This window comes from Eumetopias jubatus, unplaced genomic scaffold (assembly GCF_037043125.1).
Source record: "Eumetopias jubatus isolate StellerSeaLion01/CBP00866 unplaced genomic scaffold, mEumJub1_p1.0 scaffold_13, whole genome shotgun sequence".
Classification (NCBI taxonomy): Eukaryota; Metazoa; Chordata; class Mammalia; order Carnivora; family Otariidae; genus Eumetopias; species Eumetopias jubatus.
Window position 1 is genome coordinate 54,192,131 of NW_028274819.1, and position 242,774 is coordinate 54,434,904.

The following is a 242,774-nucleotide window of genomic DNA, read 5'->3' on the forward strand; positions in this document are numbered from 1 at the left end:
CTGATGTCCTCCTTCCGTTCCAAAAATCCCATCCAGAATACATTATGTTTAGTTGTCTTGTCTCCTTAGGTTTCCTTTGACTGTAACAGTAGTTATAAAGTAGTTTTTAAAAATGATGAATTTACCAAAAAAAAATTGTGAATGAATTTACATAAGGGAATAAAGACCAAAAAGAAACAAGCAAACACAAATACTGTGTTGAGGGATCACTCATATGAGGGTTATGGTTGAAATGTACATATTTATATTATTTTCTTTTTTAAATCACATTCTAATTAATGTTGGTTCATTTATAAATTCTCAACTCTTCACCTCTACCTCTCCTCATCACATTTTTATAGTTTTTGACTCACAGATAAACAGCCTACAGATGACAGATCCAAAACAGCTGATGGGGATGCACGAGCAGGCCCCCTGGAGTCTCCCTTGAGGTTAGACTGGACGCCCTGAACTGTAAGCAGAATGACATTTCTTCTGAAGTCTTCATCTCTTCCTCCCCTCATCATTTTGAGACTGAGATAAAGTAGGTATTTGAACCTCACGTTTAGGGAAGCTTCTCAATTTCTGAGGCTAGCTGTATAATTCTTTAATACATTGAAAGGACAGATTTCTTGCTCTAGTTAGGGAATAAACACCATGTGGCTTTTTTTTTCTCTAGTTTTCTTTTTTCTCTCCCCCGGGCACCAACCTTTTCCCCTTTCTTCAGCAACAAAGCACTACCCCCTGCCAGGTAGAACTAACTCATGCACCTTATATGTCCAGGCTCTGCTTACACTCTGCTGGGAGACTCAGCCACCCAGAAGCGTGGAAAAGATTCAGAGTAGAGGGGAGAGCAGAGCAGATTTTTTGGAACTTAAACGGTTTTGAAGCCATTTTGCAGAAGTGCGAGGCCTTGGGGGAAAAGAATGGTCAGAAACTCACCAACTGGGGCACCTGGATGGCTCAGTTGGATGGGCATCTGCCTTCAGCTCAGGTCATGATCCCAGGGACCCAGGATCGGGTCCTGCGTTGGGCTCCCTGCTCGGTGGGGAGTCTGTTTCTCCCTCTCTCTCTGCCTGCTACTTCCCCTGCTTGTGCTCTCTCTCTGTGTCAAATAAATAAATAAAATCTTTAAAAAAAAAAAAAGAAAAAAGAAACTCACCAACTTCTTTCCTCTTCTTCCTGGGAACACATCTGGAGTACACTGTCCAGCCTCTCACACAGGTGGGCATGGTCACAGGACTGAGTTGAAGCTGGCAGAATTTGGGCAGAAGTGGTGTATGCCACCTCAAGGCCTCGCCTATAAATATAAGGTCTTCTCAAGTGAGGAATGTTGGTGAAACAGAAACAATCATGTTCACCCAGCCTACCCTGTAGCTGCTCAGCATACACGCCTGTCTTCTCATACATACAATCCCAAAGGCTCCATGAACATAATCCACATAACATCTCAAACTCACTTAGTCACATGCAACTTCTGCGTCCAGCTCAGAGTTTGGGATCTCTGGGTATAACCTGTATCGGGTCTGGATATTGTTTCTCACAATCCAACAACTCTTGAATGAAGTGACGAAGTCTCCCCGCTTCCACCCAGCAGTTTTGAAATTTCAAGTCTGTCACTAGCAACACTTCATTTCTGTATTATCAGGCCTCTCGGGTGACAGAAATCCAAGGTGTTTGGCAAAGTGAGATAATCCTGAAGCCAAAAGAGAATTAACTTGGTCTCTGTGGGATGCGGTATCTATAGCATTTAGATTCAGAATCTGTGGGGCAGTGACAGTCAGCCGAGGTTGGAAGATGGGAGAAGGCTGACTCTGGAGAGAAATGAATGGAGACGACTTGTACTTGCAGAGCTTCCGTGGACAGCTTTCAAATCCCGCAACCCCCACCCCCACCGTCTGCCTACACTTCCCTCTTGGGTTCTCTGAAACATGGTTTGCATTTTTATAATAATTAATCCTCCCTTTCTACCTCCCATTTTTTTGGCTTAATTAATTTGAATTGGTTTTCAGAACTTATCATTAAAGAATCCTCACTAACATGAGGAAACAATGTTTAGAAACGACAAAGGAAGGAGGCATCTGCTAAAGATCGGCAGCTTTTATCTATTTCTTCACCACGAAAAAGTGGATTCCAAACCCGGACATTGTAAATTCTTTCATGAGTCCCAGTTTTCTTTCTATGAGGGTGTGATAATCACCTTTTAGAAATTCCCCTGTGGGGTGCCTGGGTGGCTCAGTTGGTTAAGCGACTGCCTTCGGCTCAGGTCATGATCCTGGGGTCCCGGGATCGAGTCCCGCGTCGGGCTCCCTGCTCAGCGGGGAGTCTGCTTCTCCCTCTGACCTTCCTCCATCTCATGCTCTCTCTCTACTATTCTCTCTCTCTCTCAATAAATAAATAAAAATCTTAAAAAAAAAAAAAAAAAAAGAAATTCCCCTGTGGATGGGGCGCCTGGGTGGCTCAGTCAGTTAAGTGTCTGTCTTCGGCTCAGATCATGATCCCGGGGTCCTGGGATGGAGCCCCGCATCGGGCTCCCTGCTCCGCGGGAAGCCTGCTTCTCCCTCTCCCACTCCCCCTGCTTGCGTTCCCTCTCCCGCTGTGTCTCTCTCTCTGTCAAATAAATAAACAAACAAACAAATAAATAAATTCCCCTGTGATTTATAGGGGAGTAATATCTTTAATTATTGACATTTCATTAAGTTTGGAGATCCCTGCTATAAAGAAAATCTTCGCTAACCCCTGAATCAGAGTTTTGGGTTAAAAATCCTCACCCTCATTCATTCATAACCTCCTCGTTCTTGCCTCAAAGGGCTGTGCTTCTGGAATATTACCCTGGAAGCCAATATAGAATGTGTATTGACAGGGTGGCATCTGGACACTAAGAAACAAATTAGGAAGCAACTGCAATAATGAAAGGGAAAAATTTTCCCCCAAATCATGGCAAAGTAAAGTAAAAGAGGGAATGGGTTCGGGAGATGCACAGATGGGATTCAACAACTGAGTAGGTGTGAGATATGAAGGTGAGGTCTGAGTCAATGAGAATCCAAGGCTCCATCTGCAGCATTTCCATTGTATTAATGTATAATTAAAACTGCATTGCGTTACTTTTTACCCTTCATATTGGCAAAAATTAGAAAGCTAATTAATGCTAAACGGTGTTGGGGATAAAGGGATATAGGGACTCAGATACACAGCCAGCAGCAGAACAGGCTGGGGCCATCTTTCTGGACCCCAATCTGGCAGTACCAAGTAAAATTAAGATGTGCCTTATTACCCAATTATTTCCCTCCTGAGCCTATATCCAAGGGATGTTCTCACACATGTTGAAAGGGGAGATGTACAAGGGTGCTCATTGCAAGCGTTTTCTTTCAGTAGTGAGTTGGAGGCAATCTACTTACCTGTCACGGGTGGATTGAATAGGTAAAATACGGAGGATGCACCCAATGGAGCGCTCTGAATCAACCAGAAGCAACAAACTAGATGTACTTCAGCACCACAGCTAGATCTCAGAACCACAGTACTTGATAAAAAAGAAATACTAAGCAGGGGCACCTGGCTGGCTCAGTCAGGAGAGCATACGGCTCTTGATCTCAGGGTTGTGAGTCTGAGCCCCACGTTGGGTTGGGTGTAGAGATTACTTGAAAATAAAATTTAAAAAAATGGTAAGTTATAGTCTTTTACATAAATTAGCCATTTACATGAGTTAAAAATGTATGTACCAAACATAATACATTTTATAAGAAACATAACAAATAAAAGGATACACATCACATATATTAGAGTGTTGCCCATTTAGAGAAAAGAATGGAAGGAATGAGAATAAAAGAGAATAAATCAGTCAGTGAAAGAAGGGAGAGGCTTCGAGTGGACCAATAAGGACAGAGTGCCATGAACTCAGAAGCATTACGGACTCAACGCTCTGACCTGAGGTGAGAAGAGACTTACCTCCATGAAGGAGGTAAATATCCCACAAATATCACTGAGACTTGAGGAAGCCATGGAGTGGCACTCTTCCTTGGAAGGTATGCTTTGATCAAAAGAAGCATATGTGGAGAAAGGCAGTCAGAGAAGCCTTGCATATCAAGATGTGCTTAACCATGTGAAGGGCCATGAAGCTCAGGTGGTGAGCACAGTCACAGTTACTAGGTCAAGATAGAGGAGAAAGGCAGAAAGCATGGTGGGAACAGGATCCAAACTTCTTGGCTGAATGAAGGGAATGGATAACATGTCCCTGATATACCAAAATGGGCATACTTGTTAGCAAAACTAATTTACACCGAGAAGCACTGGGGGTTAAGGAGAGACAGCAACAAGCAAGATATGAGTAATCAAGTGAGCCAAAAAATGACCATCATATTCATGTTGAAAGTGAAAGTATATATTTCCCTAAGATTATAAAGGGTCAGCTTTCAAAAGGAATCAGGTGCCTGGAAGTTCTGAATTGGAGAATCTCTGGGGTCCATGAATAAGATGATGGAGTGTTGAGGAAATGAAGTCCTCTTATGGAAATGAGAATTTAGGGGAAGGGGAGGGAAGAATTGAGGACTGGGGGATGGGGGGTGGTGACAGTTGGGAGGGGGTGTGGGAGTGAAGACCCAAATTCTATACATGGCAAGAAGTATTCCAAGAGAAAAGTAATATTCCTTTAGAAACTCTAAAATTTAACCATATCACGTAATTGTCCCCCAAACTCTGAAGCAGCTCTGCTGGTTACCTGAACCTCAGATGGCCCCTCGTCAAACAGATGGGACCCAGATCCTCAGGATAGCGGATGCGTATATTCTATTTCTCCACCTCTCTCTCATCTCCTAATTCAAGTTCCCCTCTGTCAACTGCCTCTTTTCTCCTTTAGTCAGATTTTTATTAGAAATAAAAACTGCAGTCAGGATGTTACAATAAATGCTCTCAGTGAGGGGTAATTTATAGAGGAAGGTCATGGTTCTTGGACTTCCCGTGTCTATTTAGGCTCTGATGGAACATTCTGATACACTTCTCATGATTAAGTTTTATTGAGTCAGCATGACGAGTATGGATCTGAAACAGCACTCAGAGACTTCAAGATGAGAAAATAATTGAGAACAGGAATCTCTCTCATTCGTCTTTGTAAGTCCCTGAGCCTAGTCGGGCAGTAAGCACATATAAAGTATGAAGGCAGTCACTGAAGTGTCAATGAGTATTGAGCCAGAAGTGCTTAACTACCTCACGCCTAAGTCAGGATGCACCCTGCCTGGATTGGGCTAAAAATGCAAGTGAGGTGAAGTTGGTTATGAAGAGGGGCTGCAAGAGCTCAAAACCAGGAAGGCTTTGCCAGTCTTGGAATATGGACGATGGCCAGTGATTACTAACTTCCCAATCTGTTATAGGTAAATATAAACAAGATGTTTACAGAAAACTACTTAGGATAGTGAAAAACAAGAAACAAGTTTGAATAGGTACTGGAATGTTCCAGAGAAATTAAAAAGAAAGCACTGACATGAAAATAGTTTGTGACAGAGTGAGGGGATTTTAGGTGAAATTTCACTTATTTTTACAATGTTGCAAATTGTCATTTTAAACGTTTAAAAGAGAAAAGGAATTCATTGAACTTTTCACCTTGTACCTAGTCAGTGAGCAGATACTAACTTGAAAAAAGCACATGGGAACCCACATTCAGGACTGCTACTCATTTAGGTTTCACCACATGCTCGGAACAGTGGGCAGAATCTCTCAATTTTTCACCTCATCTCTCCTATATCATTTTGAAGAGAAATAAAATGGGTATTTGGCATATTGAGTTTAAAGATTTTATTTATTTATTTAATTGACAGAGAGAGAGAGACAGCGAGAGAGGGAACACAAGCAGGGGGAGGGTCAGAGGGAGAAGCAGGCTTCCCGCGGAGCAGGGAGCCCGATGAGGGGCTCGATCCCAGGACCCTGAGATCATGACCTAAGCTGAAGGCAGTTGCTTAACCAACTGAGCCACCCAGGCGCCCCTGGCATATTGAGTTTAGACAGGGATCTCGTTCCATTGCCTTGGAAGTTAGGTGGAAAATATTTTGTAGGGAGAAGTATCTAGGGACAGTTGGAACATAGGCAATACATCAATTTCGGTTTCCTGTTTTCCTCTGTCTCTTCTCCCACTTGGTTCTGGACCACCTACATTCTCCTTTCCTTTCGTCACAAAACAGGTCAATTAATACAAATAGATGTTTGGGGGAGCTGCTGCCAAGTTCACACACTCAATATCTGATCAAGCTCCACTAGAAAGCTGTAGTCCATGTAAATTCTGGATGCTGTAGAGGAAAGGAGTGATCAAAGTAAATAGGGCTGCCATGGTCCTGTTGTTCAGTTTGTGCACTGCCTAAAGATACCTGGCTGAGTATGTGAGTGAGCACAGTCCCTACTTCACCCCCAAGCTGTGTGCACTTACTTGTAGGAGCCGCTTCAGAAGAAGTGCCATTTTCTTCTTACAGAGTTATTGTCCACATGCCAAATCTGTGGCCCCCAGGGGCCGTGTCTGCTCAGAGGAGGGCACTCTTGTCTAACTTGTCCACACAGAAGGAGTTTTCTTCCATTCATTCAGGGCACATACTCTTAGCAGACATCCTGAGAGTGGGTTAGGGTTACTCAGAGAAATCTTGGGAGGGAAGGATTTCGAGACCATTCCGAAGGAAGAAAGGATGATTTTTTAGAGAAAAACTAGCAGGGCCCGGACTTATCTCGAGCAGGAAGAGATACTGCAGACACTCAGTGTCCTGCCTGCATCCCCTTAGACCACCATCTCTGCATCTGATGCATTTCTGCCCCTGAAGGCTGTCCCAGAACTGTGGAAAGCTGTCTTGTTCACCCAGACTCAGCATTCTGGAAAGGCTGAGGAATTAACACTCCCTGGACCAGCCGTCAGCCAATGACTGATGAGACTGGGTGTAAAATACCCCAAATCCCCTAGTTCTCTAGTGAGGTAATCCTGAGGTATGCTTTGCACCCTTTTCCATAATTTTCCTGTGGGGTTAAGCTCCGCTTGGCCCCTGTGGCAGCTAGCTTAGTAACTAACATACCCCTTTCTGGCAGCCTCCTCTCCCTGTGTCCCTCCCTCAACTGCCCTGCAGGTGGCGCCTGTACCTCCCAAATAAACTACTTGCACTGGAATCTTCCCGTCAGCTTCTAAGGGCACCTCTGCTGAGGTAGTGACTGTTTGCCTTGCTGGAACAGACACTGGTCTGGGGTTGAGAGGAAAGTGGATACGTGAGCGGGGCGGGAGGCCATTTAAGAACTTAAGAGACCAGAATGAGACTTTACACTTGATTTAGGAAACCATTTGTGTGTTGGGTGAAATAGGAGTATTTTTCTTTTCTTTTTTTTTTTTTTTAAAGATTTTATTTATTTATCTGAGAGAGAGAGAGAATGAGAGACAGAGAGCACGAGAGGGAAGAGGGTCAGAGGGAGAAGCAGACTCCCCGCTGAGCAGGGAGCCCGACATGGGACTCGATCCCGGGACTCCAGGATCATGACCTGAGCCGAAGGCAGTCGCTTAACCAACTGAGCCACCCAGGCGCCCAATAGGAGTATTTTTCTTACAATTTATTATTTTCACATTTGATGTGTTAATTCCTAGATTTCTATAAATCTTGCATTTTCCAGTGAGTTCTGGCTATTAATCTTGCCTGAAGTCAAAGACTGCACCTTCTTATCTATTAGTTGTGTGTAAAAAGAAACCCTAGACAGAAGACTTATTACAGTGTAAGACAGAGATGAAATTCAGAGCAATGAAGCCATTCTCAAGAGCTTGTTAGAGAAAGATGAAGGCTGAGAATAGTCACAAGCCTGTAGGTTATAAGGCTACCCATGAGAGGATTTTTTATTTGTAGCCATCCTATTCAATATTTTATAGCCTTTTTAAAAAGCAAATTTTTAAGGTTATCTGACATCTCCTTAAAAACATTGATACTTCAAAAATTTAATATTGGGGCGCCTGGGTGGCTCAGTCGGTTAAGCGGCTGCCTTCGGCTCAGGTCATGATCCCAGGGTCCTGGGATCGAGCCCCATGTCCGGCTTCCTGCTCAGCAGAGAGCCTGCTTCTCCCTCTCCCTCTGCCTGCCTCTCTGCCTACTTGTGCTCTCTATCTCTCTGTCAAATAAATAAATAAAATCTTTAAAAAAAAAAAACAAAAAAACAAAAAAACCCACAAAAATTTAATATTATTTCCTACGGTAAGAAACCTTGAACCTCAAAGTATTGCATAATAATTAGTTGTCATGGGAAACCACATGATTGTAACTGGTGTCTGTAACTCCTAAAGGTATATAAATAACCTAAATCCCTTTGTTCTGCAGAGAGTCTCAAAATTCTATATCTGATTCTTCTCACTTAAGCCCCGAAAAAAATTAATGAAGTCAGTGACTCTGGCAGATTCTGTCCTAAGACAATGCATTTGAGAAATTTAAATTAGAAAGCTGGCAAATCTATCACATCCTCTCTGCTTTGCAGGCTTAGAAACCTGGATTAATCTTTCTTAGAGGTGTTTCTCCCTGCCACACAAGTTCAGAAACTTGGTATCATCTTTTAGATGTGGACTCTTATCAACCAATCTCAGGAAAAGCCACATCAAAAAAAGTAACACTAGGGCGCCTGGGTGGCTCAGATGGTTAAGCGTCTGCCTTCAGCTCAGGTCATGATCCCAGGGTCCTGGGATCGAGTCCCACATCAGGCTCCCTGCTCCTTGGGAGCCTGCTTCTCCCTCTGCTTCTCTCTCTCTCTCTCTCTGTCTCTCATGAATAAATAAATAAAATCTTAAAAAAAAAAAAGTAACACTAGTTTGTTAATTTACTTGGAACTCTCTCTGCAGAGAAGACTAGAGACTCACATTCTCTGCTCAGAGCACTTTTGCCCTGTAGGCAGGCTACCCAAGGAGTCAAATTATCATCAGAAGTTTGTTGGGGGGCACCTGGGTGGCTCATTTGGTTAAGTGTCTACCTTTGGCTCAGGTCATGATCCCAGGGTGCTTGGATCGAGCTCCACACTGGGCTCCCTGCTCGGCGGGGAACCTGCTTCTCCCTCTCCCTCTGCCTGCCATTTCCCCTGCTTGTGCTCTGTCAAGTAAACAAATAAAATCTTAAAAAAAAGGTTTGTTTGGTGTGGATTCAGTCAAAATTAAGGGAATTCGATCATTTGAGTGGTTGGCGTCAGACTAAGTTAGGATGATACTCTCATCTTGCTCTCAGGACCAGAATATTTGGTGGATTTTTTTGGTTCAGAGTCCTCTCTCCCATGGAGAGTGTTCGGATGGACACTATAGGGTTTGTCTTTGTGATTGCCTTTTTTCTGTATTCATGCCTAACCAATAAACCCCCTTCTGATGAACACTTTCTTTAGATATTTTAAATACATTGGCCCAGTCCCAAAAGGCATGGGTTCTTAACTATGGCTTTATGAATACCTGAAAAGTGAATGCATATTTTGTGTCTATGGACATTTTCTCTAGAGAGGATTCATAGCTTTTATCAGACTCTCAAAGTGATTTGTTTTCAAAACAAAGTTAAGAACCAGAGACAGAAACAAAGTTGAAGTCCTGCCAGCCTGGGTACCCACTTCTTAGAATGATTTTTCTCTATTTCCACTCTGACTCATTATGTGCTGTTTTAAAGCGTTAACTCTTCTGGGGCACTCTTATTTCTATACTTAAGGGAAAAAGACGGTGCCTCCATATAACCTTGAAAGAGTTGATAGTCAGAAAGAAATGGGAGGGTTTCTACAAGGAGTGATCAATGTGAGCCAGAAGTGTCCTGTCCAACAGGATTTTAGATGGGCTTTAAAAAAAAAAAAAAGAAATCCCAATTTAGTTCTAAGTTCTAAAATTGATTTCTCTCTTTCAGTGGTTAGGCTGTATGTAGGTCAGAATAAGTAGGGATGGTTGCTTTAAATCTGGAAAAGCTGGAAAGCATGAATAGAAGTGGAGTGATTCTAAGTGCGTCAGACCAAAGCGAAATGTGAGTTTGAATAGGCATAAAGTTGCGAATTACAAATGTGGATGTAGGCTATGATATTTAACTTGAGTACCCACAAGTGGTTTTAACAGCTTGCTTGTTTCGTTTATTGAAGCCTAGACGCAGTGCTGGCCTAGAGTCAATGAGGTTAAGGTGTCAAAGGTCCAAAAGCACAGGAACATGGGAATCTTGGAGTGGACCTAAGTGTGGGATCTCCTTGGCCACTCTCATCGGTAACCCTAGCAAGGTCCGGAGGCTGCCCCCTGACCACAGCATGAGCCACGCACAGGTGATGGAAGCACCCTGAAACACAATACCAAAGATTGGAGTGGGAGATACAGCATCTGAACTGGAGTGGCTGATTTCAGTGGGAACAGGATTCTGGATTGGCAGAGGCCAGCTGGTGGCCCTTCACTTTGGGCTCAGGTTGGGTGAATTACAAAAATCAGCTGCAGGGACAGAAAGGCCCTTAGAGTGTTTTGACTTTCAGAGATCTGTGATGGCAGCTTGGATCATGGGGTTCTTAGGAATGAACAGATGGGCTGTCTACTAAGGTGTGGCTTTAGCTATGTATTTGGAAAACAGAAACCTGATTTAAGTTGCCACAGTGGGAATATGTTGCCTTATATCCAATTATCAAACCAAGTCAGATCACAGGCCTAGAGTACCTCAATTAAGGGGAAACTGGGTCCCTTTAAGGAAGGACCCAGCAATGTGGCTGTATTATAAATTTTCCTCCAGGCCCCCCCGAGAAAGACCTACATCCAATTATGAAAATGACTATGCATTGGAAGGGAAAAAAATCTGTTTGGAGCGAGTAGATACTGTTTTAGTTGATGCTATTCACTGGGGGTACAAAATACCACCCCTGTTAGAATGTGAGTGTATATATATATACTAGTATAAAATAGACATACTGGATAATTGGCTGAGTCCCTCCATTGGTTACCTGAATCCTTCCTTTATTGTCTCTTATTCAATCCATCCCTATGGCCCCATGACAGGGATGGACTGGAGAGGAGATATGTAGATGGGCTTCCTGGAATGGGCATAGAGTGTAAAGACAATCATGTTCCACAAAAATGCCCAAGAGGAGGCATACACTACAGTTCAGTCACTCAATAATAGCCATGTAGAAAAGATGAGTGGTCATGTAGATGTCAGTTAGCCTCTTATCCCATCTGCCTGACTGCCCAAGGGGGTCAGGTACAAAGTGGCATGGTGGTGAAGGAACAACATAAATTCCCCTCATCAAAGTTAATTTGGCTACCACCACTGGTGGGTGCCAATAGCAGAAGCCAACAATGAGTGCCCAACATAGCACCATTCCCTGGGGAGACCAACCAGCCAACTGATGTTAAATTTATTTCACAGAAACCCTTCCTTCATTGAGGACTGAAAAATGTCCTCATGGGAATAGATCTATTTCCAGATTTTCTTTCCATGCTCCCAATGCTTTCACCAGAATCATCAAAGACCTACAAAGAATATCTTATGAAATACCACCATGAAATCCCCATACGATATAACTTCTGACCAAGAAACTAATTTTACAGTTAAAGGGATGTGGCAATGGGCTCATACCATGCAATTTCTTGGTTTTGGATATACGTTATTACCCAGAAACAAATGGCCTTAAAGAACAGTGGAATGAACTTCCTGGAGGCTCAGTTATGGTGGCAGTAGGAAGACAGCACCCTACCAAGTTGGGGAGCTAACTTCCAGGAGCAGGACGTTTTAAACCAGCAACCAATATTTGATGTTGTTTCTTCCAAAGCTGAGACACACATGTACAGGAAGAAAGAGGGTGGACATCGGAATGGTCCCTTTCATGAGTATATCTAGTAATCCAGTTCTTGTTCTCACAATCTTGGTGTTGGCAGGTTTAGAAGTCTTAATTCCTAAGTGAGATGACACTTCCAGCACGGAAGTGGTCTCACACAATTAGAAGCAGAGACTGCTCAGTTGCCATTTTGGTCTCCTCATTACACTGAGCCAACAGGCAGATGTGGGTTTTCTATTGTCTGGGATACCTATTCCTAATTGTTAAGGGGTAAATGAGTTATTGGATGTTTCAGGACATAATAGTCTAAGGAGCATCAAGGAGAAATTCTAATTTTGAGTTATCTCTGCTATACCAATTATTTTATTTTTTTTAAAGATGTATTTATTTATTTGAGAAAGAGAGAGCATGAGTGGGAGGGGCAGAGGGAGAGGGAGAGAGAATCTGAAGCAGACTCCGCACTGAGTGCAGAGCCTGACACGGGTCTTGATCTCATGACCCGAGATCATGACCTGAGCCTAAACCAAGAGTCGGATGCTTAACTGACTGCACCACCCAGGCGCCACCCCCCCCAATTATTTTATTTTAAATCGACAATCAGGGACATGTGGTCTAATATGAAATGCACAGAGGTGGGAATTCCCTTTTAAACTTTGATCTGGGGAAAGCCTATGAAGAGTCAACCCAGCCTACAGATAAACAGAAAACTCAATCTTTCGCAAGTCACATAGGAAAGATAGCAGAAGTGGAAAAGCACAGTTTATGATCACTAACTGAACTGACAGTCTTCTGACACAAAAGTAGTTCAGAAAAAGAGAGCTGGGAGAACTCAAAGACCACAAAGAGGCCTACCATGACTACTCAGTCCTGGTCTGACAGGGCTCCTTCACCATTCCCGGGCTCTGTGGTGCTCCAGATTCATCCAAGATGTGCCCGATCATGGTGCAAAATCTGACCACAAATTCAAAGACGGTAGTAAGATTGTGTTATTAAATACAAGCTTGATGCAGGAAAAATGGAAAACACCAGAGCGAAGCAGTTCCTTGACTTGCCTTGCTAGATATGTGGCTTCTATCTTCCAAACAGAAAATAAAAGGTAGAGGATTTTCTTCAGATGCACTAATCATGAGGCCAATTGCACAAAGCAAAGGATCATACCCTTGAGAAATTTTCCATGGAACTTCTTTAAGACTCCAAGTGTCCAGGACGCAGGTGTAAATTCAAGCCTGGAGGTCTGGATCCTAGGGTGGAGGCTGAAAGTCATTCATACAGAAAAGATGCAGCAGCAATGCAGCTAACACTGACTCCCCATTCTCACGGTCTTATGCTTCTTTGTAGTCCTTGTTCAACTTGTAGGTAACATGAGTGTTAGACGCAAGAGTTCACCTTCTGATCCCAACTTGGTACTGAATAGTACAGGTAATGTTTTCCAGTCCTGGGCCCACATCCTCCAGACAACTACTCTCCCTTCATATTTCATGGGATAAGACGACCCCCAGAGTGGAGGCACAAACTAGGGTCTGTTGGAGATTGTGGATCCTAAATAGGAAGAATTTTTTATTTTATTCATTTTTTTAAAAGACTTTATTTATTTATTTGACAGAGAGAGAGCGCAAGAGAACACAAGCAGGGGAGCAGCAGAGGGAGAGGAAGAAGCCCGATATGGGGCTCGATCCTAGGACCTTGGGATTATGACATGAGTCAAAGGCAGATGCTAAACCAACTGAGCCAGCCAGGCACCCCAGGAAGAAGTTTTTAATGATAAAGCTAAATAAAAGCCATACAATTTAATCCTCCATAGGGAAGTTACTACGGATTTGTTACACGCATTGCATACATGAGCTCTGTGGCAGGAATGCATGAAATTTCATGCTTAAGCAAGAAGTCCATGCTATGGGCTCTGCATGGACATGGTTGACAACACGGTTGATGACTGGTATGTAGGCTCTACTGAAGAAATGGATGGAAAGTCCCCCCAGCTGTTATAAGAACTAGAAGCAAATGAGAACTTTAAAACCAAAAGTAAGGGGCACCTGTCTGGCTCAGTCAGTACAGCACGTGACTCTTGATCTCAGGGTTGTGAGTACAAGCTCCGTGTGGGGTGTAGAGATTACTTAAAAATAAAATCTTTAAAAAATAATAAAATAAAACCAAAAGTAAAAGGGCAAAGGGGAACATGGAAGAGAAAAAAACAAAAAAACCCCCCAAAAAACAGATTAAGCAATGCAGCGATCTCCCCGAAGCAGCCCTAGTGACCTACAGTGGGCACATCGCAACAGAATTTAGCAGCACTGTAGGATTCCATCCAAATTCACATACCTTTCAGTTCAAAGCATTGTAGTCATTATTATTTGACAGGAGCTCTTTAGCTTTTCAATCTAGGGAAATGTTCAGTTATAGAAGCTCTAGCACCAACTTTCAAGTTTCATTACAGTGGAAGAGGAAATCTACATTTTGGGCAATTTACCTTACATCTTGTTCTTGACCAATAGCTAGCTACTCATCCACCTTATTTTAATGGAGAGGCCTCCTTCTTTGACATCAGAATCTTCTTAGGAATTTCTATTAAAGAATATGTTTTTTTATCCATGTGAAGATGAAGTGCTAGTTCCAGATTATGGGGTGTTCTAAAACGTCAACATTAAAAGAAGAAAAAGAAGAATAGTATTAAATATTAACTTTGGACAATTTTTCTAAAATGACAATAATTTCAGAGGCGCCTGGCTGGCTCAGTCAGAAGAGAATGTGACTCTTGATCTCAGGGCTGTGAGTTCAAGCCTCATGTTGGGTATAGAGATTCCTTAAAAATAAAAATCTTTCAAAATAAAAATAAGTAAGTAAATAAATGACAATAATTTCAGCTGCTTCTCTGAAAGCTCAGGTGAGTCTGGGATGGTGTTCCAGGTGGGAGTGGTGAGGCCATCATGAAATAGAAGAGGGGGGCTGCTCTGCTGTCAGAAACCACCAGGGCAGAGAACCACAGTGCCTCCAACCAACTGCTGAAGAGTATGAGGTTCCTAAAAAGACAGGGCTGATATCCTGGAATAGAAAGCAGCTCAGGCAGTTTCTAGTCTAGCCAAGGTCCTAGCCCCTCTGCTGTGCAGAAAGCTCAGAGATCTGCTGAGCACCAGGGAACACGAGTCATTGAAAATACCAGAATGTGTGGCCGTGGAAAGGGTTAGGGGGGTCGGGGGACATGGTTCTAGGCATAATGGTGTGGCTGCGGCAGTAATCCTGGCCAATATCCAGGTGCCTGGACTGAGGTGGTGGCTGTGGTTACTGAGAGAGGTTGGGGGACTGGGGTTCTCTGTAGGGGTTCTAGCAGGAAGAGAGTGAAAGCTGGTGGACTGAGGTGTCAGAAGAAAAGATGCTGGACCCTGAGATTTCCAGTGTGGATAGTCTGCAGATGCTGAGTTGGTTGGAGGACATTTCCTAGAAGCAGTTGGCTAGATTGAAGAGTAGGTGAATAGTGTTGGAGCTGAGAAGATAAAAAATCTGAAAGGTTTTGCGTGAGTGGGCTGTACAGAGGACCACGTACACAGGATGATACCTTGAGTGACGAAGGTTAGAGGCGGTAAAACCAGAGGACACAAACCTCAGGGATGGCCAATCCGTAATGGCTGGAAATAGGAACAGAGAGCACAGAGAAGGGTTTCCCTCTCCAGCCCTGTGACAGCAGTGCCACCAGGGGCAGCCTCCCCTCTACCCAACCCTTCCCAAGGTATTCTGGCTCTAGGGTTCTGTGCATTTCTACCCATTATTCCTTCTGGCGCAAAGTCTCTGACTTCATGTCCTATTTCACCCAGTCTAAGACACTATCCCTTCAGTATAGTAATTATCTTTCGAGACGTCCTCCCTCAAACATCACCTCCAACGTTAAGCCTTCCTCAAAACTTTCAGGCAAAATTAAATGTCATACAATGCTTCATGTCCCAGGTGTGGGGTCAGATGATGTCGATGGTAATTCAGGCTCAACCACCACCAGTTCTGTGATTTGGGGCAAGTTACCTGAGTAATCTCTTGTCTCAAATGCTGCATTTGTAAAATAAGCTCAGTAGTATTTCTGTGAGAATTTAAGGAGCAACGTTCATAATTTACTGCCTGGGACACACAGACATTGTTTAACAAATACCATCTCCCCCCCACCCCCGGAGAACCTTATATGCATCTTGGCCACACACCCACCATCTCATTGATAATCATTTGTTTATAGTCTGGTGATCTCTTTAATGCCAGAGCCCTTGTCTCCCCATTCCATCTGTCAATGTCTGGCTTGAATCAAGGCTCCAGCACACGCTGTTGAAGTAAGGTTAGTTGAGATGACAGGGTCCAGCCAGAAGTAGATCTGTGTTGCAGAGGGACCAAGTATCCAGCAAGTTTCAACCAAATTATGCTCCAAAAGGGTGTTGGAAACAAGAGAAATGTTTGAGGTCGAAATGGGACCACAGAGCATGATTACCAGGAAACTTTGAGCTTTTACACAAGAAGGATTTTGAATTTGGATCAAGCCTAATGAAAACTGGACAGCCAGGTAAACAATCCAGCAGAGGGAAGCTGCAGCCCGCCATCTTGGGTCCAGTGGTGGGTATTTATCCAGATTCAGGCAGGCTGAGAACCCCAGGAGAGGAAGCCAGATCCCACCAAGAGTCAGAACTCCAGTTAACACTGCTTAGTGGAGAAAGGAATGTATACGTTGCTGTGAAGGATGAACTTCCAGATCCAGAAACATATTCCTGGGTGGATGAAGACAAGCATGGAGAAACTCCCATGGTGGCCAGGGAGCTTCAAGCCCCAGGTAGGAAAGGCCTTTCTTCCAAAGGCCCCTGGGTAGGAGCCTGGGAAGTGGCAATGGGAGGGGCTAAGGGTCCCATTAGACCTGAGAGCCCAGTCACCAACTTTAGGTGACCTTAAATTTAGAGAAGCAAAGGATCTGTCCTCACAGTCTGAACTCTCTGGCATTCCTGAAACTTTAGGCATCCCCAAAAGGCAAGAAGAGTCCTACCAGCCAAGGACAGGGAACCCTGAGTGCCTACCCTCTTGGTTTTTGACCCTAGGGTGAAGGCTGAAAAGCTTGGGAGGGGCCCCTACCTTGAGAAACCCCACCGAGAAACCTTCCCTCTCCTCCTCCCATCTGCAGGAATGAAAGAAAGCCCTGCATTCATCTTGCTAACGTCTAGCCTCCTCAACCTGCTACTCCTCCCTGCTGAGTTACAGAACCCTGCCCTGTCTGGCACCTGGTTCTGCAAGGGGTCTGTAAAGAGGGGTGTGGGAGGGAGGTAAAGGGGTAGGGAGCTGACTGGCTGGCTGGCCAGCATCAGGATTGGGAAGGGTGGTAACACAGGATTATTTCTGTGGCCTGCATTAATGCTCACATCCCCCAATACCTCTAACACATCTACTGATTCTGCTTGCAAAAGTGTGCACTTTTGGGGCGCCTGGGTGGCTCAGTCATTAAGCGTCTGCCTTCGGCTCAGATCATGATCTCAGGGCCCTGGGATCGAGCCCCGCATCGGGTTCCCTGCTTAGCGGGAAAGCCTGCTTCTCCCTCTCCCACTCCCCCTGCTTGTGTTCCTGCTCTCGCTGTGTGTCTTTCTCTGTCAAATAAATAAAATCTTAAAAACAAAAATGTGCACTTTGTTTTCAAATTTACCCCCTAAGTCCCTAGTCTCTTGACACTTCACTATGATTAAAAAGCAATATTTCTACGTAGTGTCAGCAGTAACAGTCTTAAAAATGCAATTTAATTATGATGAATGTTATCATCTAAAGAAATAAACCATTTATAATCACACCTTGCTTTTCTGGGACCAGTTATTTCTACAGGTTGTATTATTTGCTCAAGAAGTTCTCTCCAGGCATTAGTTCAGAAGGTTCGTGACTTATATTTCTCACAGATATCCTTGAAGCCCTGATTGAGCCAGAAATATAAGAGCTGTCTTATATAAATCCCTCTCCCTACACTATCCCACCAGAAATCTAAGCAGTTACCCAGCCCTGTCAATTAACTTTAATAATAGCTCCCAAATCTAGTACTTGCTTCTCACTCTGATTATCTCTGAGGAAACTGACGTGCACGTTCTGATGTGCAGACAGCCAGGATGCCTAGGCCCAGAGTCTGGCGCTCTACTCGCCAAGAGTGGGTTTGGCTAAGAGGCACAGCACTCAATTCACTCTTCATTCCCCATTCTCCATGTCTGAAGACTACCCTGCCCACTGTCTACCCACTAGTGAGACATATGACAAAGAAATAAGTAAAACCATACGGTAAAATGGTAGAAGAATAGACAAAAAAGATCATGGGAGAGAACAGAGTCAAGAAGACGACCCACGTAAGCATGGGCACTCTGGATATGGCAGGGGAGGCCACAAGTCAGGGGAAAAGACGACTCAGTGAACGGTGTTGGGATAATTGGCTTTGGGGAAAAAAACAAAAAAAAACCTGAATTTGATTCCTGCATAGCACCATACACAAAAACAATCTCAAAGAAATTAACAACCTAAATGTGAAACATAAACCTCTAAGACTATTACAAAAAATGTGGGAGAATGTATTTTTTTAACCCCACAGCAGGAAGTTCTTTCTTACCAAAAAATAAAACAGGCAAGAGTTTGTTTCTTGCTCATACCTAATTCAGGCCACAACGGGGCGCTGCTCGTCACTCAGGGAAGCAGGATGCTAAGGCCCCATCACAGAACGTGCTCTCAGGTTACAGTACCGTTGCAGGAAAAGGGAGCGCGCTAAGTGGGTGGCTGTGACCCTATACCTCAGCCCTTCCACTCCAGTTCACACATCCAGTGAAGCCACACACCACATCTAACTTCAAAAGGAGCCTTACAAGGTGCCTGGAAGGAGAAGAAAATACTAATTGGGGAAATATTTCTTAAGTAATGCCAACACACACACACACACACACACACACACACACACACACACAAGTAAACTGTAGTAATAACAATAAGCAGCAATGCACTGGGTGCTTACTGTGAGTCTGGCACTCATTGTTCTAAGCACTGTCCATGTTTCCTCATTTGGCCCTCATGATAACCCTTGAGGTTAAGTTCTGCTATTTTCCAATTTTATAATTGGAAATTAGTTATGTAAATGGTTAATGAATAAAACAGAGCTAAGAAACAAGGGAAGGGAACATATCAGAGAAGGGGGGTGGTGGTAGTTAACGGTTAGGAGGGGCTATGTTAATTCTTTATGTATTCTTAAAGCAAGGCCTTTGTGACTATATGTGTTGCAAATACTACCCATGCTATGGCTTACTTTCCCACACTCTTAATGGTATTTTTTAAAATAGAAAAAAGAGGGGCACCTGGGTGGCTCAGTCGGTTAAGCATCTCCCTTTGGCTCAGGTCATGATCCCAGGGTCCTGGGATGGAGCCCCATGTCCTCCCTGCTCAGCAGAGAGTCCGCTTCTCCCTCTCCCTCTGCCCTTCTCCCCTACTTGTGTGCATAGCTCTCTCTCTCTCAAATAAATCTAAAAGAAAAAAAAGAAAAGAAAAAAAATCATTCACTTTAATGTAGTCCAATGTATTCAGCCTTTTATGATTGGTGTTTATTGTGCCCAGTTTAAGAAAATTTTCTCTTCCCCAACATCAAGACTTTTTCAAACGTACCAGTTTGGCACAGTGATTATTATTTTTTTTTTAAGATTTATTTTAGAGAGAGAGCACAAGGAGATGGGCAAAGGGAGAAAGAGAGAGAGAGAGAGAATCTCAAGCAGACTGCACTGACCTTGGAGCCAGACATGGGGCTTGATCTCACCACCCCAAGATCATGACCTGAGCGGAAATCAAGAGTCAGATGCATAATTGACTGAACCACCCAGGTGCCCCGCATAGTGATTATTTTAAATAAAAGTTACTTAAGAAACAGCTGGTGCAAGGACACTCAGACCCTTCTCTGTGCCTCTGAAAGCAGGAACTAATCTCCCATAGGAAAGGTACCTTCTCTGTACAAAATAAAAAGACATCCTTATCACCAGATATAGAAACTTTAAAGCCGGGAAAGCTGTAGAAGCAAACCGTGTGACTTTTTTCTAAAATACAACTTCAGCCCAAATTCCGCTTAGAATTCCTCATTAATTCATGCTTCCAAACATCTGTTTTCTTTATCCTGTCAATTCCTCACAAATTTATTGTGTCTTTGTCTATAAAGTATAAAAACTGCCTGCCTCAGTCATTTCTTTAGGGCCTCTGTGTGCATGTAACAAAACTGTTTATTTTTTCCTGTTAATCTGTCTCAGGTAAATTTAATTCTTAGTCCAGCTGGAAGATCCTGAAGGATAGAGAAGAATTTTTCCTTCCCTACATTATCTTCTAGGAGACTTGTTGTCACCGACAGATCACCAACCCACCTGAAATTGATTCTGGAGTATGGATGAAGAAGTCAAATTTCATTGTTTTCCACATAGATATGCAATTAAGGTCAGGGTTGGAGTAGAAAAGGAGGCTGCTGCTCTGTGTTAACCTTAAAAATAAAGATGTCAGTTATTTTGCAAGCAAAAATGGGTTTATTCAGGTCTAGCGGAGAACTGCAATCAGGGACAAGCAAGCTACGGCAAAACCATTGGAAAGTCTGCAGAACAAAGGAAAGGAACGCTGTGAACCAGACTAACGCCATCTTGGACAAATCTGCCTCGATGACTGCACTGGGACCCGAAGCCTTAAGTACAGCACCAGCCCCCGCACGCGCGCACACATACACACACACACACACACACACACACACACACACACTCTTTCTTTTTATCCAACCACGCCCATAAGGTCCTTGATCTGCTCTGGAGATATAACTATGGCACAGCTACACTCAAACATTTCCTCCTGGGTGGTCTACTAGCACGTACCTCCCAGCCTCTAAGGCTATAAAAGTGGGTCTTACCGGAGATGGGGCTGCACAGATCTACACGTCTTGCTTCTGTCCATAATAGTCCCTTTAATAAACTATTTCCCGTCAAACTGGACCTGTAGGCCTTTTCCTTCGGCATTCCGCCTTCAAAGGTCATTTTGGGACTACCGCCCTTTCAAACAACACATGAACTTTTATAGAGGAAAGGGGATGTTGGGATGGCTATTATAAACAAAAAGCCCATTGGTGTAGACTAGCAGTTTGAAGTATAGAGGTTCTTCATTGGCTGAGTTGTGATTCTCATTGGCTGCACGGTAGTGGGAAAGAAGGAACACTTCCCCGCTCTTGCTAGAATAGTAAAGAAGGATCCACCTGTCGGGTCTGTAACTGACAAGGAGGGCTAGGGCTTCGGAGTTTCCTCTGCTGTATCCCAATTTCATTCTAAACTAGGTTTCTGGGTCGCCTGGGTGGCTCAGTCGTTAAGCATCTGCCTTCGGCTCAGGTCCTGATCCCAGGGTCCTGGGATCGAGCCCCATATCGGGCTCCCTGCTCCGCGGGAAGCCTGCTTCTCCCTCTCTCACGCCCCCTGCTTGTACTTCCTCTCTTGCTATCTCTCTCTGTCAAATAAATAAATAAAAATCTTTAAACTAGGTTTCTTTTTGGGAACGCGGGGAATTTCCTAGAAGTGGTCATACCCTCCCTGGGTCCCAAGGGACAAGCAAGGCATTGGTCCCTGTGTTTAAGAGAAAAACAGAGATCATAGCAAGAAATCATTAAATGGGTGGGGTACATTTACTTACAGTGAGAACACAGGATCTAAGACTGAAAGCCTCAGCACCCGTCAGCCATTTGGGGACTTAGCAAGGCTCGGTAAGGTCCTTTCCAATGAAGTTCCAGTGACATCTTCCTTTGATAAACCTTATGTGATCTCAGTCAACAGCTTTGCCATTACTCTGTCTGTGGAGGTCAGTTGGTATGTTGCACTTGGAATAGGATACTTAGATACGCATCATTAGTGCTTTAAAAGAATCGACACAACATCGTCTGGCCCACAGATGCTCTGGCCTTGGGGGAGTAACCAGAAACTGTACACACCTCCCACCGATGATGGATCATGTGTGAAGAGTCCTGGTTTTCACCTTGCAGTACATGTCATGCTCATAAGAGCCATGGAAAGGGCATGTGGCCACTCTAGTCCAGTTTCTGCTTAAACCCTGACCAGTTTATCTACTTTTGAATCCCCATTTTGAAGTTTCACCACTTTCCCTGACTCCAGATAACGCGAGCCATAAAGGCACTCGAATCAATAGGCTTTGCATCTACTCATAGGCAAGGGTAATCCACGCTTAAAGATAAACCTTTAGGGGGGCACCTGGGGGGCTCAGTGGATTAAACATCCAACTCAGGTCATGATCTCAGGATGGTGAGATCAAGCCCCGTGTTGGGCTCTGCACTGGGTTTGGAGCCTGCTTAAGATTCTCCCTCTCCCTGTCCCTGTGTCCCTCCCCTCCTCCAAAAAAAACCCCAAAAAACAAAAACACCCTTTAGAAAACCTTTAGAATTCTTTCACCAACAGACATAGTATCAATTCTTGTGCTTGGGCTTGCTTTAAAAGTGCATACATTTGTGACCAGCTCGGCGTTTGGAGAAGCTGTCGCCATGTTGTCGGTGGCCTCCCGTTCGGGCCCGTTCGCGTCTGTCCTATCGGCCACGTCCCGCGGGGTGGTGGGCGCGCTGCGGCCCCTGGTGCAGGCCTCGGTGCCCGCCACCCCGAAGCCCCCCAGTGCTGGACGTGAAGCGGCCCTTCTTGTGCCGGGAGTCGCTGAGTGGCCAGGCCGCGAGCTGGCCTTTGGCCGCCTCCGTGGGCCTCAATGTCCCAGCTTCCATTCGTTATTCCCACACAGACATCAGAGTGCCTGACTTCTCTGACTATCAACGCACCGAGGTGTTAGATGGTACGAAGTCTTCAAAAGAGAGCAGTGAGGCTAGAAAAGGTTTCTCCTATTTGATAACTGCAACAACTAGTATAGGTGTTGCATATGCTACCAAGAATGTCGTCTCCCAGTTTGTTTCCAGCATGAGTGCTTCTGCTGATGTGCTGGCCATGTCGAAAATCGAAATCAAGCTATCCGATATTCCAGAAGGCAAGAACATGGCTTTCAAGTAGAGAGGAAAACCACTGTTTGTGCACCGTAGAACCAAGAAGGAAATTGAGCAGGAGGCTGCAGTTGAAGTGTCCCAGTTGAGGGACCCTCAGCATGATTTAGATCGAGTAAAGAAACCTGAATGGGTTATCCTGATAGGTGTTTGCACTCATCTTGGTTGTGTACCCATTGCAAATGCAGGAGATTTTGGTGGTTATTACTGCCCTTGCCATGGGTCACACTATGATGCTTCTGGCAGGATCAGGAAGGGGTCTGCACCTCTCAACCTTGAAGTTCCCTCATACGAGTTCACCGGTGACGATATGGTGATTGTTGGTTAGAGACCTGGACTCAAGTTCTAGGCTCCTTTTGGTCTTCTTGTTACCTCAGAAGACTTATAAGCAAGTCTTCGATACTTAAGTTGATTTGAAATATTTAAGAATTGCTAATAATGTACTTGCAAACATTAATGTGAAGTAAATTGAATTTAATGTTGAATGCTTTCAAGCATTCACCTAATAAAGCCACTGTTAAACATTTTTAACCTCAAAAAAATAAATAAAAGTGCATAAATTTACTAAAATCTATTCACGTGGTCAACACTTCACTTGAATAAAAGCAACTGGAATAAAATGTATTATCATCCTCCCAAGGGGGGTTGAGTCGCTCTCCTCATCTTGACAGTTTTTCCCACACTGCAGTCTTAAAACACATGTAGTTCTTACAATACTGTTGACAGATTCTGAAAACTGGTGCCTTCCAAACATGCTAAGTGTTCCTGGAATTCCCTTTGTGTTTGTGAGCGCCATACCTCGGGTGACGCGTACAAAGCGAAAGAGAAAACACTCGGTGCTGCCAATCAACGGTTCAGGGAGCATTGAAGACAGTCTGGACAAAAAGACGCCGTGGTCTGTCCCCAAAGGCGATGACTATGCACCCTTAGAGCAAGGCAACATCTGAAAGAGAAGCTGAGGATGTCAGTTGATTACAAATGAGAACGATGTGCCTGAGAACAGGAATGGCGACAGTCCATTGTTATCCATCAGAAAGACAGTATTTTATGATTGCCATAGAAGGTAACAAAAACACCGTAAGAAATATTGGTTCCTGTATTAGTGAGGGACTGTTGGTTTTTTCCCACAATTGTCTTCAGTCATGAAGTACTCAAAAGCATTGTGAGAACTGATACAAATGCAAACAGACTTTTGAGAAGTGAGAGTAGTGCAGGGAGCTACAAGTTTTGCTACCTGAGCAGAAAATAGAGAAGAAATTTCTCTACCTCATGTTGAGAGCAGACTGCACAACCCAAGGCCATTCTTTTCTCTGAGCAATCAGTCACTATTCATGAGGGTTTTTATAACCATTAACTTTAATATGCCTTGATATGTATGCATGTGTATTACGTGCAACACCTTTTCTGTACCACCTCACATTCTCTCAGCCTCGCTTGCAGTTTCCAGTCTCATCTGCTGTGACCAGTTCCTTGCTGGCTCCTGTTGCCACACCTCTCCTCAGGGGCGCACTGCCTCTCCCTTCCTGCCTTTCGGTTCTCTGACGCAGAGGCACAGAATGCCTGGGAGAACCCACTTTGCATTCATACCCATGCAACTCAGAACCGTGGGCTAGTCAAAATGCCATGGGGCAACCCTCCACCAACGGAGAACCTGAACCAGAGGATAAAAATGTCTCGCTTTTGTCCCCCCACTTAGACGATTCCGAGACTCATTTCATAAAGCTCCTCAGAAGGCCCCAGCGGGATGAAGGCCCGGTTGCCCACAGTAATGGTCTACTCCATTATGTACCCTTATGCTGGGTTTGTTCCTTTCCTTTCTACCCTCTAGGTCCTGCCCTTCTGTTTTCTAGGATCACTTCCTAAATAAGCCACCTGAATGTGTAGGCAAGGCAAAAAAATTCCTTTTCCTCTACCTTCTTATGGTCAGTTCATGAGGCATGTGAATTAAACCAAAAGAAGACAGATTTATGAGAGAAAAAACGGAGCATATTTATGCATGTAACACACACACAACACATATACACAATGTGTTACTCAACAATGAGTAACTCAAACAGGTGGTTAGAATTTGGGGCTTATGTACCCAACTTAGCAAATGAAGAGGAAAAAGAGCAAGGATACTTACGGGAAAAGAAATGACTTTTTGGAAAGATAAATGAGACTTTGGAGAATAGATGAGAGACATGATAGTCCCATGGCAATGTCTGTTTGGGTATGGTGCCAATTTCTAGTCTCCAAGATTATACAGAGTCGTTCCCAAGACGGGATTTATGACAATTGAGTTCTGGGAGGCTCTGCTTTTAGGCAGATAAGGGATTCCAGGAACTCAAATGTTTTCAGCTCAAAATAATTCCTATGCCGAAGTGGTATGTTTTGGGGTGGCATACCCTGATCCCCTTCAAATGTAAGCCCGTGTCTCAGGTTAAATACAGAAGCACATATAATCATGTTAAACGATATGCATAAATGACAATATCTATTTTTTTAATCATAATGAATATCAATCATATTACAAAGCAATGTTTACAATACATCGATTAATTTGCCCTCTGAATTTGAATATTTCAAAGACCAAATGTATTTATACATAGAAAATAATCCATAGGTTAGAAATCCACCTGGGGGTTATATAACCATATACTTTATTTTCTCTGTCTCTGGATTTTAATTTCTTTACAAATCTCCAGATGAACAATGGTAATGTATTAATCTACTTAATATTTTATCACCTGTGATTCAAAATCATTTACAGGTTTTAGAAAATAAGCTAAGTTAACATTAATCAATCATGCTGATTATAAGGATTTGTAAGGGAAATATGGTAACAAAACATACACTTTTAAGTGAAAACTAGATTCACATAATTTGGGTAATTCACAAAATTATAGTAATTCACAAAACTACAGATTCACATTAAACTGGGTAAATATTATATAAGTTCCAGTAGTATAGGAAACAATTTATAAAATACCGGTTCTTTATTTTTTTTAAGTTTTATTTATTTAAGTAATCTCTACACCAAACGTGGGGCTCGAACTCACACCTCCAAGAGTTGCATATTCTTCCACCTGAGCCAGCCAGCTGTCCCTAAAATACTGGTTCTTTAAAAGAATTAAATTTCATTGAATACTTGTGTTTACATTTACATACTCTTAAATGTTAGTGTAAGTAATAATAATCGGGAAATTTGTACTTTCCACTTAATTTAACTTTTGGGGGGAAATTAAAAAAATTAAATTCAAAGTCTTGCAGGAACTAAAATACTACATTTGCATTTTCATTTCCTACTGTGGTAAAATCAAGAAGACCTATATCATCTTTTAGCTACAATTCACAACATAATTTATTTTATCAAAGGGTTTACCTTGACTGAGAATATTAAAGGCACATACATTAGCATTTAATTTCCTTGCATTTATTTATTTTTCCATTTTATATCTGTTTATTTGAAAGCTTTGCCTGTAAAACTCCTCCTTGATAAAGGCACATTGTTGCAATATACCTCGGGGACGAGTAAGACAGAACCCCATCTGATAAAGAATGTACACAGGCAAGATTAGATGGCTGTTGCTTTCTTCTTTTCTCTTTCCTCCCTCAATTCCAAATCACAAACAGCAGCTGATTCCAAAGCCTCACCTGCTCCACCCAGCCCTGCTCCGGCCCTGAGGGCTTCTGCTACACTTGTTCATGATTAATTCTGAAACTGAGAAGGATTTTACGAAATGCACATTCATATCCGGAACATGTTCTTCCTCCTTAACACAGGGATTCTCAGGGACCCACACAGATCAAGAGTCCGTGATTTAGGATTCTGGTAAGATTCTTGGTCAAAGAAAACCAACATTCGGAAGACACTCCCCAAGGGTGAGGGTAAGAGTTGCTGGAACTGAATCAGTAGTTGGTCCACACCCCTGAGGTGGGCAGCAAATGTCCTTCTGTTCTTGGAAGACATACCCCTGGCTTATGCTGTAGGGAAAGCTGGGCTAATTCAAACACCACATACCGACTCAGCAGAAAGCAACATTTTTCTCTTAGAATTCAAACTGAATTGTTTCAGATATTTCCTTAGAAAGTCATACAATGAGAAACATTCAGGAGATACACTGGCTAATGTGTCTGTGTGCAGAAGGTAGAAGACTTCTCACCCACAGAGCCCCTTTGTGTACAGGTTAGAAAATGCTCAGGTGTTTATTTGAATCAGGGGAGGGAGGGCTCCAGCCCTCATCCAGACACTTATGAGCTTCTCCAGGATGTACAGGCAACTGGGATTGCTCACTAGCATTGAACAGTCTACCATTATCAGCTCAAATTGTGGCCACATGCAGCCACCAGGGGATTAACCCTGGCATTTCCCAGCACCCAAAGCATCACAAGCATCACAAGTCTGTCAGGGTGGATCTGGAACTCTCAGACAGGCCAGTAGCTTGTTTCCCTTGACGTGGGAAAGAGGTGGGTCATCAACATAAAGTAAGTGGCAAAATACCCTTGAAGGGTCCAAAACTAAGACGCTGATGAGCAATGTTAGTGATTTGTGTACCCATTGTCATTTGCTGGTAAGATTCTCCAGATAATTAAACAAGGGACAGATTACTTTAGAAAATGGGAACTCTGGAGAGAAAAATGAGGGAGCTTGGGGGTTTCCCAACAGAAGACTCCAAATGAACACTGAATTTCTTTGTCTTCTGGAAAATATAAGCTGGGTGGTAGTGACTTGTGCAAGAAGAGCAAAAGGAAGTCCCATAATTCACAGACCTTGGGAGGAAGCACCTGGGCCTTGGTTGCACGCAGACCACTTGGCAGAGGGGATCAAGGGCTTCCTTATATTTATTTTATAGAGTAACGGAATTCTCTGAACCTTGATTAGAAGTCTAAGTACTGAAGAGTCTCTTAAAATCTTTGTGAGTGCTAATTTTTGGCCTGGTGTGAATTTGCATATCATTGGGCCTGATCTGCATATTTACTTTATAACTCAGCAGGGACCATGAAGCTATTAAACCAAAGTTAGATTTTCCCCGTTTCCTATCCAAAAACATTTTGAAGGGCTTAGATTTGAAAACAACAATAGTGCTTAAATTTGTATTTGTTTATTTTGTAGGTTATTTACACATATTTTGTTTTATTCTTCTAAGAATGTAAAATTTACCTTTTCCCAAAGGTTTTAATACTCAATTGAGTAGTTTCATTTTTTTCCACTGGAAGTCATTTTTTTCAAACTTTTTTTTTAAGATTTTTATTTATTCATGAGAGACAGAGAGAGAAAGAGGTATGAGAGACAGAGAGAGAGAGAGGCAGAGAGAGAAACAGGCTCCCCGCTGAGCAGAGAGCCCAATGTGGGACTCGATCCCAGGAACCTGGGATCATGACCTGAGCCAAAGGCAGGTGCTTAACCATCTGAACCACTCAGGCGCCCCGGAAGTCATTTTTTTCTAAGTGAAAAAAACCATTAAAAGATTCATCCTTTTGAAGACTAATTTCTTTAATCTATTTAAATGTATTAACATAAATTACAGAGTGCAATTTACAGCTCAAGTCTTCTTGTAAACATGGTGTTCTGTGATTTGGAAGGTTTTCTTTTATTTTTCTCTCAGCCTGGAGGGCTTTTCACAAAAAGCCAGCACACTTAAAGTATTGGACGTATGGCTTGATTTCTTAATTTTTCACCCTGGGAGACACTGAATCCCTTTATCTGAGATTTATATTAGTGCTCACTGATCTCTTGAAACCGACACAAATAAGAAATTCACTGAGGTTGAGAGACATTACGGAAGTATTTTCTGCAAAGTATTTTCTACAGAGCAGGCCTAATTAATTCAAAAGACTCTTTAATATCAAACTCATTTCATGTCACCCATAGTGTGTCCAGACCAATCCTTCAGAAGCCAGCAAACTGAAATATCTATTGGGGTTCCATTCCCTTGGATTCCCTACTCCTGATCCTTTACTTCATACCAATTCAAATGCAATTCAGCTGGGCTTTAACATGGGGTAGAAAATCTCAAACAACCGAAGAAATGTTCAAATCATTAGGCAATCTAGGGGCACCTGGGTGGCTCACCCTGTTGAGCATCAGACTCTTGGTTTCCGCTGGGGTGGTGATCTGGGGTCCTGATCTCCCCATGGTGGGACTGAGGCCCTGCCTGGGGCTCCACTCTCAGTGGGGTGTCTACCAGGGATTCTCTCTCTCTCCTTTTTCTCTGCCCCTCCCCCATCAAATAAATAAATAAATAAATAAATAATCTTTTAAAAATTATTAGCTAGCATCTTTTTCCCTAATAAGAAACCATGCATACATTCATTAAAACAGCGGCCCTGAGCCTCCCTGAACCATCAAACACACATTTATCCTCTAGGGGGCGGTAGTTCCCTGTTTCTGGGGGAAAACAACCCTCTCTGGGCCAGAGTTTTGCAGCTCTGAGCCTCCAGGGAAAATTCACTTAGCTAGACCATAATTTGAACAGAAAGAAAACACTCCAGCTTCGAATCAGATAAAATTCTAACCCAGAAACTACAAGCATTCATTCCAGGAGACAGAAGCACAAGAGCTCTTCCATCTGCTCTGACTGCAGGCAGGCTCATAAATAAGACTCTACCAGTATTGTCTGGATTCATACCCATGAACATCTGGCAAAAAGCACAAGACAATAATCCACAACAGGAAACAGAAAGTGCAATTTTTCACTTCCCAATGCTCTACAGATGTTCTTAGCCAGTCGCAACTTGATGTCCTTCTTAGAAACAGATCTCAGAGACAGACAGGTACCCCAACAAGACCCAAATGGATCATCATTGCCTGGGTTCCCTCCGCAAACAGAGTCTGAGGCAGGGACTTACCTGGAAGGGCTACAGCCATGGTGCAGGCGTGAGGAATCGGTAGGGTGATCAGTCATCCCTGTTTGCTGGGGACTGAGGGGGTTCTCAAGGTATGAGACTTTCAGTGATAAAATCTGGGAAATCCCAAGCAAACTGGAACAAGTTGGTCATTAGAGGAACTGGGGAGCTAGCCCCAGGGAAGAAGGGAAATCCAGTGCAAGGCTGAGCTGATGCATTGGTTTGATCTCATAGGACCGAACGGGGTGCATCTCAGAATTACGGAGCATTTATCCGTGGGTTCTCATCCCCTAGTAGACAAGCATTGCCCATTGGGGTGTTCATTTGTCCCACATCCAGGGCTCACATGCATGAATGAGTGCCTGTGAGTTCGCACAGGCATTTCTCACCGTGTCTTCCGAGAAGCCGTGGGCAGACAGTGAGAGAAACACGATGCGGCCGAGGCCCACTGCTGTGGGGTCACGCCTACACAGATCCGGTTGCAGCAGCAATGGCTGGAGTCAAAACTGGACTGACGGGGTGTGAGGTGGGGCAAGAAGTGTCCACTACATGAAGGTTAACTTGCTTTCCCCTTGGTTGGCTCATATTTGAGTTCCACTTGGGGTCACCAACCTCTGCTTTTAGCTTCACATCAGTTTATCAATTTAAATGAGATTTAGAAAAAAGCCTCTCAAATTCTTTGTTTAAATAATTCTGGGGGCGTCTGGGTGGCTCAGTCGGTTGGGCAACTGACTCCTGGCTTCGGCTCAGGTCACGGTCTTGGGGTCGTGGGATCCTGCCCTGTGTTGGGCTCTGTGCTCTGCGCAGCCTCCGTTCATCTCTCTCCCTCCCCCGTTCCCCTCACTCCTGCGTGTGCACGCATGTCTGAGCATGCGCACTCTCAAATAAAATCTTTAAAATAAATAAATATTTCTACAGAGTGGTTTTATTTTCCCTCATGTATATTGAGGAAGGTGCCGTTCCAATGATCCCATCTTGGCAAAAAATAATAATAATAATAATAATTCACAGGTATTTGTACCTTCCAAAAAAGCTGAGGGAATTGGTGTCATCACTGGTGGAAAACATTATCAAGACAACTGTATTAAGAAGCTGGGGCTGGTGTATTGAATTAAGAATATGCGGACTATGGCACAAGGCACCCACATGATCAGCAGCAGGTAGCTCCCTCAGTATCCAAGCTCCCACTTTGGGGAAGTGAAACCCATTGTCATCTTGCTCCAAGGTGCTGTTTCAATACACCCCACAAAGGACAGTCCTCTGTCCCAGGTCAGGAGCCAGTGGGAGATAGAGAGCAGAGAGTAGCAAGCACCTATTGCCTGTAAGTTGGCTGAGGCAGAGGTCACTTTTTGTAGGCTTAACTCCACATGATTATTTTAGAAGGTGCTCTGGGAAAAGTAAAGCGGGAACTTATGGTGGGAATTCTAAACTTCTTATCTAAATGTGCAGACTCTGGGTGTGAATAGGGTTATCATACTGTAAAATGCCTAGACAGCAACTCAGAAAAACAAAAGTCACTTTTCTCATCAACAAACAATCAAAATTACAGACTTCAGAGGTTAAGGCATACTGTCACAAGACATAACAACAATCTCTGAAGCCCAGATGTCTTGCAAAACTTTTTGGAAATCGTATTTGCAAGCATGACTTTATATATATATATATATATTAATTTTCATAGTTCTTTTAAGCTCTTTATTACAGAAAATTCTTAGAATCTCCTTGTACTATCAACAACCATCAGATTTTAGCTGTTCTTTTTCCACATCCCTCTGTTAAGAACACATGAAGCAGCTAGCCACAGAAAAACTAGTTATGCGATCCTAAACAAATAAAAGCACGGGTAACATAAAGTCTAGAGATAGGCAGTCCAAGCTATAAAATTAAATGATGTCTTCAAAAAATTGAGCTCCTTCTATTGCTTTGGTCTTCCATCTTTAGAATATGGTGGCAAGATGACTGCTAAGCCTCCAGAAATCACATCCTTGTTGCAGAAAAAAGAATGAGGAAGGGTGAAAAGGACCCAAAGATATGCCAACTGCCTCAGGGTTCCTTTAGAAACCTTTCCCAGAAGCTCCCAGAAGTTACTTATGTAAGTAATTTTTACTCACATGCCTTTGGCTGGGACAGGTCACATGGTCTCTACTTGCTACAAGGGAGTGTGGGAGGTAAGCAATTTGAGCTGGGGACATAGCCACCCTGAATTAGATCAAGGTCCTGTTAATCCGGAAGAAGAGGCCTTGGCCATTTTGCCAATGATTTTCTCTCTGCCTCCAATGCCTTCCCTCCCTTGACCACCCAGGTTATTCCTTTTTTTTTTTTTAAACAAATATTTATTTAATATTCTTTTCCTGGGGCACCTGGGTGGCTCAGTCGTTAAGCGTCTGCCTTCGGCTCAGGTCATGGTCCCAGGGTCCTGGGATCAAGTCCCGCATCGGGCTCCCTGCTCGGCGGGAAGCCTGCTTCTCCCTCTCCCAGTCCCCCTGCTTGTGTTCCCTCTCTCGCTGTCTCTCTCTCTGTCAAATAAATAAATAAAATCTTAAAAAAAAAATCTCTTTTCCTGCTAGTCCCATGGCCAGGTCCTGGGGCTCTGAAGAGAATTAAAATGTTGTGTTTGATCTTGAAAAGGTGCTAGTTTAATCTGTAGCAGGAAGCCAATACACAATATCTAAACTTAGTAAATGCAGAGCCACACAAACACATTATTTAAAGATATAGAAGCTACACCTCAAAGATATAAAACCAGAAATGCTTCAAAGGGGTTGCCTCTAGAGAGAGCAGACTGGGACAGAAAGGTGCAGAGCTGGAGACTGTTGATACCTTTATAAGCTCTTCTGTTTTGCTTGCCTTTTTTTTTTTTTTTTTGAATCACATGCCTACATAAATTTGATAAAACACATAAATAATTCTGAAAAATAATACTGCAGTAAGCATCCTTGTGCATAAAGAACGGTTGCCATTTTTGGTCATTTTTGCAGGGTATATTCTTAGAATTTCTGTGTTAAAGATCACAGATACAAATTTGTTTCCAGAAAGTATGCAGGGGTGCTGAAGAGTTTAAACAGAGTGATATATGTAAACTACCAAGCACATAGCAGGCCCTCAATACACATTAGTTAGGAACAAGTAAATCACCCAGTGTTTTGTCTGGACTCCAACTCCTTACCAACAGCTGCCACAGAGAAGAAGTGTGGCTCTCTTGATAATATTCCTCTGGGTCTTTTGCTAATACAAATACTACTGCAGTGAGTGGTCTTGTGCCAACGTCAGTTCAGGTTTTTGCCAGCGTATATTTGGGATAGTTTCCTAGAAATGGGTAAACGCATATGTCATTTTGCTAGATGTTGCCATGTTCCCCGCATAGGGGTCATACCATTTTGCACCCTCCCCAGTAATGTGTGAGTGCGCCTTTCTCTCAAAGCCTCCCAAGAGAAATTGTTGTCCAACTGTGTGATTTATATTCATCTGCTGGGTGAGAAATGATCTCTCAGTGTAGTTTGAATTTGCATATCTAACTGATACTTGTCATTTCCCCCTGCCACTGCCCATTCTGTATTTCCCTCGCCCTTAGCGAGCCCTTCAGCTGGTCTAGCTGCTTGCCAAAGGGATGACCTAGACCTTTGTCCCTGAGGGCTCTGAGCCCTTGGTGGCCTTGGCTTTATTAGGCCACAGATGTGTCAGTCGCCCATGCAGTGTTACTGCTGAGCACGGAGGCAACAAGATGCATCCTAGGGAATCGCCCGAGCTCCGGACGTTCTCCTTTCTGCCCCACTCAGTGTCAGCAACACTGCCTCTTCATGAAAATCAGAGGTGATTATACCCTGCCACCATGGCAAATCCATTTTTGCCTTCTGAGCCACCGGCATGGGATCCAAAAGTGACCAGGCAGCAGGTATACCTTCAGGTTCAAGGGAACTCTCCCGTGTCCCTTGATGGAAGAGCCCCTCCCTGGAAACAGGGACTTCTTTCCAGCGTAGCCTAAAGTTGTAAGAACACAAAGCCAAACTTCTGCAAGTAGGTCATGGGAAATGATGGTAGGAGGGGGCCACTCCTCCTTCTACCCTTTGATTCCTGGACCTCTGTATTCTAGCTGATGGGGACAGAGTACCACATACCAGCTGTTAGGTCGATACAAATTGCATATCTTCCAGGACAGCACCCAGTCCTGCAAGGGGACATCCCCAGGCTAGCGGCCTCACTAAGCCTTCCAGGTGACTCAGTGTGACAGAGGACCAGTGAATCCTGTGGGACTGTGCCCCTTGTCCTGTCTTCATCATAAGATATGGCCATTAGGCTAAGACAATACAAGGCAGAGTGCTTTGTCAGGAAATCAGGGACACGGTCACTCTGAATTGGTGCTGGCAGAGGCCCTGTAGGCCGGGAAGACAAAGCCACACCCAGAGCTAGTTTAAGTTCCTATAAGAAAGAATTACTTCCCCTTCCAAGTTAGAAGGGATATGGTATAACCCACTTGCTTGAGCTCTAGGGATGGAGTAACACTGGAGACCACTGGTGGCAAGTTAGATAATCAGATAATCAACAGAGGCGTAGCTAGTTGGCTTTGGTGAGTGCGAGCCCCTGCTCCTGGGCCTCTGCATGGCCTCCATCCCTGCCGCCATGACTCCTCCATTTATGGGTCCCCTGCCCCAGCACTGGAGTGGCTAAGGACAGAGCCTGGCTGACATGGGCCAGAGGAATCATCCTATCCTGTCTACTTAGCTGTTGCATGCTTCCTCAAAGGTGGATGCTTCCTAGTGAACATAGATGCAAGACACAAACATCTTCACATCCCGCCCCCCCCCCAACCTCCATAGGTCTTTTGATGATGCCTTCCACCTGCCTTGCTCCTACCTTCTGATGATGCTTCTTTCTGGCCCCTGACCAGCCAGCCAGTGATTCACCACTGCTCAGAAGTGTGTGTCTTTATCTTTGCCAAATCTTACCCCCCATAATGCTTATGGCTGAATGCTTGGAGCTCTGCCCACAAGGATTTTCCTTCTATACTACCTGTTAGGGCCACCCCTGCTTGGGGCTACAGTGTGGCAACAGTCCATTTTTGGCTCACATCAACTTACAGGTGGGCCTCCCCATATGTGGACCCGGCCTGGATGATTTTTCTCCACTGTCCGGTCATAGAGAAGCCCCCATGAGGCCATGGGCTTGAGTGCCCGAGAGACATCATTGCAACAGATTGCTGACACGGGGCTCTGAGCGACTTGCTCGTATGACTCCCTTATGTCTTACAGACCTCCTCAGGCCTGAATGTACCATTTCCAACATACAGTGGACTGCTACTGTGCCTGTCTGCTCTGACTATGACTCCATGGATCTAATACCAGCTCATGAGAGCTCCTCTCTCCTAATCACACAGTGCACGTCTGAGTGCACCATGTGCAGTCTCTACTAGGGGCTGGTGGTCCATCAGGAGCTGCTTTTCAAATATAGTTCTCTGATGCAGAAGGCATGGCCTAGCTAGAGGATCTATGCCATGCATCTCCTATGGGGCTCGCCAGAGACTCCATCCAGCATCCTATTTCCATGGACAGCTCCAACGCTATAGCCCCTGCAGCCGAGGGGCAGAGCCACTTGTACAGCAACCTTGTCCTAATGCAGAGCCCTCTCTTCCTCGGGGCCTCACTTGAAATTGTTAGACTTCTGACTACCTGATAAATGGATTGGGGTACTATCCTCAGTGTAGCATCTACTGCCTCAAATTCCAAAGGACCCACCAAACATGTATATCTTGCTCGGCAATAAGGAGTATAAGGTGCAATAATTTGTTCTGTGCCTCAGAAGGGATGTCCCAGCATGTCTCAGACCTAGTCCCCCTAAAACCTTCACTTATGTAGCAGGCTAATGAATCTTTGTAGGCTTTTTCCCACACCCACTGGCACATATGTGTCTTATTCAGTCATTCAGAGTAACACCATATTCCTGTTTACCAGGTCCAATGAGCATGACCTCATCAATATGGTGGACCAGAGTGGTGTTCTGCAGAAAGTCAAGGTGACCAAGGTCTTTCTGGCAGAGAGAAGGAAAGTTATAGCCTTGGGGCAAGACTATAAATGAATACTACTGCTCATTTATTTGTGAACTGCTTTTGGTTCGATTTACCAGTGGGGATTGGAAAGAACACACTGACAGAGTTAACGGCAAGTGCCAGAGATTGTGCTGATCTATTCCAATAAAGATACTACATCCAGCATATGAGCGGCATTTGAGGTTATCATTTGTGGTTATCACATGATCCAACATGAGCCAACATGTCTGTAAATGGTTTTTGCAGACACTAATATAGGCAGGTTAAATGGGGGAATATAATGGGAACTACCATCTTCTATCCTTTTAGTCTTTAAGGGGGACAATATCTGAGCCCAAACAAATTGCCAACCTACAGATTCAGGGACTAAATAAATGGCTCTAGTTTTAAGCTACTAAATTTTGGGCCTGGTTGTCATGTAGCCAAAGCTCCATTGGATACGCAGGCCGGGAATATAGAAGAGAGATCTGAACGGGGCCTATAAATTTAGGAGTCCTATGATGGTAACTGAAGTGAATGAGACTGTCTTGGAAATTCATGGGGCATACCAATAGCTTGAAGCCCCCAAAGTCAACATTACCAAACTGAGTTCAGGAATCTGTCTTGGAAATTCATGGGGCATACCAACAGCTTGAAGCCCCCAAAGTCAACATTACCAAAGTGAGTTCAGTGATTCCTGTCTCAGAAAATGGTACCACCATCTACCCAGGCACCCAAGCTGGAGACCCAAGCCTCTAGCAGCAGACATCATGCCTTTTTCATGATCTGGCCCTGCCAGTCTCATCTCTCTCCATCAGGCATCCTACATGCCAGCAAAACAGAACTTTGTGATGCTCGTCAGCTGCACTGTGCTCTCTTCCCACCACTGTCCCCCTGCCCCTGCACTTTTGGCCGTCTGGGACACCCCCCCCAGCCCCTTTTTCATATCCTTAGCCGCCATTGCAACCCCATGTGTGACCACCTCTGGGCAGCCTTCCCTGCCTGCCCCCAACCAGAGTTAGATGCTCCTTCTCTCATATCTTTCTATGTAAAAGCCATAGCACACATTATTTATTTATTTATTTATTATTTATTTATTTATTTATTTATTTGCCAGAGAGAGAGAGGGAGAGCACAAGCAGGGGGAGTGGCAGGCAGAGGGAGAAGCAGGCTCCCCACTAAGCAAGGAGCCCGACGCGGGACTCGATCCCAGGACCCTGAGATCATGACCTGAGCCAAAGGCAGACACTTAACGATCTGAGCCACCCAGGTGCCCCATAGCACACATTATTGCGATGACAGCTCTATCTCAGCCAGCCTATCGCATCCTCCCCGCCTGACTGTGTGGTTCTGGAAGGCATGGACAATGCCTTTTGTGTCTATAGGCATCCGTGTTTATGTGCAACCAAGAATGTAGAGCGTCTCCCTGGGAACAAATCTAAACACGGTCCTGCTTGCGCTGGGGAGATTTCAGAATGGCTAGTTGGAGTGAATGACAATCCTGATTACTTTTCTCTCTCTTCCTTCTATAGCGTAGACAGCAATAACTGTTGGTGGCCTCATGCAACACCCATTCTCAAGTCACTTTTCCTTTGTCCCCTCAACTATAGAGTCTGGAAAACCTAGCTGTTTTCTCAGGTTCTTTTATTGAGTGTGGCCAATAAAATGAAGCAGGAGTCTGCTAGAGGCCTCTGGGAAAGCTTCTGCTTTTCGGATCAAAAGGACACTTGGGCTAGCCTCCTCCCTCTCTCCCATCTTCCTGCCTGGAATATAGATGTGAAGCCTAAAACTTCATCTTGTACCGGGAGGCAACAAGCCAGCACGCGCAAGGTGGCAGAGCGGAAAGTCTGAATCTCTGCTGGCCTCTTAGGAGCACTGCCCCAGCCTGCCTCCAGCCTTCTCCTGCGTGAGATAATTAAGTGACCTGTTTAAAGCACTGCCTGTCAGGTGTTCCGTCGCAGAGCAGAAAGCATCCCTAACGGAAACAGAATACACAGAGCAGCAGGACTAACTGCCAGGAGAGTGCTCCGCATCAAGGTCATGCTGGAACCAGGGTTCAAAGTAAACCCACCAATTAACAAACAAACACACGGGGTTGCTTTTTGGGTTTTGTTCTTTTCAGCTCTCGGTGCTGTGGGGGAGACCTGGAAACAGAGACGTAGCCTCTGTTCTTGAAGAGTTTACAGTCAAGTGGGAAGAGGTCTGATGAAACACCACGCTGAACAGCATGCAGTTAAGAGCTGGATTTTATCAAGCCCAGAGGAGAGGAAGCTCAGTGAAGGCGAGGGGACGTGTTTTCTGCAGGTGGAGGGGCTTGACCGGGGCCTCAGCCGAGGAATGGCATTTGTTGGCTTGTCATTAGCCCTTCCATGAGCTCTGCCTCGGAGGTGAGCTAAAGGAGATGCCTGCTGGCAAGCCCCCAGCGCACAGTAGAGGCTCATTAAGTCTTAATGCCCTTCTGGTTTAGAAAGATGTTTTTCTCCCTCTCATGCATTTATTCAACATGTATTTATTGAGGCTTTGTTATGGATGGGGAACTGCCCCAGGTGCTCTGGATACAATGGTGGGAAGAACACAGTACCTGACCTCAAAGAGCTTCCGGTCCAGTGAGGGACACAGCAAACAAAAGAAAAAACTTGGGACTGGAGCGGCAGGATTAACAAACTCAGGCCTGGGCCGCTTCCTTACCTTCCTTTAGGACTCTGCCTTCCCAGATGGGTTATACATCCAGCATCGGTTCCCATTGCCCAAGCCACTCATTAGACAGTCCTGCTTAATGGAGTTAAGCAGAACTGGCCCAAGGGAATACCCGCTGTGGGTGCTGTGTGCAGCCTCCGGGCCCAGGCTACTCCTGTGTCGCTGCAGCCTGCAAACCTGTCATTCCTTTTTGCCCACCCAGGCTAATGGCCCTCTACCACCACCCCCATCTCCCTTTCCGAGTCACACATACAGTGCATGCCACAGCTGAACTCCATACCCCTCAGTCTTCCTGCCGCACTTCCTGCCGCTCGGTACCCTCTACCCTCGCTGCAGCCCCAGCCAGCTGGCTCTGGCCACACCTTTCTGCTGGGGGCGGGGGAGACACGCTCCCTGATCCTGAAGAGCCCCTCACTTCCCCCTCTCCCAGGAAGCCCTCCTCCTCGCCCAGAGCCCAGTGATGACACAGTTGATCATCCCAAACTAGGATACTCTGAAGAGGGGAAGGGGGCGCTACTGGTAATCACATCCGACCACGAGCAAACCGAGGCTCCTAACCGGAGCCCCATGCTGCGGTCTCATGCTCCAGACAGCCTCTTCGTCTGTTACCTCACCATTTCCCAAGCTGTGTTTTGTGGAACACCTGGGACACATCAATGGGGCTTCACAAAAACAAAAAGAAACTAAAAACTCCACATTGAAATGATTTTGAGAAACACTGAGTGAATCCAAGATAAACAGATTTCCTCCCTGCAAGACTTCCCAAAATTAATATGTAGTGGTAAGGGTATATAACATGTCATGTCCCCCTAAACCCATTTGACAATGGAATCCTTGTGCAGAGGGCATCCCGTGGAAGAAATATACTTGGAGAAACACTGTCCTAGGCAAATGGAGTTGTTCACAGAACTTACACTTACCTCTGTCCTAGAGTTTAGTATTAAGAAATGGCCACCACAATGGTGGTGGGTTTAGACCCAGCTCTGCCCCTTTCCAGCTGGGTGCCATTTTGCATCAGGATGCTTTTGGCTGCAGGTGGCAGATATTAGTGGGTATTGTAGTTTGTTACTGTCATAGCAAGAACTCCTGAGCTAAGCACTTGCAGTACAGTGGTGTCCTCAAGGACCCAGGTGCTTTCCCCTTCTTCATCCCACCATCTTCAGCCTGCTGCTTCTCTCCTCTCGTGGTCACAAGATGGCTACAGCAGCTCCAAGCATAATACAGAGAAACAAAGCCTTCCAGCAAAGAAGGGCATGGCCTCCCATGTATGTCTTTACCATTTATTCTTAGCAAGGAAAAAGTTTTCCAGACCCCCCCCCCGCCCCCCGCCAATCCCCATAGAAGTCATTTCCTTGGGTCTCAGTGGCCAGTAGGGTGACCAACCATCCTAGTCTGCCCTGGGACTGACAGATTTCCAGGGACTCAGTACTTCTAGAACTAAAACGGGGACATTCCTGGGCAACTTTGAAGTTCATAACTGGGTAGGAATGGACCAATGACTGCCTAAATCAGTCATTGGATAGGGGAATGGAATTACCATGATTAGTTTAGACTAATCAAGATTTATGCCCTGAGGCAAGAGAGGGGAACAGCTTTCCTGAATATGGAATGATGAACACCCAAACAAATCCTGCTTTCTTGCAATGAGGAAGACGGGAAATGCCATTGGCTAGGCAATCCGCAGGGCTGCCTTATCTGTAAAATGAGATACAATGATCATTCTCTCCTCAAGAAGTTGTGGTAGAGATTAGATAAAATGACATATGAGGGGCGCCTGGGTGGCTCAGTCGGTTAAGCCTCTGCCTTCGGCTCGGGACATGAGCCTGGGGTGCTGGGATTGAGCCCCACATCGGGTCCCTGCTCGGTGGGGAACCTGCTTTTCCCACTCCCCCTGCTTGTGCTCTATCTCCCTCTGTCAAATAAAGAAATAAAATCTTAAAAAAAAAAAGACATGATCAGGCCTTACATAAAGAACCAACAACAGCATCTTTATATTAAGCATTTACTGTGTGCAAAGCACTGTGCTAAAGGCACTGGGTTGTGTTGTCACTAGAGGCACAGAACATTCTAGGGGACAGGGATGTAAATCCCATTTTACAGATGATCCCGAGACACCCAGAGGTTAAGTGATTTGCCCAAGGTCATACAGCTAGGAAGCTGTAGAGCCAGGTCTCAAAACCAAATCTGTCGCATCTTAATCTCACTAGCCTACTGCCTTGCAGAGTTGTGCATCAGATGCTAATTTCCTTCCCTTTCATCTCTAGCACTTGGCACAGGGCTCAGCATATAGCAAGCATTTATTCAATATTTTTTTTTAATGAGTGGGTGGTAACAGCTGATATTCCTGCAACCATAGGGTTTACAAAGAACTTTTCCTGAATTGAGGGTTTTCTCCTCCAAATCTGGTCCTCTTCCAGGGCGCCTTCTCCCAGCAAATGGCACCAACATCTATCTAGTTGCACAAACCAGAAAAGTAAGAGTCATCACCAATCCCCTTTCTCCCTCCCAGACATCACCTCCCACCCATCGCCAAGGCTGTCTCTCCAATCTGTGCACCTCTCTCCATCCTCCGTGACCTGGGCCCATGTCACTATCACATGCTCACTTGAACTGCTGCAGGAGCTCCCTCCCTGCCCAGGCACCCAGTTGCTCCCCCAGCCGCTGCTGCCACCCGAGTGCGTGTCTCGGTTTCTGACCAGGTCACCTGCCTACTGCAGACCCTTGATATTCATTCCTTTTGGGATAAAGCTCAAACTCCCGAACAGAGCCTGGCTCTCTTACCTCATCTTCCACACTCCCTCTCATAGTTCATAGTCTCCCAACCACCCGCCCCTGACCTTCCTTAAGATCCTCCTTCTTGTGCTGCCTCCTGTCTTGGGATCTTTGCACATGCTGTTCCCTCTGCTCTTAATTCACCTCAGGCCTTAGCTGGGTGCTTTCCTTCTGCTAAGACCCGCTGACCACCATGACCAGTTCAAATCCACCTGTCAGAGGCTCTTGTAGCATCTACTTTTCCTTAATGGCCCTGTTGGCACAACTGCCATTTTACATTTGCTTGTGAGTCCGTTTTTTTGTTTTTTTGTTTTTTTTTTTGTTTTTTTAAATAAGCTTTATATGGGGCTTGAACTCATGACCCCAAGGTCAGGAGTCGCATGCTCTACCGACTAAGCCAGCCAGGCACCCCTGCCTGTGAGTCTATTTGATTAATGTCTATCCCTCAATTAGCCTATGAGTTTGGTGTCTGGGTCATTTTTTTTTTTCTCTAAGATTTACTTATTTGTTTGTTTAGAGAGTCCAGCGAGCGCAAGCACGGGGAGGGACAGAGGGAGAGGGAGAATCTCAAGCAGACTCCACGCTGAGCGTGGAGCCCCACACGGGGCTCAATCTCATGACTGAAGAGTCGGATGTTTAACCGACAGCACCACCCAGACACCCTGGTGTCTGGTTTTGTTGATCCCTGTAGCCTCTCCGAGGTCCAGCCAGGGACAGCACATAGTATGTTTTCAACAAATGTGCATTTCACTATGAACTAGTTGATGAATCAATTAATGTTTCACCCAGGTTACTCTGAGCTCCCTCTGGGCAGGACCCTGCCTCAGTGCTTCTGTGTCACTGCCCCACCCCCCACCCCCCAGCAGTTGGTGCAAGGCTGGGCTGGGCAAGTTTGTCATGAACACTCTGAGGGATGGTGACCACATGCTTGACAGAGATGGGAGTGCTTGTCAGAAACAGCCTGTAAGGGAGTGAGGCAAACAGGACGGGAGAGGGGGACGAGCTGAGAATGGATAGGGTCTAAGGACACCCTAGTCTCGGTCTGATGGGAGAAGGAAATATGGAACATCAATCAATGATTGCACTGAGGACTTGTTCTATCCCGGGCCAAGGAAGCTAAGCGTTTGTGTGTACCTCCCAGATGGTCTTCAGTGATTGGGCTGTCCTGCCAACTGGATTCAAGACACCAAAGTCGGAACATGGCCAGCTGTGTCCCCCCTCCCTCCAGTCCATCTGTGCCCTGTGCCCTGAGGCACCCTTTCCTGGCCACACCCCCTGCGCTGGTCTCCTTGGGTTGCAGTAACAAAGCACCACAAAGTGGGTGGCTTCAAACAACAGAAGTGTGTTGTCTCATAGTTCTGGAGGCTAGAAGTCCTAAATCAGTGCTGGCAGGCCATGATGTCTCTGAAGGACCTGGAGGAGGATCTTTCCTTGACTCTCTCTTAGCTTCTGGTGCTGGTGGCACTCCTTGGCGTTGCTTGACTTGTGGTGGCATTATCCCATCCCTGCCTCCATCTTCAAATGACCTTCTTTCTGTGTGTCTCCGTGTCCACATTTCCTTCTTGCAGTGACCTCATCTGAATCACATCTGCAAAGACCCTATTTCCAGAGAAGGTCACATTCACAGGTATCAGGGACTAGGACTCGAACATACCTTTGTGGGGGGCACAGTCAATACACTAACCCAGATTGCCACAGGTAACCACTTCCAAACTCTTTTGAAACTGCCCTTTCTGTCTCTGGGGCCAAAGCCCTCTTCCCGGGAGCTCTCTTCCCAACCCTCAGCCTTTGCCAAAGATGAAGTTATCTCCTCATTCCCTGATGAAATCCTGCAATTCACACCCCTGTAGCTTTGACAGGGGCCAAAGGCTTTCATGCCCTTTCTCATTTAATCCTCACCACAGCCTTGGGAAGGCTTACTATCACCCTCCCTTTACAGAGGAGGACATTGAGACCTAGGGAAGGTAAGTCCTTACCCGAAGTCACACAGAAAGGAATGTCAGGACAGAAATCTGATCCAGGTCTGCCTGCTGGCAGGCGCCACACCCTTAACCACTGTGCTGTTATTGCCCAAACACTTCCCTTGGCGGGATATCCGCCAGCCGCCGAGAGGGTCCATGTAAACCCATCTAGCAATTTAGAAGAGTGTCATGAAAAAACTGCTAAGAGAATAAGAACATAAAATTGGGGGCCTGTGTTTGGCACTAGGAGGACCCAGGAATAAGGAGTCACAGATCGCATTTAGAGATGAAAACAAATGCTTAGGGGAAGTTTGGGGTGACATTTCTTTAGCGAGGAATTTTCCAATTGGTGAAATTTTAAAATTTATTTGATGATGACGATATAGTATAAGTTCAAGGATTTTTCTCTGTCCTTTTACATGCCCCACTCATGGTGAATATCACTTTGCATCCTGGAGCCTGCCAGTGTTCTGGAAGCCAGTTTGTTTCAAATGATATTCAGCGCTGGTCACACAAGCATGACTCCACTATGCCTGATTGTTCGTCATGCAGGCATGGTTTTACTGAGCAAACTCTTTTCCTCAGTTGAATGAGATAACTCTTGCACATCCATGATCACAACCCAGATACTCCTCAAGATATGCAGGCCAGCCCCAGATCCCTCACTGGAGGCAGTCACTCAGACTGGATTTACAATGACTCACATTTCACTTAAGCAGTCAGTACACGTTTGCTGAGTGCCTACTCTGTCCTAAGCTCTGTGCTGGGTACTAAGGATATAGAAATAAGCCAGACTGAGTCCCTCCCCTCAAGGAGCTCATGTTTTATTGGGGGAGACAGGCAATTACAACCAGTGGGATCAGTGCTTGGAGAGGACTCTATCAGTTGAGATTCTTAGTTGTACACCATAATCTACATAGGCTTAAGTAGAAGGAGAAGAGAATCAGGCTCAGTGCTACACAGCTGAAGGTCAGGGCCAGCCAAAACGCCCAACCGGTTTTCAAGTGGTAGCATTACCATACGGCTACATGTTGCTTGGCCCTGGTGTGAAGGGTTGCCATTTAGAAAGTCCTCCATGGGTGCCTCTCATACAGCTGCTTTTCAGGTGATTCTATCCACCTGCCTGCAGTCATCCATGTCCATTATGTACTTCCACCTCCATGTCTTGCCAAGGACACTTCTTTTTTTTTTTTTTTCACTCTCACACATTAATTAGGTACCTACTGCATACCACGGGAGAAGACCAAGCTGGAGAACATAACTAATCCTCAGGGCAGCTCTGGCCCTCAATCTGTGAGCCAACGGACTAGAAGAGGTGGGAGCAAACGGTACTGGCAAAGTGACAGAGACAACGGGGGCTGTGGTACCAGTGGCAGCTGGATAGCAGGGTGCTCCCTGCAGGTGGGAAGCCAGAGTGAGGAAGACCCCCAGGAGAGGAAGAGCAGGCCCAGGTGCAGGTCTTCAGGCAGCTGCGGGCCAAACAGTGTCTGGGGCATTTGGGGGAAATGCACGTGGTCAAGGCCAAGCTCAGAGAATGGGTTGTACTCCAGGTAGCCACCATCGGAGGCTTGGAGAGAAGAACAAAATGGCCAATGGCCTCTGGCCACCACATGGGGGTGGTGGGGGCCTCTGTGGGGGTTGGGCAGACGACGTGGCCTTTCCCTTGTCTGGCTCGCTATGTCTCACCTCCTGACAGCACAGCCCACTGGTGCAGCCCTCCTCGGAGCCCTTCTGACACCTTTCTGATAGAACCCAGGTCTCATGTGAAACCCAACCTGGAGTGGAATGTGGGAAATGTTTTCCAGCCCCTATACCACAGGAAGGCAGTCTAGGAGGGATCAGACAATTGGATGCTTGTATCGGGGATTCAGGAAAGACACGTGGACCAGTGAGCTGGGCCGTGTCACAGGGGTTTTGTCTGGGTGCCAAGATTGGTGAGGGTAGTGACCTGGACCAGGTGCAAAGGTGCTTCCACTTTGATTCACCACTGAATTTACCACTGAAGCAGCAAATGAGCTGGCAGAGATAGAGGCACGGTAGGAAGGTAGATACCTGATGTCTTCCTGACTCATCATACGTGTGCACTCGAAGCCTGGTGGTTGAAGAAAAGAGCGAGAAATCCACCGCCAGCTATCCTTTATTTCACTGAGCTGGAACTCACCACTCAGGGATCTACTTACTGTCACGTAGGGAATTCCAAAATCCTATTCTGATAAGGAGCAGTTCTAAACAATGAAATACTGAAGTGTCCTGCATTAATTACAATGTAAGTGTTGATGAGAGGCAAAATGAAGCCAGAGACAGAGACAAAGTAGTTTTTCCTTCTCACCAGCCATTAGGCAGAAGGTAGAAAGCCTTGCTTCTAGGTCAGGATACCTGGTCAGGGACAGATCCTCGGTTATAGATCAGGAGCTAAGGACAGAGACCGCGACTGGTGACACTTCTCCTCTACTGAAGGGGGTGTGAGTGTGAACCCCAAGGATAAGAATCTAGTGGTCAACATAAAATAATTTCCCCCATATCTGCATCACTATTTTTCTCTTGTTTATCACAGATTTCAGCAAAATTTTGTAGAATACTTTCTTAGCATGCTTTGGGAATTACGGGAAATGTACTTATCCATAGCCAATGAAGACTGGATTGAGGGGAGGGAAAAATCACTACGGATTCAAGACGCGTTATGAATCTCAAACAGGAGAAATACAGAGAAGGGGCGCCTGGGTGGCTCAGTCGTTCGTTAAGCGTCTGCCTTTGGCTCAGGTCATGATTCCCAGGGTCCTGGAATCGAGCCCCGCATTGGGCTCCCTGCTCCACGGAAAGCCTGCTTCTTCCTCCCCCACTCCCCCTGCTTGTGTTGCCTCTCTCATTCTCTCTCTCTCTCTCTCTGTCAAATAAATAAATAAAATCTTTAAAAAAATACAGAGAACACCATACATAAGCATATATAAAACTGCTGAAAACCAAAAATAAAGAGAAAATCTTAGCAGCCAGAGAAAGAGATGCATTATGGTACTTTCAAAGGAATAAGAACAAGACTGCTGTCTGACTTCTCATCAGGACCAATGGCAGTCAAAAGAGAATCGAATGTGATCTCCAAAGTGCTCAGAGGAAAGACTTCCCAACTTAGACTTCAACAGCTGCAAAAACATCCCAAAACAATGAAGGAGAAACAGACATTTTCAAACTAGTCCAATCCAGAAGGATTCAACAGCAGCAGACCTGCATGAAAGGAGACACTAAAAGGGTGTTTTCAGGTAGAAAGGAATGGCTCCTGTTGGAAGCTTAAAGATATACATCAACAGTAGAAATAGATAAATATATACCCATACAATGGAGTATTCAAAATATATACATACACAAGAACATCCCTGGGTACATTGTTCCTAATGGCCAAAATATTAATATCCAAATGACTGTCAACATTCATATGTGGAATACTATACTTCAATAAAAGTTAGTGAAATAGACTCACACTCCCATCCAAAGCAGAGTAATAAAGGCTAGATTTACCTGCCTCCTTGAAATAACAACAACATAACGGACAAAATGTATGAAATAAAGGTTTTCAAGGGGTCGGGTACCAGACAAGGAATGGAATTGTAAGAGAAAAGAAAACTGTGGTAAGCTCTACAGTTGCCCAGCTTATAGCCTAGAGAGAGTTTCCAGGCCACAGAGCAGGGAGGGGGATCCCCGGTGAAGCCTGGAAGTCTCCTTGAGTTGAGAGGATGGAGTTGTGAGTCTGAAGAGATCCAGTTGGCTAGAGTTTACAGGGCAGAGTACCAGAGATGGAAGAGCTGCCTAGAGAGAGAATTCTGGAGATTTTCAGAGGGGCCCCCTCAAGTGTTCAGCTGAGTTGTGATCAATGCACGCATTGGAGTCCTGACGCACTGGAGTCCTGACTCTGTCACTTTCGATCAATCAACAGGCCACTTCTGAGCACCTTCTGTGCACCAAACTCTGAGTAGGGATGTGGGAAGCCAGAGTCAAGGCAGATCTGTTCCTGCCCTTGAGGGGGTCCCAGTCTACAGGAGGAAAGCAAGCACGTGCATGTGATGGGCACACACTCCTGGACAGTCTAAGCTGAGAGCCAGATGGATGCTCAGAGGTAGAAGTGGAGAGAAAAGGACACCTACTGCTCTAACTGTCCTCCCCCTTCCCTGACCCCAGCACTAGGCAGATGCAGGGATGCTGGGATGTGGGAGGAACAAACCAGCTCACCAGGGCCAGGTCTGTGTGTTGGGGGGGTGCGGGGGGGGGGAGCGACATGAGGCCTGATGTTGGTGACTCAAGAAAGCAAAGACTGCCCTCCCTGGGACAGGGACTAGAACCTCCGGCCAAGGGCTGGGAGCTGGCACTCAGCCCCACTCCTCCTCTGTATCTTGTATGATCTTAGAGGTTTCTGTCCTTTCTGAGGCCTGATTTCCTCATCCGACCCTGGGGATGCTCTATAAGCAACTTTTGCTCTGAGGAAGGTTGCTGCCAGCTGAGCTTCTGGGCCTCAGTTTCCCTTGTCTCTAAAGGGGACAATAATTCCCACCCAGCCTTGGGAAAGCCTCCCAATTAAGAGGTTGTTCTTTTCCTCCAGCCACTGCCCAAAGGGGATAAAGAAGCCCCAGGAGTTTGTGCAGAGGTGAGGGGACAGGCAATGGTTGACTGTCCAAGGCAACACGGGGTGAGGCAAGTGTTTTCCTCCAACCCAGCTTCTCACTTTTATCTCTCCCCAGCTCATCCAGAATTGTTAGTTCCCAGAATGCCACGCTCCTTGCTCAGTTCTGTGGTTTCTGCAGGGATGACTGAGGAATGGAGAGTGGCAGCCATCTTGGCAGGAATGACACCACCTCCCATTCTCACACCTGTGTCGCCCATCTTCAAATGGGAATGTGTACTCTTCTTCCTGTACGGACCCATCCTATAAGCCCTCAGAGAACAGTCTGGCCATGGCGTCTATGTGCAGATTTCATTCACACGCAACTCCTTAGAGGTAGAGCGGCTTCCCTCCCAGCACACCCTCCTGTCTCCTGACGGCCTCCAGAGGGGCCTCTTCATCCCAGTTTGTGGACAGAAAAACTGAGGCCAGCGAGGGAGAATCTGAGTGCTCATCCCATCAGGAGAGAAAAGAAAGTCCTGGAGGGATTGGGTGTGTGGTGACAACTCTTGCTTTGTGTTTCAGGAGAGAGAACCCAGCAGTGCGAATTTCTGTCAGATGGGAGGCCTCCCCTGACATTCTTGATCCTCCCCAAACCAGCCATGCTGCCTCTTCCTCCCCACTCCTCTCGTCCCCCCCCCCCCCCCCCGTCAACCCACTCTCTTTTCTGTCCCCAGGCACTGTGCCAAGTCTAGCTTGGACGTGTGGGCTGCCCTGCTGCCCTGGGGCCCAGCTCCTGTCAGAGCAGGCCTCTAACCCCTTCACCTCCCTGCTCGGGGCCCTTCCAGGACACTGCTGCTGAGGCTAAGGAACTAGCATCTCGCTGCTGCCCTCCCGGGGCATGCCCCTCCCCTTTCGGGCCACCTCACGACATCTTTGGCTGGCTTGTGTTCCCCACCTCCAGGGCGCACCCACCCCGTCTCAAGGAGACAGCCTTGGGAGGCCGAGCAGTGAGGGAAGGCTGAGGTCCTGGGCACAGACCCTGCGTCTCCCCACCACCCAGCCTGCTTTCCTGGCCCATGTGCAGTACCCTCACCCCCGCCCCAGTCATCCCATCCCGACGTCGACCCGAGCCCAGCCTCCTCTGGAGGCCCCTGCGCATTCCAGCTAGCTCCCGCTCTGACTCCCCAGCTTCAGCAGCACGGGACCAGGCCTCACAGTGCTGGCTCCTGGAGGAGAGGTTCCACCCATGCTGGATCACAAGGCTGGTCCCACCTCCCCAGGGATGCTCATGCAGAGGGAGGCCACTCAGCAGGCAGACACACCCCAGACATGGGCTCTCCCTTAGGTTAAGACTGACGGACCTCAGGCCTGTTCAGAGAGCAGCTAAAGGGGCTAGAGGCCCCCAAGAAACATTTCCCATTTTCCCTATGGAGTCTGTACAGTGTACCCCGTGTAGACTGTGTTAAGTCAGCCTCAGGAGCGTGTCTGCCAACATAATGAGCATGTTATTCTGTGTATGTGTGTGTGTGTGCATGTGTGTGTGTGTGTGTGTGTGAGAGAGAGAGAGAGAGGAGAGAGAGAGAACATGTCTGTGTGTGCGAGCATGAGAGGAGTGTACTCAGTGGATGGGAGTGAGGTTAGCCCCCCCAACCCCCTCCCCCCCCCCCCCCCCGCCCCCGTACCTTAGACCTGAGGAGGTGAGGCGAGCAGGGGTTGAGTGCCATCTAGTGGCCATGAGCTGCACTATAGGCCACCCACCCCTTTACCTCTTCTCTCTCCCCACTAGGGGCCTCTGCAACACAGAAGCAAAACTGATCCCAGATCCTTCTCTGGGGCTCCAACCCCACTTGCTCACCACCCCTACCCCCCCACCACAGTCCTGCAGAGACAGACAGAGACTCTGCCCTCCTGAATCTCCCTTCTCAAATCCAGGGAAAGAGCATGGGAGGGGAGTCAGGCAGGCGGGGCTCACATCTCAAGCTTGGCAGATTAGTTAAGCTCCCTGAACCTCAAGCTGCTTGGCTACAGAATGAGATATGGTATCCCCAGAATCATAGTAAGGTTTTATGTAAAATGGAACCATTAAGTTGGTCGGGCTGGGCAGCCACGAGAAGGCATGGGGCCAAGCCTAGTGTTCTCAGATCTAGTGAGAGCGGCCCCGGGAGAGCAGCACAGAGACCCCTCCTCCTAGCTGTCCCCCCACTTCTCCAGCCGCCCCGCCCCCAGCCGCCCGAACAGCTGCCCCGCCCATCCTCCCGCGAGCTCACCTCCTGCTGGAGGCGCCACCCCGCACCTGGCTGCAGGTAAGAGTGGCACTGAGCGGCCATCCAGGGCGGTTCATGGGACCACGTGGACCCACCTTCCAGGCCACCTCCCAGGCCTCCCTCTGCCCTCACCTCCATCCAATTGGTCACCAGGTTCTGCCATTCCAACATGTCTTGAATTCCTCTTTCCCTCGATCCGGGCTAGGGCACGGAGCATTAGCTCTAGAAGGACCCCTGCCCCATCTCAGTCCTGCAGTCCTTTCTCTGCTTCCCAGCAGGATCTTTCTAAAATCCGGGTCCAAGTCACTCTTCTACTGAAAACTTTCCCTGGCTCCGCACAGCCCCCGAAGTAAAACCAAACTTCCCAGCCTGGCATTCAAGGCCCTCCCTGGTCTGGCCATATCTTCCCTCTGTCTCTTCATTCCCTGTGTGTCTTTGTATGAGCAGTTCCTTCTACCAGGAGCGCCTGTCCCCTTTTTGCCCACAGGAAAACACTACCTGCTCACCTTTCAGACCTCGCTGCCTTTCCTCTGGGGTTATTTTACGATCCTGCCTGGAGCCCCATGGCCACGAGTCCCATGGAGTTGTCATGTCCTGTAACCATATCTCCCTGGCCAGGCTGCTAGACCTTCCAGACCAGGGACAAGGACAGTTAGCTCTGGGCCTCAGCACAGGGTCCTGCATGCATGAGGAAATATTTGTGAATTGTTCACTCAGTTGGGTGGCAAGGAGGGATGTGTCACAGCATGGGCCTCAAATGGGATTAAATGTCCTCAAGGGAGGGTTGAGCTGGGGACAGACAACAGATGCAGGAAGGGGGAGCGGAGTCCCTGCAGTGTGCACACAGGGGACTTGTGCTTTCCCTTTGTCCAAAAGCTGGTAGAAGAGGGACACGTACACACATTCAAGGTTGGGGGTGGGGTGGATCCCAGGCAGAGAAGCACCTGTGCCAACCCGCACTGATGCTGGGCTCAGCTGCATGTCGTTAGAATAGCCAGCCCCGGTCAGCCGGGGGCCCTGTTGTGCACTGGCCTGCCCCTGCCTGGGGGCCCATTGGTCAGCCTGGGTCCTGTGCTGCGAGAGGACAGGGACAGCCTGGGGGCCCAAAGCAGAGGCTGGGCAGGGGAGGGGGCTGGACCCCAAGCTCCTAAGGGAAGGCTAGGTGTCCAAAACCATTAAGCCCAGAAGAGCAGGTACCAAACCGTGAGAAACCAATAGGCTCTGTGGTCCCAAAGGCTGGCACCTGGGGCACTGCTGGTGGTCATAGGATAGCCCTAACCATCTCCTCCCAGCCCTCCTTTCCTCTTTCTCCTAGGAAAGGAAATCCCAGTGTTCAGCACTTCACATAGCAAGCTTTGCTGATCTGGAAGAGATGAACAGGAGAGGAAACGGGGGTGGGGGGGGAGGGTGTAGGCAAGAGAAGGGCAGGGTTTAGAGATTTTACCTGTCAGAGCCTCCTTATGGTCCAGTCTGGCATCTGCCTCTCTGTCTGTGCAGAGGCAAACACTCTCACAACCAGAAAAGCAGGGAACTAAATCGACACAACTCGGGCTGCATCTGGTGTAGAATCAGACTCAGGGGTACTTCTTCGGCAGGACTTATGGGGACACAGATAGGAAAAGCCAGGAGGGGTTTCAGAGGCTTAGGCCCTGGCTATATGGGCACTCATGACCTGTAGGCCAGCAGACAGAGGGTTTAGGAGGAGCTTTAGGCTGCCTCCACCAGGCAGCCTCCTTGATTGCTTCAGCCCCTCAGTTCTTTCTTTCCAGTCCACAATCTCTGCCAGCCAACATGTCCTCTCACTGCTCCATGGCCAGGCCTCCTCAGGATGGCGGCATCCACCTCTAAGACCCTACAGTCTGGTAGAGGACTGGTCCAGGGGTACTCTGACAGGTCTGTGACTCTCCTAGAAGAGGAGCTAGGCGCAAGGGGTGGGGGTTCCGGTAGCCAAGGAGTTCTAAAGAGCATTTGCTGGCCCCAATTCTGTTTCCCCCATCTCCGTGCACAATATCTGGAAATAGCCCCATGGGAGAGGGTTGGTAGAAAGAAATAGATTTATTCTCATGTACAAAGCGGTCAGCCCACGGGACCATATACAACAGTTGCACAGAATCCTAGAAAAACGCATCTCTCTAAAGGCAACTCAGAATAGGTAAGGCAGGTGGCCCCCCTCCCCCCACCCCACAACACATACAGAACAACACAGAGAAGGGAGAAGCCAGCAGCCGGGCTGACCCAAGAGGCCCGGCCCTATGGGGGTCTTCCAAGCCCCAGGGCATGGGTAGATATGGCCTTGAAGAAGACAGGAGCCCTGCTAGGGCTGAGGCAGCCCTCTCTGGCTGCAGGGATGGGGAAGGGACTTGGGCTAAGAGGGGGGACACTCAGGGGGCCCCTGAAGGTCTCAGGGTTGGCTCTCTGCCCTAGGGTGGCAGGGACATTCCATGGCTTCTCCTGGGACTCCACAGAGCCAACGGGACTTTGATCTAAAAGGGGTCTTAGAAAATGGATTGTCTCACTCTCTTGTCTCACCCAAATAGGGGGAGTCACTTGCCCAGGGTCACACAGCCAGGAGGAAGCATTATTGACTCAACTGGAGCCTGTCTTCCAGCCCCAGGATCCTTCTGCCCACCATTCCCATCCTGCTTTCTTCCTGAGCCCCCTCTGCCCAGAGCACTGAGCTGGCCCTCTGGCAGCTTCTGTGTGGGGCCCAGGCAGCTTCCCAGGTTCCAGTGCCCACCATAAGTATAGGGGCGATCCTAAGGGGCACCTTCGGCCTCATGGCTATTTCTAGTCATCCAGCAGAGCTAATGACTGTTTCTAAGAGCCACTCTCTGCTCACTGAGACGTCCCACATCCTCCTTGCAGGAGGACCCTGGAAGAGGGAAGAGGGCCAGATCTGGTGGAGCAGGAACGTGGCCCGGGAGAAACCATCCAGGCTGCCTCAGAAAAAAGCGTGGCTGTGGAGGACTTGCCAAGATGTGGTCAGGGGCGCAGGGCAGGGCCCACTGCTCCTCAGTCACCCCTGTGCTCTCGGAGGACAAATGACAAAGTCTTGGTGAGGCTGGAAGTCTTGCTTCCATTATACAGACAAGAAAGCTGAGGCCCGGGAAGGTCGGTGCTTGCCCAGGGTGGCACGGTAAGTCCTGGATTAGAACCTAGGACCTGTGGTCCAGTGGAGGGCTGTGAGGAGGAGGCCTGGGCAGGGAAGGGTCCCGGGGAGGGGCTCATTCAGCATCAAGGCTGCAACAGCCATTGACGGGAGCCCCAGTGCCATCCAGCTCAGGCACCTCGTACTCCTCGTCCAGGAAGTCCAGCGAGTTGTTGCTCGGGAGGCCGCGGATGGTGAACTTGTGAGACACCTTGGTCCAGTGCTCACGGTTAGAGGCCACGCGTTCGTACAGCTCTGCTGCTTTGGGGAACAGGTCCTGCAGCAGCCTGGGGGTGCAAGGGTGCAGGGGTAGGGCCAGAAGTCAGGCTGTGAGCGGCACGGGAGATTCCGGCTACACTGCAGGTAGGACTTGCACCCGAGTGTGAGGCATAGGACTGGACACTCAAGGAGAGCATGAAGTGAAGGCCCCATTTATGGACCAGGGGGAGACGGCTGGGCCCAGAGGGAGCTGGGCAGGCCAGCCCAGCACCTGTGTCTGCCGCAACCAGCCCCATCCCCCCAGTAGGCCCCCCGAGTTCTCTCACTTGTAGATGGGCATTGCGATGTGCTCCATAAAGCTGATCTGCAGCTCGGGGATATAGGCCTTCTCCCGGTCCATCATCTCCATCGGCCTGTTGCCCATGGCCTTCTCCTGCAGGTACAAGTTGTCAGGCCTGGCCCCTTCACCCTCCATCAGGCACCAGGATGAAACTAACCCAGCCCTTCCCAGCCCCAGGCCAGGGACCCTCCCCGCAACCTGGACGGCCAAGGTCACTCCCCACGTACCAAGTCTCCCTGGGAGAAGAACTCTTTGTAGATCAGCTCCTGAAACGTCAACACTCTCGTCACAGTCTGTGCATGGGATCCATCCACCCGAGCTCCTCTACAGCTCATTCCCAAGATGGCAAACTGAGGCATCCCTCAGCCCCACCTCAGGCCCAGTTTGGCCGGGGGATTGCCCCAGATGGGAAGGAGTGGCTGGGTTCCGGCCCCGCTTCCGCCAGCCACTGACATGCTGTGTGACACCCGGTGAGTCCATGCCCCTCTCTGAATCTCCCCATCTGTCGCCCTGACGTGGTCTAGGTTTCTGTCTCCCCAGAACTGAGCCAGGCTGAGCTCGGCCCAGAGAGGGTGTTTGGGCTGCAGGAGCCACACAGAACTGGGCAGGCTGTGAAGCCTGCACCTCCTTGGGGAGGGGAAGCACTCACTGCGATCTTCCTGGTAGTCTTCCAGCCCTTGGTCTGGTCAGAGAGGTCACAGGAGGTCATAAGGAGGCAGAGGAGGAGGCTATGGTGCTGCTTGTTGGTTAGGTCATAACCCACTGTTGGGGAGAGGATGGGGTCAAGGACCCAGTCCCCTCTCTCTGAGGGCAAGGCCCCCAGGGCCCACCCCACGTGCGTGTGTGGTCCAAGAAATCCAGCACCCTGGATGGGAGCCAGAGGGCTGGTGCTGGATCTGCCTGGGTCTGATGGCTCCATGCTGGAGGGGGTGGGTCTAAACCCCTGGGGCTGCTCTCTGGGCACATCACCCTCTTGGTGCTCCTTCCCCAACCCTGAGGCCTGGGGTTAAAAGCAGGCACCTTCAGCCATCTTCTGGAGGTCTTTGAAGATGCGGAGGTGATGGGCCAGGTCGGTGGCCAAGATGATGTCCCGCATCAGGTCCAGCATACGCTGATAGTCCTGGGCCAGGGTGAGGGGAGGGGGTTATGTCAAGACCTCCTGCCAGACACCCCCACCCACTCCCTCGGCTCCTTCTCCTGCCTCAGGCCAGCTCTGGGCTCCCACTCCCTTCCCCCCACCCCTGGACCCGTCACCTTCCGGGAGAAGTGGTCGAAGATGTTGCAACCGTGGGTGTTGAGGATGGCGATGGCCTGAGCAAAGTGGTGTCTCTGGGGGGGGGCGGAGAGGAAAGATGGAGGCCCAGCGGGGATAGGGGACGCTGCTCACCGCTGACCCCAAGAGAGGGAGCAGACCTGGTACAGCCCCAGCCCCTCAAGGTGAGCAGAGCAGGCAGACACAGGGAGTCTGGGGACCTGGTTCCCTTTCTAGGCTCTGTTTTGGCTCTCTGTGGGACCCTGGGCAAGTCCCTGCAGGCCCTGAGCCTCAGATCCCTCAGCTGTCACAGGGAGGGACACAACCAGGCAAGCTCTGAGAGCCTCTCAAACTGGAATCATTCTGAAATGATCCCTCAGAATCCTAGACACTAATTCATGCAGCAAACATTTGTTTGCTGACAAAGAAAGGCAGTGATGAGGTGAGGGCAAGGCCCCTGTCTCCAGATGCCGATGGGCTGTCACTAGGAGGAGCAGGTTTAGCCCAGGGCACAGAGGGCAGAAGCAGGGCTGCCAGGCAGCCTCCTGGGAGGGAGTGAGCCCCTCATCTCCCGGGGGCATGCAAACAGGGGCAGTCTCCAGAGGGGTGTTATGGGGGGCAGCGTGGGGCAAGGTGACCTTGCAAGTTTGGCTTCTACTCTGTGCCAAGCCCCGTGCCAAGTGCAGGGAATTCAGAGATGTCTCAGATTTTGTCCTGCTCCAAGGAGCTTCTATCTGGGGTTGGACAGACCCAATCCAAACAACCTAAGGCAAAATTGGGTGTGATGGGCAGAGCAATCCTAGGCCTGGTGGGGTGGGGGTTGCACAGGGCATTCCCAGATAGGCAAAGAGAAACATGCTAAATACAAGTCCTCCCTGTGCAGACCCGGGCTCAGGCAAAACCTGCAGGCTGACTCACACCCCCATCCACACCGGCACTGCTCCAAGCCCATCCAGCAAAAGGAGCCAGACGTGTCCTGGGGGGCTGGCTACAGCCCTCGGGGCCTGTCTGGAGAGCAGGGCTTGGGAAAGGGAGGAGGTGGGTCACAGTAACTATGTAAGTCACCAGCCTTAAGAGGATGATGGGTACAGGGCTACTGGGTGGAATGGTGGTACCTCCATGACGGAGCCTTCAGAGCTGTAGAGCGCAGCCAGCACCGATTTCTGGAAAAGTTCAGGAAATCCCCATCACCCCTCCCATCCCAATGTAAGTGCCTGCCATAGCAGGCTAGGCATTGCCCTGTCCTCCCTGCCCCTCGCCACTCTCCCGTCTTGGAACCCATGCAAAGCCTCGGCGAGCCTCCTCCCAGCTCTAAACCAGCTCCTGGTCTCACCAGGTCCCACCTCTCCTCAGGCTGGAGGGATGAGATTCCCAGATGCCCCCAGGAAGGTGCCCACTACGAGGAGGGCAGAGTCTCACCGAGGCCACCTGGAAGGAGTTGTTTGTGCCTCTGTGGTCCAGGTCGTGACACATGCAGGAAATAAACAAGGCGAAGATCTCGATGTCCCTGGTTGTGAGGCAGACGGGAGAGGGAGATCAGCCCCCTCCCACACATCCAGAGGAAGAATGGCTGCACGAGATGTCCAGGAGCCACCAGACAGGAGCTCAGGACACCTGGGTCCCTTTCCTGGGAAGCAGCCCTGGTTTGGAGTTTGACAGGCTCACTACTCCAGGGGTATGGGACTGTGAGCAAGTCCCACCCAGAAAATGGGGCTATGCAACTTTCCTCACGAGACTGTTAAGAGGGTTCCAGGAGGCGATGCATGTCGGGGGCCTGCCACACTGGAGGTGCCTCCCTATCCCAAAGAAGGGGACCCTAGCAGCTGCCAGACTGGGCGGCCAGTGCAACCACTCACTCGAGGTAGTTGGAGAGCTCCAGATTCTTGTAGAGCAGGTAGCAGAAGTGGGAGACAGAAAAGGCATGCATCCAGTTGTGGTAGGGGGGATCCCGGTAGCCCTTCTTCACCATCAAGCAGAACCTGGGAGGAGGAGAGAGGGCAGCAGAGGGGCCTCAGGCTCTCCTCCTCCAGGAAGCCCTTCAGGCTCTACCTTGCCCCATTCCTTTCCTTTACTTGTGGTCCAGGAGTCCAGGAATTGCCTCTCACTCAGGGATCTGCCCCACTCCCACAGACCGGGCCACTCCCAGTCACCCACAGAGACCCCTTTCCGGAGTGCTGGGGCAATGGATGTGAGAATGGAGGACAGAGGGAAGCAAAGCCCAGGGCTGCCTGCACGTGGAGGGGAGGGCTGGGGTGCGCACCGGGCCAGAGTTGGGCAGTCGATTTTGTAGTTGTTGATGAAATTCATGTCCTGCAGCATGCTCAGAATGGCCTGGAGAGAGCAGAAGGGAGGGATCAGAGGGACTGTCAGTTTCAAAATGGGTCCCCTGCCTTGGCCCTTCTTGAAGCCTCCAAAATTTTGGAATCTTAGAACTTTAGATCTAAACCAGAGAACCATAAAAAAACAAAACCCAAAACCTAGAGAACCATGAAATGGTAGAGCCAAGCGTTCTCAGTGCCATGAACTTTCAGAAACGGGATCTAAGTAAGGACTCTTGAAACCTAGCTCACACAAAATCTTAGAAACCCAGGGAGGAGGTACCAACCCTGAGGCCACACGCCCCGGGCACTGTTGGCTCTGGAGCAGCCCTTGGTGATCATCCAGTCCAGCCCCGAGCCCTGGGCGGGCCGTGGGGCCCATGCTGGCAGACCACACGCCCACTCCATCCCTGAGGGAGGCTCTCCAGCCTTTGGTGATGACTGTCTTGCCAGGAAGTTCCTATCCACATCTAACTTAAACCTCTGGCTCTTGCAATCAAATGGGGGAGGGCCAGCTCACCATGGAAGTGTCATCCTCGGGCAGAGAGCGAGGGGTGTAGGTGAAACTGGCAAAGTTGGAGTCAATGGCGGCCACAGGCTGGATTCCGTCATGGAGGAGTTTGGTGTATTCATCATCAGAGACCTAGAAGGAACCAACCAGGGTGTTAGAAGATGGCCTCCATCTCTATCCAGTGTCCTCACCCCCAAAATCCCACAGTGGGAGGGGGGACCCCCACCCAGAATGCACCCTCACTGGGCAAGAGATCACTGTTGTCCAACCCACATACTGTGCCTGCTTGCCTGTGAGAGCCCCCGTCTGTAACAGCCTATCCTTAGCAAAGACAGAGGATAGCCCTTCATGAGCCCCTCCAAACAACGTCAGCCTTTCACAGACACTTAACTCGAGGGTTCCTTCTTTCAGGGGGGACCTCCCAGAGTCTAACCTCAATCCTTCCGACCACAGCTTCGACTCTACCCACAAAGTCTGGGACCCTTTGATTTGGACACAGGTGAGAGGAAAATGACCACCATGCACTCAGAACTAAAGCCCAGGACCGTTTTTCTGAAACAGAGTCTGGGAATGAGACAGAGTATCAGCAGACTGCGGAGGACTGCAGGACCACTGTACGTAGGGGAGCTGGGGGAAGGGCCCTGAGCGAGCTTCCTAGCCTTCAGGAATTCTCAAGGTGGGAGTTCTCCCCGGATGTGGGGAGTTCTTCCCTGGGCTGGGTCCTGCTGCCAGCCTTGGGGCTGAAGCAGAAACTGCTTGGGAGAGGCTGCCTTGAAGGAGAGCAGGAGAACAGGAGGCGAGGCATTGTTCTGGGTCTATCTTCTTATCTTCAAGAGAGGGCAATCAGAAAACCCAGGCTGGTCCTGGGCCCCCGAGGAATTGGGAGGCAGGGAAGCAACGGGTGGGCTCCGGGGGACCCTGGGACCCTGAGAAGGACAGAAGCTCCGTGCAGGCCTCACCTTCATGTGGTACATCATCATCTCGTTGGCTAGGTGGCTGCGATACTGGGCTTCATTCACTTTCTTGTATAGGAGGGACTGGGGAGAGAGGGGAAAATGGGGCTCAAGCAAGATGCCTGTGAAATCCCAGGATGCCCAGGAAGGGGACCAAGGGGTCAGATAGAACCCCCCTTCCTGTCCCATGCTGTCCCTAGTCCGAGCCTTCAAGCTCCAGCCCAGACTAGGGAGCCCCCTCCAATTTTCACCCAGACCTCCCTCCCCTTGCTCCTCTTCCTCCCCAGGTCCTCTTGGCATTTGACCTGGCACTTTGAACCCCCTCCTGAGCCTGCGCCAGTCTTTAGTCATGGAGCTTCCGTCCCATAGCAGGGAAAGAGAAGCAAGGAAGTGGGAGAGCCTCAGGAACCTAACGGTTGGTTTCCACAAGTCAGAGCTGCCAATTCTGGACAATGAGACCCAACGTTTCCCAAAAAGAAGCTAACCAGGGGCTTGGGTTGAGGTTGCTTTGGGAAGAGGGTGGGCAGTAATGACAACTGGCGCTTTCCCTGATGCTAGGAGGCTAATGGGACAAGATAGAAATAGTATCCCCAATTTTCAGATGGGAAACTGAGGCCAGAGGTGACCAGTAGGTTCGGCAGCAGGAACAGGGCTCTGAGTTATGGACCCATCTGAACAGAGTCAATGTGGAGAGGAGAACAGAGAGTCCTGCGCCGGCTCCACCCCTGTCCCCACTCACATGGGCTATGCTGATGCCACAGTAGATGGAGAAGGCTGTCGCCAAGTCCTCGTCGAACTTGCTGAACCATGGTCCGTTAATCTTGTTCACCAGTTCGGCCACGCCAATGACCTCTGGGGACCGGAGAGGGGCTAGGACCGGCTGGTGGATGTGTCTGGCGGCGTCTGCCCTCCCAGGGTGTCCTCAAGGGACGTCCTGGCCAGGGTCATCCCGGAGGCCTTTCTGCTCCCGGACGCTAAGGCGCCAGGGCGGGGGAAAGGTCGCCGACCCTCCGCTCGGCTCCGCCCCATCCTGCTCAGACCCCGCCCCCGGCCCGGCCCGGCCCGGCCCGCCCCCCTTCCCGGAGCCTCCCGGAGCCCGCACCCTGGTTCTCGTTCTTGATGGGGAAGCAGAGGATGTTGCGCGTGCGGAAGCCAGTGCTGTCGTCCACGCCGCGGTAGAAAAGCGGGTGCGCGTACGCGTCCGGGATGTTCAGGATCTGGCCGGTGGTTGCCACGTGGCCCGCAATGCCCTGGTCAGCCGGGATGCGGATCTCGTAGCTCTGCCAGGGCGGTGATGGAGTAGGGAGGAAGTCAGCGGCGGCCACAGAGCGGACCATCGACTGTCCCGCCTGCTGCCCGTGCCCCGGACTACGGCCACACACACGCCCTCCGCGCGTCCGTGCCTCACCTCGTCATCCACCACACCCCCGTCGAACACCTTGGCCACCAGCTCATTCTGATCCAGCAGGAACACGGAGCAGCTGTGGGGAGACAGCCTTGGTCCACAGGGCCCTGACACTCCTCTCCGACCACCCCCACGTCTCAGGACTTAGGGCAAAGCCCAGATTTCTGAAGGCTGGAAGGAGTGCTCCGTTATGAGACGCTCCGGAGCGCGGGCTGACTCCAGACATTAATTCATCCCAGTGATTCCCCCCCCCCCCTTGTAGCGCCTACTGTGTGCCAGGGACTGTGTTAGGACCCACTGGGGACCCACGGACAGAAAAGCGGGCCCCGCCTCTGCTGTCATTGGACGTTACTAGTGAGGGACACAGGCATGAAATAAAGGATCACACAAAACATGACAGGGTCCCTCAAGAAGGCAGTGGAGGGGGAAATAGAGGGAAAAGGAAAAAGGGGGCGAGGACTGAGAACTGGGGCCTCTCTCGTGCCACCCTGAGGTAGATTCGCTTACATCTCAGCATTGCTGAGGTTTCTGGCCTCTGTGATGATCTCCTGGAGCAGGACAGAGACATCATCTGTGGGTGGGAGAAGCGCGGAGGGCAGTGATGAGACCAGGCTAGAGTGCTCAGACCAAGCCCTCTCTCCTCTGCTCCCCAAAACGCCCGCCCCCTCTCCCACCCCACAGCCAGGCACGGAGGAGGACAGTTCACTCACCCAGGTGAGTGAAGAGGTTCTTTGCCACTTGGAGAAGAGCCTGGAATGGGGAGAATGAAGACCATAGGGGTTGGTGTTGCAGAGGCGTCACCCTCTCCAGCCCTCTGCCTCCAACTGCTCCAGGGTCTTCTCATTCCTCCTCTAGGGCTCTCTGATCAGGCCGGGGACTGGCAGGGTCTAATTACATCATTTGGCTACCAAGTGAAGGGTGGGAAGTAGAGCCCCGGTGAAGGAGCACAGTAATCTTGAGCCCCAGATGCTCCTTCACCTCGGGCTCCCGCGGCCCAGACGTTGCTGTAGTACCCAAGTTGAACACTAGAGGACGATCGCACACAGTGCCTGCAGCCCGCGGCGCTGGCCTGAGGAACCACTGACCTCCCGCTTTCAGGAGCCTGTAGGGCACTAGGTAGCTAACTTCCGGCCATCAGTCCAGAAAGACAGGGCCTCTGCCCTTATGGGTGACGCTCTGGGGCTGATAGCCGGGTGACTCCGTCTCCAAGGGAGGCTCAGAGTAGGTGACTCACCTGGCATTCACACTTGAGCTTTTGCTCCTTCTGGAAGGCCAGGGTGCTGGTGAGCACCGTGCTCGTGTAGTGGAAGCAGTGCTGGATCACGCATTCATCCTGGTCCGTGAACCTGGGGCAGGTGGCAGGGGTCACCGGAGAGGCAGTGGACAGCACACTTGCCTTCCTGTTTCTCCCTGTTTCCATTTCCCCGGGAAGTCGACTCAGAGACGCATCAGCTAACCAGCACTCCCCTCTGCCGGGGCTGCTCGCAGACTGGGGGCTTTCTGAGGGGAAGGCTCTAATCCCCCTCGGACCAAAATGTGTTTTCCTCCTTGAACTATTGTTTCTTGAAGCCAGAGCTATGTCCCCTTCCACTGACTACGGATTTATCCAGACTGAGCCTAGGTCTCCTCCCTCAGACTAGAGACTTGCCCGGGCCAGAGCTAGGTATTGTCCTCCCCAGAGGCCACCAGCCTCGGGGAGGGGCAGTGGTACTACCCTGTCTTGTCCAGCTCCTGCCACTGGCCTACTCTTCCCAACTCTGCAGGCCGGGATTTGGTGCTGCCGTAAATCCTAACATGGTTGTGAGGAGGAGCCATCTTACTCACAGAGCCAGATCTCATCTGACAAGATAGCCCCCAGACCTTCTCTCAGCCCCCAGATCTCCATGCCTAGGCTTCTCCCCATTTTATGGCTGGTCTCAGCGTTCCCCGGCCAGGGTACCCCCCCACTCATGCTGGCTGCCCGAGGCTTTGGGTCTAGATCCCTACCCCCACCACCCTGTGTCATCTCCCCAGCTTCCCTAGTGTGGCATGTGAGGCCCCAGTCTGGTCCCATTCACCTCTGTCGCCTCATCTATGGGTGTCTCTCATACTAAGCCAGACTGAGATCCTCATCATTCTGAGAAAACCTCAGGCTCTTTCACACCTTCACACTTTCCCCACACTGTTCACTCTGCCTAGAATACCTTTCCCACCCTCCACCCTCTTGGCCCTGAAAATAAACTTCAAGTCTCGAAGGCAGGGACCATGACTGTGTCACCCAGTGCAGAGCTGGTGCCAGAGAGATAGATGGGAGGTGTTTGCTAAGCGTTTTAACTCTACGTCTGCCCTGGCCACCAGCCCCCTCACGCTCCCAGCTCAGGGGACCCTGGAGTCCCTGTTCTCTGGGCTCCAGGCAGCTTGTCTGCCGTCACTGCTCTGAGCTAAACCCCACCTTGGCGCATGCGCTCATTCAGCACTCCCTGAAATATGTGGGACCCAGAGATGGCTACAAAGCTGTCACCAAGCCCCATCTCATTTCCCTTCTGATGCCACCTCTCCTCCAGGTCTAGGGCCATCTCAGTGCCCAGTCCCCCAGCCAGCAGCCAGAGGTCATAGCCCCTGCTGAATCCCCTCCCTCTGCACTCCCCTCCGAGGGTTCTTTCCAAGGCCACCTGACCAGTGCACGGCTGGACACAGTAGGAGCCAACGTGTGCTTACTGAATGGTGCAAATGCTCCCACCACTAGGATGCCAAGCACAGATGAGCCAGATCCCACATCCTCCCTGCCTCAGCAGGTTCTGCTTCACCCCCATCTTCATTTCCCCAGGCCTAACCACCTGCCTACAGAGCTCTGTGCTGGCAGGTCCTGCTACTCAGGCCTACGACTCCCAGATCTCTGCCTCACCCCTGCAGACACTGTGCCTGGGCTTCTGACACCTCTATTGTCCCAACATCCCCAGTCTCCACTTTCTGCAGGACCTCCAGGCCCTCAAGCCTAGTCTGCTTGCTTGAGCTCCAGGACCCCAGCATTTTGTCAGTATCTCTGCATCCTGGAATCAGGACTGCCCCCTCACCTGCCTGTTCCTGCCTCCCTGTACGACTCAGGCACACTGCTAGAGCAGCTGGACCAAGTGTGGTATTCACAGACTGAGCCTGCCCCCAGGGCAGACCTGGCTCGCCAATCGCCCCACTGTTTCTCACTCAACTCATCTCCATACTCAACCCACTATGGCAGGCCGCTCCTGCCAAGTAGTGAGTTGGAGTAGGACATGAAATCTATCTATGATATCACTTCTAGACCCCAAACCCGACCGCAGTTCTTGAGAATTGCTTCCTAAGCCTCTTTACCTGACTCTGCCTTGCCCACCCCTCTGTTTCCTATGATTCTGACAGCTGCCCTGTCAGTGTCTCTAAAGTCCCTCAGCTTAGCCCAGCCCCCAACCCCTTCCCTTTAGCCCCTGTCCACAGTGGCAGTGATGCCCTGTGGGTCCCAGAGAGTTCCCCCATCCCAGGGCTCACCACCCCTCCGTCAGGCAGTTCCCAGCAGAAGTGCCAAAAGTGGGTGATGGCAAGTAGGGAAAAGGCCAGCACTCTACGAGTGGGTAATCCAAACCGGAGGAAGTGGACAGAGAGAAGGGGAACTCACTTGGACCTCAACATGACTTTAAATAAGCCAAAGAGGGTGATGGAGAGTCACCAATGACCTGTGTCTCAGTCAGCAGCAGCTGCAAGGGCACCTTCATAATCCCCTAGTTTCTTGCATCAACAAACCATTTGGCCCACCACTGCCGGGACGGTGTCCTCTGTGTGGTGCCCTTCCCTCACTGGCACCCCAGCAGGGCCCTGCCCAGCCTCTCAGCTCCACCTCCTGATCCACGTCACCCCGCCAAGACTCACAAGCCTCCTCCGAGCTTGTTGAAGGCGCAGGCCAAGGCCACCACCTGGTCAGTGGCCCGGCTGATGACAGGGACGCAGAGCATGGCCTGCAGCTCACAGCCCAACATGCTTTGCAGCTGTTGTACATCCTCCTGCAAAGGGGAGGTGTGTCAGGCAGGGCGGAGGGAGGGAGCGGGCTTCTGTCGCCCAGCCCTCCACCACACTCTGCAACAGGTGGCTCTGAGGGGCTCCTGGGGGATGGGAAACACTACACACGGTGGGGTGGCTTGGGAGAAAGTCCCTGGGGCTTGTCTCCCCCATTCCCAGGCTCCCTTCTCCCAGAAACTCTGTCCCTGTGCCTTGTCCAGCCAGGCCATGGCTTACAGAGGTGAGATCTTTCAGCTGGATAGACTTCTTATCTTCCACCACGCGGCCCAGGCGTCCTGTCGTCAACTGGGGAGTGAGGAGAGGCTGAGTCAGGGCTTAGCTTTCTCCAAGGTCCGGGGACCTCAGACTCAACCTCCCTCCTGAGTCTGGAAGTTTCAGCAACTTCTTTAGCAAGTCCAAACAGTGGATAAAGTCAACACTGGGGGGGGCGGCGGGGGTGGAAGGTGGGGTGGAGGGAAGGTCTGCTCTTGACCAGAATCCCCTTTGGATGATATTAAGGTCTTCGCTAATTAGAAGAGAGAAAAGCAAACTCCAAAGATTCTCATTGATCTCAACAGATTCTAAGAGAGCCAGATCCAGAAATATTCCAACAGAAATGAACTGGTCCCAAGTAAGCCTTTCTATAGATTAAGAAATCTCTCTTAATGGATCCTGTTCATGATCCTGTTCGTGATCTCTCATAACATTTCTAAATAGATTCTGAGATCCAGATAATTCCATCAGAGTCCAAGAGATTCTAGCAGAGACCCCAGTCTCTCTGGGAAGATCCCTGGAGCGCCTAGCTGGCCCTAACTGCTCCCACAGACTCCAACACCAAGGCCGGATGGAGGACTCACCGGAAAGCTGGTTTCCTCCTCCAGCACTTTATCTCCAATGACCTGACGGGCAGAGTGGCGGGACCGGTTAAAGGATGGGCAAGGCCGGTCCCCTCGGAGACCTGGGGCCCCCCCGCCCCGCTCCGCCCCACAGTGCACCTGGGCCCTCACCTTACAGGAAAGCTGGAGGTTGTCCTCGGACACCAGCAGGAGGCAGCAGCGAGATGCCTGGGTCTCCTGCTGCAGCTGAGAGGCGGGGACGAAGAGAGGGCCTGACCGCGGGGTCTGGGGCCACCCCCACTCCCCACCTTCTCGCCTCTCCGAGGCTCCTCAGGTAGAAGGAGGGGAGGGGGGCGGGGCGCCGGAATCTGAATGAGAAGGGGGGCTCACGGGGCCCTAGGGCCCTGGAGGAACACCTCGGGGAGAGGCACGGGCACTCACGTATTGGAGGACTTTGAGCTGCAGGGAAGAGGCGTCCAGGTCGTAGAGTTCCCCTGCAGTGGCGAGGCGCGGGTCAGACAGAAGGCGCATAGACTCCCCCAAGGGTGCTCCACCTGCCGGTCCGGCCCATAGACCTCCCTTCCACTTGCCCCCCGGCTCCCCCAATCCCGGGTGCGCCCCACCCCTTAGGCCCGTCCCTTCCAGGTTAGATCCTGTCCGGGGCCCGGGGCCCCGGCCCAGCGGGATCCTCACCGCACAGCTGCAGGATCTTCCGGTCCTGGTCGGTGTACGCGACGCCGCCCTTCTGGTCTCCCGCCGCCCCCGCCGGGGGGTTCTGGACCGCTTCGGAGGCCGCGCCGGGCTCGCGCTGCTGCAGGGCCTGCACCCTCCGCAGGGCCACCAGGGTCTGGGGCAAGCCGAGCGGTCAGCGAGTCACTCGCCCCACCTGTACGGCGCTCGCCGCCTCGGGACCCTCGCCTTTGCGCAAACCATTCCCTCGCCCTGCGGTGCCCCTCGCCCCACCCCGTCCCAAACAATTCAGCCCTTAGCGCTCCACCCACCTGTGGGCTCCCACTGCCCCAGGAGCGTCCCTCCGTCCTTGAACAACTAAGGACACGGTTTGTCTCCCCTGCTAGCCCCCAGGCTCTTACTAGACAGGGCAGGGTCAGATTTCTTTTGTGTCTCTAGCACTCAGCGGAGTTCTAAGTCCTTGTTAAAGTCACAAAATCATAAAATCTCAGGAAAGAGCCTCAATATCATGAAGTACATAGTCCTTCCTAAGTATTGACCAGGTATTTGACTTGCCTGATCTCACTGTACCACACGCAGGTCAGTGCTATCCTTATCCTCCCTTTCGGCTCAGAGAGGTTAAGTGACTTGCTCAAGGTCACATAGCCCAAAGATGGTGGATTGGAACCCAGGTCTGTCCAGCTCCCCGGCCAGATCATCTTCCCACCCGTTGTGAACAGGGTCTTCAGCAGCCCCCATCTTACCACGGCCCTACCCCCACTCACATGCTTCTCCACTGCCTGCAGGCTCCACTCTTCACTGTCACTCAGCTGGCCACAGTGCACCTGAAGGAATATGAGAGGGGGACCAGCTGGGACATCCCCTAGCCTCCTGTCCCATGCCCAGCACACACCTGTCCCCGCCGACACATACACACTCCAGTCTGCGGGCCTCAATGATAAGCCTATCCTTCTGACCAAGCAGACGGCTCCAGGGAAAAGCCCTTCCTCCAAAAGCCTTCTAGGGCTAATCCAAAGAAATAGAAGTTTTCTGATCTCTGCCTTTGCAGACACTGTCCCATCAATAGCACAATCCAGGTGTCTAGTGAGGGAAGGGGGGGTGACCTCGGACCCCTTTCCATCTCCCAGCCCGTGGAGCCCTTAGGCCCTGATTATGAAATCAGTGGTATTAGCCTCAGCCTCCAGCTCCATCATTTCAGAGTTGCGGTTTGAGCTGCCCCTGAGTCTGCAGTAAGGGAAGAGGTTCAACATTTATGATGCATCTGCTGTGCCTAAAGAACTTGGGAGGAAGGATGGGTGAATGAATGAATGGAGTGATAAAGTGCTTGCCTCACATGTATGCGATTCTCACCAGCCCAGAAGGCAAGCTTCCACCCTGAGCATGGTTCAAGGCCCGGAAAGGTTGCATTGCCTTGCTCATGGTCACACAGCAGAAGGTGGCAGAGTCCGGGACAGCACCAACCACTCCCAACCCTTGTCTGCCCGTACCTTCTCCTCTCCGGACCCACTTTCAGCCCTCCCACCCCCCAACCTCCATCATCCTGTCCCTCTCCAACGTCCTTGTGTCAATCACAAGGAATACCCTTAGCCCATCTTCTGTACTTTGTGAAGGCTCTTCCCCCACCCCTGCTTGGGCGCTTGGTAAGAAAAATGAGAGAGAGAGAGGGTGGGGGGTGGCAGTCTGGGATCCCACTGCAGGCCCTGCCAGCCAGGCTCCCCACCTGCGTCACCAGCTTCCTGTGCCTACTCAGAGCTGCTCACCACCTGCAGGGCTCCCCACCGTGCCCGCACTGGGGTCCCTCCTTCATCCTCCCTTCCCAAGCAGCAGCCCCCGCCCACCTCTGCTCTAGGTCCCCTGCCTGGGGCAGATGGAGAGGAGGAGCCCAGCAGGTTCTCGGAAAGCTCACAGTCTGGCTGGGGCCGGATGGAGTGGGGGATGCAATTGGTAGGGTGCAGAACCTCATACCTGAGGAAGTAGGAGAGGACAGACTGCGTGGGTGGGAACCTAAGGGTTGTGGGGGCTCCGAAGGGGGCGGCATTGGGGAGGCTTCAGGAACTGGCACTGAAGTACGGGGAGGACACGAGGAGCCTGAAGAGAGGGGACGCTGCAGGCAGGGCTGTCCTGGCAGGGCTGGCGAGGAGGTGGCATGGAGATAGGAGGACCAGGGCAGGGGTAGGGTCCACGGGGCCACAGGGGGAAGGACCTTGAGTGCAAGGCCAATGAATTGGACTTTAGCTTCATTGTACTGGGGATCCATGGCAGACTTCAGCATCTCTGGACCAAAGATGGTGTTGAAGGTTAAGCTCTGGACGAAGTGCCGCCATCTAGGACTCCCACAGGACAGGGAGCTGAAAGAGGCTGGGGGCATGGTTCATTTGTGTATGGTTTACGTAAACATGTCGGTATTTTACCATTAGTAGATGGGGGAGGTCATCCTTCTTGTTCCTTCCACCTGGACCCATCTCTCAGGAGAAGGGAAGATTGGGACCCCACTAGGGCTGTGGGGACAACCAGTTCCTGGGTTGGCAATACGGCCTGGTGCCAACAGAGAGCTGGGAGACTGAATGAGAGCTTCAGCAGGCTGGAGACAGGGAAGTCCTCCTGTAGCCACTGGACCCCATCCCACCCCAGTGCAAGCTCCTGGGCTGCCTCAGCCCATCCCCGCCCAGCTTGTGCACACTCTCCTGAAAACCCTCAGCACCCGCCCATACACTCCCTTTCCCATGGAGTTACTCAGGCGTGTGAGCACACAGAGTACAGTACCGGACTCAGAGACACCCACATACCCACACGCACAGCAGATATACCATCCATGTGTGCACATTCATACCTGTACACAGGATACTTGGATTCACATATCCAAGAGCCATGCACACACTCCTGCCCCCCATATGCAAACATACAACCACCAGCACTCACACATGGCTTTTTGCTCATCCACAGGAACACACACCTACTCTTGCTAATCAGGGAGTGTGTCTGGGGCCCAGTGGGAACACTCAGTAGTTCAGTAGTGGGCACTGGGGCTGCAGAGAGGGTTGAAAGCCCAGCACATCCCTCACACCCCTCACCCTCACCAAGTTCAACATGGCTAATGGCATGCACACCTCATCCTCATGTAAGGAGCTGGTGTGGCTGGCAGAGCCAGAGGGAGGAATGGGCACAAATCATGCATCAAATGCCAGAGACCAGGGGCCGCCCACTCCTGGGACTTATCATCCCAGAACTGAAGAACAGAGTTAAAGACTCTTTGCACACGAAGAATCTGCAATCAAGGCACCTTGAGAGGCAAGCCGCAGACGCCCAGCCCGCAGCCACGCAGCCCTGCACCTGGCCCGCATAGTCCTCAGAGAGCAGTCCACAGACCATGCGTCCATCAGGCCCCAATAGTCCTTGCAGGGCTCCCTGTTTCCTTGCCAGCATTTTCTATCATTTGCAATTCTATCCTCATTTGGCTCAGTTGTTTGATGTCTGTCTCCCGACCCCTCCAGACTGCATGATCTGTGAAGGCAGGGGTCAGTCCCTGCTCCGTTTGCAGCACCTAGCACACCATGCCTGGTGATGCCCAAGAAACAGGTCTTCGATTGATGGATGGGTGGGAGGATGGATGGACAGATGGAAGGATGGATAAATGGATACCGAGAACAGAGACTCAGAGAAAGGAATGGGGCTTGTTGCGATTGGAGCTGGTGAGTCAGCCCTCCCCCAAATATCTGCCCTGTGGCACCCCCTTTATCCTTTGTACCCTCTGCCCTCAGGATCTGGTTGCAGCTAGGAGGTCAGGGGCTGCCTGCACTGCCTCTGGAAGCATGTGAGATCTAGCAGGTCACAGGATCTATCAGGTGTGTATGCATCGGGGAGAGGGGTGTCCTGGGGAAGTGCATTTCTACCTGAGGCACAGGCCTGGAGGAGAGGCAGGCTGTGAATAATTTAAGTACATTTCAAGAGCTCTTAAGAAAAAAAAAAAAAGAAGAAGAAGAAGAACTGCCCCAGGTCTTTGAGGAGGTGGACAGCTAGTTGTCGGGACCCTCTCCTGGCAGCCAGAGCCCCAGGTGGCATCTTGCTCAGCAGCGTGCACCCCACACCTCAGCCTCACCGGGATCACTCTTCTCCCAACTACCCTTCTCCCCACCCTGCCTTGGCTCATGCTGTTTGCTCCGCCTAGAATATCCTTTTCCTTCTGTGCCTGTCGACCTCCTACCTATGCGCCAAAGCCCCACTCAAATGCTGCCTCCACTATGAGGCACCCCTTGGGGCTCCAGCCTCTGCCACCAGAGCACCTGCTAGCAGCATTTATTTCATTTGGCCACTGACAGTCTGAGGTTGTGCCTGCTTTCCCCCAGATGGAGCTTCTAGAAGGCACCAATGGGTCCCACTCCTCTCTCTGCCCCAGCACCCAGATGGATGGGTCCCCGGAGCAGGGTTTTGCCAGAGTGCGCTAAATTTAAGTAACGTCAGCCCCCTCCCCCTCGGCAGCACACAACACACATATACACACAGGCCTTTCTCCCTGCAGGTGAAGGCAGAAGCCTGGACCCCTGGCCCAACCTGAGCCAAGGTGAGCCCGGTCATGCCAGACATCCTCCTGCCTGCAAGATGAACAAACTCCAAAAGTCCTCCTTCTCTTGCTAGAGCTGCTTCTCTTCTGACCTGGTCCTCACTGCCCCGCCACAGGAAATCCTTCTCAGGAACCTGGCACCCCCAGACTCTCCTCCCTCAACGGAAGTGGGCAACCGAGTTACCACCTCCCACTGCCCACCTCTGCACATTGCCCCTAGCCCTGCTCCTCTTCCAAGCCACCAGCTCTGGCACAGATTGGGACCAAAAGAGGGAGGGAAGCGGCGCTGAGAACTCTGTGCCAACAGCAGATCCGTCCCCTGCGGGAACAGAAGCTGGGGGTGGGGGAGCAGCTTGCTGGAGAAACCAAGGGGCCGGCGGCTCCCTCAGTCAGGCAGATGGGGAGCCGAGGAGACGAAGCCAAGCACTCCCTTCCTCTCCTCTCCCCTCCTCTCCCCGCGGCCGCTCCCCTCCCCCCTCCATTCCCACGGCCCTCCCCCGCCAGCAGCTCCGGAAAGGTCAGGCGCCTCCGAAACCTTTAATTCCGTTTTAATGAGCTCGGGAGGAGTCCCACGGGCGCACGAGGACCCCCTCCTCATCTGTCCACGTCCCCGGGTCTGGGCCTTATTGAGGCTGTGGCTTCCTCGGTGAAGCCGACCCCCAACAATGGCCATTTGGGGGCGCCAACCCTCGGTTCCTAGGACAGGACAATGATCCTGAACGCCCGCCTCTGTATGGGAGAAGGGCCTGAAAGAGCGGCTGAACCAGCCCCACTAGGCTCCGCCAAGCCCTGCCCGTGGCGCAGAAAGCCGGTGAGCTCCGCCAGGGGGCAGCAGAGGGCAGGGGGAGGCCCGGCCTGGGTTCCCAGCCTGACTGCCCGCCCCCCACTCCGCCCCGTCTCAGGCAGCGCAGCCTCCCCTTGCCGCTGAAGCCCCTTCCCCTCCATCACCCCCTCCAGGCAGCCCGCCCATCGGCGCCAGCCTCAGCCGTGGGGCTGGAGGTTTCCCCCGCAGCCCCTCCCGGTGGGCCTCTTCTCATGCTCCTGAGCTCCAGCCAAGGGAATCTGACTGGCCTTCCCACACTGTCTCTATTTGTCAGCGCCATGGCCATCCATCCTTCCTCGGGGTCTCTCAGGCCTTCTGTGGACACAGCCCCCCGCCCCTAACCCAGCGGGGAGGATGCCAAAGAGGAAGCAAGGTCAGGGTTGCGCCGATAGCTCTGATGGGGCTGAGAAGTGCAAGTGGAGCTTGTACAGGTCTCTGAATGTTGCTGACTGGGCCGATGACTTCGTCCTGCCCATCCAAGGTAGGGCGGAGGGCTGCGGTGTGGGAGAAGCCCAGACTCCTCCCAGACCCCCAATTCCCGCACTCCAGCCCAGCTTGCTGCTCTACACTCACACACACACACACACACACACACACACACACACACACACACACACCAGACAGGCTCCATCCGCTGTTCCTCCCTTGTTCCTCTCCCCGCCATCCCACCCCACACTGTTCTTACCAAGATGACGGCTGCCACAGCCCCAGCCTCCTTGTCCACCAGCGGCATGACCAGCACTGAGGGGGAGAGGGCAATGAGGTGGTCCTGCGGGGCCAATGAGGCTCAGAGATACAGAGCCAAGCCCCAGGGAGGGAGACAAAGACACAGACAGAGAGGCTGGCACAGAGACACAGAGAGACCCAGAGACCCAGAGAGACAGGGCGTCCTGAGGCAGCAACAGAACAACCACAGCAATGTCCCCTGCATGGAAGGAAGCCCCCTCACTTCACAACTCTTCTGTGAGCCTCCCCCCCAGCAACCCTGAGAGGGCAGGAAGCAGGTAAGGCTGAGCACCCCTATTTTACAGATTGGGAAACTGAGGTCCAGAAAGGGGAAGTGACTTGCCCAAGATCACACAGCAAGTCAGGTCTCCTGACTCCCAGTCTTGTGCATTTTCCACATCGAGACAGAGGACAGAGACCTAGAGAGACTGAGACACGAGGCAGAGAGACATGGCGGACAGGGGGCGTGGAAAGGAAGGAAGGAAAAACAGAGACAGTGACAGAGAGCATGACAACACTGCAGGCCATCTAGCAATAGACACAAGCACACTGCGGCCACTGGCCACGGAGCCCTAGTACGTGCCAGGCCCTTAACATGCGTTATCTCATTTGCTCCTCCTCAAAACACCCCCTCAAGGTAGGTTCTCTCATGCCCATTTTACAGATCAGGAAATTGAGGCTCAGAGAGGTTAGTAGCGCCTTAGAGAGAGAATTAGATGGAGGGATTGCTGGAGACACAGGGCAAGAGGAAGAAGGAGACAGAGATGAAGACAGGGATAGAAGGCCGACGTGATCTAGGGAGCAGGGGCACAGTCCCCCCTGCCCCTGCCCAGGTCCCCGCCCTTACCTTGGGTGTCAGGAGCCAGTGGGGCCACCAGCCTGGCCAAGGGCTTCCCCGGCAGGTCCGCGGGGCCCAGTCCGCTGCAGCCCAGCCGCTTCCGGGACAGCACAGCCTCTCTGAAAAGAGGACACCCTCCCACCTCTCAGTCTCTGGATCAAAAAGGAGCAGGCCCTACCTGGGGACACCCAGCAGGCCGGACCCTGCACATCTGCAAGGATCTAGACAATTTGACCTGCCATAGGGTGGACATGAGGAGGACACAAATAGAAGAGATGGGAACCCTGCCCCCCCCATGTAGATGGGCAGGCAGCCACAGTCTGGCCTCTGGTGCCCCTTGCAGGAACCCTGGGGCCCAGCGCGGGTCCACCAGAGCAAGTAAAGCAAGGGCTCAGAGCTAGGCTGCCTATGTTAAATCCTGCTGTGGCTACTACTCAACCTTGGGCAAGTGATCTACCTGTCTGAGCCTCCCAGGGAGAAAGAGTGTGGAGAAGAGTAGAATCCTAACCATCTCCATCCTCAGAAAGCCATTCTATATACCTGAAAGTAGTGTAATACTGCGTGTCAACTATGAAAAGGAAAAGGAAACATTCTAGAGCAACTTGTGGTGTTAAGCACAGGAGCACTCCAGAGGTAGTTGACATAACTAAAGTTTATCCTACATTCCCTATGTGCCATGCACAGTCCAAGCAATGCATCTAGTTTAACTCGGAATTCCCCACAATCCCATGAATTCAGTATTATCATCATTTCCATTTTCAGGTGGAGGTTAAGAACCTATCCAAGGTCCCATGGCTAATAAGTGGTAGAGTCAGGATTTGGACCCAGGCAGTTGGCGCCAGAACCCATACTCTTTAACTAGTGTGCTCAAACCTTCCTAAAGACCCGAGGGGGTATAAGCTTCCAATGGGATTGGTATGAATGGGCGTAGGTGTGATGGAGGGGCAGAGAAGGGAGGTGGTATAGGAAGAATGAGTTTCTATCTGCCCTCACCACACATACTACCTACCTTTCCCCTGGCCTCTAGCTCTTCCTGCTTAATTAAGTGCCTGATTTTTCACCAACTGTCCCTCCCCGATGATTAATTGTCCTGGGTTCCTCATCCCTCATGCTGCCTCCACTTAATTGTGTTTGTAGGAACTGCCTGGCCTGATGAGAGGAGAAGCCTGGGGGGCTGGGACTCCGGTGTGTGCGTGTGGGGTCACTAAGGGGAGCCAAGCAAAGGCCAGATGAGGAAAAGAGAGGGGGTTGGCCTCCAAGTCTCCGGATCGGGAGATCACAGCCTCTAGAGAAATCAAAGACAAAGAGGCTGGGCATCTTGGTAAAGGCCATGCAGCATTTGGAACTGGATCCATTCACTCTTGGCCTCTTGATTCAGAATCTACAAGAACCAGTGGTGTCTCCTACCTTCCACCCCTCACACCCTGGACCGTGAGGCTCCATGCTGTCCAACTGTGCCAAACACCCCAGGAGGGAATAGGAATCTAGGGGGGGCAGGAGGGCAATGCAGCCACGTTTCCTGATGACCAAATTGCTAAAGACTGGGGCTTCCTGGGGGCAGGGGCCCGCCTTGGTGACCCTCAGCCAAACCGCCTCTTGTTGAACCCACCCAGCCACTTGGCCTCCGGTGGTGTGGTTATTGGGCAACCACAAGGTGGCGCTGGTCTCTATGCTGCTGGTCAGTAAGCGCGGCAGCTTCATCCCCCAGATCCCTCGCTCCCCCTTTCGCACCCTCCCATCCCCCTGGGCAGACCAGAAGCTGCCTTGGCCTCATACCCCACCCCACCCCATCCCGGGAGCCTGAGAGAGGAGTCTGCCTTTAGCCTTTCTTCTGCACAAAACTCCCTCCTCTGTGCTCATGGCCCCATGACTCTCCAGCCCCACTCTCGTGAGCTCTAGACCCCTGATACCCAAAGGCCTCCTGGAAGCCTGTCCCGGGTGTCCCTGACATAGTCAAAGGCAGCCAGTCCCAACCTGGACTTGTTCTCTCCACCACACAAAGAGGCACAACCACCCACCTGGTCCCTTGTAGCTTGTCCACAAACTGTCCTAGCTACCTCCCTTTTCCTCACCTCCCCCATCCAATGGGGGAATCACCTCCCATGCATCTCTCACAACTGTCTGGCATGGAATTAGTGTCAGAGAGGGCTTCCCGGAGGACACGATGCTGAGTTGGGTCCTAAAGAACATGCAGAGGTGGGCGCCTGGGTGGCTCAGTTGGTTAAGCAACGGCCTTCGGCTCGGGTCATGATCCCGGGGTCCTGGGATCGAGTCCTGCACTGGGCTCCCCCTGCTCTGTGGGGCCTGTCTCTCCCTCTTCCTCTGCCTGCCACTCCCCCTGCTTGTGCTCTCTCTCTCTTTCTCTCTCTGTCAAGTAAAAAAATAAAATCTTTAGGAAAAAAAAGAACATGCAGAGGTTATCAAGGCAGACCAGAAGGGATGTGCAAGCAGGGGGAACCGCATGTGTCGAGGCTCAGAGGAGAGAAAGAACGTGTGTCTGCTGGATGGCCTGACTGCAAGGAGGTGAGTGTGGCTGGACAGCAGGGAGCAAGGCTGAAGAGGGCCCTGAGGAGCTAGGCATGATGCTGATAGCAGTGGGAGCCTCAGGACAGACTTGAGTAGGGGAAGGGGAAGGTCACGTTTGCTTTCAGCCTGATCGGTTTAGCTGCTGGGTAAAACTCTCACTGGAGAGGGAGAATCTGAGAGACTGGAAAGGTCCTGGCAGTGAGGGCCTCTAGTCTCAGTGGTCCCAGGACCAATGAGGAGAGGCTGGGCTGGGGCAGATCAACCTTGACTGAGCCCAGATCTCTCACAGAGCACTGGGGGGCCTCCAAGGGGCCTAAACCCTCGGGAGTCCTCACACCTTGGCACCTCGCTCTGCCCTCCCCGGCCCGGCCACATCCCACAGTCCCAGGCAGGTCTGTGCTAGGCCATGCTCACCCCAGCCCATGCAGGCAAGCCCTTTTCCTCTGCTGCACCCTTCCCAGAACTGTCGTCCTCCTGGAGGTTTTAAAGACACCCACAGACTGGAAGGCCAAGGAAAACGCCCAGGCTGAGTCTTCCCAACCCCGATGGGGGTGGGGGCTTTACATTCACACCCCAGTGGTTCCTCCTTCAACTTAGGACCCTCTGCCCTGCCTCATCTCCCCTCCTGACTCCTCCGTCCTCCTACCCCAGCTGCCAGGCTGATGGTGGGGGTGAGGGGACTCCACGCCCAGGGACCAGCTGTCCAGGTTGCAGGCTAATGACCCAGCCCTGGTGCCTGGGTGGTCATGGCTGCCCCAGTGACGATAAAGACAGATGGGCACAGAGTGGGGAGAGGAACGGGCGTGGAATTTATGACGGTTCCATCCCTTTAACAATTATTTGTTTAGTGGCAAGAGTAGAGAAAAAGGCTCTCTGTTGGGAGGGTCAATGGCCTGGAAAGAGCTGAGTGCCCAGGCCCCCTTCCACTCCTCTGAGCCCCTTCTTTGGTGAGCCCCACCCCCTTACTGAGCACCCTACCCCTACCCCCCACCCCCCAGAGCCTCAACCTCGCTCTGACTTTTCATCTCTCTTGGAGACAAATTATGATTCAGGCCGAGACCTGGACCCTCCTCTCCCCTTCCCTTTCCTCTTCCCTCCGCCAGAATGGGGGCCTCCAGAGAACAGACTATTCCCTGTGTTCCTGACACAGATCAGAGAAACACAGAGATTCTGCAGTGTGAGAGGACCAGGTCAGCTCTGAGGAAGAAATTTCTCAAGGTTGGGCCCTGGGACCCCCAAACGGTAGCGGAGGGACAAGCAGCTGGGCTGCTGTGGGCCGTGGTGTCCCCATGGCAGCTGAAAGGCCCCAGACTTCGCTGCAACCAGCAGTCGGTAATGAGAGGCTTCAAGATGGCAGGAGACACAATAAGAGGAGGAAGGCGGCAGGGCTGGGGCCTGAAATAGGCCGGGAGATTGAAGGAGCAGCGTGAGGGAGACGAAGATTTCCCGGAAGGCCCTCCTGCAGGCAGCCTCTCAGGAGGCTCTCCCCGCCAGCCCCTGGAATTCGGAGCTGGACCAGCCCTCACACACGGCAGTGTTCCATCTTGCTGTCTCCCAGGAGCCCACAGGGGCCCAGAGCGATTCCTTGGCCTGGGGGGTCGCAGCCACACCCTCCTGGATCCCAGGTCTCCTGACTCCCAGCCCACGGTTCTTCTGGTGGAAAGACCCATCCCTGAGGGAGGCCACCACGGCCCAGGCACCTTTTCTGGAAACCGGATCCTCCATAGTGCTGGGGCAACTATGGAGCAGGCCTCCTAGAGCGCCTGCGGCTGGGCCTCAGGAGATCAGGGAAATGGGGCTGGTTGAGACGGAGCCGCACAGGGAAGGACTGCGCTCAGGAGAAGAGGGCGTGAGCCAGCACGAGGGGGTAGGGAACCCAAAACACACCGTGGGGATGAAACTGGGCACCTGCGAGCCCACGGAGGGGAGGGGGCAGTGGCAGGAAGGGCCTCCCCACCCCACCCCTCCCAGAATTGTCTCCCCTGCCGCCCTCACAGGGCGCTAAGCCTGTCCTCTCCCTGCCGGGGCCTTATTTGTCTTTATGCCCCACCTCTATTCACACCTGTGCCCTTTCCCAGCCCTGCCAGCCCTCCAGGGTTTCCTGGAGCCGTGCCCCCTCCACTGGGCACAGCCAGAGCCTCGGGCTCCACCTTAGCCTGAGGCAGCTCCCCTGTCTCCTGCTGGGGCCAGAATCACAGGGGTCACTGTTGGAAGGACCCTGTACCCAGCCTCACCCATTTTATAGAAAAAGACTGAAGCCGGAAGGAAAGTATTTTTCTCAAGGGGTATGGCAGAGCACAGATTTCAGAGGAGGGGACTGAGCTAAACCTTCACCCCTAATCCTTGCTGGCCTGAATGAATTTTGATCTCTGTGTCCCTGGGATAGGGGCTGCCTCAAGCCTCTTGCCCCTTGCCAGCCTCTTCCTGGGATTTCTGAGCCCTGTATCCCAGCAGGTACTCACCTCCCCAACTCCACTGAACTCTGGGCTAATTGCATTGGAATATTCACTTTTAATTGCCTTTTTTCCTTCCTTATCTTTTGCAAAAGCTTTACTGAGTCCGAAGGTGGGGGCGGTGGTTGGGGGATCCTGAGAGGTGCAGAAGATCTGAGACCTCTCCAAGATGCCTGGACTGCAGACACCCCCTCCCAGCCCTCCTCACAGCAGAAAGCCTCAGGGGAGCATTCTCGGGCCCAGAGGGGGCAGAGCAAACCCAGCAGGATGCTCCCCTCCTGCCATCTGAGCCCATGGTCCTGCGTCCCTCTCCCAGGAAGGCCTTCCCCAGCCACTTGGAGGAAACTTCCTGGATGGAGCAAGCTCATATGAAGCAAAGCTCTTAGCAGTAGGATTGCTGGCTCCGAGGAGGAACGGGGATATAATAAGCATTCTTTTCCTTAAGATTCCGAAGACCTGCCAGGCCTATCCTGCCATCTTACAGATGGGACGGTGGCAACCAGAGAGGGGCACGGCTGGCTTGGTTCACACAGTCCTCGAGGGAAGGAGTTGTCAGGAGATGCTGGAGGGGAGAGTGTCACCCGCCACCCATCCCCTAGGGGAACCAAATGGGAGAACAGGAGGTGAGAAGGCTCTGGGTTGTTGGAGAGGCACCAGCTCCTCCCAGGCGGAAGGGTTGGAAAGAGGCCAGCATCCTGGAATTCAGGATCCCAAGTGCCGGAAGGGGCCTCAAGACCACCAGCATCCCCAGCACCAGGACCTCTAGCAGCCGCAAACAGCAATTCTTTCCACCAGCTCTGTGAAAGGGGAGTGTCTTGCCGGCCTCAGCCACTACCTGAAAAAGCCATATTCCTGGACGACGTGGCCTGTAGGAAAAGCCGTCCCCCGGGGAGTGGAGTGCTGCCTTCTAGTAACACCCCGACTGGTACCCACTCAGCCCTCAGCTCCCGACCTCATGCTCCCTGGGCCCACGCTGGCCCTGCGGTGCTGAGAAGGCAGTGACCATGTCCTCTGCGGCTTGACCTCCTCTGGACCAGGACTCCTGCCCGTCAACACTTTCTCATCTGACGAGTTCCATTTCCCCTGACTGTCCCCTGAATGGCCAGGAGACGGTGTCCCAGGCCTGGCTCTGTCTCACACCAGGTATGTGGCCTTGGACACGTCTCATGATGGAAGATAAGGAGACGGAATTCAATAGGCTCAGAAGTATCAGGGGACCACAGAGCCCCGAGCATGCTGTGCCTCATGTCAGGGATTCCAACATTCCATCCTGACAAAAACAAAACCGGACACAGTGTTTCTAATGGATGCAGTTTTAAGTGCTTTACTTGTGTTAAACTCATCTAATCCTTGAAACAACCCTATGAGATAAGTAACCAATCATTATTGCCACTTACAGACAAGAACCCTGAGGCCCAGAGAGGCTGAGTGCCTTGCCCTAGGTTATACAGCTAGTAAAAGGGAAGTGGGATTTGAACCCAGGCACTCAGGCTCAGAACCCACAGCAGGACACCTGTCTCTGTTCTCCCAGCTCTCAGACACCAGGTTCACACCATGTGCTCCCACAGGTCCAGCATTCTGTGATTCGGTGAGAACCTCCCCGACAGTTCTCAGAGACTGCTGGGGGTCTAATGATAAACCGTAGCCCCGACCTTCTGAGACTGGGCTCTGTGGAGGCTGCTGCAATTCAGAAGAGCTCTCTAGGTTTCTAGAAGAAAAAGTGCCCTACCAGTGGGCACTTTCCCTGTGCTGTCCACTGCCCCAACACAAGAAAAGACATTGCTTCTCCCCTCTATGGGGAGTCCGTGACCCAGCCAAGGAACCCCAGCTGGCAGGGAAGCTGAGGTCAAGGGCAGTTGGGGAAAGTCAGACTGGGTGACTTTGGAAGGTCTCCCAGGCCTGAGATCCTTGATTGCAGGAGACGCAGTAGGGTACAGAATGGCTCACCGGACTTTCCCCTCCTGGGGCAGCTCGTGGGGGGGGTCCTCACACACCAGCCGGGACTCCCCATCCAGCACGTAGGTGTAGACAGTCTCCTAGGACAGAAGGTGCTCGTGAGATCCTGCGGACAGCCCTCCCAGCTGCCTTGTCCCAGTGCAGATGCGGATCTGGGTGACAAGGTCACAGATCCTCCGTTAGTGGGCTCAAGCATCTGTTTGTTTTTACTCCCCAGGTGATTCTAACTTGCTGCCAGGGTGGAAAAACTCCTCTATGAACTTATACCTCACTCTCTCCTCTTGGAGGGGTTCTGGGAGCCATGAGCCACCCTGCTGGCTTTCCTTGTCTATCACCCCAAATCTAAGGTGCTGGGGAGAGAGTCTAAAGGGCTGAAAGCGCAGACAAATCCCACCCACCATCCACCCCAAGATATTTCCCTGCTGTGACTCCAGCCTCAGCAAACCATAACAGAGTGGTCCATTCAGGGCTCTATGGCAGGAGGGGCTCAGAATGCCCTGGAAGCTTCCCCCCTACCTCAGAGACACAAACAATTCTATAAGAAACCACACACTGTGACTCAAGCCAGAAGGACTCCCTGGAGGAAGTGATCTTGAAGCTGTAACTGCAGTGAAAATTAGACACATTTGGGGAATGGGTGAGGCATAGAAGAATGGCTTTGGGCCTGGGCGAGTCGCAGATAAGCAGTGTAAAGAGCACAGAGCATTTATGGAACTGACAGTGGAGGCAGGGGGCACAGGAGGTGGCCTTGGGGTCAGCAGGGCCTAGAAACAGAGCTGGGGGGGAGGCTGCTGTGAGCCCTGAGAGAGGAGAGCAGGTGCGTATTTTGGAATGATCACTCCCTAGAGTGAGATCAAAGCTCTCTTCAAAGCTTTGTCAAGTCTTCAGCTTGTCAGTGTGCCTTCCCCAAGGGCCCAGAGCAGTCTTGGCCTCGGTTCCAGGCCACGTCCTGGCAGAAGCAGTTGCCCTCACTGACCCATGGGTGAAAAGCCACATCCCCTCCAAGCAGGACTGGCCACCCGAGGGATCCATAACCAACTCCCATCAGCACAGCCTCAGCGGGTACCCCACGGCCCCACACTCTGGGAGGGAGGGAGACACAGAGGCCAGCGCTGCCCAGCAGATGCTGTGCCCCAGCTGGGGGCACCCACATGCCCAGCTAAGTATCCCGAGGGACACTGTTTTCTTGGGAGGGGGAGGGAGGACTCTCCTCTCTGCTGATGCTATCAGGGAGGGCTTCTGGAGGAGGTGACATTGGAGCTGGGTGTTGAAGGCCCACCCCTAGTACGCGTGGAATCCAGTCGAAGCTGTTGCCCTTCGACCACTGTGAGCATCCACAATCCTGCCAACCACTCTTGCTGTCTTTGGCTGCCCCTGCCCTCCCAGCCCCAGGAGTTCTTCTAGTCCTACTGCCAGAGAATGTGAGCCAGTTCATTGGTGGTGTGGGCTGAGGATGATAGGGCCTGAGAGCAGTGAGAGGGGCAGGCACAGGCCGGGCCTGGAGGCCCCCTGTCCTTCATGGGAAGGGTCTAGGCGGGGAGGTCAGGGATGGAGAAATCGGTGGGAGGGAGGCCTCTCCTCCTTCTGGTCCACAGTCCTTGCAGCAGCCTGGGAGGGGCCTGAGCGGTCTGGCCCAAAGAGGTTAGGAGACCCCCCCACCCTAGCACCTAGGGTCACACAGAGAGCCTGGCCCTGGCAGAGAAAGGTAGCTACACTGGGCTGGGGGAGGCGGGGAGGACAGATACTCATCACTTCCGGATGTCCCTCTGCCTCCCACCCCCTCACTCTCAGCCCTCTGGGTTAAAATTAGCTGAGTTTATTGGAGAGAAGGAGGGAACCATCGCAGACACATCAGCACCATCTGCATTTGGGGCTGCCTGCCACAATGGGTGCTGATGAGGAAGCCAGGTGCTGGTGGCTCTCCTCACTGAGGGGGAGTATGGAGACCCCTCCTCCATTGCCCTGCCCTCCCCCCTCCATCTCCCTCCTTTCTCTGGGGACAGAGCAGATCTCCCATCTCCCCCCACTCCGTGGGGGCAGACTGGAACCCTGCCATTCCTCCCTCCCACTCCCTGGGGGCAGAGCAGACACCTCCCATCTCCCCACCTTCCAGCTCCCCGCCTTCCAACTCCCCGGGGACAGAGAAGTCTCTCCCATCTCCCCTCCCTTCTCAGGGGGCAGACAGTCTCTTTTCCTCACCTGTCCCCAGGGGCAGAGCAGACCCTTCCCATCAACCCTCCCCCCACTCCCTGTGGGCCCTCGAGACTCCCTCTAATTCCCTGGAGGCAGAGAAAACCTCCCATCTCCCCCCACTCCCTGTGGGCAGTCGAGACCTCTCATCTACCCACCCCTCACTGGGGGCAGATCACACTTCCCATGTGGATGGGGGGAGGAGGGACCCCTCCAGGAGAGGGGGTGTGCTGAGACCCCCCATGCAACCAGTCCCCAAAGTCAGGGCTCCCTCCCTTAGCTCATACAGGCCTCTTGGATGAGCTAAGGTAGACATGTCCCACCATCCCAGGAACCTGGTCGCCTGGACCACAGCTGTCTTCCAAGCCCCCAGCTCTGGAGATATAATTAATCCAGTTCAGGGCATCTATACTGGCACAACCACCAGGAACCCTGCCTGGGAAGACCTAACTAGTCACCTCCTCCTTAACCCTCCCAGGACAGCCCCAATGGCCACAGAAGGCCCCAGGACAGCCTTGTAGATGCTGACCTGCCAACCTCCCCACCCCCTCCTTTCCAGATGTTTCTCCATCCCAGGCCAGATGTTGCCTCAGTCCTGTCCTTCTCTGGGAGGATTTATTTTTGGGCGCCAACACACCACCCACTTCCTACCAATTTCACGCTCAATAAAGCTCAATCATTAGCCCTCCTCCTGGGCTCTGAACTTCTAGAAGGTTTGAGAAGGCAGAGCTGAGGAGAGAGAATGGAGATGCTTAGGTGCCAAGCCCCATTTGTCCCTGTCATGCTGTGTGACCTTGGGTGAGGCACCTCCCCTCTCTGGGCCTCTGGGGGTTCATTAATCAAGCAGATGCAGATATGGTAGACTTGCAGGGGTAGGGGTGGGGAGTGGGGGGGGTGAGGGGTGTCACATTTTGGCCGAGGCTGCCCTTGGCTGGTGTCTAGAGTAGGGAAGAGGAGATTCAAGGCTATGGGAACCCAGATGAGGCATCTCCTCCTCCAGGAAGTCTTCTGTGCTCCTTTGGCAGGTTCAGATCCCCCCACCAGGCTGAGAGCTGCTTCAGGTCTCAGGGGCAGTTTGCTCATCCTATTGCCTAAGGGGTGAGCAGTGGCCAACGGAGCCAGGTTGAGGAATGGCCTGGAGCAGCTTACGAGGGCCACAGTCCCCTCACCAAGGCACTCTGGGCCCAGACAACGAAGGGGGCCGGGTGACCATGGGCCCAAGCAGCCATCCTCCACCTGCCCCCAATCTGCAATCATCCGTGGTGCTGGGATAGGTCAGAGAGAAGCCTAAAGTTTTCTAGATGTCATCTTGTCCAGCCTCCTATCTCCAGGCAGGACACTTTACCTTCGCACAGACTCATTCAACAAAGCTATGCCTCTCACTCCAGCTCTTCTTGGACTTGGCATCAAGGAAGTTCTTCAGCATGTCTACCCTCCATCTCTTCTGCTACGTATTCCAAAGCCCACTTGACTCCACTATGTTCTAGCTATTATCCTAGGGGAATCCTTTCCATTATTTGAGACACGATCTTTCCAATTAAGCTCTAAGTCCCCTTCTGTCTCTGACATTCCAGAATTCCTACGTAAGTTCATTCTTTGGGACTTAGCTTCAGCCCTTCTCTTTCAGGACCCCCTCTCAGAACACTTACCCAAAACCGTCGCTTTCCTACGAGAGCCCTCTGGGCAGGGACCCTGCCTCTTCCTTCCTTCTCAACTCTATGTGAGGTACAGCAAGGAGCTGGGCAAAGGTTTGGGGGGTGGGGGGAAACATGGGGCAAGGCACCTACCACTTTGGGGAGCACAGCCGAGAGGGCTTCCTTGACAGCCCGCTGGAAGCCCGCAATGTGGATGACGGAGCCCAGACTCAGCAAAGCATCCTGGAAGAGACAAAAGGGCAGTGAGGGCTTTTTCCAGGCAGGCCAGGGCAGCCCCATCTGCCCAGGCAGCTAGGAGCACAAACTCCCCACTTAAACCAGAGCCCAAGGCTCTCAGACACTTGAATCCCAGGACCTTAAAATCTCAGAATCCAACAAGTCTTAAGACCCTAGTGTGTCCAAGTCCACTCATCTTAGTGATGGGGAAAGGGGGCTCAGAGAAGGGTCAGGGGCTTAGCAAAGTGCTCACGGTAAGTCAAGAGGTCAAGTCTAGATTAGCCCCCAGGCCTCTTGTTCTTTAGCCAAGGACAACTCTGGCATAGTAGTGAAAGCACAACCTTCCATATTAAAACAAAGCAAAATAAACAAGCAAAAAACCCCCCCAATTTGTATCCTGGGTTGAGAGTAGCGAGAGTCCAAGGGGTGCATGAGCCCACAAGGTGGGAGAACAGTTGGGCCAGCCTCTGGCAAGATAGAGGAGGAAGGAGAAGTCAGCCTTGACTGCCTCACAGCCTTCGCATCCCAGGAACAGGCCTTGTCCTTGGAGAGCCGGAACAGAGACAAAAAAGGTCCATGCTTCTCACTCTATTAACTTGGCTGAGCCACAGGGATCAAAAAGAAAGGTAATGGAACAGGGGATCTGGGGCCAAGGCAGGCTCATGACTCATACGGTCCATTCAACCATGCCCTCCCTGCTAGCCCTTGAAGTTCTTTTCTGGGATGGCCGGGTCTGTGTTCAAAAAGCAAAATGATTAACCATAGCAGGAAGGAGACATGACTTGGCCCCCATTCATGTAAAAATGTTATGAGGTTGAGAATCTTAGTGAACCACATGTGCTGCATGAGCCCACAGTGTATGTGTGGCTGGAAATAATTAAAATGCTGAAACTGCAGGCCATATTAATAAAGATCTGTTAGCCTGAATAGGCAAGATGACAGTTCTGCCACTTCTGTAGGTGGATTAGATACATCCCCAGTGCATTGTATCCCAAGTAAGGACAAGATGAGACTCATTCACAGGTAACGTATGTAAGGAGGGAACTAGAAACAAAGTCTTGCATGTGGCTGAGAGCAGAGAACCTGGGGGTGCCCAGCCTACAGCAGAGCAGACCTATGGGTCTCCATCTTTGACTCCAATCTCTCAGGCTTTCCTGAGCAGCAAGACAGGACTCTGTGGCCCCCGGGACAGGCTGGAGACCAATACGTTTGAAGGATGCTGGCCTTGGCCCAGTGGGATGATGGACCTTCTTCTAGGCATAGCCACACCACATAGGCAGAGGCCACCAGGAGAGAGGGAGGAGGGGAGCTGCCTGTCCCTAAGGGTGGGCAAGAATGGACTCAGGTCCCATTTTTCAGAGAGGCCACCAAGAGGAGTCCTGTGCTGGAATCCAGGAGAAGCCTGGGGTCTAGGCTTCAGCTACAACGTTCGGCCATGCATCTTCTTGGCTTCGGTCTTCCCCCTCATCGCCACTGCCACCGAGTCCTGTGTTCCCAGGAGTGGGCGGCAGCAGCAGACCTTCTCCCCAAATGCTCACTTGCCATTGCTCTCCCCACAGCCCAGCCTCCCTCCGGCCCCTCCCGCTGCTCAAGGATGAAGACACATTTTAGTCACGGAGCTATGTCTCTGCCCTTGGACATCAGAAGCTGCTGATCCAAACATTAGAATCCCCCCATTGGATTAATTGTCCTTTAACACTTAGGCACTCCTGATCACAGTTCACACACCCCCCCCCCCAGCACACCCTACACCCGGCCACAGAGCCACCTCAGAGCCACAGAAGTGCCCAGCACACCTGCAGACCACATCCCCCTCTCCCCCAGGCACACACACACACAGGTTCACACAGGGGCAGCCATTTCCTTCTGGATTCACAGGGCCAGGGCTCAGGAACCTGTCCTTCACTGGAATTGGTGGGTGCCTGTCAGGCCTTTCTTCAGATGGGTCAGCTTTCTGTGACTTTTCAGACTAAGGGCAGAACAAAGGCGGGGACGGGGGGACAGCTATGCAGATAGTATGCACATGGACTACTGTGGCCTTTTGAGGTCAATTCTGCAGACTAAAAGAGGGGAGAAAGAGCTCACGTCCCAAATAATCCCCAAATTTAGTCTGCCCACTCAGGGTCCTCAGGCTGAGGCTCCCAGGTCAGGGCCTCAGAAGGCAGTGCTGGTTTGGTTCTGTTCCTGCCTGGCAGAGGGGGGTGGCTGGGGGGTAGACAAGCTGAGCCCTGGAGTTCTTGGCCTCCGGTGGAGTCTGATGTGTGTATGCTGTGGAAGTTGGAGAAGAGGAGCCAAGGTGATGGAGTGAGTTCTGCTGAGGGGCGAGGCTTGAGACAGCTAAATCTCCTCATTTGACGGATGAGGAGACCGAGAGTCAAAGAGAAGCAATGTCCCATTTATGGTCAGCCAGCGAGTCAGGCAGAGCCAGTCCGCAGCCCAGGTCTCTGCATCTCCAGCCCCTGTCCGCCCCCAACTCCCTTGCCAGGGGGCTTAGAGAGGACAGTGTGTCCTTTGCTCCAATTGGTGGGCTCCTCTACCTGCCCTTTACTTGGATTGGGGGCTGCCCTGACCTGTCCTTTACTGGAATTGGTGGGTGCCTGTCTGGCCTTTGTTCGGATTGGTCAGCTTTCTGTGACTTTTCAGACTAAGGACAGGACAAAGGTGGGGCCGGGGTTGGGGTGGGGGACAGGAAAGGAAACTTGAGGAGAGTTGGGGCAGCGGCAGAAAGGGGCTTCACAGCCTTGGCCAGCGCGGGCTGGAAGCAGACATGGCCGATGAAGCCCGAGGCTCCCTGCCTGGCATCCTTCTGCCCATCCCCCTCCTGGCCCAGCCCTGCCCTGCCTGCCCCATGAGTGTGTGGGGGGGGGCAGGAACTGCAGCTGGGAAGACCACTCTCATACCTCGCTCTCATAGGGGCCTTCAAACCCTGAATCTTCCCCGGATCTCAAAGCAACTTCACCTCCACTGCATCAGCTCGGGGAAGGAAATAGCTCAGATCCCAAAGCCCATGATGTGGGGGTGCAGAGAGCAGAGTGGCTGCCTCCATGAAGGGAGAAGAGAACCGGTGGGAGCAGCTGAGAATGAGCATGCCTCTGTCCAACATACATGCGCACACCATCACACAAACTGCACACACACACACACACACACACACACAGAGAAACACAACTGTATATACAATCCACACACACACACATACACAGCCCAGGCTCAGAGTGGGGTGAAGGACGTCACATTTCCTGCCCTCTCAGTTTTTTTGAACAAACATCAGTATAAATATCAACATAACAACCAGGCAATCTCCCAGACCCCAGGGGAGAATATGTGGTATGTAGAAAAGAGTGGCAATTTCCAGGCCTGTCCCAGACAGAAACTCTGTGACCTTAGCAGGCCCTTTTCCTCTTCTGGATCTCAGTTTCCTCGTTAGTGAAAATGGGTCCTTCCAGCTCTGCAACAGATAGTTCTATGGTTCTGTGGTTTAATTCAGTGAGGATGGCTGGCTGGCTGGAGACTTCCTGCTTTCACTGGCTCCCTACCTGAAGCTCTGTGGTTGGAAAGAGGGCCAGTCAGCACCGTAGACAGTGCCTCCCCCCCCCCCCAGCACTAACTCCAGGTACCAAGAAAGGGGAGTCTGTTAGGAGTCAGGGCTCCTCTGGAGCCAGTACTGTGCCTAGATCAGCATTTCTGTACTTGTTTGGGGAGGGGAAGGGTCTAGACTAAATTACTTCTAACTCCCTCTTGATGCTTAGGATTATATGAGGCCAGAGACCTTGGCCTTAGCTCTTCTGGTGCTACCAGTGCAGGGACTGATGCCCATCTTGAGGGTCAGGGTCACTGTCACAAGCTGCCCTCCTGTCTTGCCTTCATGAGTCTCTATGTCTTTTCCCACCTCTTTAAACCCTCCTATTGCTCTCCCCACTGCCTGGAACCTAGAGCTCACCCCTCCCTTTCAGGAAGGAAGCCTCACAGTGCTGCTGTTGGTGGCCTAGAAGAAGGTAGTAACATCAAACCCAACAGTCAAGTCCCTCCCAAGACTCAAGCTGTATTACTGGGACTGGCCATATGGACTGAGTCATCCAACTCTGCTTGTGCTAAGTCTCCTGGGTGGCCTGGGGGTGGGGGGTCTCTCTGTGGGCCTTGGTGTCTCCTTCTCTGAAACTTGGGTGTCCCTCAAGATCTCCAGGGTCTTGGAGCCCCTCTCTGCCTCTGTTCCTCTTCCCTTCCCTCCCCTCTGGGCTGTGTGTCTCTCTCAGGCCCTGTCTCTCCTAGTCTCTCCAAGTGGATCTCTCTTCTCTCCATGCCTCCCTTAGCTGATGCCCAGCTCTGTCACAGGCTGCTTTCCTGTCATGTCTCCACGAGTCTCAATGTCTTTTCCCACCCCTAACCCTCTCTCCTCTCAGCTGGCTTCTCTCCCACCTCTCTCCTGCACACTCCACCCCCACGCACTCTTACCCTCCTGTCCGCTCCTCCCCCAAACCTCCAGGCAGTCCCCTTGAGAACTTGGGGAGAAAGCACCTGACCCAAGATAGGTACCCACAGAATGGGGGAAACCCAGGGGGACAGCCATGTTGGGAGAAATTGGGGGTGCCAGGGCAGATGCCATCTACACTCTTCTGCTTCCTGCCCCCTGTTTTGCTGATCAATATGTAGTCCCTTATCTTCCTGGAGAATGGGGACCCTTCTAGGGTAAAAGAGAACTTATCCATTTCTGTGCCCAGGACTGACAGGTTGAGCTGTTGTGCCAGGGTGACTAACAGAACTCCCCGTAAGGAAGCCTCCTGGGGGCTCAGAGCATGGAGGCTCCCTTTGGTGGGCCCTCAGACCCTGTCCTGAAGTCCGACACCCCAGCCTTCCTCTGTGGCTCCTCACAGCCCTCACAGCATGGCCCGCCCTGTGGAGTCAAGAGATGGCAAGGAAGAACAAGAGGCAGGCCCTCCTCCCTCCCGTGCTCCCACCCATGCCTGCCACCTGCTCAAGGAGCCGCCTCTAACAGACACGCACGTCTTAGATACTCCGAGAAGAGCTAGCTACCTGTGAGCACTAGATCTTGCACTCCCAGACCTCCCCTCAACAAGGCTGAGCCGGACCAGCAGCAAGAGAATAGAGGAAAGAGGCTTGGTGATCCTGGGGAGACCTGATCTGAAAAAACAGGCAGGACAGAGTCCCAAGCCACAGGTAGACTAGCGCAAATGTCAGAACCCGGCTTGAGTGGGCCGTCAGGCTTGGGGGAGGGGACGGGACCTTTCTCAAACACCTACTGTGTGCTAGAGGGAGCCACCAGTGGCTCTCAACCATCTGTACCCACCAGCATCCCCTGGAGAGTTGGCTAACATAGTTTGCTGGCCTGACCCCCAAGTTTCTGATACAGTACATCTGGGATGAGGCCGAGAATCGCCATTTCCCACACATTCAGAGCTGCTGTTGTTGGTGCTGGCCTGGGGACCACATTCTGAGACCCAGGGGCATACACCACCTCTAATCCTCCTGCGGGCCCTGGGACGATTGTTTTGTTTTGCGTTACTGCTGAATAGTCGACATACACTATTACATTAGTTTCAGGTTACAACACTGCGATTCGGCAATTATATACCTTACAAAATGTTCATCACGGTAAGTGTAGTCACCATCTGTCACCTTACTACCTTAGGACAATATTATGGGAGGTGCCTGCTTTGATCCTCCCGTTTGATAGGTGGGGAGAGGAAGGGGCGGGGCCTTGCTCAGGTGAGACCCGCCCAGCCTCGGAGGGCAGCCCGGGTGACTCACGCCACCTCTACCTCTTGAGAGCAACTCCTCACCGAAGGTCCCGAAGGAGGGGAGAAGCGGGGCTGCTGGAAGGAGAGAGTGCGGGGGGGACAGAGGGGTGACATGGACAAGGGCCACCTGGAGCTCAGGAGCCCAGCCCTAAAGGAAAGGCCTGCCCTTCCTCGTCCTCCCCCCTCCCCCCACCCCTCCTCCTCCCTCCTCCCGCCCTTCGCAGACTCCGGCTTCAGTTGTTACTCCAACAGGGCCGCGTCTCCAGCCTCTGAGCCACACTGGAGACACGTGCACTGTAGAATACACCTGAGCCCAGTCCTGGCGCCCGCCCCGTGGGTGCCCCACCTCCCGGATGAGCTCGGCCCCCATACTGTGGGCTCTTCCCCTCCAATATGCCCAACCAGATCCTTCCCCCTGGCCCTGGCCCTTTCTAAGCCAGACGAAGCCAGCTTCTACTCCAGATCCTGCCTCCTCCCACACGCCCTCCAATTGTCCCAGGCCCCCGCTGGATCCCTCAGGGGCTAGGTTTGGGGAGGGATGAAGCCTGGGAGGAAGGAAGGAGTTGGGGAGAGAAGGTAGACTTGTGTGAACAACAGCTCTCTGGGGGCCTGACTCCCTGGAACTTAGCACCTAGGGTCTGAGGTCAGGAAAGGAGGGGATGAGGGAACAAGCCAGAGCGGGCAGAGGGAGGGCGGCAAGAGCTGAAAGTGCGGAGGGGCAGAAGGCCCCGGGAGGCGCACATCAGACCAAGGGGGGCCAGGACAAGCTCCTGGCTTCCCCATCTTCCGCTGCCTCATCCATGTGACAGGGTCCGTAGCGGGCCATCCTCATGGCACATTCTCCTCCATGCCACAGCCTTCTTCCCGAGCACATCACCAGCATCCCCCGCATCACAGCTGTCCCAGTCATTCTGATCACCCGGTGCCTCTCCATCCTCGACTCCTGGCACAGCGAGGTAGTCACAAGGAAGCAGATGTAACTCGCTGAGAGTCAGTCATGCCATAAGAGAGAAGTCCGGGAAGGAGGAGGGCGTGAGCTCCCTGTCCCCAAGGTTATGCTGGGGAAAGGCCTTGGTGAACTTGGTTGGCCTCCAGCTCTGGGTGTCTTGACCCTAAATGTCTTCAAACCTTCCTCAGCCTCACCCCTCACACAGTCTTCATGATGGGTTCAGAGCTGGGCAAAGCACATCCAGGAGCCTCTGAAAGGCAGACACAGTGGCCTGAGCAGAAGGGGATGGAGAGGAGTGACCCGCTGGGCCAATGCCCAAAAAGTTTCTGTCTTGAAGGAAATAATGACAAAAAGGAGAGCTGGATACATGAATGAATGAACACACCAATGAACTAATGAATGAGGGACTGACCTCCCTTCTCTGGGTCTCCCTCCGGGAACTTTCCCAGGCAAATCTGACCTTCCCCTGGGGGCACTCACAGCCCTGCGCTCCCCCCCGCCCCCTGCAGGGCGCTGCTGCATTTCTCCTACTTCCCACTGGTTTTCCCATCAGACTGGGAGCTTCTTAGAGGCCAGAGGTTGTGACCTATTCCTCCCCAGGTCCCCAGCTTCATCCAGCCCATCACAGGTGTCAGCAGATATTAGGTGAGCTATAAAATGATCAGTTGGACTCCTGAGCACCCAGAGCCTTTGGGCGGTGAGGGGTACATTCCATCACCGAGTAGATGGGTGGACCCCATGACCTCTGGGGGTTCCCAGGCCCCGAAGACAGCTGAGAGCTCTCAAAGTTTCCCAGGTCTGGCACAGTGACTATCTTAGAGAAGGAGCCTGAGGAATGAGGGTGCCTTGAGCTGAGAGCTTTTGGAAGCCTTTCCAAGGCAACTCCATGGGCCACAGTGTCCTTCAATGCTTCAGGATCATCTCCCAGAACAGAAGGCGCTGGGGACAACATTTCAGGGTGGAGGGGCTCTTCCCTGAGAGGAGTACTATCACTATCACCTTCTTTCATGACTGATGTCACCTCCTCTAGGCAGCCTTCCTGGGTGGGTCACCTGTCTTCATCCCAGGCCTCCTGAGAATTCCTGCAGGACCAGTGTCTAGAGGGCCCTAGGTCTCATGGAGCCTAATCCCCAGCTTGATGGGGGTAGCTTAAGGCCAGGGGAGGCAGGAAAGGACTTGCCTAGGGCCACAACCTGGAGTCAAGAGGCCCATGTCCCGGCTCAGGACACACTAGGCTCTCTCCCTTCTGAGCACTGTTTGCTTTGAGGGCCCCTCCAATTCCCTGCTTTGCCAGGGGATGGGCTGAGCCCCTCTCAGATGTGGGGTGGGGCTGGGTGTCTTCCTCTAGACCAGAGGCAAGGCTTCTCATCTCTCTTTCTGTGCCAGACTCAGTGCCCAGAGTGGGAGGTGAATGCTGGATGGCACCAGCCTGGCATGGGGTTAGTGTGGGCCTGCAGAGGGCAGGGAAGAAGGGCTGATCTGGGGGGGGGTGCTGGTGCGGGAGGAGGGAGGGTGAGTCTGGTAGAGCATCTCCCCGGGGACAAGTCAGAGAGCAGGGCACAGAGCAGCTGCAAACAGCCATTGAGGCCTGCCTTGGGGCTCTCCCTGACTCTGTCCTAAGCTCTTTCCCTGCCTCTCAGCCTCCCCAGGCTCTCTGGGTCTGTCCCTCTTACTGCCTGTCTGTTCTCTGGTATGTGTTTCTCCCACAGTCTCACTGCTGGTCCCATGACTGTATTTGGCTCAATCTTCAGGGCCTGGCCCTTCCCAGCTGTTCCCCAGATCCCGAGGCAGGCGGGGGGTGGGGGTGGGGGTGGGGAGTGGAGGGGGGCAGATGGGGGTATGAGAAAAGACCGGTTCAGAGAAAAGTTCAAGGCAGAGGGACAGACACAAGAGTGAGGAGGGGGTGCTGGGGACAGGGCTGGGAAGGCGGGGCTGGCCAGGGTTATAAAGCCTCCCCAGCCACCGAGGGCGAGACCTTGAAGACAAAGTCCGAGTTGGAGGGAAGACTGGGGTGGGCCCTTTCCCTCCCTCTGCACTGGCTCCTGGCCCCCCCTTCCTTCTCCCTGCCCCTGCAGGAATGTGTGAGCACTTTCATTGTCCCTAAAAATAGTCCTTCTTTATTGGGGGTTGGAGTGAGGAATCTTCTGGGCTGCGTTCATCTCAGGCATGCCCCTGCCTCTGGCTCCCATCTACTCTGTGGGGCCTCTCTGAGCTGCGCCAACCCTTACCTGCCGTGCTTTGTTAAAAAACGAAACCTAACTGTAACCCTCCTTTGCATAAGATCGCCATGGCTTCTGGACCCAGTAGGCTCTGAGCTCCCAGGCCTGTTGGGAGCTATCTGTCCAGTGCTCAGCATCTCACAATGGGGCCACTGCCTGTTGCTACCAGCTCCCATGCTCTAGCTTCTACCCAGCTCCCCCAACCTTACTTCCCCCCACCCTTATGTTCCCCCACCTGCAGGCCTCTCCACCCCCTCTTGTCCTTCGAGGCCTGGCCCTGGTCTGCTCAGCTCGGGTAGCTGCCCTGCTGTGCTATTCCTCTGCCTGGCCCTGGCCCTGCCCTGCTCCCCTCAGCGGCTCAAAAGGACTGGGCCTCAGGGCCCCCAGCAGATGCAGGCTCTGAGGCAGAGTGCTTTTCCAGGGAAGGGGAGATCGGTGGGGAAACACTGCAGGCTCCGGGACCCTGTGCCCTGCCCTGAAGCCTGGACCCTACTGGCCCCCTCCATCTCCCGGCCCCCACTTTTGTTTCTCTTCTGCACCCTAAGCCTGGAATATCTCTCTCTCAATTTCAGTCTCCAGGAGGAGGCCCATCTAGTCTCATCTCTTCCCTGCCTCCATTTCTTGGGTGGGGAACCTGAGCCCCAGAGAGGGGAGGTGATGGAGGCCTACAAGTTCATGGAAAGCTGGCCACAGGCCAAAGGCTTCAGTCACGCAGCAAAATCTTGCAAGGCCCCAGCCAGTGGGGCTCCAGAGGCAGCAGCGAGCACTCTACACAACCCACCACCCCACCCGCCCTGCCCAGGGCAGGCAGTCTGGCATCCAAAGTTATTTGCCTTTGGAGGGCCCAGGAAGCCAGAAAACAAACATCCGGAGTCTCTGGAACTTTTACTCTCTCTTACATCCCCAGGATCCGGGAGCCACCAAGCGGGTATATCAGCATGCAAGCGCACGCGCGCGCACGTGCGCGCACACACACACACACACACACACACACAGTCCTGGGCTGGGTAAACATGTGAACCGAGAAGATGTCTTGGGACTGTTGTGCCTGTGAATCTGAGCAAGTCCTTTGGAGCCCCAAATCCGGGGTAAAAAGATGATGAGCCCCACCCCCAGCTTTATATTCATTTTGTCTTGGAAATGAAAATGAAAATGAAAATCGCTTTTGTGTGACTTTTCTGATTGCAAAATTCTGGAGACACTCATCAAAACCGATCTTTTCTCTCGTTTTATGGGCAGCTCCCACTTTGCTGGTGCCCTAAGCACTGTGTGTGTGGCCTGTCCATTAGCCGTCGGAAACGCATGTCTCTGCGGGCTGCCACATGGCCACAGCAGACTACAACCCGTGGGCCACTAGAAGAATGTCTGTGTGAGTATACATGGATCCATGATTCTGTGAGTGTGTGTGAGTGAATGTGCGAGCATCCCTGTGTCCACATCTGTGCCCGAGCCATCCACATGGGCAGGGGACCTGTGTCCCCGCGTGTGTGCAGTGGGCGTGGGACAGCTTTTGTCTTTGAATGAGTGAATGAGTGAATGAGGGTATGGCTGAGAGCATCAGTGTGTGAACACGTGGGGGGTCTGCTTCTCGGCCTCCTGTGCACCCCCCTCCCGTCTTCCACCACCTGTGTCGGACCAGGACTCACATCCCTTCCCTGCCACGTGTCACCTGTGTGGCACTGGATGAGTCTTTTAACCTTCCTGGGCTCCATTTCCCCATCCGTAAAACAGTGCCTTCTCCTTGAGCTGCTGGGAGGACTATCCTGGTACCATAAATGTCCTGCCCAAGCGGGCTCCCAGCTAGGGGTGAGGCCACTTCTGTGCGAGTTAGAGAGAGGTGACCCCAACTCTCTGGCCAGCTGCAGCCCTAATGGGCATGGATTGGTGGGGGAGGGCAGGGTTTTGGCAGCACCCTACCTCTGTGGGACCCCCTGTGCCAGGTATCAGGTGTGAGGTTAGAGGCCCTGGCCCTGCAGGTGAGCACAAAAGAGCAGCTCCCTTTCCTCAGCCCCCACTCCAGGTGTGTGGCCTGGGACTAAGGGGTCTCTGACTCTGGAACGGGGGTGGCCGTGTTCCAGATGAGGTTCTGAGGACACCCACTCCCTCCCTTTCCTCTGGGGCCCTGTCCTCTTGACTGGCCCTCCAGCCTTCCCTCTCCAAAGCCCAAGAGAAGGCCTTACAGAAGCCCTAAGGGGGGCTGACTACGTTGGCATGAGGAGACCAGCTGGGCTGGCCAGATGCTCAGAGACACCCCCACCCTCAGCCCAACTCCCATTATCAGAGAGGGAGACTGAGACATGGAGAGGGCCAGGGACCCTCCCAGGGACACCAGTGAACCCAGTCAGTCCAAGCTACTGTGTCAAAACTTCTGTAGAGGCAGTTGGGGAGACCCCAGCTTTAGACTCTGTTGGCTACTGAATGGAGTCCAAGGGAGTAGGCGGGAGTAGCTACACCTGTGCCCCCAGCTGTGGGTGTGGACCTCCCACCCAGCCCCAACCTCCCCACCTGGGCCAGATCCCCTACTGGTGTGATTAACCAAATTATAGGGTTTTTTCTTGAGCAAATTGTATTGGCTGAACTGAATGAGGCTGCAGGAGCCCGGGGGGTGGGGTGGGGGGAGGGAGGCTAACAGGGGTGAGGACAGCAGGAGCTGGGGAGAGATGGGTTGGGAGCAAGTCGTGGGGGCAGGGGACAGAACGAGAGGGGGAAGAGGAAGCACGGGAGGACAGGACACCACTCGTTCAGCACCCCCGTTCTGCACACCTGCAGTGCTCCCGTCACACTAGCTGCCTGGGCATAGGGATGTGAGGAGCCCTGCTCCCCTAGAGACCGCTGAGCCATTGCCGAGTGCCAGGTACTGCATTCCCTTAAAAGTACTGTCGCATGTCATCCTCCCAACAGCTGCATTTTATACTTGAGGGGCTTGAGATGCTCAAGACATAGAATGACCTGCTAGATGTCAGAGCCAGACAGGACTGTCGGACACCACAGCCCTTGCTCTTACCCGGTACCTGCTCATTCTGCTGAAGTGCTACCATCCTGCCTCCGGGACCCCTTCCTGGGAGGTTCAGAGAAAGGAGGAGGCCTCACACCAACTCACACTCGGCCCAGACACCACTTCCATCCATGTCGGGCATTTCTCCTTGTCTATACTCTGGTGGCCAGCAGCTGAGCTGGGGCCGATCCCACATGGATCACACACTCCCCCCATGGCCCATGGCGCACCCATGACCCGTCTCACTCCCATGCAGTGTCCTGCTCTGTGTCACACTCATCACCCCTGGATGACACACAGAGACCGGATCGCTGTCACTTTCACATGGCATGTCCCACACACTCAGTGACTCACAGCCATTTCACGGTTTCCACAGCGTCACACATCACTGAGTGTCACAGGCCACACACAGTGGTACTATCACTGTGCCCTCATTCGGAGTGGCTCATCCTCAGTGTCATACATCATATTCCCAATGTTTCACAGTGTCACCCTCATGTAGTGTCATGCACACACTTCCAAGCTGGCTCTGCATTGCACTCTGTCACATTTCAGCATCATCCGGGACCTTCTGACATTAAAAAAAATCCACCTTCACTGAAATGACATCATGTCTGAGATTTGCTTTAAAATGCTTCAGCAAAGCAACCTACGGGATGAGAGAAGATATTTGCAAATTGTGCATCTGATTAGGGGTTAGTATCCAGAATATATAAAGAAATCCTACAACTCAACCACAAAATAAACAACCTGATTTAAAAATGGGCAAAGAACTTGAATAGACATCTGTCTAAAGAAGATATACAAATGGTCAACAAGCACATGGAAGGATGCTTAACATCACTCATCATTAGGGAAATGCAAATCAAAAGATACCATCTTTCCCCAGTCTTCCACCCATTAGGATGGGAAAGAAAGAAAAGAAAAGAAAAGAAAAGAAAAGAAAGAGAAAGAAAGAAAGAAAGAAAGAAAGAAAGAAAGAAAGAAAGAAAGAAAGAAAGAAAGAAAGAAAGAAAGAAAGAAAGAAAGAAAGAAAGAAAGAAAGAAAGGAGGGAGGGAGGGAGGGAGGGAGGGAGGGAAGGAAGGAAGGAAGGAAGGAAGGAGAGTGAGAGGGAGGGAGGGAGGGAGGAAAAAAGAGGTAGTGGAGAAAGGGAAGGGCAGGGAAGGGTAGGAAAGAAGTGTTGGCGAGGAGGTGGAGAAATTGGAACCCTGGTACACTCTTGGTGGGAATGTAAAATGGCACAGTTGCTGTGGAAAACAGTATGATGGTGCCTCAAAAACTAAAAATAGGGTGCCTGGGTGGCTCAGTTGGTTAAGCATCTGACTCTTGGTTTTGGCTCAGGTCATGATCTCAGGGTCGTGAGATTGCACCCCACATCGGCTCCACGCTCAGCATGGAGGCTACTTGGGATTCTCTCTCTCTCTTCCTCTGCCCCTACTGCTCATGCTCTCTCTCTCAAAATAAATAAACAAATCTTTAAAAAAAATAAAAATAAAATTACCATATGATCCAATAATTCCACTTCTGGGTATATATCTAAAAGAATTGAAAGCAGAATCTTGAAGAGATGCTTGTACCCCTATGTTTATAGCAGCATTATTCCCAATAGCCAAAAGGTGGAAGCAGCCAAGTGTCCATCGGTGGATGAATGGATAAACAACATGTGGTCCATACAAACAATAGAACAGTACTGAGCCTCAAAAAGGAAGGAAATTCTGATGGACCTGGAGGACATGATGCTGAGTGAAATAAGGCAGTCACAAAAAGACAAGTACTGTATGATTCCAGATATCTGAGGTACCTAGTAGCCAAATTCATAGACAGAAAGTAGAATGGTGGTGCCAGGGGCTGGGGGCATAGGGAGCTGTTTAAAGGGTGTAAGTTCCGTTTTGCAAAATGAAAAAGTTCTGGAGAATGTGAACATACTTAACGCTACTGAACCATACACTTAAAAATGTTTAGATAGTAAATTTTAGGTTATGTATAGTTTACAATTAAAAACTAAAAAATAAAATACTTCGGGAAAGAAAAATGAAAAAAAAAGGGGGGAGGGTTGGGTGGGGTGGAGAGGGATAGATGAGCTAAATGTGCCCAAATCTTGGTAACTGTTAGATTTGGGTGATGGGTAAATGGCAAGTGTATTGTATTGTTCTCTCTACTGTTGTGTGTACTTCAAATATTCCATAATTTAAAAATTTTACTCTCCCTTGACCTCACACCTCTTCCGGTGACCGCGCCCCTTCTCCGCATCCCTTGGAGCCAAAGGTTTCCAAAGGGTTGACTGTGCTCTGTCTTCACCCCCCACTCAGCACCCACCCAGGCCAGGGCTGGCTTCAGGCGCCACCCTGTCACTCACATGGTTCCTGTTGCGCCAACGCTGGGCCCAGCCTAGCACCATCTCCCCTGTCCACCTTACCTGATAGCGCAGCCACCTCCCTCCCCCTCAACCCTCTCCCCTCCCCTGGCTCCACACTCTCAGTAGCCCCCACCTCCTTGGCCACTCCTCCTCTGTCTCCAGACTGCTCCTCCTCACCTCCCTGGCCTCCAGATGATGGAGTCTGCGGACTTGGGGCTGGAGCTTGGTCCTCAGCCCTCACCTCTATTCTTACTATGCTCTCTCCCTAGGGTCATCCCAGCCACACCTGCCACCTCCAAAGATACGCCCAGCCTGGCCTCTGCTGCCCACTGGACACCTTCACCTGGATGTCTGACTTCTGTCCAAAAGAGACCTCTTCATTTCTGCCTCCTTGCCCTCTCTCAACCCCCTAACCCTGGCCTCCCCCCAGGCTTCACCCATCTCAGTAACATCTCCACCATCCATCACTTGGTCCCTCAAGCCAGAAACCTGGAAGCCATCCTCTGCTTCTCCCTCTGGCTCGTCTTATTCATCAGCAAGTTCTGCCATTTCAACCTCCCATATATCTCCAAAGTTCATCCATTTCTCTGCAACTCTTCTGCCGTCCCCTGAGCCCAGGCACCACCATCTCCTGCCTGGATGGCTGCAGTGGCCTACAACCTATCTGCCCACCTCCAACTCGCCCCCCACAAACGCTTGGCTGCCAGAGCAATCTCAAAATCATGCACTGGACTGTGTCACTTCTCTGCCTGGAACCACTGGGGGTCTTCCCGGGACGGTGTCATACACAGTGTTGTGTGGTTACACTTCACATCATCACAACCATGACACCCAGCATCACACGTTTAGCACCGGGCTTAGAGTGTCCCGCAGCATCTCGCACAGGTTTTCACACTTGGCATCACCCCATGTCACACCCTTGGCGACGCACTCAGCCTCGCTAGATCACACATGCTTGGGGCACACACTTGGTTTCCCAATTCAGTGTCAGACGCTTGAGCCACAGGACCACACCTGTTATTGCACAATGTCACCCATCTGTGTTTACATATCTGATCCTCCTGGTGTCATGCCCTCAGTTTCACACACTTGGTATCATTCAGCATCACACAGTCCAGCTCACACGGGATCACAGTGTCACGTACTTGGTGGCATATCCCCTGTCTCACAGTCTTTGACAAGTGGCATCACACACTTGGTATCACTCGGTGTCACACACTTGGTGTCACGCTCTGACCCACTCACTCCCCACACAGTATCCCATGATGGAGGTCGCATACTTGATAACACACATCACAAGCTCAGGGTCACGTATTCAGTAGAATACCCCCTGCCCCACAATCCGTGTCTCGGTGTCACCCCGGGTCCTGTAAGCTCCCCCCCACCCCCACCCCCACCCCACTGGGCACAATCGCCAGAGCTGCTGCCCCATGTCAAGGCTGTTTCCTGTTGTTGTGCTCAGAGTCCTTAGCCACTGCTTGTTCCTTCAAGGATTTCCTGTTGTCAGGGCCCCAGTCAGGCCTCCAGTCAGGCCTGGCCCAGCCTGGGATACACAGCCCTAAGCCCAAGAGCTGGCCAGTGGGAACCCTAGGCCCTCTGCCCACCCCCACCCCCATTCTGGTTGGGCCCGTGGAATTTTCCCCCATTCAGTCAACCTGGATTTCCCATGGGCTTGGGCGTGTGCTGGTTCCACTGAAAGGTGGCCTCTGGGCCCTGTTCCACTCCCAGTGTGCCCAGGAAGGGGACTCTTGGGCAGTCTGAAAGAGGCTGTCTACCCTGTCCCAACAGCTTGGGATAAGACCTTAACTGGTCTGTGGGACTCAGTCTGAAGCTGCTGGGAGCCAGAAGGACAGAAGGCAGAAGGGGAGGACAAAGGGTTAGGGGCTTAGAGAATCAGGGAAGCCTTCCCGGGGGAAGCCAGCTGAGAGCTGGCAAATATGAGGACGAAGAAGGAAAGGCATCCTGGGTGGGAGCACCAGACAGGAGCAAATGCTTAGAGGTAGGAACCAGAGGAAAGAGCACCCACTAGGGGTAAAGACAGGAACGTGGGAGGCGGGCAGGTGGTGGTGTAGATTTGGAGGAAAACACGTTCCTCCCTCTCCCCTTCCCCCTCCCCCCATTCCAGCCTTCAGATTCTGGCTCCAAGAGGAGCCTGGGGCACTCCCTTCCTGGCCCTGACTTCAGGCCGCACACACTGCCCCCCACGGGTGGCTGCCAAGCCCCCTCCCCTCCTGCCCCAGGCCAGCCTGCAGGAAGAACACAGGGAGGCCAGCACACGCTCCCCACACGGCTTGAGATAAATATTTCCCAGGAAACGGAACTTGTTCTCTCAGTGTTTACAGCCAAGGACCAGGCAGGGCGGTGGGGGAGGGGCCCGCCTGAGGAAGCTTGTACTGGGGCTCGTGGCATCTACCCCAACACTGCCTCCGACCCGCTGTGCTGTGCGCCTCTGAGCCAGTCTCTGCCTCTATCTGAGCCTCCATTCCCAGCCCTCAAGGGGGCTGGGTCTCCCCCCACCCACCACCGGCCTTAGCCTGCCCAGTGCCTGGCACCCTCTGAGCTTGGGTCTTTTCTGGGTGTGAGTCCCTGCTACTTGATGACTCCTCCTTCAGACTAGGCTTCTCTGATTGCAGGGCCTGTGTCTGCCCATCTCCATCTGGTCCTCGTCTGGTCGGGATGAGGACAGATGGATGGACAGACAGACAGAGAAACAGACTGGGTGGCTGCTGAGGCCACCTCCCTGGCCCCATGTCCCAGCACACCCCCGAGCCTGTGCAGCCCAACAGGTGGGCACAGCCAGATGGCAGGGCCTCTGGACTCCCAGCGATGCCAGATGCTATGGCCAACTTGCAGGCAGCAGCTCCCCTGGGGCCATGGGGCATCACTGAGGCCACTTAATCCTGATGTGCAGAACCCAGGAGGGGGCTGGCACACCTGCCAGGTAGGAGCACTCACTCAAGAATTTTAAACACAGGCTGGGAAGTGCAGCCTGCTGGGAAGCAGCCCTTCCAGCCTCATCCGAGTGCTCCCTGTCCGTTTCCTGGGCTCCACGGACATGCTGGGCCTTCTCTCACGGGGACCCAGGGCATCCTGCTCACATGCCCTTGCACACCCTGCTCTTTTCACTTGCAAAGACTTTCTCAGCCCCCCTGGCACTCTTACCTCACAGGACCACCCCAGCTCTTGCCTATCCCTGTCCCCCCCATCACTATGCCACCATGCCGGGCCCATTTATTCACCATTGGTGGCCGCAGCCTCACCCCAGACTGTGGGACCAAGTGGACCCAGGGGCAGAGATGTTTTTGGAGCTGGCTTCTCAGCACAAGGCCGGCCTCCTGCAGCCCCCTCTGGGGCTAAGTCTTTGTTCCAAGCTCCTCTACCTCCTCTACCATGTTCCCAGTCCTGGGCTGGTCCTTGCTGTCCTCACGTGGTACTCACAGAAGGTGAACACATGAACCTCTCTGACTATCCAGCTGATTTCTGGCCTCATCAGTCCATGTCCTTGACCTTCCTCATCCTTCAAAGTTCCAAGGCCACCTCCTCCAATTAGTCTCCGAGACTGCCCCCAATCCAGCAAGTGCCCCTTTCTTGGAACTACTCCAACTTTCACACAGCCATTCTTATTTAATCGAGAAACTTTACTGAGCACCTACTATGTACCAGACCTAGGCCAGGTCTCATGTGGGCCCAGGAGAGACAAAGGAGACTCAGCCTAGGTTCCTATCCCCCATGTGTTTATAACTATGTGGGAAAGGATATATAACCACATGGGCTACCAAGTTACCCAACTGCAAGCTCAGGGCAGCTTGGGGACTATGAGTGCCCAGGAAAGAGGGGAGACTGACTTGACCTGAGTGGAGGGTGCAATCTGAGAGGACTCCACAGAGGAGGTGACATCTAATCTGAGGCTTAAGAAGGGAGTAGGTAGAGAAAGAAAGGAAAGGCATTCCAGACAAAGGGGTCAGGGCAAAGCAAAGGCGGGGAGGCCAGGAAGAGCGGGTATCCTGGGGAGTAAGCACTGCCATGTCTGGGAGCAACGGGCGGGCCTGAGGGGGCCCAGCAGGCAGGCCTGGCAACGCCAAGGCATGTGGTCTCTCCTCGTCCCGTGGGCAGCACCCGAGGAGCCAGGGCTGGGCAGGGATCAGTGTGCTTAGTGTGGATACCCGTGCCATCGCCCGTGTCCACCTCTCCCCCGGCCCCTGCCCTGCTAGGGCTCCCAAGGCCCCAAGATCTGGCAGAGAGAGGGGGCGCGGACCCAGCATGCTCAGTTCACTACCTGAACTGCCTCCGCCCCAACCTCCAGAGAGCAACAGCCCTGGCCCTGAAGTAGGACTCCAGGCTGAGCTTGAAGAGCCCTCCCCCCAAGCTGGCCAGCTGGCCCAGGGGCCAGGGAGCCCTCCCGAGAGGGGTTGCTGAACACAAGTCCTCCCTGGCGATGGGTGCCCACAGAGCCTCCGCGAGCCCCGGCCCAGCCCCGCGCTGCACCCCCTCAGCGTGGGCCTGGCTCCAGGGAGCTCACCCTTGCGGGAAGCAGGGAGGGTGCCAACTCCCTCCCTGGGCCAGGCGCCTCACACATACTTTGTAACTTGTCCCAACAGCTCTGTTGTGATTATGGCCAATAATGCCGGCTCTTCTTATCCCCTTTGACAGGTGAAGAAACTGAGGCTCGGGTTGGTTAAGGGACTGGCCCAAGGTCAGACACTGAGAAAGTGGTGAAACTGGGACCTGAACTCATGCCCACTTGACCCCAGTCATGAGGAGGCCATCGTGTCTCCCCAGACTCCACCCTGACACGGAGGCTCCTCATCAGTCTCCCCATCCGTCTTCCCTCTTTCTCTCCAGCCATCCCCATAGTATGAGCAACATCCTAGGGTCCCTACTCTCTCCAGTCCCGTCCTTTCTATATTGGGGAGCGCTCAGCACTCTCTCCCAGCAGAGCTTAGGCTCACAGCCTAAGACCCTCCCTCTGAGGGAGGAGGCAGCAGGACCCAGACAAAGGAAATGTGGAGAGAGAACAGAAGCAAAGAGATCAAATGGGCAAGATCCAGAGAGGCCACCTGGTGGGGCTTGGGGGGCTGGACTGGAGGGCAGAACCTGCCCTTGCAGGGAACTGGGCCAACGGGGCAGGCAAAGGGGGCGGGGCAGAGAGCTATACACAAGGAGCCTGAGCCTGGCTCCTTCCCTTGGGGCCTAGTTCCCGGCACCAAGGAGGGTCTGGGCTTCTCCAAAGCCCTCTCCCCTCATGGCTTCCTGCGAAGATGACAAATCCAGGCTTTCCTGGCAGGTGGCAGGGGCTGCTGAAACACAGCTGGTTCCCAGGAACACCATCTGTCCCGGCTCTGGGGGGGAGCCCCTGCTCCGTGGGGAATGCCATGGCCATAAATAAATTAATAATGACTTTCTAGCCGCCCCCCACCCTTCCCAGCTCCCAGCTGTAGGGACATTCTCAGGGCTTGGCCCCACGTCGCTGGCCACAAGTCCATGCTGAGCCCGTTGTGCCCCAGGCCCCGTTGTGGGCGCCTTCTTTCCCATCTTACTGGACGGCAGTTGGGCATGAGCCACATCTGGGCTCCACACTCAGATCTGCCCCGTACGCTCACTGTGGGACCCCACCGTGTGTCAGCTTGCCCAGCCATAAAAGGAGAAGAATAACAGTCCCTGCTTTCTAGTGAGAGGTTGTGAGGATTGAACACGGAAGTATGTCTAAAGCTCCCGGCACAGAGGAGCCTCCCCTTTCTCCGAGCCAGTCCTGGGCCCAAGACTAGGCCCAGGCTGGTCCTGTGATTGGTCCGATTTTACACACAACCCTTCTCTGTGCCAATCTTCACAGCCCCCCGCCCACCCCGTTGCTACTGCTCATGGCCCCTCTGAGCACCCAGATCCTATGAGGCACCCCAAAGCCATGGTCAGCGCTGCCGATGGCATCCTTCATCTCAAAGGAAATGCACCCACTGAGCCCCCACCAGGCCCCCTTTGGAGGGCAGTGGGAGACTCAGGAATGACAAAAGCACAGTCCCCAGGCTAAGGAGCTCACAGTTCAGAGGGGCAGACCTAGAGAGTCCCATAACAGAGAAACCAGGGTGCTAATGGCACAGACATCAGAATGCCCCATCTGACTGCCAGGGCAGGAGAGCTCAGAGAAGAGAGCAAGAGGGACAGGGAGGGCTTCCCAGAGGAGGGGAGGCTAGAGCTGAGCCCAGAAAGATTTGGGAAGCTGAGGGAGAAGAGAGCGGCAGGAGTGGCTCTGGGGAGGCAGGATGGATAAAGCGGGGGGGGGGGGGGGGGGGACTGGGGCCTGGCTGGAGCTGCAGAGGAAGCAGGAGGATGGGAGGCATGGATTTTTGAGCAGAAAAGGGACAAGTTCAGGTATGCATGTTAGGAAGAGCCTTCTGGCAGCCACCTGGAGAGTGGGGCAACTGAAAGCAGCCAGCCAAGCGAGCCATCCAGGGGAAAGATGAGGAGTCTTGCACTGGGGCGGGTGCAGGGATGGAGAGGAGGAGAGGAATTCAGAAAACACTTAGGGCAGAGAATCAACAAGGAATTGTTGGGTGAGGGTGGGGAGGCCTAGAGAGGGGTCTGAAATGACTAGGGGAGAGAGCCCCAGGCAGGAATAGGGCAGGGAAGGTGACCTTGGTGCAGGGTGACCCTAGGCTGGAGGGGGTGGGGCTGGGATTCAGCTCCGGCCTCCCAGTCCTCCCAGGGGTGGGGACAATGCTCAGACTGACCCCCAGCCTGTGCCCCTACCCCTCCAAGCCCACCCGCTCCTCCCTCCACTGAGCTCTCACCTCCAGTCTGGCGTCTCTACTCCCTGGAGGCACTGGCTCCTGGGCAAGGAGGTCCCGGCTGGCTGCAGAGACAAGAAGGCCAGGGACTGAGGCCTGCAGGCCTTCTCCCCTTCTCCCCAGCCTGCCCACCACTCCCTCCCCCGCAGCCCCCCAGCCCCTGGTTGGCCCAGGGCCTCCTGTTGCCCACAGGGGGCCTCCTCAGGGAGCTGTGCCTGATTTCGCCCTGCTCTCTCCCCACACCCTCTGCTCTCACCCCCTACTTCTCACCACCCAGGCCCTACTGCAGGTGGGCACCTCTGACTCTGGTATATTCTCTGCCCTTGACTCTGAGAACAGAGCTGAGTTCTTTCTTTCAGCTGGAGCCTCCTCAGGAGGGGAAACAACAACTTTTTACTCCTTCTGAGGCCCCCTCCACTTCCACTTCTCTCCAGGGAACTTCATGACCCCTCTGTAAGCCTCAGTTTCCCCATCTGTAAAATGGGGTTTGTGATGTCTAGCTCACACAGTCACTGGGCTGGGCTCCCAGCTAGGGCTGCTGTCATGATCCTATGTGCGAGCCTCCAACCCCAGCCTAGCGCCCAGTCTTCTGGGCTCTAGTCGCCCCCACCCCCAGTCCATGTGCCACAGCCCCTCCCACGCTGGTAGACACACCAAGGAGCCGCTCACTCATTCTCCAGCAGCCTACCCCCCAGGTGGCATCCAGAAAGCATGGCCTCTCCCAGGCGTTGCCCAGGGGCTGACTGCCCCTCCCCACCCCCACCCGACAAGCACACCCAGGCATCGGACAGGCACAGGCGGCGGGATATTCTGAGCCTGGCCTCGTTCCAGTCAGCTGCTGGCCGCCATGCCAGCCTGGCGCGGGCGCAGGGGCTGATTTGATTTGGCAGCTTTGGAAGCGTGTGGTGGGGACGGGGAGGGGGAGAGGGATGAGACACCCATCCCTCCTAGGAAATAAACAGCCTCGGGCACTCAGCGAACTGGGGGGAGGGCACAGTCTGGCATGGGGGGGGTTCTGCATTCCCTGCCTGGTACCCCTCTCTTCTCACTCAGGCCCTGGACACCTGCCCATGACTGCTGGAATTTATGGCTCTCCTTGGGTCACCATAGGGGTGACAGTAGCTGCACCTGGTGTGTGGATGCTTGCAGTGTGGCTGTGGCAGGGTGTCTGGTTGTCCCACAAATCCCCATGTCTTATGGGGTCTCCCTACTCAGCCAGGCCTACAGCCGGGCCTGAGTGCTGCCCAGGAAGACTGGTCTGCGTGTGGGGCAGTGGTCTAGATTGTGGTCATCCCCCAGGGTGACTGTGGCCACATGGCTGGGCTTTGATGGGGGACCGACTGCAGCCCAGGGGGTGACCAGGTCACCCACGTGCCTGAGTCTATTGCAGGGCCTGGTATGCATTGGTCCCGGCCTGTTCCTTCCCTCTGGGCGATGACCCTGCTAACCCAGCCATGTCCGGCAGAGGAAATGACAAGGGCCGAGCTAAATACCTAACCCCAAGCCCGTCCCTTTGTCCACAGGCCTCAGCCTTCATTTCCACCCAGGCCTCCGATGGTCCACCCACTGCACTGCCCCGGGCCAGCCCCCTCCTCCTCCCCTGACAGGAGGGAGGGCTAGTTGTGATTCTCCAAATACCGTTGGCCTCTCTCTCTGGCTCCCCATCACCAGCTTCCAGCTTGGGGAAGGTAGGCCTTCACAGCTCCTCTGTAATCCCACCTGCCTCAGTGTTCACCACCCTCCTGCCTACCCCACAGGCAGGCCAGTCCAGGTCACCCCTTCTGGGGATCTGCAGCACCCATCAGTATGCTGCTGGCCTGGGGACCTGGGCTCCACACCCTCCAGGTAGAGAACTGCTGAGTGCGACTGTGACTCTGATCCTCTGACCTCTACACTGAGAGGTCAAGGCCGTGGGGCAGACCAGGACCCTAAGGGGCCCACAAGCCAGGGCTGTGCCCCAGACACCAGCCAGGAGGTTAGGGGAGGGTGGAGCCTGCTTTGGGGAAGACATAATGTCTCATCTGTCACCGCCTCCCCATTGTCCCACTGTCCTCTGGGGACCTCAGGGCTCTCCCCACCCAGCCACAGGAAGCTGAGCCCCTCCTGGAGACAGAAGGAAGGGACACTGAAGGAAGGGCTTTAGGATTAGGAGGAGACTCACCCATGACTTTGCTGTCACAGAGGAGGAACCTAGGATCATAGAACCCAGCTGTCACAAAGAGGCTAGTGAGATGGAGACAGTCTGCAGAGAGGTCCTGGAGGGCTTCCGAGCAGAGGTGTGTGCTGCCTCACAAGAAGAGAACACTAGGTTCCAGGACAGCCTCGTAACTATGAGACACAGGGTTCCATGTGGGACTTGTATGTCCTCATGTATGTACTTGCATGTGTCCGTGTCCCTGTGTACAGGGGTGTTCATCCCGGTCATGGAGTGCTGAGCTCTGGTCTGTGTCCCAAGGGCAGGGTCTGCCCAAGGTAGGGGTCAGCTATGTAGCAGGCACAGTGGCGGACAAGAGAGTAATCTGGGCAAAGAAGAGGGAGGACAGCTCAGGGCTGAGGAGAGAGGCCCGTCAGTTGGTCATAACCTCAGGCCTCACCCTAGCCACCTGACACGGAGGGCAGTGTCCCTCCGAGACCCAGGCCCAGCCCCAGTCTGCTGTGCCCCTGCGGCAGGACCTTCCCCTATCTGAGATACTTTCCTCATTTGAAGAATCAAAGCATGGGACTTGATGATCTCCTGGGGCCTGTCCAAGTCTAACGATCTTTGGAGAGAGACTGACACACACAGCCAGCCAGAGGGAGAGACTTGCAGGGTGGGGAGAGAGCCTGAGTGAAGGGACAGGAGAAGCCAGGAGGCTCACTGTGGGTCGGGCAACAGGGGACCCTATCCTCAGGGCCAAGACAGGATGTGGTAGACAAAGGAAGCTTGGGGATAATACGGGGCAGCTGTCGCCACCTTACCTGCCTTCTGGTCTGTGGGAGGAGAAAGATGGAGGAGTGACAGATGAGAGCTCTGCCCCTAACAGGAGTCCTGCCTCAGCTCTTGTTCCCCAGGTGTTCCAGGGGAAAGGGGGGAGCTGCAGACAGGGGGGAGCGCCCAGCACGGGGAGTCAGGAAGCTGGATTTCAGGCCCTGCTGTGCTGTGTGACCTGGGCCAGCTCCCAGCCTCCCTCACCTGATCTGTGAGCCCACCAGGCTGCGACTCATGCAGTTGGTACCAGGCTTCTGAGGCACCCAGCTGGAGTGAGCTCTCTAGAGGCCAAAGATCCTTCTCTCCTGCCTAGAGGTCCGCCGCCCCCCAACAACAACCCTGGTGTAGGTGCTGAGACATGTGCATAACCCAAGCAAGCCGCTGGGCAAATGGCCTAGCCTCATGCCACAGGGGAGCACCCACTTAGCCATCCCTTCTCCCCAGGCCCCCTGGCCTGGGACCTCCCTTCCTCAAGCCCCTCTCACAGCCACCTCCAGGGCAGGTGTGGGGCACCTGCACTCCAGAGGTGCCGATGGGTCACCGGCCAATCTGGCTGCCCTGGCCTCTGCCCTAGTCGGAGGCGCTTTGTACTTGGGGCCCTCACAAGCAGGGGTTCGTGCATTTCCACGTCCGTGTCCAGGAAGTGCTCATGTCCTGTTTTCCCCTCAGGCCAGGGCTGGTGGGGAAGGGGGGTAGGTGGTGAGCAGGCCCCTCTTTCCTCCACTGTCTGTCCACGTTTCTGCCCAGAGACTTCAGGGCCTAGGAGGAAAGGGCACTCCTCTCTCTGCCATGAGCTGAAATAGTTGAAGAATGGAGGCAGGGGGATGAAGGAAATGACCCCGTATCCTGCAAGCTTAGGGAGAGAGAGCTCTCCTATGTGCACAGACACCACTTCTGTTGTGGCAGGAGAATCCGCCCCTGTCACCCAGGCGAAGAGGGTCTCCTTCCCCCAACACCGGCTCGGCCCCTCCTCCTCTCCCCCACTCCCTGGGGGTGGGGGCCACCCTCCATCCTGAGCTCTCTCCATTGCTTCTCATTATGTTTTTAATAACCTCACATCAACATTAACAAGGCAGGTGGTTGCAGCTCTTCCCAGCAGCCCCATTTAGAATCATTGAATCATCAAATCCTAGAATCCTGGATTCACAGAATGCCCGCCCATTCGGCTCCTGGAGTCTCAGCAACTTCAAGTCACAGAATGTCGGAATCACACAACCACGCTTCCACGCAGCTCTGGCCGGGAGCTAAGAGTCGTGGAAGACTAGAAGCCCACAAACCGACAATGCCGGATTCTTAGAGTCATGCATCCCTAGAGCTAGAGCTCATACACGCCTTGGAGGTGCTGACCCCCACTTCCTCCTCTTCCAGGTGAGAAAATGCAGCCCAGAAAATAGCCTGGTGCAAGATGACCAGAGAGTGTGAGCCAAGCGATGCCCAAACCAAGATTGCAAGATGGGACCGTAACATTCGAGTGTTCCAGAAATGGTGTCACTTTTACAGTAGGAAATGGCCATGTTCAGGCTGGAGTGGTGCTGCTTTTTCATTTTTGCTCACTTCCCTTCATGCCCCCACCCCGGCCCTCCCCGAGTCTTCCTATGCCCCACCACACCCCACTGGGCCCTGTAGCTGACACCCCATCTCTCAGCACCCTTCCCTCCTCCAGGTCTGTACCTCGGCCCCCTCAATAAAGACAACCACAGATGGGGGATTTCTAGGGGCCAATTCCCTCAGGGTGGGGGACAGGAAAAGCAAAATGCCTGCCACCTGAAGCCACGAGCCAGAGGGCGGGCTCCCTAGAGGAGGTGCCCTGAGCTCAAGACTGGAAGGTCCTGGAGCCCTCGGGGTTGGCCATACCTGAGGCAGCAGCTTCAGGGGAGTTGGATCCAGAGTGGAGGGAAGCGACTGAGGCTTACAATTGATATTAGAACCATCAAGTATGTTTAGCATTTTCATAAATTTACATTTTAACTCATTTTGGAATGTACTCACACATTTTGGATTTGAATTTTATGAAGTATTACGTTTCACAGATTGTTTTAATTTTTGAATTCTGAACACTCTTTGCCCAGGGCAGTTCCCAAGTCTCCACGCTGCAGAAGAGGATGCTGGAGCCCAGAGCGGGGTCCAGGTCTCCTGGTCTCTGTTTAGCCTCAAAGCTCCTGACCCAGGAGACCTTCCTGGGACCTTTTGGACCTTAGAGGGTCTTGACGCAGGCCCAGGCATCTGCTGTCATGCACTGTCGTCCCTTGAGAGCCGACCCAGACACCCAGGGCGGCATTCCCTCTCTCTCTCGTACCTCCACAGCTGAGTGACTCCCTCCTCCACCCTCGGGAGTCTGTCTCCTCCCCTCCATCCTCTGCATCTTCCTGCTTGGGCCTCACCACCCTTCTCCAGACCAAACTGCACCAGCCTCCCACCTCACCCCTTCTGTGTGCTCTCTACCCCTGGCCCAGAGGCTTTCCTAACAAGCAGATCTGGGCAGTCCCTGCCCTTCTTTCAACTCCCATCCTAGTGCCCAGTTCCTTCTGGAAAAAGTTCAAATCTCTTTGCTTATGAGGCCTGCACAATTTGGCCCTGGCGACCTTGCCAGCCTCATCACCAGCTTCACACACACACACACACACACACACACACACACACACACACACACACACACACACACAGAGCCCACCCTGGGACTCAGCACCCTGGTAGTCCAGGATCCAGCTCCACAGAACTATAGAACCACACTTCCCTCCCTCTGTCTGTCACCAGCAAGCCTTCACATTTGCCATTCACTCTTTCTCTCTGTCCAGAACTTTCTCCTAGCTCATCCCTTAGCTCTCAGATTAGATATGTTTCCTCCTGGAAGCTGCCCAACTTGCCCTTCCTCCCACTCCGGGCTGAATCAGGGGTCGCTACCCTGTCCCACCACCGCCCCTCAGCCTCTCCAGCATTGCCTTCCCCAAACTGCCCACCAGCATCGGTCTTCACCTGTGCCCCTGCCTCTACCCCATCACCTGCCCAGCATCAGCCCTGGTACCTAGGCCAAGGTCCGCCTAGCTGCCATGGGGCGGATGCACTGTGGCTCCAACGTGGGCCAGTGTGTGGCAGAGTTTTAAAGCCCACACCATGCTCATCTCTACCTCCCGCCTCTGTTGGGCACGTAGTACGTACGTCCCACCTTTGAAGGCCTGGCAGTACACAGTGTGTGGCCCGGACAGGCAGGCTGGGATGCTCTGAGTAAGTGAGAGTCCCTAGGTTGGGCTGGGGACTTCCTGGAGGAGGCATCTGGGAGGATCCTCCAGGTGTCAGTCTTAAGACAGCAATTGAGGACAAGCCACAGGAAGTGCCCAGCCTAGACAAAGGGCTAGCAGAGTGGGAACCAAGTCAGCAGGAGGGAGAGTCGGTAGTCAAGGCCCAGGACAGGGCCGCTGGAGGGTCTAGCCGTGCGTTCAGAAAACACCTCCAAGAGAAGGGCTCCTTCCGGCTCGTCTAGGGCGGGGGAGAAGGTGGAGATGAATCAAATTGGAGAAAGTGCTAAGACAGAGATGTGGGACAGAAAGCTCTGTCTCTTCTTGTCCATGAACCCAGAGGAGAAAATGCTGTGGGGCGGCTGGGCAGGAGGAGCAGGGAAGGCTGAGGCGGCACGGAGATACCACGCGTGCTGACCCCGGAGCCAGGCTGGGTGTGGAGGGCTGAGGCTGGCCGGGAGCATGTCCCCAGCTGTGGCTGGGAAACGTTTCCTGTCTCCTGGCCAGGGGGGTCATTAATAATCGTTTACACGCCACAGGCAGCCCGGAGGCCAGCCAGGGAGCAGCATGGTGCTGGGGCTGGAGCCCAGCCTGGTGACCAGTAGAGCTGTTTTCTGGGAAATACAGAATTGCTGTGTTCTGCCACCTTACTGTGAAACCTGGCCACGTCACCTGACCTCTTGGGTCTCTGGTAACACTGGTAAAAGGCGGGTCTAAAGGGGAGGCTGCCCAAAGTCCCCTCCCTGCTCTGGGCCTCGGTTTCACTAGATGGCAGACGGGCTGCCCCCCTACAAGTGGTGATGGACATCTGATGATTGATGTGGCCATCTAGACTCTGCCGAGCGCAGCTCAGGACACACGGGATGAGCAGACCCAGCCCTGCCTCTGAAGAGCTTGCCTTCTGATTGGGAGCTGGAGCCTAACACCATGGGGTGCACACCTGGAGCCTCACAGAACCAAGTGCACATCAGGCTGGGGAAACAGACGGGAGGGCTGACAGTGTGGCTGGGCTAGCTAGATGGGGTTTCCCTGACACAGGAGGTGGGAGCCCCAGGAAGCCTATTTGGGCACCGCTGTGTCAAACTGGGCCCGCCTGGTGCATAGCAGGTGCACAATAAATGTTACAGACAAGCGAACGAGTTGATCTGTTAAATGAGACCCCCGTGAAAGGAGGGTGGGATCTGGAAAGAGCCGCCTAAAAGATGATGATGACAATGACAGTCATTCTGGCCGAAGACAAGGGGGTTGGGAAGAGGGGATGTGAAAGCCTGAGAAGGCTGGAGGCCCAGGGATGGCCATCCAAAGCCAGACAGTATTGCTTGGGAAGGATCAACTGCCGCCAAGATCCTTTTTTCGAGTTGAGCCAGAATCTTCCTCAGGCCCAGGACACATTTCTCTGCCTACTCAACACCCCCTTCCAGGCCAGCTTCAGCCCACTCACAGCAGAGAACCTTTTGGAAGGTGATACTGAGGCACCGCCCCCAGCCCCCTCCCCTGATGACTCTGCTAGTCTGTGCCTTCCAACCGTCAGGAGTCCTAGCCTTTCTTCCTCCCGAATGCCTGTCAGCAGGCCGCCCGCTAAGGCTCCCCCACCACTTTCTCTGGAGGGTTTGGCCTGGGTCTTCCTACTGACTGGCATCTCCCCTGTCAGACTAGAGGGTCCCCAAAGTGTGACCAGGCTTCCTTTTTTTCAGATAAGGGTCTCTGTGAGGACAGGGACTCTCCCTCCTGTCAGATGTGAGGTCAACAAGAGGAGATAGATTAAGGCCTTCCTCGTTAACTCCCAGCCCAGGGACACTCCCTGAGGGCCACACAGGGAAGGGAAGGGGACAGGTTGGTATGCAGGGGCGGGGGGGCTCCTGGCTGCCCAGCACCCCAGAGATGATGTGAGCCAGAGACGGTAGTGGGCCAGCCATGGGATGAAGACCTCACGGTTGGCAAATTCACCCAGGGCCATGCCCGGCCCAAGCCGCTCTTGCTCCGAGGAGGCACCACTGGGGATAGCAGCCAGGCCCCATGGCCTGTGCCTGAACCCCTCCCGGCCGTGGAGCATTGTGAGGTGGTAGTAAACACCGTAAGCCTACAACACGTGCATCCTCTCCCCGCCCTCCTCCAAAGCCCAGCCCAAAACACGACACAGACCAAAAGGAAAAGAACAAAGGTTCCCAGAGCACGACATCACCAGCTGCCTGCCTGTCCAACGCCTGCTCAGCCGGAAACCCAAGACAAAGGCCTTGGTCAAAGTGAGGAGGATGAAGGGCAAAGGGTAGAGGCAGCTTAGCTTGGGGTGGGCCGTGACAGAACGTCACTGGGCATCTCTGGGGACCTAATGGGGAGGGAAGCAAGGACGGGATGGCAGCCAAGTCCTCCCCGCACACACACATCATTCCACAAACATTATGGGATGCCAGCTGCATTCCACGCACCCCAAACATTATACACCTCCTTCCTCACCCCACACACCTTGTGCGCGCACACTTCCCTGCCCCCTGCAGCATATTTCACAGCCCTCAACACTGCCCCCCTCCCACACCGCTAACTCACTGACACCCTTCACACACCCCTCACCACATACCACACATCAACAGCTCACAGGGAGAAAAGATCACATAATCCACATGTCACACTGAAAAGTCACACAGCTCACACACCCACACTTCACACCACACTCACACTCAACCTCCCACCACACACCTCACACACCCCACACTCACCTCCCCAACCACAGATACACACACATCCAATTAAATTCAACACACACACCATCTATACATAGAGACACACCCTGCATAGATAATGTGCACACCTAATGTCACATGTTTGTGGACACACAGAGACCCGTGGCACAGACGATCCTGCTGGCACATCGCCTCCTCCTGCCCATGTGCACGTGGGCACACAGACACACACACACTTAGTCAACCAGCCCCTCGCCTTGGACCCCTCGGCCCAGGCTGCTGCACCCTTCCCTACGCAGAGTGGCACCCACAGCCATCACACAGACACATGACACTCAAACACCAACACCCAGGTCCTAAAACATTTCCCAAGCAAGCCCGGGATGTACCACCGTGCCTCTAAGCCACCTAGGCTGCAAACACACTCGGGCCCACACACAGCTCCCCCACCCCCACACCCCTCCACCAAGATGTCCAACGCAACCCTTCATCAGGCCCCCACAGTGGCTCTTCCTGGCTACACGCAACAGCTGAGAACATACGCAACCACACACAAAACCCCCCATGCAGGCTGGCCCTACAACTCCACCCCATGGAGACAGACACACCACATTCACGCATGTTCCCTGTACACACAACACTCATACATACAGCTTCCACTCCACACTCACAATGCAGCCTTTCTAGCTGCACACGACATGCAACACCATGCACACAATCTTCACCCTCGCCATAAGCCCCCATGCATCCCCCCAAATCATCGCACTGGTGATGCCACACACAATATACTATATGGCACATCACACATGATCATACACAAGGCACACCCAACACAGGCAATGTGGCCCATCCTACACAAACACACACGTCCCAGACTCACCCAGCCCCGGAAAGCTCCCACCACAGGTCACGGGCACCAGATTGCAGTCTACTCCCCCATTCCCCCATCCCAAGCCCCCAGCTGTCCCCAGTCAAGACCAGCACAGTGGGGATGGGGGTTTATAAGTTATGAACCCCAGTGCTCCACAGCACAACCCCCACCCACCTTAGATCCCTGGGCACCGCCCAAGGGCTGTGCCCTCCATGGTTAGTCCCTTCCACCAGCGCCCACACCATGCCATGCCTGACAACATGGGGTAGGCAGAGGTCCTGGGTACACTGGCCCCACACTCTGGGCCTACCCCTTCCTCACCCCAAAGAGAAGCAGATAATAAGGGGAAGGGATGATCACAGGGTGAGATCCTAGAACAAAGATAGAGACCTAGAGAAACGGGGGTGGGGGGGTGATGGACAGACTGAGAGAGATGTACATGGGCAAAAGGGACCAAAAGAGAGAAACGGAGGAGCAGAGAGAGAGGATGCCCAGAAAGATTCAGAGAAGGCAGAGGAAAAACCAGAGAATAAAGTAGGACCAACGCACTAGAGAGAAACAAGAGGAGAGAGTGAGACCCCTAAAAGACTAGAGAACCTCCTACACGAGAGGGTAGGAAAGCAGGAACCAGGTGGGAGGGGGTCCTGCAGAGAAAAACACAAGCTGTGATAGAGGCATTTGGACCCTGCGGTACAGTCCCAGGTGAGGACCGAAGACCAGATGTTTGAATGGGAATCTGGGTGGGGGCACAGATGAGGCTGTGGAGTAGAGGCTCAGGGGCTTGGGGTGAGGCTCCAGCTGTGACATGGGGTCCTGGCTGAGAGCTGGGGGTTCAGGTGTTCTGGGTGTACCTGGAGTCCGATATATATATATATAGTGGGTGTTCAGGGGTTTGGGCAGGGGTCATCCACTCCTCTGGGAAGCAAGGGGTTCCAGGTTTGAACAGAGCTCTCCGTGGGGACTGGGGTCCTACTGTGGATTGGGAGTTCAGAGCTTGGAGTGGAGTTCCAGATCCGAAAAGGGTTCAGAGTCTGGGGTGAGGTTTGGACTGCGAGCTGGGGACTCAAGGGCTCTGGGTATGGGCTGCAGTCCCAGCACAGGAGTGGAATTCAGAGCTAGGGGAGGGGGCCCCACCTTGAGGGGGGTTCAGGGGCAGAGTGGACCACGGAACCGGTGCCCTCACGCTCCTTGGAAGACCCGGCTGGGCGCTCGCCCGACACCCGGTCCTCCTCGTGCCCAGCGCTGGGGGCCCCCCTACCTGCAGGCTGTCGGCGCATGGCTGCGGCGGCGGCGGCGGCGGCTCGTCCGGCTTGAGGAAGACCTGCTGGCCCCGCCTGAGGAATTGGACAACAGCGATGAGGATGTGGTGCAGCACCAGGACCATGCTCGCAGCCGCCCGCCCGCCCGCCGGCCCGGCCGCTGCGCTCGGTCAGCGCGTCCGCGACAGCTCCGCCGGGTCCGCGCGAGGGTCCGCCCCGGCCCCGCCCAGGCCCGCCCACTCCCCGCCCCCCCGACAGCGCGGCCCCGCCCACCCTCCCTCCACCCCGAGCGGCACCTCTCGGCTTGTCCGACCTGCGGACCCCCCAGGGTCCCCTCGCCTGGCTCTCACCTCCCTTCTCTCTCCGCTCTCCAGGCTCTCCCAGCTTGTCCGCTATTGGGATCCCCAACCAGGGAGCCGGCTCTCAGCTTCCGCTCGCTCCTCTGGCCCCTCGCCCCTCCTATCGCTACCTCGCCTCTCGGAGTCCCTCTCTTGTCTGATCGCGTCCTCTCCCCCCACTTAGAAAGTCCTGGGGCCCCGGCCAGAACCCCAAGCCAGAGACCAGCGCAATGACGGGAGTGGGGTGGGGGGAGGCGGAGGATAAGCGGCGGGGAAAGGGGCCGCCGACCCGATGCAAGGAGCCCCGGGCGTTCCTCCTCAGGAGAAACCGGGAAGTCGGGGAGAATTTTAGAGGTCGCCCAGCGACGGACAGGCCTGGGGCAGTAGCCAGTCTGTGAGGGGGACACGTGCACACAGACACACGAGCACACATACGGACAGGGGCACCACTCCTGAGTGAGGGCTAGGGGCCCCGGACCCCCAGCACTGGGCAGGCAGGTCTGCGTTGGCGTCCCCGGAAGCCGGAGAGGGTGCAGGCCCCAGGGCCACACAGTCCACAGTTCGCCGATGGGACCCGCGCGTCCGGAGCGCAGTTCTCCGCAGAGCGGCCTCTGTGCTCTGGCGCCTGCGGCAGCCGTGACGCTTCTGCGCCCCCTGCTGTCCTATTGCGGCAGAGCAGCCCGGCCCTATTTGCTGTCTGCCTGGCGAGGAAAGTCGGGGGCAGGCGGAGGGAGGAGGGGTCACCTGGGCCAGCTCCCTGCCTGGACCCACCCAGTTCCTAGCCTCCACTTGCCGTGAGATCCGCTGGGGTGGTAGGACGTGTCTGGACTGGAGGGTGCGCTTTGGATCACACCTGGCCTTTGCCAGCGACTTGCTGCATGACCTTGGTCAGGTTCCCTCCTGTTTCTGGGCCTCAGTTTTCCCATCTCTTTCACAAGACTGCCAGGATAATCAACCTCGATAAAGGTGGGAAGGCAGCCAGAGTCCCCTGACAGCCCTCGCTGTGGTCTGACCTGAATCCTTCCACTGCACTGTGAGCCCCTCTCTCTGCAACGTCCCCCTTCACCACTTGCAGGGTGACTCAGTGAGCCCCCTGCCTCCCCACCTCATGGGGCTGATTCATCTGGGCCCTTTTTCCCTGGGGAGTGATTCCCTCCACGTTGAGTCACTGAGCCCAGTCCTGGACACAGTCCAGGCCCCTGACACACAGGCTGGGCCAAGCCCTTTCTGTGCCATCAGTTCAGGGGGAGCCCCTCCAAGCTAGGATTTCTCCCACCTCTGTTTCTGGGGCCCAGCTCTGAACATGCTTCTTCCTCTGCTCAGACACCTTTAAAGACTCCCTACCACAAACACAAGAAAGCCCAAATCCTTGGTCTGACATGGCAGACCCTCTGTCATTTAGCCCTGACTTATTATCTTCCTAGCTTTGAACCTCTTGACACCATTCCTTAAATTTATACTTCCTCCTCTACTCAGACGGGTGACTGACTCATCCTCACCTCTAGACCCTTACCCATGCCACACTATCCCTGATGCCCTCCAGATCCTGTCAGCCTGCTTATCATTCAGGGGCCAGAAGCCCACCTCCTCCAGGAGGCCTTCCCTTGACGCTACTACCTTAGTCCTCTGGGTCCCCCTTCTTGTGTCTTTCCTGGGAATCATGTCTGGGAACATGGGGAGGAGTGAGATCTAAGTGATCCCGGCAAAGTCAATGTATTTTAGTTTATCTTCAAATTGGGGGAATGTGGCCTACTTTTTAATACCCTAGAAATCTACGTGGGCTAAGATGGTGTAAAGGTTCTGGCCCAAAAAAGGTCCTCCCTTCCTTTTTTGGCCTCAGTTTCCTGCTCTGTAAAGGGGGTGACCAATGTAAAGGCTATATGAAATGACTGAGTCTGAGCCCAGTGCACAAATCACTTGGCAAATCCTGAGCACCTGTCAGTCCTGGGCTTTTATAGTGTGGCTGGGACACAGACACCCAGGAGGTATCTGTTACAGCCGCTGGCCAGAGCTATTCTTCAGAGGAAGCCATGTCAGACCCTGCAATCAAGAGCCGACCCTGGCCTGGCACAGCACCATCACTTGGGCTCTCAGCTCTAGGCAGAACCTCCACAGCCCTCACCCTGTGAGAAGTGGTTTCTTAAATCTCCCTTGGTCATCTTATGCTGCAGCTCAGTGGCTGGAGCCCCAGGTACATGCTCGCTGTGTCCTTCAACTCAGATTCATTCTGCATCAATCCTTCAGATTCAAGCATTCCTCTGAGGCTTGGAGTCCTAACTCTGTCATAGACTTGCTGTGTGATTCTGAGCAGGCCACTGAACCTCTCTGGGCCTGATTTTCCCCACCCGTGAAATGTTAATACACTAGATTCAAGAAACAAGCTTCTTTCTTTTGATGCTTGGCAGGATACAGAGGCTTTTTCAAAAACATCCCCCCATGTAATCCTTGAAATTCGAGGCTCCTCGAGATGGCAAAGTGACAGACCATGCCCAAGCCCTCATTGCCAGGAAGTGACTCTTCCTCCAAGGCTAGGACTCCTCCACACCCCCCATCCCCCCCCCGATCCCTGTCTGCCAACTCTTCATTCTGTGATTCTGTATTGGGTTCTCACCCTGCCTCATGACTGGGACTCCCCCATCCCAGGTATTTTTAAATGTTCCCAGGTGATTCTAATTTGCTGCCAGGTTTGAGAACCCTGGATGAGATGCATCTTGTTCCCGGCTGACCTCAGTCCCATGGAATCGAGGGACAGGGGTAGCCCCTACGGCCTGAGTGTGTACATCTGGAGCTGGTGGCCTCTGTGTCTGAGGGGCTCTAACATTTATTCAACACTTACCATGTGCCTCCCATTTCAGCTTCTCAACCAATGCTATAAGGTCAGATCTGTTATTAGCCACATTTTACAGATAAGGAACTCTGAGGCACAGAGAGACCAAGTAACTTGTCCATAGTCACACAGTTAGTAATGGAGCCAAAATTCAAACCTGGGCCAGCTGGCTCCAATCTGTGCCCTAAATTCATGCTCCACATCTTAAAGAAAGGCATGTGAGAAAAACAGATTTTCCCACCTCTCCTTTTGCCCCCAACAATATAGTGACTGAGGGTTCTATGCTCCCAGTTCCTGAAACCTCTGCCCATCTCTGCCACAAGGAAGCCTAGCCCCAGGAATGCCTGGCCCGGCCCCTCTACACACTTCTTTTCATCGCCCCACCTTACGGGCCACTCTAACTGCCCAGTGGCCCAGCTACTGAGTATTTTTAGGAAAAAGTGACTCAGCCAACAGCCTGTCAACCTGGGTACCAGGCCCCCCAGATCCCTGTGGGCCTCTGTGCCCACAAAGCACTTTGTCATCCGGGCCAGGAGAGCAGACTTTCCTGCTCGCCATCCTTCCAGCTGGCCCCCAATAGACCCCAATCTGCTCTCATTCCCCATGCCCACATGTCTTACTTCCATAAGCCTGTCTGGTGCCTGACATGCATCCATCCTGTGGCTGCTAACCATGGTCAGACTCCTGGAAGCCCAGGTTCAAATCTGAATGACGTCTGCCCTGACATACTGGGTGACCTCAGGCAAGGTTCTGGCTCTGTCTGGCCTCAGACTTCCCAGCAACTGTAAAAGTTGGCCTGGTTCTCATTGAGGGCTCAGGCAGCTCAGGTGGAGGGAGGCTGCATCCAGGTAGGCCTAGCTGGGCACAAAGCAGCCTTCTTGGGCAGGCAGGCCTGCCTGGGCATGCCAGACCCAAGGACTGTGAACAAGGACCAGGTCCCAATATGGGAGGCTCCTCAGAAGAGAGTGTGCATGACTCAGTCATTCCATGACTTGGGGCGTGGAGCCCAGGGACTCTACCATCCTAGGGGCCCTACAAAGGGAGGATCCAAGAAACGCCTGGAAGAAGCTGACATCTCTGCAAGTTCTGTGCCCATCTACAGCCTGTCCTCCACATTTCAGTCCTGGAGAGAGCATGGGTACAAGCCGCCCTTAGGTAGCTGTGACTGTGTGCAGGTGTGTAAGGCCTTATACCCAGGCCACTGGGCATGGTGAGGGTGAAGGCGGGACAGGGTATGACTACAGGTTTGTAAGCTTATTTCTTTGTGGGGATGCGTGATACTTCCATGGGATAGCTGAATGTGTGTGTGTGTCTGTGGGATGTGCGTATATGTAGGTGTGTGCACACGGGTCTATGTGTGCAGGTGTGTACGCACACACGCAGTCGTTTGTGAACAGTTGTAGGTGTGCATTCATGTATGAATGTGTGTGCAAATGTGTGAGTCCGCATGTCCTCAAATTCACACCTAACAGAAGTGCTGCCATGGCCACCAGCCTGGGTCAACTCCGGGTGTCCCTTGCCCCAGATGTGGGGTAGCCCTCACAGAGAAAGAATCTGGCCACAGGCAGGTGCTGGGAAAATATGGATTTTGGCTCTGGGGGAACAGGGCCTGCTCCCAGAGCCCCAGCAGCAGCTGAGTGGAGAAGCGCACAGGCTGAGCGAACTCAAGCCCAGGGCATGTGGGGATGGTGGTGGGTCAGCCGCAGATCTCATCCATTTCCATGTTATTTGTATACACATTTGTCTGCAGCAGATGGCTGGGTCCATGACCCTAGAGGGGTACGGGAACCCACAGGATCTGGCCCAGACTAGTCTAGGGCCTGCAGGCTCACATCTGGGCTGAGGTCCACGGGACGCGGGCCTTGGCACATGTTAGGCCTTGGTATCTGCTCCTTATCTTCTACAAACCCCAAGATCCTTCCACCACCACACAAGGCCTCCCCAGAACACCATAATCACACATGCACTCACCATCTTCCCACAGATACACATACACACTCCTCCCACTCCTACACACACACACACACACACACACACACACACACACACACTCCTATACCTATAGACACGCTCACGTAACTCCTACACACAGAGGCACAGGTGGGCATGTCTGCCCCAGGGCTTCCTTCAGCGACCACTGTGCCTCGCTCCGGAGCCCCATACCTGCTGGAGTAATCTTTTCTGCAGCCTCACCCACACTCAGTGGCTCCCAGTTGCCTGCAGGACAAAGCTGGAGCCCTTCAAGGCCCTTAACCCCCACCATCGAACAAACTTCCTTGCAGGCCACACCGACACTGCCTTCTGGCCACACTCCTCATGGGTTCCAGATCCATCAAGCAGCACTTGCCAGGTGCTCGTCCTTCCCACTGTGCTGTCCACTCCAGGGAACAGGACTCTTTCTGTTTTGTTCATCGCTGTGACCCAGAACCTAGAACAAGGCTCAACCCAAAGGAATTGCTCAAAAAGACATCTTTTGACTACATAAATCAGTGGTAGAATCTTCCTGCCTGCCTGGTCTGCTCCCTTATGTAGGATTTGCCCAGCCGTATCTGTTTCCCTGTGTGCCTCCCCAGTCAGACCTGTTGCCCCTCCGGGAAGAGATGGGTCTGACTCAGCATCATGTGTGCATGTCCAGCTCAGGGCCAGGCACAGAGAGTAGGAATGGGGGGTGGATGTGGGGGCAGAGCCCAAGGCGTCGTGACCCCCTCAATAGGCACAGGGATGTCTGGAAGATTGGGCCATCTGGGCCAATCACACAAAGCCTACATGTCCCAGGGAAGAGGCCTCCCAACTGCCTTCCTTCGTCTGAGCCCCTTTCTAAAGTCACTCTGACCGGCAATCTAGCCTCTGCTTGCACACTTCCAGGGACAGGGAGCTCACTTTCTTAGCAGCCAACCCCTTCCTATGTGGGATGGCTCTGCCTGATGCTGACTCCTCCCACAGCACCATCCTGTTAAACCCTGATCATCCTGAGCCACGATTCCCATGGAAACCAGGAAAGAAGATGAGCAAAAAGAGAGGCAGATCCCAGCTTTCTCAGCAGCTCTACCAATCTTTCCAGCTTTGGGAAGAGGTGGGAAAAGGAGCTCTTGGCTCTCAGCCTACCCCAGGGGAAGGCAAATGGGTTTAAGGTGCTCAGGCCCCCCTAACCCCAACCACCATCCTCAGGAGCCTGGGGTGGTGGTGCAGAGACAGTGCTGTGCTAAGAAATTCTTCAGCAACCTCCACTGAGCCCCAACCCCCTCACTGAGCCCCACCCCCTCACTGAACCTCATCCCCCTCACTGAACCCACCCCCCTTACTGAGCCCCATCTCCCTCACTGAACCCCATCCCCTTCACTGAACCCCACCCCCTCACTGAACTCTCATCCTCCTCACTGAACCCACACCCCTTCATTAAGCCCCATCCCCCTTCCTGAGCCCCCTCTTTTCATCCCCCACACCCCTACCCACACCCCATCTCCTCCCCTCACTGGAGCCTCCTGCCCTCCAGTCTGCAGGACCATGAGGGGTGCTCTGACTCCAGCCCTAGGAGTGCCACGTGGAGATGCTTCCTCCTGAGCCCTGACTCACGGGCCGGGTGGATGGAGGATGGCAGGCTGGTCCTCGGCCAAGGGTGGCTGCCCAGACTCCCACCCAGCCCCGCCTGGACAGCTGCAGCCCAAAGGCCGCCCCGCTTTCCTCCGTCCGCTATTCCTGGGCTGGCCCTGCTCCAGAGGGGCCTCAGGCTGCAGTCCGTCACTGACCCTAGCAACCCCCCCGTCCCACTACACACACACACCAGGATTGCTCAGAGCTGAGCCCATGAGAGATACTGAGGCACAAGGAAGTCTAAGCAACAGGAACTCAATGCAGAGACCATCATAAAGGGAGGCCCCTGTCTGTGGCTTTGAGGCTCCAAGAACTCCCAGAGCTTTGTGTTCTAAGAAAATCAAGCCTCTATCATAATGTCCCTTTATGTCAAGAATCTGTGCTTCTTATATTCTATGCATGCAAGAGCCTGGAGTCCTAAGAATGTAGGTGTCCAGGATTCCATGATTCTAACTGCCTGACAAGCCAGAACTCCATTAGGGTCTCCATGCCCCTCAGAGCCTGACAGTCTGGGGCTTGAGTCTCTGTGAGTACCAGGTAAGAGAGAGGGCCCCAGTGAACCCCTGCACATGTCAGGTGAAGTACGTTCCACCTCCGATCTCTTGCTAACACCGCCGTCCATCGCCCTCCTCTCTGCTAATTAAATCTCAGGCAACTTTAAAGGGGGAAGGGAGGGACTGCCATCAGGGACTACCCTCTAAGTGCCAGGCCCACCTGGCTGATTCTCTCATTTAATCCTTATGATATTATTAGCCTGACTTTACAGTTGATAAAACTGAGGTCCTGGGGCATGAGGTCATTTGTGTAAAGTCACATAGCTAGAAATAGTAGAACAGTAATCCAAACTGGGCCCCATGGCAGACCCATGCCTCTCGGTAGCAGGCTGACTCCTGAGAAGAGCCCAGGGGGCCTCCTTCCTCGCTCCTTCCTTGGCCCAGGGCCCCGCTGGGGCAGCTTTTCCTGCCCCAGCCGCCCCAAGCTCCAGAAGCCAGAGACTGTGGCTCCCTCTTCTCTCGCCTCCCCGAGCCTAGAGCCGGCCACATTTGCTGCCCTGATTGATGGAAAGGCGAAAGGCGAAAGGCGCTCGATCCCGCAAAGACTCGCAAAGACTTGGTGGTGGGACCGGGAGATGTGGCGTTTCGTTTCTAAGCAGCCGTCGCTATGGAAGCCAGGTGCTGCCTGCCGGAGGCCTAGCAACGAGGCTGTGGCGGGGGGTGGGGGGGGGGGCATTGTCAGGGGCTTCCAAGGCAGCCAGCGAGAGAGGGGCGTGGGCTACTCTGTGCTCCAGCCTGGAGGGCCGGACCTGCTGCCCTGGCTGGGCACTCGAGGGGAGGAGAGAGGCAAAGGGGCAGGACTAGGCAGGCTCTTAAAGGACAGAAACCCAGAGATAAGGGCAGAGAGAGACTTGCAGAGACAGACAAAGGGAGTCCAGAGACAGTGAAAGGCAGAGACACCGTCAGAGAGAGGAAGATGCAGGAAGGTGGGAGAAGACAAGAGCTGGTCAGAGTCACAGAGACCACTTACTTAGACGGTTGGCAGGGAAGGACTGACTCCCGGGGAAGGGAGAGGGTGTGCCAGAGAGCCTGAGGAAGCCGCAGGGGATGACAGAGATGGATGGACGTGTGACAGGAGGAGATAAGCCTGGGGCAGGAGGCAAATAGTGTCAGATAATAAAGGAAAAGAGGACTAGGAATGGCGGGGCAGGCGGGGCAGCAGAGACTTGGCGGCAGGGCTGACGGCAGCAGGGGCAGGACTGTGGCAGTATGAGGACAAGGGCACCAAAGTCACAGGAGGCCTGAGCTGGCCCCTCCTCCTGGGCCTGCCCATCGGTGGCATGGGTGTCACCAGCTTTGTATCACACCCTCTCCCCAACCCAGCCTTTCCCCCAGAACACAGAAGCATCTAGGCCCTCAAAAAAGAGGCTGGTCAGAGGTCCCATGTCTCTCTCACCTCCCAGGGACAGGTCTTGCCCAAGATCAGACAGTGAGGCACTCTCTGAAATGGGAGGAAGGCAGGCATTGGGAATCCCAGTCCAGAGCTCTTCCCTCCCTCACCGGAGACAGACCACTCCTTGGTTTCCCATGAATGTGGTCGGCAGGCACACGTGTCCCCCTACCAGAGTGAAGAAGATGACAGAAACTAACATGGGACCCCCTTTATTTCCTTCTTCCTCAACAACCCTGTGTCGGGGCACTGGGCACCCGAGGATGGAGCAGACAGCATCTGGTGGAGAGAGAGTCCACACCTGTCCCTCTCAGGGGTGTGACTAGGAAAGGCAGACTCTGGGAACCCCGAGTGGCCTGGCTCCCTGGGGACAGGGAAGTGGCAGGCACTTAACAGGCAACATATGACAACTTGATCTTCACCGTAACCTGTTACAGACGAGAAGACCGAGGTCCCTAAAAGGAGAGTGACTCATCTTAACTAACCACCACCAGCCAGCAGGTGCCTGAATCCAGACCTGAACCCAGGTCTCCGGGGGCCAGTGCCAGCTGGAGAGCCTGGGGGGAAAGCCTCTCTGCCAGGGTGGCGGCAGCCCCTCCACGAGGGGTCTGCTCAGGGGCCCTTCCCAGAGGGAGGGTGGGCGCCGTCTCCAGCCCTGCTGGGGCCGCCACTCCTCCCAGCACCGGCTGCCCTCCCCCGACGTCAGACTGTGTAACAGTGCCAGGCTAGCCTCCACTGGGTGTCAGGTACTAATCTCTCTCTCCACCCCCCTCACTGCTAATTGTTCCAGGGGTTGTTAACACTGTCAGCTGCCCCTGACAGCCACTCTGGGCACTCATGTGCCTCCAGGGGCACCCCATCCGCCCCCATCAGCACCAGCCTTGCTCTCTCCACACTCCGGAGGCAGGAACATAGCTCAGTCTAATTAAGCACCTACTATGTGCCCCTGGTGGTGTGAAGCACTTTCCATTCATTATCTCATTAAATCGTCTCCTAGGGCTCTGAGGGCTTGCCCCACCTCCTGCAGCTCTTGGCCCCTGGCCTTTCTGCTCGCCCTCCCCACACCTCGCAGCAGCTTCTGGGGCAGCGCTCCATAGCCGTGGGTACACACAGGTGCCTGGGAACTGGCAGTTTGATTCTCCGCTGCAGGGCCGATTATGGGGGGCAGAAGGGGGAGGAACGGGGCGGTGTAGGGACAACAGCAGGAAGGGGAGAGAAAGGGAGGAGGGAGAGCACACAGAACTGGGGGCACAGGGGCAGCAGGCCGCCCGCTCACCAGCCACACTCCGCACAAACGTGCATGTCTGCCGGGCCTGGGCTGCAGCCAGATGATCGACCCACAGTCCATACTCCCTGGAGCCCCAGTTCCTGGAAGGCGGCGCTGCAGGCATTATCGATCAAAGGCCTCCCAGCCTCCTCTTCCTGATGCCCGGAGGCTGCCTCCTCCATGCAGCCCTCCAGCAGATCAGTGTCCCTGCCAGGGTGATTCTGGGGGCAGCCTGGGGACAATGAACAGGGACTCCTCATCTCTCTCTCAGCCCAGCACTCTCCCTGCTCTTCAGGACCCTGGTCCAGGTAGATGGGTGGTGCAAGGGCCAGCATGGAGGCTTGTGTTCATACATGCACATGTGTGCACATGTACATGTGTTTGTGGGCGCACGAGTACACACATAAGTAAGTCAGTATGGCAAAGGAGCTGCAAATAAGATGTAAGCCATACGACTTGGGTTCAAATCCCAGCTCCTCCAGTTCCTGGATATTTGCACCTGTGAAAGTCACTTAATCTCTCTGAGCTCCAGTTTCCTTACCTCTTTCCTTTCCTTACCTCTGTAGTGAAGTTACTGATAGGATCCAGCCTGAGAGTATACATGCAGAACTCTGGCACAGTGCTTGGCATACAGTATTTTTTGATACATGAACGTTTTTATTTTATTACTGTCACTGTGAGCATGTGTGCGTGTATGCATTCGTAGGCAGCCTTGGGAGGAGGGATTTCTGGTACTCCAGCAAGGGGGTGTAGGCTGCTCCCTAACCCTTGACCCCCTAGAGTAGGGCTGCAACCACACTCTCAGCCCAACCTCAGAGAAGGGGGAGTTGCTGCACTGATACTCTTCCCCGCCAAAAAGAACCCCACCTGTGCTGGATGAAGCTGTTGGGGGGAGATGAATGGCTTGGTGGCCACCAGGCAGAACTGGTGATGAGAAGGCTAACGGCCCAGCATCCGGAAAGGAATGGGAAAGAGGCTGAGCTGTGGGGCCATCCATCAAAGCTGGCAGGGCCAGCAATGCTGCATAGCGGGGTGGAAGAGAGGCAAGGGGACAGCTGCGAGGTGGGGGGAGTGTAGCCAGGCTAAGGGCCAGGCAGCCAGGCCCAGCCCAGCACGGACCTGTTCAGTAACCCCAAGTGAGTCACTGTTGCCTTGAGACCTTGGTTTCTTCATCAGGACAATGGGGCTAAATGTCTCTCTCTGCCCTGAGAAGTGCCAGCCACAGCAGACCCCATATCAGGCCCCAGGGCCAGGAAGAGCCTGGGGTGACTCAGAGACGCCTTTACCTCCTAGGGGTGCCCGAATCAAAGATCCCTGAGGGTGCAGAGTAAGGGATGTGGCACAGTGCCTGGGCTGGGAGCCTGACGGCCCAAGTTTCTGACCCTAATCAATTTCTGACCGTAATCTCTTGCTGACTTCAGCCAAGCCCCTGGCTTCCCAGGTCCTTCCTTGGATGCCCTCCCCAACTATCACTAACACGCAAGAGGCAGGGAGGGCCATAGCACAGCCATTGCCTCTGCAAATTTCATTCAAACTAAGGGCAAAGTCATCCATGGGCCCTCCTCACCTTTTGAAGATAATGGTTACCTGGAAAAGTCCTGGCCAGCAAGTCTGAGACAAGAGGTCCTAGCTGGGGTCTAATGGGATCCTGGCAGAACCCATAGCCTTGGTCTGTCTTTAGTGACCTCAGTAAGCTTGAGCAAGTCACTTTCTCTGTGCCTCAGTTTTCACATCCCTAAAATCAAACACTCAAGAACAATTCTTCAAGGGCTCCTCTTTCCCTATGGGACACACTGCAAACTCCTCATTGCAACCACTGCCTCCCAGTCCTTCCCCAGGCTCCAGTCCTCCTCTGCTCCCTACTACAAGTAGGCTGCTCTGGATTTCTGGCAACCCCCCACCCCTCTTTATGTTTCACCTGGGGACTCATGGTTCACCTATTCACCTCAGATCCTCTGTCTCTCCACAGGAAGATCTCCTCACTCAACAGGACCAGAAGTATCACTCCTTCTGCAAAGCTGTTTGCACAGCCTCTGGCAGAGCTAAGCCAGCCCCCCTTGCAGAGCCACCAGTGGCTCCCACACACCTTCTCTGAAGCCCAGATCAGGGTGTGTCTGTGTCCCCATCTCACTCTGGGCTCTTAAGGGTGAGGGCTGGGCTGGGCCTGATTCCCAGAATAGGGGGAAGAGGTGGGCAGCTCAGGGCCTTGCACAGGGATGAGGCTTAGAGAAGAAAATGGAAGGAAAGAAAGGAGGAGGAAGGGAGGGAGGAATGAAAAGAAAAAGAAAGCAGGAAGGAAGAGAAAGAACTATCCTCAAGGTTCCTTTGGATCTAGCAATCTGAAGGAATGCTAGGCTACTCCAGATGGAGACCCCATGCCCTGGTCCCTGCTCCATCCCCAGCTCCCTCCACCCTGCTTCCCCCTTTGGGCCCCAGTCCCCCTCAAACACACAAGTACAAAGGCCCAGAGCCAAAGGGTCTCTGCCCTCTGCCGCTGCACCCTGACTGGAGGCTAAGAACAGGCCTGGTCGTCATAGTGATGGTGCAAAGCTGTCATCACTAATTCATTGCTGGAGCCCTGGGAGGCCAGCGAGGTGTGAAGAGAGCTAGTCAGAACTGATCAGAGCTACCACTAGGGGCAGGAGCCTTGGGGCTGTGGGCCTGGGGGAGGACCAGAGGTTAAACTCCATCACCCCAATCCTGCTGTGTCCTTCCCTCAGCCTCCCAAAACCCTGATAGGAAGGAGGAGCACAGACCTTCCCTCAGTCTGTCTTGTGCACCTACTGTGCATCTAGCTCAGTCCAGTCTCAGAGCTGGGTGTCAGTGAAGGCCGGAATAGGAAGCCCTGTACCCCAGCGTCTCTGAGCAGTTATCCAGATTCTGCTGTCTCCAATAGGGCAGGGGGATGTCCTTCTTCAAGTCACAGGGGCTGAGAAGAGGTGGAGGGAAGCTGGAAGAAATGAGCCCATATGTTGTGAGCCCATATGTTGTGCCCTTTCCAAGCAGGCAAATATGCCAGGCATTCCTAAAAAGTAACTCATTTAATCCACCTGGAAAACCTATAGGGTCAAAATTATTACTTCGTTTTACAGATGCCTGGATATTCTGTCTGTCTAAATCTTCCCAGCCAATCCCATTCCTCTCTTCCGGGAAGCTTTTCAGGATGCCCCATCCTGAGGATGCACTCATCCTCCCTCCCTTGAAGTCCCAGTGACGGTGAGGGTCCTGATCTCTCCAGTCTGAGTGGACTGCTGGCTCCTCTCACCTGGAGCTGTGGCGTCGATTGGGCGGGCGAGCCCTCCCATCCCAGCTGCGTGGCCAGCGACCAGAAGACCACGCCCAGCGACCAGAAGACCACGCCCATTATCACGGGCTGGAGCTGTCCGTGGTTCTGAACTCTCCCAGGCCTGTCTCTGGAAGTTGCCTTTTTTCTGTCCTAAGTCGTCTGTTCCTCAGCCTGGGGGAGAAAAGCCAGTCTCCACCTGCGAGGCACCCCTGCCCTCCTCTCACATAGGTCCATCATCCACAAACCTTGAAACAAGGAACCCATTTGGGGTAGGAGAAACGGGAAATACGCATTCACTCAACAAGCATTTATTGAACACCTACTATGTGTGGCCCTGTGAATAGAGCTTGGGATAAAATATTGAACAAAACAGACTTACTTCCTGCCTTTTTGGAGATTTTTGTCCTGTGAAATCAGCACTGGAGTTTGCTTTATGCACATTAACCCCCTTGATCCTTACTATGTGTGTGAAGGTGGATATTATTTTGCTCATTTGACAGTGAAGGAAACTGAAGCTTGGGGTGACCAAGGAACCTACCCAAGGCCACGCAGCTAGTAACCAGTAAAGGTAGGCAGGCGGGTCACAGACCTAGTCCCTGCCCTCCAAGAGTTCATAATCTAGTTTACCTGTCCCAGTTCTCCAACAAGCATCTCTGGAAAGTGTTCCTTGAGTCTGATCTGAATTCCTCCTGCCACAGCTCTGACTTGGCTCCTCTTTGTTGAGACCTCAGTGTCATGGAGGATCAGCTTTCATCTCCTTGCAGACACCTGGGGTGCTTCCATGAGCTCCCAGCCCTTTCTCCACCCCCACCTTGCACAGAGGCCTCCCCTTCCCCCCACGAGGGAGTGAGGTGTGTGCTCTAAAAATACCTTAATCCCTCCCTGCTCTCGCTCTAATTAAGCTGAGTGAGTCACTACTTTAAGTAATTTATTGCTAGTTACATAATTGCTTTAATATTTGGTTCCAGAACTGGGGAACAAAAGTGCCCCCTTCTTTTCAGGGAATTGCTAATCCACAGAGGGGTTTATGGCCCCTGGAAAGGAGAGATAGATAGGGAGAGATGTGGAGTCATCTTGGGTAGGCCCCTGCCATTCCCATCAGGGCCATAGGGCTCACCTGATCCAAGGAGGGGCAGGTTTGTGAGAACACCAACTGTCTACTCTCTGTCACCCACTCTGTGGATTTCCGAGGCCACCACTTCCATCTGACCCAGCCCTCAGACCCAGAGTGTACCCTCAGGAAATTGTGGCCTGAGCATCCCTTCCCCTCCCTGGCCTCATTACCTCTGCCAGGAGGTATAAAGGGCACAGGAATAAAGCCCAGAAAGGGTGAGCATTTCCTTGGCATCTCCCAGCATGTTTGAAGCAGCTCCAGTCTGTGCGCCCAGGTTTTCAGCTCAAGGAAAACCCAGCACCTCTCACAGCCCTGTAAAAAGTCACCCCCCCACAAAGGGGATTGACTGCAAAAGGCACAGGGAAGTTTGAGGGAGTAATACTCTCTTCTTGATTGAAATGGTAGTTATATGACTGTATACATTTACTAAAACTCATTGAGTCATACACTTTAAATTGGTGATTTTATTGTATATAAATTATACTTTAATAAAATGGATGTAAAAAATTAAATTTAAAAAAAGAAGTTATACCCTCACCTTCTGAGCCCCCCATAGGGTAGCAGCTGTGCAGAATCAGCAGGCATGCAGAAACTGAGGAGGGGAGGTGCAAAGACCCAGCCATGGAGGACACATAGTAGGTACTCACACACATGTTTGTTTCACTCAGTTCCAATTAGCAAGGACTCACTAGGCCCCACCTGGGCGCACTTGCACATCCTTGATCTCATTAGCTCTCCCTCAGCTCTCACACAGCCCGGAGTGGGAGCCAAACTGCATGCCAAGTGCATCACACACTTGTCTCATTTAATCCTTGCAGCAGCCCTAATGAGGTGGGCTCTATTAGAATCCCCCTTTCACAGACGAGGGAACAGAGGTGGCAGAACTCACACATGTCCTGCTGCCAAGATTTGAACCAGGACACAGTCTCCAAGACTGATGCTCATAAGCATCCCTTTACCAAACTAAATGGCCTGGGTTAGGAGACCATGTATGGAGGATTTGCCTCTGACCCTAGGCATTGAATCATGAGGTTTTCCCTAGGCTTAGAAGTAGAGGCAGGGTACACCCAAGCGAAGAGGGCAAGTGAACATGTGTGAGCTCAGAGTGGTGGCAAGAGGCAGGACTGGCTTTGGGAAGGAGGGCAGTAGGTGGGGCAGCAAGCCTAGAAGAAACACAAAAGAAATCAGGCAGAGTCTGAAAAAAAATGAGGCAAAGGACATCTGGCTATGCTAGCCTGTAAGTTAAATGCCTGCTCAGGCCCTGAGCAGTGAGGGCTCCTCATTATTATTCCTGACTCTGCTCCCCCCAAAATTTGTCTCTGCTCGGTTTCTCAGGCCTAATGGCCCACTCACAACCACAGCCACCACATCACCAGGCACAGGCAAAACTTTCATCCCAAAACTTGTCAAAGACTGGTTGGAAAATAGTCAGTGATGCCATGTAGCAGGGGAGAGCTTCAAGGTTGGGGAGTATGGAAGGGGTATCAAGACCTACAGAAGGAAAGGAATTAACCCTGCGAAGAGAGGGGGCATCCAGAAAGAATGTTCCAGGCAAAAGGAACAGCATATGCACTAGCCCAGGGGTGAGAATGCTGCACAGGTGGGGAACCAAAGGTAGCTTTGTCTGATGGGCAGCCCATATTTATGCCAAGTGTGAGTGTTTCTGTGTGCTGAATGCATGTCTGTGTTGCATGTGTGTATACCTGGGTGATGTGCACAGGTGTTGCAGTTCATTCCATTACTAGGTCAGTTTTTTAGATTTATCCTGTCTCTGTTTTTCAGTGTATATTGATGTCTGTGTTATGTGCGTGTTCGTTGTGGGTCTCTCCGTGTTTTTGTACTATGGTCTGCTTCTCTGTGAATGGGCTTCTGTGGCTGCTGAGTTTTTCTCTTGTTTATTTCTATTTGTCTCTCCATGCCTGGAGAGGCATGTTTGTGGCCGGGACACTTGGTCCCTTAGCTCAGGCAGCTAGACCCAGGAGAAGCCTGAGGTAGGAGGGTGATACAGTTGGAATCCAGTTGCGCACAATAGCACCTAATGATTGTCAAGCACTTAGTGGGGTGGAAGGCTGTACCAGAGATGCCAATTAACACTGATAATGAGTCAGTGACCTGAGGCCCAGCAGAGGCTGAAAGTGGGTCCCCACTGGCACACAGGCACACGGATGAGCTGGCTGGGACAAAGCCCATAACTGCCCCCCAGCACCAGGAGGGAGCCATCTCACTGACTCATCTCCCAGGAAGGCCAAGGCCCAGGCTCTGGATAGCAAGAAGGATTGAGATCAAACTCCAGGATGAAGGTCTTAAAAGGGAGGACTTTTATTAGACTTGGCAGTGGACAAGTCATAAGTTTTATTAAGAGATGAGGCGGCAGTGACAGAGCTTTGCTCTTAGGGGCTACGGTGTGGAGGGGGTGGCTTATGGGTGCCAGGGGTGGAGTGTGGAAGCCACAGGCAGGATCAGGCAGGGAGGGGTGCTCCTGGAGGAGAGTCTAGAGTTGCCACCCATCCCTGCACTGGTGGGTGGACCCTGAAGAACTAAGGCCATAGCTCAGATGGCTGGGCTGGGTGTTGGAGATTGTCACTCCTCCTCTGACGCGTCTACACAGCTCACTTGTCCTCAGCCATCTCCAACGTAGCCGTCTTGCCTCTTACCTGGGTCTCCACACCAGCCTGCTCTCTGGCCCCTCTAATTCACCCCTCACTTGGGGCTTTCAAAACTCAAAGCTAACCATGACCCTGCTTCTGCCCTCCCTGGTTTCCCTGGGTGAACCGGGCTTCCACGACTGGCCCTTTCCCCAGCCCAGCAGCCCTGGGCCTGCCACCGTGACTTCCTGCTGTTCTTCACACTTCTGCTTGTGCTGGCTTTTTGCCTAGAATCACCTTCCTCTCCTCCCTCACCTGGAAAACTCCCATTCATTTTTCAGGATTAAGACCCAGCATCACCTCCTCAGGGAAGTCTCCTGATCAGCGGTCCCAGCGTGGGCTTTCCTCCTTCCCTGCACTCACCCCGTAAGGCTCACTGCCTTCCTCTAACACAGGGGAGGACAAAGGCTGTGCAGCCCATCTCCATGGCCAGGGTGACAAGCATGGGGCAGGGATATGACGGCATCACTGAGAAGGTGGGGGATCCATGAGCAGATGGCTCAGTGAGGGCCCAGGGCACACCAAATCCTGAGAATGACATTCTTCAGCAGCCCCAGGACTACTCAGGTAGGGAGTAGGGCAGTCTTGGTAGAAGTAGCTCCAGCCAAATAGCAGACCACGAGGTGCCTGGGGGTGCACACAGAAAGCACTGGTGGTACCTGGATCCCACCAAGCCTCAGAGAACATGACAAAATGCATGTACAGAAGCAGGGCCTGGCTTCTGGCTCCAGCTCTGAGACCAACCAGCTGTGTGACCTTGGGCAAGTTGGCACTCTCTCTGGGCTTCAGGTTCCCACCATCCGTCTGTCCCTCCAGACCTCCATTCTTTGTCTCCTTTGACAGCCTCTGTGGGGCAGCCCTTTATTCGTGCTCTGGCTCTCAGATCTACAGCACTCTCCTTGCCCCCTTGGGCCTCATGGATGTTAGTCCAAAGTACCTCGACATGCCCTGTATTTCCCTTCATCCTGCCCCATCTCCAAAATGGTTGCTTCATCAAACTGCCTTCAATTAAACCACATTAAGTGTGTTATCTGTTTCCCCTCTACAAAACAGTGCGAGCTCTTTAAAGGATTGTTGAGGTGATTAAACAAGGTAATTTGGAAAATATAAAGGGCACTCTGTAATCGTTAGTTCTCTCCATCTAGCCCCCAGAGTGCACCCTACTTGGAGTTTTAAGATAACTCTGAATTCTCTGCCATGGGAAGGATGCAGTGCCAGGCTGCCCGCTTCTATCCAATCCCTGCCCAGCCCATGGCACTGGGAAGCCTCTGCCCCCATCCCACCCAGTTCTGAGCCCAGAGGCCAGTTCTGAGCCTCCCATGGGCCTCCAACCTTAGAGCCCCCCACATCTCAGCCCAAGGGAAGCTAGCTGCCTGTCTGTCTGCCTGTCCGCTCCCACTCTGACAGTGCTACCAGCAAAGCCATTGTCTCCCCCACATTGCAACCCCAGCTCCACTGGTGTCTTTGAATCCAGCCCCCTGCCTGCAATCCCCAAACTCCAGAAAGATGGTCTCTCCAGTTTCCCAGGGAAGGGGATCTTCCTGCTTCCAGCTTCCCACTGCCCAGGCCACCAGGAAATCACTGTGGGGCTCAAGCTTCCCCATGCCGAGTGGGCTGAGGCATGTCCTTCTCTGGCCCCTCCATGACAGCTATAGCTCAAAGGGACTTCAGAGAGTTTGCAACCAACTTCTCTGCTAGGACAGGAGTCTCCTGTGCAGTCTCCCTAACCAGGCTGCCCAGCCCACCTATTCACACCTCCCTGAGCCATGGACCCAAAACTTATCCCTCCCCCTTAGGGCAGCCCGTTCCACATGGGACTGCCCTGCCCTCCTCTCATTGAACCAAGCTAGTTTTCCAGGACTCCCCCACCACCTCAGCATTTTTTCAGTACTAAGAGCCCAAGGAAGGATTACAGGAAAACCCTTGAATATTAGAACAGTAAAAACCTAAAAAAGCGATCTGATGCAAAGATGAGGCCCCTACCCCTGGTCCCACTCCACTGCTGGACTCCTCTCCATGGAATCGCAGTGCTCCAGGAATGACAGACTTCACAAGTGCCCAGGAGGAGTCTCACAGCAGGCAGATGCTCTGGTATAAACTTCAAAGGCAGCATCTGAGGCCTCGGAGGAGTGCAAAGGCCCAGGTGCAGGAGGTGACCTCATGCCACAGAACTGGATCTCTACTTTGAGCTCCCCATCTGCTCCAGAGGCTGGACAGAGAGGGTCCTTCTAGGCCAGACACACCCCTCTCTGTGCCATCTCACCCTGGATCCAGCTATGTGACCCTGAGTCAATCATTACTCCTCTCTGGGCTGCAGGATTTGTATCTATAGAAAAGGACTGAACTGGGAGCTCCTGAAACTCTGCTAGTGGGGTGCAGGTATGGCCATGTCCAACATCTCCAAGTGATAGCCCTGGATTCTGGTTAGTCCGATCTGAGCCCGAATACAAAGACACCATGTTCCTCTAGGGCCCTCACTGATGAAGAAGGGGTCCCAGAGTCTCCTGAGGGAAGCCCAGCCCCACATGTGACAGCCCCTCCAGCCTAAGTCCACACACATATTGTCTCTACCTTCAGGCAGATGGGACTCGGGAGAGAGAGTGTTGAGTATCCAGACCTTGGGCGTGGCTTTACTGGGTCAGCAGAGCAGGGGCATGTGCCTTCACACACATTCACTCATCCCTGCCTTTACGCTGAAACACGGACGCCCACATACATAGAGATACACACCCACATACAGTTTTATTAGAACATATGTGCATAACACTGTACACAGAGGTGCACACACTTTACCAATAATCAGGCATAAAAATGGGCACCCATGTATTCACACATATGAATATGTCCACAGTTTTATACAAACACTGACCCACACACTCTTACACTCTCAGACCCATAAACACACATGCACAACTGGAAGCTCACATTCAGGTTCACACACACAGAAACACAAATAAACCAACCAATCTTAGCCCTCATCTCAGGATCAGGCAAATCACAATCCAGTAGAAACCCAGACTCCAGCTGCAATTGTCATTCTAGATCCATTTCCAAATCTAAACTTGTCCCAGAACTGTGAGGAGGTAAAATACCTTGTCCTCTGGCTTAACGCTTTCTATATATCTGCAGTTGCCATGTGGGATCTGGTCTCTCCTCAGCCCTCCTTCCTCCCTATGCCATGTCAGCAGTGCCCTCTCACCCTGGGCCCAGTGGGAGTGGAGAACAGTGGGCTCCCCCCGCCCCCCACAGTCATCTCTGCTCCCAGTCCAGCCTCTTCCTCCTTCTGGCCCTTCAAACATGAGGACCATCCAGGCTGCAATTGACTGTGCACGACAGCAACCCCTGCTGGAGACAGGTGGCATTACAGCACAGCTCTATGGTACACAGTCCTCACTCCCCAGGCTGGGGTGGAGGGGAGCGGGGTAGAGGGGGGAGGAAAAAGAGGAAGAGGAGGAAGAAGCTGGGAAGAAGTGTGGAGGATGAAGAGGAGCAAAGTGCTGAGAGCACCATGGATGAATCTCAGAAGCCTCAGATTGTTTCTCCAATCCTAACCATTCACCCCAGACTGCAAGGTCAATCTTTCCAAAGTCCAGCTCTAATCAGGCCCTGCCCCTGCTCCAAACTCTTGGGAAGAGCCCGGTGGGCCATGGCAAGAAGTCCAAATTCTCAGCCTGGAATTGGTTGTCTGGAGGTCTGCCTAGTCTACTTCTTAGCCTCATATCCCTCGGCGCTCAGCCTTTGCTTTCTGTCCCTTGAGTCAGGGCTTTGTTCCTCTGTTCCTCTGCTGAGACGTCTAATTGTCTATATCTTGCCTGTCCCTCAATGCCTGGCCTTTGCCATCTGGAACAATAATCCACAGAAAGAACAGGAACTTTGGGGCAGGTAGATCTGTGCTCCAAGCCTGGCTCCATCAGTCACTGGCTGAATAGCTCTGGGCAACTTATTTTCCCTCTTGGATCTTCTGTTTCTTCATCCAGAAAACAGCAGTCTCTTGGGTTTGTGGTGAGGATTAAATGAGATCATAGATGTGAAAACAGTGCTCTGAAAGCTGTAAACTTCTGGGTGAATGTGTGAAGAGTCCTAATTACGGCCTAATCTCTTTATCCCTCACCTGCACTGCCCAACACACAGCAGGCTGAGGGGTCCTGAGGGAGGGATTGATGCTGCTCCACTTTTGGGCCCTGCATCCCCCAGCCCCCTCCAGGGCCTGTCCCCAGCCTGCCCCAGCAGCAGGGTGCACATTTGGATGCAAGGAGGCTGGACTAAGTATATTTACTGCAAATTCATGCCAGACTACAACTCCCAGAATGACTCACAGACTGCTGTGGGTGTGGCCGCTGGCTTAACCCCTTTCTCATTGAGCCCTTTCCTCCATTGTATCCTCTGGGGGTTAGTCCCTGACCAGCCAGTGCAGCCTAGGGAGGTGGTCACATGTGTCTGAAGGCCCTCAGCCCTCCCACAGAGCATCCACACTTCTCACCATTCCCACCACCATGGCTCCATTTCAGACCTCCTTGTGTCTCCCACACGATGACAGCTTCTGGGCTCTTAGCTCTGGTCTCTCCCCCTACAGGCCCCCACTGAATCTTTCTAAAAGTGTAGGTGAGTGTGGGTGGTTTATAATGGCAACAGCTAACCTTTATGAGCACCTGCTGCATGCCTGCCACTAAGCTCTCCCTTCCAGATTCTTCACAGTCATCCTGCCATGAAAGTATTAATATTCCCAGTCCACTCTTCACACAGGGTTCAGAGAAGTTAGGTAGCTTACCCAGGACCACACAGCTACAGAGTAATAGTGCTGATATTTGAACCTCCACTTGTCCACCACCTTTTCTATTCTATTCTCAAAGCCTCCTTTGGCTTTGGACCCAGCTAGCCATCTAAAGAGTGAGAACCCAGAAACCTCAAGGCCCACATATTTCAGCAACTACACTGTTGGGACGTCCTCCCAGATGTCTGACTTAAATCCATTCTGCTGCACACCAAGCCCCAGCTGCCTCCTGTTTTTCAGGGAGGGCAGTGAGAAGGGTGACTTCAGGGAATTCGAGAAGTGGGTCACGTCACTGGGGACCTGGCCTTTCCCAGGGAGCAGGCAGCTGAACAATGGGAGATAAATGTGTTGAAAACATCCGTTACTAAATATATCGACTTCCCGAGAGGATGGGGTTGCTGACAGGGAGCCTGTGGCCCCTAACCTAGAGGCCACAATCTTGTGGCTCAGACAAGCTGGGGCACTCAGAGCAGCAGACAAGGCTGTTCTGGCTGTCCCGGGGCGGGGCAGAGGGGGTGGGAGGCAAGCAGAGAAGGGGGTGATGTCTCATCCTCCCAGACAAAGCTGCCAAGCCTAAGCTAGCTTATTTGCATATTACTTTGCATTCATTTGCATGCCATTTTTTGGAAGGGGCTCACATTCAACTGCTGCCTCTCCCCCATTTTCAGGGTCTCTGTTCACTGAACATTTCATTCCCAAGCAAGGAGGAGTCCCTCAGCAGGTCACTGGGAGAGACCAAGAAGTTGCAAATTCACACCAATGCTTACATGTCAAAGCTGCTGGGGGTTCCTTGGCTATAGAAAGTGCTTCCTATAGTCTAACCTCATCTCCCTCACTTTTCTCCTTCTCCGTCTCTGCCCAGGCCTTCCCATACCCTTGCACTTCATGCTTAGGCCACTCTGAACTCTTCCAGTGCTCACATAAGCAAAACCATGCTTGCTCTCCCCTCAAGACCTTTGCACATGGCATTTGCTCCTCCTGGAGCTGTCAATTCTGCCTGAAGAAGTGACTCTTCCTTCTAAGGCTGGCCCCAACCGCCCCTCCTCTGAAAGACCTTCCCAGCACACTGGCAGAGGTAGGCGGGACCATGGGCCTTCCTCCATGTGGCCGTTGCTCTGCCCAGCTCCCTGCAGACCTGGCCTGTTTGGTTGGGCAGCATCCCAGGAAATAACCGCTAAATGAATGAATAAATCCTGATCTCCTTTCCCTGTTTCTCTCAGCCCCTGCTGTCCCCCTCTCCCTGGATGACTTCACTCACTGTCAGGAGGGACAGGGCTGGAGAGGGCCTCGGTCTTCTACTCCCCCTCCTGTCCCAGAAGACTTCCCCTCATGCCCACAGCCCACTCTCACAAAGCCAGGAGATTCCACAACCCTCTGTGCTGGTAGGAAGTTCTTCCTGTTGTCTATTCTCACTCCCTTTTTTAGCCATGCCTGCTTCTTTATCATTATTTTTGGAGAGGGGTCAGGGACTGCCCCATCTCAGCTTTACCGTCTATAGTGGGATAAAGGCCGCTCTTATCTCTCCCTACTCTCTGCCCAGGATGTGTTCATACTATGCACTCCTGAACCATTATGCCCCAGCCTGGCCCTACTTGGGAAGAAGGATAGTGGCCCAGGATGGAGAAGGGACACAAGGCCAAGCAGCCAGGCCCTGTAGAGGATCCCAGGACAGACATAATCACTCCAAGGGAAGGGCTGCTCAGGAGGGAAAGGATGAGCCGCCTGTCCCGGGGGTATGTAAGCAGGGCTGAATAGATCTGTGGGCAAGCTTCAGAGAGGAGTAAAGCAACTGCTAGAAGGTGGCCCAGATGCTCTACATGTCCTCCTCCACTGGGAGGCTGCACTGAGCCTAGGTGCTCAGCTCTGTGCTGGGAAGCACGAGGAGAAGTCTCCTGCCTCAGAGGAGCTCCTTGGCTGGCTGGGTAAGGACCACACACCCAGGGGGTATCATGGGGGAAAGGCTGAGTCTGGGCCACAATCTTGATGCCATACTATCGGGGAGACTGCAGGGTGGGTCATGGGGTCAGAGGGAGGGGTAACCAAGGAGGGCTTCCTGGGGGAGTTTTCCTATTTCCTCAGCAACCTAGTCCTATGAAGAGAAGTCCAAACCCCTTCACCTGGCATTTGGGACTCTACAGAATCCGGCCCCTCCTGTCCTCTCTTCCTCTTCTCCACTCCCTTCTTGCTCCCATCAACCCAAACTCTTTCTGTCCCTGGGTCACATAGCACCCTCTCACATCTGCCCCCCTTTACATGCTGCTCCCTCCGCTCTTCCCCACATGGGTCATTCCCCTCCCTCCTTCAAAGTGCAGCTCAAGTGTCTCTTCCTCGGAAGCCCTGGCTTGGGGTTGGCCCCACAGTTCCTGGTTCCCTCTGCACAGCACTGTTCACACCGCAAGGCTGGAGGTTTCCACTCCTGCCTCCTTCATCAGACCAGGAGTCCCTGAGAGCAGGGTCTGGGTCTGTGTCCATTCTGCATCCCCAGTGCCCAGCCCAGTGGGCACCAAGCAGGCATTGGACAATTGCTGTTGAGTGAATAAATGAATGGAGAAACACAAAAATGCCAGAACGGGAGCATGCCGAGTGGGTAGGTTGTATAGGCCCGGGCAGCAGGAGCCTGGGGAGTATAGGCCTGATTTGACAGCAGCCCGGCTCAGGGTGAGACTCCCAGGCCATTAAGACCGAAGGCGGGTATGCCTGGGAGCTCTGCCTCCCCTATTTGGCTAGATCCCAGCCAAGCCATCAGTAGTCCCTGGGGACAGGAGGCTAGTGTGGGAAGCAGCAAGAGTGGCAGGAGCTGCTTGGTGGGCAGGGGCAACTGGGGGGTGCAGGGAGCATAAAGGCGATTAACCCTCACCAAGCCAACCCAGCTCAGGCAACCCACAGGTCCCCTGCAGGGCCTGAGGGAGGAGACCGAGGCTTGCATCTGCTGAGGAGCTTCAGCCCTAGCCTTGCAGCCAGAGGAGGTGGACGAAGCCACAGCCTCACTTTCCCTGTCTGGAAAGAGGCAACTCCGTGATTTCCAACCCTCGGCACCCAGGCTAGAAACCCTGTGGGGAATCTCTCCTGCGACCTTGTTGGCCTAACTTTCCAAGGGCTTTTCCCCTCTAACGCCCTGAGCCCCTGAGGTCCTGCCACTGCACCTCCCACCTGAGTCCAAGCCCAAGCCACCTTGACATTCCCCAGCCCAATCCTCTTTCCCAGGCCCTCCAACTTCTCCCTGCGGAAAGGCCCTGGTCATCTGCCCCTTGGTCCCCCTGGCCCCAGACCTCCTAGATGCCCACGCCGTCTGGCCTCCACCCTGGCCTCCCTGCCCCATCTCTCTCTTCCAGTTCAACTGTGACAGTGCCACGGAGGCAGCTTTCTAAAACCCAAACCTGATTCTGTCCCTCCACCACACGGAACCTTCTCAGACTCCCCAGGGCCCTCAGGAGAAAGCCCAAGAGGTCTGGAGTTCCAAGTGCTGCAGGCTGAGGCCGCTGCCTCTCCCTTCAGCCTCCTCCCGGCTCCAGGCATGGGCCCCATCCCCACCCAGGGCCTTTGCTTATGGTACTCGCACTCCACCCCCACCTGTTAGCTTGATCCTGATCTTTATGCTTAATTATTCGCAAGCTATTTTATGTCTAGGAAGCTGAGGAGGCCCCAGAGGGCAGAGTCATTATGGCCTATTTCTTTTCTGCTTCTCCCCACAGGGTGGAGAATGAACTGTCCTGGGCTCACAGGGGTGGTCGCACAGTCAGCCACCCCCGCCCTGCCTCAGTGGGCCACGGTGTCCCAGCTGTGTCTTCAACCACCAGGGGAAGGAAACAGCAACCCACACACAGTTGGATGAACACACACACAGACACACACAGACACACACACACACGTACACCAGCCACACAGGCACCAATATACACTCACGCACACCAGCATCGTGATCACACACCCACACCCGAACACTTAGGCTAACAGACATCCACGTCTATATGCACACAGTGAATATTAGCAACACTAATATTCACACACTAGCAAATGAGCACACAAACATGAATGTGCATGGAATCAAACACCGTACTCAGTATTGAGTCACTCTATTTTGTAGATGCAGCACATACATTAACATGCATGCCAACATACAAACTCAAACTAAAACACACACACCCACACCAACCACAGAGCACCCTGCACTGACACATGTGCGGATGAACTCTCACGGTCACACAGCGTTGCTCACACATCCTGACAGGCTACTGCCCACCCAACCACCAACGACTCCACAGGCCCTTCCATACCCCGTGTGTCCCCTTGCACCTCGCACAGGTGTGTACACACACACACACACGTACCTTCATGTGCAGGCTCAGACCTGCACCTCCACGGACTTGGAGACACGCGTGTCACTTGTCACCCACCTCGGCACCCCTCAGAAGGTGGAGGGCCACCTCCACAGAATCCCCCACTCACCTTTACAAGTACTCCCCCCACCCCGCATGTGGACACACATGAGGCTGGTGCACGGGGGCCTCATTCAACCAGCCCCATGGCTCTCTCTGGGACAGGTGTTTTGAGGGTAAAGTTGCCCAAACTGGTGGCTATGAATCCCAATCCCATGAAAGGCGGTTGCCCCAGACCCTCTTCTGTTCCAGCGCCACTCTTACTCATTCAAATTCATGTTTGTTCTCTCCCTCCTTTATTCTTTCTCTTACACACACACACACACACACACACACACACACACGTGGTCTCAGACATCTCATCCTTCTCCAGGGTTCTTAATCAGTTTATCTCAGCCCCCCAGGAGCTCCTTGAAACTCCCTGCAGACCTCCCCCACCCCCAGCCCCTGGAAAGATAATTCAGGTTCATTACCAACCCCTCCCCCAGCCCCTTCTGTGGGACCCCAGCCCCATCACCCCCTAGGTTGATGCCAGACAACCCCAGCCCTGTGCAGAGGCCCCCCAGGCTACAGTGCAGCAACGGGGCACCCAGGAGCAGCATCGACCCTCCCACGTGGCTCAGCTCCACGCCAGCCCCAGCTCCTCACAGGCACTCCCAGGACCCTTGTCCATGGTAAGTCTTGCAGCCGCTCGCCCAAACCCCAGCCCCTCGATGGTACTCACGGTTCAGCCGGTCGTGCTGCCGGGTACTGCTGGCTCCTGCAGAGGATGGAGTGGCCGCATGCCTGCCCCATCGCTCCTCATCGTCTGCCTCCCCAGCCAGACTAAGGTGGCACCTTGCCCTGTCCACCCTGCCCGGGGCTCCAGGCAGGGTGCCTGGCCCAGCAGGCACGGGGACCGAGAGCGCTGGCCTGTCCCCAACTCAGCCTGTACTCAAAACCCCGGGCCAGCGCTGCTGCTGCCCCGGTCGCTCCCACCTCTCCTGCTTCCACTGCCTCTGCCGCTAGGCTGGCTCTGGGAGGAGGCTGGAGCAGGTCTGATAATGCAGAAGGGGGAGGGAAGAGGGAGGAGGAACAGAGAGGCCCAGACAGAGAGGGAGACAGGGAGGGAGGGGTAGAGAGAGACTCTGGCTAGGAGAGGAAAAGAAAGACTCACACACAGAGGAACAGAGACAGAGAGAAACAGACAGGAAGGAGAGAAATACATGAAGGAGAGAAGAGAGGGATCAGAGCCTCAGAGAGATCAAGATGGAAATATAAAGAGATCAGAGAGGCATAGGGAAAACACATACAGAGGAACAAAGACAGAAAAGAAAAGAAAAAAAAGTAGAGATGGGGGGGGGAGAGAGAGAGAGAGAGAGAGAGAAGCAGATAGAGGAGCCCAGAGAGGTATGAGGATGAAGGATTCGCACTGTGCACGGACTAGAATGGGAGCTGGGGATGAGGGGCAGATGGATGGGACCCAGACCCTGTGCTACCCCATTACAGAGGCCCTCGGGATCAGGGACACTTCTGAGCCCTCCTCAAGTATGGAAGGGCCAGTCCTCCAGGCAGAATCTGCTCCTCTGGGCTCCCTTACTGAGTTTGTATCATGTCCTGGGGTGCATCTCCAGTGTGGAGCTGGGTACACGGCACGGGGGGGAGGGGACTCTGGGGGCTTTTGCTAACGGCCTTTGGACTCTGAGCCTTGTCACAGAGTCCACTTTTTGGTGGCTCTGCTTAGTTGGGACACTGTGGGACCTGATGCTGAAGCATGCATTTTTTGTTTGTTTGTTTTATTTTAAAGTAATCTCTACACCCAACGTGGGGCTCGAACTCACAACCCTGAGATCAAGAGTCACTTGCTCTACTGAATGAGCCAGTCAGGTGCCCAGAAGCATGAACTTCTCCTAGGAGTTGTGGGCACCCAGGCCACAGCCTGCCCACGTACGTGGCTTTCCCTGTCCACAGGCTATAGGCATGGGAGAAGGCCCACTGGACCCTGTTGCCAGAGACGACTCCTCAGGAGGAAATCTTAACCCGATGGAATGGGGTCATTTTATCAATGAGACAAGTAGGGGGTTGTCTCAGTAGAGAGCCTGTTGGACATAAAAGAAAAAGCTCCACACTTTGAGGCAGGAAATGGGGGTTCAAATGCTGGCTCCCCCACTAACTTATTCATTCACAAACACCCACCATTGGCCAACTTCATTAGATATGACTCAGACTGTTCCTTGCCTTGGAGAAGCACCCAGTCAAGGTCTGTGTGTGTGTGTGTGTGTGTGTGTGTGTGTGTGTGTGTGTGTGTGTGCTGGGGGGAGACTTGTAGTGTGATGGAAACACAGAGTCTTTGGTGCCCAAAGAGGGCCCTTGACTCAGTCTGGGATTGGTGAGCATTTCTGTAGGAGAGGATTCCAGCTGGGTTTTTAAAGGACCCCAGGAGAAGGGGGTGTACTCACCAACAACCTCGCGTCTCTGACCTGTGGGGGCAATATCCCCTGCCCCACATGCCAGGACCGAGGCTGCAAAGCCCACGAGACGTAGTGAAAACCTAGCCCCTGTGAATGGGCAGGGGGGGCACAGTGGTGGTGGAATGGACAGGAATGACCCAGCCTGTGCACAAGGCCTGTCCAGGCTGACAGAAAGCAGTTTTCTCATGGCTTGGGAAGTGTTGGGAAAGGAAATGGGAGGGAGCTTTTGCTCCCCACTGTGGCCCCAGGAGGTAGACTTTCAGACCTCTGAAAGCTCTGGCTGAACTGTTTCCTCAGCCTGACCTGTACCTGGGACCTCACTGCTCCGTGCCTGTCAGCTGGGAAGGTATTTTTCAGGCCCGGAAAGCCCAGGCCCTGGCCCATGTTCAGACTTGGCCTCTCATGGTTCCCCTTCATGCCCCTCAAGGAGCCCGGCAGGAAGAAGCTGAGTCAGAAGAGTTCAAAGGAGGGCACCTCCTGGGCACAGGAGAAGCAGGTGCACTGAGGCCTCACCTACCCCTCAGCCTCTTCTCTACCCTCCCACTCTGGAAACCATGGTGGAGGCCTCATCTTCAGAAATCTCCTGGGAATATACTCAAGCAAGTCAGGGAGGAGGGAAGGTCTCCTCCCACCCCACTGCCACACCAGACTCCACAGCTGCAGAAACGAGGTGCAAGACCCAGGACTCCCGGGGGTCCTGAGGTACTCCAGGACTTAGAGCCAGGAAGGCGGAGGTTCAGATCCCAGCTCTGCCATGTGCCCTGGGCAAGTTATTTAACCTCTCTGAACTTCAGTTTGGTTTGCTCACCTGAAAGGAGAGGTCACAATTTCCAAGCTCAAAGAGTTGTAAGGCTTTGGAAATGTCTGTCAAGTTCCCAATGAATAGTCTTCCTCCCCTCCCGTCCAGTCCCTTCCCCTGAAGAGGTTGAATTGATGTGGCAGGGGGAGTAACGGCCTCAAATGTTGGGGTAGGGGCTCCTGTAGGGCAGTGCTGGGATGGGGGGATGGGGCTGAAAGGGGAGAGGGAATGTCTCTCGGAGTGTCTCGGCCTGCTCTTCCCTCCTCCCGCTTGCAGCCTGCCAGGCGGGCGCGGCAGGAACCCCAGGCCCCAAGCGCGCATCGCGCACCGCGAAGCCCCTCCCAGCCGCCGGCCCCGGCCGCTCTCCCGGGTGCTGATCCGGGAGCGCCGCGCTCACAGGCCCTGGTCCGCCGCTCCGCAGCCGGTCGGCAGACACTGTGCCTGCTAGTTCGGGGAGCTGGCGGGAGGTGAGAGGAAGCTGGGAGGCGGGTGGCTGCCCAAAGTGATGGGAGGATGTAGCCTCTGGGATCCAGCCTCCGCCCTGCGCCCCCTGCCTCGCGAGGACTGCAAGGCTCCAGCTCATTGCTCAACCTCCTCATTGCCAAAGAAGGCGGCTTCTTCTGAGCGCCCTCTCCCGCCCCCTTCCTGCTCAGCTGTTTCCCTCCCACCTTCCAGACGGCCCAACCTCTGTCTCTCTCGCTGTCTCATCCTATCTTTGCCCCCTCAACATGGGGGCTCCTCAGAGGAGCACCAGGCCCTGTCTCTCCTCTTTCTCCACCCCACCCTCAGGGAGTTTGGAGCCTTCCCCCAACGTGCCAACTCCATCCGAGCGCCCCCTGCGGCCCAGCCCTCTCCCCCGGGCTCCGCTTGCCTCCTGAACATCTGTGGGACCACCCCGGGGACCCCTTACACTCAAATATTCAACATCCAACATATCTTTTGTCTCTATCAAAGGCATCAGCAAACTTCTAATCCCATCTGGAAACTTCAAAGTCTCTTTGCATCTTCCCTCTCCTGCACTTCCTGAGTCAAATCTGTCAGCGTCAATTCTCCCTCTGTAATCCTCTCTTCTATCCACTGCCTCCATCCTTCCAGGCCCAGCTTCCCTCCCCTCCTCTGGTCTTTCTCCAGCTCCCTACCCCAACTCTGCCCCTCCGTTCCACTCCACCCTGCACCGAGCACTGACTCCCTACCTAGCTGGTCACATAACTCTTCCTCAAAACCCTCCCCAGTGCTTTCAGGATAAAGGCCGAGCTCCTCAGCCTGGTATTTAAAGTCTCTCGTGTTCGGCCCCGACCGATCTCTCCATTCTCTGATCCACATGGAGCAGGGTCTAGTCCCTAAGCACGCGTCAGTTCTTTCTTCCTCCTTGACTTGGTACCCTGGTTGCCAGGCTGACTCCACCCTCCTCTTGCTTTTCTCTGCCCGTCCCAAATCCTGGCCTATCCTTCTTGGATCAGCTCGGCACACACCCTGCCCAGGGGACAGGGTGGGCAGGAGGGACCACTGGGTTCCGAGCTGAGCAGCCTTTGGCTGCCTCCCTCTTCCCTGTCATCTGTCCCACCACTCCACCCCCCTGCTCAGGGTCACCTCATTTCTTCCACTGGATCACACTTCCCTCAAGGACAGGCCAAAGTCCTAGGCACCTCAGCCCCAGTCCACAGCCTTTGGGCAGCCTCACCAGGTACGAGTGAGAAATGTTGCGGAAAGTAGGAAGGACATACAGGTGAGTGTGGAAGTGAGACACTGCTTGAGAGCTCAGTGCAGGATCACATCAGAGCAAGGCCTCAAGAAAACGCTGCAGGTGGATGGTGTGTGGGGGGGCTCATTTTGCCCCACTCTGTGGGAGCCACTGCCCACCCCCACCCAAGGGCAGGCTGGGGCCATAGAGTGTCCCTCAGCCTTCTTGGGGGAAGGCGGGTAATTGGCGGAACATGGATTTCACGGAGGCTTGGCCTGAAAACCCCTGGGTGACTCCCTTTGGCTGGGAGCCAGGAGGGGCCCCGCATCCGAATCTTGGCAACTGAAGCCCAAGGAGCCGGGGTGGGGGGTAGTGCGAAACTCTGAGCCATCTCACAGTGCTCCTCTGCTTCCCCCTCAGCCTGGAAGATGCCCCCTGTGACTCCAAGGACAATGCCTGAAGGACACCAATCCTCGCCAAGGGCCTGGCATAGTTCCCTGTGTTCCCACACTAAGCACAGACCCCATCACGCCATGGGTGACAAGGCCCTTATGGACAAAGGGGCAAAAAGCCACCCCAGGCTCCAGAACAGTTCTAAGCTGGTGTGGCTTCTTCAGCACCCCAGGAAGGTGCTGGGGACCCAGAGCTGAGGGCTGAGGCGCTGTGTGGGCCTGCTTCAGGTCCAGGATCAGTCGGAGCTGAACTATGAAAGAAGGGGTGACCTCACACAGGGGGACTAAGCTCCCCATTCCTGCTGGGCAGGGGAATGAAGTGGTGGAGCAGATGGCCAGTTCAGGAAGGGGAGAGGCAGCCAAAATTCGGCCCCTCAGTCCAGAACCCAGTGACACTTCCTGTCTCCACTGCCCTATGGATTTGGTGGGGAGCAGGGGTGCTGAACTGGCCCATGGAGGATGGACAGGTTTGGGATGGACAAAGAAAAGGAAGAGAGGGAAGTCAGCCAGGGATGGGGCTAGACCAGATGCTTGGAAGTGCCTTCTGCCTAAGGTTGAGGTCATCTCCAGGAATAGGGACCAGACAGCACAAAAAGGTGCCAGAGCCAGTGAAATCCAACTCCTTATGGTGCAGAGGGGGAAACAGGCAAGAGGGCAGAAACATACCCAGGTCACACAGTGAATAGAAGGAGGGCTCTAGACCCAGGACCAGGGACCCTTGGCCACTGTCCCCTCTACTACCTCCTCCTCTTTGTAATCCTCCACCTCTCCCTCCTCCTCCTCCCCTCTTCCCCGGGGGCACAGGACTAGGAAAGAAGGCTGTGGGTACAGCTCGTGACCCTGGGGAGGCATCCCCAGGAATGTGGCATTCCAGCAGGGACAGGTCCGAACAGGCTGTGGCTTCATACTCTGGGAAATATTTTACTCTCCCTGGGGTTCTGGCCCCAGCTTCCTCATCTCCACCAGCCTCCAATGCGGCACACCAGGATCCTCCTTCCAGGAGGCCCTGAGCTACCCACTCAGCCCTAATCTACCTCTTCCCCCTTCACTCCCCGCACCTGAGTGGGGGCGGGAGTGGGTGTGACTCAGTGGGATAACGGCAGCTGCTATATTTGAATGATTACATAAGCCAGGAGGGAGGCAACCGCACTGTGACTCCATCAAGGTCGGTAGACAAGCTGGAGCTGGGCCTGGGAGGCAGGGTCTCCTCCCTCCATCACACAGCTCCAGCCTGGGCTTGGACAGGACTCTACGAGGACCTGGGATCTGTGAGCTTGCATTGCTGGACTGCGGGGGAGGTCCTCCCTAGGGCTAACCACACTAGAGAGTCTCTGTTCCCTCTCTACCTTCTTAGAAAAATAACCCCCTGGTTTCTAGAAACCCTACGGCCAAACTTAGACTAAGCCCCAGATCCTCCCCGTGGACTCTCTCCAGGAGGAGACAGAACTGAAAACATGGTTTGTCACTGACTTAGAAAAAGAGTGCCTGCTGGGGAGGGCACTGGGCATGAAGCTTTGGCTCACCTGCACCTGTGTTCCTTCCCAGCCACACCACTTATTAGTCACCTGACATCGTCAAGTCCATGCCTTGGTTTCTTCAGCTATAAAATGAGAATATCTCCCTCCTGGGGTTCGTTGTAAGGATCAAATAAGAAAACACATGCAAAGCCTTAGCCCAGGAGGTGGGGGTGCTTCATTGTGGCTTATCAGCATTATCATATGCATCTGGCTGGAGACCGCCCAGATTGGAATGACCCCTTTGCCCCACTGACCACTGACCCGGGTGGAAGATGGGAACCCAGAGGAAAGAACCGACGTCTGAGAGTCAGGAGCCTGGCCAGACTTGCTGTGTTCCCCTGAGCAAGCCCCTGCCCTCTCTGGTCCTCGATCAATAAATGAGCTCTCAGTCGGTGAAAGACCCTCAAGGTCCCTAGCTCTGGAGCTCATGTTTGCAAGAGAATCCACCCTCCCGCCCCCCCATTAGGGATTCGTGGCTTGTGGCATTGGAAGCTGGGGTGCAAGTACAGATGGTCAGGGTGGGGGTATCCTGGGCTGGCATGAGCTGGGGGAGGGCGTCAGCACAAGGCCCATCTCCTCAGAGCCGCTTGGCAGCTCCCAGGAGGCCATGGGGGGCCCCCTAAGAGGAGGGAGGCTGTGCCCACCCAAGCTGCGTTACCATGACGCTGGTCTCCATGGTGCCAGGCACACAGGAGGAGGGGCTGACGTGACGGGATCTGGAGGCTCAGGACCTTGGGTCCCCTAGGCCTGTCCTGTCCCCATAAGACCCCGTGAGGTCCCCAACCTAAGGCCCCCAGGAGGGAGGGCAGGGAGGAAGCACAGTTCCTAATTCAGGGGGTTGAAAGAGTGCCAAGAGGACTCCGAATGACTGAGGCGCAGGGAGAGAGAGACAGGAGCAGAGACGTGGCAGAGAAGGAAGGACTGAGAAGCTGAGGAGACAGACGGAGGGAAAAGCGGGTGGTGGGGAAGGAGGACGCTGTAGTCAGGGAGTGGGATGTGCCTCCCAGGCTGACAAGTGGTGGGAGGGCTGTCCAGCCCATCTCTTTGGTCTCAGTGTTTTGAGGTGGTTGGTGGTGGGAGGACAGAGTGGAGGAGGAGGAGCAGGGTGGGGGCAATTTTCCTAGAGAGCTTTGTTGTGGGGGCGTTCAGACACGTGCCGTGCGCGAGCATATCTGGAAGTGCAGGCTGAGGTGTGCAGGGCATGAGCGCACGTGTGCGGCATGTGTGCGCCCGCGCCACTGGGTCTCCAGGGTGACAAACAGAGCAGGGGGAGCTGTAACCAGGGCAAAGAAAGTGTGGAAATTTCCACAAGCTCAGCGTGGCATGGGAGAGGGGACACACCAGTACTGGACCAGCTCGGGCTGACCGGGGGGCCCTGCTCCAGTAGCTCCTCCCCGGGCCTGTCCCTAGCTGGGGCCAAGTGACTGGGCATAGGCCCACATGTTCTAAGTATGCACAGTATGGAAGAACAATCCAGAAGAGCTTCCTGAAGGAAGTGTCGTATTGGAGGAGAGGTTGGGAGGTTCATGCCAGCTGTGCTTATGTGTATATGTGCAATAGACAGACAGACATCCCCCGGATTAGGGCCTGGATCACACTTTGGTCACAGAGCTAGCTAAAGGAATAGGAATGATTCCTTGTTCTGCTGAGGGAAGACCCCATGGAGCCCATTTGACTGGGATGTGGTTACATTTAAGAGGCAAGAAAGGCAAAGCCTCCAACACCAGAGGCATGGGGGATAGGCCCCGGGGCACTGAGCTGCACCCACAATGGGCTGCTCACTGCAGGGTCACATCACCTTGCCCCTGGCTCATGCTGTTGCCTCCCCTGAAGACACCTTTCCTTTCCCTCTTAACTCCACCTGTAAAAATCTGCTCATCTTTGTAGCCTCACCTCCTCTGTGGAGTCTTTCCTCATCAATACCCCTACCAGAAGGGCTCCCTCTCCCCCCGCCTCCAGCATTTACTTATCTGCTTCCCCTCAGTGTCCAGTAAAGCTCTGCACAAAGTACGTGTTCAAGAAGTGCTTGTTGAAGTAAAAGATATTAGGCCTGGAGAAGACTCTGGATGCTATGTCTCCCCAGACATGTTTGGGAAGGGGATTATCAAGGGATAGTGCTGGTACTTCACACATATTAGCTCATTTAATCCTCCCATTAGTAGGTACTATTAATATCTCCAAAGTAGATGAGAACAGTGAGGATCAGAAACCTCAGGAACTCAGCCAAGGTTCCAGAGCTTATACATGGGAGCGTCGGTATCTGCCCAACTAGCATCCACACCCATGTTTTTCCAAAACAGCGAGCTGTGGGCAGGGGGCTCGGGAGCCACCAGAGCACGGGGTCAGGTGAGAAAGCCTCAGCTCCAGGCCTCCTGCCAATCCCTTGGATCTGGGGGAAGGAGGAGGCAGGGCCCATCTTCCCCTCCCTTGTCCCATTGATTTCCTGCAGAGCCTGGGGGTCTCCCGAGGCCTGGAGGCCCTCCAAGGCTGCTGAACACTTTGCAGGGTGGGCAGGTTGAGCAGGAAGGAGGTAGCAGAGACAGACAGACAGACAGACAGACATCCCACCCCATCACCCAGCCCTTCCCCCCTTCCCTCCTCCCTCTCCCTCCATAATGCTCTCACCACCCAGACTGACTCGCCACAGCCTTTTCTCCCAGGGCTCACTGTGGTCCCCTGCGATCAGGCCCAGACTTGGGTCACCTGGTCCTTCTCTACCAACACCTCAACCCACCCTCACCCTGGCTTGCACCCCTCCCTACCATGGGCACCTAGCAAGGCTTCCAGTTTTCAGGGCCAGCTTGGGGGCACTTCCTCCTCCAGAAAGAGCTGCTCCCCACCCCTCAGCAGGTCTAGCTCTGGGATCTTCACACATCCTACCCCTCACCCTCCCCCCAATCCCAACCTCAAGTATGTGAATATAAACCACTCAGGGTCCCAAGAGGCCCCATTTCTAGGAATCCGTCTGACCAAGACCAGCAGAGCCTCCTGCCCTAATCCACCCATCATCTGTTGTCATTGCCATAATTCATTAAGGTTGAGGCCTGAAGGCTCCTGTTGGGACGTTGTCCCCGATCCCAAGGGAAAGCACTTTAAGTTATCATTAACTCCTGACAGTTCAGATCCCCTTTCCCAGGGAACATATGGGGCCACTTATAAGAGGAGAGAGAAGAGTTGAAATCAGGAGGGATGTGGAAGAGGGAGACCCTCTCCCACTAAAAGTGGGATTGTAGAAATGGACCCCAGGCCTGATTCAGGAGAGCTATGTGACCTTGGGCAAGTCACCTCCCTTCTCTGAGCCTTTCTTCCTCTGCCAGAAGGAGACAGTGCAGAGCACAGGTACTGACCCACAGTGGGTACTTGGAAAAGGGCTACTCTCTCTTTCCGGCTCCTAGATCATGGGAGTCCAAAGCACTCAGTGTTGCCTTCCAGAATATCACTAGTCTTGGAGTCAAAGGCAGGGCCCGTCCCTCCCCACACTCCAACAGAACAAGGCCTGGGCCAGGACAGCCACACTGGGGTCTCCAGAACCTGTTCTGGGACCAGTAACGTTGAGCTATCCGTGGCTGCCCCCTGGTGGCCTAATTGAGTCACTGCAGCCAATCCCTGAGCCTGGGCAGTGAACACTGGCCTCCTGGCATTGGGGCATTTCCAGTCTCACCCACCCTCTCTCTAGGCTTCAGAACTAGCTGGTCAGTCCAAGGTCAGATCCAGGGAAGAATTCCAGCCCCTGAGCACTTGGACAATAATCCTGTCCCAGCTGCAGGCAGGTAAGAAGGGGAGACTCAAGGGGCTTAGCCCCAGCCTGTGAAACTGGCCAGGAAACCCATTCCAGTCTGGCATCCACCTTCTCTTCTCAGGGAGAGGCTGAGCCTGGAACAACCTTCAGGTCCCCAAGACGCCATCCATACACTGGCCTTCCCCAGAGCTGGATCCTATTAATCAGAGGTCATGTGACCCATCTCCACCCCCTTTGCCCAGGCCCCATTGGCTGAGGCTAAGGTTGGGAGGTCAGCCTGTCTGCCTGCTGAGCCCCTGGAGAGAGGCCGGTAATGAGGCTCTAGGCAGAGGCAGGAATGTGGTGTCTGGCCCCTTCCCAGGGAGTCCCAAATAGGTCTCTGAACAGCTCATTATCTCCCCCACTTGCCAGGGCCTTGTCTTCTTGGAGGAGACAACCAGGCAGTGCCCAGTGAGGGCAGCCTCCTGGGGTAAGGCAGGGCCCACCTCTGAAGGGGCATGCATAGGCATCAAGGGACACCTGAGACTCTTCTTCCTAATTTAATAAAGCTCCTGTGACTCTGTGACCTTGTGTCTCAGAGCGGCTGGTGGGCGGCTGCCCTGAGTCCCTCACAGGCTACACCCAGGCCCTGGACCAGACTCTAGACTGCAGCAGGGAAAGGGACTCGCTCCAGCTGGGGTCTGTCCTGGCCAGGGTCAGGACCAGCCTTCCCCAGCCTGGCTGCACAGGCGTGCAATGGGGATGGATGGAGCTGGGCCGGGGCTCTGCCTGGGGCTAAACAGCTCAGGACCCAGGATCCCCCCCAGCTTCACGGCACTAGGCACTCACCTCTGGGCCTCCTGAACTCCTGGCCCCCCCTACACCAGAACACCTAAAACCCCCATCCAATCACAGGCCTCAGCAACATAGGATAAAATATACAGATATATTTATATTATCAAAAGGCCCCCAAAGTGGGGAAGGGGCACCAGGCAGCCTGGGCCCTCCCAGTCAGCCTAGACTGGAGGGGGTTCCTGAGGTCCCCCAGGCCCAGCTCTAGGCTCCACAGAGACATACCCAAGAGCTCCCTCCCCATCCCAGCTGAGTGTTCCTTTAGAGCATCCACTTTTTGCTGTTCTGGAGTTTGGGACAAGGGGGTGGGCACCCTTCCAGCGGGGCCCCAGGGCCTTGGGCCTCTGCAAGGATGGTGGCCCCCAGAGTTCCTGACTGACACCCATCCCATCTCTCCAACCCCTCAAACTCAGGGTGGGTGACTCCCCTGGACAGGGGAGCAAGGCCAAGCCAGGAGGGCTGAGCACCTGGACAGAGCCAATGAGGGGTTCCTCCTCAGGCAGACCCTGCTGCCCTCTACTTCCTGGCCAGGGAACCCGGTGCTGCAGTCAGGATGTGGGGTGTGGGGGGGTGCAGCTTCCTCATGCGCCCCCTGCTGGCTCACACCGGGCACGTAGGGCATGAGGGTGTCGGAACAGGAAGGCTTCATGGCAGCAGAGTCCCAGAGGAAGGGGCTGCTCAGGCCACGCGCTCAGACGTTGCGGAGGAGCTGTGGGAAGGCACAGAAGCCCAGATTCCATAAGCACTTTGTGAAAGTTCACAGGGGCCGGCGGCCACTCTGTAATGGTGGCCTGGGAGTGCTCAGGTCAGCTGGGGTCCCCCAGGGCCAGGCAAAGACGGGGCTCCTGTGAACTACGCCAACCAAAAGAGCCTGTCAGGATCGGTAGGAGGACGGAGGGAGGGGGCGGGGGGGCAATCAGGAGAAGTGGAGAGGTGACTCAGGTGGACAGTGGACCCAGCCAGGCCCCGGCCCTCTGCCCACAGGGGCTGAAAGCCACTCACAGAAAGCGGGTCCGCAGCAAAGGCGGCCACACTCCGGCGCATCTCGTTCTCACTGCCACGCAGGGGGATCAAGGACACGCTGCCCAGTCGGACCTCAGGCACTGCCCGGGACACACGGGAGGGCTCCGAGGGCCACACCAGGCCGTCGTGCTGGGGAGCAGATAAAAGGAAGGCACTCAGCTCACCTGGACGTTCAGCTCCGGGCCCACCCGCCCTTCCCAGAAATGCCTCCAGCTATGAGCTGAGGTGACACCCTCAGCTTTGATCCTAGTCGGTATGAGAAGCAGCTGTGAGAGGAGAACATGACTGTATCCCTGGCAAAACGCAGCCAGTGATGTTACTCCACAAACTCCCACCTCCAGGTCCACAGACTGCTCCAAGAATGCAACGCCAAGACAACCGTTCTAGAGGAACGTGTGTGTGCCTCCTTTCACCAGGAACCGAGAAATCCACCTGTTACCCTTTAGGCTTGACTACCAGGAAGCTCAGAGCTAAAAGGACTCAGCTTAGGGCCCTGGTACAGTTCTGTCTCCCTTTTCCCCAAACAATTCGGAGCTCTCATTTAAAATTTATGGCTGGAGTCCACCCCCCTCCCCCAACCCCAGCCCGGCGCTGGCTCCAAGCCCTTCCTAGCCTGTTCCCACCTGGCCCACTGCAGCGGCCACCTGACTCCCTCAGGTCCTCCTCTCCTGCACGCCGATTCCAGAATGAGCCCTCGCCGACGCAAACCTGCACACCACTTTCTTGCTTCAAACTCTCCCTTCACACTGCTGACTAGGTCAAATTCGGCTTCCTGGGAATGGCCTTTAAGGCTCTTTGAGATCTGGCTCCTGACTCCCTCCTTTCCAGCGTCAACTTCTGGCACTCCTGACTTCTCTCTTTGCACCCTGCCGGGCAAGCTGTAGTTCTCTTGCCATGCCTTTGCATCAACTGTTCCCTCTGCCTAGAAGCCGCCCCCCACCACCGCCTTTGCAGGGTGAAGGCTTTGTCATCCTCAGACTCAGCTCCCGAGACACCCCCTCCCTGCCGCCTTCCCCACCCACCCGCCACCTCCCCCAGGTAGGGTCCCCGGGCTTTTCTCTGTCTCCACGCGCTGATCACACCAAGCTATTGAACAGGCCACTTCGAGGTCTGCGTTCCCTTCCACCTGGGGAGTGCGTGAGGGTGGGGGTCTGCACCCTCTGTCTCTAGCATGCCTGGCTTGGGGCTGGACCAGTGTGGCCTCCAGGAAGGGCTTACTGAGTGAACGAACAAACAAATGAGTTAAAGGCAACTTAAAATCTCCTTGAAGCAATTGGTGGCCTATATAGTGAAGAAACAAACATACCCATTGCCCAGAAAGGAAGCCTCCCAGGACCCCACCCTCCACCTGGTACCTGCACAAAGAGGAAGGTGGCAAACCACTCCCGGAGTTCCATCTGTGTCTCACAGCAGAGGTACCTGCGGGGTAGGGCACAGATCTGGACACTGCCAAGGCTGAGCAGGGAACACCCTGCCTGTCTCCCCAGCCCAGGGCCTCGGGGCAGGGCACAGATGTGGACAGTGAAGGGACCCAACCAAAGGGGACACGCAACCATCCCTCCTCAGCCTGGGGTCTCAGGCCAAGGCCCTCACTCACCACTGCTGCTTCTCATGCTTCTCAGTCTCGTGCACCACTGTGAAGCCCCAGCTGCAGGGGAGGGGCAGGTGGAGTCACTTGCCAGCCCACGTAGGCCTCCCAGCCCAGGTGCCCAGGACACAGCCAGGGAGCAGAGGTCAGGGCCTTCTTGCAAGCACAGCACATTCTGGCCACTGCCTCTTCCTCTCAGCCCGCACCAGCCTCCCAGGCCCCTAGCTCCCCACCCCCACCCCACCCCCAGGCCTGCCCTAGTGCCTGCGAGACACCGAGGCACGGCCTGCAGGAGGAGAGGAGAAAGTCAGGAAACCAGGTCTGGCGGCTGCAATTAGTAACAATAATGGTTGGCCATGCATCACTTTCCATCTCAAAAACATACAACCGCCCTCTGAAACAGGTGTACCATTGTTTTCTGCCTTCTACAGATGTGGGAAGTGAGGCACAGAAAGGGCTCAGAGGTAGTGGGTGACAGGATCTCAATCCAGGCCAGTGGTTCGCAAACACGAGCAAGCATCGGAGTCCCCTGGATGGCTTGTTAGCACACAGACTGCTGGCCCCACCCCCAGGGTCCATGATTCAGCAGGTCTAGGGTGGGACTGAGAGGCTGGGAGACCATACCCTCAGAACTATGGTACCAACCCCTGTCAAGTTCAAACCACCAGCCGCCCCCCCCGCCCCGAATCAGTTCTGAGCTCTCACAGGCCCCAGCCCCAGCTCACCAGGTGGGTGGCCGCAATTTCTTCTTCACTCCCAGGTAGACTTTGAGACTCCTGACAGGCCACTCCTTCTCAGGCCGGTGACTCTGGGATGGGGGAGGGCAGGGGGACGGCACTCAGTCAGTCGGGGCAGGAACTGGGGTCACTGTGTACCTCCCACCTCCCTCTCCCCAGCCCTCTTTGCATCCCAGCACAGGGAACCTCCTCCAGGAAGCCTTCCAGACAAAGCCCTTCCTGTCCATGATCCAGCCCAACTGAGCCCCCCAGGCCTCTCTCCCTGCAGCGGCATCAGACAGTCAACCCTCAGTCCCCGCGGCGGCGGTCCCCACGGCGGCTGTCCCCGCAGGACGACACAGAGCAGTGATCCCCAGGCCCTCCCTGCTGCCCTGCAAACCGGAGAATGGACTCGCAGCATCAGCTGACCCAGACTGTCTGTGGAGGGAGAAGTCTGCACATCACCCTCCGCACCAAATTGAATGAGCGTGTAGGACCTGAGAGCCCCAGCCGGCTGCTTTGGTGCGTCTGTCTCTGGTTATTCATTCCTCACCCCTCTCCACCCCACGGAGGCTCCAGGGTTGACTGTGTGAACAGCTACTAGCTCTTGGGTTCCACCAGGGGAAGGCTCATGACTCACGCTGAAGCAGGATGGCTCTTTGGTAGACCAAAGGAAGAACTTTCCAGTGGTCTAGGTCAGGCAGGGAGAGACTGATGTACTGGGGAGGGGCAGCAGATCACTGACAAGCACACCTCTGGCCCCCTCTCTGCACATGGGTCTGGCCTTGGAAGGAGCAGGCTGGCCCCAAGGCAGAGGTATGGGAGCAGTGACCCCCCCCCCCGCCAAGGAAGAGGCGGATTGGGAGTCAAGCTAATGAGCCTTCCTCTTGCTTTGGGGGCCACCTGCTCCAAGCCCTGCCCCCACCAGGCACCCCAGGCAGCAGCCGGGTGCCAGGGTGGATGGTAGGGGAGGGGACTCACTTACAACCAAAACTGGGGGTCAAAGACTGAGCCACCTCCACCCTGCTCCCACCACTGCTCCCAGCCACCCCCAGGCATGGCTCCACAGGGGACTAGAGGATGGCCAGGGAGATGGAAAGTTTCGGGGATTGGTAGACTCCCTGTGAGGCTGCAAAAGGATGGGCTGCCTAGGGATGAGGGGAGACTTGGGTGCTATCAGAGGGGATATCGCTTAAGAGGACTTACTAGGACCTACTGCCCTGCTTTTACCCTGATCCTCCCTGAGAACCAAGGCCCTGATGGGGAAACCCTATGTCTCCCACACATAGCATCTGACCTGACAATGGCCATGCGCCCAAGAAGGCCTGGAGCAAACTGGGCTGCAGGCAGGAGGACACGGGGCAGCAGGATGGGAAATCAGGCTGCGGAGACCGGGCAACACGGTGTGGGTGAATACAACAAGGAAGAAAACCTCCATGCAGGCAGGGAAGAAGCCAGGCCCAGAGCACTGAAGACGTCAGACGGCAGGTTGGAAGGAACCGGGTTATGGGGGTGAAAAGACTTGAGACAGGGGTCGTGAAAGAAATGGGTCTGCGGGCAGGGAAAACAGCAGGCTCGGGGCAGGACAGGGCGGGGGGGTGGGAAACCAGGTTGCAAGTATGCAAGGCAGCAGGCTGAGGGAATGGAAAGCAGGCTGAGGGCCTGGAAGAAGTTGATCTGTGGGTGCCAGGAAAAGAGAACCAGAAGCAAGGGGTAGAGTGAGCTTCAAGTGGAAGCAACAGGCTCGTGGGTGTGACACAGGAATGACGGCGGTTCCAGTCAGGGTGTGGAGAGAGCTGTGGGAATCAAGGAATTCAAACCAGGCTGTGGCTCCCTGAGAATTCAAAAAAAACTCCTCAGACCTCCACTTCCTCAGGCTCTGGTGTGTGCGGGCGGGCGGGGGGGCGGGGGCGGCGTATGCGTGGCGCCCATGTGACAGGAGAGTGGCTGAGGCGGGGAGGGGGACATCAGTCAATGTGGGACTTCGTTTCTAATCAAACAGCTCATGTTTCCAGCATCGCTGAGGTATGAGGTCACTGGAAGAGAATAAAGTTCACCCCTTGATGCTCAAAGACCTCTGCTGGAACCAAGATTTTTCAAGAATGTGACTCTCCAAGGTGTTTAACAATGGAAAGATGCCTGGGAAGAAGCATCTTCCATTTACATATCCTGAATTGCCGGGTACTGTCCCAATTTCAAATATTTCAAATACTCGATCTGTTGTACCATAAATCAGTAAATACCAGAATTACCAACACCTCAGTAGCCCAACCACACCCTCCTGGGGCTTTGTCAGGGCGGAGGGGCTGGCTGCCATTCGGAGAGCACCACTTGGCCCTGCACTGAGCAGCCCAGCTGCTGAGGCCTTGATTCCTGTTATTTCAGGGAATAAAGAGCTTAAACTCTGATGCTAACAAATCTGGGTTTGAATTCCAGGCTACCATCTAGAGACTGCCTTAGGCAAGTCACATGAAGCCTGTTTTCTTGCCTGTGAAATGGGGACAATATCCAATATCCCTCCTTGCAGGACAATAACGAGATTACGTGTCCTAGTACGTGGAGGGCTGGGCACCCAATCGAGCTTGATAAACATTAGATCTTTTTCTTTCTTCTAAGTCTCCTGCTTCTCCCCTCCGTGCTAAGGGATCAGCAGGTGCTTTTCCAGGTGCCTCGGCCATCCTTCTCCTCTGCCCACAGTGATGGTCTTGCTCTGAGCCAAGGGGCTCATATAAAGAGGGGATCAGGGATATAACATGCCAGAGCCAAGGGAGACTGACTGGAGGGGTGAACAGACCCAGAAGTAAGTAATCATAGAGGGAGGCAAAGGAGAGAAGAGAAGGCATCCCCCACAAGGGTCTCTAGGAGCCCAGACTGCATTAAGAGAGGTATAATGTGCAAAGAGAGGGAGGTGAGGGTCCTAGTCTAGCTGCTCTGCTCCCTCCGTGGCAGCTAGGCCTGTCTAGTGGACTCAGGAGAGGCAAGGGGCAGGAAGGGCAGAATCTCTGAAGCTGACTGGTAGAGACAGCTCTGGGAGCTCAGGCTAGAATCCTGGGCTTGGAAACACATTTCTGCTGCCCACCTCTGCAGACATCTATGCTTTGTGGCCCCTGAGGCATAGCTGGGACCCACAGGGCCATCATAGGAGGCAGGTTCTCAGCAAGACTCGAGGAAGGGCCTTCTCCCAGGCAGAACTATCCCTCTAGGAACAGCGCAGTCCCGAGGGAGGAGTGGATAAGCTCCCGTCTCCCAGGGGTGTGCACGTAAGGGCTGGCAAGCAGCCAGGGAGGCTGAGCAGGAACTCCTACCCCAGGTGGGATTATACCACAAGCCTAGGCAGTCCCAGCCCAGCCTTGTAGGATCAGGGCGGGGCCGGGGGGAGGGCACAGGCGTTCTGATAGGCTGGAAACTCTCTGCAGGGTTGGAAAGATGGCTCCAGGGCTGGTGGAAGATGAGGATCAGACTCTAATTCAAACCTGGGGGCCTCCGCTCCTGGCTCCACAGCCTCCACATGGAGTCCTCTGGAAAGCTACAAAGCATCACACTGATGGGGGTTCTACCCTGGGGAAAGGACTCTGGGGCAGGGCTGGCGAGGAAGGGCAGGAGCTAGGCCACAAGCCACAGGGTGGGAGCCAGTACTGACTGGCAAGGGGTCAGGGAACCATGCCTGGGGATGGCCAAGAGCCCTGGCTGTGTCCCCACGCTCCCACCAGGCTCGCTTGGCCCCCAGGCGGTGTAAGGAAGCTGGCAGTTGGCCCACAGCTACTCACGGTCTCAGGGGCCCCGCTCCACGGCCTCTGGCTCTGTTTGATAGAGGATCAGGGTTATGGAAGAAGGAGGTCCAGGTCCAGAGCCAGGACAGTGTGTGCAGTGGTGGGCTGTGGCAGGTACGTACAGAAGATGTGGGAGGCAGGGTGCCAAGATGTGGGAGGACACCTGGCATGTGGACAGAGTGGGCATGGAGGAGGGACAACCTGTGAGGTGGCGGGGCCTACAGGGGCCGCAAGTGGGGACTGTCACCATGTAGCATGTTCTTGCAGGTGCCACAACAAGGAACAGGCGCAGGCGAGGCTGCATGAGCCTGATGTGATGGCACCCAGGTGCTAGAGCCTGGTGGGGCCACGGGGCACAGCAAAGTGGCCACCGAGGGCCATCGCAGAAGGGTCCCGAGAGTCTCTAGCTCTCCCCCACCACTGTGCCATCCCCCTGCGCCCCATGACGGGGATGCGCCCACTGACAGACACTGGCAAATGTTTGTGAACAGGTGTGTGAGCACACCTGGGTGCCAGTGTTCATTGCACGGCTGGACCCCTGGGGTCACTTACCCGGATCTCCTTGTAGAGCCGAAGGCAGCTGCTGTTCAGGATGAAGTATCGATCATGAAAGCCACCTGAGGGCAGGCCCAGACCCAGGAGGCTACGGTCCTCACGGAACTTCATCATGCCGTGCTTGGTGTCACCCACATGGCTGGCTGGGGGGAAGACTGGAGTGGGCATGGGCTGCCCCGACCCCCGGCCCAAGGACACGGACACCCAGCGGAGGGTCCCAGGATGAAGAAAACCACCCCAGCCTGTCCCGACCACCAATGAGGCCTGACCGCGAGGCACCCTCTGCCTGAGTGGCTCCTGCCGAGCACCAGCAGCTCCCACCCAGGCCCCAGATGAAGGGACCCACCAGCCTGCCCAGCCCTGCTCCAGAAGAAGGGACCCACCAGCCTGCCCAGCCCTGCTCCAGATGAAGGGATCCACCAGCCTGCCCAGCCCTATGGGCACAGCACCCCCCCCCCCACACACAGGTGCACCACCTACCCAGGTACAGCAGCATGGCCTCCATGGACTGGTGCTTCTTCACCACCAGGTAGCTGTCTGTGCCCAGCCCGTGCAGGATGGGCAGCACCTTCTCCGCAAAGTGCAGGGGGCGCTCTGGGGAGAGGTCACACCTGCTGTTACCACGGGGCCTCACAGCACCAAGGCCTAGCGTGCACGTGTATCACCTACATGTCCACGGGCTCCGTCCACTCCCAACGCCTACTAGCACCGTCACATGCCACCAGTAGGACCGCCCTTTCCACCCCCAAGCTTCAGGCTCGACACATCTGGCTGGGACCAAAGCTGCTCCAACCCACATGTCTAAAAGCAAGCCAGCGATCCTTCCTGTGTGTCCCCATCAAGGAAAACACCACCCACCAAACCACTCAAGCCAGAAACAAAGCCTCCCCATCTTCCCTCCATATGTCGAATTTCTTTGCTCCTGTCCATCATTGTTGCCACACTGGCCCATGTTACCATTTGTCCTTGGACTAATGCCGTGGCCTTCCATGTGATCTCCAGCGTGTGTCTCATTCCCTGCCCCCACTCTCCCTGCCCAACAGCAAGGAACAACCTCTCCAAACTCCCATCCCTAACCCTTGCATCGTGGTCAGGCCCGGTGGCCGCCTCTGTCTCCGTCTCCAGCCCCACCCCATGACACGACCCCTTCACTGCCACCTCAAGCTCCTCGAAAGGGTGATGTCCGTGGCTACCCCAGGGCCTTTGCCTGTGCTGCTCCCACTGCCCGGAGGCACTTTTCTTCCCCCTTTACCAAGTAACTCCTACTCATCTTCACCTCCCAGCGCAGGGACTCCAAAGCTGGAGAGCCTGTTACAAACTCCAGTGGTGCTGTGGCCCTTTCCTGCACCGCAATGATCACAGCCTTAGTTGTACGATTATCACAACGATCACGGCATTCATGTCCCTTCCAGACCACGCTAAACCCCGCGAGGGGAGGGACGGTGTGTCTGGCTCCCGAGCCCAGTGGCTGGCACTCAACAAATCAGGGGAACAGATACACCCTCATCCACCACTGCTATTCAGACCATCCTTCATCCTAAAATGCCTTTGTCACCCTCTTCACCACCATGGCTCCCTCACACCGCCGTCACCACCACCCTCACAAACACCACCACACCCCACCCCGCCCCATCCCTCTCGCGTGGTCATCACCACTACTACTCCCTTCATCGCCAATCCCATTAACAAATTCAGCACCGCCCCCCTCGCAAGCAACACCATTCTGACACCGAGAAGGCATCGTCATACCTCCTCCACTGCCCTTCCCATCAGCCACATTACAGCCATCCCCTCAACCCCTGCCAGCACACTATCACCGCCGTCACCGAGATAAGTGGGACAGCAGCATCCATCCTCCAACACTCCCTTGGCCACCACTGTCGCCACACTGTGGGCTGCAGCCCAGACAGGTACGGGCCATGCCATACTCTGCCCCAACCCTGGTGGCCACCCACCTGCCTCTTCCCTCTCATTGACCTCGAAGCAGGTCCAGTAGTCCCTCTCCCTGATGCCCACATTCCTGCGATCCAGGATCTCCAGGGTGAGCTCCTCAGCTGTCATGGATGCCGGGATCTGCGGTGGCAGAGAAGGAAGAGGTCAGCCCGCCCCCCCCACCCCTGCCCCTGCTCTGCCCCAACCTCACTGTGTGATCCAGGGGCTGAGCCCAGCCCTCAGGTCCTCTAGAGTCCTGGGATGCTGGGGGAGTGTCTCTAAGTGCTCCTGAGGAGCTGGGTAGGAAGGAGGCAAAGAGATGGGCCCTGGCACCAGCCACATACAGGCTCCAAAGGAGGGATCCCCCTTGGGATGGAAGCTCTGCTCCCCTGGTCACCTGAGCCTATGCTTGGCCCAACCTGACTTTCCTGGTCCCCTGGCTTCTAGGTCCCTAGCGCCCACCTTGATATGCTGTTCTGTGTCTGCCTTCTTCTCCTCCAGGTACACTGTGCAGATGAAGTCACCGGCATGCTGTGAGGAGACAGGGCTGAGCTAGAGGTCTGGGCAGTGGGTGCAGGCAGCTGTCCCAAGCCCCCTCACCCAGGCCCTGTCTTTCACCTGGGTCCCACTGGCAGTGCCAGCCACACGCATCTTCACAATGGCAGTGATCTCCTCCCGCTGCTTCCTCAGCTCCTCCTCATCTACCTTCGGGGCGGGGGGGAGACACAGATGATCACTGCCATGCAAGAGGCTCATCCCTGCCCTCCACTGCCCACTGGCCAAGGACGCACACTGAACACCACCACGTAGTGGCTGATGAGGTCTTCCACCACACGGCCAGCCTTGTAGTCCTGCCCATCGGTCTGGAAGAGTGTAGGCCCAAACACAATAGCCAAGTTGTGTGTGTTCATCTGGTTTGTGTCTGAGAAGCACTGGACGCTGGACAGGGGAAGACAGAAGGCTTGAGTGAGAAGTCCAGTCCAGAACCTCCCCACTTCACCTTCCCAGTTCCAAGCAGGTCCATGACTGGCTCCTGGAGTCAGGCCAGGGAAGGTCTTGGTCAGAGTGCACCACTAGTTAAGGGGAAGTGGGAATAGTCTTTCTGGCCATGTCTTGGGTCCTGGGGAGGAATAGAGCTGGGAAGCTGGGAGATGTGGCCAAGGTCCCCTGGGTCCTAGGTGAAACTTCCTCTACTCCCCAACCCCCCCAACCCCCTGCAGGAAGTAGGTTGGGAGACAAAGTTCCAAGATCAGGGCACATCAAAAGTCAACATTCAGTTCCCAAGGCCTACCTGGTTCTGAGGAGAGGACAGTTGGCCAGGTTGGGAGTAGAAGAATCTTTCCCACCCCATCCCCCCAGAGCCATACAATAGTACATTCCTCACCAGTACAGGTGGCTGATAAGGGCCTTTACTGTGGCACGGTTGACTGGAGGCAAACGAGCCAGGAGCTCTCTGTACCTGGAGACCTTCTTCTCCTCATCCTCAATCTCTGGGTGGGGAGAGATATATCAGGTCAAGAAGCCCCCCTTCCCCCAGAGCCATCTCCCCTGTCCCACCCCTCCGGTTGCTCTGCCTCTCATCCCAGGGGACAGCACTTCCTGCTTCTGTTTAGAGTGACAATGGAAGGAGCAGCAGAGGAAGGGAGGGGAACTGGAGCTTGTCCCCTGGGCATGCCTCGTCCAAGCGTCCAAGCGCATGGATGGGGAGTGGAAGGGAGGGAATCCTGGGATGGGAGTGGCCCAGCCAGCAGCACTAGCCTGGGTCTCGGGCTGGACAAGGACTGTGGGGCCCACCTGAGGTGTCCAGCCAGGCCAGGCGCTGGGCGCGAGTGAAGAGCCCATCGGGCAGGTCTCGCAGGAAGCGCTTGAGTGCTGAGGAGACATCGTCCACGTGCTGCTCCCCCTCCTTGAGGCGCACAGACCGAGCGTCCTGCCGCAGACTCTCCAGCAGCCGCTGAGTCTTTGACGTCTGCCCACACTTGCGGTAGATGCCCTCCGACGTCAGGCCTGGAGAGGGGTGGGACTGAGCCGGGGGCGGGACCTCACAGCTACGGCCAGGGCGATCCTGGGAAGGCGGGGCTTGGCCTGGAGGGGGCGGGCAGGAGGGCAGTCTCGCTGGGTGGGGCGGGGCCTGTGTCACAGGGGCGGGGCTCACCACACTGCGTGATGTAGTCCACACAGCGGTACACAATCACGGGGATATCTGAGTCTCCGAGCTGCTGCTCCGACAGCGTGTCCCCCGAGCTGGCCGCTGCTTTCTGGATGGCCCCCAGCCAGCCCGTGAAGTCCAGCCGTCGCTCCCCCTGGATGTACAGCGTCCTGGGTCGGGAGGGAGAGTCGGTCACTTGGCGGCTTACCCCTGCCCGAACCCCCCCTCAAGCCTCTCAGACTTTTCCAGGCTTCTCAGAGCCCCCCAGGGAGTCCAGGGCTCACCTCCTTCGCTCCACCAGCACCAGCACCTGGTTCTCGCTGTCCCCTTGGACGGCTGTGGAGGGGCCGGTCGAGGTGAGGCCCTGTTCATGGTCCCCAACCGACTCCCTCCTGAGGCTCTCTGGGTACAGAGGTCCCTGGGACCCACCCCCCAATACATGAGTTGCTGAGATATACCCCAAGGACAGGAGAGGACATAAGAGGGTAGGCTGGCTCCTTCTAGCCAGGCCAGGGTAGAGTTCAGACTTCCAGGGAGGGGCTGGGGGCCTGGGAGCCCAGGATAGGGTGCCCTAGAAGTTAGGGGCCCAGGGATGGGTCCACGCACAAAGCTCCTGCAGTTTCCGAAGTTGTAGCGGCTCCTCGCAGGGTCCCTCTGGGAAGACAGCATGGAGCTCAGAGCCAGTGAGGGAGAACCAGCCCTCCTGGGCCCGCTGTAGGCTCAGGCCAGCTTTGTAGGGTAGGCGCCCAAGCCGCTCAAAATCCCGGGCCAGCAGATCTTCAGCCAAGGGAGGTATGAATGCCTAGTGTGGAGGCCAGGAGAAAGGGAAGGTAGCCGAGGAGACTGCATCAGCCAACAGCCCTGCCTGCCCGGGACCCTCCAGCTCTTTGGCTTGTGGGCGCATGCCAATTTCTCACCCAGCTATCTCCTCTCTCTTCCCCAGGGCAGAACCCAGCACAGTTCATGAACTCAGGTATCATGCCCCACTTCATACCCACTCTGATGTGTCCTCCTCTGGAAAATGTTCCCAGACACCTTCAGGGATGACCCTCCTCTGCCCTCTGTTGCAGCACTGATAACTGTATTGTTGCTGTCTGGGCCCCATCTGTCTCCCCCACCAGCAAAGGAACCACCGAAGAGCCAGGACCAAGACTGGTTCAGCTGGGTGCCCAGGGCTCAAAGGACTGACCATCAGAAGGCTCACAGATGACTGATCAAGCAAATAAGAGTCACAGGCCCTCACAGCATAGGGGGACCCCGTAGGGCACCTGGCTCTGGTCCCCAGGGGAGAGCTCTGCAGTCTCCTTCTTCCAGAACAAGGAGCTCACTCCCTCTGGAGTCAGTACTGTCCATCCTAAGATGGCTCTGTCTGTTATTCATTATTAAACATGTATTGAGCACCAATGGAGTGCAAGGCCCACAGCCCTTCTTCCACAGGTCTCCTGACCTCCCAGCTAGGGGACTGCAGATTATGTCGGGCCCTTGGCCCAAGAAGCCTGCCCTATGTCTGCTCCCTCCATTCATGAGGTAGGGGAGCTGGGGCCCATGGGTACATGGACCCAGGAGGTCCTACCCTGGGCCCTGTCAGACTCCCCACACCTGCCCACTAACCCAGGCCCACCTTAGCAATGCACTTGACCCACTCACGAGCCAGCTCTGCACTCTCCAACCCAAACAGGTACAGCCGCTCTCCCTCTGTGTACACCTCAAAGGTGTGCTCAAAGCTGCAGATACACAAGCCAGGATTCAGGCCCGCCCAGCCCAGCCATGACCCACCCCACGCAGCCCTGCCTCCACCCCCTGCCCACTGTCCTTTCCTGGCCCCCTAAGAGGTGGTGGGAAAGCCCCAGCCTGGGGCCTCAGGAGACCCGGCTCCAGCCCCAGGTTGCTGTGTGCCCCTGGGAAGGTTCTGCCCCTCTCTGGGCCTATCTCCGTTTCCTCAATGGGGGGTTAGACCTTACGGCAATAACAGTCTGTGATTCAGCCCCAGGGGTGCTCACCCGTGGGTGTCAGGTGGGGGTACTGCCAGGCACACAATCTCGCTGGCCCGGATCTCCCCGTTGGGGGTCACTGCCCGCTCATTCTCATAGTAGCTCAAGACCCCGTCGCTAAGGACACACCAGCGTCGGCTGAACTCTGGGGAGAAGTTGGGCAGGGAAGACATGAGGGAGCCCCCACCCTCCCCTGAAAACCACCTCTGTATCCTCCCTGGGTCCCCATTCCCACCTGACCCTTGTCCTCTTCACTCTCACTCACAAGCTTTCCCCAGTTCCACCCTCCTCCCTGTAGCCTGCCACCCCAGCCCAGCCCAGCCCACACCTCTCCCCTGGACTGCTGCAGTGACTTCCTCACTGGTTCCTAGTCTCCCTTCTTCCAAGATTCAAAAGTGATCTAGTTAAAACCAGGCTCTGTCCTTCCTCTGCTCAAAACCTTTCCACGCCCCCCTCCCCTTATCCTATACCTCTTAGGCTGGCATTCAAGGCCCTGCTGGGTCTGCCCCCACCCACCTCTCCAGCCACCTCTCTGACCACTCCTGGGCACCTCACCCTCCCCACTTTTGCTTACCTTGTTCCCTCCACCCACACCCTCCATCCTTCAAGTCCAGCCTGCATGCCATAGGAAGCTTCCATGCCCACCCCACGCTCTCGCCCTCCCCTGCCAGTGGCACCCATTGCTCTATACTCTGTCCCCTCCTATAATGGCTCTGAGGAAACTGACAAGATCCCAGAAAAGAAAAGAAATGGGAATCTGGACCAGGAAAGGCAGGAGAAAGAACAGAATGTCAAGGCCATGCAGGCTCATACAGTTCACAGCATTGAGCTTCACACTGTCTCAGAGCTTCCTGGCACCCAGGGCAAAAAGGATGACTCAGGCAGTTACATAAATGACATTATCAGGCAGAGGGAGGTAGACTAGGGGCACTGCCCCAAGGGCAGTGAGGTGGTGAACAGCATAGAGTGCCAAAGAAATCTCTTTGGGTGCTAGAGGGCTTCACAGAGGGGTGCTGAGGGATGCAGAGCAATGGTCTCAACAATATTCCCGCAAACTCACTAACAATCTGTCTGCAAGGATATGACCTCTGTCATCTGAGGGCAGTGTATCCCAGACCCTGCCCCCACAGGCTGGGCCCCTCCAGGAGCACCAGCCCTGCCTCAGTCACTCTTTGTCCCGCAACGTCTGTCAAGTGCCCACTGTGCTAGGAGCTGTTCTAGGTGCTGGGGCTACAGTGGTTGCCAAGGGGAGCTTATAGAGTGTTAAGTTGTCTGTTTATAGATGTGTCCAGTGTTTCTCTGTGCCCCACTGGACACATCTATAAACAGACAAATTAATGTCAGCTAAGTGGTGTGAAATTAGGGGAAAAGTAGGGTAAATAGGGCATGCTCTTTTGGATAAAATGGTCATGGATGAGGTCTCTAAGGAGTAACATTTAAACAGAGGCCGGACTGAAGTGAGGGGACTGATCATGCAGATATCTTGGGGAAAAGCATTTTAGGCAGGGGGCAGAGCAAATGCAAAGGCCCTGGGGGAAGTGAATGCACATGTTTGAGAAACAGCAAGGAGGCCAGTAAAGCTGCAGCAGAGCGAGTGAGGGGAGAGGGGTCACAGGTCATGGGGTAGGAGGGCTGACGTGCAGGTCCTTGTGGGATGTGGGAAGGACTGTGGATTGTACTGAGTTGGGGAGCAAATGGAAGGCAGAGATGACAAAGGGATGGGGCTCTACGCTTAGCTCCGTCTGGCTCCAAATGACAGATGCCCAGCAACCAGCAGGTGCTCAATAATGGCTTTTTTAGCCTAAAGGAACTCTAGCAGTGACTTGCTCTGAAGTGCCAGGCCCCACTCCCACCCCTACTGGCCTGTTTATTAAGCATCTACTTGTCCCAGAGACTGTATCCCAGAAGCCCTCTAGGGTGACTCTGCCACAGTATACTTGGCACCCTCATGGGTCCACCAGCCCAGCCTGCCCTGGCTTCTCTGGCCCTGCCACCATGCCAGAATGCCATGGCAGGAACGGGGTCTGGCCCGGCACCCACCTTCCCGGGCACGACGGTCCTGCAGCAGCTTGCCGGCTGAAGCAGTCTTGTAGAGAAAGCCACTGTGGCTCACAGTTGGCAAGACAACTGAGTAGTGCTTTTCCAGGGGCTTCATTGACTCCAGCCGAGGTACCTCTTTAGGGAAGGTATGGGGTGGGGGGAGGAATGGCTGCTCATGCTCGCCATCCCAGGGTGTCCCCCTCACCCCCACCTAGCTTACATTCAAGTCACAGCCCCATGACTGTCACCCTCAGGCTCTCACTGCCACATCCCAGGCTCTGCCCAAGGCATTCTCCACCTCTCCCCCACTTGTGCAAATTCCAAGGCCCAGCTCCAGTACCTCCCCTGCCAGGAAGCCCTCCTGACTCCCCAGCCCAGCCCAGCCCAACCCATTCTCTCTGTGGAGGTGCAGGGCAAGCATACTAGAATGAGGAGTCTTAGGCAAACTCACTAACAATCCCCAGAAAGAGGTTTGTCCCAGATAATGCAAAGCCTAAGGAAGCAGCCCGGCTCCAGCCCTGCTCCCAGCGGTCCCAAAGGCCAAGCCAGTTGGGTGGTCTCCTGTGCCTCCCTGGACACCTGGGCTTGCTCCAGCCCTGCACACCCCACCCACCCGTGGCCGTGAGCCGAGCTCTGGCCGCCGAGCTCCACCCTTGGTCCTCGGAAATGGCCCCAGAGGCCAGCCCTGAGCTATGACCAGCAGTGCTCACCCCCCACCTTCCCCTCCTCACCCAGCCGGAGAGGGACAGCCCAATGGGACCCAACCCCAGTCTGCGACAGAGCCCCGCCCAGACAAAGCAGCAGACAGGGCTGCCGTCGCCGTGGGTCACTCGCACACAGAGAAATGCAACCCCCACAGAGCAACTCAGATACTCTGCAGCTACACAAACCCCAAAGCCCTCAACATCCCCAGGGGCAAGGAGATATAGATCCACTGCGTCTCAGAGATGCACGGACATGGGCACACAGATGCCACCCTCAAGGCCCACACTGTAGGGCAGGGAGGGACCCACAAATCCAGAAAGAGAGATGCAGAGACAGACACAAAGGGACACACATAGGAAGGGGAAGCCAGACGCACAAATGTACACTGACATGCAAACCCAAACATACCCCAAGCCACACGCTGTTGTACCAGGGCCCTTCAAGGAGCCGCAATCACAGCTCAAGTGGTACGTCTATCTGACCTCACAGGGTCATGCACAGCTTCTGGCGGACCCCCACCCAGCACCCCATCAAAGGGCCAGACCGTGGCAGCAGGGGGGCCCCATTCCTCGAGGTGGACAGTCCCACTGGCCACTCACCCGTGGTCCGGTTGTTCCGAAGGAATTCCATCTGCAGTATCTGGCCTGCCTGCTCGGCAAGAGCCAGGGGCGTGGGAGCCTCAGGATCCCCTGAGAAGCAGTTGACCCCAGCCCCACAGCCCAGGAGAGCTTGGGTCTCAGCCAGGTCTGTGGTAGTGACTGCAGCACACAGAGCCTGGGGGGGGGGGAGGGGAGGGTCAGCCTAAGCCGGAGTGGGGGGCCAGTGGGAAAGGGGGCTTGGGGGAGGAGAGGAAGAGGAAGGAGTGACCCAAGTCTGGAGGCCCATCCTCAGGTTCAAAGAGAAGAGGCAGGAAGGACAGAGAGAGGAGAGGGGAAGAGAAAGGCCAAGGGATTAGGAGGGTGGGTAGGGGCTGCCCCAGGGGCCCAGGGCTCACCCCTACTAGTAGCCCCTAGGACCCAATCAGCTGCCAAGCCTGTTCTCTAGAGGATCTCAAGCTCCTTCTGCCTTGTGGAAGGGCAGAGGGGGTGCTTTGTAGCTAATTCCTCCCACATTTGAATTCCTCACCGCCTGCCCAGCCCTCCCAACCAATGGGAGTTGCTGCCCCTCCTAGCTGGCGGGCTAGCCTGGGCTGGGCTGGGGGCTGGACGCCTGGGTTCCTGGGAGGTGGAGGCCTGGCTCCCACTGGGCTTCTAGCTGGCCTGAGCCTGCCTGGGTGGGGCTGCTTGGGGGAGGGGCTGAAGGCCAATCAGAGGTCACAAGTGGCATCCCCCTGCCTCGGAGCAGGCTACCTCCCACTCAGGCTGAGCCAGACCAGGGCCCAGGGCTTGGCTCCCAGCCTGTCAGGGCCTGGGGCCCATGTGGGGCCTCAGCTTGAGTGGGGTGTGGATGGGGGTGGGTCAGAGCAGCCAGCTGTTTTTCATGAGCCTGACAGGAAATAGCATCCCCATCAAGTTCACTCCTTTTGGCAGGACTCACAAGGAGCAGGACGGTTCAGGAGACAGAGGAATCAGGAGGGGAGGGAGGCCGACAGATGCTGGGGATGTGGACTCGGCCCAAGGGTCAGGCCTGACTCCTCCTTGCTTTGCCCCAACTCTCCCTGTGGCTTAGACAGGGCCCTTCTGCCCTCTGGGCCTCAGTTTCCCCATATGCCAACTCATCACTGTGAGCTGACGGAAGAGATGAGCTGAGACAGAGAGAGCAATGGGGGGGGGTGGGTAGAAAGAAAGCAGGTGGTCTCCAGGGGCCCCAGAGGCCCAGTGCCCTGACCTTGTCCAGTTCCTCCTGGTTGCCAAAGAGCGGGTGGTAGCGGCGGTACTTGCCCTCACGGTATTTGGCCTCCAGGTGGTGCCGCCGGGCACCAGGGCTGCTGTTGGGCTGCAGAGCCTCACTGGGGGGCACGTTGGCGGCCCAGAAGCGGTTCCCAGTGCCATTGCCCAGCTGTAAGAAGAGCTGTGGGTGTGGGCAAGAGATCAGACGGGCAGCCTATGGCCAGGACCGTGTGTCTGGTAAAATCTTTGTTTTGAGGTTGTCAGGAAAGGGGCTGGGTGAGCCAGGCCACCCACCCACTTTCCCATCAGGAAAGCTGAGGGGCAGCCTGGCCAGTCGGTGGCTACGGGCCCAAACCGAGTTCCTCAGCTCAATGACAGGACGAGAGGCAGACAGTCTGACAGCTGGATGCCCCAAGCCTGGTGTCTGGTTGGGGGCCTTGCTATTTCCCCCACCCAGTCCCACATCTGGAACTCTGCATTCCTGAGGCTATCACAGCTTGGGGGAGGGTGGGGGGCGGGGTAGCTAACCTGTCAGCCAATGGGGTGGGTAAGGATTTTGGAAACCTCTCCTGTCCTTGACATTCCTCTCTGGGCTCAGGGGAGGAGGAGCAGGGGTAGATGCTAGGGGCACAGATGCAGGGGTCCAGTCATCAGGGGACTAGTTTATTAATCCTTTCACTTTGCTGATCATTCGTCCCACAGCCATTTCCCGGGCTCCCCATCCTGCCTCTTTGTCAGGTCCTGTGTGGGGACGCTGGGTCATGGAAGAGAAAAAACAGAAGCAGACCCTGCCACCCCTGACTTACTCTGTGACTTTGGGCAAGCCATCTTCTCTCCCTGGGCCTCCATGTCCTCATCTTTAAACTGGGGATTCTAACCCTAACTCACAGGGGATGTGACAGCCAAATTGCACTGGGGCCTGCAGCTTGGCTGGGGCTGTCAGGAAGGCCCCGTGTGGTCAGCCTCCTGCTGTAGGTTCTCCTCTGTAACCACTGCACACCTCAGTGTGGGAACCCCAAGTAGATAGGGGCATATGCACATGTAAGTGTGCTCCCAGACGCACGTGCTCATACCCACTGGTGTATGTGCGTGCAGATGAAGTAAATAGTTTAGGCTCTGCACGACAGTTTCTGTTGTGTATTTTTTTTTTTTTAACCAACCCTTTAAAACTGTAAAAATATTCTTAGCTCACGGGCCAGTTTGCTGACTTTGCCAAAAATCAACTTTTCCAAAATCCCCACCTACTAGATGATCCCCAAGGTCTCTTCTAGCTCCAGGGGGCCAAGGTCTGTGAGCAGGGAGAGGGGTGGGGAGACCCAGGTAGCGGTAGAGTGGAGTGGACCCCAAATGCAGGTGGCAAGCAAGGCCTCCCCACCTCGATGAGTGTTTCGGTCCACACCTTCCTGTCCATCTTCAGGCTCCGCACCTTGGAGACACCAGCGCCCAGGCCACGGTGCTCCCCTGCAGACAGAGGGCCCTCACCTTCACATGAGCACTTACCTTCCTGCCCTCCCTGCCTCCCTGTGGAGCCCAAGCAGGGGCAGACAGGGAGAGGCTGTTCCCAGTGCCGGCCACACACACCCCCGGCTCCAGGCACCACAGAACCGAAAAGTCACAGCCCACCTCCCCGCTCCCCGCCCCGGCAGGTCACTCTGCACGGCCCAGCCACTGTGAACTTTTTTTTTTTTTAAGTAAGCTCTATGCCCAACATGGGGCTTGAACTCGTGAACCCCACCCCCGACCCCCACTCTGAGATCGAGTCACATATCAACTGAGCCAGAGTGCCCCCAGAGTGATCTCCTTAAAATGCAAATCCCCATATTTCAAATCCCTGCTTTAGACCCCCCCAATGGCTCCCCAGAATTAGATCTAAATTCCTTACCTCCTTCTCCTGCAATCTCATCTCAGAATTTCCCCCCAATCCCAATCCTGCTCAGCCATACTCTCCTCCCTCTTCTAATCAACCAACTCATTCCTGCCTCAGCGCCTTTGCACTCACAGTTCTTTCTGCCTGGACTCTCTTCCCCCATCCCCCCAAGGCTGGCTCCCTCCTTACATTCAGGTTTCAGCTGACAGGGCATCTCCTCAGACAGGGCTTCCTGACAAACACATTCTCTGCCTAGCTCTTTATTACCCGATATTTCTATTGGTTCGTATATGTATTTTCTGCCTCTCCCCACTAGAATGTAAGCTGCCTGACGGCAGGAACCTTGAGTGTCTGCTTTAGGGTGTAGCCTCCATGCCTAGAACAAAGTCTGGCATGCAGTGAGCACTTAGTAAATCTCTGTGGAATGAGAGGTCAGGGCAAGTTGGGGCTGGAGGGAATGCAGCCTTACTCAGCTACAGGTCTGAAGGAGCCCTGGGGTAGGGAGCAGGCTGGGACACTAGGAGCGCCTAGCACCACCTAGTTTTGGCTTCAACCTCACCCCCCCTGCAGTCTCCTATGGAGCACCTCATCCACACCAGTCACCCGCACCCCTCCGTGAGTCGACAACTTTCTAAATCAAGTCATTTCTTTCCTGAACGCAGACCTCACAGCCCCAGGTCTCCTGGACGTTTGCCCTAGCTCAGCACCTTCCCCAGAACTATCCCCTGCCCCAGATCCCCATCTCAAGCTGCCCAAAGCTGCCACCTGGGCATCATCAGCTCCCCTGAGAGCCAAATCCCTAATACCTCACGGTGTCTGGCACAGCATAGACCCCCAATAAATGCCAGGTGGAGAGATGAATGCATCTTGGGCTCCAGGCTCTGTCTTTCTCACCTTCCTCATCTGATCTGTCACAGTGACTTTGACACCACAGATCCTGTACATCCCTCGAGTTCTCTGCATCATTTCCCCCAGACCAGGCCTCAGCCTGTTCCTCTCTCGTGGAGCCATTAACAGCCTCCCCACTGGCCTCCAGTCTCAGATTCCACCCACCAGCCAGAGTCTGAGGCACGAATCTGACCATGGCCCTCCCACCCCTGCCTCCCATCTCCTCCAGATGAAACATCAGATCCTCCCACTGCATGCAGAGCCCTGCTAGCCCCGCCTGTCTTGCTTCCCTCCACTCCTCTGATGTGACGGGGAGAGGGGGACGCTAGACCCCAACTGGCCTGGGCTCAAATCCAGACTTACTTGCCAGGCCACCCACAATGAGCCATTCCCCCTCTCTGGGCCTCAGTGTCCTACCCACAGCGTGTGCAGTCAAATCCCTGCCTTGCAATTTCGGTGCTACAGGCTCATCACAGTAAGAAAGGCCTGGCGCACAGATGCAACTTCATCGATAAAGATCTGACTACCGTCTTGGCTTCGGCCCCTCCGGCCAGACAGGCCACCTGCCATCCCGACACACCAGTCCTGTCATGCCTCAGTCTGGTGCCCCAGCCCCACACACCTGCACAGCGCTTGCAGATGACGACACAGAGGTTGATGGAGGCCCAGTCAGGCTGGGCAGCTCCGCAGTCAGCACAGAATCTGTTGGGGGCCACGGCCCAGATGCGCTCGGCCACCTCCGAGGTAGACAGGGCCTCAGCAATGGCTCCCTGCATGGCCTCCAGCCACTGCTCCTTCTCTAGCTCCGATTCGGCCGAGAAGCTAGGGACACAGGAGTGGGGGGTGGGGGCTGGTGGGAGAGGGCTCAGAGAGATTTGGGGGCAGCATGAAGAAGCACAGCATGAAGTGGGCGGAGCAAGGAGTTGAGCACTCATAACCAGAAGAGGGAGGCATCCTGGGTCTGTGAGGAAGGTGGGCATGGACAGAAGCAAGGGTACCATGAACCTAAGAGACACGTGGGGGCTGGGGGAGCCCAGAGCAGGCACTGCCCCACCCAGGAAATAGAAAAGGCTGCTGGGAAGAAATGATGCCTGAACTAAGCCTTGACAGATGAGAAGGGCTTAGCCAGGAGAAGAGGTGGAAAGGCATTCCAGACAGAGGGAATAGCATGTGCAAAGGGGCAGAATGGCACACGGGGCATTCTGGGACCTGTGGCCAAGATGGGCAGACTGGCAGAGAGGAGGCCGGGAGACATATATGGACAAGCCTGTGCTGGGCAGAGGAGGTCAAAGTGCACCCAGAGGTCAACAGAGAAGCAGTGGAGGGTTTCAGTGGGGCAGTGGAGAGGGTAAAGAGATGTCTTCTCTGGTTCTTTCTTTCCCTGCCACCACCACCCCACCTACGTGTGCAGTCAAGATTCTGCTACCCCTATAACTCACTACCATGGCCAAAAAAGGTGTCACTGCTAGAGAGATGATAGGCATTAATGCTGCCTGACCAGAGGTGCTGAAGACCGTGCTCATCCATGAGGGCCTCGCATGTGGAATCTGCAGGCTGCCAAGGCCTTAGATAAGCACTACTCCTGTCTTCGTGTTCTTACATCTGGTGGGCTCGGCCTACATATGTCAGGCTGGTGGAGGCCCTTGGTGCTGAACACCAAATCAACCTAATTAAAGTTGATGACAAGAAACTCGGTGAATAAGCAGGCCTCTGTAAAACCGACAGTCAAGGAAAACACTGGAAAGTGGTTGGTCGCAGTTGTGTGGTAGTTAATGATTATGGCAAAGAATCTCAGGCCAAGGATGTCATCCAAGACTACTTCAAAGGCAAGAAATAAGCAAATAAAAACTTGGCTTTCAACAAAAAGAAAAGACAAGACCCCACTGGCAGTCACAGACAGGCAGCCAACGCGTGAGGCGGTGCCGCCACTGGGCCCGAGGCCTCCCTGGCCTGGGACAAAATGGGGAAGGACCGAGGGGAGGGGCCAAACGGAGGTGAGAGAGCCATGGAGGCAAGGCAGGGGTTGTGCCGGGCATGCGTGGGGCTGAGCGGGAGAGGCAGGCGTCCCCATGGGTGGAGACAGGGGCCTGGGAGGTCCAGGGAGTCGAGGAGGAAGTCACAGGGGGACATACATCCACAAAACTGTTGGACATGCAGGTCTGGAGCTCAGGACAAAGTCCCTGCGGAAGACAGAGATCTAAGCTAAGGACAAAGGACAGGTCAGCGGAGGTGTGACGGTGCCAGTGTTGACAGACAGTTACCGGGCACTGAGTCAGGTAACAGCTTTACAAAGACTGCTATGGTCTTACTCACAGAGGAAGAGAACTGAGGCACAGAGAGGTCAAGCGATGTGCCCGGGTCACACAGTGACTCAGGGGTGCACCCAGGATCTTATGGACTGAACTGTGTCCCCCAGTGTGACTGCATCTGGAGATAGGGCCTTTAGGGAAGTAATTAAGATTAAATAATGTCATAAGAGTAGGGCTCTAATCTGACAAGACTGGTTTCTTTATAAAAAGAGGAAGGGGCACCAGATAGCTCACTCTCTCTCTCCCTGCACACAGAGGAAAAGCCGTGTGAGGACACAGTGAGGAGGGGGCCATCTACAAGCCAGGAAGAGGGGCCTCACCAGGAACTAACCCTGATGGCTCCTTGACCTTGGACTTCCAGCCTCTAGAACTGAGAGAAAATAAACTTCCGTTGTTGAAGCCCCCCCATCTGTGCTACTCTGTCATACGTGGCAACCAAGCTGACTAATACACACGACGTGACCTTAAGGCTTGGCACAGTGCTCCAGAGGTGGCAGCTGACGGCCTGGGAGTGAGTGAGGGGAAGGGGGGGTGGTGATGGTCAGAGGGGGTGGGATAAAAGGGAGACTTCTTAGAAGGGAAGGGTCAGAGCAGGTTAGTGAGTGGAGGTAAAGGATGGGGGGGGCTGGGAAGGGAGGGGAGAAATCAGGGGCAGCTTCCCACATAAGCAAGAAGAAAATCCTGGCAGAGAGAGATGATGCAGGTAAACGAGGGGAGACAGGCTTACCTGAAGATGCGGTAGGGGGTGGTGAGGTCAAAGCTGCGCCGGTCTGCTTCCTTCACGTTGCCTACACTCATGTCAATGAAGGTGATGCCAATGCCCAGGTGGTATTCCTGGCAGGGAGGGGGGAGGGGGTGAGGGCAAGGCCTGGGGGCAGGGCTCAAGGCCCAGGGAGGGAGAGAGAGGAAGAGAAGGTAGTACCTTAGGGACTAGAAAGTACCTTGGAAGGAGATAAAGAGAGCTCAGGAATCTGCACATGGGTAAATGGACCCAGGCTCAGGGGCCATGTAGCAATAGGGAGGGGGAGCAGGGGGCAGGGCAGTGATGGGAAGATAATCCTCAGGGACCAGGCAGGGGGCAGCGACAGAACTAGGAGCAGGAAGGGTGGCCAGCACAGGGCTGAGCTCAGTCGGGGGAAGGAAGAAAGGGAAGGGGCAGGGCTGAGGGACCAGGGTGGGCAGGGGACAGGGCTGAGGGACCGAGTAGGCACAGGGCAGGGGGAAGGCTGAGGGACCAGGTGGGCAGGGGGCAGGGCTGAGGGACTGGGTGGGCAGGGGGAAGGGCTGAGGGACCGGGTAGGCACGGGGCAGGGGGAAGGCTGAGGGACCAGGGTGGGCAGGGGGCAGGGCTGAGGGACCGGGTGGGCAGGGGGTAGGGCTGAGGGACTAGGTGGGCACAGGGCAGGCTGAGGGACCGGGTGGGCACAGGGCAGGGGAACACTGAGGGACCAGGTGGGCAGGGGGCAGAGAAGAGGTTTAGCAAACTGGCTGACCCCTTCGCACCTCCAGATTCTTGTACAGCTGCACTTTGTCCCCAACCACGGCCACATACAGTTTATTCTTGAAACCGCGTAGTTCTAAGCTGCCAGCATGGTCAGGCAGCTCTGAGCCCCGGACACCCAAAGGGTAAGTGCTAGACAGCCGGGCTCGGGCTCCCTGCTCGGATGCTGCCTGCTGCAGGGCCTGCAGCCACTCCTTCCGCTCCGCTGCAGGCAAAGGGGACAGAGTCAGTCTGAGGTCAGCCTGGCAGCCCTCCAGGCTCCTCAGGCAACACCTCTGCCAGCAAGTCCACCCAGACTGGCCCACCTATCTCCGATGATCTCTGAGTTCTCTGACTTGGACAAGCTACACTGAGCAAGCCACTTCGCCTATCTGAGCCTATTCCCCTGTAAACGGAAATATAGTGGTTCTGAGGACTCAGTGGGTATCTCAAGCACAGAGCCAGTCCGAGAGTGCCCCTCACGCTCCCCCACCTCGTAGAGGATGGACTCCTCTCTGGGTTTGATGTTGGGGGAGCAGAGGTGCCTCGGTTCTCCCCCCACCCAAACTTATCTCCACCCCCACCCCCCCCACCACTTATCAGGCCAAACTGCCAGTCTTCTCCCTGCCCTCCACCTCACCATCACTCTCTGCCCGGAAGGCAAAGGTCCGGTTGTTCGTGATCACTTCAAACTTCTGGTCTCCAATGGCAGCGACGCGGGAGATGCAGGCCACAGAGATAAAGCGCTTAGAGTAGGCATCCTGGGGAAGAGAAGGAAGCCGTACTTCCTGGGCCCAGAGGCCCAGCCCCTCCTTGGCTCCCTCAACCTCAGCTGAAACCAAAGCTAACTACAGCTCCGTCTCCCACCGATGGTCAGGGACAGCCACCAAAACTGACCCTGACCACAGCCCACAGCTGGCTGGCTGGCCAGAAGACACGGCTCAAGGAGTCAAACCGGAGCTCTGGTGAGGACTCGTCTGGGGAGGGACTCCACCTACGTCCAGTGTCAAGGGTCGGCCCAGGGCCAGGTTGGAGCAGGGGTCTTGTCAGGGACCAACACGGGCCTCACCTTGTTACTGTCAAAGTATCGCAGGTGATCGGCATCCAGTCTTACCCATCGCTTCTGATAGATATAAGATCTGGAGAGGCAGAGACAGAGGGACAACAGAGCAAAGGATTGGGGATTAGAGGAGAGGCTCCAAGATTACCCCAGCCCTCTCTGGCAGTCACATACAAAGTTAGGAATAGCCAGGTTCAAGGGAGGAAGGAACCCAATGGTCACTGAGAAGATGGATTTTTATCTACAGCAAGAATGACTGAAGTCAGACTCAAAGTAGGCCTTCCCAATTTTAAGGGTAATAAAACATACGTCTGGTGGGGATGCCTGCAGAGAGACCTGTTCAAATAACCTTAGCCCCTCTGGTTCTCAGATCTGGTATGGCCAGTATCCTAGAGCACTCCCATCTCCATGCAGAGAACCAGCAGAACCTAACAGGCCTCACTCACCCCTGCGGTGGGTTCTTGTCCAGCCAGCCGGCCTTGATGACCGGTGTGATGGGGGTGGGGTCCCCAGGGAGCCCGTCCATGGTGGGTGGTGGTGGCTCGGGGATCAGGAGGCTGCTGGGCAGGGGTGAGCTCAGGCTGCTGGCGTGCCATCCACCACTGGGGAAAGAGGAGAGGGAATGAGGGAGCCCAGGAAGGGGGCTCCCCCAGGGGAGGGGCTGAAGAGGTGGAGTGGCCGGGCTGTGCTTGGGAAAGGAGGGTGGCTGGGTGGGACACCCACCGGGGAAGAGTAGACACTTACTTGGGGACGCCCTCATAGGCATGGTCATCCTCATCTTCATCTCCTTGGTTTTCGTCTCCAGACAGCTCCTCCCCCTCGCTCAGCAGACTGGCCACACGCACAGCCCGTGGGACGTGGCTCACTGGGAGCTCCTCCTGGCACCCCCCGCCCCCGAGACCCACTCAGCATCATGCTTCCCTTCGAGCCCCAGATCACACCCACCCAGGGGTGCCACGCCCCTGTGGTCCACTCCGTCCAGGACCCACACAACTCAGCCCTTTCCCTGCTGTTTCCACACCCTCCCCCTGCCGGCAGACCACACAGGGACCCAGGGAGACAGCATCAAAGACAGAAAGATGAAAGCATAGTGAAAAATACTCAGGCATGGAGAGTTAAGATACCCGTGGAGCCCAGGAACACAGAAAGTGAAAGAGATGGAGGGAGACTCTCCAAGGGAGAAGTGCTCAAGACCCCAGGGGAGAGAGGAGGCCGCACACAGCCGTCCAGACATGGCAGGAGGCTGGAGCTGGGGCCACAAGCAAGCGTCCGCAGACCCCTGGCCCAGAGCTCAGGTGCTATGCTCCATCCCTAAGCCCTGCATGGTGAAACGACAAGGGGGAAGGAAGCTCTCCCGGGAACTGACGGCCCTTTCTCTCTCGGGTGGTCCCCAGGGTCTGCAACGCAGCTGGGCAGCCCACCCTCCACTCTGACGGACAGCCCAAACCCTAATCGCCACCTGCCCCACCTTCTTGGTCATCAGGCCGGCTGGGGCCCCTGGCCCCTCCTCTGGAACCTCATCGTAGTCAGAGTCATCTGAGGAGAGAGAGGGGTGGGAGGAGACTCAGAAGCAAGGAACCTAGCCTCCCCTCCTGGGCACCCTGGCCTGGCTTCACATAAGACACCCTCAGCCAAAAGGAGACCCTCATTCTAGCCTGGCTTTCAGAAACAGGCACAGGGGACAGGAAATGCTATTTATACTCTCAGGGCTTCATAGGACAGTACTAGGGGTGGCCAAAGGACAGGAGGTCTGAATAGGTGGCAAGTTTGGGGGTCAGAGGCAGGGGCTGTCTCTTTTTAGGCTTTTGCCTAAAAAAGTAACAAGAATCAAGAATCAAGAAAAATGGACAATCCAAGGAAAAGCAAACCATTGACAACCATGGAAAATATTCCTAGACTTTAAGCCATGAGCCACTCAGAAAGTTTGCTACGTGCACTTAACAGTCAGTAGATCAGATAGGTGGATGGGTGCCGTCTCCATTGTGAGGATGAAGAGAATGATGCTCACCTGTCCAGGGCCACACTGTGTTGGTGGCAGAACCCAACAGAAAGTTTGATCCTTGCATCCTTACAGACTCTGGAGGGGCCCTGATTCCATTCTACGCACTGGGAACCCCGTGCCTGGCTACGGCACTCACCGAACTCTGCGAGCAGGCGAAGAGGCTTCGGGGGGATCTCCGGGGGGCTGGGAGGTGGAGACGTCGGCTGTGGAGGCACCCGGGGGAAGGTGGCCGGGGGCTCCTCAGGCTCTGGCTGGGGAAGGGAGGACAGCGGTGGTGACAGTAACTCCTCTTCCTTGGAGGGAAGGCTGGGAAGAGACCAAAAGTTGGGCACCAGGGGGTTAGCTCCAGGCAGCTGAGTCACTGGGCTGGCTCACTATGTGACAGAGCCAGGACTCAAACCCACTGAGCCCCCAGCTCACCTGAGCTGCAGCAAAGCTCATTCATTCCACAAACTCAGACAGGAGCCCCACCACCACCACCTCACTCCCCTGCCCCCAAACCTCCAAGCTCCTCAAGTTTAAAGGAAGCAGGTCCCTTCTTTGGCCATGAGCTGGTCCTGCATTGCTGTGACCGGGTCACCTGTCCCCAAAGCTCCAGCTTTCAGCCACATGTACCCATAGGGTCTCCAATCTAGAAGAGCCAGAAGGGGTTAGGGAGTGGTCTGCATCCTAGCCTGGGGAGTCAGGTTAGACTGGAGGAGGTGATGCTTTACCTGAGCTTTTAAGGATAAGAAGGCATTTGTTGGCGAGTGGATCGGTCAGGATCAAAATGGGCATCCAGGCCAAGGGCACAGACCAGAGCCTTGAAAACCAAGTCCTAAGGCCCTGAGTTGTGGATCTCTGGCTCAAGACCACCCTCTCTCTTGCCCCAGACATGGATGTTCACCACCCCCTGGGTGCCCTCAGACCCCTCAAACTCACCTGATCCCATCATACCCCTCTATTTTTTTTTAAATTCCGATACAATTAGCATACAGTGTTATGTTGGTTTCAGGTATACAACATGATGATTCACCAATTCTACACATTTCTCAGGGTTCATCATGCTAAGTGTACTTTTCCCCTTCACCTCTTCCCCCCACGCCCCCGCTCTCCTCCCCTCTGGTAACCACCAATTTGCTCTCCATATTTAAGCGCTGGCTTTTTGTCTTTTTTGTTATCTTTTTGTTTCTTAAATTCCACATATGAGTGAAATCATACGGTATTTGTCTTTCTCTGACTGACTGACTTCACTTAGCATCACAGCCTCTAGGTCCATCCATGTTGTTGCACATGGCACAGTCTCATTCTTTTTTATGGCTGAGTAATATTTTATATGTGTGTGTGTGTGTGTCTATATATACATATATATAAATATATATCTCCCACATCTTCTTTATCCATTCATCTATCAAGTGACACTTAGGTTGCTTCCATATCTTGGCTATTGTAAACAATTCTACAATAAACATAGGGCTGCATATACTTTTTCGAATTGGTGTTTTCATTTCCCTTGGGTAAATACCCAGCAGTGGAATTCCTGGATTATAGGGTAGTTCTATTTTTATTTTTTTGAGGAACCTCCATGCTGTTTTCCACAGTGGCTGCAACAACTTGCATTCTCATCAACAGGGCACGAGGGTTCCTTCTTCCACACATCCTTGCTAACACTTTTTGCCCACCACACTCCTCTTGCACACCAGCCCCTCATCTCTGCTATCACCATCCTGCCCCCCCACCAAAACCCTTCCCCAACTCTAAGGCCAGGTTCAGGGCCCCCTGGGCTCCCACAGCCACAGTGCTCCGTGTATGTGTCTCCGCAGAGATCACACTGCTCCCTACAGGCTGAGTGTCTCCTGGCTTTGGCATTGGATAGGAGTTTGAACCCTGCCTCAGTCTTGGTTCCTATGTGTCCAAGGGAAAGCACTTAGCCTCTCTGAGCCTCAGTTTCCTCTTCTGTAGAGCGGGGACTACATCACCAATCTGACGGGGTGTTTGGAGAATTAACCAAGACAAGGCATGTTGTGTGCCCACACAGCTGGAACAAGGCACCGAAGCCCCAGAAGCCTGGCCCCACCCACTGTCTCAGCCAGCGTCTGGCAGGGGCCAAGGAGGAACACCAGAGTGGGTGAGCAACTTGTCTCACTGGTTATTTTCAGCCTGGTTATTGCCTCAGTGCTCCCGGCAGTGACTGGCAATGTGTGTCTACCGCAAAAGCAAGCAAGGGCTGGGGCATGATCATGATGCCAGGCCTCTGCTCCTGCTCTTGCCTCCTCCAGGAGCCCCTTCTGCCTAGGCTCTGACCACAGAACATCCTCTCGTCCTTTAACGCCAAACTTAAGTTCTGCTTCTCTGAAAGTCTTTCCTGACCCCTCTTTCACACTCCCCCAGACCCTGCCCATCTTCCCCTCTGTTACAAGCTTTCAACAAATTATTCCAATTAACATTTTTTAGAGTAGCTCCGTCCTTTGTGCCAGGCATCCTGCTAGCATCTAAGCCAAGACCTGAACCCTGACTCCACAGTAGAACCATACTCCTAGGACACATGGCTACTTCCGTATCACCCTGTCCTCTCATCATCTCCTCTCCATGTGTGGGGAAAGAATGTGACCTGCAGTTAGCTTCCTCATGCTGTTCCCCTAGAAACCGGCTGCAGGTGGTAGGTCAGCCATTCTCCTTGGCAACACTGCCTTGGACAAAAGTGGCCTGAATAAGGCACTGTACCTAGACTAGAAACTGCAGGTGGGCTCTCCACCTGAAGGAGAAGCTGGAGCTTCGGGCTTCCCTGAGGGTGCTGGCTTGTAACTGGCCACATCCCGTGTAGGAACCTGAAACCACACCTGTGGGGTCGTTAGAGGACATACTGGACCCTTGAGTCAAGATGTTTCTTTCTTTCCAAGCCAGGGTGGCTCTCACGCCTACCTGCCGTGAGTCTTGGTTCCCTACCCCTGAGTGGTCTCCTGGGCGGCCACAGAGAATGGCCCCCGGAGAGCTGGGTGAACAGTGGCACTGACTGCGACCGGGACCCCGCAGCAGAAGAGCTGCCCTGACCCTGGTGGCCGCCCTTCCCTCCCTAAATGCCAGGTGGGCCTATGGTACTCGCGAGAGCCTCAATGTCTAGCTGGACCTACTGTACCAGCTGTCTCCCCTTCCTGACCCTGAGTCTCTTTGGGCCAGGGGAAGCTCCAGGCTTGATTCTTTACCCCCATAGCCCAGCGCAGGAAGTGTCCGAGTCAGCAACGAGAGCATACTGAGTGGGCGGGTGAGCGGGCAGCTGAACGGGTGGGTGGGTGGATGACAGCACAAGTAAATGGCTGGCTGGCTGGCCGGATGGGTTGTGGGGGAGACAGATGGGTAGGTGGACAGGATGGCCATCACAATGGAGAAAAAAGTGAATGAAAGGGTGAGGAAGACCCAGAGACTGAGTAAATACCCACAGGTCCAAGGGTGTGACCCCAGCTGGTCAGCTGCAATGTCCTTGGAGACTTCCTGACAGGCAGAGCAGTCTATCACACACGGCCTCCCAGACCCCAAGCAGAAGGTGCCCCCCACAAGCCTGGCCTGTGATCAGCTAAGAGTGGAACTCCAGGCTGCGAGGCCAGTGCCTGTCAGACTGACCCAGAGGAGGTGGGGACAGGCTCTGCCCCCTCCAATGCCGAGCAGTGCCGAGTGCTCCCCTGACCTCTCCCAGGACTGAGGGCCAGCACTGAGGGGAAGATGGTGGCCACAGAGCATCCTCGGAGCCGACAAAGGAACGGTCCTCCCATCCCTGGATCCCGGTTGCCCCCCATCACTGTCCTGTCTGTGAGGGATCTGCCCATCTGAGGCCCATCTCCCTGGCCTCTGGGTTCCCTGAGGCAGGGGCCACACCTACCTTCTTCACTACTGCGTGCCCAGCACTCAGCAGGGATGAATAAATAAATGAAGACCTGGATTAATTAATTCTTATTAGTATTCTGTATGTGTATATATTCCCAGTTGTCTTCTAAGGGCTTTACATGGATTCATTCATTTACTCCTCACAAGGGCTCTATAAGGTATGGCTGACTATTATCCCCACTTTACAGATGAGAAAACTGAGGCACAGAGACACACAAAGTAATTCATCCTGGATCCCACAGCTGGGATTTGCACCCTGGCACCACAGCCTGCAAACTCAACCACAGGGTCGAATGAGGCCGCAGCCAGGATCTGAGAGCTTCTCTGAGGCCTGCCTCCTGACACTGGCCACCTGGCTCAGGATGCAGGTAGCTCCGGAGTTGCCATCCAAGAGGGAACACAATCACAGCTCTGATGGCCATTATGACCACAGCAAGAAGGGAAAGGAACGGTGCACACGGCCCCTCTTCCAGCACGGTCTTTGCAGACAAATGACTATGTGCCAAGCAAGTGGAAGCAAGGGGCTCCCCCCACTCCATGGACCTCCAGGCCTCTTTCTAGCCGCCTCTTCCAGGAACCCTCCTGGCTAATCCCTGCCTGCCTACCACAGGGAACAGGGCCATGCTGAGTCAGGGCCAGGCCAGGAAAGGAGAAGTGGTATCCGGAAGGCACAGTATAGTGGGAAAACCCCAGAGGAAGGGACAGTGCCCGCAGAGTGCCCCCACCCCAGCTGGAGTCCTGGCCTTAGGGCTGCAGGCCCTAAGAGCCGCCTCAGCTCCAATCTCTACCTGAGGCCCAGCTGGGATGTTTCCCACTGATCTCTGACCCACGAGGCCAGAGGACTGGCCCCAACCCTCAGCCCCAAACATGAGCACGTGCTCTGTGGCCTCCCCCTCCAACCCTTGGCTTACATTGCTTGCTTCCTCCTCACTACCCTCTCCCTAGCATCTCAGCCCATGGAAAGCCCACGTGTACCTAAGAACACAGCTCAGTGGGCCTCCACCTGCCCACCACCCCTGGCTCCCCTGCTCCTTCAGCCCCTTTCTCCTCTATCCAAGTAACATGTGGACACATCTGCTCCCCCCCTCCCACTATGCCCAAAGCAAGACCAGGCCACTGCTGGACAGGGGCACAGGCTGATTCACCTCAGCCTGGAACCTCAGCCTGAGAAGGTTCGTTTAATTGAACTGGGGCAAATACACACAGCCGACTTTCAAGGTGGGGGCTGGGGGACATGTGAGGGGACATGGGTAAGCATAGGGTGACCATACAATTAACCGTATTAAAAAAAAAAATCACATAAACCAGAACATCCCTGACAGTTTAAAGAGGCACTATTAGGGCGCCTGAGTGGCTCAGTTGGTTGAGTGACTGCCTTTGGCTCTGGTCATGATCCTGGAGTCCCGGGATCGAGTTCCGCATCGGGCTCCCTGCTCGGCGGGGAGTCTGCTTCTCCCTCTGACCCTCCCCCCTCTCATGTTCTCTCTATCTCATTCTCTCTCTCAAATAAATAAATAAATCTTTAAAAAAAAATAAAGAGGCACCATTAGTGTGTAAACAGGTATAAACAGGGCCTGTCCTGGGCAAAATGAGATGTGTGGTCAGTCTCGCTAAGAGATGGAGCTTCAGAGGCAGGCAGAGCTGGCTCAACCCACTCAAATCCCAGCTTGACTCTGCGTCAGTTTTTGACCTCACAAAGCAGGTCACTTTACTTCTGAGCCTCAGTTTCCTCTCTGATCTGCTTCTAGGCTTACTGACAATTCAGTGAGGAAAGCCATTCCCACGGGACATCAGCACAACTTCTCCACCCTTGCCGCTATGAAAGAGGATGGGCCAAGAACCTGCTTCCTGGCCTCTTCCCCCAGGGAGGCCCCTGGCTCTCCCTTCCTATCTTTCTGTCTATATCAATCTCTGGCCAAAGGAACCAGGCTTCACCATAAGGACAGATGGGCCAGCAGAGCGAGGCAGTCTAAATTTCTCAGGCTGGCCTTGAACTCATCCCCTACTCACATTCCAGCCATGCCTGCTTGAGCTGTACCCCATAAATGTGTACTTCCAGGCGTTTGCATATGCGGCTCCCTCCATCTGGAACACCTTTCCCTGTCCACATTCTACATCCTCCCCCTCCACTTTGTGCCTCCTCTCAGGCTCCAGGCTGGGCTGGGGCCTCCTTGGGGCTCCTCCAGCCTCCACACTTCTGATCACTCAGTATAGTTGTGTCTATCAATGTTTGCTTCACTGAACTGACCTCAGAGGGACAAAGGACCCAGGCCCACACCCTGTCTCGGAATCATGACTTTCCCCCCAAAGTGTCACACAGGACTTGCAGGGACCCAGCCGAATCTCAATCCCTGGACTCTCACCAGCAGGGCCGAGAGGTGGGATGAGGCCCAGTGATCTGACCACATCTGTCTCCTACCCTGACCCCCCCTTCCCATGGGGGCAAACCTTCCCAGCTGTCCACTTCCTCATTTGTGCCCTGGCTACCCAGGGCTCAGGCCTCAGTCCTGTGCTTCTTGCTTCCTCTGGTGCTGCCCCTGTCCTTCCTTCTCTGTCATGAGACCCAAAGGTCAACCCCTCCAGCACTCCCCTGCCTCTGTTCTGTTAGTTCTGCCCAGGTCACAGCATGGAAAGCCCTTCCCGGCTTCCCCTTGCTTAGATGTAGCCCATAGCATGTCCCCTCAGCCCGATCTCTCTCCATGCCATGACATCACCCAACACAGAGGGGGCTTCGGAGAGCGCGTGTTGGTGACTGAATGACCAGCACCCCACTCGCATCCTGATCACTGGAGAAGGGCCACAACCCCCTCATCCCTCCGTAGAGCAGCGCCCGATTAACCTGGCATCCACCCTCACAACCGAGGCTCATTTAGCTCTTAGCACTTCTCCCTGAACAACAGCTACCACTTACTAAGTCCCCACTATGTGCTAAGCATTCTTCTGGGAGATTTTTTTCATTTAATCCCCACAATGATCTAGATCATCAGCTCCATTGTGCTCAGGACATGCATCCAGGAAAGTCCACTCAACTGCTCCTTCCTCTAAGCTCACACAGCCTGTCGGGCCCTCCATGGCATGTCTACCACCAGGCCTACACTGAGCTTTCCCCCAGGCAAGCTGTGCTGTCGTGGGCAGGAGGAGGCAGAGGCCCAGCTCGCCCATGGCAGCTCTTCATGCTTCCCGGGTCTGGCCTGTGCTGGTCCCTGAGGGTTATGGAGCAAGGAAGTTCATCCCCGAGGGAGCCCATGACCGTATGGACCCCGTCCCCCACATCCTGAGTGCCCAGCTGTCCTGGAAGGAGGAGAAGGTACAGGTAGGTGTCTGCTGAGCCCTGTGGAAAGATGAGCAAAGGGCACAGGGCAGGGCTGGATGCATAGACAGGACCTAGTGAGAGGCATCTCTATGTCCCCAGTGACCCAAGCACAGGGTTGTTGAGTTCATGAGGGATCCACAGCAACTAGGGGGAGGGATGGCCAGCCCAGCCGCCCAACATCATAAGCACCCATCCCTCTACTGCCCTGGGGAAGTGGGGGAGGAACCACACCAACTAACTGCCAGCCCTCAGTAGGTCTCCCTATTACCCTGGACTCGGTGGGAGGGCAAAGGCGTTCAGGTAGGAGCTGCCCAGAGCCACAACACCCTTGAACTGGACACCGAGAGAAGCCAGAACTGAGATCAGCACCAGCTCCCTGAAGGGGAGACACCCCCAGAGACCACAGAGGCAGTTTCCCAGGCACCATGGGCTCCCAGTGGGCCCAGGAGACAGACTTATGGGAAGATGGAGGCCTGAAAGGCCCAGGGCAGAGGAAAGGAAAAGAGAAGGGGAGAAAAGGAAAGGGCAAGAGAAAAACAAGAGGTGGAGAAAGTGAAAGAAAAGAGAAAATTCTGAGAGCAAAAAAAGGAGAGGCGGAGGGAAGACCACAGAAAACCCTGCCCAGAAGGGACAGACAGACCCTCGGAAGGAGCCTCCCTCTTCGCCCTCCACTGACAGCCCAGCCCAAAGCTGCCCCTCGCTCACCCTCAGACGTCCGCCAGGTCCTGGGCTGGAGGACTCCCACAGCTCCACTCGACAGTGCTGTGTGCCTGACCGGGCAGCCTGTCTGAGCAGGTTTGGTCTGGCAGACAGCCAGGCCCCTGTTCCCTGGGTGTGTCTGAGGCTGTGTAGGGGTCCAGGTACTGCTCTGCGTGGCTGTGATCACTTGTCTGAGTGTGTGTTTCTGTTTAAAACTGGATCTGTCCAGGAGTGAGTGAGTGTGAGTGTGTGTGTGTGTATGTGTGTGTGTACATCCAGCTCTGACTCCCCTTGGCTTCCTGCTCTCCTCCTCCCCCACCCCCTGCTGCCCTGGCCAATACACACACTTCCTGAAAACACTGAGAAAGAGAAAAGTCACCCAGAATCCCCTGGGGCAGACGCTTCCTCCCCGCCCCCAGCCTGCCCCTGCCAACCCCAAGTTGGAATGGGACAAGCCACCCCAGTGCTGTCTAGCAGGGCCTTACAGAGTAGATCCTCAGGAAGCCCTGGCCTTGGCTGGCCCCTCTCCACCCCCACAAGGAGGCCCAGAGAGGCTGGGAAAGAGGCCCTTCTAAGGGAACAAGTTCTGCCCCAGCAACAAGTGACCAGCCTTCAGGAAGACCAGGGATTGGCTGGGCTGCAGGGCAGTCAGGGGCACAGGTGTGAGGCCTTGCTGGCAGCTACCTGCTCTGGCCAAACACTCCCTCTTTGGAGGTATCTCCAGGCGTCGGGGTAGGGTATCAGAAGAGGAAATTAAGACCCAGAGCAATCTGAGACGGGCTCTGTGGAGTGACCCTGGAACCCTGGATCAGAAAAGACCCCTCTGCCACTTAGGGAAGCAGGCTCAGAGGGTTCACATCTATGATGCTTGGAGCTGAGTAGACTGGGCCCCAGGCTGGACGGCAGGGTCTGAACACTGGCTTCCACTCTGCTGGGCTGTGTGACTCTGGGCAAGTTTCTCGGCATCTCTGGACTCATCGACAAGTTCCCTATCACAGGCTTAAATAATGGTGTGGGTGTAGACCCCTGGAGGGGTGAAGTGGGCTTCCTTCCAGGCCTGGCCAGGCTGCATGTAAGCTTGGTTCTGAGAGTCCTGACCCAGGTGGGGCAGGGAGGTGGCAAGCCTATTCCTGCTCATTTCCTGCCTGCCTCCTCGAAGGCCTCTGCCTTCCTAAGACATCTGGGCTGATACAGGTTGCCTGGTGGGAAGGGATGTGGGATGGTGAGCTCGGGGCCCTTTAACCCTATTGTCTGATGTCCAGTGTGTGCTGAGGGCGCTCTGGGTGCAGAGCCCGCATGGGTAGCACTCATGTCATCGCTGGGCACTACAGAAACTCAGGCAGTCTTTGTCTATTCGCACACACAACGAATACTTTCAGAGGGCGCTTGAGGCGCCTGGCCCAGTTGCAGGTATTGGAGATTCAGCAGTAAACAAAACCCACAAGAATCCTGGCCCTCACGGAGCTGACACTAGTGGGCTTGGCAGCACACGGACACACACTGGCTCACACCCAGCAGTGCACAAATAATACACATGCCAATTCACCACCCACAGCACAGGCACTCACAAGTGGACTCATGCTGTTGGAGGTCCCACAGCGCCAGTATGCACGGGTACATGTAAGTGTGCACAAGGGCCCTGATGAACTCACACGCGCACACACCACCGCAAACAAGTAACCACTGAAACCGCATAAATCCCCACTGACGTGGACATATGAGGACCACATATGGCCTCCCTGAAAACCGGTGCACAAACACACTACTACCTTGACAGCTTGCACAAACATGCACACCTGTGGGTGCACACCTACACACTGGCCAGGCATGCCCGCCCATGGAGTCACTATCTCAAGAGTATACACATGCACACACAGCAGATAATCCCAAATTCCACTGGGGAGGCTGGTGATGGGCTGGAGCCAGGCAGAAGTGCTCACTCGGTCACCCCATGAACTGGTATAAGAGGTCCCAAGATTGAGAGTGTGAGACACCTATCACTCAAGGGTGCAAGCAAGGACCCAAAGGCCGTATCAGGAAGAAGGGACTCCTACAAAGGGGACAGGAGAAGGCCAGGTTGAATAGCCTTCCGCTGTGCACCATGGAGCCTGGGGCCCAGAGGAGGGGGCTGGGAGGGAGGGCCATCCTGGTCTCCTCCCCACCCAGCCTCCAGCTGTTACACATACATGAAGCTCTATCTGCAGTGAGCTTTTCTGCCACTGGGCTTTAAAGATTTAGTATACCCTAGAAGTCAGGGTGCAGATGTCCTGCCCCTGCCCCTGCATCTGCACCTGCAGATGTCCACTGTTCCAAATACCAAAGACCCTGGCTAGGACAAGGAAGCCAGGCTTGGCGGCTCACCTCCCATCACACTCTGCCCTAAGAAACAGCCCCAAATGGTGAAGAATAATTGTCTACAAATTCTCTCAGCATGGAATGAATTTTGGGTCCTCTAGCTACAAGGGGCCAGACTCCTGAGCATGGAAGCCTGGCCTTCCCCACAGGTCAGCTAAGTGACTAAGTTCAGGCTGAGGCTCTGAGGGTGGGGGCTGGTACTCTGGGGCATAGACAGGACCCTTGCTCTACCCAACAAGTCTCCTGAACGCAGATGTTAGTACCAGGAGGGCCATGGAGGGTCAACGAGGGCACCTGATAGAGAAACGGGCCCAGAGGGGCAACTGCTCATGAGTCACACAGCTAGCTGGGCCTGCCCCAGGTATTCGGCCTCCGAAACAGGAATCCAGGCCTCCACTCCCTCAATGGGAGGTTTGCGTCCTCAGTTTCGTGAGCTTCTAACGGACAGGGCCCTGCCTCCTGTCCTTGGTCACCTACTCCCATCCCTAGAGACACACATGGACAGACACAGACACACAGACACACATACATATGATCTCTCTCTCTCTCCCTCAGCCCCTCTCCATGATGATGGAATGAAAGGAAATAGAAATGGACAAGGGCGTCTGGGTGGCTCAGTCATTAAGCGTTACCCTCAGTCATTTCTCCCTTTCCCTCTGCCCCTGCCCCACCCTGCTCTTACCCCGCCCCCCATTCATACCCCTCCTACTCATGCCCCCCTCCATGTTCTCTCAGGCACGCTCTCTCTCTCAAATAAATAAAATCTTTAAAAATAAAATAAAATAAAATAAAAAAGAAATGGCTCATGCATGCACAAGAATGGCCACTAGACGGCACAAGGGCTCCAGGAAACTCCAATCTAAGCTGTGAGCCAGGCTCCTAGGGGTACCTAGTACCATCCCCCTTGTGTGAACCCAGGAAAGGCGAAAACCCTTTTCGTGCTTTCACCAATCAAACCTCAAAACACCACAGCCCTGGTTTGGCCTTCAAGGCCCTCTTACTATTAATGCCCCTCTCTGGGTGGGGAAAACCGCCCAGACCTTCCCTATTAGGGGCTCCCTGAGCATGCACTTGGCATGGATCCAGTTCGTGCTCCTCTCCCTTTTCTGAGCCTCAGTTTCTCTACTTGAAAACAGGGCACAAATCCCCCAAAAGACTTGAGCAGGAATCAAACAAGATCGTGTAAGTGAAGCACCCAGCACAGTGCTCAAGAGTAGGGACCAGGAGACCTCTCTCTACACATCCTTTCCTCCTCCGAGAAGCCCTCCCGTATTAGGCTGACTTGGTCCAAGTACTGCAATAATCTCCATTACACCCTGAACACATAACCGGCACCAGCTGGGGCACCCCGGCAAATGACAGGAAGGGAAGGCATATGTGAAGGAGGTTAAAATGGACCGTCCACAGGAGGAGGAGGAAACTCAAGGAAACAGGAGTACGGGGAGCCAGGAGAGGGGGAAACAATTCTGAGGAGGAGGGACAGTGAGTAGGCTGAGGCCTGAGAAGTGTCGCCCGGACCTGGGGCCATGCGGCAGGGGCAGTGTGGACGGGACACAGGAGCACAGGTCCCAGGCCCGGGGCAGTTCCCGCCCCCCGACGGCAAGCTCATCATCCTAGACTGTTTCCTCCACATGCTACCTACTGACTCAGAACGTTCTCCCATCTCCCAGCATCTCATACTCACCAGGCCCCAAACGGAACTCCAGATTTCCTCCTTGGCTACACTTCTGTCCCTGGACCCCCAGATCAGGGATGGCACCACTATCCACCCAAGATGGAAACATGGATGCTGCACAGCCCCCCGTGCCCTCTCTGCTTATGCCTGGCCATCCCCAAGGCCCGTCATTCCAGGGCCAACTTCTCACCCCAATCTGCCTACTTCTTTCCAGCCTTGTTAGCACAGCCCGAGTAGGCGCCTCTCCTGGGAGCCTGGGCCCTGTCACTAGTCACCCAGCCTCCTCCTCCACGAACCTCACCAGCCCGCCAGAGTCATCTTTTTAGTATTCAGCTTTTATCGGATTATTCTGCTTGAAACCTTCCTGGCTTCCCACCTGGCCTTCACAGAATATCGCACCAGTGCCATCCACAAGCCTCACCCACACTCACCCAACAGTTTAGGTCCAATCTGCTCAGAGTGCCCCTGGATGGTGCCTCCCACCTCTGAGCTTTACACAGGCCCTTCCCTCCACTGAGGGAGCCTTTCTTACCCCACTGCCAAAGGCCACAGACGCCCCCTCCACTTTCTAGGATCCTCTACCCCTGTTCCTCCCACCATGGATGGCATCCCCACTCACCTCACCAGCAGGCGGGGGGGCCCAGTACGGGGGGGCACAGGCGGAACACTTAACTCTGCCAAATGCCGCTTGGCGGGCAGCGGGGGCAGCACAGGGTCCGGGGCTGCTGTGGATGGGGTGGAGAAGCAGGCGGGCGGCAGGCAGCTCCTCCGGGGGGGGATGGGGGGGGCAGTGGGCAGCCCCTCCTCCTCTCCAGCCGTGGGCAGTGGCTCCGGTGGCGTGGCAGGCGGTGCGGCAGGCGTGGGCGGTGAGCGGAAGACGTGACGCTTCATGGGCACAGGCCGTGTGGTGGGGCGGGGAGCCGGGGTTGGGGGCGTGTGGGCGCGCAGCAGGCCAGCCAGGATGCGGCGGCGGTGACCAGGCAGCAGCATGCCCATGTCCTGCAGGCGGGCATCACTGAGGCCCTGGCACTCTGTGGCCCACACCAGTCCATGCTGCTCGAAGAGCCCGGCGTACTGCTCCAGGTGCAGCGCTCGCAGCCACTCAGCCACAGAGAGCGCTGCATCCCCGGCCTCTGCCATGGTTCCTGCTAGCAGAGGGCAGCCAGCAGGGCCCTGTCCGGACCTGGAATAGACAGATGGGCACAGGTGAAAGGCAAAGCTGTCTGGTCACAGTTCCCCAGTTAGCAACCATCTGTGGCTCTCCCATGCCATGCAGTCAAGCTCTGTCCTTGAGCTTCTCCCCTGTGCCAGGCAAGGCCAGATACTGCCAGGGCCCTGAACACATAGGCTTTTGTCTCTGCCTGAAACCTGCCACCCCCATCCCTGTGGCCTCCTAGCATCCAGCTCACACCTGCTCTAGGAAGCCCTCCCGCACCTCCAGAGTTGGCACCACCCCTAAGCCCCATCCACAGCCGGGGCTGCTGCTGCAAGGCTGGCCAATGGCTGCATCTAGTGTCCTCTGCAAGACCCAGGCAAGGGCCCAGTTTCTTCTCAGGCTCCAGTTCCCAGCTGATGGCCAAGCCCAGGGGCTTAGCCAATACGGGTGGGCCTGCTGGTCCCCCTGCAGGCCCCCTGTAGGGGTTTGAGCTTCACCCTACCTCCATGCCCCTGGAGGAAGCAGAATGCTCTAGGAGTTAAATGAAGCGAGCATCACATAGCCTCTGGTGTCCTGGCCCTGTGAATGAGTCACCGCTCCCACCACCAAGGGGGTTAATGTATAGGAAAGGCTGTCCATTCATTTGTTCATTGGAGACAGCCTGGCACTGGGCAACAGGGACTCAGGTCCTATCCCTGCACTCCAGAGCTCCCAGCCTGGCAAGTGTCAAGAGACTGATGACACAGAGAGAAGGTGATTAGCAAATCAAAAGAGCAAAGTCACCAGATCATCTCCACAGATACCAAAGAAGCAAATGATAAAACACAATATCCAGTGTACTTAACAAAAATCTTACTAAAATAGAAACAGACTGATACTTCCTTAAGCTAAAAATCAGCATCTTGCTTCATTAGAAAACAATGGAAAATTTTTCATTTAAGTCAGGAATGAAACAAGGATATCCATTCCATGATGGTGATTATTATTAATCATGGGATTAAAAATTAAAGAATTTAGCAAGTGAGCTGGATTCGAAACTAACAGAACAGAATCAGTATTTATAGGCAGTAACCAGGTAGAAACCAGGATGAAGAGCCTCATTCACTATAGTATTACAAAACCTAAAACACCAAGAAGAAACATAATAAGAACTGTACGAGATCTATAGGAAGAGGCAAAAAGAAGAGACCTGGACAAATGGAAAGACATGGTATGCTCCTGGGTGAAGGCATCAGGAAGATAGTAATTCTAAGTTAATTTATAAATATGCACAATCCTATTAAATGCACACACAATTTTGGGGAAGGGGGAAAGGGAGCTAGACAAGCAGATCTGAAAATTCATGTGGAAAAGTAAACAAGCAGAAAGAGCCAGGAAAATTCTGGAAGCAGGGCATGGGGGAAAAGAAGGGTAAAGAGAACCAGCCTCATCACATATTAAAACATATAAGCCATTGTAATTAAAATAGTACATGTTACCAGCACCTGAACAGATGAATCAAACAAAACAGAAAGTTCAAAAATAGATCCAAATACATATAATAATTTAGTGTCCAATAAAAGTAACATCTCGGGGCCCCTGGGTGGCTCAGTCGTTAGGCGTCCGCCTTCAGCTCAGGTCGTGATCCCAGGGTCCTGGGATCGAGCCCTACATCGGGCTCCCTCCTCGGCGGGAAGCCTGCTCCACCCTTTCCCACTCCCCCTGCTTGTGTTCCTTCTCTCACTGTGTCTCTCTGTCAAATAAATAAATAAAATCTTTAAAAAATAAAAGTAACATCTCAAACTAGTGGAGAAAAGATGTATTATTAAATTGTTGGGACAGCCATGGAACAATCTAGAAACAAAGTTTGACCCCCTACCCCACACCTTAAAACAGTATATAAATTACAGGCAGATCAAAGATTTCATTATAAAAAAATAAAACCATGAAAGGGTTTAAAATATCATCTCAGAGAGGCAAAATCCTTTTGGAAATGATACAAACCCAGGAAGATAAAGAGTAAAATACTCAACTATAGGGGTGCCTGGGTGGCTCAGTCGTTAAGCATCTGCCTTTGGCCCAGGTCATGGTCCCAGGGTCCTGGGATCGAGCCCCGCATCGGGCTCCCTGCTCCACAGGAAGCCTGCTTCTCCCTCTCCCACTCCCCCTGCTTGTGTTCCCTCTCTCGCTGTGTCTCTCTCTGTCAAATAAATAAATAAAATCTTTAAAAAAAAAATTCAACTATATAAAAATCAAACATTCCTGCATGATGAAAATGCACCAGAAACAAAGCCAAGAGATAAACGACAAATCAGAGGACATCTGTCTCTCATATTCCAGACACAGAACTGATTCTCCTAAACACTGAAAAGCACCTAGAAAGAAGAAACAGGTCGATGACCTAACAGAAAAAGGGGAAAAAACATGCAGAGAAAAATTCACAGAAAGGAAAATATAAATGGTTCTTAAGCATATGAAAACGAACTTAACCTCCTCACACTAGGGCGGTGAGGGTGACCGGGAGGAGGCATTCCCTTGCGGGCTAGTGGGAGTGCCTCTGGGGAGGACAATTAATGCCACAATAGTATGAAAACCCCAAGTCCTACCCTTTGATCCAGCCACCCCTAGGCACTTATCCTGCAGTCTTCCAAGGTGACTGGCAACAGCGATATGTACAATAACAAAAGATTGGAAATAACCAAAATACGCATCAAACAGGGAACGGTTAACTAAATTATAGTGCAGTCATACAGTAGACTACGGAGCAGCCTTAAAAAACAGAACGAGGAAACTTGGGGCGCCTGGGTGGCTCAGTGGGTTAAGCGTCTGAGTCTTGGTCTCAGCTCAGGTCTTGATCTCAGGGTCGTGAGTTCAAGCCTTGTGGTGGGTTCCACGCTGGGTGTGGAGCCTACTTAAAAAAAAAAAAATGAGGAAACTCATTACATGTTGATATGGGATGACTTCCCAGATAATGTTGTTAAATGGCTAAAGAAAGGTGCAGAACAGTATATAGAACATTCTGCCTTTTATGTAACAGAAAAAAACGAAACCAGAGAGGATACACCAGTCTGCGGTGATGGTAAATGCATAAAATATCTCTGAAAAGCTATATCAGACAGAGAGAAGGTGACCTTGCCTCTAAGGAGGAAAACGGAAGGCTGAGGGGGGATGGAAGGGAGCAGACATAGAGCCAGACTTCAAGGGGTCTGACGCTGACACATGTTCAATTCCCTCTTTAAGAAAAAGATATCAGAGGGGCGCCTGGGTGCCTCAGTCTGTTAGGCATCCAACTCTTAATTTCAGCTCAGGACATGGTCTCAGAGTGGTGAGACGGAGCCCTTCACCGGGCTCTGCACTGGGTGTGGAGCCCTGCTTGAGATTCTCTCTCTTCCTCTCCTTCTGTCCCTCCCCCACCGCCTTCTTGTAAAAAAATAAAAATAAAAGATATCAGAATATCTTTATCATTCTACATATATATAAATATCAAATCATTATGTTGTACACCTGAAAATACAATGTTGTATGTCAGTCATACCTCAGTTTAAAAAAATTTTTTTTAATTGGAAAAACAAAGAATATCTTACTTTTGTAAAAATTTCCCAAACCACATGCACACAGTACCCAGGCCCCTTTCCGGGCCTTGGAGCCTGAAGCTCAGGCTCCATCAGCTTCCCTGGAAACCCACCTCCGGTGGGAGGGAGACTTTTCACTCTATATCTTTGTCAATTACCTACATTTTGAACTATGTGAGTTCTTTAAAAAGGCTGCTGAGGGGCCCAAAGGAAGACACAAACAGAAATACATTGGATGTTCTTGGGTAAACCAGCTTTCAACATTATAAAGACATCAGTTCTTCCCAGGTTAAGCTATAACCAGCACAAAGCACAGTCGCCCCCAAGTTACCATTAGGCAGATTCTAAAATTCATATGAAGTGATATTAAGGATTTGTTGTTAGGTGGAATAATAAGATGCAGAGCAGTGTTTTGTTATATAAACATCTAGGTTAAATAAAAAAATGTACATTTTTATGTACATATATGTCCGTATGTACATGCGTATACATATATGCACGCACGCGCACACCCACAGACCACCTGCAGATGGGTTTACAAGAAACCGCCTGCCTTGGAGGAGAAGAACCGGAGGCTGTGAGAACAAGGAGGGAGGGTTACCTTTCACTATACCTTTCTGTACCTTAAACTTTTCTATCACTTTCCAAAAAAGAAGTACAATTTAAAAGAGAATGTGATCCACAACCCCCACCCCGCCGCTGGTCCCTGCCCTATCCCACCCCTTCAAAGCCCTCCTGGGGGGCTCTTTAGCCTCACCCTCTCCCCTGTCTCTCTGCCTATTTTCAAAATGAAAACTGGGACCTCAGGTCTGGCCTCCACGAAGCCTCCCGCACTTCAAAGCTGGGGCTCAGCCAACCACACCCAACCCAGCTCCCTGCCCCCCACCTCCTGACTCACCCGCTGGGCTGCCCAGGACACTGGGGACCTTTCCAGAGGCAGCAGCTACTCTGAATGGCTCCTCATCTTGGTCCAAGGTGGAACCTGCAAGGACAGGAGCGGAGGAGAAAGTCTATGAGCCACTCTGAGCAGCTGGATGCCAGGAGGAGGAGGCGGAGGAAGGAAGAAGGGGAAGGGGGGAGAGAGGGAAGGAAGCAAGAGATGGGGAAGATGGTAGGGGAAGAAGGAAGGGATCAGGAAGCCTAATGGAAGCCGCATGGGGCAGTGGAGGTTAGGGCCAGAGGAAGGCCTTCCCGCGGGAGTGAAGAGGTGGACATGCCCCCCGGGAGGTAATGGCCACACAGGTGGCGAAGAGGAGTCAGGACTTCCCGTGCTCTGGCCTCCCCAGGACGGGTGGCTGGGCCGTGCAGACACAGGCTGCTGTGGGAACTGTGGGGCCTGGCCCACCCCCAGGGAGGACTGAACAGGGGACAGATGCAGTTCCCACTACAAGGCAGAGCCTGTCAATGAGAGGTGGGGGACGCAGGGGAGGCCCAGAGAAACAGGACACTCTCCCCTGAGGCTGGAAGCCATGGGGTGCGGTGAGCGCAGAGGAGGCAACTGAGGCACGGGTACGAGACCCCAGAGGCCCTGCTCCTAAACATGTGTGGGGGCCAAAGGAGGGTGTTTCCAGGCAGGAGGAGAAGGAATGGGTCATCCCCGAGCGCCATCCCCAAGGGCAGCACCAGCAAGCTCAGATGGCCTGGGCTCTGTGTGAGGAGGGTGCGGGGTCGATGAGCACGTGGGGGCCATAGCATGTTTCCTGCCACCAGGGCGGGGTCAACAGAAAACTGCGAGCCTCCGTGTGATGGCTTCAGGGGGGCACTTGTAAACATCTGAATTTACTAGCTAGATATTTATCTTAAGAAGATAAATCCACAGCTACTTCTCAGGATGGGGCTAAAGTAGGTATATGTTTCACAAGTATTTTTTTTTAAGATTTTATTTATTTGGGAGAGAGAGTGCACAAGCAGGTAGAGGGGCTGAGGCAGAGGGAAAAGCAGACTCCTCACTGAGCAGGGAGCCCCATGCAGACTTGATCCCAGGACCCTGGGGTCATGACCTGAGCTGAAGGCAGATGCTTAACCCATTGAGCCACTCAGGAGCCCCTTAAAGTATTTTAAAAATAAATTTTAGGTAATTAGTACTTCAGAAAGAATTGGCAAAGAACGGCAGTACTACTCAAATGACAATTTTTTTTAAAATAAAAGACATCCTAAATAGTCCTTATTATACACCAGGTACCTAAGCATTTTTTATTAACTTACTGAATCCTCACAGCAACCCTATGAGGTACACAGATCATAGTACAAGATGAAGAAACTGAGGCACAGAGAAGTTAAGTAATTTGCCCAAAGTCACACAGCTAGGAAGGGGCAGCTTGAATTAGATCCTAGATCTACTATGTCTAATCCAGTAACCAGCAGTAGCCACATATGGCCATAAGCACTGAAGATGTGGCCACATAACGAAGTGTGCTGTACAGAGTACACACTGGATTTTGAAGATTTTTATCTCTATTGTTTCTATGTATTATATGATGAAAGTATAATATTTTGGTTAGTTAGATTAAATACATTAAAATTAATTTAAAAAAATTTTTAATTGCACTTGTGGCTTGCATTTCATTTCTCCTGGATAGTCTTAACTCTGGATTTTTTTTTTTTAATATTTATTTATTTTAGAGAGAGAGAGCACAATCGGGAGGGACAGAGGGAGAGGGAGAGAATCTCAAGCAGACTCAGTGCTGGGCACGGAGCCCGACACAGGCCCAATCTCATGACCATGAGATCACGACCTGAGCCAAAACCAAGAGTTGGATACTCAACAGACTATGCCACCCAGGTGCCCCCTAACTCTGGATTCTTAGCCACTCTGTTCCTGCCTCTCAAAAGTGATCATGAATACTAACTGAGCACCTGCTACAGCTCAGGCTCCATTCTAAAGACTCAACGTGGACTACTGACGGCCCCAACCACCCTACTGGAATGACCAGGGTTGGGAAACAGGAAATCACTTCCAACCCTAAGAAGGGGTCAGCTCCCTCCCGGGCCTCCCTCAAGTTCCTATTCCCACACTAAAGACTTTAGCCCAAGGTCAGACTCAGGGATCCACCCTGACACCCCTCTAGGATGGCCTCATTCAAGGCTCTAGAAGCATAAGCCCGACCTCAGACCTGGACTGGCTCTCCAGGAAGCTCAGGCTAGAGGGGGGTCAGACACCATCCAGCCAGTGAAAACAGCCCACAGGGCCCTCACCAGGCTGAGGGTCAGGGAAGGCTTCCTGGAGGAGGCAGCTCCTTGAAAAAAAGAAGTTTGGAACACTGCCCTGCTGAGCCTGAGACAAAGAAGGAACTGGCAATACTGATCCTCTTTATTTAAAATTTTGGTATTTTATCTCGGATTTTTCTCATTAATTTTGATTTTTTAAAAATACGGCTTAAAAATATTATCTTGATTACTGAGCCTTTTGTCCACCCCTGCCCCTTACACTTGTGCCCAAGGCAAGTGGCACACTCGCTATACACCAATCCTGGCCCCAGTTTGGAGATGTAAGCCCTCCAGCTGCTGTGACACGTCACTGAGTCTCTACCCCCAGGGAAGCAGGGACCCAGCAGAAGGGAGTGTCATCCTGTTGTGACAGCATGGCCACAAGCTGGGGGGTTCCCCTCCTCCCCTACCCCAAGGGCCCAGCTCAAGCCTCAACACCCCACCACCCCACCCTGCCCCGGCTTCTCCTGTCTCCCTCCAGCTCCCCTCTGCTGTGCCAACTAAGATCCCACCCCAGCTCAAAGCCACAAGTGCAGTCCCTTGTCATTCGACCTGCTCCAGCACTGACATTTACAAATGAAGAAACAACACCCACAGAGAGGAAGTGACTTGATGTAACCCAAGTCCCAGCCAGGCCTGGCTGGCCCAGGACTCCCTCCACGTTGCTTTTTGCACCAGGCACCAGCTTAGCATATGGGGCCCCTGAAAATGTCTGCTGACAATGAGTAAATGAGCCACATCCCCCCCCACCTTCAGGTGCTGATTCCAGGTTGCCTTCTCCAGCAAGTCCTCCCTCACCACTCCCCTTGGGCTCCTAAACCTCGCCAGCTGAGCCCTGTAGTAGAGCGCTGCTCTCGATCTGTCTCTAGCTGTTCCATCCGTGGGGATCCACCCCACCTAACCCCTACCTGGCCCGGAGTATCCTCAGAGTCTGCACCCCTTCTTATCCCCCCTGCCCTCCACAGTGGAGTCCAGGGCCTGGCTGGCCCAGGGTTCACTCAGTCCAGAGATAAGAGTCATCCGGAATCACTAATCCTTGCCAGCCGGTCCTTCTTCAGGTCTGACCTGAGTCCCTCTTGCTGGCAGCAAAGCTTTCACCTTCTGTCCTCTGACTACCATTTCAACCCCCACCACAGTTTAAAATCTCATTGCCCCTTCTCTGTCCTAGCCCATAGTCTCCCTTGCACCATACCCACCAGTCCAGCAGGAAGGCAGCCCAGAGCCTTAGCCAAAGGCAGACACACTCCCACTTCCTCTGTTTCCTAAGCGCCTGCTGCATGCCCTTGCCAGATTCCCACCTTTACCTCACTTGTCCTCATCACAAACCCAAGGCCCGAGATTCTTGCCCCATTTCAGGGAAGCTGGGGGAGGTGGAAATGTGCCCAAGTCACTTCCTGGAGTCAACAGGGCCTTCAGAGGATGCGACTGCCCCTGTCAGCGCCAAGTCAGAGAGGCTTCCAGAGGGCACTCCTGAGCTGGGCTTTGAAGAAATGGGAGGTTGCACTTCCGGCCAGAGGGAACTGAGTGTGTAAGGCTCAGGGATAGGAAAGGACCCAGCAGATCCAGAGACAGGGTTATTTCAGTGGGGCAGGGACGAGGGATGTGAGAGGACAGCAGTGACACCCCGACGGGTCTGGGGACTCCCACATGGGTGTGAGCCTCCTTTGTATTCTGATTTGCATGAGTGAGTCAGGCCTGAGTCAGGGCAGCCCCGAAGGGCCCAACTCCTTCCACATTCAGCTCTGAGCTCCCCTCAGCCAAGACCCTGCAGGCCCCACCCCCCACCCCCCCGCCCCCCGCAGGACTGCATCTTCAGGCCCCCTCTGCGCAGAGCTGTGCTCTGGGTTCAAGGGAAGGACCAGTGATGCGGGCACTGGAGGGAGAGGAAGGCAGGCCCAGGCTCCACACTGAGGCCACAGCTGCTGCACCACGCAACCCCTCCTCTCCTCCCCTGCACGCCCTCCCCTCCCACCCCGCACTGCCCCAGACAGGCTAGGCAGGGACCCTAGCATCCAGACCTCAGGAAACCCCTCAGAGCGTCCCACACAGGAACCAAGAACAATACACATGCACCTTTAGCCAGGCCAGGTCTACAAACCACAACCTACCAGCACCACAAACTTAACACCTCACACAGCCTCTACGGACACACATCTTTCACACCACTCTGGCAGCCACACAGCATATCTGCCCCTCCACCACACACACCCCCTTCAGCCCCCACACTCCCTATGTCCAAATGCCCCCAGAGCCCCACGATGCCCACTACCCCCCAACCCAATCACCAGGTGATACCTATGGGCAGGGCCGCATTTGATCCACCACCTTTCTGGGTGTTCTCAGGACTCCGTGAAGCAGGCAAGGGGCCTTGGAGACACTTCCCTTAGATATGAGGAACTAGGTGGGGGCTGGGCTCCTGGCTCAGAGGGTGCAGAAGTGGCCCCACCCGCTGCAGCAGCTATTTCCCTCCAGCCCAGCTAGGCAAAGGCAGCAGGTGCAGCCCTCAGGCAGGCAGCTGATTGATCCCTGGGCCAAGGAGCCTACTTTGTTTCTCTCAGGGATGGGGGCGGGGGGCACTGCATACTGGACCCAAAGAATTATACCAGAGTCTCCTGCCTTGCTGCAGCTCCGAATCTCTGCCCCATCACTTGCCCTGGCACCAGATTTCTGCCCAGCCCATCCATGGTGTGACCCGTCCTCTGGGGTCCTCTGAGGAGCAGCCCTCAGGACAATGAGGACTAAGTTGGGGCCCCAGCAGCTGGATGTACGAAGAGCTGCCTCAGTCCCCTGGTGGGGAGCTGGGGGCCACTGGTGAGTCCCTAGGGCTCCAGGTCAGGGCCCTTTCCCCCCAGGATGCAAGGCAAGTCCGGGTCCCAGTCCTGGCTCCATCATTTCTTGCCTGAAGTGCTGGGAAAGTCTTGTCACATTTTGAGCCTCAGTTTCCCCCTCCATAAAGCAGAGCTGTCACCCAGATGACTATGACACGTCACCATGTATGTACTAGAGACCACACTCACTCGTCATCTGCTCACTCCTCTGCTGCGAAGACAGACACTTCCTGTTCCTTAGTCCCAAGGCCTTGGCCGGTCCTGACCAGAGGGGCCCTTGGTGCTGGCCTTGTAGCCAGGCTCTAGTCTAAACCCCGCAGCACTCTGGAGCTCTCCATTACCCCAGCCCCCAATGACTATCACACCCTGCCTCCAGCCACGTCCCCCTGCGGGGCTCTAGACTGGATACCCCACTGCCCCCTGGACCTCTGTCTGGGTGGCCCCAGGCACTGCACATTCCCCACCCCACCATGCACTCTCCAGGGACAGCAAGGCTACCTCCAACCTAAGTGGGGCCTTTGAGCAAATTAGAAAAAAATGCCTCTTCCTTCAGGAGCCCCACAGCAGGACCTGCAGCTCAGCAAAGAGGACAGGCTAGGTTTCAGGATCCCCTCTCCCAGCTCTCACCTCACCCCCTCCTAACCAGATACCCTTGGACAGTGCACAACACGCACATCGCACACAGTGGACCTGGTGAGAGGTAGGCCATTTTAACAAGCCCCTTGGGGGTAGCCAGTTGAGCATCACCGTACAAAAATATAAAACCAGTTTTATTCATGCCCATGGTGCATTAAAGACTAGGGGACAGTAAACATCCCTCAGCTCAATTTCAGACCTAGCCCTAACACCCACCCCAATCTTGAAAGACTATCACTTTCTACAACCTTCATGTCTGTACTGTTTAAAGTTTTTATGATTGTGTATCACTTTTATAATTAGAAGACAAAATGATAAAAGTCTCTTAAGTCTATTAGAATTGAGTTTGTCCCAGTATGTTCCTCAAAACCATTATTAAAAAGTACCCTTATGATTTTAAATGTAACATGAGTAGACGACTAAGAGGACAGTGATAAAAGAAGCTGATTTCCTGGGCCATCTGGACTGGAGAATGAGAAACTGAGACCCAAAGCTCCCTCCCTCCCTCCCACCATGTTCTTATTCTCCCCAAGGTCTAAAACACAGCCTAGCAGATACGGACAGGAAGGCCGGCAGCAGGGTGCAGCCCAGGGACTTTCAAATGGGAAATGCACTGAGGTCCATTAGTAAACATGAGACTTCAGAGTCCTGTGGTTTGTCCTCTACACAGCATCTGACCCCATCCTAGCCCTGACCGTCACCCACGTTTCCCCAAGCCCCACCGGGGGCCCCCTCATGCCCAAGCCCCACCCTGGAGAGGGTCAGCTAGGAAGGAAGGTATGGAATCAAGTGTGACTATCTGGAGTACCTACTTGCAAATTAATGAAACTGAAAGTTAAATGATTTGGGGCTTAGGCCTTGTCAAAGTCTGTGACATTCGAATCCCCCTTGGCCAACCATGTACTCCCACCTTCAAACAGATCACTCAGGATCACTCTGGGCCATTCCCTCCCATTTCCCCTGAGCCTCCTCATTACCTTATTTTGACACACACCTCCCTCTCCATCCCCACTGCGCCCATCCACTCCAGTCTCCCCGGCAGGCCTGGATCTCGGGACCTCCTCCCTGCTTCCCGCTCTTGCCCCACCTTTAGCCAGCACACCATTCAGCCTACCCGTAACTGCCCCCAAGGCAGAGCCCCTCACCTAACCCTAACCACGTAGCCCTGACCCACACCCAACTTCCCTGTGCCCCAGCCCTTCACTGCTCAGGCACAGCACCTGAGGAGACCTGGGACACTCCCAGCAGGAGCACACGGGGCTCTGGTCTGGTTCCCTGACCTCAGGCACAGACAGTCCTCTCCTGAGCTGGGGGCTCCCCAGGTAGGGTAAGGCCAGGGGTGCTACAGGGTTACTCCAGGAAGATCCTCCTCTGTGTTCACTGCCCCATACAGCGGGGCAGGGCAGGGACGGGGCGGGGGGGGGGGTGGGCTCTTAACACTATAAATGAGGCAGAAACAGGAAGAAACAGGGCTGACCACATGGTGGGTGGGAGCGCACAGGGCTGACAATAGGTTCCCAGGCGGCAGGAGTGGGCAGAACCAGAGTCACATGTTGGGACCCTCAGAGGGGTTGAGGGCTAGCCCTGGCCCTGGCCTGGGAGAGGGACAGAAGGCTGCTTGATCCCATGCTCTCTGAGCTGCCCCAGAACCTGATGTGCCTACCCACCCAGGAAGAGAGACTAGGCTCCCCTGCACCTGAGAACTAGCAGCCCAGGAGAATAGAAACCCGAACTTCCCTCTCCCTAGGTGGCCCCTGGAATGGAGAAAGCCCAAAGATAAGCAGACCCCTTGCTGCTGGCACCTGAAAGGGGTAAGCTGCCTGTCTGGATGGGGTGGAGGTGACCAGACTGGCAGGGCGGGTGCTGGAAAGGAGAGAGAGAGAGACCGGGTACCAGCCTCACAGGCTATGGCCTCCAATGTGATGTGTTATCTCAGCCTCCCCAGCTATAGAGCCAGACAGAAGACGGGAAGCCTCCCTGACTCGGCCTCTCCTCTCCAACTCACGGAGAACATTCTAACCCACTTATCCAACCAGGCCATCCCTGCCTAAAACAACAAAAGGTGGTGATTATGAAGTGCTTACCATCTACCAGGCGCTGTGCTAAACACAGTGTGTGGATTGTTTTATACCATCCTCATGACAGTCTAGAAAGTGAGTGGTTTTAGCCCACCTTACAGATGAGAAAGAAACTAAGCCTCAGAGAGGTTAAGTAACCTGCCTAAAATAACACAGGAGCCAGCATCTGACCCAAGGGCTGCCCGGGCCCCTCTTTCTATTCCATCTCCTCAGAGGGGACAGTGCAGAGAAAGGCAGAGAGCAGGGAGGACACAGAGGGGCTGGGTGGGCAAGAGAGAGGGAGCATGAGTGCAGGCTGAGAAGGGCCTTGAAGGCTAATGCTAAGATACCTGCCCTTACTGTTCAGACAGCTGGAAGCCATGAAGGCAGCAGGGCGCTTCCGGGATGGATCACGGGGCAGCAGGTGGGCGGGCGGGCGGGTGCACAGGGGTGCCCAGCTGCTAGGAGACTTGGGAATTCACATAATCTCTGAGTCTCCAGTTCACCATCTGCACAATGGGGATTACGACAGTTCTACCATGCAGACTTGTAAGGAATAAATGCATGCCTTCAAAACACAGTCCAAATCTGACCGGTTCTCACTCCCCAGAGAATTCCCACCTCCCTCAGACGAAACGCCAAAGCCAGGACATGGCCGGCCAGGCTGCACGGTCTGCCCCCACTGTCTCTGTCTCCTTGCTGTTACTCCAACCCACTCTGTGTGCTCTAACCTCAGAGCTGGGCACTGGAGCTCCTCTGCCTGGAATACTCTTCCACCCATCTGATGACTCACTCCCACACTTTTTCCAGCACTTTCTCAGAGGCAAGGCCTTCCTTCCCTGAACACTCTACCTAAAAATGTGCCCCCCGCGAGTCCCTGACTCTGTGTCGTTTTTCAGCTTATCACTGTTGGGTTACATACTCGGATGCCACGCACCACTGTTGGGTTACACTACTGCATTACACATTTGTTCATTGTCAGTCTCCTCAACCAGAGGACAGGAGCACTGTCTCATTCATAGCCCTATGCCCAGTAGCCAGAAGTGGCTGGCCCCTGGAGGAATGGATGAATGGACGTCCACAAAGGCCTGGCTCACCTCAGTCAGGAGCTTGGGACAGGGGCCTGCGACACGGGTAGGGAGAGGGATGGTTGGACAAGGTGTCCAACAAGGTGTCAAGGTTCAGACTGGAGTTCTAGGAGTCAAAGATTCAACTCCGAGGTTCCTTGGCCCTCTCTGTGGTTGGGCTTGCCCCTTCTCTGCACCTGAACCTGCCACAGCCACTTCCTGCTGTGCTGGCCTAATAAACCCCACTCAGGGAGCCCTCACCCACACAGAGGAAGTGCTGACTCTCAGACCGCCACCCCCCCCCCACCTTGCTGCCCACCTAGAGCAGGTCAGAGCCAGCCCAGACTTCCAGGAGTCTCTGAGACCAGCCCTGCCCCCTCTGCCCTGCCTACCCCTTCCATGACTCTCTATTACCCCATGGGGTTCAAAGGGCCTCCACCCTCTGGCTCCTGTCACTCACTCCTCTCCCATCTCGCTCCCTCCACTCCCACTGCCTGACACTTGACCTCCAGGTCTTTGCTTATACCCTTCCCTCTGCCTAGAACATCATTCTCTCCCTTGCTCTTCAAGGTAGAGCTTCAAGTGCACTTGAAGTTCAAGTGTCAACTTCAAGGGTCACCTGCTCCAGGAAGCAGTCTGTGACTTGCATGACCACGGCCCTGATCACACTGGGATGTCACTATCTGTGAGCTTCTCCTCACAGACTTGGCTGGGTGCTTCTTGAAAGCACGACCAGGGTCTGATTCTCCTGCATCCAGCCTGAGGTTGGCAGACAGTGAAAATCTGCTGATTGAATGAACATCTCCCAATTTTATACATGGAAATTTAGTGCCCGGGCAAGTGATGACTTGTCCAAGGTCACACTGCAATCAGTGGCCGGAATGTGGCTAGAACCTGACCTCTGGCTTCCTAGATCAGGCACCTCCCATTCCCCTAGTGCCCACCCAGTTACAGCTCTAGTCTCCTGCCTGCCAGAACCCAGGCCTGCCTTCCCCCAGCGCTCCACACCCACCAACTACCTGCTCCTTAGGCACTGGGCACCCAGAGAGGTGCAACAAACCAAACTAACCACGGCCACAGGACAAGTCAGCACTAGGACCCAGGATGCCCAGACTGGACTCCCTTCCACTAGCCTGTTCCTTGGAAGAAGTGGGAGGGACCAGTCCCTTCAGGTGACCTCAGAGATACCGTAGCAACCCCTGCCCCCCTGCCCCAACTTGGGCTAGGCAGGCCCAGCACCGAGAAATGTGGGTTTTCAGGTCACTGGCAATAGAGGCAAATGAGTGTCCTGGTTCATGTCCCAAAACAGAAACTGGAACAGAACCACTAGAACAACTAGATGCTCCCTGGATCTTTGGCCTCCCTCCCTAGGCTTAGTATATCTGATTGCAGTGTGACCTTGGACAATCTTCAAAGCTGAGGAGACAGAAGGGGGAGGAAGAGCCCTAGCCTGAGGGGAGACGCAGGCCTTTAGCTGAGGCTCCGGCACCCCTTCAGCAAGCAAGACTGACCCCACCCCGAAGCTGGCCTCTTGTCATCTGGCAAAGCCTCGTCCCCAACCCTGCTATCCGAAGGGCCCTTTTCCCCTACCAGGCTAGGGTTGGCTCTGGGAACAAACTCTGCCATTTCAGCTGCAGACTCACAGTGGCCTGCCTAGATGAAGGTCCCTGCTCAAATGGATAAAGCCTCGCCTAGCTCACACATCAAGGAGTGCAACGCCCAGCACCTCCTACCCCAATCCACTGGGATGCTGAATGCTGATCACACCTGCACGAAGGCGAAATCACAGGTCCTCCAAGGATGCGTCTGGGCCCAACAGCACCCACAGACACATGCACGGTGCCTGCCCAGAGGGATACGGAGCAGGAAGGAGATGGGGAGCACAACCCAGGAAGGAACACACCCAGCCAGGAAGTCTCCAAGGATGAAAACACTTCTCTCAGGGGAGGGAACAGGCCACCTTCCCACAAGGCGGCTCCCACTCTCATGCCCAAGGCCCTCTGAGGGCAGCTGCTGTGCCCATAGGCCCAGAGGGGCACCGGAAGGAGTGGGTGACGGTGGCAGCATTGCAAAATATTCAAAGGCCCTGAGCCAAGGCCCAACCTCCCTGCCCCCTGAGGAGGGGCAGTGCCTCCCTTAGGGCTTCCCAGGCTCAGGTCTCTGTCCACCAGGCTGTCGCGGCCCTTGAGCCTGGCTCTGATCCTCCAAGACTGGACCCGGGCCTGCTGAGCCACATTCCATGTTGGCCCTGGGAGAAGCTGGCTCACCCATCAGCATGACCCAGACCTTGCTCTGTGACCCAGCCAGCCATCAGGCCTCCCTGGGCCTCCCCTCAACCCCATCCTGGTATCCAGGATGACAGCCCCACTGCCAGCAAATGAAGAGGATGCCTGACCTCTTTCTGTTCCCTCCCCGTTCCCCACCAAGATGGCTATCTCTTCTGCTACCACCTAGTCCCTTGCAGGGTCTGGTTCTCAGATTTCTTGAAAGGCGACAGCTGGGTGCTCATGCTGGGGATGGGGGTGCAGAGAGCACACAGAGCCTGGAGGCCAGCTGTACCACTGACCCCCAGAAGCAGTTCTGAGAAGCTCCAGGCCTTGTCTGTCTGGCACCAGCCAGCCAAGGTGTGGCACAGGACTCAGCCTCAACTCAGAGGTTACCCAGCCCAATTCGAGGCTTTGCAGGCTCTTGGAACCCAGAATTTTGGAAATTTAGAAGCTGGGAATCACCAGCACACAAAACCCTGATATCCTTGAATCCCCAATGCCTAGAATCTCAGACTCAGAATCCTAAAATCCTAGCTGCTCAATGTGGGCAGAGGGTGGGTGGGAAGAGAGAGGAGTGGAGAAGGCCCCCTACCCCACCTTACCTGCTCTGTTTGATTCGTTCCTGTCCTGATGTGTCCACACCTAGGGACTGGGGTGGAAGCTGCCTCTGTAAAGATCAAGGGAAGCTGAGTTCAGAGCCCTGGCCCCGGCATCGCGGAGGAAAGGAGGAGAGGGGAGAAGAGAATGCCAGGAGCAAGGCAGTGCCCTCTGGGGCAGTAGGGAAGGAGGCAAAGGAGACCCAGGCATATGGGGTAGCAAGATGCAGTGGCAGCTCCCCAGTCCTGGGGGCTGTCCCACTCTAGTACCGGCCCGGCCAGAAGGAAGTAGGGCCAGGCCAGACTTCCCCAGGAAGAAAGATGTTAGTTCCTTGCCATGGGAGTGGAGACAGAGGAGTGGTCATGAGAGGTCCCAATCCTCCTCTCTCTCCCCCTTGCCCTCACAACAATGAAGGTAATAAGGAGGACGAAGATTTTGCTACATTCCTCCCTGCTGTGGTCGGGGGGAGAGGGTGGCCTCTCTGACCTCTGAATCCTCCTCTGAACCCCTCTGGCACTGAGCACCACACTCTTGACCATAGCTGGTCCCTGCTTCTTGGCCTCGCGGCTCTGGAACTATGTTCCCTGAGTTTGTTCGTTCAGTCACTGACATCTGGCTGGTCCACATCCCAGGCACCGTAAGAGGACTCAGTTTGGGAAGGGAGAAAGACTCGGGCCCTGTGAGAAGGCAGGTGGGCAGTGTCTGAGGGAAGTCAGGGCTTCAGAGGCCCAGGAGGCCCTGACCAGGCCCCAGGCAGGGAAGTGGCGTGCAGGCCTCAGAGCCTCCGCCTGGGTGTCGGTTCCAGCTCTCCCTTTCCACGGCTGAGGGACCACAGGCAAGTCCCTTGGCTTCTGCTCACCTCAGTCTCCTCATCAGCAAAACAGGGCCCAGGAGAGCCGTTGTATTTAACAAAGCCCAGAGCAGACAGGACGGGACGAGAGCAGCGAGCAGACCTCCAAGAGGTGCTTGTCCCCATGGGGGGCTCAGAACTTGACAGCAGTCAGTCCCGTCTACACGCAGGATGCCCGTGCAGGCCCGCCATCCCCACAGCTGGCTGCCAGCAACGCCACTTGACCATGTGGCCCTCCACGCCCTGCCCACCACTCCAGACTGGGAGTTCCCAGGGTAGAACAGGGTTTGGATCTCCTCCGCCTGCAGTTGTCTCCCAGTGCTCAGAGTTCTCACTGCGAGGAGGGAGAGATTCAGACTCCCAGCTCTTCCCTGTAATGGGTGATCTTAGGCAAATCACTTCACCTTTCTGGACCTGTCTCCTCAGTAAAATGGGAATGGTACCTACCCCACCAGACTATTGTTGAGGATTAAATCAGTCCAAAAAAAAATGCTTCCACAGTGCCTGGCACATAGTAAGCTTCCAAGAAACAGTAGCTACTGCCACTATTACTACTGTTAAATAATAATGTTGTTACTGAACTGGCCACTGAATTCCATACCCCCCCCAGCCAGTCGGACTGTCCCAGTGGTCTGGAGCAGATGGCCTGAGTAGAGGACAGATCTTTTCCCTTCTCAACTACGTTCCAAAGGCTGAGACAGAGGGAAAACTCCACAGGAAGGTCACGTGGAAGACCAACCAGGCACTGTACCCACAGCCCCCGGCTGTCCCTGACACCTGGGGGTCATCGGCCTCTTTGGGCTGTCCTCCCCAGGGCCCTCATCAGAATGTACAGGTCTGGGGGCCTGATGAGGGCAGGGGTAAGGGGACACGATGTCCTCTCTGATCAGGGCTGGGGGGACTGCTGTTGAGTTAGCGGCAGGGCCTGAGCTCTGTGGGCAGGGTACTTGTAGGGGATCTCTGAGGGCCCCTCGTTATCTTCCTGCTGTTCAGATCCTTGGAGTAGCCCCCTTAGCACAGAACCCCTTCCTGAAATATGAAACACCCCTCTGTGCAGGGCCATGAAGGGGGCTGAGGCCAGCCAGACTGAGACCAGAGGAGGGGGTGAGAGGGCCCACCCAAGGGTCTGGACTCTACCCGTCAGGGAGGGCTGGGTCTGCTTGGCTGGGGTCACACTCTGCTCAAGGCTGCCTTGGCCACCACCCAAGGGAAAGCCCCTCACTGAGTGGACCCTGGACTGAGCTCAAGGGGTAAGGTCAAAGCGGGGGAGGGGAAATCAAGCAGAAGGAGGCAAAGGAACACCTGCCTAATCCTGCCTCTACCACTTATTTGCTGTTTAGGGAGGACGAAAGTGGTTAACATACATGAAAGTGCCTACACCAGTGCTATGTGCCTATTACTAACATCTTTCTCATGGATGTGATTACTCAGCTTTCTGAGGTTGTTCCCCCCCACCATGTTACTGGGTGGTGATCCCCACCTCATGGAATGATATGAAGTTAAATAAAGTGCAAATGTACAGCGTCAGGCACACGATAGGAGCTCAAGTCAAATAGAGCTCCCTCCCTTTCCCTCTTCTTACTCCAAGAGGGCCCAGACTAGGGGTCGGATCAGTCCTGACCCCCACCCACCAGAGCTCGCTGTCTGATCCTGGTCTGATCTCTGGCCCTTGGCCTCAGTCTCCCCATCTGTGAAAAAAGCTTTTGGGCCAAGTGGTATCTGAGTGTCCATGACCATATCTGTTCCAGTCTCCCTCCCACCTCCATTCCCAACTCCTGCCCTGCTGCATCCCTCCTGCTGCAACAGAACCCGTGGGAGCCTAAAGTTGGGTGGAGGGGACAGCTGGTGAGCAAGGGGTATGCGGCCTCAAGCAACCCAAGGCCCACCCCAGGCTCCCAAGGGTTAAGATCCAGAGTGAAGGGCGGGAGGGAGGGGGAGGGGGTGCTCAGCAGGGTCAGCACTGGACAGGCGGGCCTACAGCCCAGGGCCTGCCTCCCCTTCCCCCACCCTGGGAACAGAGGCTACTTGTTTGGGCATCAGCTGGCTGGCTCTGAGCTTGGCTAAAGGAAGAGTGGGGTGGGGAGGGGAGAGGGCCCAGAGAATAGAGGGAACTCCCCTCTCTTTAGCCGATGCCCTAGTCTTAGTCCTAGGCTAGTCCACCACTTGCCCCTAGGACTCTCAGAGGCCCCTTACCCCTCTGAACTGACCCCTTCCCTCCAGGTTCTCTCTTTCCTTCATTCAAACACTCATTGCAGAGGTTAAGATTTACACTCAGGCCCAATTCTTGCCCCAGCAGTCTCTCTCTCTCGAGCATGAGACCAGGGGTTATCAGCCCATCCTACAGATGGGGAAACGGAGGCTCCGAGAAGTGTGGGGACTTGCAGAGTCACATGTTTGATGGCTGCACAGGGACTACCCCAAGTCCCGCTCTGCAGGCTCTTCCCCACAGAGCTCCAAGGAGACCTTTCTCAAGCTGTGCCACTATGAAGGACTGAAAGGCAAGGCATGGAGAAGCAATAGGCAACCCACCTGTGAGGTCCCAAAGGACCTAGAAGATTTTTTTTTTTTTTTTTTTTTGGTTGGGGAGAAAATTTCTGGAGACGGAGGGTGGGTAAGACAAGCAACCTGCACAAAGGGCTGAGGTTTCAGGTACAGAAAAGCCTGACTGGAGCCTGAGAGGCGGTGGGGGTGTGGCTGGGGCAATGAAGCGTGGGGGCAACGTGGGCCCCAGGTTGCCTCTGCCACACCACCAGTTGTCAGGACTGTGCCTGGAACGACCCCCTTTTGCCCGACTCCTGTGAGCAAGTGGTGAATGAGGAGGCAAGGTCCCCCAAGCCAGGATCTGGACAATCCCCAACCAGCCATGGGACACATGGGGACAAATTCTTGTTATACCCTGCCCCAGCTACCCCTTCCAGCCATACCCATCGCCTCAAATATACCACGAAAATTTCTGCCTTTGCACAAGCTGTGCTGTCCTCTGGAGGGTCCTTATCCTTGCTAATTGCCACTTCACTGCCAAGGCACATTCCAGTCATCTCCTTCTCCCTGGGCCTTCAAGAGTCCCAGTCCCTGATTCTATCTCAGTACCTGTCTGCACTTGTCTTCCAGATTCTGCTGGGATCTTTCTACCCTGTAATGAGCTTCTGGGAGGTCTCCCCTAACCTGGGCACGCTCTGCTTTCCAAGGACAGACATCCTGGGTGCCTCAGTCTGGACCTTAGTGCTCAGCACACAGTCAGATCCTACCTGAATACCTCCACAAATCTGTACCACCCTGCAGCAACTCCCCGACCCCCCCCCCAGCCCCTGCCCTGCAACCAAGCCTGGGGATCCAGGAAAGCTCCCCAGGACAAGAGCTTTGGGGGAGGTAAATGCATATGCCAGATACTGTGATCGCTCCTGATCAGAGTTCCCCAACACCAAAAACCACCCTTGGAGATCTTGGACCAAACGCCCACCCCATGCCCCCTAGGCTGCACTCCAAGCCTGCTCTCTCCAGTGCCAATAACCCACTCCCGGCTTGACCCCATTCAGTGAACACACACCTCCCCTTTCCAGCAATTGGGCCAGGTAGGGGCTCTTGGGAGGCCATGCCCCCGTTTCCTGGTGGGGAATTGAGGCACAGAGACCGAAAGTAGTCTGCCCAAGGTCACTGGAGCCCCAGGTCCAGGGCAAAGGGTCATACGAAAGTGCAGAGCTGTAAGGGTCTCCGCGGTTAACGAGGTGGGAGCCTTCATTTCACAGATGAGAAAAGCAAGGCAGCCAAGGGCGGGCTGGTTCCGGCTCCTGGGAACCTTCATGCCAAAGGACTAAGAGCTGGAAGCCCCCCTGACCCGTCGGTTCGCCCTCCTCCCTACCGACTCTGGCCCGACCGCACATCCTCAGGTGGTGACCCTCATCCCCATCACCAGACGAGAGAGCAGACAACTACCCCCAGGAGAAACGCCCGCGGAAGTAGGCGCCGGGCGCACAACCGGCGCGCGGCCTTGGCGTTCCCTTCTGCGAAATGGGGAAACGCTGGTCAACACCTGGCGAAGGGGTGGCGGGCGGGGAGGTCCCGGCAGCCTCACTTACCTGTTCTGAGCGAAGACTCCACGCGGGGACGCGGGGACCCGGGGTCCCGGCGCTGCCACTGACTCACGCCGCAGTAGTCAACTCGCGGCCAGAGGCCGGGCGCGCCCACCCCGCCGGGTGCTTCCGCCCGCCCCACGTGACGCCCCGGGGAGGGGAGGACCGGAGGGGCAGGGACCCGCCCCCTGCTCCGCCCCGCCTAGTCGCGGTCTCTGAGTCTGCGGGCCTGACCCGCCTAGCGGACCGGTGGGTCTGTGCTTCTCCCCTGCCCCTCTCGTTACTTGCAGGTCCGTCGCCATCTCTTGAGGTTCAGATCTACCTCCACCTCTCCACCCGCTGAGTCTCCATCTCTTCCTGACTCTCCCAGCCTCTTGCCACCCTTCTCCTGGTGACTCTTACCCCCCCGGGGGGGGGCGGGGAATGAGCCACACAACACTCCCAAACCCCCTCCCGCCCCAGGGGCCCAGACCCCCTGGGTGGAAAGAGGCAGTTGGAGGCAGGACGACCTAGGTCCCTAACCTTCTTCTCCTGGAAGTCCTTCCCCACCTCATTCTCGGAGGATATCCCACTTCCCTCTCTGGGCCCACATACCCCAGGGGCAGGGTGGTGGGGAAGAGTCCTACCCAAAGGGCTCGAGGATCCCTTGGCAGAAGGCTGCATACAGCCTGAGGTCCTGGCACCAAGACACCTTCACTGGCTGAGATTGGGGAGATGTCTGCCCATCCTGCCAGCACATACACAGATAAGGGCCCTGGGTTTGGCAGGAATTCCTGGGTCCTGCGTCCCTGTCACCTCTGGGACCAGCCCAGTCAAGAGACCCTAATTTCTCTGTGCTTCTATTTCTCCAAATGTCCAATGGAGATATTTGAAAGAACAGCTCTCACCAGGATGGGGCATGGGGGTTGACTCTGAGATTAGGAGTCATTAATCTGAGCACCTACTACTACATGCCAGGCCTGGTGCTGGGCAACTTCTTCCTTTTATCTGAATCCTCATACCTCTCCTTGAAGGCAAAAATCATCACCCCAGGTTAGGGATTAGAATATGAAGCTCCAAGAAGATCCAGGACTTGTCCAAAGTTACAAAGCCAGTATTGGGCAAGCCTGGGATCGGAACCCAAGTTTTGGTGAGTTATAGAATCTGCTGCCTACCCTCCACTGGACATCCACCTTGCCCCTCTAGAAAAGAGGCAACTCCAAGTAGACTATATCTTCCTGATAAGGCTAAGGCAAGTCACTTTCCAGGAGGGGAGGACAGGGCCAAACCTTGGAGAGCACTTCCCAGCCCCAAATTCATATGGGGTGCAAAAACACTAGAGAGGGGTAGAGCACAGAGCCCTCCTCCTCCCAACCTGATACAGGGGTGTCCCTCAGGCAGCAGAGAGTACCTGGAGGTCACCAAGAACAAGGGAGATTCAGGCACCCCTCTAGATCTCAAAGCCTAGACTTCTAAACAGCCAGGTGGAACACAGTACCAGGGGACTGGCATCTAACCACTTGCAAAGGACTGGGAGCCCAACCTTTTCTGTTAACACAGGCCTGAGGTCTTCAAAGTGACCTAGGGAAGTCTTGAATCACAGGACCTGGTCCCTCCACTGCACTGGAGTCTGATGACCCTCATTGCAACCGCCCACCTTCCTCCTCCAGAACATGCTGTCCCCAGTCTTCATTCTGAGGCCCACAGCCATGTGGTCTGAGCAGCAGGAACCTCTCCCCCTTCCTTCCATGATGACTGGAGAGTGTCAGACCCTCCACTTCCGCAGCTTGTACTCACATGGTAGAACCTCACCCTCTGACCCCTGACCCGAGGCCACTGGCCAGACCTACTTCTCTTAGAGCAGTGAAAGATGGCCAAAGAGCCTGGAGCAAACGGCAGAAGGAACAGGCAACAAGGACGGGTGAATGGATGAGGGAACTAATGAAGAGACAGAGGAGAAGAGAACACTATGGGCAGGAGGCAGGGGTGAGATGACCTGACATACCGCCCCCCACCAGCTACACATGGGGAAATGAGGAGTTGCCTAAAGGGGCAAAGGCCAGGTAATCAATAATGAAATTAACAAAATGAACTCTAGGACATGGGGATTAAGGGCAGCGGCAGGCGGTGGTCGTGCCCCAGGGAGGTGGGAAGCAGGCACAGTGACGAGCCAGCCGAGGCTGTGGGATCCTTTATTGGGGCTGCGTCCAGACAGGCCGCCGCGCCAGCCTGGGCCCGAGCCCAGCGTCCCTAAGAGGCACAGGGGGTGGGGGAGGGGAGAAAGCGCGGGAGGATCCACCACCCCTGGCCCCACTCCATCTTGTCTTGGTCCTTGCGGTGGTGCCGCGCTCAGGTGAGCGAGGTGTCATCGTCGCTGCCCTCGCCGCCTGCGCCACCCAGGCGCTCCTCCCGGCTCTCTGTCACCGCGCTCTCATCGATGTTCTCCAGCGAGTCCGCGTGCTGCACGGAGAGCTCCGACAGCGCCAGGCTCGGCAAGGGGCTCTGCTCTGGGTGGAGCCACGGCTTGAAGTGCGGCTGATGCTTCTGCTTCCATTCAGGGTACTTGACGCACGCCTTGTACATCTTCTTCATGGCCTGCGGGGCCGCCGCACAGCCGAGTCAGGGGTGGACGCGGACGGGGACTGAGTCTTCGCCACATCCCGGCCTGCGCCCTCCAGCGGCTCAGTCCCTGGCTCCCGGGATCCTGACTCTGGCCCATTTCTTGACTCCGCCCCTCAGCCCTGACTCCGCCCCCTGACTCCCAGTCTCCATCCCTGACCCACCCCCTCATCCGAACCCTCTCCCCCAGCTTCCATACCCCAAAGTCCCAAGGCCACTCACCTTGGGAGCCAGGAACTGAGAAGATTTATTCACTACCCACTTGGGTAAGGAGCCTATGAGAGCAGGGAAGGGTAATGAGGAGAGAAGGAAAGCAGCCGCCTTAGGGACCCAGCCCCCACCAAACATATATACCAGCCCGCTCCTTCCAGCCTGGGGCTTGCAAAGAGACTACCCTCTTCTCCCCGCGGGGGGGGTGGGTAGGCTGTGAGGCAAGTCCTATAAGACTACATCAACCTCACTTTCTCTTTCCACCTTAGCCCAAGGTCTCCAGGCTCAATTCTGTTGTATCCCCCCAAACCCACCCCCTACACCCCTCCTGTCCCTCTGCTGAGCCCCAGAGGACTGCATGGAAGAAAACCACAGGGTCCTAGGTGACCACAGGCTACAAGTAGGTTGAAATCATGACCTACCCAGCTCCCGCCTGCCATCTCCCCTCCACTGACATCGCCCTTCTCATACCCAACTTGTGAATGGCCTTGATGCTCAGCCCCTCAGCTACCCATCCTTCCATGCTCCCTGCCCCAGGGAGCTGCTACATAGGTCTCTTGGCTGAGTACCCCACCCTGGCCTGACCTGGAATCCACAGCCCAGCTGCCCACCTTTTCTCATTCCCAAGTGTCTACTCTGCCTCCCAACAGTCAGTGAGGTGCTAGAGGGCCCTGGGCCTGGGTCACTGGACCCTCGGTGGGGCCTGGGCATATCCAGGCAAAGATGTCCAGGGCTCACCCCCCCTCTAGACAGTCACCCATTCACGCACTCACTCCACATCCACTCCGTGATACCTACTCTGGGACAGCCCCAGGGACCCAAAGAGCAGTTCACTGTCTGGGGCCCAACAGGGGCCAAGGGCTCTGCTAGAGGGGAATGAGCCCGCCACCAGGGAGCCGGTGGTGACTCTGGGTATTGGTGACTTTGGGTATCACAGACAAAGGAGGTGACATCTGAAGCAGCCCTAGGGGCATGAGTGAGGGAAGAGAGGTGTTTCGAGGCTGAGGGAAAGTGCTGCCTAGACAGGGAGGTGGGACCATGTAAGGTATGAGGAGGCACTGGGAAAGCTGGGGAGGGGGTTTAGACTTTACTCTGAATGCAACAGCCAGAGAAGAATTTTAATCAGAAGAGAGTCATGAGGAAAGGCGTGTTTTGGAAAAGTCCCTTGGTAGCTGTAAGGACAGACAAGGTGCTTGAGTATGGAGAGAAAGGACAGATTCAGGAGCTATTTAGGAGGTAGAATCAATAAGAATGGGTGGCCAGATTTGGGAACTGAGCAGAGGGCACCCCAGTCGACCCCCAGGTTCTTGGCATGGGTGACTGGGGGTTGGAGGCTTAGGAGAAGGCACAATCTAGAAGGGGAGATAGTTCGGCACTGGACACAGTGAGTCTCAGGTCCTGGAAAGACGTCTTGAGGGACAAGTCCAGGAGGCCAATGGCCACAGGGATCTGGATCCCAGCAGAGATGCACGTCAGCTGGCCACAGAAGCCTTGGGAATAGCTGAGCCCTCCCAAGGGAAAGAGGACTGAGACCTGGAAAACTCAGGCCTCCAGGATGGGCAGAGGATAGGAGCCAGCAAGACAGATGGAGTGAGAGTAGCCAGTGAGCGGGAAGCAAGTCAGAGCCTGGGGGTGTGGAGTCCAGGAAAAGAGCTCCAAGCTTTATCATGGAGCAGCGTCTACCACCTTGGCCTTTGCTTTTCAAACCGTTATAAAGTCTCAAACCTTGGTTCAAATGATATTTTGGATGGAGATGCCCCAAAATACAAAACAGCTCCTAATGGAGGCCCTTTTTGATCCCTAATCAAAATTAGGGATCAAAAAGCAGATCCCTGGCCTACTGATCTGGTCGCATCCCCTGTGGTATAGGAAAGGATCCCATGATGGGCTGCCAGGGCCAAGCCCTCACCTTTGGGGTCCACCTGGGCCAGGTAGGTGATGACGCAGCTCTTGGGCCCCGTGCTCTGGATGAGGTAGCCCGTCTGGATGGACACAGCTCGGACCAAGTCTTTCCGAGGCGGGTATTTCTGGGGATGGAAGGCAAAGGGAGGTGAGACTCAGGGTTGGGACAAAAGAAGTGTCTTTGTGAGTACACACACACACACACACACAGAATTAGTTAGTTCAAACCCCCTGGCATCCACTCCAGGCCAGGCCTGATGCAGGGGTGAGGAGAAAGGGAAGACTCAGGCTAGGTCACCCTGTTCTCCTCAGAAAAGCCCCCAGTCTGGGGCCAGAGGTCATGAGCACATACATGGGCACTCCCACACACATACACTCATCTTTGCCCAGGCCAGCTGTACCTGCCTGTCCTGCCTGCCATGGAGAGCAAGGCAGCTCAGCCTCAGGAAGGGTCAGAGAAGCCTGCCTCTCACCCCTCGCACCCCCTTTCCCAGCCAGCCCATCGCACTCGCCCACAGTGATGGCCCGCATCACCCTCTTCCCATCTGCCTGAGAGCTCAGCAGGGAGACAAGAGCCATTATTCTCACTACACAGGAAGGAAACTGAGGGCCAGAGAGCTTCATGCCCGGGCTGAAGTCACATGAAAGTCATGATGGCAGCCAGAGGCCTCTTCCTGGGCCAGGCCCGCAGGCCCAGCTGTACCTGGCACCTTCCCCTGCCCACCCAGCAGGGGAGGCAGGGAGACTCACGGGATGTTTGACTGAGTAGTTCATAATGATGTAATCAGTGCCCATGGGGAGCCAGGAGCGGAGGGTGATGACATCACGGTTCTTCAGGGGCTTTGGACACCTCCCTGTGGAGTGCAAGGGACAGTTCAGCCAGGCCACTGGCCTGACTACCTGCAAGGGAGGGCACAGCTGAGGCCCAGGACACAGAGATGCCTAGTTCACTGCCAATTCTCCCTGATCCAAACGGGTACCCCTCCACCTCCCAGCCCACAGTCACAGGGCTGAGACTAGGAAAGGGACAGAGCAGAACCCTCCCCACCTCTCATCTCGGGCCATTCCTGCTCACCACCTCACACGGCCCTTCCCTTGCTGGCCTGGCTGTTTGTCCATGTGAACGTGAGTATGTGGGAGAACCATAATATTGTGTGTGTGTATTGAAAAATGTGGGACTGTGAGCATGCGGCACGTGGCTGTGGGCTGCGTACGTGACTGTGTACACGGGTGTGGAGTGTGTACGTGAACACGGGAGTGCCTGTGTGTGTGAGTGTGCACGTGTGTGTGCCCAAGTGTCTGGGAACGGGCGGGCTGTCAGGGAGGGCAGCCCTGCATCTAAGCACGCAGGTGTCTGAGCAGCCTGGCTGTGGGAGTGACCGCAGGGTGGGCAGGTGGCAGAAAGAGGCCATGGGCTGGAGGCCTGGCTGGCATCAGTGTGCTTGCGCCTGCTCACAAGAGTAATAGCCCACGTCGGCGTTGACTGTCAAGCGGGCAATGTCGAAAGTCTCAATGACGTTGCTGTCCCACTTCTTTCGATACTCAATGTCGTGTAGCACGTCATAGAGTGTCTCAGCTGGCACATCGCGGCACTCCATCCGGCACTGCAGACAGACACAGGGGTGGTCGGGCTCGCACAAGGCTCCAAGCCCTGGCCAGGAGACCCCAAGGGGGACAGGCAAGAAGGGGAGGTGGGGGAGAACAGAGGGGGAGAACAGAGAAAACAGCAACCTCTGAAGCCAGCGTGGGCTTACCTCTTGCCACGAGCCCTGTCCAGCCCTCCCAGCAGCCACCTGTGCCAGGAGACAGAGAGCCCTGTATCCAGAGACCATCTCCCCCTGCTCAGTCTCCCCCAGACCTCCCCTTCCGTCCCAGTCTCCTTCTCCAGGAAGCCTTCTTGAATGACCAGGCCAGACCTTCTGGACTCCCATACACGAAAATCTATCTGCGCCTTCCCAGACCCCTGAACTTCATGGATGGAGGTACACAGAACCTGGAAGGGGTACATGTTAGAAGAAGTGAAAGCATAAATAAACAAACAAATGCCTAAATGGATGATTTCTTTCATCCATGATAGTCACTCATCACCTACTGTACCATCTGTGCTTTTTTTTTTAATCCAACAAACGTCTTTGGATTTTTTTAAAAGATTTTATTTATTTATTTGACAGAGAGATCATGCGCACAAGCAGGGGGAGTGGCAGGCAGAGGGCGAAGCAGTCTCCTCGCTGAGCAGAGAGCCCAACATGGGACTCGATCCCAGGACCCCGAGATCATGACCTGAGCCAAAGGCAGATGCTTAACCAACTGAGCCACCCAGGCGTCTCTGGATTGTTTTTTTAAAGATTTTATTTATTTGTTTGAGAGAAAGCAAGTATGGGGTGGCAGGGAGGAGAAGAAGGAGAGGGAGAGGGACAGACTTTGCACTGAGCACAGAGCCAGACACGGGGTGCAGCTCAATCCCAGGACCCTGAGATCCCGACCTGAGCTGAAACCAAGAGTCGGATGCTTAACTGACTGAGCCACCCAGGTGCCCCAAACATCTTTGGATTTCTTACGATTTTTAGCCTTGTCCTCAAAGAGCTTTCCATCTATGGGAGAAAAGAGCCAAGGATACTTTTTTTATTTAACCATCAAAACAACTCTGTCAGACAAGAAATCCAAGGAGGAACTTGAGGCCGAGAGAGGTTAAGTAACTTGCCCGAGGTTGCCCAGCTGGTAAGCAGCAGAGCTGGGATTTAACCCAGATCATATGTCTGTAAAAACAGAACTATGTTTTGTTAAGTTTGCACTCAGCAAGATGAAACTTAATTCACGTCCTTGTTCTGTGGTTTTTTTTTTCACCCCGAAGCCCAAAACCCCACGATCAAGTTCCCCTCAGCAACTGGATGAGTTTGCTTGTATAGTTTAAAAAGATCTCCCAGAACTGGGCATTCAGACGGTGCCAAGGGAGCCACCCATGTTACTAAAAAAGGAGATCTATGCAACCATATGAGGGGGAGTCACATTGCCTTTCCTCTAATCTTGTGTTAGGCCTTGGCACCACTAATGGTGAGGAAAGGCCACAGGAAGGGCACATCACCACCTACTGGGTATTCTAGGCACCAGTGAACTCATCAAGCCCTGGAGATACTTCACTTTACAGAAAATACAAAGGACAGAGAACAAGCTAAATTTCACAAGAATACAACCAAAGGCAGACGGTGAGGCATTCTCCATGGCTACTGGTCCAGTCTCTTCTACAGATCAATGTCCTAAGGGAGGTCCTGGGCTAGACTGGCAGGACACAAGAACCAGATAGAAGGTGTGGTCCTGGATTGAACCCCAGCATGGACTAAACAGCTATATAGGCTATCTTTGAGATGACTGGAGAAATGTATCACCGGAGTAATAGACATGCTGAAATTTGCTGAAACAAAGTGGTGGACTGCTGCCTGAAGAAAAGCAGGTTACAAAATGGAACGCACAGCATAAGCTCACTGGGGGAAAATATATGCACAGAAAAGCCTCGGGAAGAACAATCACTAAAGTGGCAGCAACAGCGGCAATCTCTGGATGATGAGAATATGATGGTTTTCTTTTTGCTGTATTTCTAGTTTTCTAAAATGTATAGTACTGCTTCTACAGTAATGAAGATTTAAGTAGAAAGGCCCCCAGAGATACTGAGAGGTGCACTCACCAGATGCCAGGTACTACCCTTTTTTTTGTTTTGTTTTCGCTTCTCCCCTCCGTGCCCTTCTTCCTCCAGCCACCAGCAGAGGAGAGAGTTTTCCTTTTTTTTCCTCCAGGTACTATCCTAAGTGTTTTATACATATTACCACATTTTGTTCTCACAGAAAGGCCCCGAGGTATTAGCCCCATTTTAGAATTAAGGAAACCAAAGTTCGCTTTCCAGCCTGCCAGAATGGCTCCCGCAAAGATGGGTGGTGAGAACATGAAGGGCCGTTCTGCCATCAACGACGTAGTGACCAGAGAACACACCATCAACATTCACAAGAGCATCCATGGAGTGGGTTTCAAGAAGCGTGCCCCTCAGGCACCCAAAGAGATCCAGAAATTTGCCATGAAGGAACTCCAGATGTGCACATTGATACCAGGCTCAACAAAGCTGTCTGGGCCAAGGGAATAAGGAATGTTCCACTGTATCCGTGTGCAGTTGTCCAGAAACATAACAAGGATGAAGTTTCACCAAACAAGCTCCATACCTTGGTTACCCACGTACCTGTCACCACTTTCAAAAGTCTACAGACAGCTAATGTGGATGAGAACTAACTGTTGATTGTCAAAGAAAGGTCTAAAATACAAAAGGAAAGAAGAAAGAAAGGAAGGAAGGAAGGAAGGAAGGAAGGAAGGAAGGAAGGAAGGAAGGAAGGAAGGAAGGAAGAAAGAAAGAAAGAAAGAAAGAAAGAAAGAAAGAAAGAAAGAAAGAAAGAGAAAGAAAGAAAGAAAGAAAGAGAAAGAAAGAAAGAAAGAAAGAAAGAAAGAAAAAGAAAGAAAGAAAGAAAGAAAGAAAGAAAGAAAGAAAGAAAGAAAGAAAGAAAGAAAGAAAGAAAGAAAAAGAAAAGAAAGAAAGAGGGAGGGAGGAAGAAGGAAGGAAGGAAGGAAGGAAAGAAGGTAGGAAGGAAAGAGAGAGAGAGAGAAAGAGAGAGAGAAAGAAAGTAAGTTAGTTAGTTCAAGGATAGACTCCAGCCTGCAAGGATTCACTGTGTGACCCTGAAATGTTACCCTCCCTGTGCTTTTCTGCTCGATGAAGGGGTATGACTCTAGATCCAATCATTTAACTAAGAGCCCCCAATTCCAGCCCTGTGCAGAGCACAGAAGAATCAGAGTTGACTCAGGCCTGTGCTCGAGAGGCTTCCAGTTGAGGGAGGAGACCACCTTGACAATGGAGAGGTACCCCAAACTGCCCGGTGAGGGCACAAAGGAGGAGGTCAGCTCTGCAAGGTGGAGGGAGGCATCGGGCTGCACAGAGAAGCTGTCTGGTAGGCAGGTGACTGCCAAGGGCGCTGGAAGAAAAACAGCCAGGGAACAGGTACAGAGGCAGACAAGAGTGAGGCGTGTAGGCAAGCTGAGTTCCGTCTGCCCCAGTCCCCCTGGTGTGGTGTAGGCTAACACTCAAAAGATCCTGGTTCCAGGTCTTCTTGGAGAAACACGTGATTCTAGGGCTGGGTCAGATAAGATGAACCGGGAGGCTCTTGAGCCAGCAAGTAAGGACGTACTTACAGAATGACAGGGACCTTGTGCAGCAGACACAGGATCCAGCATGAAGGCCTCCCACGGGTTTAGGGAGCGACTTGTCAGGGTTTGCCCAAGGCTTTGCCAGTTTTTTTTTTTTCTTAAGATTTTATTTATTCATTTGACAGAGAGAGACACAGCGAGAGAGGGAACACAAGCAGGGGGAGTGGGAGAGGGAGAAGCAGGCTTCCCGCGAAGCAGGGAGCCCGATGCGGGGCTTGATCCCAGGACCCTGGGATCCTCACCTGAGCCAAAGGCAGACGCTCAATGACTGAGCCACCCAAGCACCCCCTTTGCCAGTTTTAGCATCGAAAATCCCACATCCTGGGAAACCCCTCAGTCCCAGACAAACTAGGTTGGCCACCTACCACAGGCTAAAGCTGGGACAACCCGTGTATTAAAATAATGATAACAACAGATTATATTCCCTGGAATAAAATAGGAAACCAAAGTACAGACAGGCATGAATAGATAAATTAATGTTTGATGAGGAATAGGGTATTTACATAGCTTCAAAGTAACTTCCCATCAAATACTTATTAATTACAAAGGGAAAAATGAGTAACTTCATTGTAGAGAAGCATGGCAGACACCTCCTGAATCAAGTGATCACAGCGAACGTCATTAGGGACGAGACAAGTTACCACTAGGTGTCACCTGTTAGGACACAGGGAAGAGAATATCGGCAGCACTTATGTGACCTTTCTGCCAAAGACGCATAACCGAAATCAAATCATTAGGAAAATCAGACAAACCCCAAATAAGGGACTTTTACAAAAGTCCCCCCTGGGGAGTATCAGGGTCACGAAGGGCAAGGAAGGGTTCCTGACTGCGGGTGGGGCACTCAGCATCAAACTGTGCAACTGAAGGAGACTAAGGATGCATGAGTGAACCAACGGGTGAGTGGGTGAGTGAGTGAGCAAAGTAATGGGAGGGGTGTGGGACGGAGAGAAAGGTGTTGGAGAAGGTGCCGAGAAGAGATCAGACCGGCAGCAGCATGAGCATGGGGACAACCTCTACCGAGCAGTCACGTGGAGGTCTGGATGCTGCAGCAGACATTCAACGCACACTCGCGCTTCACCCCAAATTATGAGCTGGCATCACTCCCGCGCTGCAAAGTAGGAGACCGACACCCAGGAGCTGCAGCAACCTGCCAGAATTGCACAGCAGAGGAAGCCGCCGAGCAGGGATTCGAGACCCACTTTTCCTGTACCCTTAGCCATCAAGGAGCACTCCAGGGTGGTCTCTGAGGAAACAGAACTTCTCTAACTAAAGCCAAGTTTGGAAGCTGATGTGACTTTGCAGAGGTGTTCTCTGGGCCCATGAGTGTGTGGAGGGGGCAGTGACAACAGGACTCTGCTCTTAGATTAGAATCCTACCTGGGACTGCCTCTTCCCCCTGGCCAGGCTCAGCGTCCCCAGAGCCCAGGTGCGCTCACGGCTGGGGGTGGGTGCACACTGAGAGGGGACCCACGCTGCCCAGACACTGCCCATTTTCCCTCAGCCCAGGGCTGCAGTGGTTTCAGGCCTGGCGGGGGCGGGGGCACTGCGGGTGGAAAAGCAGGCAGGCTGGGGGGCTGGTCTGGAGAAGACAGTGGAGAGGGACCGTGGGTGTCCTCAGCCCGCCTGGCTCCTGGAGGCAGCGCAGCTGTGCCAAGAGGGGTAAATTACATCCAGCCCCATCCCTGCCCACAGCGGCGGCCACCACATGTGCGGTGTAATTCTAAGAGGCTTCAGGAGGGATGGTGGGGGTAGGGGTGAGTCACTGGAGAGCACCTGGGCGGGGGGTGGAGGGGGGTGCTAAGGCCTGTGACAGGAGCCCACAGCCATTGGGCCCTGGGCAAGTCAGTCACTTGGGCTGGCCGTCTGGGAGCGCCCCCCTGCAAACCTGAACCGAAGGGGGGCTGCTCCTGGCTGCTCAGTGAAGGGCCTGGTTACAGCAGGGAAGCTGATGTGCAGCCGAGCCAACTGAGGCCCAGAGGGAGCAGGTGACACCGGAGAAACCACAGACTGTGTCCCCCGCACTCCCTTCTCTCCAGCCCCAGGAGGTAGAAAGCAGAGTGCTCAGAACCCTTGGGACCTGCACCCCCTCAGTCCCATAGAGCCACGGTCAGAAGGAACTGGGCAAGTGAGGAAGGCCTTCGGGGAAGACTCTTGCAGGTTTTGAGTCTGGCACTCCCAGCTTCCAATTCCAGTTCCTCCCCTTGGGCACAGACTTCCAAGTCTGTTTCTGCGCATGAAAAGTGAGGGTAATAATAGTACCTATCTCATGGAGATGTTGTGATCAAATTAAATGAGATAATGCACGTGATATGCCTGGCACATAGTAAATACTCAAAAAACAGTAGCAGCTCTGACTTCAGCAGGCTTCCGTAAGCAGCCATTTACCCTTTTACGGGACAGGACCAGGTCCCATTTGCAATGTGCCACCTCATATGTGTGCCCTGGGCTCTCCTCTTGCCTCACCCTGGCCCTGCCCATCTGCCCATCCAGCCATTCACCACTTTCTGGAGTCCGCTGTGTGCCAGGCCTGCAACTGGGCAGTAGGGCCTCAGAAGTGAACCAGGAGCCTCAATGAATGGGTGGCATGGAGGGACAAGGACACAAAATTCCAGGAGAGAATGAGTCGGGGTGGGGAAGAGGGGCGTGGTGACTATGGGAGCAGAGAGCAGCGAAGCCTAAAAGGAAAGAGAGGAGAAGTGCCACGAGGGGAGAGAGGGTGCTTCAACAGAGGGACCACTGGGTGCCAAGCTGTGTCTCACTCTGCCCCTCCCTTCTCTCCCACCCCTTGCCCTGTGCATCTCTGGAGGCCTTCCCAGGGCTCCGCTTTAGAGAAGGAAGAATCTCCACGGGAGGGAGGGAAGTGGTAGGGAAAAGGGCTGCAGTATTTCCCAAGACCCAGGAAGATAGCTGACCCCAGACAGGGGAAAAGAAGTCAGGTCACCTCCACGGAGCTGCCATGTGGCCATGAGGGCTGAAGGCCAGGGCCGTAACATGCAAACTGACAGACAGGTGGACCCAAGTTTGGCCCTCATGCTGAGACTTCACACGGCAGGTCTCCAGTATCCTTGCCTGTGGGATATCTGGGGCACACGGATTATCCCAAAGGTATAGCTAGGGACCCAGGAGATGATCTCTTCCTCCACCACTCTTCAGTTACCACTGGGAAAGGTGAGGCCCAGAGAAGGTAAGGGGTTCGTGTGGGCTCTGTAACATCCCACAGGCTGTCCTGACTGGTCACCATGCTGCGTTTTAGCAGACAGTGTAAGAGGAGTAACTGTTAATGTAAATCATCTTTTCCCAACACAACCATATTCAGGGAAGTGCTCCTGACTGTGGGTGGGGCACTCAGTATCAAATCAGTCATAGCCCTGAACCACAGCCACAACCTCAGTAACCATTACCATGCATTAATGGCTCAAAATCACTACCTAATTCATCATCACAAAGGAGACCTCTGTGGAGCACCTGGGCCATGGACCCCACAGGGGCTGACATTTAGGTCCAACTGCTTCTGCCAGTTGTCAGGGGCCCCAAGCTGCATGCAACTTCTATAAACACTGTCTCTGATCCTGCCAACTCCCCAATGGGTATCATCATTCCCATCTTACAGATGCGGAAACTGAGGCCCAGAGAGTTACAAGGATGGACCAAGGCCTCAAGGCTAACAGTGGTGAAGCAGAGAACCAGCACCTGGTTGTGCCTGATCCCAAAGGGGCAAGACTTTCTGCTGCCGTCATCAAGGGGCAGGACTGGCCCAGCCCAAACACCACGTGGGCAACTGGAGACTGTCTTAGTTAACTGATGGCTATTATGCAGAGCTCACTGGATTCAGACGGCATGCTGACCAGGAAGGCAAAGCTCATACATTCTTCCTCAGAACAAGTTCCAGACTCCATCCTCAGACCTCACTGGGCTCAAAGACAGAGCCTCTTCCAAATCTTAGTCCTGGAGCCCTGCATCTGGAAGACCCCCTGAGAAGGTTTTGGCCATCGTGCTGCCTCGCCAGACCCAGCCAGGCCCAACCAGGCCCCACGGCTCACGGTTTACTCAGCAGATCCTTCCTGGCCATGGCTTGGGCAAAGGACTTCAGCTCTTAGTCCCTGTATCTTCCGTCTGTCAAACAGGGAGAATCTGCCCCTCAGAGTGGAGCTGTGAGGATTAAATGAGTCTTGTACATAAAGGCCGGGCCTCAGCTGCCCTTACTCCAGCCCCAAGCCCCGGCAGCTTCCCCAGACTTCTCAGGCCCTGCCGACGCAAGCACCTTCTTGCTAATCCCCAAAGGGCAGGATATACAGGGCCAGGGAACAAAGTTAAAAAACCAAAAATGCCCCAGATCCCTCCACAGGGTGGATGGATAGAGAGTGGGGTGGGTGGCCCTCTTCCACTAGGACCCCCACACAAATGCGCCAGCCCCCCCGCCATGGCCCCCACGGCCCCCACGGCCAGGCACTGCTGACTCCATGTCAGCCCCGGTGCTGAGAGATGCAGACTGGCCTGGGGCATACGGCATGAGAGAGGCTCAGCTTCAGCAGTCCCTCTACCTTCTCTGCTCTGGGTCCCCTCCCAGGGCCCCCCACTGTCTCTCCCAAGGGCCCCAAGAGGCCAGCATTGAGCCAAGCAGATGGAGCGCCTGCTCTTGCCTCTGGGTTTCTGGGGCTCCCAGAATGGAGACTTCTAAGACCTTCCTCCAAAGCCCCCCAAATCTCAAGAATAGCTCAAGGGCACTGACACAAGGGGTCAGAGAAAGTGGGGAGAGGGGTGCGGGAGGAAAGAGGTCTGATCAGTCCTGCTTTCCCCGGACTTTCCTTCCCTGGCTCCTTCCCTATTTTGTTTCTGAACCTCAGCCTGGCTGGAACCTCCCAGTCCTTAAATCCTTCAGGTTGGCCTGGGGGCCTCTTTCTTGTCTCCTCCACCCCCAGGCCTCCCTCGGTCAACACACGCTGCAATGCACTGATTGGCCCACGGTGCTATGGCCCCCTTGTTCATCGTGGCATCCCTGTATCTGGCACGGATTAGTGAAGAACTGTTTCTGAATGGAAGGGTGGACAGATGAGCCAACAACGAGGTTGTGCCTGTGTAGGCTTCCTCTGACTTTCAGAGGGCAGGAGCCATGGCCGGTGGTCCTTAGTGCTTCTGTGGAATCAGAAGGAAGAGTCATCGCGAAAACCTCCTGGACTTGTAAAAATCTCTATGGCACTTGAGGCTGATGACTCCTGCCATCACCCTTTCCTGAAATGCAGTGTAGGGGTAGAGGGGGTCAGAGACAGGCTTCAGGGAAGATTCTGGGACTTGCTGAAAGATCTTTAATAGTTCTGATAGTTAAAGTAAATTTAAATTGTGCTGAGGCGCCAACTTACATTTAGTAAATTTGCAAAAATATAGAAAATACCCACTGCTTGTGAGGATATGGTAAAACTGTTATACAGTTAATGACAGCAAAAACTGATTCCATTATTCCAAAAAACAATTTGGCAAATATTTTTAAAATCATAAAAATGTCTTTCAGGGGCACCTGGGTGGCTCAGTGGGTTAAGTGTCAGCCTTCAGTTCAGGTCATGATCCCAGGGAGCCTGCTTCTCCCTCTCCCTCTGCCTGCCACTCCCCCTGCTTGTGCTCTCTCCCTCTCTCTCTGTCAAATAAATAAAATCTTTAAGAAAAGAAAAAAATGTCTTTCAATTCAGTTCCTGGAACCCCAGGACCAGAAATTTATACTCAGGAAAAAACACACCAAAAAGCTGTTACAACATTCATGACTATATAATTGCATTTATAATTAGCAAAATATATTGATAACGACCTGGAACACCACCCACAGCTGGGCCCGGATGGGTTAAGACACATCACCTGGATGACAACTGTCCAGCTACTGAGAACTTGGGCTCCACAGGGCAAGGCTGGCTCTGAACCCTCAGAACGTAGAATAGGACAGGCAGGGAGCAGCTGCCAGAAATGTTCGTGAAGTAATAATTCTGTAGCAATATTAGAAACTTTTATAGATGCAATGTTAAATGAACAAAAGAGAACACAAATTTGTGCCAAGGCCTAAACTATGTATAACTTATCTATACCTTTGAATGAGAGTTGGGAGGAACCAAGGAAAAGTTTTACTCAGGAATGGAGGCTTCGGGTGATTTTTCATTTTTGGATTCTGTTATCAACACAGTTTATACAAGGCATAGAAACTATACTTTTTTCCTCCTGAGTTGAGAGTGTTGTCCAGAATCCAGAGGTCCTCGTTCCCTGGACCTGGAAGTCTGGGCTGAGCTGAGCTGGGGCCTGAGGCTGCCCATGCTGATGCCCAGTCAGCTTGGAAATGCTCCACATCACCTGACCATGCTGGGAGTGGGACCAGAGGGCACCCGGGGCCCCTGCGCCCTCAGGCTGAAAGGCAATGACCTCTGCTGGGGCGGGAGGTGCAGGGGAAGAGGGAAGCCAGGATAAGCTACAAGGCGGAGCAGCTAAGTGGCGTCCTACAGGATAAAAGGAAGAACAGATGGCGCTCAGAAGAAAAGGAGGGGGAAGGGCTCCTGGCAGAGGTGCTGGTGTGAGTCTGGGGCCTGGAAAAGGCCCGGACTGGCTGGAGGAAGGAGAGGGCTTGAGCAGTTCCACCAGGTAACCTGAGTGAACAAGAAAGGAGGTGGGAGAAAATGAAGCCGTCTGACTCTTCATTCATCCACTCAGCAAATGTTAATGACGTGCCAGGCTCTGTGCTAAGAGCTTTACAAATTCATTTAATTCCCTCCTCCCAATTACCTGGGAGGAGGGAAGATTATGCCCATTTGTAAATGGTGGCTCAAAAAAGTAAAGTGAGGGAACCAACCAGGAACCCAGTATGAGCCACAGTCCACCCAAGGCTGTTCCCCAAGAACCGGGCTCTGCTCCGTGGAGGAGCCAAGGCATCTCAGGTGAGCAAGCACCTGGCCAGGTGAGGACTGTCCCTGGGGCTGCGTCTGTGGGGCTGGCTGTGTCTGGAGTGAGGGGAGCTGGAAGGACACAGAGAGCGCGTGGGGCGCGGGCCCAGTGCAGAGGCTCCTTCCCCCACCTTCTAGCTCAGTATTCCCACCTGCACAATGACCAGCCCAGCCCTGTGGCCCTCTCTTCTGAAGGGAAAGCGATCTGGCACCAATACCTACAAATCATCTTCTCCCCCAAAGTGGGGTCCCCTTGAGACTGTGGAGAGTGGATGTGCTACCATGCCTGCCCTGGACAAGGCTCCTGAGTCAGCTCCAGCGGCCCACGCCAGGCCCTCGGCTACTCTCCATCCAGGGCTGAGTGACTCACAGCCGCTCTGCCTCCTTCTCCACCCCCCCCACCCCCGTCTCCAGCAGCCTCCCTGACCCCCAGCACACCCCTCGGGCTCCAGGCCAGCAGGCCCCAGCTCTGCAGCAATGAGGAGCATCCTGCTCTGACATCTCAGAAGTTGCCCTCCAGGGCTGGAGCTCCTGCCCCTCCACTCCAGCCTGGGGGGGGGCGGGGGAGCCAGAAAGAGAAGGGAGAGCTGAGAGAGGCAGAGGGTGGGTGGGCCTGGAGAAGAGGGAGGGCTAGGGGGTGACTAGAGAGACAAGACAAGGGCCAGGGCTGACACAAAGACATCAAGACCAAGACAAATTGGATAAACACCTCCCAGGGTTTCAGAGACTGCCAATGGTCTGATGCCCCCAAAGCACTCTCCCTAGAAAGCTCCAGACTTCGTCTTCAACAGCCTCCTGGGCATCACCCCCAGGCTCACACTCACCATGTCCAGTGCTGCCATATCATCTGCCCCAGTGCCCACTGCCCTCCACTCTCCTCCAGCGCCTGGACCCCAGGCAAGGTTCTGGACTCGTCCCTCACTCCCATCCCTGGGATTCTGCTCAGCCACCACCTTCCAACACCTCCTATTCACCAACCCTAGGCAGGCCTCCCCATCCTTGCTCGGACCACTGCAGCCACATCCCTGTCTCTGGTCTCCTGGCTCCCAGCCAGTGCTTCCCCTGCCCTAGGGAACTTTTTAAAACCCAGAGCTGATGGTTGGCACTGCCCAGCTTGAAAGTCCCTGCTGTCTCTCTCTCTGCCTTCGGGCCCAGATCCCAACTCCAAAATGTCCTCCTCTCTGGCTCCGCCTCCACTCCTTCTCACTCTCAGTCTGTACTCCTGCCTCTGGGAGCCCTTGGCACTGAGGGATTTGCAGAGAACTGCTCAGCTTGCAGCCTGGCTCCTGCCGGGCTCCCAAAGCCCCACCCAGACAGCCCCCCCCCCCCCACCGTGCTGTCGGCCTTGGGGTCTCTCCGCCGGAGTTGTCCTGGAGGGCTGTCCCAGTCTTCACTGGTCTCCCCACCAGGCCTCAGGAGCAGGGCCCGGGTCTCATCCATCTTCAGGTCTCCAGCACCCACACACTGGCTGAGGTGGGGCAGAGTGGGTGGGAGGCATGAGAAGTAGTTTGTTGACTGAATAAATAACTGGGACAGAAAAAAAAACATGGAAGAAAAGGGACAAGTAGAGACATAAAGGAAGAAGCAGTAACCCTCAGACACAGGGATAGAGAACGCACCCCAAGAGGAGACTCTGAGACTCAGAGGTAGGCCCAGAGGCCAGGCCTGGAGGCTGGATGGAGGTAGGGAAGGGAAAGCCATGGTAGAGCCGGCGTGGAGCTCAGGGCTGGAGCCGCCAGGAGACAGCTGAGGAGACATAATTGGATCAGAGACAACTCTGCAGCAGTGAGGGGGCGTGACTCTCTCACACACACACACAGTAACGCCAGACACCCAGACGCGCAGTCCCACACTCAGAGGCACATACACACAACCTCAGACACATGCAGGCGGAAACACACACACCCCCCCCAATATGATTTACTGACCCTCGTTGGCACATACACACAACCTGAGACACATGCAGGCGGACACACACACACACACACACACACACACACACACACACACACACACCCCAATATGATTTACTGACCCTCGTTGGGTTTCTGCCCCAGAGCTGTCACTGGGGCACCTGCGAGGAGGCTCACATCGCACACACAGCTGCCCCCAATCCAGCTCCACACACTGAAGACACACACAGAGAAGGCTAGACCAGCCCTGTCACATCACGCTGCCCTCATAACACACAACCACCATCTGGCATCTTATTTAATTATAGGTTTGCTTCTGTTTTCTCTAGTCTCTTCCTCAGGATGTAAGCCCATAACAGCAGGGTCTGATCTGTCTGATTTGCCACTAAATTCCTGGATATAACACAATATGTGGCATATAGTACGTGCTCAATAAAAATGTGTTGAATGAATGAATGTTGGAGACACACCAGGAAACTCCATCCCCTCTGGTTGACAGGCCTCTGCCTTAAGACTTATCACTTCCAGGGCACCTGGGTGGCTCAGTTGGTTAAGTGTCCGCCTTCAGCTCAAGTCATGATCTCAGGGTCCTGGGATCTAGCCCCGTGGTGGGCTCTCTGCTCAGCGGGGAGCCTGCTTCTCCCTCTCCCTCTCTTGTTTCCCCTGCTTGTGCTCTCTCACTCTCTCTGTGAAATAAATGAAATCTTAAAAAAAAAAAAAAAAAGACCTGTCACTTCTTTGGTCCAGAATCAGGTCCCAAGCAATCTGGAAGGACCGAAGACAGAGAGGGGGGGCATCCAGAAGATGGTAGAGGGGATCTCAGGGAACCAGGGGCAGATGCAGGTTGTGGCATGAAACCCAAAGGACGAGATTAAATGGCCCAGGCCCACAGGACCACATGACTCTAGAGATAACAGATGTAGGAAGTCTTCACCGAGGCCAGGCTGAGAGGCAGGGAGACAAATGTTAGACTAAAGCCCCAGAGAACAGCTCCAGCTGCTCTGGGCCACCTGCCCCAGGCTCTCTCAAGACCGGTGAGAGGAGCCTGGATTTGGCGTGGGACCCTCCAGTAAGTCCGGGGCCTGCCACTTGCTTTCACTGTCTGTGCTTCTGAAGGTCCAGGTGCCCCAGCCCAAGCATACCAGAGGGGATAAAGTGAGGCACCAAAAGGAACAGGGGCACCTCCAGCCTAACACCTGGTCTGAACAGCTGTCCTCCCACCTGCTGATGGTGCAGGCTCATCTGCCCAGTCAGGGGCAAAGGTAAAGCATCGGGGCTGGAATAAGGTTTCCATCCTATCATGGTGGCAATCTGGTTGCCAGGCCTGTGGCCATTGGACCCTCAGGAACAGGCTGGAGTGGCCCAACCAAGGTCCCAGTTCACTGAAGACTGCCAGGCTTCTGGAGTCATGGGGCCCACAGCCCTGGCTCTAGGTGGCCCCGCCAGGCATGGAGATGCAGGGGGAAGAAAGAAAACCCATCTGTCTCCAGGACTCCCTCCTTTCTCTCATCTCCTGAAACTTTAAAGACTCTCGGCTGGAAACTGAGCTGGGGCTTGTTAAAGTTTAAAAGCCAGCGCCTGGGGAGCTGGGCGTGGACATACAGAGCCAGCCTGCGGACCGAGGGATCTTCTGGCCCCAGGGGGACACTGACTAGAGGCACCCACTTTCGCCCCACTCACATTCACAAGGTTCCTCACATCTCCAAGGCAGGCATCAAGGGGGCTGCACATCCGCACCATCTTACACCCCAGCGTGCACAACACAGTTTGCACATTGCAAAAGGTTATGTTAAAACCACCATGTCCCGTCCATTATCGCTCCTAAATCTCTCTGGTTGCATTCCCCACAGCCCCAGCTTTAGCATGGGCCTCAGCACCTCTGTCCAGACAAATACAGAATCCTCCTCCTCCCACCTGCCTTATTGAAAACCCTCCCCGGCACCCCAGGACCTCCAGGACCCAGATCCTAGGGCCTCGGTCCAGCTCCCTAATCACCTCCAAGCCCCTGAGTCCCAAGCTCCCTACTAAGCCACCTGCCAGGCTCCTAATGCACTGCTCTATTTCCCGCCTCCCAGCCCTGCGCAACGGCTCCTTGGTATGGAATGCTCCCAGTGCTATCAAACGCCTACATCTCATTCTCCACCCCATTCCAAAGGTATCACCTGAGCATTCCAGGAAGCCTTCCCTGGCCCCCAAGGCTGGTTCAGGGGCCCCCTCTGGGTCTCCATAGCTCGTGTGACAAGTGTCCCTCCACGCACGAGGGAGCTCCTTGAGAGCAGCACGTGGGCTTGATTCCCCTCTCTGTCCCTAACCTCCAGCACAGGGCCAGGCAGGAGGCTATCAGTGAATGCTCACTGAATGAGCGAATGAATGGATGAAATGTCCAAAGACAGGCAGGGTGGCCCTACTATCCACATTTGAGAAATGAGGAAGCTAAAGCCGAGGTGGTGGCAGCAACCTGCTCAAGGCCCTGTGGCCAGGACTCTGGACCATGTGCTCTCTAACCTACAGCCCCAGCCTAGCCCAGGCACCTCCTCCAGAAAGACTTCCCTAAAGTTTCCAGCCCCCTGTGACCTTTCCCTTCTCTGAGCTCCGCCACCTGATGGTCCTGAGAGCACCTCATGCTCTCTGGGAGCCTGTTTGCTGAAGTAAACAGGCTCTAGCTCTGGAACTACTTCCCCCAGTTGCCCCCACGCCAAGTCAGAGCTAGAGCCAGCTGGGACAGGTCCTCAGGGCCCAATCCTGGATTCAAGTGCCCCATCTAGAGAGCTCTCTGATGGCACAGAGTGGCCTCATTCCACCTTCCTTACTCTGTGTCCACCAGTATAGACACCTCTACCATGGTCTAAGGCCCAAACGGCCTCTACAAATCACCTGCCCAGCAGCTTCCTGTAGAGATGGGGAAACTGAGCCCCAGATGGGCAGAGTCCCAGCCTGAACCTGAATCCAGAGTCTAAGGCCTTAAAAACCAGATTAACTCACACTCTTGCCACCACAGATAAGACTGACTCGGCAAGGTGAAATGACCTCCAAGGTCACACCAAGGACTGGGCTCTTGCTCAGCTGGGTCCCCTCCAGGAGGCTCTCCCACAACAACACTGCACAGGGAGATGCAGGCAGGAGAGAGGGGTATGTTGGGATGCATGGGGTCCTAAACACAAAAGGGCCCACAGGTGTTTATAAGCAAGCCCAAGGGAGCAGAGAGATTTCAGCTTTGGAGACCCAAGGACCTGAATTCTGATCCTGCCTCAGCCACCTCTAGCTGTTTGGCCTTGCACAAGTGAATTCCTGCTCTAAGCCTCAGTTTCCACATCTGTTCAATGGTGTTAATAAGACCCACACAAGACAGCTGTGAAGACTCAGTGGAAAGCCGTAGAGAAAACATCTGCCCCTGCCCCCACATTCCGCACGACCCTCTTGAGTCTGTTAAGAGTGTTAAGACTGTTAAGAGTGAGAAGGGCTCTTGGGGATCTGTAAAATAATCCCACATTTCACAGGGGAGCCAATGAGGCACTTAGAGGGAACAGACTCGAAGGCTTGAAACCTGGGGTGGGGGTGGGGATGACTTGTGATGTGAGAACAGGGGGACAGAGAGATAGGAAGGGAGGGGCTGTGGAGCTTTCTCCAAAGCAGAAGGAGAGGAGCCATAGGAAAGGAAGTCAGAGAAGACAGGTCCCCACTGCCCAGCTTCCTGTAGCAAGAGGAACCACAGGTTCTCGGCCACACTCCCCCAAGAGACCTCCCACCCCTGCTCCAGCCACCAAGCCCCTCAAGGCCCCTGCTCACTGGGCCCACTCCTGCCTCTGTGAACATCTGCCTCATGTAATAGGCAGGGGTCACCTGGCATTGTCATTCCTCTCTTCACCAGGGTCTGGAAACTTCTGAGGACAGGGCCAGGTCTCCTCTGCCTCTCATATGGCTAGCCAAGCACAAGGCTAGGCAGGCTGCAGCATCGGAGAGCCTGAGTACATGAGCATCAAAGGCAGGTCTCGGCAGGCCACATCACCTCCTGCTCTCCATCCCCTCATTCCTCCTTTCTCTCCCACAGGCCCCAGCACAAGTGTTGAGTTCAGAGGCTCTTAGAGCCGGGAAGACTCCGTGGCAGATGGAGAAACAAGCCAGAGAAGGGCAGGGACGTGCCTATGGTCATATACAGAAAAGGATACCAGCCAGGTATCCTCCAGCCAGGACTGGACCAAAGCTGGCCCTGCTTAAATGACTGGCAGACCCCCTAGTTTTGCATTTCTCATACACTCAGACACTGGCCTGGGCATCGAGAGACCTAGGTTTGGGTTCCAATCTGCCTTCTGCCTTGGACCCAGGATGCGTGTTCAGCATCTGCCTCTGGGACAAGGCCTGACTTCTCAGGAGGTGGTGTCTGCCTCCTCTCCAGGGCCCAGGGCACAGTGCAGACCTGAGGCCAGGCCAGGCTGGAGGCCAGGAGGGAGGAAAAACGTAGAGGTGGCCTCCATCAGCCCCTTTGCTTTGCCTTGGCTCCGAATGCTGGGCCCAGAGCTACAGTGGCTTTCAGGGACCTCTGGACACAGGGACAAGGAGAAGATAAGTCTAGGGGAAGAGACATGAGGAGGAAATCAAGCAGGTAGACAGATAGGCAGAACCCCATCCCCACCCTCACCCCGGGATCACGAGAACAAGGCCTGTCCAGGGGGCAGGCCCATGACACATGGGGTAAGGGGGCAAAAGCTCAACAAACAACTGTCGTTGAGTCCCAGCCCCCTGGAGTGACGCAATCAGCCCTGGGGACTCTGGCTTCAGACCTGCTGCGTGACCTTGGCAAGCCACTTCCCCTTTCGGGGCCTCAGCTCTTTCATTTATCAGACAGGAATGGGGTTATGAGAACACTGCCATACTTCAAAGAGTTATTGATGGGGTCAAATGCTATAATGTTGACTAAAAAGTGAGCCCAAGCAGAGACGGGCAGGTGCTCTGGAGCCAGGCTGGCCTGGGTCCTACTTCTGCCTCAGCTGCTCTGTGATCTGAAGCAAGTGACTCTTGGCCTCAGTTTCTTTGTAGCATGGAGACAAGCCTACAACTGCCCAGGACTGGCCAGAGGGTAAATTCGAAGGTGGAGAGAGACACAGCTCCTGCTTGGCTTGGGGCAGGGGCTCCTGTCAGAAATGGGATTCACTGCATGGAACCTGGGAATCCTGGAGTCTTGAGGATGGGGAGCTCAGAGACCCCTGCCCACCTCTCAGAGCTCCACTGGGCTATGCTGAGGGGATCAGGAGTGGGGGGCTGGGGTACCCATAGCCAAGGCCCCAGCCTCCATCCTAGGCCCCAGCTCTGTTCACCTCCTGTCCCCAACTCTACCTCCATGGTGGGGAACAGAACAGAGAGCGCTAGGAGGCTGGAAATCCGGGTTCCAAGCGTGGCTCTTCTAAGACTTGGCTCTGTGACCCTGGGCTGGCCCCTGTCCTTCTCTGGGCTTCAGTGTCCTCACTTGCGCCCCAGTGAGGAGGGAGTATGAAACAGGGATGGCAAAGGGCCTTTTGGCACCTCCAAACTCTGCTCAGTCGGAGAGAGGAGGAGGATCCAGGTCCTGCCTAGAGACTACGACACCCAATTTTTCCAAGTCCCCTCCTCTCCCAAAGAAGGGCACCCGACAAGTCTGATCTGACCACAAGGGGTCTCTTGTGGCAGTCTGGCCCCAAAACCCACCAGCTCCAGTCCTGGACTGGGCTGGGTTTAGTCATTAACCAAGCCAGATGGAGGAGGCAACTCCTCCTTATTGACACAGAGGGTGGGAGTATACTGGACTTAGTTCAGACCTTCTGCTTCTGGGGAGCCTTAAGCCCTTCCCAGGTCACAGTCTAGAAAACAGCCTTGTTCTTGCAACAACCTTGCTCACCTTTCATTCAGTTTGTTCCTTCCTTCTCTTCATCCTTCATTCAACCAACATCCCTGCTCTATCTGTGTTGGATGCTAGGGACACAGAGAGGGATGGGATCTATCCCTACCCTCAGAAAGCACCAAGCTGGGACGTACCAGCCGCCCTCTGCTTTCCTGCTCCTCAGCCTCAGACACAGATCAGGCCCCCAGGAACCTCCTAGCCAGGGCCCTCAGGCCTGGGCAGAGTCCCAGATGGAGAGACACACATGGAAACCCGGAGAGAAAGAGATAGTCAGATAGCTGGGATCCAGACAGAGTCACGGTTTGGGGGGAAGGGGGGAAGGCAGGAAGGGTGAGCTAGAAGGCCACATGGGACAGATGGACAAAGCTATAAATGATGAAGATACAGGGAGGTAGAAAGGCACGGGAGAGAGAAGGTCAGATATCTCCAACCCTGGAATGAAGTCAAGATGCCGCAGCTAAGTCTGAGAGCAGGTCCGGGGCAGAAGTGCCCTCTGAGTCCAGTGCCCTTCCCCTCCCCCCCAACAGGAATATACTCCTCCACGCTGAGGAGGAGGGCAGCAGAAAGAGGAGAGCAAGAGAAAGGCAAGGGAGGTGAAGGGCACAACCTACTGCCAAGAGCCCACTGAAGGGAGACTTGCCCCCCTCGGAATGTGGCATTCACAGCAATGCCTGATGTGTTGGGGGGCAGCTACTGAGGCTTCTAGGCCAGAATCTTCACCAGCCTCTGCCCCGTCTGGTCCCACAGGGGAGGTGGGCTCATGGAGTCCCAAACCTCAAGCCTGTCCTGTATGAGGAAAATCACAGGGCTGTGAGGAATGGGGTTGTAGGCTCTGAGGGAGCTGATGTACCCGCATCTGCCCTGCATCTGCTGGCTTCCCTTGGTCCCCTCCTCCGCAAGCCTGGCCCTGTGTAAAGCAGGGACATCCAAGCGATCTGCCAACCATGATCCTAAGTCCCTGCAGGAGACTCTGGGAGCACCTAGGGAAGGAAGAGGGAAGTGCAGGGCATCCGGCAGGAAGGAATCAGGTCCCTGGCACCCAGGGCTGCAGAGAGTGAAAACAGAACCAGGAATTAGGGAGAGAAGGGCTCAGTCTCCCCACCTGGGATAACTCAAGTCAGGGACCTGGTGAAGACTTGTGGGGGCAGAGTGGTCCCAGAAGGAGACCACTCCCCTAGACAGGCCTGGCAGCAGCCCACCTCCCCAGGAACAGGCAAAGGCATGAAGAAGCCTGGGCTCTGGCTGAGAGGAGCCAGAGTGAGTCACACCCCCTCTCCGGGCCTCAGTTGGCCCAACTGTGTGATGAGCGCTTGCCCAGCAAACTGTGCCTCCTCCTGGTTGCTGGCAGGAGACTCCTTCTGAGGCCAGGTGCACAACCAGGTGTCTGTGGCCCTGCCTGCCTCCCTCCCCGTCCCAGGCAGCAAGGGTGCGGTGGAGGCTGCACGTGGGGCAGGGCAACCCTACCTTGATCTTGTGCAGGGTCCGATCCATCTCCACAGCGTGCACCCACACAGACACGCCGGCCTTGCTGTAGGTCAGATTCCAGCCCTCCTCGGCCTCACACTCTGACCGGAAGCTGCGGAAGTCCTGGTCGTCTGGCACCTGGACACTATCGCGGCCCAGGACTGGCCGAGGCCCTTGGGGCTCTGTTGAGGCAGCGGACTTCTCCATGGGGAGGCCCGGGGCCCTGGTCCTAGTCCGGCTCTCCTGGGTCCTCCGCGGAGGCTCAAACAACGTCGACGCGGCTGCAGATGCTGACGCCACCTTCCTGGGACCTGCAGGACCGGTTTGAGGACGGGAGTGAGCGCGCTGGGGGCGCGGGTGGGGCTGTCCGGGGTCCTGGGCGGATGGAGAGTTCCAGACCGGCAGGGACTGGCCCCCTAGTGAGCGCGGACCAGCACCGGGCAGTCACGGGGCCACCCCCAGGAGAGACCCCCGACCTCCCTGGGGCCGGAGTAGGGGCTGCGGATCGGGTGCGAGGGCGGGGGGGTTGTTCCGCGAGAGCTCTTCGGGACCCAGGGGAGGCCAGGACCCGCGGTGACGGCGGGGCTCCGCGCAGTGCCGGCCGGACCGGCTTAACTAACTCGGCAGCGGCGCCGGCGCGGGCGGCGCGCGGGGCGGGTGGTGGGGGCGGGGTGGGGCGCCCGCCCAGCCGGACGCTCACCTGTGCCGGCTGCTCCGCCGGGGCCCGCCGGGGCCCGCCGGGGCCGGGGGTGCGAGCGCCTCCGCCGCCGCCGCTGCCACCGCTGCCCGGGCGACCGGGGCCGCGCGGGGGCTCCGGGGGGAGGAGCAATGGGTCCCACCGCCCGGCCCCGCCCCGTGCTCCCCCCCCCGCGCCCCGCGCGCCCCCTCCCTTCCTCCCTCCCTCCCTCCGGGCTAGGCTCGGGGGCTCGGGGGCTCCGCTCCCCGGGGCTTGGTATTTTCCAGGCTGCGGAGCTACAGCTGACGGAGCTCGGAGCCCCGCCCCGCAGGGTCCTAGCGCCCGCCCTGAGAGGGGACGTGGCCTGGGGAGGACTAGTCCTCAACCCGGGGTTGGGGACGGGGCGGGAAGGGGCCAAGTTAGAGTGGATTCTGGGAGGAGGGGCCCTGAGGTGCTTGAAGAGGGATTCTGGAAGTTAATTAGGAGCCCCTTCTCTCCATCCCCCTCCCATACGCACAGTTATACACCCCCGCAACAACCTACTTACACACAGGCACGCTGTCCCCAGACATCCCAGAGACACCCCCACACGACACTCCAGAGACCCAAACATGGGCACACACCCCCGCCACAATCAAAAGCAACTCAGAGATGCCGAAGCTTGCGTCCCCCACCAACCATGAAGCACACCAAGCCTACACACTTCTAACCCATTTCCCAGGGA

At 54.1% G+C, this 242,774-nt stretch overlaps 3 protein-coding genes and 2 pseudogenes across 9 annotated transcripts; 2 read left to right on the forward strand and 3 right to left on the reverse strand.

The window, feature by feature from the left end:
• Positions 1 to 22,240: 22,240 nt before the first annotated feature.
• Positions 22,241 to 23,125, forward strand: LOC114218753 (cytochrome b-c1 complex subunit Rieske, mitochondrial pseudogene; annotated as a pseudogene).
• Positions 23,126 to 51,933: 28,808 nt separating this feature from the next.
• Positions 51,934 to 143,952, reverse strand: PDE2A (phosphodiesterase 2A). Of its 3 annotated transcripts, none has more exons than XM_028115937.2 (31): positions 142,433 to 143,952; positions 115,549 to 115,624; positions 83,399 to 83,488; positions 79,413 to 79,501; positions 72,496 to 72,605; positions 71,608 to 71,663; positions 66,306 to 66,365; positions 65,545 to 65,698; positions 65,293 to 65,345; positions 65,023 to 65,097; positions 64,873 to 64,914; positions 64,253 to 64,321; positions 63,890 to 64,020; positions 61,248 to 61,359; positions 60,724 to 60,763; positions 60,521 to 60,584; positions 60,017 to 60,089; positions 59,711 to 59,888; positions 59,348 to 59,460; positions 58,615 to 58,692; positions 57,665 to 57,787; positions 57,087 to 57,157; positions 56,683 to 56,805; positions 56,246 to 56,333; positions 55,942 to 55,989; positions 54,829 to 54,903; positions 54,595 to 54,694; positions 54,224 to 54,336; positions 53,802 to 53,840; positions 53,561 to 53,667; positions 51,934 to 53,302 (listed from the first exon to the last, which is right to left on the reverse strand). In XM_028115937.2, exons 1-31 carry the CDS (start codon positions 142,501 to 142,503, stop codon positions 53,092 to 53,094), a joined length of 2,832 nt encoding a protein of 943 aa, XP_027971738.2. In that variant the 5' UTR covers positions 142,504 to 143,952; the 3' UTR covers positions 51,934 to 53,091. The 3 variants fall into 3 exon arrangements, with proteins under 3 accessions (XP_027971738.2, XP_087874179.1, XP_087874178.1); XM_088018053.1 differs by lacking the exon at positions 142,433 to 143,952 and adding an exon at positions 104,544 to 104,605 and having other exon boundaries at positions 115,549 to 115,648; XM_088018052.1 differs by lacking the exon at positions 142,433 to 143,952 and having other exon boundaries at positions 115,549 to 115,696.
• Positions 143,953 to 153,257: 9,305 nt separating this feature from the next.
• On the reverse strand, positions 153,258 to 215,393 carry ARAP1 (ArfGAP with RhoGAP domain, ankyrin repeat and PH domain 1). Of its 5 annotated transcripts, XM_028115855.2 has the most exons (36): positions 215,274 to 215,393; positions 210,353 to 210,417; positions 198,587 to 198,670; positions 193,601 to 194,164; positions 181,218 to 181,387; positions 180,548 to 180,615; positions 179,824 to 179,957; positions 179,526 to 179,681; positions 179,089 to 179,158; positions 178,660 to 178,780; positions 178,043 to 178,245; positions 177,267 to 177,373; positions 174,853 to 175,052; positions 172,851 to 172,936; positions 171,474 to 171,656; positions 170,246 to 170,420; positions 168,942 to 169,076; positions 166,911 to 167,046; positions 166,532 to 166,634; positions 165,517 to 165,712; positions 165,195 to 165,246; positions 164,917 to 165,080; positions 164,556 to 164,768; positions 164,146 to 164,251; positions 163,553 to 163,700; positions 163,380 to 163,466; positions 163,224 to 163,292; positions 162,785 to 162,902; positions 161,310 to 161,423; positions 160,827 to 160,972; positions 160,272 to 160,304; positions 156,514 to 156,596; positions 155,798 to 155,848; positions 155,556 to 155,619; positions 154,180 to 154,329; positions 153,258 to 153,886 (listed from the first exon to the last, which is right to left on the reverse strand). In XM_028115855.2, exons 4-36 carry the CDS (start codon positions 194,119 to 194,121, stop codon positions 153,869 to 153,871), a joined length of 4,380 nt encoding a protein of 1,459 aa, XP_027971656.1. In that variant the 5' UTR covers positions 194,122 to 194,164; positions 198,587 to 198,670; positions 210,353 to 210,417; positions 215,274 to 215,393; the 3' UTR covers positions 153,258 to 153,868. The 5 variants fall into 5 exon arrangements, with proteins under 5 accessions (XP_027971656.1, XP_027971658.1, XP_027971659.1 ...); XM_028115857.2 differs by lacking the exon at positions 210,353 to 210,417; XM_028115858.2 differs by lacking the exon at positions 160,272 to 160,304 and having other exon boundaries at positions 215,274 to 215,392.
• LOC148162657 (small ribosomal subunit protein eS12 pseudogene) lies at positions 175,674 to 176,067 on the forward strand (annotated as a pseudogene).
• A 2,031-nt stretch (positions 215,394 to 217,424) lies between the features above and the next one.
• On the reverse strand, positions 217,425 to 242,198 carry STARD10 (StAR related lipid transfer domain containing 10). The gene is made up of 7 exons (XM_028116026.2): positions 242,075 to 242,198; positions 241,375 to 241,685; positions 221,434 to 221,581; positions 220,728 to 220,831; positions 219,985 to 220,102; positions 218,088 to 218,140; positions 217,425 to 217,841 (listed from the first exon to the last, which is right to left on the reverse strand). Exons 2-7 carry the CDS (start codon positions 241,579 to 241,581, stop codon positions 217,596 to 217,598), a joined length of 876 nt encoding a protein of 291 aa, XP_027971827.1. The 5' UTR covers positions 241,582 to 241,685; positions 242,075 to 242,198; the 3' UTR covers positions 217,425 to 217,595.
• Positions 242,199 to 242,774: the final 576 nt, after the last annotated feature.

Excerpts from the sequence above, each read along its gene's own strand:
- ARAP1 (XM_028115857.2), bottom strand. The coding sequence starts at position 194,121 with ATGGCAGAGGCCGGGGATGCAGCGCTCTCTGTGGCTGAGTGGCTGCGA. Across the intron at positions 178,781-179,088 it reads GATACTTTGACAGTAACAAG|GATGCCTACTCTAAGCGCTT; the intron begins GTGAGGCCCGTG and ends TCTCTTCCCCAG. Across the intron at positions 171,657-172,850 it reads GGACCGAAACACTCATCGAG|CTCTTCTTACAGCTGGGCAA; the intron begins GTGGGGAGGCCT and ends CCACACCCACAG.
- STARD10 (XM_028116026.2), bottom strand. The coding sequence starts at position 241,581 with ATGGAGAAGTCCGCTGCCTCAACAGAGCCCCAAGGGCCTCGGCCAGTC. Across the intron at positions 220,832-221,433 it reads CGACGTGGGCTATTACTCTT|GGAGGTGTCCAAAGCCCCTG; the intron begins GTGAGCAGGCGC and ends TGCACTCCACAG. Across the intron at positions 217,842-218,087 it reads CTCAGTTCCTGGCTCCCAAG|GCCATGAAGAAGATGTACAA; the intron begins GTGAGTGGCCTT and ends GCGGCCCCGCAG.
- PDE2A (XM_028115937.2), bottom strand. The coding sequence starts at position 142,503 with ATGGGGCAGGCATGCGGCCACTCCATCCTCTGCAGGAGCCAGCAGTAC. Across the intron at positions 115,625-142,432 it reads GCAGCACGACCGGCTGAACC|GCGGGGCCAGCAGGTCTTCC; the intron begins GTGAGTACCATC and ends CCAATTCCTCAG. Across the intron at positions 83,489-115,548 it reads CATGCGCCGACAGCCTGCAG|GATGCTTTGCTGAGTCTGGG; the intron begins GTAGGGGGGCCC and ends TGTCTCTTCCAG.